This window comes from Toxorhynchites rutilus, chromosome 2, assembly GCF_029784135.1.
Source record: "Toxorhynchites rutilus septentrionalis strain SRP chromosome 2, ASM2978413v1, whole genome shotgun sequence".
Taxonomy (NCBI): domain Eukaryota; kingdom Metazoa; phylum Arthropoda; class Insecta; order Diptera; family Culicidae; genus Toxorhynchites; species Toxorhynchites rutilus.
Window position 1 is genome coordinate 338,878,928 of NC_073745.1, and position 288,358 is coordinate 339,167,285.

The 288,358-nt window shown below is 38.0% G+C and overlaps 2 protein-coding genes and 1 non-coding gene across 3 annotated transcripts; 1 reads left to right on the forward strand and 2 right to left on the reverse strand.

The window, feature by feature from the left end:
- Positions 1 to 27,166: 27,166 nt before the first annotated feature.
- Positions 27,167 to 205,787, reverse strand: LOC129764382 (Fc receptor-like protein 2). Its single transcript, XM_055763391.1, has 6 exons — positions 203,998 to 205,787; positions 87,848 to 87,999; positions 60,720 to 60,930; positions 60,087 to 60,198; positions 59,828 to 60,003; positions 27,167 to 28,871 (listed from the first exon to the last, which is right to left on the reverse strand). Exons 1-6 carry the CDS (start codon positions 204,104 to 204,106, stop codon positions 28,498 to 28,500), a joined length of 1,134 nt encoding a protein of 377 aa, XP_055619366.1. The 5' UTR covers positions 204,107 to 205,787; the 3' UTR covers positions 27,167 to 28,497.
- A 19,582-nt stretch (positions 205,788 to 225,369) lies between these two features.
- Positions 225,370 to 226,901, reverse strand: LOC129764210 (phospholipid scramblase 1-like). Its single transcript, XM_055763073.1, has 3 exons — positions 226,815 to 226,901; positions 225,574 to 226,308; positions 225,370 to 225,504 (listed from the first exon to the last, which is right to left on the reverse strand). The coding sequence occupies exons 1-3, from the start codon at positions 226,851 to 226,853 to the stop codon at positions 225,415 to 225,417; spliced, it is 864 nt and encodes a 287-aa protein (XP_055619048.1). The 5' UTR covers positions 226,854 to 226,901; the 3' UTR covers positions 225,370 to 225,414.
- A 12,571-nt stretch (positions 226,902 to 239,472) lies between these two features.
- Positions 239,473 to 239,620, forward strand: LOC129772282 (U4 spliceosomal RNA). The gene has a single exon (XR_008742592.1). It is a non-coding gene; the product is annotated as a U4 spliceosomal RNA (small nuclear RNA).
- The last annotated feature ends 48,738 nt before the right edge of the window (positions 239,621 to 288,358 follow it).

The window sequence follows — 288,358 nt, forward strand, 5'->3', positions numbered from 1 at the left end:
GCAATTTTTGGACTAATCGAATCTCTTGAAGCTCTTGAACTTTATCACAAAAACGAATACGCACTATCATCTACTATAGAATGAAGGTTTCCTTGACAGTGCTGTTTCGAACTTTCCAGTTATTTTAGGTAAGTAAATATTTTTGATAAAATAGCCGGAATCAAATAAACAATGTTCAGAATCGACAGAAATGATTCTTGGAGATATTGTTGACAAATATGACCGAAGATTTTGGTGTGACCGAACCATTAACTCAACTTTGGAAAAATTAAGCTTTCCACACAGCTATCGAATATTCTATATTTATAGATAACACTCAAAAACCATTTGATTATGAATTTGAGGAATTCTCTGATTACACTGAAGCAAATTACCAATTAGGTGTAAGCTTAACTATATCAACTGGCAGGATTTATTTAGAAGTGTGGAAAACATTGAAGTAGCAGTGACGACTTATTACTCGATGATTACAGGAGATACCAACAAGACGAAAAAGGAGAAATATGAACAAAAAATATCCCATTTGGTTTAATCAAAGCATAAAGAATCTAAAAAATAAAAAACAGAAGGCACATAAATTTTATAAAAAAATACAAATCTGACGCTAATCTTCAAAAATATCTGAACATTTGCGAACAGCTCAACTCAACTGTTAAAAGCGCTTTTGAAGATTACTGCTTAAAAACTTCAATTCTTTAATTACATAAAAACAAAATTAAAAAGCAATGGTTTTCCATCACGTATGCATCTTGACGATACCGTGGGGAATGACCCAGAAAAAATTTGCAACCTCTTTGCAACATTTTTTCAAGAAGTTTATATTGTAACAGCTGAGGAGGCTTCTTGACTCCGTGACTTCTTTGCATTTCTTCCAGAATTTCCATGTGAAGTCAGAAAACTAACTTATATTGAAATTTTTGACGCATTAAATAAGCTCGATGTCTCGAAAGGGCCAGGTCCTTACAGAATTCCACCGGTTTTTATATTTTTCATTGGAATCAGAAAGGTTCCCAGAAATATGGAAAAACTCTTTTCTTGTACCAATACTCAAATCCGGTAATAGATCCGATGTAAGAAATTATCGGGGAGTAGCAATTATTTCTTGCATTCCAAAACTCTTTGAAGCCATAATAAACCAAAAACTTTTTCAACAACTAAAGACACGAATTACGAATAAGCAACACGGTTTTTTCAAAGGACGATCAACAACAACAAATTTGCTGGAATTTGTCACATTCACTTTGAATGCAATGGAAAATGGTAATCAAGTTGAAGCTCTATACACTGACTTTAGTAAGGCTTTCAATCGTGTTGATATACCCTTACTCCTTCTTAAACTTCAAAAAATAGGGATAGAAGTCAAGCTATTGAAATGGCTGGAATCATATTTGACTGACCGCACCCAAATGGTAAGATTTAATGGGGAAATTTCAAGACCAATATTTGTTACATCCGGAGTTCCTCAAGGCTCTCATTTGGGGCCACTTTTGATCATTTTATTTGATAATGACGTTTACGTTTTTCTTAACAGTGTTAAGGCACTTACCTACGCAGATGATATGAAACTGTATATGGAAATAAAGAATGAAGAAGGCTCTCAAACATTCAAAAATGAAGTTGACATAGTTTATAATTGGTGCACTAAGAGTTTATTACAGCTCAATGTTAGGAAATGCAATTTGATTACTTTTACAAGAAGAAGAACACCATTGAACAATGGTGTTATACTGGGTAATCAACCCATCAGTAGATGTCAACGAGTAAGAGATTTAGGTGTGATCTTAGATTCGAAACTAACCTTCGTGGATCATTATAATACAATCATCCATAGAGCAAATAATATGTTGAGCTTCATTAAACGCTTTAGTTACCATTTCCACGATCCGTACACAATAAAAACATTGTATATTACATACGTCAGATTAATTCTCGAATACTGTAGTATTGTATGGTCCCCCTACATAACTTCACATGAAGACAGAATTGAATCTGTACAAAAACAATTTTTGTTATTTGCACTTCGTAAACTAGGCTGGTCTTCATATCATCTACCTCCATATGAAGCACGCTGTATGCTAATCAATATTAAAAGCCTAAAAGAACGTCGGAACTCTGCCATGATTCTATTTATTATTGATTTCATATCACAACGAGTGGACTCAGAAGAAATGTTAGGAAACCTAAATTTTTACGCACCGATTAGGAACCTGAGAAACCCTAACATTTTTTACATAGATTATCGAAGAACGAATTATGCCAAATATAGTCCTATTAATCGTATGATGAGCCTCTGTAACGAACACAGTGAAACAATTGATGTAACCATGTCAAGATCAATGCTCAAAGACTATCTGAATAGAATAAGATATCGTTAAATTTCACTATAATATTTGGGCAGCATATTTAGTCTACGCTGGTTTGACGAAATAAATAAATAAATAAAAAAAAATGATTCTGTAACTTGTTAAAATCGTCTTTTAAATTGAACGGATAAATTATCCAGCAAGCTCTCTTTAGATTTTTTGTTTTAAGTAAGTAGTTTTAAGTAGTATTAAGAATGTATCGGTCTACAATTTAGATGGACGACAATAAAATAAAAAATCGTCATCTTCAAAACTGAAAAAAAAAGATCAAAACATCGCAAAACTCTTTTTACCTCACCTTTTTACCTTTTTGCCACTTTCATGAAATGTATCTTTTTTCATTTGTGTGAGCTGCTGATGTAAGAATGTATCAAACGACTACACTGTTGTCGAAATTTTATGCTCGTTTGCTTCAAAATGGCCAATGCGCACCTTCGCCCTGCATTACTCTACATGGATTGCACCTCTTTAGGTATAGAAATAACCATTAAACGTTATTGCCAACATTTCATGGCAATCTAACATTTTATTCACAGTTCATTCTACTTTTAGCTTCAGTTATTTTCAAAAACGAGTAGATAAAAATTCTATGTTTTACAGAAACAAACCAAACATTGATTTTTGTGGATCAATTTCATCAGCCTTTCTGACAAATCTGACAAATGAATTATCATAGATAGGTAAGGTGAATTTGAACGGGGTTTTGTTGACGCCCAATGCCGGGATTTGATCATAAAAGCATAAAAAAGTCAACAAAACAGTTTTGAATCGTATACCGATGTTGCGTGAAAACATCTCAATTCAAAAGAGGTAAATTACACTTAATTATTTTTTTACGTGAATGACGCGTGCAAACAAAAAAAGTCGCGTAAAAAATCTCGTAATTAAAAAAACGCGTAGTTTCGATTTTTGCGCCGAATAAAGCGATTTATTTTCATTATCAGATTTAATTACAATTGATTTAGAATCATTAATTTTTTCGCCGAAAAGCATAAACCAAAATATACATGTCTGACTGAAAAATAATGTATAGCGCAGTTATTGTGAAATCATTCAGGAAAAATGACGATTTAAATACACTGTCAAAAAATCTTAATCAAAAACTGAATTGAATATTAAAAATGTTCATAGCTCAAAACATGTTCCCTTCAATACTTTTAAAACTATTTTTATCGGAAAACACTTTTAATTAAACAAAGTTCAACGCATGGTGGAGCCGTCCTGGATCCACTTAAGGGAGCAGTACACTATAGAAACTTGGAAAATTTAGAAAAAGTGTTGGCCTAAAATTCTCTGGGATGTCCACTTTACTGTAGTTTTTGTCCCTTTTGTGTGGTTTTGATGCTCCGTTCCAGAGTGACAAGCAAATTAGTGGACCTAAGTCTTTGTGAAGGAGCGCGGATCCAAAAATTTAAAACGCGTTTTTCTCGAAACTAAGTTTTGCAAACTGGTGAGAGTTCTACCTCCAGAACGGTCCATCCGATTTTGATGAAATAGTTTTTCCCAGATTTTCCACAAATTTTCCTGTCATCGTACGTAGGATTTTTCTGATACTTTGAAAAATAAAATTTTGGTTAATTTTTTTGTTTCGATTTTTAAGGCCAAAACGCATTTTTTTTACATAAAATGTCGCCATTTCGTCAAAAATCAACATTTTGAAAAAATCCTACGTACAATGACAGGAAATGCATCCAAGATTACGTGAGATTAGTTGGAATCGGTCCACTAGAAAAACTTGTAGAACTCCCACCAGTTTACAAGGTTTCGGCTGCAAGGGTTCACAAACCGGTAGCGGCTATTCAGGGACAGTCCAATTACACCATTTATTTTTTATTTTTTAAGTAATATATACTTAATAAAAGTGTGACGTTAGATTAATCATAGTAATTTATTGTCTCATTGAAAAAATGGTGAAATCTATATATATAAAAATGGAGTGATGTCTGTCTGTCTGTCTGATTCTTATAGACTCGGAAACTACTGAACCGATCGACATTAAAATTGGTATGTAGGGGTTTTTGGGGCCGGGGAAGGTTTTCGTGATATTTTGAGACCCCTACCCCCTCTCTAAGGGGGGGGCTGCCATACAAATGAAACACAAATTTCTGCATTACTCGAGAATTAATCAAGCAAATGAAACCAAATTTGGCATGTGAAGGTTTTAGGATGCAATAAATGTTTCTATGGTGTTAAGATACTCCTTCCCCCTCTCTTAGAGGGGGCTGCCGTACAAATGAAACACAAATTTTTGCATTACCCGAGAATTAATCAAGCAAATTAAACCAAATTAGGCATATGGAAACTTTAGGGTGCAATGAATGTTTCTATGGTGTTAAGATACTCCTCCCCCCTCTCTTAGGGGTGGCTGCCATACAAATAAAACACAAATTTCTGCATTACTCGAGAATTAATCAAGCAAATGAAACCAAATTTGGCATGTGGAGGTTTTAGGATGCATTAAATGTTTCTATGGTGTTAAGATACTCCTTCCCCCTCTCTTATAGGGGGCTGCCGTACAAATGAAACACAATTTTTTGCATTACCCGAGAATTAATCAAGCAAATTAAACCAAATTAGGCATATGGAAACTTTAGGGTGCAATGAATGTTTCTATGGTGTTAAGATACTCCTCCCCCCTCTCTTAGGGGTGGCTGCCATACAAATAAAACACAAATTTCTGCATTACTCGAGAATTAATCAAGTAAATGGGCGGGACGAAGTTTGCCGGGTTAGCTAGTAACATACTATTTATTATGTTCATAATGTACTACCCCCTTAATTTGGAGAGGGTACCGTCAACTCCGCGACTAACTATTTTGATTAATGCAGCACTATTTTCTGGTTTATCCGACTAATATTCACAACTCGAATCGGATTGCTGTGAAACGTAGTGGATGTGAAGACATTGGTCATTTAAACTACTTTCTATACTTTAAATCTCCAAAAAATAATTATACAACTTTTTGAAAAGGGCCACAGTTTTTTTTCTTAAATTTTTACAAAAAATCTTAACTCAAAACCTATATGATTTTATGATATATAAAATTTTGCTCGTAAGGAATGTAGGAAACTGTTTTAATTTTATCCACAACGTTTTACTTCAATATCAGATGGTGCTGCCAACTCCTAAGACGAGTTTGCATGAAATTCGTTTATTTTACTATGATAGTAGAGGGGCTGCATATGAGGATGGACATTTTTTTCGAATTCAGTTGGCTTCATTTACCAGAATAATCGACTGTATTGATTATGCTGTAAAATGAAGCACAACAAAACATCCACCTACGACATGATATTCTCATTGTTTCTGATTGTTGCAATGATTTTTCTTCCAAGTCTTTTTCTACCCTTAGGAAACAGATGATAGTTACTGAGAGATAAATCTGGTGAATATATTGGTTGGAAGGAGCAACTCGAATTCATATTTGTTCTCTTAAGCCATCGTAAACATCAATGAACATTGTCATACAATTTGTAAAGAAAATGAAAAAGTAGCATTTTTTCCAGGTTTACCCGACAATAACTCTATACACACTAATTTTTGCAACTTTCATATACTTCTTCTGCTTCCATAAATCTAATATTTATTTCATTCATCTCACGCTACATCTCATGAAAAGATTGGGTCTTGTCCACAACATTACGCTAAAAAATCTAATGTTACCCTTCCCAAAATATATTTGATATATCAAATCGTTTAAAAATTTTAATCAAAAAATTTGCACGATGAGCGCAAAACAAAATGGTTTAAGAAAATCAATTAAAATTCATTTTTGTGCACCGTTTTGTTGTGGAATTTGTTGCCATTCTGAAGATAGCTTCATAATGCCTCTATCATTGTGGTCTTGGTTCTTATTGGAGAAAAAATCTGGCAATAGATTTTTAAAATCTTCTCTAGATCCCCATTTTTTTATCACTCTGGAAATTTTGCAATGCGAGAAAAAGTTAGTAATCGCTTGGTGCTTGGTGGATGTATTAAAACTTCCCGACCAAGCTCCCGGAATTTTGTGGCTTTGCGTTGTCCTGACGGAACACAACACCTCTGCTGTTGCCCAATTCTAGAAGAATCTGATCAATCGCTAGCTCCAAACGGTCAATTTTTTTACTGCGGAGATCTGAATTTCGTGTATTGCATAAACAAATTAAAAAGATTAAAAAAAATAATTAAAAGTTTAAAACAAGATTGAAATATAAACACCATTTACAATTTCAGCAGCTTGTATTGTAAAATGTACCGAATTTCCTCTCTGTTGACCTCCTTTGTGAACACTCTGTAACTCACAACTGAATGGAACAAACAAAAAACAGCGAAACCATTTTTTTAAGTGTAAAATGTCAACTTTACAACGAGCCTAAACTTGAAATTGTATGATCGATATTTCGCGAGACATTGATCACTAAAGCCAGCTAAAGAGAAAATAAGGGATAACATTTTCCCCAACCTAATATTTTGATCTTGTATTACAACTATACCCACAACGTGCACTATGTCATTTGTAAGCTACATTTGTACACTCGCATCGTTATTGATTTGAAATTTGCTTCACAGCAAATTCAACAATATCAAATATAGATGGAAAGGTGGCAATCATTTGCTTTTTGTGTTCGCTTTCTTTCCTCGGAATAACCCTCAGTGGCTCCACACAAGCATTGGTAACCTGCACAAAGTATACTCACGAAATCGGATAATCTCCGGGCCGATCCACTTATGCAAATCACAACAGAAACTTATCCAATTCGGTAGCACGAGCATTGCACTGCACAACAATGCTTCTCTCTCACCTCGGGAAGAAATATTGCGTCTTATCCAATTCTCTTCCCTAGAAATCCAAACAAAATCTTCAACCGTAAGCTCCTCTGCTGCTCCTGCTGCAAATTTCTTTTTCGGCAAAACTCACTCGCACGCCCCCCACTTATCCCTCCCGTATGCACAATTCACTGAGCTTGGGGTATACTCGATAATAATCCAGCATATTCCGAACTCGCGTACGGCTGCTGTCCCTCCACATTTTTTTTCCTCCGAGCCGAGCCCAGATTATATACCGGCAAACCAGGGCAGCGAGTAGAGAGTGCAGTCGTCCTCTCGAGCGTGAAACAAGAAGCAAACAGAGAAAATCCACCCCACTGCTCCCACCCCCGCACACACACACACACACACACACACACTGACGGAACATGAATGGCATGATGGCATGCTTGAACCGTTCGCAGAGTACTTTCCGGAATGTGAAATTCTGTATGGTAATATTGCATTTTGATGCTTACTTTGCTTCTTTTGACGTGGGACTACGTCTAACCGGAATATATGGAGGGTAAAATGAAAACCTAAACACAGAACATGCAGGAAAAAATGAAAGATTTCGAATGCTTATAGCTCGAACATTTCGTACTGGATAGGAGAGATGTTTGCATCACTTGATAGGGAATATTTCTACGCATCTATCGCAACTAACAAAATGTTGTTTTTCATTAGATAAACAATTGAATAACTGTAAAATATTAGGCGTTATCTAAACGCCCTAACTGCATCGTTTTGATTGGCCCGATTTACGGTTTCCCTGACACAGCCATCAAAACCAAGCAGCCTTGGGGAAATCGGCATTGCAAATACATGAAAGTAGGGGAACTTTTGTTCTCATCGAAAAATGTTCCCTAACACAGACTTTAAAACCAAGCAGCGAAATCGGCATTGCAAACACACGAAACTAGAGGCGAATGAACTGAAAAGTTTAAACCTTCTTAAAGCCAAAAAGAAGAAGAAGAAGAACACACGAAAGAGCCTAGAGGCGAGTGAACTGAAAAGTTTAAACCCTCTTAAAGCCAAAAAGAAGAAAAAGAACACACGAAAGTAGGGGGAGCTTTTGTTCCCACCGAAATGTGTTCCCTAATAGAGATTTCTAAACCAAGGTGCCTGGAGAAATCGGTATTTCAAATTCATGCAAGTCGGGGGTATTTTTGTTCCGACTGGAATGTGTTTCCCTAACACAGACTTCAAATCAGTGAAGCGTGGGGAAATCGGCATTGCGAATTCATACAAATCGGGGGTATTTTTGTTCCGATTGAAATGTGTTTCCCTAACACAGACTTCAAAACCGAGGTTTCTGGGGAAATCGGCTCTGCAAATAAATGCAAACAGCGAGTACTTTTGTCCTCGCTTGCCTTTGTGCAGAGTGGAATATGTCTGTCCTAACATGATCTTCTAAACTTAGGAACCTGGGAAAATCGTGCAGCCACTAGAAGCGAATGAACTTCCCAGTTTCAAGCAAATTCGAGATTCGAGAAGTATGTACACTTTTGGGATGTAAACTTCAGAGGGAAATGTAAAATAAAATAATCGTTTGATAATTTTTTTTTGTCTTTATTGGAAAGATTTTCAGCCTTAGGCTGGTTCATCAAACGTTTGATAATTCTTCCGTACATATATTTTGTTCTAGTCATCATACCAAACGTAAAAGGTCCGTCATTAAATTTACTTGTAACGAAGAACAATCAATCACAATAAATGAATTGACTTTACACGGCATTTGTTCATTTTTTTCACTCACAGAGCAAATATATTGAACTCAATTGAATTTGGAAACTGTTTCATTCAATCAAGAATTTAATCAATACAAACGAATGATTGCTAAGCTAAGGTAGTTCCACGTGAACCTTGCGGTTATATCATAGATATAACCCACTCATTTTTTTAAGAAGACCGAACCGAGAGAGACGAGAGAGAGAAAGAAAAAAAGATATGCTGTTTCCATGCAACGTTTCATTTGGGGATGTTGGAAGTTTGTCACATGTCAGTGTAACTGAAGCGCCCGGTTTGAGGTCCGTCCCATCAGGGACGGAAAGATTTGTGTTGGGATAAGAAGGTATGGCAAATTTTACCATTCTCGTGGTTGAGAGTGTACTTTGTTAGATGCATTATTAGAGCGAATTTAATGCTCACGAATTTCGGTATGAAGCATTCATCTTTCTTCAAACTTTACGACTTGGTACGAGATTAAAATTTAAAGTATGAATTAAAGTTTCTGGGAAGGGTCGAATCCATTATTCTTTTTTCTCGTCTGCACTTGGCAATTAAGACCGGATATTTACCTTCATTATGTGGAGGCCATTAAAACTGGCTTGGCTTATTTGAATGCTCCCGAAAAATATGATTGCCACAAGAAGGGAAGGAATTGTCTATCGCACGAATTTTTCACGATGGTCGGTAAAACGTTTCTATCATTTGCATTTTTAATCGTCTATGCAAATCTCATCAATGTTGCAGACGATGAGACGAAGGCGAATTTCCAGAGAGCTGTCGGGTTTTTTTCCCACCATCTCCCACATTTTTCCTACAAAGGTTTTTCCGCATAAAAATTCAAACCGCTCATGCTGCACAAATGCCATTTCAAACAACTTCCACTTGTCGTAAGCGCATTCCACAACTGTGGGAAATGACAAAATAGATGAATGTGTTTTATTCATGATTTTTTATCTTTCATAGCAACGAGACGAAAGCGATGGTTCGTCCGATACACATTGATCGCCACCAGCAAAGCTCCACCACCTGCTGCTACCGTGTGTGTGTGTGTGTGTGGGGGTGGGGGTGGAGGTATCTCTCGCAAACCTCTGAGTGTCGATTTTGTTCCGCTTCGCCGAACAAGCACCGGAACCGGACCGAGAGGGATATTTAAAGTCTTGATGGACACCCAGAGGAAGGCATTTGGCCGCGCAGTTCCTCCCGTACTTTTTGTTTGTTTAATCAATACCCGATCGACCGATAGCCAGAGAGAAAGAGCCGGAGAGGGAAGCGAAAAGTTCCTGCACTAAATCAACACGAAAAGTCTTGCTAAACTATCGCTGTCAACTGGGGTCGGGACCAGGACCAGGACCGGGGGACTGGGCAGGATGAAGTATAAAGCTCAGAAATAGAAGAGAAAAGTTCCGCGTCGCGCGGGAGTGTTTGACTTGTGTTGGTGGATTGGATTTTCGGCCTCCGTGCACAAGTTCCACTCACTCGCTGGACGATGTTTGAGTTGTTTGATTGATGTTTGAGGAGATTTCACGATGCAGCAGCGGGAAGCGGTTACGAAACGAGAGGGCGCCGGGTTCACGGGTTTTTCCCTCCGATAAGCTTTTTTTTCTTCCTCGGTCGACCCCTTCACGAAATTGGGAGGAAAACGCAGAGTGAATAAATTATCGGAACCGGAGCGATACTTTCGCGAACTGCTTATTTGCACTGCTTTAAGAGTGTTCAACTTTCGGGAATTTGGCACCGTTGAATATTTTATTCGTTCACAATAGCAGTGTTTGATTCGTTCTTCGAATCGGAAACGTGTCCAATTACGGTACACATCGAAATTTGTGATCGGTTGTTGTTGGGGTATTTTTTCCTTTCCAAGCAAAAATGGTAGGTTCCTAAAATTTGTTTTTCTTCTATTCTACAGTGAAGGATGACTGAATCGAGTTTAATCTGCAGATGTCGCCGATGATTTTTGGAGTGTGTTTTTTTCAATTTTGTAAATTCAATACTGTCTAAAAGATAATAAAAAAGGATCAAATTTCATGATGTTGATGAGAAAATACAAATTTTATCACCGTCTTTTGAGAATCGATTATCACCGCTTGTTATTTCTTTTTGACGTAGGACTACGTCTTACATTAAGGGTGCCAAATCATAAAACAGGTCACGTTTTCATAAAACAAAGTTAACGTTAAAAACTATTTTTACTGTAAACGGATTTTAACGATTTGCATACCAATCGAATCGGAAATTTTCTAAGATTTGTGTGATATGCTATATATTACAATCCCATAGTCTGTATATGGTTTAAATTGCTGGAATTGGAAGCATGGAAGCATTCTAATTTCCCCATACATTAATTCTGTCCATTTGTGTGCTTTCCCGAACAGAGCTGTCAATAACGGGCAACTTATGCAGTCGCTAGAATAGAAACAACGAAGAAGGATAGCGAAAAGAGAATATTTGCGAAGTAAACTCCACCCTTGCATAGTAAGTAAACTGTCGCTAGCGTATAAGTATTGCATCTCCTCTGAGGAAGAATCTTTCTGTGCCCGAAACAACAAAGGTCGTTTATTCTGATCGTTTTGTTTTTTATGTTTCCCCTCGAACTGTGAACGCTAGCGAATATTTCAGCGAAGAAATCACGAATACCAATCTTTTCTTTGAAATCTTTCCGATCTTCTTGATCGTAGAAATTTTTTTTTGTAAATTTGTTTTTCAGTGAACATTGATTTTAAACTCATCAAAAACCACCTGAGAAATTTCATAAACATTGGATCCCTTTGAGGATTATCAAATTACTGGTCGAAAATTTAGGAGAAGCATTTGGTCATTACAAAATAAGTGGTCACAAGTTATATTTACATCATCACATTCACTAGGCGGTCAGTGGAAATTATGATGAAATCGGATGGTGACATCGGGTCAAGCCGAAGCGTTCTTTTCTAGAACTGGAACTACTACCAATATTTCGACTAGTTGCCACGGTTGGATTTTAGGGGATTATTTTCAGCGGAGTTCTGGAAGAATATCAGTTATTGAACTAAACAAAATTATTTTAAATTAATTTATTTTACTAAATTATTCCATGACGGTAAAAGATGAATGCCCTGAATATATATATATTTTTTACGACCTTTCTGCTGATAATCAAAATTACATGCCTTCGATGTTTCAATAGATATATGAAATGCAGTGTTTGGATTTCGATCAAAATCAAATGATACACAATGTGTCATGCAAGTAAACTCTCACGAACATATAACCAAATATGAGAGGATCATTCAGATACTTGTATGAATGTCAGCAATCACTTTTGTAACATTTAGTGATTAAACTAAAGGCTGATTTAGACGGTGCCAGTCAACGCGATAGTAGAAGAATCCAATCACTAGAGTCTAGTTATTAGAGCCATGTAAACACCCGGCTCCAGTTACTTGCGCAAGTATCGCAAGTAAGTAATTGGCCACGCCAGCGAATAGAAATTTTTCTAGATACTGGCGCCAATAGATAAATGACAATTTCTTCCAAACAGTGCGTCATATTAGACATTTGTGTGAAGTCGAAATGCCAGGCAGTTTCAGTGGTGCCATATATTTATTTGTACTGGAAGGGAAAAATCTTTTACGGCTATGGTGAAGACAATTATTAAACGGTGTTATTTGGCTTGCTCTGTAATTTGTATGTTTGTATGTTTGTAACATGTTTGTTTGTAGCGCTTTACCACATTAAAAGAAATTTAACCCCCTTCCTGTTGACCGATTGGTCTGAAATTTGGAACACACCTTTATCTCTGCAGTCATTATAAAACTGGGTATTTCATTATTTTAAAAATCCAAGATGGCGGCTGCTACAAAATGGCGGATTACATATTTTCTCAAAACCCCATCAACATGGGTATCAAATGAATGGACTTGACTAGTAGAACACAATTATCCATGAGAAATGCAAATTCAAAATGGCCGCCACCACAGAATGGCGGATTACATATTTTCTCAAAATCCCATCAACATAGGTATCAAATGAAAGGGCTTAACTAGTAGAACACAGTTATTCATGAGAAATGCAAATTCAAAATGGCCGTCACCACAAAACGGTGGTTCACATATTTTCTCAAAACCCTTCAATATGGGTATCAAATGAAAGGGCTTGACTAGTAGAATACAGTTATTTATGAAAAATGCAAATCTAAAATGGCCGCCACTACAAAATGGTGGATTACATATTTTCAGAAATTTATGGAAAATTATGAAAAATGCAAATCCAAAATGACCGCCATCATAAAATGGCGCCATGTTTTTCTCAAAGCCCATCAATATGGGTATCAAATGAAGATGCTCGACTGTTAGAACACAGTAGATCATGAAAAATCCCAACAAACATCGAAACATACTTTTAATTCTACTGTCATTATAAAACTGCATATTCCATGTTCATGGAAAATTTGATTTGGCCGCCGCTAAAAAATGGCTGAATGGTTTGATTTGGAGAGTACACTACACTATGAACAACATAATTTCGAAAAGGTCACCGCCATAAAATGGTCCACTATGTATTTTTTACAATCCCCTCAATATTAGTATCAAATGAAATCATTTCATTAATAGAATACAGTACACCATCGAAATATTCCGAAGAAAGTAAGGTAAGAAACAAAAATTTAAAAAACACAATTTTTTTTAATGGTTTTAATGTAGAGAAACTATGAAATAAAATAAGTAAATTATCACATCCTTTCTTTCATTGATCTAGGGCAATGATGAGATTAAAATAACATCGTGGGGTATATGATGAAACAACTAACTGTGGATAATGGAAATCCAACGTTTATTTCTTACCTAATTTTCTTCGGAATATTCTCATGATGTATTGTATTCTATTAGTCAAATCATTTTATTTGATACCGATATTGAGGGAATTGCGAAAAATACATAGTCAACCATTTAGTGGCGGCGACCTTTTTGAATTTATGTTGTTTATTATGTTTCGTGTTCTTCATGCCAAGTCATTCAGCCATTTTCAGCGAAGGCCAAAATAAATTTTTCAAGGTCATAGAATACGTAGTTTGATAATGGCAGTAGAATTAAAAGTACGTTCCATATTTCAGATCAATCAGTCAATAAGAACGGGGCAATTTTCTATTAATATGGGACAACCCTACAAACATTCAAACATACATACAAACAGGTCAAGCTGAATGAAACCATTTAAAAAGTAATTAGTTGTTTGGGGACTGCGGTCATTTTGGATTTGCATTTTTCATAAATTACTGTCTTCTACTAGTCAATCCCTATCATTTGTTATACATATTGATGGGGTTCTGATAAAATGTGTATTCCACCATTTTGTAGTGGTCGCCATCTTGGATTTGCATTTCTCATGTATAACTGTGTTCTACTAGTTAAGTTCTTTTATCGGATACCCATATTGATGGGGTTTTGAGACAACGTGTAATCAGTGATTTTGAGATGGCGGCCATTTTTGATTCGCATTTTTCATAAATAACTGTGTTCTACTAGTCAATCCCTTTCATTTGATATCCATATTGATCGGATTTAAAGAAAATATGTAATCCGCCATTTTGTGGTGGCGGCCATTTTGGATTTGCATTTCTCATGAATAACTGTGTTTTACTAGTTAAGCCCTTTCATTTGATACCCATATTGAAGGAGTTTGGGAAAATATGTAATCCGCCATTTTGTAGCGGCAGCCATCTTGGAGTTTTAAAATCATGAAATTCCCAGTTTTATAATGACTGCAGAGATGAAGGTGTGTTCCAAATTTCAGATCAATCGGTCAACAGGAAGGGGCTCAAATTTCTATCGATGTGGTAATGCGCTACAGACACACATGTTACAAACATACAAATTACAGGGCAAGCTAAATAAAACCGTTTAAAAACAGTTCCTATCGGTGCTTTATGAGAAAAATATGTGTTCTTACTGTACAGAACAAAACAAAAAAAACTGAAAAAATATACCTTTCCGGATAAATCTGTACATTTGCCAACACTGGATGGTTCGACGGTACAAGGAATATCAAATTCAATTCCCTCAACGTATACATGGAAGAATCTCCATTCGCGTTGACGGCATTGTGCTTCATGTGTTCGATTTGTGAAGCGAAAATGATAATAGACAATGAAATCATGGAAATATCAGGAAATTTATATAAAAACAGCTGATGAAGGTTCAGTACGACGTGTTTTAATTAGTAAATTAACAAGAAGTAAAATTTTTAATTCAAATTTTGACAATTTAAAACTGCCTTCGGGCCTACAAAACCGATAAAGATTAATTTGCCTCCCAAAATGGTTATCGCCACCAGATGTCGCCACTGTCATTCGTCATCGAGGATAAAGTGACAGCCAAGCTGTTCAGTTGCTGAAAATGTGTATAAACGCACAGCACCAGTCAACTGGTAATCTAAATATGGCGTGCCGTTGACGTTCAAGTAACTGGCGCCAATTACTGGTCAATGTGTAAATCAGCTATCAAAGAGGAACGAAGACTGTTGTTTACATATTCGAGTTGTATCAAACATGGCACACTATTTTCGAAGCCTGCATACAAGTTTGAACCGCATATATCGTCTCATTTTACTATAGCGAAACCCACTGCACAGACAAGTGTAAAGCAATAAATGATACAAGAAAAATTACGTCACCATTTGCGGAGAGCAGCGAATGGGAAAAGAGATAAAACGCGAGAGTTTTTGCTTCTCATTGGAGCGGTGTTGCTAGTAAAACTATGCGGTCTATATGAATATACACATTTCAAGGGATAGCGGCGTTAAAAATGAAAATATAATCTGACTACCCTTCCCTTAGCCTCTATCGAGCTTAATAATCATATAGTTTGCACTCTCTGAGACTTAAAAATCAGGATCTGCTACATTAGCTGAATATGAATCTTTCGCTTTGCGTTGTCCGTATGATCCTGCTGTTTCATGATGCATGGAGAGGTCGGTATGCATATGTTAGAGGCAAAGAAGAAAATAAGCTTTCTGCACCGAAAGCGTATATGATAGCTTTGCTTGCATGCTGGTGTGCAATGAAGTGCGAGCCGATGCAGAGTTGTCTCGTTCTCTTTTGTGTCGTGATTTGCAGCACATAACAACAATAGAATACCGCTGGGGGAAATGTTTCCTGAAAGATCATATTTGAACGAACGAAAGCGATTTTTTCAATGAGTGGATCATTTGGCAAACACTGATGAAATGTTTATTCCATGTTTACATGAAAAGGCAAAACTTATATTGTTATTATTATTATTATATAGAGTTATGGCACTTCTCAGCATTGAGCTGGAATATTCACCTACCCCCGGGCTTCTTAAATGCCAAAGGGGGATTAGGCTCTGTGGTATCTTTTTTTTTTCTTTCTTTTTTTCTCTTTATAATAGTGTCTGCACAATCATCGTGTTCTAATTATGGTGATTCAGGAACCGTCGCACTATGTTACACGTTCCAAGAATCACCGCTTTCTGCATAACCGCAAGCTGCTCTGTTACTTGCAGCTCCTCCAATGACTGCGTGAGAGAGTGTGGAACTAAACCAGTAGCAGAGATCACTACTGGTATAATACGGATGCCTTTCAAATGCCACATTTGTTTTAGTTCTTCTGCCAAGTCGTGATACTTGGTTATCTTGGCAGCAAACGTAGATTGTAGATTGTGGTCTAACGGTACTGCAATGTCTATTATCAGCACTTCTTTCTTATTTTTATCGTAGACCACAATATCAGGGCGATTAGCTGGTATTCGGACATCCGTAATAATCTCGCGATCCCAGTACAACTTGTAGCAGCTATTTTCCAAAACCGGATCCGGAATATACTTGTAGTAGGGTACCAACTGATTTACCAAGTTGCGTTTTGATGCTAGCTGTTGATGAACAATCTTGGCAACCGAGTTGTGACGATTGAGATAAGCTGATTCGGCTAGCGCTCCACAGCCGGCTATGACGTGTTCTATCGTCTCTCCTACTTTATTGCACTTTCTGCAACAGTCAACAACGTTTTCGTGCAAGATGTACTTCCGGTAGTTTTTGGTCGCTATTATCCGGTCCTGGATGGCTACCATAAACCCTTCTGTTTCAGAAAAGAGTTCACCTCGCACCAGCCACGTGTTCGATAATACTTTGTCGATATGCGCTTGCTCTAAACGATGGGGGTGTGTCCCATGAAGTTCCTTTTGCTTCCATGATGTTGTTTTTTCTTCTATGGTCTGCAAATTGCAGCTAAGTTCGTACTGCTCCTGCGCCAGATGCAGGGCACTGAATCCACGGTCCGCTTCACAGACAGCGCGATAGATATCGTGACGGGTCTGACTTTCCACGAAGTAACTCCGCAACTGCTGGATCTGGGAACTGCAAAGCGTTCTAATGTCTAATAAGGTGAATCTTTCTATGGACGACTTTGGATGGTGCATGCGGTGCTTTGTGAACGTCACTCTCATTGCTCTTTCTATTGTTTCTAAATCGGTTTTCGTCCACTTCAGCACCCCGAAACTGTACGTGAGTAAAGGAACGGCAAACGTATTGACGGCTTTGATTTTTTTGCCGCCGCAGAGGTTTATTTTCAAAACCTGGTTAATTCTGATCAAGAATTGTTCCTGGAGTTCCTTCTTGATTTTTGTGTGACAAATCCCTTTCAGTTGCAGAAATCTCAGGTACTTATAGGATTCGCCTTCCACCAAATCTTGAATCACTTCACTCTCGTTAATGCGGAATCCTTCAGTCTCCACCAATCGTCCACGGTGGAGCTGTACTGCCTTACACTTTTCGATTCCGAGTTCCATCCGCACATCGGAACTAAAGTCGCTAACACACTGTAGAAGACTATGTAGCGCTTCTGTTGATTCCGCAAACAGTTTCAAGTCGTCCATATAGAAGGTATGGTTTATTGTCGTTGTTCTGTTGATATGGTAGCCATGGCTGCTTCGGTTGAGTGCTCTGCTCAAGGGGTTCATCGCAAGGCAAAACCACAAAGGACTGAATGTGTCACCTTGGAATATTGCCCTGCGAATATTGAGAGTTCTGGATTTCAACATAGTTGTTCCGTCGGTGATACTAAGCGAGGTGCTCCAGTTTACCATTGCGTGTTCCATCAACCTGATGACGCCATCATTGTACATTTTACTGAGTACTGAGGTACTGAGTCGTATGCTTTTTTATAGTCAATGTACGCCATACTCAGGTTCCTTCTGTTTCGGCTTGCTTGTCCGACGATGACTGCATCGATAACGACTTGATCTTTGCAGCCCCGCGTGTTCTGTTTACAGCCTTTCTGTTCTTCTGTTAATATTTCGTTAACATCGCAATGGTTTTGTATCTTTTTATTAATCACCGACGTAAGTAGCTTGTACAGCCTCGTTAGACATGTTATTGGCCTGTACTTCGCCGCATTCGCTGTGTCTTGATCCTTTGGCATTAGATGAGTAATTCCCCTGGTCACGAACTCCGGTGTTGTTTGGGGATTTTCTAATACCTTATTGAAGCACTCTGCCATTCGCCCATGAGTTGAAGAAAACTTTTTGTACCAGAAATTGTGCACGAAATCTGGTCCTGGCGCAGCCCAATTCCTGGAATATCGAATGGTTTCGTTGATATCATGGGAGGTTACCATAACGGCAGGCATTGCTTCAAGTCCGTTTCCATATTCCTCTTCTTCTGCCAGCCACATCCTGTTACTTCGGTGTTGAAAAGGGTTCTCCCATAAGCCTGACCAAAACTGGGTAACTTCGTCAATCTCAGGAAGACCACCATCGTAATTATTGCGTTTCTTTTTGATGCGGCTGTAGAACTCCCTTTCGTTCATACTGAACATACGATTATCCGCATGCCTTTTCGTACATTCCGTATAACGTCTTAACCTTTTTGATAGAGCACTCAACCGTTGTACATGGGTGTCGAGGATCTCAATGAACCGGTTTTCATTAAGATCAGAGAGCTCTGCCGGCTTCACAATTTCAGCAACTCCACGAATCAGCTTTCGCGACTTCCCCTTTAGTACTGGGTTAGTTGACCGATTTTTACTCGGAGCGTTTGGATACGACCTTCCAGGCGTCTCATCCAAGCAGGTTTCGGGTTTTTGGTGAGTACGCGGTTCTGTCTATCGTCTTGGTGAAAGGTGCGCATCCCTAACGTCCGTACAACAGCTACAGTTCCACAATAAACGATGAATTGCAGCTCCTCTAGGTTCTCTACCACTTCCAGGTACACAGGTAGAACTTCCTGGTCGAGTACTTGGACGGCACTCGTTAGTCGGTAAGAATACTGCAACTTCGGAATCTTGTGTCGGGTTAAGGGGTCCGTTCCGTATGCCAACCGATATAGTGGTTCTCAGATTTTCTTCAAAAGCGGTAGTTTTGTTCTTCATCGAAAATTATTAGACCCGTATTTTTTTATTTTTTTTTTGTTAGGGTGACCATTTCCATTTTAGGGTGGTCCGAAAAATAATTTTTTTCGCATTTTTGCCAAAAATTATTTTTTTCTAAAATTCATAACTTTCGAACCACTGGACCAATCCAAATGTTCGACATATTAAATTAAAGCCAATTAGCTGGTCTTTTTTGGAAAAATACTACAACTGCGGAAAATATGATTTATGGTTTCGTTATTATTGATTTTATTTGTTTTCTATAGTTTTCATGGTCTCAGGATCAAAGGCGCCATATTTTTTTATATTTTTTCTGGAAAGCTGAGGATTTTTCACATAACATATCCCGAAACCAGAGAGGCTCTTTTTTCGTTTTTATGTTACGATTTTTCAAAGTTACCCGATGGTCCAAAAACTCATTTTTCCCTTTTTTCCCAAAAATGATTTTTTTCAAAAATTTATCACTTTTGAACTACTGAACCGCTTCAGATGATCGACATATCAAATCAAAGCTTACTACTACTTTTATATTTTTTCCTGAAAGCTGAGGTTTTTTCACAAAATATATCCGAATACCAGAGAGGTGTTATATTTCGTTTTCAAGTTATGATTTTTCAAAGTTAACATGTTCTCAGTTTTCGTTCAATATTTCTATGCGACTAGACTGGATGTATGTGATTATAATCCAATTAATTGGCAAATGTGTTATTTTTCCAAAAAACGCCAGCTAATTGGCTTTAATTTAATATGTCGAACATCTGAAATGGTCCAGTGGTTCGAAAGTTATGCATTTTATAAAAATGTCATTTTTGGCAAAAATGCGACAAAATGGATTTTCCGGACAACCCTAAAATGGAAATGATCACCCTAACAAAAAAATAAATAAAATAAGGGTATAATAATTTGCGATAATGAACAAAACTACCCCTTTTGACGAAAATCTGAGAACCACTATATCGGTTTGGCATGGAATGGCTGTATACATATACAGAATATATACAGTGAAAGCTCTCTATAGCGACATCGCAATTGGATCGTCGTTATAGAGAATTGTCGCCATAAAGGACTGTCGCTATAGAGATATAGGATGTCGTTATGAAGAGAGAAACGCTCAAGTTCACACGAAACAATATAATTACATCATTAACAACAGAAATTAATTTCTAAGAATCTTGAAACAAAAGAACAATAGAACAATAAATACAAAATTAAACTCGCTTTTGAAATGCTGTCCTTTGGTAAATTTGTTTTAGTTAATAAATCAGCATAAATGGCTTGGAGAGCATCTTATAGCTGGTTTTGAAAGGATGCGCTTATAGTACCACTATAAAATACTTCGTCAGACACTGAATGAGTTTCATTATCACACGATTACTCTCGCATTGTTTTTTTTTATTATGTCATCGTTAGACAAAATTGCTCCTTCGTATAAGTTGTTGTCAAAACTTTCGCGATTAAACCTTATATGATAATTGAAAATAAAACCAAACCTTCAAAACCTTGTTCTTTATCGTTATCAATGCTGTTTTAGTTGATGCATTTCAAATTGTCTGATTTCGCAAAATCAGATTTGACGAAGCAATTGACAATAGTGGATTGTCTGAGATGAGTTTGTGTTGAATTCAGATGTCTGGCATCTGAATAGAGATAGGGGAAACTGACAGCATTCCTTTCGCAACTCTCTCTAGAACTGTTTTAGCGAAATGGATTTTGCTTGAGACAAAATCATTTTTAGTATCTTGATCCACAACAGCTAATCTGTATTGCGTTCCTTTTTACCCACACTGTATCGTTTAGATTGTTTCCTACTGCGCATCAGAGAGCTTCAAAGCGATCTCGTTCCTTTAGAGAATTATTTTTTGGATTACTCTTTCGCTATACGAAATGGTACAACTGATTAAGTGCAGTACAATTTTTAACAGTATTTAAAAATGTACCATCAGAAGAACTGCACCTAAATATGTTTCTAAATAATTTTCTAAAGATCGCACAATCCTACTTGGAATCCCACATATCATCTCATCCTTCCACAGTCGAGTGCAGAGCAATGCGAAATTTTGTACTAGAGTAGATGATGTTTTTTTTTTTGTTTAATTTAGGGTATTTTCGCGCAACAAGTGCAAATCATGGAAATCACATATAATCAAAACGAGTTTGAGTTTGTTGAAAAGCCCCAAGTCTCTTGTTGCTAGTAATACCATAAAGCGTTCAAATTATCGAAATTTTTATAGTAACACTTTATGGTATGCATGAGTGAAATTGTGTCACAAGTGGGATACTGTTGTCTGTGGTTCTATTACCTGGCACGTGAAAATCAATTTGCGACATTGAAACCCGAGTTAAATTGTTTTTTTTACTAGTGATAAGCAGCTAACAGCACAGTATAAATCAAAGTGATTCATTCCTAATCATCAAAATGATGTATTCCGCATCATTTTACTGTTTGATCCATTTCAATTTCGCTATCGCTATCAATTTTCTTGAGTTTGTTTTCGACAACGTTGAAAAGTACGTTGAAATTTTTAAGGCACGATCTCCTTAAAAATTTAAACGTACTTCTTAACGTTGTCGAAAACAAACTGGATACGTAATATGTACGAAATCGACACTCAAAAAAGGAGAGAATCAGCAAACATTACTAATTCTATTTTAGAGGCGAATAAACGTCAAAGTTCAAAGCTTCTCTAAAACAAAAAAAACTAATTAACTTATTCTTTTTAATAAACGCATCTTTCATTGTTTCATTGAAAATTTGTAGTTAGTTGTTGAATTACTTTTCAGTTCTCTCGCCTCGGAAAATTTGTATTTTCGCCCCTTCTCTCATATAGGCGTTGTGCTTCTGATACAAAGTGACAACGAGAAATAAATCATATCCTGTAATCTAACTCTCGAGTTGGATGGAATGGAAAAATGTTGCTTGTTGCATTGTAATGCATCTGCGAGTAAAATCGACCTCTTTTATTCGTTATATTGTTTCCTTATTTTACTATATCCACTATATATGTCTCGGACAAAATATAGGCGGGGATATTTTCTCTTAATTTGTGCATTTGGAATCAAAATCCATCTATTGTTTGAAGATATAATAACGTTCAAATCTTTTCTAACCGAAACATTGGAATAAGCCCCTATATTGAAAGGAGAAAGAAGACATAGTCCACCGTCAATAAAGTAAACGTTCACTTCTAACTATTTTCATCACCAAAGAATTCTGAATATTTGCATACCAATCGAATCGGGAATTCTCTAAGATTTGTTTGGCGTGGTCAAATAGAAAAACCGAAAATCAGTTACATAATGGAAATTGTTTAATTTTGAGTGCTCATTACTCAGTTATTTTTTATGGATTTTGCATCAATCGTTTTAGTCATTCACTAAGCATCTTTTGCTACATAGAAAATTATACATTTTTCAAAAACGCACTTTTTTAATACCTGTACCACTGCCAAGTCGAGGTGAGAAGGGAAAAATTGCACCTTAAACTCTGCTCGCATGCAGCTTATTGTATCGGATAAGGGTATAAAAAAGTCATTTTTCGAATACTATTACTGTATCGCACCAAACAGTGAGTAAAAAAAAGCTTTTTCCAGGCTATGAAAGGGATCTTTATACCCAAGATGTTACTCTTCTGCTTACTGAGCGAGAAATCGTGGATTTAATCTCATGGAGAAGACAAGAGAATTTCTCAGGAGGCGTGCGAGATGCAATTTTGTAACCGATTCCTATTCGTTAATTTCGAAAGATGATGTGTTGAATGAGAGAGTTGAGAGTTGGAAAAAAAAGTTCGCCTCTAGAACTAAATTTCCAAATTAGCTTTTTAAAGAATGTTTTTGATTTGGTTCATGCTTCATGGACATTCATTTCATGGACACGGTAAGCAGTCGGCTGATATTTGTCGTATCCATGAACAACTCACTGCGTAAACAAATCTACTGAAGAGCCTATTCTCACATTTTTTGTATTCTAAAATAATCATTCTCATTCGGGGATCCGATCAAATAAAAATTATCCGAACGGAACGTAATGTCACATTTTGCGATCCTATCAGAATTCAAATTTATTCCATCATTCACGTTGGAAGGCTTTTTCGTGTACCGTTTATGTGATGGAAAGGTGTAATGGGTTTTCAGGTGAAAAAGACACAGTTTTAAAACAAAATTATGAATGAATATCAACATTTCCATATCGAAATTGTATTCTACGTAATAGAGTAACAATGTAGTAGTGCAAACATCGGAAATTGTGACTGATAATGATTTTACATTACAATCAGAGATGCCAACCAAATTTTTGAAAAAACTGGACTGGAAAAAAGTTTGTTGGTTGAACAACCAAAATAAATTCATATCGGTTCATAATGTTCCAATATACGTTTGACAACAATTCCCAATGTAATTCCCTACGTGGCTGACGATTGTAGCATTTTCAAGGGTTTCAACTCTCAGAAATTTTGAATTTCAGCAAGCTTACTACTTCGTAACGGATTATAGCAGAGATAGAAGTAAATACCCTTACACAGGTGCTCGATTCTCTCAGGCATGTGTTTATATGCATGGATTGCACACAGGGCCATTCTAGTGTAAACAAGTCTGGGCACAAAAGAGTATAGACGGATTTCGCGCTAACTCGTCTATGGGATCGGCATGACCCTCTCAGAACTTAATGAAACTTTCTGGGCGTGAAGACCTTACCTAATTAAGCAACCTGGCATACTTAGTTTTCCGAAAATTTATCTAGACTAACATATGGAAAGGACCAAATATTTTTGACCATTTTTTTATAAAACTGTTTACTCGAAAATGAAGGGAAGTCCTACAAAAAAAGTGATCTATGGAAGAGTTTTAGGAAATTAATTGAATTGCAAAAAATATACTGAAAAAATATTTTTTTTAAATCCCACAATGAGAAATATCGATTCTAAAAACTAATAGTCGATTTTCTCAAAATGGTCATTTCAGATTTTGATGAAATGGTAGATAAATATATACCCTACAACTCTTCCATTCATCGCAACTTGTGCTTATTTAAGGCAAACAAGTTTTTCTAACGAAAACTTTTTCAATTTTATTGAAATTTATTTTTTTAATTTTTTTCAGTGCAGCAAGCCAACCCAAAATGAAAAAAATCAATAATAATAATTAAAATGTTGAATGAGTGTTTTAGAAGTCTTTGTTTCAAATTAAATATAATAAAAATTCTGACATATTTTGAAATACGGCACAAATTCATCGATTAGTTATAAAATCGTTCAATGAAATCGGCCATTTGTTGAAAAACGATTTCTTCTTTTCCGCTGTCCTCTAATAGAAGAGTTGTGTCTTCATGAATTGATGATACGGAAACACAACAATCCAAACAACACTAGAGCTTTATCATTGGGCAGTTAAACAAAATGACAAATGTATGCAAAGGCAAGTGAGCTTGAGTGAACTTATTCAATCACGCGGAAACAATATCGGGAACATAAAAATTTCATTGCTTTATTCCTGTAGATGAAAATAAAATCGCAGCCAAAAGTTTTCAAATTCAGAAGATGATCCCAAAATCTTCAAAATATTAGATTAAAGGAAAAAATAGGAAACATATGGTGATTGTATCTTATAGAATATAAGTTAACATGTACATGGTATAAGATTAGATGAATAAAAATGAATTTAATGTCAAAAAATGGGTGGGTTATATCTATGATATAACAGCAAGCTTAGCAATCATTCGTTTGTATTGATTAAATTCTTCATTGAATGAAACAGTTTCCAAATTCAATTGAATTCAATATAATTGCTTTGTGAGTAAAAAGATTTTATAATGCCATGTAAGGTCAATTCATGCATTGTGATAGATTATGTTCTTCGTTACAAGTAAATTTAATGACAGACTTTTTACGTTTGGTATGATGCCTAGGACAAAATATATGTACAGGAGAATTATCAAACGATTATTTTATTTTACATTTCTTTCTGAATTGTACATCTCTCAAGTGTACGTACTTCTCGAACTGCGAATTTTCTTGAAACTAGAAAGTTCATTCGCTTCTAGTGTCTGCACGATTTTCCCAGGTTCCTAAGTTTAGAAGATCGTGATATTCTAGTCTGCACAAAGGCAAACGAGGACAAAAGTACTCGCTGTTTCCATTTATTTGCAGAGCCGATTTCCCCAGAAACCTTGGTTTGGAAGTCTGTGTTAAGAAAACACATTTTAATCGGAACAAAAATATCCCCGACGTGTATGAATTCGCAATGCCGATTTCCCCAAGCTCCATGGATTTGAAGTCTGTGTTAGGGAAACACATTCCAGTCGGAACAAAAACATCCCCGACTTGCATGAATTTGAAATGCCGATTTCCTCCAGGCACCTTGGTTTAGAAATCTCTGTTAGGGAACACATTTCGGTAGGAACAAAAGCTCCCCCTACTTTCGTGTGTTCTTTTTCTTCTTTTTGGCTTCAAGAGGGTTTAAACTTTTCAGTTCATTCGCCTCTAGGCTCTTTCGTGTGTTTGCAATGCCGATTTCACTGCTTGGTTTTAAAGTCTGTGTTAGGGAACATTTTTCGATGAGAACAAAAGCTCCCCCTACTTTCATGTGTTTGCAATGCCGATTTCCCCAAGGTTGCTTGGTTTTGATGGCTGTGTTAGGGAAACCGTAAATCGGGCCAATCAAAACGAGGCAGTTTAGATAACGCCTAATGTTTTACAGTTATTCAATTGTTTATCTTATGAAAAATAACACTTTGTTAGTTGCGATAGATGCGTAGAAATATTCCCTATCAATTGATACAAACATCTTTCCGATCCAGTGAGAAATGATCGAGTTATGAGCATTCGAAATCTTTAATTTTGTCCTGCACGTTCTCTGTATAGGTATTCATTTTACCCTCCATATATTCCGGTTAGACGTAGTCCCACGTCAAAATGTCATAAGTTTTATTACATTTGATTTGAAACAATAAATGTCCTTATCTTTTATTTTAAACACTCATTCAACATTTTTATTATTATTATTTATTTTTTTTTATTTTGGGCTGGCTTTCTGCACTGAAAAAAGAAATAAACTTAATTTCAATAAAATATTGAAAAAGTTTTTGTTAGAAAAACTTTTTTGCCCTAAATATGCACAAGTTGCGATGTATGGAATAGTTGTAGGGCAAATATTTATCTACCATTTATCTACCTTTTCATCACTATCATTTTGTATTTTTTCAATAATTTTTTTTCAGTGTAGGATTTCAAAAAATTTTTTTTCGGTACTTTTTCCTGAAAGTTCTATAATTTTCCTAAAACTCTTCCATAGATCACATTTTTGTAGGACTTATCATTTGTGAGTAAAAAATTTTATTAAAAAAAATGGTCAAAAATATTTGGCCCATTCCATATGTTAGTCTAGATAAATTTTCGGAAAACTAAGTATGCCAAGTTGCTTAATTAGGTAAGGTCTTCACGCCCAAGAAGTTTCATTAAGTTCTGAGAGGATTATGCCAACATCTGGTCGAGTTGGCGCGAAATCCGTCTATAATTCAGTGGAGTAAAACCCTTCAAGTGTCCAAAAAATAAGAAAAAGATGGATAAAACCGTAGGAATTTGAAAAATCTGAAAAAGTATGCTTTAAAAAACTGGCAATATTCAGGAAAAACTGGAAGGTTGGCAACTCTGATTACATTGATGATGTGTTTCAGTGGAAATACTGGGAACTTCAAAGATAAATATCTGAGTTAGGTTAAGAGTATATGTTTGAGGTATCCAATTAACATCAAATAATCATTATACATATTTTAACGATTACTGCGATAAACGTTGAATTGGTAAAATCCGTAACAGCATGGTTGCCACATTTGCACTTCTCAATCCGATTTCAGTCGAACGGATTGGAGAATGCAAAATTGTGGTTTCATCAGATCAACGAAACCTAATCTAATTCCGAACCCAGTTGGATTCTACATTATAGTATTTTCTTTCATCTATAAGATGTTATTCAAGCAAGTAATCACTTTCACAATTTTTTTGTCGGTGTTGCTCAGACGCTTAGCATATTCGGGTAAAGGTTTTCCGGGTAAATGCATTCCGGGTGAACTGTAAATCATGAAAGTGCAAACATGCCGGGCAACGCAAAACATTCGAGGCAATATTTATTATCTTTAACTCTAGAATTACCGGTCCGGTCAAAATGAAAATTGACAGAAAATGTTCACAGGATTTTGTCTTGAAATTTCATTTAATATTTTCTAATAATGACTTTTTTGTAAATATAGTTCATTTCCTAAGATTTTTTTTTTATATTTTGACAACTAAATATTGCACTGGTTAAAATGAACGGTTTGGTAAGACTAGGTATATAAAAAGTTCTAATGTTACAAAAATGCATCACATCGACAATTTCGTGGCCGGAAAAATCGGAACGAAAATAAGAGCAACAGAAATAACCTCACAAACAAGTGTAATGTCACAAGTAAGCTAGAAACATTTTACCGCGGGAAAAACACCATGCCTCACAGAAAAAAGCGTTTTTATCGTAAATTAATTTTTTCATTTTCATTTTCGAAATTTATTCTGAGATCAATTCAATGGAGGCAAAGTTCCCATTTAACGTGAATAAGGAAGCCGCCCAAACCGACGAGATGACGCGATCCGAGTTGGTCGCCGATCCACCGTTGGAAGCGGCGGTCTCTCGCAAACAAATCTGTGTTCCACTGATTGCCCGGTTAGTTTGTTTTCTTCCCGATTATATCCTGGAATCCGACAGTTTATACCGCTAACGCAGAACGTTTATAGAATCACCAAACATTTGACTTTATGTTTAATCGATGTGGAAAAGGAGAAAAGGTACAAAGGCCTGAAATGACTCTAATCAGGGCATGTGTATAATGGAAACCGTTGACACATATTCTGCATTGTTCGACCTTACTCCCACAATTTTCATTTTTTGAAAATTTTTTAATTTTTGTTCTTTTAAATATTCCGCATCGAATAAGTGATTCTTCCAAATACCTTTGTCCAATGTAAAAACCACAACCGAGCCGCTGCAGCGCACTTAGTCCTCCCTGTCTCTCAGTCCGCTGTTAAAATATGTCTTCCATTCCCCAAGCACAGTCCCGGCGTTTCCTCTAAGGTCAGTAAAAGTAACCCTATACACGTTAATACTAAAAAACCTGTACAAAATATTCATATTTATGCTACTTGTCTCTCTAGAAACGAATTTCACTACCCCTCACTAGGTCCATTGGAGCCTCATAAACATCCTTCCCCTCGCACCCGACGCGGCCCGATTTTAGACCGCATCAATCAGTTTGATTCTCTTGCTGAAGGTGGCGGTAGTGCTCATGGTAACCAGCACCAGTAGTAGTAGTAGTATACACAATATCGTCGTCCGACAGCTAGCGAGCCTGACGTCTGACGACTTTCGCCGCAGAACCTCCAGAAGGAAGGCGACGGAGCAGGAGGAGGAGGAGGAAGAGGAGCCATGCGTCCCCCACGGGGATGACCAGTAGTAGGTCCAGATTAGCAGCAGAGTGGTCATCCAGCAACTGGCAGCGCTCGTTAGTCGGGTACTCATCAGCACTGCAGCTCCGCTTCCGTCACTGCTTGCCCCGGATGCTGCCGTTGGACTTTTGTTTGGATGTTGCATTGCGGCCGGTTTTTCACCTGTGGAAAGAGCAGAAAAGAGAGTGTGCATTAGAATACTGGCATCGGACAGGCAGGATTGCAGGTTTTGAAGACTGGATTTTCGCTATGAACCGGTAACTTCTGCTCGTGACGGAACGCTGCAGTGTTCTGCTCGTTTGCGCACGGAAGAGGAGATTTATTGTTATGGAAATATTTTTATTTCATTAGAGTTTGCATTCAGCGGTGAAGTCGTCATCTGACGGTGAGCTCTGTTTGGCTCACCGCGAAATGCGGTCGACCGAACTGTTTTGGACACGGTCCCAGATGAGAGTATTTTTGTTAGCTTTTGTCGTTGTTTTTGTTTTTTGATAACAGTTACTCCATCAACTGTCTATCAGAATCTAGATTGTTCCGAAACTGATTGTTGCGGTTCTATTTTAGTTCATCAAAAACCGTTTGTTATTCCTGAGAAACCATATTGTAGCAGCGGTCGAGCGGACAAAAAAAAACAGAGATCGAGCCAACGGGAAACATAAACACCAACTCACTTTTTCTATTGGACAATATAAAATTCAATCTTTTTGTATCCAACCCGCTACCCTATCCTCTCCCCACCACGCACTGTGGCGCTTCTTGCGAAAGTTGTGAGCAATAAATTTTCATCTGGGTATTATGTAAAATTAGGTTGAAACATAACACTTTGCGTTCTCTGGCTTCGCTTGGCTGAAGAGAAGGTGCCTCCGAGATTCGTGGAACTCCCGCAAAAGGGATGAAGCGGGGGTGGGGCAGGGTTCTGGAAAACGGAAAAACTAGAGGTAACGACTCGAATGCTACAAAGGCCGCGTCTGTCGGCAGCGTGGTGTTGGTTAACGTAAACTTTTCCACTCCAGCAGCGTTCTGTGCTCATGAATATCTCCGTGTCAGGAGAAGCGGTGTTTTACAGTCCCGAGCAGCAGAACGAATAGTATATGAATAGCGAGGAAGAACTGCTCTTTTCTGCTGTTGGGGGGAAAAAAGAGGACTATAGCATGTGAACAAAATGAACAAACTGAGCATATAAGTAAGCAAACATCATCTCGGCACGGTTATGTTGCTTTGTCTCTGGATGGGGGAGGCAACTGCAGGCAAACCATTTGCCAGCCAGCGTGCATACATTGTGACTTAAATTTCGCTTTCTTTTTTCCTGCTGATCATGGTGATACATTTTCTACTTCTCATTGTCACTCTGATGAGTAATGTGTCCTCAGTTGTGAAAGTAGTTGTGCTGTTGGAGTTGGAAATAATTTGTTCGCGTTTATAGTATTCTGTAAGTGCGTTCGTGGCATCTATTGATGTCTGCCTGGCGTGGAGAGATACATCTTTTTCTGACGTTCTGAAGAAATGTGACTTTTTCAGAGGAATGTTTATTCATTGCATCGATACAAAAAGGTCAAAAGTGTCTTTGAGTAACATCTCAGAATAAATTAATGCAATCAGAGTACAGAAACGGTATAAAAAATCTAGTGTTACCGTCTTAATACGGAACAATTTAATGTTACCGTTGTAGAATTTTGTGCTTGTTTTTTTGGTAGAAAATTTGTTTTTTTTGTGACTGGTCTAAATGATGATTGTCGTTAAATGTATTTTTTTTTGCCAATAAAAATTGTACCCACTAACTCAAGCCCACTGTGCCGCAAAAACGGGGTAACGCTTGGGTGAATTATCAATCCCGCCTAGCTGTCACTGTCACTGCCTCTGACAGTAACCGGAAACAGGAAGGATGGAAGGAACAGAGAGAAAGGAGGAGGAGAACGGGGAACGAGGAGGGAAGAGGAAGTTTAAAAGGAAAGCGGAAACGGTGGGATCGGGCATTAAGGTCCAAGATAGAAAGCGAGATAGACGTGAGTTGAGAAATAAAAAGTTTGGAGACAGTGAGCAGCAGTGAAGTCAAAGTACGCAAGGAGTGCAAGAACGGATACCAGAGGGTATCAGGGCCATCACCTGACGACACGAGTTCTGCCTACGATTAACGGGGAAAAGCTGTGGTGGTAACACCATTGGATCGACCCGAGGCAAAGTAAATTCCGCCGTTCGGGAACCCGACGCACCCACGAGGCAGCATCACCCCGCGTTTTGAAGCAGTCTTCGATCGCTGGGACCAAGCAAAAGGGACGGTATTGGCCGTGAGACGCAGCTGGAAGTGGAATCAATCCGACACCCCGGTATTACCGAGAACAACAGAAGGTACGCTATTCCTCCTCCTCCTTCCCAACCCCAACGACCGCCGACAACGGAGTACCTGGGCATTATTAACCCGAAAATAAAACTTATTACAGTAAATCCAGTCTTAAGTTAATTCACAACAAGACCAGTCCTTCTACTTCGGTGGCGTTCAATTGTCTTTCTTGACTACGCGTGTTAGTGTGAGTCCTCCCGAGATCGGAAGCCGACCCTGAGAAACGGTACAGGTGAGCTAGCTTGGCAAAGTTCCGGGCAAAAGGTGACTTTCAATTGGCGATCCGCGATAAAAAGAAATATTCCAATCTTCAATTGGAATATTTTTACCGAACCTCGGGGAGACTCAAACCAAGTAGTCGCTTGTATTGATACGGTTTCTACTAAAAGACTTACCTCGGAAGAGTTAACCTGAAGAGAGTGCTAAAGAGTGAAACTTAGATATTACTATCGAGTGTGATTTATCGATCGAGAGGTGCGAGAAAAAGTCGGAAGGTAATTGCTTGTTACAAAATATTCCTTTGACTTGATTGTGTGGTAGCTAGGTACGCGATAGTTGTGCGATTTCCTTATCCTGTTAGTGCGTTCATTCTTTTAGAAAAAGTGAAATAAAATGGAGAAATTCTCTCAGCAAAATATCGAAAAACGTTGTCTAGAAATTAGGGCAGATTTCCTAGATGGAGATGAACTAGATTACGAGCTAGGAATCAGAAACATAAATCTCACGGGAGATCTATCTATGTCGCGACGACGTCGGGTTTTGCGAGAATCCCTGAAACAGGAAAGAGAAAATTCTACGATTGAAAAAGTGCTAATTAACAATCCGGAATGTGAATTGGAAATATGCGAAGAAAAGTTAGAGCAATTAGATGCGTCAGGTCTCACAGTCAGTCATATAGCACCGAAGTGCCAAACCTACACGTGGCAAATAGGTTGATAATTTTAAGTAGTTCCCTTAAAGACGAAACGATGAAACAAAAAGCGTTAGAATTATTAAAAAAGGTGATTGAGCTTCTCAACCACCGTTTTGGTGAAATAACTATTGGAACACTGGCACCTGGCATAAATGAAGTGGAAACGTCTTCCGAGAATGTAGCTACATTATCAACTTGTGTTAATACTGATGGTGATCAATGCGATAATGCAACTAGGTTAACAAATTCTTCGAAAATCAGTGATGCAGAAGTAGAGATGACTGGTTGTTTCAAACGAATGGGTCTACTGAATGATTCAGTAGAATCCGTGAATGTGAATAATTTCAGAGACGCTCTTCTAACCCTCGAAAAAGAACTCACACAGTTGAGAAAAATACAGACACAGTTAGTGTCTCAATCTGTGGATCTATCATCGAACGATAATCCGCAGATGGCGCCCAAAAACAATATTAATTTTCAAGATCTGTCACAATATAGCTCAGCGACTAATTCTAGTATTCACCTTGGGGCTATACCAAAAGCAACGGTTTCATCGAGCGTTAACACAGTAGGGGTTATGCAATATTCGAGACCAATTTCCATGATTTCAGAAAAACCCAGAACTACAATCTATTCGAACATTTCAAATCCAAATTATCCTTCCGAAAATACTTACGCTTTTCCGATACCTACCAAGCTCTCTACGTTGGCGCTGAAAACAAATCGCAATTTTCAATGAATCATTTCAATCAACGGGAACCATCCGAACCTCTATTGTGTCGAGAAAACAAATACGTCAGTACCAATTCTAATTGGCTAAATTCAGTTCCAAATGTGACATCCAGTTGGGCAACCAACGCAACGCAAATGCAGCCCCAAGATCGCTACCTTCCACGAAATTATGATTCAGGTTATTCATTTCAAATACCAACACACATAACGCACAATAGACCTTCAGAACCGCGAATTCAGTCTGTGTCGCACAGAACGCTAGCAGCTTCGCAATGGAACGTTGAAAAATATTCAGGTACAGATCAGGGCATGCAATTGAATCAATTTCTGTCCATAATAGACCAACTGTCGCTCTCAGAACGAGTATCCGAACAAGAACTGTTCGACTCAGCATTTCATTTATTCGAGGGTCCCGCTGCGAATTGGTATATGTCTATGCGCTCTGGCGGTAGGTTACTGAACTGGCAACATTTAATTTACGAATTGCGGAAAACTTACGTCCATCCAGAACTCGATACGCTGGTTCGCTCTCAAATATACCAGAGACGTCAGCAGAGAAACGAAACGTTCCAAGATTATTACTTCAGCATGGAGAAAATGTTCAGGTCCATGAGTAACCCCATGGATGACAGAGAAAAATTAGATGTTTTAAAACGAAATATGCGAACTGATTATAAAAAAGCTTTATTATGGAAGCCAATGTTCGATCTGTCACAACTAATTGAGGCTGGCCATCTAATTGATGCTTCAAACTTTTCCCTGTATCAAAAGCTATTTGGTAACGAAAAATCAGTAAATGTTATTAAAGAAAATCATCAATCGATTGATAAATCTGTTCAGAACAAGCAACGGTCATGCACAAACAGAATAGAGAATGGCAAACCGCTGAAGCCGCGTTCCGAACTATCAGGTTATTTTCGAACCATGTCCTCATCTAACGAATACGAGAAGAAAACAACAGAGAATAATCGATGTGATGATGATCCTAGAGAAGGTACCTCCAAGTCTCGGCGAACTTTGAACTATTTAGTTGCTGGTTTTCATCCTCCTCCAGCTAATGTCTGTTTGAATTGTCGCCAACCACAATATTGAGCAATGTCATAGTCTTAAGGGATTAATATGTTTAATTTGTGGGTTCAAAGGGTTTTATAGCCAACATTGCCCGTATTGTCAAAAAAAAACGGGCTTCAGACGAACGAAAACCGCCGTTCGTCCGGGAACAACGCGTAAAAATGTATGCTCCAACTCCAGTTATTAATCAATCGCGAACCTCGCAGGTCCTTCAAATTCTCCTGCCCACATTACAGGACAATCGCCCGTTTGCATGGGTTAATATCAATCATCACCGTGTCAAGGGATTACTTGATTCAGGAAGTAATCGAACTCTGATTAGTTATCAACTGTTCAAACGCCTTCGTAGTTTTAAATTAAGAAATCCGTCGGAACCAATAGAACTTCGTTCGGCCGAAGGAAACAAATTAAATATAATGGGTGAAGTATATCTCCCTTTTAATTTCGATAGAAAAATCAAAGTCGTACCAACTCTGGTAGTCGATGGCTTACTAGTTCAGTGTCTATTAGGAATGACATTCTGGGCTGAATTTCATATTTATCCCCAAATTAGAGAATGTGCTTTAGTACAGGAAGCCGACGAAAATGCTCTAATCAGCATACAGAATGCTACTACCCTTTCACCTGATGAATTAAATGCTCTTGCAGAAATTAAACGATCGTTTAAAGCAGCAACACCTGGTTGCTTACCCACCACTCACTTAATTGAACATTCGATTCAAATATGCGACGAATGGAAATCCAAACCTCCAATTCGTCAATATCCATATACCATGTCTCCAAAAGTGAGAGAGAAGGTAGCCGAAGAATTGGACCGAATGCTTCAAGTCGGCATACTTGAAAGATGCCACTCAGAATGGTCCCTGAACGTAGTGTCTGTTATAAAGCCTACGGGAAAGGTTCGACTTTGTTTGGACGCTCGTAAAATTAACGAACGCACCGTACGAGATGCCTATCCCTTACCCCATCCTGGAAGAATTTTGGGACAGCTTCCAAAAGCCCACTATTTAAGTGCCATTGATCTGTTCGAAGCATTTCTGCAAATTCCGCTACAAAAAAGATCCAGAAAATACACGGCTTTTAGTATCCAGGGGAAAGGGATGCTTCAATTCACCCGCCTCCCATTTGGTCTGGCCGATAGCCCAGCGACTTTATCAAGGCTGATGGACCAAGTGCTGGGACACGGTGAATTGGAACCAAACGTATTCGTCTATCTCGATGATATCATCGTAGTTAGCGAATCGTTTGAGGAGCATCTACGGTTGCTTCGGGAAATAGCACGTCGTCTGAATAATGCGAACCTTTCCATCAACTTGGAAAAGTCTCTGTTCGGTGTTAGTGAATTGCACTTCCTAGGATATCTTCTGTCAGTGGACGGCTTGCGAGCCGATCCGGAGAAAATACGACCGATCGTAGATTACGAGAGGCCCTGCACAGTCACCAAGCTGATTTCTGCTGCGAAGATTTCTAGGAATGGCAAATTACTATCGCCGATTTATTGACGACTTCAGTGGCATCACCGCGCCTCTGACCGAATTGTTGAAGACAAAAAGCAAAGTTTTGAGCTGGACCGAAAATGCTGAACAAGCTTTTTGTACAATCAAGGAAAAATTGATAAGTTCGCCTATCTTAACGAGCCCAGACTTCACGAAGGAATTCGCTATTGAAACGGATGCTAGTGATGTGGCCGTTGCCGGAATACTCACGCAAATTCAAGACGAACAGGAGAGGGTAATTGCTTATTTCTCACACAAGCTGACAACTCCACAAAGGAACTATCATGCTTGCGAGAAAGAAGCACTTGCCGCTCTCCTGTCCATCGAGGCATTCCGTGGGTATATTGAAGGGTCTCATTTTTCCCTTATTACCGACTCGTCTGCGTTGATCCATATTCTTCAAGCTAAGTGGAAAACATCATCACGATGTAGTAGGTGGAGCCTAACGCTGCAGCAATATGACATGACAATCATCCATAGAAAAGGGAAGGAAAACATAGTTCCAGATGCATAGTCACGTTGTGTAGCTGTGGTGTCCGCTGTGACTACTTCATCGTGGTATGACGACCTAAAACGAAAAATTATGAATCAACCAGACAAGTACGTAGATTTTCAAATTCAAAAGGGTAATATTTACAAATTTATATCAGCTCGTAGTCAGCCTTATGATTTTCGATATGAATGGAAGATGGTTGTTCCAAGGGAAAAACGAAATTATATTCTGAAAGAATGTCACGATGCGGCGATGCACATGGGATTCGACAAAACACTGGCGAGAATAAAACAAAAATATTACTGGCCCAGAATGGCCACGGAGATTAAGGATTATGTGCAGAGATGTGTGGTATGCAAAGAGACGAAAGCCGTTTCAGTTCCTGTCGTACCTGAAATGGGAGAACAAAGAGTTACTAGCCATTCGTGGCAAATCATTGCAACGGATTTCCTTGGTCCGCTACCCAGGAGCAAGAAAGGAAACCAATATGTTTTGGTTACCTTGGATCTTTTCAGCAAATGGGTTATGCTTTCCCCAATGAGAAAAATTGATAAGACCACCCTTAGCACGATCTTAAAAGATCACTGGTTTTTGCGTTATTCTACACCAGAAGCTATTATCACGGATAACGCCACCGTGTTTACTTCCCGTGAGTTCAAAAGCCTACTTGAACGGTTCGATATCCGGCATTGGTTGAACTCGAAGTACCACTCTCAGGCGAACCCTGTAGAGAGGGTAAACCGGACCATTAATGCTGCTATTCGAACCTATGTTCGAGAGGACCAATGACTTTGGGACACCAAATTATCGGAAATCGAAGTAATTTTAAACACTTCCGTTCATTCCGCCACTGAATTTACGCCGTACTTTGTCACTCACGGTCATGAAGCGTTTCTCAAAGGATCCGAACATAAATGGTTCCACCAAACATCTAACGTACCTAACCAATTCAACGATAACCGCAAAGAGTTGTTTGAACGTGTTTATGAACTGGTTCAGGATCATCTCAAGCGAGCACACGAAGAAGGAAAACACCGGTATAATCTGAGACGCAGGAAATATGCGAAAACATTTCAAGTTGGCCAGGCGGTTTACAGGCGCAACATGAAACAGTCCAATGCTATAGAGCATTACAATGCAAAATACGGGTCAATGTATTTGCCAGCACGGATTAAAAGGATCATTGGCTCGTCTTTCTATGAGTTGGAGGACGACAATGGTAAATCCCTGGGGGTGTGGCCTGCTGCCCACCTCAAACCAGGGTAATGTATTTATGTCTGAACAGTTATCCATTATGTTGTAGATGTTCATACAAAAATGTTGTTGTTTTGGTAAATATCAATCAGCGTTCACAAAACCAGTCGTAGCGGTGGCTCTTCACACGTCTTCCATGATGCCATCGAGCTGAAAAACCATAAGAATACTGAAGAAATTCTTCCCAAGTTTATTATTTCTGTTCAGAACTCACAGCGATTAAGGTGATTATTATTCCCTGGTTCGCCAACAGTTTCGCATTTAACACCAATTTTGAACTGATTGGACACTGCGTAGGTTTTGATGCTCACTATCGTGACAACGCGTCCACTTCAACATGCCTGATGCCATATAGTTGACAGCTACTATTGTTCCCCATTGTTTATTTTTCTGATCTGTCTAATAGATAGGCTCACATCTCTACCTTCTTGTTGACGCAAGTGGTAAGAGATGTACGATTTGATTGGTTCAAATGATCCATTCTCACAATCCCAAAATAAGGGTTATAAAATACTCAACTCTCGAATGCGCGATTCGATTAGTTAGATGTTTATTTTAATTTATACTAGATAAATTACGTGAAGTGCTATCAAGAGCAATTCGCTGGAGACCAGAGTCTGAAGACGTTGATGGTCAGTAACAGGTTATTCCAACTAGGAACCGCCCTGAAGATTACGTGGAGTCTGCTTAGCAGATGATGATGCCTTATGACCCCGAATATGCCCATATAAGCCTTCATGGTTAGTAGCAAAACGGTAATAGGTAGAATGAATGATTTAATCCTATCCGTTAGGTATCGAGACAGGAGTGGATTTGTCTCCAGTTAGTTATAGTAGCAGTTATGTAGTAAGAAAGAAAAGAAGCGAATAAATGAATGAATGAGGATGAATGTTTCGGATTTAGAGGACCGGTCAGTGATAGGAATGAATGAGTGTGGAGGAATGAATGATGATAGCATAGACGTGTAGATTTTCTTCTGTAGTCACAGGAGAGTGAACGAATATAGTTAGCAGTTATGTGGGAGTCACGTGGCTGTCCTACCCGGTAAAGCATAGTTGGGGAGGAGTCGTATGGCGTAATAGTTGAAAGCTGGAAGGCTAATCCGTATCTAGCGAAAGAGACGTCACGTACAATGATTTGGACACTCTGTTCAGATGAACTCGGAAAAGGTTGGTGTTGAGGTAGGGTTGATCAATATGAAAGACGAAAAATTGATCATACAATTTTTCTACTTGGGCTCCGGGAAGATTGTTACCGTCTTAATACGGAACAATTTAATGTTACCGTTGTAGAATTTTTTTGCTTGTTTTTTTGGTAGAAAATTTGTTTTTTTTTGTGAATGGTCTAAATGATGATTGTCGTTAAATGTAATTTTTTTTGCCAATAAAAATTGTACCCACTAACTCAAGCCCACTGTGCCGCAAAAACGGGGTAACGCTTGGGTAAATTATCAATCCCGCCTAGCTGTCACTGTCACTGCCTCTGACAGTAACCGGAAACAGGAAGGATGGAAGGAACAGAGAGAAAGGAGGAGGAGAACGGGGAACGAGGAGGGAAGAGGAAGTTTAAAAGGAAAGCGGAAACGGTGGGATCGGGCATTAAGGTCCAAGATAGAAAGCGAGATAGACGTGAGTTGAGAAATAAAAAGTTTGGAGACAGTGAGCAGCAGTGAAGTCAAAGTACGCAAGGAGTGCAAGAACGGATACCAGAGGGTATCAGGGCCATCACCTGACGACACGAGTTCTGCCTACGATTAACGGGGAAAAGCTGTGAAGGTAACACCATTGGATCGACCTTCCCGAGGCAAAGTAAATTCCGCCGTTCGGGAACCCGACGCACCCACGAGGCAGCATCACCCCGCATTTTGAAGCAGTCTTCGATCGCTGGGACCAAGCAAAAGGGACGGTATTGGCCGTGAGACGCAGCTGGAAGTGGAATCAATCCGACACCCCGGTATTACCGAGAACAACAGAAGGTACGCTATTCCTCCTCCTCCTTCCCAACCCCAACGACCGCCGACAACGGAGCACCTGGGCATTATTAAACCGAAAATAAAACTTATTACAGTAAATCCAGTCTTAAGTTAATTCACAACAACCTTCTACTTCGGTGGCGTTCAATTGTCTTTCTTGACTACGCGTGTTAGTGTGAGTCCTCCCGAGATCGGAAGCCGACCCTGAGAAACGGTACAGGTGAGCTAGCTTGGCAAAGTTCCGAGCAAAAGGTGACTTTCACTAGGATTCTGAACTATGAGTTCATGAACCAGATTTCTGGACATGCCATTTCAAATCAGGCACCCTTCGTATCTATCTAAATAAAAAAGAATGATTTGGTGTCCGTTCCTCACGATTTAACTCAAGTACGGAGCAACGGATTTGAACAGTCAGTATCAGGATTGATGTGTCTCAGTCTGCGTCTGTATATGTTAAAAATGTTAAAAAATATGTTAAAAAAGAAGCCGCAAATATAGATCGCGTACAGAAAAATAATTTTCGGAGAACGTCAGTGCTCGAAATTATTTGAATCAGAGAAGTAATTGTGGGCGGGACGAAGTTTGCCGGGTCAGCTAGTTTGTAGTAAGAAAACAGAATCCTGAAGTATGTAGTCTTGATACATTACTCCAATTCCAATATTATCCCTACATGCATCTACATGCATGCATTCTTTCGTTGAAAAGGTAATGAACTTTTTTTTTAAGGAATGGCGTTTCCTTTCTTAAAAAATCAACTAATTAATTTAACGGGTGAGTCATAAGTAGCGGTACTGAATTCATGTCACGTTTCCCATTAGAAGCACTAGAGAGAGACGAAAAGAGTTCCCCTCTTCGTGGACGTTGTTCGTGCTAAGTGTGTTTTCGTTAGTTTACAATGAAGGTCACGGAATAGATTTTTCTCCAAGAGCGCATCTTCCGGATGCTTGGAAATAATCTGAGATCGGATGTGGCTTCACGAAAAACTGTTTGCTTTTGTAAAAAAAGCACCATAAGTATGAACATATTGTTTTCTGTCCGAACCTAGCTTCGTGGCATTACGCAAAAGCTACTCTGGATTGATCGAACATCCATAATACAATCCCCCAAACGTATTCCAAGCGCGGTCAATTGAGTCGTATTTGGTCCATACTGTCCCAGTCAAGCTCAACAACTCAAATCCCGCATAATCGAATATGCCAAAAAAGTGGATCTCAAGGTGGTCCAGACCATGATGGCGTGGGTTACGGGAATATTGGAAATGATTTGAGATGAAGGGCCACTACCTTTCTAACAATCTAAACGCACATTGTATGTAGGGGAGATGGGGATAAAACGGACATGTTAAGAAGAACTTCAATTATATCTTTGGAACCTCAAGTTTCCCAAAATTTTGGTGCAGTTTCTTGCAGTTCAATATACTGTTTCTCTACATAATTGGCCAAATATTATACAAAAAAGTGTTTTTAACTGAAATTAAAACAGACCGAAAAGAACAACTTTTTTTTTACGATGCAGGTAATATGGACATGTAGTGGGGGTAATATGTACAGGTTTGTAACATATGAAGCGTAGAGGTTTATCGATCACGAGAGGAATAATTTTATTCAACCAAGGTCTGAACTCATCACGAATGTCCGTTGAATGATGAAAAAGTCGAATTAATCCACCTAGAAGTGATATCGTGCTTTTCAGCAGTATAAACGAACAGACCCTCAACTATTATGCCTTTGGTTTCAGCCAGCTTCTAAACAGTCCATATTTTGCCATAGGGTGGCTTCAATATTATAGAATAACGTGTAGAAGGTGTTCTCATTAACATAAATCTGAAATTCAAAATGTAACTATACAAATCAACTACCTGTCCATATTACACCCCCTGTCCCTATTACCCGCAGTTCCCCTACTTGTGAAAAAGTAATAAAGAACCTGTCATAAAATCCGGATAATCCGGATAATCGTGTCATAAAAAAAATAATTTTCTCTCGGTAAACGTATTATAATTATGATTTGCTCTTATTTATTAAACGGTTTTATGTAGATTGACCCGTTTGTATGTTTGTGGCTTTGTAACTTTGTAACTTTGTAACTTTGTATGAAGCGCCGTACCACATTAATAGAAATTTTACCCCCTTCCTGTTGACCGATTGATCTGAAATTTGGAACATAGCTTTAATTCTACTGCCATTATAAAACTGCGTATTCCATGATCTTGAAAAATTCAATTTGACCGCCGCTGAAAAATGGCTGAATGGCTTGACTTAGAGAATACACTACATTATGAACAACATAAATTCGAAATGGTCGACTATGTATTTTTTGCAATCCGCTCAATATTGGTATCAAATGAAATGATTTGACTAATAGAATACAGTATATCATCAAAATATACCGAGAAAAGTCAAGAAAGAAATAAAAAATTAAAAAAATGAATGGTTTTATTGTAGAAAAGTATACTAATGATACAGTTAATTTACTAAAAAACTAGAAAAAAGATAAGTAAAAACAACTTTTTAAGTTAAACGGTTTAATGTACTAAGAGCTAGAAAATAACTAGGCAAGTAACAGTTAGTAGTTATCACATCCGTTTCTTCATTAATCTAGGGCAATGATGAGACTAGAATAAAATCGTCGGGTATATGATGAACATATACATGAAACAACTAATTGAGAATAATGTAATTCTAACGTTTATTATTTTTTTCTTTGGAATATTTTCATTATGTACTGTATTCTATTAGTCAAATCGTTTCATTTAATACCGATATTGAGGGGATTGCAAAAATACACAGTTAACCATTTAGTGGCGGCGACCTTTTAGAATTTATGTTATTTATTATGTTTTGTGTTCTTCAAGTCAAGCCTTTCAGCAATTTTTCCAAATTGAATTTTTTTAAATCATGAAATACGCAGTTTTATAATGGCAGTAGAAATAAAGGTGTCTTCCAAATTTCAGATCAATCAGTCAACAGGAACGGGGTCAATTTTTTATTAATGTGGGACAACCATTCTTGGATGGTACCAGTGGAACTTTTGCCTTCTCAACGTGGACATTACTTGCCTCATATTTATTAGTAGTACCTATTTGAGATTTCTAGGCCGGATAAAACGCCTTGAATGTATTCTGAAGTGGCAATCTCTAGAATACGCGTCATCACAGTGCAAGTCGGAATTTCTTTGACGAAAGAAGCCAGAACGGGAATCGAACCCGAACCCCCGTCATGATAATGTGGGACGCTAACCACTCGGTCACGGGAGCACTAACACAACCCTACAAACATTCAAACATACATACAAACAGGTCAAGCTGAATGAAACTATTTAGAAAGTAATTAAGGTAAATGATTTTGGTTTGTCCAGTCGATAATATGTCATGATTTGTCCACTGTTTTGAATACTCTAGTTCAGCCCCCTCCGACCTTTTCTGGATTATAACTGGATTATAATATTGTAAACACCATTTGTATCAGATTTATATATCTAAATTATGTGATTAATACATCTCGATGACCTCAATTCTGATCATGAGTTGTACGATTCACTAATGTGTTGTCCACATGATTTCTATGGAAACCGCTTGGCGCGCTGCAATTTGTTTATTGTGTCCTTCGCGCATAGCAGAAATAAAGTTTCTCTGTGTTGAGAGTGTTGAGGTAAACACTTTTCAAAAGCCCAAGAGAAGGCAATATTCTGAAGAAAACCTAAATTATGAATGGATCAAATTGATGACAGTAAACTCAAGAAATGAGAAATGTAACATCTACTTTAAAATTCGATTTTTTTCATTCAAACATAATGATTTCTAGAACTGGACAAACCATGTTCAGAGGTAAACAAACCATGACCATAATTTCTCTTTGGGGAAAATCGTTAAAAAACATAAATATTTGAATAATTTCAACGCCTTATGGAATAATTGGAGAGTAGAGACTTAGGGATTTTCAACAAACTCAAACTCGTGTTGATTATGTGAGATTTTCATGAAGAAAAATCGATTTGCGTTTACTAGAATCGTGAAAACACCTCAAATTTTACAAACCAAGATCATTTACACTAGTTATTTGGGGACTACGGCCATCTTGGATTTTGGTTTTTCATGATCTGCTATGTTCTACTTGTCAATCCCTTTCATTTGATATACATATTGATGAGGTTCTGAGAAAATATGCAATCCACCATTTTGTAGTGGACGTCATCTTGGATTTATATTTCCATAAATAACTGTGTCCTACTAGTCAAGCCCTTTTGTTTGATACTCACATTGAAGCGGTTCTGAGAAAATATATAATCCGCCGTTTTATAGCGGTCGTCATCTTGGATTTCCAAGATCATGGAATATGCAGTTTTATAATGATGAACAGAAAAGGAGTTAAATTTCTATTGATGTGGTACAGCGCTACAGCGCTTTTTATGATTTGATTATCCGCAGTGATAAAGTTTTAATCTTTCTCTTCATACATGATTTGCAATTTTTACTGGTGGTATGAACCTTGTGGATTGCCTCATGACAAAACATTGGAAACCAAACAAATATGCAATACAAATTGTCATCCATAAACAAACAACTGATTTGTTCATCTCAAATTTGTCAAATCGTATCCTTCGCTCTGAATGATCGAACAATGAGTCGCGTCTTCGACTTTCCACTAAACTAATTCGAAGCGAAAACCTCCCGAAAGAGATTTACATCCGCAGTTCAATTGCTCCGTGATAAATTATCTTTCGTGGTTCACCTTCTTCTGCTATTTCCCACTCTCAACGGGAACACTTTTCGCGCGCCCCAAAAACCAGTTCAACGAGTTGTGAAACAAGTCTGAGAACTCAATTTTCATGCGAGCAAAAGAAAGCGCAAAAATGTACCTTTATTCGCGAGCTCACGTCCGTCGGACGTGATCAGGCTTTGCAGACGATTTATCTTACTCAGGATCTTCTCCCAAGTATATACTCCACAGAAATTTCCGGCGGCTTTCCCCGCAGAGGTGTTGTTGTTCAGCTTCCTCCTTTAGGGGAAATTAAACAGATCAATAATTAAGCACCGGAAAAGTTCCGATGTGCGTGGCTAACCTTCTTACTGGCTTGTTCTCTCAAAAATGTATCACTATTTTCATTGCGAGAGCTAGGATGCTAATGACAAAAAGTGGGTCAAGCTGCCGGGAGTTGGGTTTCGTGCATTCATTATGCTGGGGAACAGTCATGAATCGTAATGAAGTCGCTCCGTCTTTTCCGTGGATTCTAGCGAAAAGCTGTTTTAATCATTTGCGACGGTAAACAAAAGTGACGAAAGTTTTTCGTTTGCTTATTCCAGCCGAACAGCAGCAAAATTTCTCTTCTTGTGAGTGTCAACTCAAGTTGACGGTTAATCTTGCGACATAAGATAGGTAATAAGGATTCAATTGAAACCATATACACTTGGCACGTACCGAAAGTTTTCCCATCTAATTCCCATCTCTTATATGAACCTCACCGAACATAGTTCTTGGTCAACCAAGCACGGGAAGAACTCAGGACATAAACCAACCGATTGCCCCATTTCCGTCCGCCCCCGCTGAACCCAGCTTCTGACACCGCCCGGGGTCGTATGATTCAATTAGATTTATTACATGTGCAATAACTTCTTCGTCTTTTTGTTGCAACTTTTTGGTCTTCCCATGCGAAAGCGAGACCCCGAAAACTGCTCGCTGAAAAGCATCGTGATGCTCGAGAGCCTCTCCCTCTCGGCCAGTACCGCGCCCCTTCCGGTTTGGAATAAAATTTCGTCGTCCTATTTTTATAAAGTTGTAAGCGAAGCCTGGAAGACACGTTCAGTGATGTTCACCAAAAAAAAGCAGGAGAGCAGGTGATGTTTACGACGAACTTTCCTCCATGCCACAGGGGCATACCTTTCCATTGTTCAAGTGCTTCACGGCTTGGGAAAGTTTATTACGTTTAATGACATTATCGCTGCTGCAACTGCAAAGCTGTCGGGTCAGGAGAGATGAGGAACCATTTGAGTCAAAATGAGTGCCACATTTTGGCATTATTCCGAATTTGCAAGCTGGGTTGATTATACAACAATTCTGCGCCAATCGTGTGTTTCAATCAAACGCCATGTGCAACAAAAGTGCCTTGATCCGGTTAAAGCGATGTAATTCCGATACCGGCGCCGGAGAGGAAAACGACCAGCTTAAAGGTAAAAATCATGTTTTAGTTTACGATATGGCTTCTTGAAGCGCTATACCTTTGGCCCCGAAAAAAATGACTACCCGCCCATCATAAACTGACCTTGTCCCATCCGGGATGGCGCCCCGAAGTAACCCGCATCGGATATAATGCGAAGGAAAATTACAACCTTTAGCCCCGAATCCCCCGAAGAAGGTTCTTCGTGCGGCACAAGCAGAAGTGCGGACTCTCAAGAGTGTACATAATTTTCCGTACCTTCTTGTAATATCCTCCGCCAAAAGGCAGGATAGGTAATGGAAAGGGGGAAGAAAAAGAACTTTTTTTATGACTTGACTTGTTTACGATGTACGCAATGTGTGGCACGCAGTCCTTTCCCCCCCCCCACATTTCGCAGTGAACCAAACCGAGCAACAGAATGCGTTTGTCGGCATTTTCCCAACCCGTGTGGCTTCCCTCCATTTGGAACCGACCGATCGACCGACCGACCTATCGTTTCCAGGTTTTGTTCGGCAAGTTTCAATTCGATTCAATTTCACTTGTCGACACCTTATTTAATCCCTAGCGGAAAGTTCGCCCGAAAAAATTTGTGTATATATCGAAATCAATCTCCATTAATGGATGTTTATCGGTTCGTTTTGACTTTCCTCTCCGCCGCACCCCCTCCCTCATAGACGGCTGACGGTTGACGTGTTGCCGATGACTTTCGTCTTCCGCCAAGAATGATGATGATCTGTTTTTCTTTTGAAGGGAATTTCGACCCTTCCGTTCGCCCAGCCAGGATGGAATTGTGGGGGGGGGGTCATTTCAGTCAAATGATTAATAAAATGTTATTGAAACGACTCATCCGCCAAGGTGTGAAAACGAGACCCGAAACTACGATAATGGATTGTGGCACGCCAATCGGAAAGGGTAGTCAACTTTCACAGGGAATGTGATTTTACAGGGTGGCAACATAGAAGTGATACGCGTATTCGAATGCCCCTCGTTGTATTTTCAGTCACAGCATGACAAACAACATCTGAGCATGTTTTGAAAGCGTGACGTGTTTATTGTTTATTCGGAATAAATACAGTCAGTTTTCAGTTCCGCTCTCAAGCAAATTGCAATGGATTCAAATAGCGAACAAATAAGGGTCTTGCACCTGCAAGGATTGACTAACATCGAGATCAGGAAGAAGCTGTCACATCTGAATTTAAGCAGGTTATTCGTCTACAGGACCATCAAGCGTTTCAAGGACACAGGCACGGTTGTTCCCAAGAAGAAACCTGGTAAAAAACGGAGTGTTCGGACTCCAGCGGTCCTCAAAGCAGTGAAGGAACGTTTCCGTCGAAATCCAGCCCGTTTGACGTGTGAAATGAACATGGGCCACACTTCCATGCAAAATGTTATCAAGAAGGACCTTGGATATTCAGCTTTTAAGAAGCAGAAAATTCACGGATTAACTTGCAAAAATATTGCCGACAGGATTGCTAGATCTCGACGGAGATCTCTGGAAGCAACTTTGAACAAGCAAAATGACCGTGTTTATGGGGCATGTCTTCGTGATATACCAGCCGATAAAAGAGCAGTCGAGCGATATCAACATGCGTCAGCTGTGATGGTTTGGGGAGGTATATCGACCGAAGGGAAATTACCATTGCTATTCATTGACAAGGGCGTGAAGATAAACAAGGAGTGCTACTTGCAACACGTTATCAAAGGCCATTTGCATCTTTGCCCTAGAAATCTTTTTGCTTTTGTTTTTGCTTTCAACAGGATTCAGCACTAGCGCATAAGGCATTGATTGTTCAGAAATGGTGTACCGTTTTGTCTCATATTCCGAACACTTCATTTCTAAATATAAATTTGGTTAACTTTTATGTTATAAATAATTGAACAATGGAAACACAGACATTCTTTGGGGTATAGGCTTAATTTTGACATCATTTACAGGTATTAATACAGCCTACAATATATAATATTAGACATTTGCAAAAAAGTGACAGTCAAAACAAATGATAAAATGTTTGCAAATTCTAAAAACAAATGATAAAATGTTTGCGTTAGCAAATTCCGTTAAAAATAAGCATTGTTAATTTTTCTGTTTTTGTTATTGTTTCAACTATTTTCATTGATGTTTTCATGTTAAGTGCTAGAAAATGTAAGAAACTACAATAACAGGGTGAAAGAAATTATATTTTGTGCAGGAATCTTCATTAAAATTAATATTGAAGTAGTGTTCGGAATATGAATCAAATTTCTACGCTTGATTCAAATTCCGAACATGTAAATTTATTGAATAATTGAATAATCAATACCCTGAAGTTCTTTGGCTTTTAGCCTTCATTTTAACATCATTTACAGGTGTATCGATACAGCCTATAATATAAAATATTGAGCATTTGCAAAAAAGTGACAGTCAAAACCAATGATTAAATTTTGCGTTAGCAAATTCTGTAAAAAACAAGCATCGTAAATTTTTCAGTTTTTGTAGTTTTGTAGTTTGTTAAGTGCTAGAGTTTATACGAATCTACAATAAATGGATGAAAAAAAAGATATTTTCAAATAATATTCATTAAAATTATTGTTCGGAACATGAATCAAGTTTGTACGCATGATTCAAATTGCGAACACATCATTTTTCAATGTGAATTTACTGAACTTCAATGTTATACATCTTATATATATAAAAATCTCGTGTCACGATGTTCGTGGTCGAACTCCTCCGAAACCGCTCGAACGATTTTCAAGAAATTATGCACAAAAAACTTGGTAGGCATAAGAATAGGACGTAAACTATATATGATACCGTTAGGGTACCAATTACCATATGTTTAATACCGATTAGGGTGGCCCTATGCGAAGAAAATTTGAATAATTTTGATTTCTATTTTTTTCTCAAATTTTGTATAACACTATATATTACCTCAAAGGTTCACCCCCCATCTCCTATTTTTCATCGCGATATTAATAAATAATATTCAAAAAATCAACCCGTAGTTTGTTTTTCAAAGAGAGCGAATCTATTTACGTTGTTAAATGACAGATGGCGCTAAGTTCACTTCATTGAACACATTCATCCTCACATGCGTCAATAATCTTGATTCGGCTAAAGCCATGCGCATTGTCAGCGAGCTGGAATATTTTCTGAATAAACATAATGAATTATTGAAATTCTTCATATCATACATGCTCGGTTTGCAATGTGACGACAATGTTATTTTCATCAATTCTAATATAACACCGACTGGAGGATACATGTATACATTCAATGCGTATGTCGTTGAATACATTGCTGAAGTCATGGTAAGCGACTGCACAGCGACGCGAGAAATTGTAATTCGAAGAAGAACAACAATCTGGAGTTCATCGTTGACACCCACCGTTCAAACGACACTCTCCATCTTCTTCTTCAATGGTACTAATGTTTCTAATGTTCCTAACGTTCAGCATCTCAACGTAGAATGAATTGCAAACGATATAGAGGTAGAAGAGCGAACGACTGCGATTCTAAACAATCAGAACCTGTGTGAGGAGAAATACACTCACTTGCCAGGCGCTGTCATGAACAACACCGACGCAGCCTTTGGTATTGCCATGTCTAAACACATGCATTGTCATGATATTACAAAACATGTGTTCAAACAAAAAAAATGAATGAAATGTAGAATGAGATTCATTACAACGTTATATGTATTTGGTTCCACACCTTGCTGAATTTATTCGGCTGGATGGCAAAATTACAAAAAATTAGGATTACGCCCTGAGGAAATCGATAGTGTAATCATGTGATAATGTAATTAAATTACAGTCATTGAGCTTCGTGTTCCATTCTGTGAAGCGTAAATTGTTATGAATTTTCGAGTGAGATAAACACGCTTCTAAAACAAAAAAAAATTAAATGAAATATCTGCAGGTATCTTGAACGAGAATAGTCTCTGATAGTTATTTTATATTCTGAATGATATTTTGGTTGAAATGCAAAAAGATCAATAGATAAACAATTGAGTTAGGGTCAGGACTATGTCTACTAAGTATTGAAACAACATCGAATAAAAATTTTCATTCAAATTTCAACAACTTGAAATTTCTTCCAGGTCAGGTCAGGTGATCAGTGTTTGCCAAATGATCCACTCATTGAAAAAATCGCTTTCGTTCGTTCAAATATGATCTTTCAGGAAACATTTCCCCCAGCGGTATTCTATTGTTGTTATGTGCTGCAAATCACGACACAAAAGAGAACGAGACAACTCTGCATCGGCTCGCACTTCATTGCACACCAGCATGCAAGCAAAGCTATCATATACGCTTTCGGTGCAGAAAGCTTATTTTCTTCTTTGCCTCTAACATATGCATACCGACCTCTCCATGCATCATGAAACAGCAGGATCATACGGACAACGCAAAGCGAAAGATTCATATTCAGCTAATGTAGCAGATCCTGATTTTTAAGTCTCAGAGAGTGCAAACTATATGATTATTAAGCTCGATAGAGGCTAAGGGAAGGGTAGTCAGATTATATTTTCATTTTTAACGCCGCTATCCCTTGAAATGTGTATATTCATATAGACCGCATAGTTTTACTAGCAACACCGCTCCAATGAGAAGCAAAAACTCTCGCGTTTTATCTCTTTTCCCATTCGCTGCTCTCCGCAAATGGTGACGTAATTTTTCTTGTATCATTTATTGCTTTACACTTGTCTGTGCAGTGGGTTTCGCTATAGTAAAATGAGACGATATATGCGGTTCAAACTTGTATGCAGGCTTCGAAAATAGTGTGCCATGTTTGATACAACTCGAATATGCAAACAACAGTCTTCGTTCCTCTCTTAGTTTAATCACTAAATGTTACAAAAGTGATTGCTGACATTCATACAAGTATCTGAATGATCCTCTCATATTTGGTTATATGTTCGTGAGAGTTTACTTGCATGACACATTGTGTATCATTTGATTTTGATCGAAATCCAAACACTGCAGGTCATTGTTCGATATTGTTACCCCAAACATGGTTCATGACCGTGCGGTAATCTAAAACTTTTATAGCCTTGCATGGGAGATGGAAAATGTATAATTCTTGAAAAGTTCACCAACGACACGACCGCAACCTTAGGTGGATGTCCAATATATCAACGACTAAAAACTGATAAAGACTGACAATCATTCATGAAAATTAACAATTTTTTTTAATCGTCATCGACTTGGCGCTCTACTCCTCGGTATGTCAAACACAAGAGTAACGAACGTTTCACGTATGTGTAGATCGTTAAAACGTTTAAACACACTTACAATACATTAGTTATTTTTAATTTAACAGCCAACATATTCACTAGAAATAATTTTCATGGCAAAACAACGTTTGCCGGGTCAGCTAGTTATTTAATAATCAAAACCTTGATATTATTTTGGTTATAGATTTCATATTAACATCATTTATAGGTATTGATACCGATATAGCGCCCTTGGTCCAGAAGCCATGTAAACCATGAAAAACAAATACAATCAATAATTACGAAAGCAAAATCCAATTTTTTTGCGAGTATAACATTTTTCCAAAAAAGACTAGCTAATTGACTTTAATTTGATATACCGATCATATCGGTTCAGTAGTTCAAAAGACATGATTTAAAAAATGCATTTTCACTGTTCGGAATTTGAGACAAAAGTGATTGAACATATTCTTAGTTTTTCACCATGAATGTGTATTTGTAAATCAATTTTATTGCAGTCAAATGAAAAAGAAGACTCTATTGTATCCAAAAATCAATTTAATTTCGCGAAAGAGTACCATTTTGGGTAATGAGACACGGTTTGATGGACATCAAAACCTAAGTGTTCGGAATTGGAAACAAAACGGTAAGCAGAATTGGCCTTGTTTCACCAGTTCATCTGAATGGCCTGCATCGTCACCGGATTTGAACCCGCTAGACTTCAGTATTTGGGGATACATGCTAGGAAAGTTGGACGACGTTAGGCATCTGAGTTTGGACACATTTAAAAAACGTTTGGTACAGATTTGGGACGAAATGTCGAACGAAGTTGTGCGTGCGGCTCACAATGATTTCGAAAAGCATCTACGGGTTATCAAACACAAAGGTGAAATATTTGAACTCAACTAAATACATTGTAATTTAACTACTTATAGATGTTATTTAAATAGATTCCGAAGAGAAATAAAAACTGGTTTGAGTTTTATGGTATGAATAAAGAATAAAGTAAACACTTTCGCGTTGCCACTCTGTATTTCGGTATCGAACTCAAGATTGGGATTTTTCTCCAGCTTTGCCGAATTTAAGCCTCGTGTCGATTTTATCATAATTCATTTAGTGATAGTGAATAATGAGATTGGAAAGACATATAAAGTCTAAAAGTAAAGTATACTTTCACGAAACTCTGTTGCAATATTTCAAGTTTAATCGAATATTAAGAACAAAATCGACATTTCTCGAGCAGAACCGATAGCAACACAACATCATGAGCCCTGTTGCTGTTGATTCCAGCAACGCGCGTTGCTTTTTCCTCCGATTCAATTCGTTGGCAGTGATGAACTTCCATCGCCATCATAACCATCCATCAGCTTTGATCGTCGTCCGTCCGTCGGCCGTCTCGTCCAGGATGAGGAGGGAATGGCTATCACAAAACGATTATTTCATCTTCTTTCCTTGCCAGTGGCATCGTTGCTCATACTGGCTCATAGTTTCCACAGTGGTGCTTGTTTACATATCATGCTTTGTTTGCGATCCGCAGGATGGTGTATTCACTTTCCAATGGTCAACGCTTACCGATATCATGATTGTTCCGTACATAAGGCTTGTTTTTTTGTACTCATTGTGAATGTATTCAACTTTTGTGCGTTAGACATGAATCGTTCCACGGTTCTTCTCAAACAGTAAGTAGAACTAATAGATGAATCGTTGTTTCACTGTATGATTTGGTACCATAACAGCCATGAACTGACATGTTCAGGATTTACATGGTTACGGGTTCAAAGAGAAAATCAGAACGATTACTTGGCCTCGATTTGTTTTTTTAAGTCTGTATCAATCAGACAAATTAAAATATCCTCCGCCACTATATAAGGCAGTAACCGATTTTGCTGAATTTTGATCGCACGATTTGAATCGATTTCTTTTTAAACATACGGCTGCTCCACCAAATCGAACAGATTCTATTAAATGGAGTTCTATGGTTTTTTGGTCGTTATATTTTTGAGAGAACGAAGAGAACGAAAATTGATTCAAAAACATATTTATCTCACGAATATACAACTAAATTTCAATTCAATAATCATTTCATCGCTTAGTTCTTTTTTGTGTGCAATCTGAAGATTGGACTAACACGGTGTTCGAACTTTCTCAGGTTGTACGGACGTTCACACCGCCACTGATGATGTCCAAATTGAGGTACTGATCAAAAATCAAGATTTGGGAGAATTGGATTGCAAAGCTTCGTAAGAATGGCAAAAAGGTTTGGAACTTCACGTACGTACGAATTTTTCAAGATATATTAATTTAACCCTCAGCGAACGAATGCCGCCATACTCGCGACATTGCAAATATTCTAAAAAAACATCGAATGCCGCCATACATGCGGCTCCGTTTCAGGAATTATGCAAGGTTATGCCTTTTTTATGCATGCAACGTGATCTGGAGCATTCCAGGAGTTTGAGTTGAGCGTCGGTGCGAGTTAGAGATGGGCAAATCAGCTCATCATGGTGAGCGGCTCAGAGCCGTTCAGCTCATGCAAGAGAGCTGCTCATTTGAAACAGCTCTTCAGCTCAGTTGAATTTTGCGGTTGTCCACAAAATTGCATAACTACCATGGGACATTTTATAGTGTGCATATTCATAATGGACGGAAAGCAAAAAAATAAACGAATTTAATATATAATTGTACACAAACTAAAACTAATATGAATTCTAATAATATGATATAAAACAAAAATTGAATGCTGAAATCCAACATAGAAGATGCTTAGGATATGCTGAACTTAAACAACAGAAAAACCAGCAGTAGCCAAATAAAATGCCTTCAGAAATATTGGCCGACACTACGTCTTTTGATAAAACTACCGAGATATTTTTTGCATCCAAGTATATAAAAATAAATCCACTAATAGGCGCAACGAGAAATAATTCTTCGCGATGACAAAGGTAACAAAAAGACCATTTTCAATCATTAGCATTTATGCCGGGTTGTTTCTGAATTGTTTTAATTCAGCACGCGGTAATAAATTTATGTGTTTCAACAGTCATGTTTAAATAACAATATAATATAGTAATTTCATTTACAAGCATATAATAATGTTTATTATTTTGTTTGGTAACGAACGATTTAATATCTTCAAAACAAAAACCTTCTTCCTATCTGGCATCTCTGCTAAAGCTAAAAAACGAAGAGGGGCACACGAAAACAAACTGACGTCATATCATAAAACGCCAGAGACGAAAAATGCTTTCGCGTCTCAAAATTCACACTCTCTGCAGCTTTTGTGCTCCACAGTTATGCAGCTCAGCAGCTCAACAGCTCAGCAGCTCATCCGCTCAGCTGCTCATCAGCTCATCAGCTCAACAGCTCATCAGCTCCGTAATGAGCTGATGAGCTGCGTTGTTTTGATTGCGAACCGATCCGAATCCGCTCACTATAATGAAGCGATTCGAATCGAAGCGGATGAGCGGATGGCACATCCCTAGAGCGAGTTAGACGTGCTCGTTTGTGCTCTGTCTTTTCTCGTTGCAAGTGCCGGTTTTTATTTCGAGCTTCGTCTTAATTTCATGTGTAAATGTGCTATCTGCCTTAATATATCGGAATTCAGTGGAATTCGTTTCGATTATCTGGATAATTTTTTTAAATTTCCATCCACTGTGATTTGTTCGATAGAGAAGTTGCAAGTTTTTATTACAGAATGTATGGACGCGTCCGTTGCTCGCTCGTTTCGTGTAACGACATGTTCGTTTTTTGACGTAGGACTAAGTCTAACCGGAAGATATAGGGGGTGAAATGGAAATCTAGGCACTGAACAAGTAGGAAAAATGCAAGATTTGGAACGCTTATAACTCGAGCATTTCTCAATAGATCGCAAAGGTTTTTGCATCAATTGATAGGAAATATATCTACGCATCTATCATAACGAAGAACATTTCATTTTTCTTGAGATAAATAATTGAATAATTGTGAAATATCAAGCATTGTCAAAATGCACTATGTGCCCATTTTTGATTGGTCCATTTTGTGCTCCTCAAATCGTACCGACCAAAACGGGCAACCATAGCAGCAGCGAAATAGAATGAAGCACGATTGGAAAGGAAAAAGAAAAAAAATGAACGAAACATTGGTCGCAGTCTCACACATGCGTAATTCTCGAGCCAGCCAGTCAGCTTAAAAATCCCCGTTCCGCTGCCGTAACGATCATTCTCATTCAAACCGTACACCACATCGATTCGCATCACAACACATCAACAAACCAACCCAAGCAGCCATGTCTGGACATGGTAAAGGAGGAAAAGTGAAGGGAAAGGCAAAATCCCGCTCGAACCGTGTTGATCTGGAGTTCCCCGCAAGGGTAGCTAGGCCGAGCGCGTTAGTACCAGTGAACCAGTCCACCTAACCGGCGTTATATAGTTTCGGCCGCCGAAGTGGCAAAGCTGCTCGCGATGATAAGAAAACCCACATTTAGAACAGACCACATTCGGTTCGGTGATCAAGACAACAACAGGTAGTTGCAGCGAGTGGCGAGTGGCAAACGAAATCGCAAAACGACAGCAGGTAGCGGAAGAAAAAAGTTTGTTCTTTATACAAACTGCTTTGGTGGCAAATCCAGAACAAGGCGACATCGAGGGCGTTCGAAATGGTTTTTTTCAAAACCACGAGTACTAAGTTTTCTAAATTGGAACCATTCAATAAAACACGGCGCTTATCAGGGCCATTAAACCTTTCAAAAAAGAGTTTACGAAATACAGTTCAATGCTTTCTAAAATAATATCCAAAATAATAATAAAACACAAATTGATTTTTTCATCATTTGTTTGCCAGTATCTGATGAGTATGTGAATTTGGCAGTTGTTCTGAGCTTATTGATAGTTGGGGACTTTCCAGATTATTCAATTTTCACCAATTCTTAAATTGTTTCCAGATTGAAAGTACAGTAATTTACAATAAGTTCGACATTTAGCTAATTGGACGGACATGTAATGCGACTTATTTAGTTGGACATTTGTGAACATAGAGATCCAAATTATGACCCCACATTGAAAGTCGACACTGTACCACTGTCATCGCAAATGTTCAATTACAGGTTAAAATCGCCTCCAATGCGACACTGAGTGGCGCTTCAGCACGTCGCATTGAATGTAATTTACTGAACAACATGTCACAAGCTGGATGGGAAGAAATTTTCCAACTGTAAAAGCTGTGGCGAGTGGCAAACGCAATAGCTAAACAGGAAGGTTTAACCGAACAAGATGGGAATATCGAGTGATAACAAAAACACAACACCAAAGGTTCTTTTCAGAACCATCAATATATTCATAAAGAGTAAACAGTAAACTAATCCATTTTTCAGGTAGATAGGTAGGTATTCACGTAGGAGAAGAAAATAAAACAATATATTTAAAATATATATTTAACAAAAGCTGTCCCCTTTGTATAGTCCTACGTCACTCCGGTTATGTCCCCGACATCACCCACCCGTCTTTTTTTTTATGTAGAATTGCGTCTTTCAGAAAGGGTGGCAAATCAGAAAACAGGTCACGTTTGATTAGTTTTCGAGTTATGCAGAAATTTGTGTTTCATTTGTATGGCAGTCCCCTCTTCGAGAGGGGGGAGGATTGTTTACTCACCATAGAAACGTTTCCTACCCCATAAAACCTTCACATTTGGCTTCATTTGCTCGATTAGTTCGCGAGTTATGCAGAAATTTCATTCAGAAATTCGTATTTTCATTCGTATGGCAGCCCTCTCCTTAGAGAAGGGGGAGGAGTATCTAACTATCATAGAATCATTTATTGCATCCCAAAACCTTCACATGTCAAATTTGGTTTCGTTAGCTTGATTAATTCTCGAATAATGCAGAAATTTGTGTTTTTTTTCTATTTTGAACCTGACAAAAACCTTGGCAGTCAACACTGGCGACAACCTGATGACTCTGTTTGGCCGAAAGTTCGTCCTTCCGTCAAAATTTTAGAGATACGATAATTCTCACACTGCATCAAAAAATAATTGTGATGAATACTTTCATCATCTCGCGATTGTGGTTCATAGCCTCTGTTATCAGGGTTCCAAACATTGCAATTGCCTGTATCACATTTCAAATCGACAGCTGGGAAGGCCACTCAACGAGAATACTCATAGAACAACTTGAACTACCAGTTAATATGGAAGGTCTCAATTTGCATCTGCCAAAGTATAAACGCGGGGGTCTCCGTAGCCACATTGGTTGCGCGTTCGCTTAGTAAGCGATCGATCGTGAGTTCAAAACTCAGGGCCCTCATTGACCATCTTTGTGTTGTTACAGAATAGCTACGTCCACGCAACAATCATCAGCGATGGAGATCGATCCACGGTCGAAATAAGATCGATTCATCCATACAACTGCTCTGCTCTGCAAGACACATCGGGCTGCTGTTCTATAAAATAACTCAACAATGATCAATCCAACTGTCTCCGCTGTCCGGTCTAACTGGATAATGGAAGAACAGAACGAAAACTCTTACGCCTATATGGCAACTGTGTAAATGTGTACCATATGCAATGGTATAGAAGGGAATACTCTAACGCCGAAAACATGGCAACTGTGTAATGTGCTAATTATAGATATGATAAACATGTGACATGTACACGATTGAAATTCGGCTCTGTAACAGCCAAGATGCTAATGAGCCTGAAATAAACAAAAGGGATAAAAAAAAAAGTATAAACGCAAAGCACTTCTATTCAGTCGATTCATCAGAGATATAGTAAAGGGTGTGTCACATCAAATTGCATCACGGAAAAAACGCTGTAGAAATTCGCCCAGTGGATCCTTTTGAAAATTTTAGACAGTAAAATAAAAACTATTAAACAACTTTTGGCATTTTCTTTTTATTCATACTTCGAGCCCAAGCCGGTATGCTCGCACCTTCCTCTTTACCCCGTCCATAAGGTTCTGTACAACGTCAGGTTGTACTTTTTTTTGAACAGAAATCCATTTTCTCTTGAAGTCCGCCTCCGATTTGACAACTTTTGGGTTCTTCCGGAGGGCCTGCTTCATAATCGCCCAATATTTCTCTATTGGGCGAAGCTCCGGCGCGTTGGGCGGGTTCATTTCCTTTGGCACGAAGGTGACCCTGTTGGCTTCGTACCACTCCAACACGTCCTTTGAATAGTGGCACGAAGCGAGATCCGGCCAGAAGATGGTCGGACCCTCGTGCTGCTTCAATAGTGGTAGTAAGCGCTTCTGTAGGCACTCCTTAAGGTAAACCTGCCCGTTTACCGTGCTGGTCATCACGAAGGGGGCGCTCCGCTTTCCGCAAGAGCAGATCGCTCTTGCGGAAAGCGGAGATTATTGCCACACCATGTACTTTTTGGCAAACTTGGATAGTTTCTGCTTGCGAATCTCCTCCGGAACGCTGAATTTGTCCTCTGCGGAGAAGAACAACAGGCCCGGCAGCTGACGAAAGTCCGCTTTGACGTAGGTTTCGTCGTCCATTACCAGGCAATGCGGCTTCGTCAGTATTTCGGTGTACAGCTTCCGGGCTCGCGTCTTCCCCACCATGTTTTGCCTTTCGTCGCGGTTAGGAGCCTTCTGAACCTTGTATGTACGCAGGCCCTCCCGCTGCTTGGTCCGCTGGACGAATGAACTTGACAAATTCAGCTTTTTGGCGACATCCCGGACCGAACTTCTCGGATCACGTCAAAACTGCTTAACTACGCGCTTGTGATCTTTTTCACTGACGGAGCATCTATTTTTGCCGTTCTTCACCTTCCGGTCGATGGTTAGGTTCTCGAAGTATCGTTTTAGTACTCTGCTGACCGTGGATTGGACGATTCCCAGCATCTTACCGATGTCTCGATGTGACAACTCCGGATTCTCGAAATGAGTGCACAGGATTAATTCACGACGCTCTTTTTCGTTCGACGACATTTTTCCAAATTTACGAAAAATTGACAGTGAAGCATGGCCAACGTGATCTATACACTCTTATCTGATTTTAAGCGAAACCTGAAGATATAATTCCTAAAAATTAAATTTCTACAGCGTTTTTTCCGTGATGCAATTTGATGTGACACACCCTTTATTAACTGTATTTGTATTCACGTTCTCGAATTGTCTGGCAAGTCCACCAAATGTTTCAGCGGTTACAGTATTACATCCTTGCTTAAAAACATAACAAAGACTACAGCATAATCCCTGATCGTCTCAAGCAAAATCCTTCGGCTGCTTTTCTGCATGATTTTTCCAGAGAAAGCATACAAACGCCATGGAAAAGTATTTGGGAGACCATCAAAAGCAAAAGATTTACATCGGAGGAACGCTCTTTGTATTATCTACTGGTGAACGGGAAAATACCAAATGCTGCGTTACTTTATCGAGAAAATCAAATAGACAGCCCTATGTGTCAGCAGTGCTGACTCAGCACTGTTCAAATGTAGTAGAAAAATTAGAATACAAAATAACGCATATATATCGCTAATATTTAATTTAATCTCAGCTCAATTACCTTTCGCAGTTTTGTCCTTTTTTGCAAATATTTATATTGAACTAACACGTTATTTAAGTTTCTCAGATTGTTCGGAAAGTTTGTGCCGCTACCAATGATGATGTCCAAATAGAGATACTGATCAAAAATCGCGGTCTAGAAGGATGAAATTTTAAAGCTTCGTGGAGAAAAGAGCGAAACATTTTTGGAACTAAACACTGCATATATAATTGAAAGAATTTATGTTTACCTATGACATTTTGAGAAACCAACTTCAATACATATTCCGTTCCAAATAGATCAGATTTTTTATTTTTATTTCAACTCACAAGTGAGATGCTGTGAGCAGAATTCAACATCCACATCTCCACACCGCACATCGCTCAAAGCAACCCTTCTCTCCAACGAAGACACTGCTGTCCCTCGGGTTAATAAATATAGTTTGTCCTCTAGAACCTGAGACCGTCCTTCTTCTTTTGACCAACGAGAACGACCTTTCTTCACATGCGAAGAAATTAATTTTCGTTCCACCGTCTGAAAACGGTTCGGTATATTCCTCACAAACATAACTACTTTTGGAAGCGTATTTTTTCCGGCATGATACAGTAGACGAACCTACGAAGGAAAAAAAAGGCACGTGTTCACACAGCTGGAGAGAAATGTGTACCCGAAGAGAAATGATTTCTCCACTGCCAGAATGATACATATCCTACGTATGGCCGTTTTATTTCTGATGTTTTTTTGCCCTCCGTTATCGTAAGATTTTTTTTTTCAATTTCATCCAACTGAGCGGCTACATGTGCAGCAGCAATATTTGCGCTGGTCGTTTATCAAAAGTGTCCGATAATAATACATTGGTAGCTGTAGCACTACTCGTACGAATTTATTATGTTCCCTGTTTCGCTTGGGGGGCAGTTTTTCTTTCATGTTTCACCTCGCAAAAGGATCTCGTTTGTATAGCGTAGTATCATGCTTCCCTTTTTGGCAATGAATCAATTTCGCATGTCCAACATTTTCTATCCGTTACCGTTGTCCTTACCTTTGAGCACGTGCACATAGACACTCGATTGTCTCGCATTGGCTGGTGCACAGGTGTAGTTTCCTCCGTGCCGGGCCGTGGCATTCCGCACCGTCAGGATGCTCGAAGTCAATTTATTCGTTGATACGGAGATGCCATCCTCCTGATCGTAATTGACCATTCGATCCTCGTGATACCTGATCGGGAAAGAGAGAAAACAGAAAGATAACATTCCGTTAACTAGAGAATGGGACGGGGGCAACACGCATGGAACACTCACCAGAAGACGTAAAGCGGACTTTCGGTGGCACGTTTTAGTTTACATTCCAGCCGCAGAGTCGATCCCTCGTCTATATGTAAATCAGGCGCTTCCAGAATTTCTGCTGCTGCCTCTGTCGGTGACACACGGAAGAAGAAAAAAAAAGGTACCAATTCGATAAGAGATGAGTGTGTAGGATTATTATTGATATTGGAACAGAAAAGAAGTAGAAAAAATATATTTCACCTCCACTGATCAAAGAACACACAGAATGGCGGAAGCACCGAAGTGAACCAGGAAAAAATTGAGTGAACGCATTTTATACCAACGAGATGATTTCACTTCACGATTCATCGGAAATTATCATATAAATTACATTTTCAGCTCCGGTTACCATCCATTGATTACCGGTTGGCCCACTGGTCTTGTGCTAATTCATTTAACGAGCAAAGTGGTTCTTGCTTCGCACGAAAAATTGTTCGATACTTGTTATCTTTGAGCTTTTGAGAAGGATGAGAAAAATCAAAAATCAGCAGGCGTTCACTCCAGTTAAAAATAGTGGAGACGCAATGTGTTTTTTTAAGAGTGAAGTTATTTTCTTTGTTTTATCAACTACCCGACAAACCCGGATATTCTAACGACGGCGTGTCTTACCTACGATCCTAAGCTCGATGAATATCGACTGTGGCGGATGGGTGGAAATTTGGCACTCGTACAGTCCTTCGTCCTCCTTGCGGGCGTTCTTTATCCGTAGCGCCCAGTTGCCGAGGTGGCGTGTGTGCTCCACCAGAAACCGATCGTCGCTGCTGTATGTCGACAGGCCGACCGTCAGCAGCTGGTAGTCTTTCCGCCGGAACCAAGAGACCTGTATATATATAGAGGGAAGAGACACACGGAAGAAGAATGAGAGACATTTGTTTCGTTCCCGAGGAGCTGTAAACAAATGGCACACCAATTACGGTAAATTATGCAATTTTGGGGTGATTTGGGCGATCATTAGAATTAGTGCACATCAAAGTTAATGTAACCCGGGACAGTCAGGTAGCCCATCGTGAACATTGTGCGAAACTGATTTAATGCAGAGAAATTGAAATAAAATGCGATGTGGGATGAACATGAAACGTAAACAAGTCTTAATTATGAGCTTATGACGAGTGACTTATTTTAGACTGCTGTAATACTCTGGAAACGTAATTTCAATGTTGCAGTAAACATAATGGTCGGAATTAGTTATCAGTACATGGAACGAACAAAATATTTGAGTTCGATAAAGTTTCTATTTCAGTAATAACGTGCGGATCGATATTCTGATGTAATTGTCTAGATTTTTGACATATAATTTCTTCTTTGGAGAACATAATGGGGTCAAATTGAAAAAGTAAAGAAAAAAAAGTAAGAAAAAAAAATCTTACTAATGTGTATCGATAAATATCTGAAAAAAAAATTTTCATCAAAAAATCTAATAATAAAAAAAAATTAAATACGCTGTACAAAAAAATATATATTTTTTCTGGCTTTCGAAATTTTTATTTCTAAAAGTGGCGTATTTTTTTCCTGAATTTTTAAGAGCATTGAGAGACACAAAAATAATTTTCTTCGTCGTCTGCATTTTTTTTTCTTGGAATCGATTATTATATTGTAATCGTGGTTTTCAATTGTAAGATTAAAATTAAAAAATAATAATAATTTGGATTTTTTTAAGTGTTCTTCTCATTAATCCGAATGATCTTTCCACAAGGATAAGGAGGATTTTTTCTCACAGAGCTCTATCGTATTGCTGATTCCTATGAATTTGGTAAACCATCTAATTCAATGTGAAGATAATCTCATTTATTTCAAGATATGAGAAAAAAAAACTCTTTGTTCAGTGCAATGCTCTAAATATACCGACAAAACTTAGATTTATAAAAAACAAAATTTAAATAAATATAAATGGGTCTTTTAATTTAAAATAAATTAAAAATGCACAAAGGACAAAAAACATTTTTTTCGCGCAATCCTCTTAAAAATTCAAGAAAAAATTACGTTGCATGTGGAAAAAAACAACACATACGAACGGATTTAAATAAAAATTAGAGTAAAAGTGAGTCTCAAAGTAATATTTCTTTTTCAAAATTTCGAAATGCCTGAAAATATAAATATTTTTTTCTGCCGCGAAAAACACTCAAAATTCTTAAAAAGCTCACATATACCTAAGATAGACGTATGAAGAAATTTTAATACAAACTAGAGTAGTACTGAATCTCAAAATAAGAAAAATAAAATTTAATTATATATATATATATATATATATATATTATATATAATAAATTAATTTCAATTTTTTTCAGTATTTGATTTTTTTATGAAAAAAAAATGTTTGAAAATATTGATGGATACACCTTAGCAAGATAGACTTTCAGTATTTATTTTCATTTTTTGTCTCAAAATGATTGAGAATGGCGTGAAAAAAATACGAATAGGTGCATTTTTCACCATAGATCCTATGTTGTACCATATAAGAACTCGAATATATGGTACTTCTGTCAAAATTTAATATTTAGTACCCAGTACAATATTTTCCATACAGCTGGTGATTTGGTTTGGAGGCACTTCCTACTCCCATACCCAACCAGACCCTTTGGAAATATGAAGAAAACATATTTTTTTGTACCGCGCAACACTAAAAAAAACACAAATATCTAGAAAAGCCGTAGAAACACATTTAAATATGAATTAGAGTAGTACTAAATCTCTAAATAAAAAAAAATAAAAATTTAAATATTTTTTTAAGTACTTAAATTTTTGATGAATTTTTTTTTTTGATAATTTTTCTCGATACACCATAGTGAGATGCATATTCAGTATTTTTTCCAAATTTTCATCTCGAAGCTTTTGAGAATGGCGTGAAATAAATGAAAAAGTACGTTTTTCACTATAGATCCTATGTTAAACCACATAGGGGTTCAAATAAACCGTCAAAAGTTCTTATTTAATATCCTATACAATATTTGCCATACAGCTAGTGATTTGGTTTGGGGGCACTTTTTACTCCCTTACCCGGCCAGGCCCTTTGCGATCAGGAATCTGATATATAAAAACAGAACTGGAATTTGAATATAAAATTTGTACATGAAACTCAAAATCAGGCATACATATTCTTTTGCAAGAATCCGAAACACGGGCCCATATGTGAAATCCAGAACTATAATTCAAAGAAAAAAGAAATACTGAATATAATCATTGCATAAATATTGAAATACATAAATTTGTACTTGGGGCGCAATAATACACAAAGGCTCTCAATCAGACTTTATGAAAATCGACGCGATGTATCATTTCGATGCATCTATACCACGGTTTTGGAGAACACGATAAAAATCACTCGGCGGTGTGCGACATCTTTAAATCACACCTTCCGAAAAGTTTTGGAGCTCTTGGAGTTCAGACAATTATGAAGTTTCAAAGTTAACCTTTAACTAGGGAACTAGAATAGAATTCGTAAATGATATATCTTTGTACCGTTTTGTCTCATATTCCGAACAGTCTCAAATTCCGAACAATTCATTTTTAAATGTAAATTTACTAAACTTTTATGTTATAAATAATTGAATAATGAAAACACAGACATTCTTTGAGGTATAGGCGTTATTTTGATATCATTTACAGGTATCGGTACAGCCTATGATTTATGATATGACATTTGCAAAAAAGTGACAGTCAAAACCAATGATAAAATGTTTGCGTTAGCAAATTCCTTTAAAAACAATCATCGTTCATTTTTCCGTTTTTGTAGTTGTTTCAACTATTTTGTTTGTTCTTTTCATGTAAAGTGCTAGAGAACGTATGAACCTACAATAAATGGGTGAAAAAACAAATATTTTATGGAGAAATCTTCATTAAAATTAATTTTGAAAAAGTGTTCGGAATATGAATCAAGATTCTACGCATGATTCAAATTCCGAACACTTCATCTTCAAATGTAAATTTACTGAGCTTTAATGTTATAAATAATTGAATAATCAAAACCTGAAATGCTTTGGGTTATAGCCTTCATTTTAACATCATTTACAGGTATCGATACAGCCTATAATTTTTAGCATTGAGCATTTGCAAAAAAGTGACAGTCAAAACCAATGATAAAATGTTTGCGTTAGCCAATTCTGTAAAAAATAAGCATCGTTAATTTTTCAAATTTTGGAGTTTTTTCCAACTATTTTGTTTGTTGTTTTCATGTTAAGTGCTAGAAACGGCAAGAATCGACATAAAATGGATGAAATAGAATGATATTTTATGCAGGAATCTTCATTAAAATTAGTGTTCGGAATATGAATCAAGTTTCTATGCATGATTCAAATTGCAAACACTTCATTTTTGAATATGAAGTTACTGAACTTTAATGTTATAAATAATTTAATATTCAAAACCCTGACATTCTGTGGGTTATAGCCTTCATTTTAACATCATGTACAGGTATCGATACCGATATAGCGCCCTTGGTCCCGAAACCATGTAAACCAGGGGTTCTCAAAGAGGTCAATGTCGACCCCTTGGGGTCAATATCGGTTTCCCAGGGGTCGATGAGATTTAATGATCGATCCCTATTAATTAACACAAGTTCATATTTGAAACTTTCAAGATACTGCATATATTGTGTTACGTGAACCAACTTATTATAAGAATGATTAAATAAAATATAGGGGTCGATGCTATCACTTCAACTTGTAAAATGGGTCTCTGGCCAAAATAGTTTGAGAATCCCTGATGTAAACTATGAGAAACAAATACATTCAATAATTACAAAAGCAAAATCCATTTTTTTGCAAGCCTAATATTTTTCCAAAAAAGGCTAACTAATTGACTTTAATTTGATATATCGATCAAATGGATCGGTCGGAACAGCATTTTTTTTTAATCCCATTTATTTATTTATCAGGCTCAATAGCATTTTATCTGTAACAGAGCCGGGTTTTTATCGTGTACATGTACATATGTTTATGTTTCCATTAATTGTAAATTACACAGTAGAAGTAGTAGCCATTTAGGCGTTAGGTTTTACTCTTCCATTACATTATGGTAAATTACACTGTAGTAGCCATTTAGGCGTAAGGGTATTCTATCTGTTCTTCCATTGTTCAGCAGACCGGACAGCGGATACAGTTGATATTGATCATTGTTGTGTTATTTATAGAACAGCAGCTCGATGTTTCTTGCAGAGCAAAGCAGTTGTATGGATAAATCGATCTTTGTTCCACCGTGGATCGATCTTCATCGCTGATGATGGTTGCATGGACGTAGTTATTCTATAACAACACAAAGATGGTCAATTGAGGGACCTGAGTTTGAACTCACGATCGATCGCTTAGTAAGCGAACGCGTAACCAAGTGGCTACAAAGACCCCCAACAGCATTTTTGCTGTTCGGAATTTGATACAAAAGTGTTCGGAATATGAGTCAGAGACAAAAATGGTGTTCGGAATTTGAGACAAATGTGATTAAACATACTTTTAGTTTTGACGTAGGATTACGTCTTTCGGGAACATATTGGGGTACAAATTGAAAATCGGAAATCGAGCACATCGTGAAAATTGTCCAATTTCAAACGCTTATTGCTCAGTCATTCCATGATGGATTGATGAAATTGTTGCGTGAATCGATTTCGGTACTCCATAACAATTTTTAATACTGAAGAAAATAATATATGTCATGAAACTAACTATCGAACGCTTGAAAAATCTCAACCCCTATCGTAACGGAAATACCCACTTCTGATTGGTCGAAATTGACGACACATGCGGCGGGTCCCTAACAGAGACATCAAAACCAAGCAAACTCGGAGGATTCGGCATTTCCAATACAACAAAGTAGGGGGAGCTTTTGCTGCCACTGAAATGTGTTCCTTAACAGAGACATAAAAACCAAGCTGCCTGGGGAAATCGACATTGCAAATACATGAAAGTAGAGGGAACTTTTGTTCCTACCGAAATGTGTTCAGAGACATCAACACCGAGAGACATCAAAACCAAGGGACATCAAAACCAAGCTGCCTCGGGGGAATCGGCATTGCAAATAAATAATATTAGTTAATTCTAGCAAATAAAATTTAAATTTGGAACTTTAATGTTGGTTGCTTCGTGAAATTTCATATCAATGACCGATCGTGTATTGTGAAAAATTTAGCACGAGTGTAAGTGTAAAATTGTATATGGTAGCAGTTGTATTAAAAATGACTTGATATATGAAATGATTCATTTGAATTTCCATAAATAAAAACCAAAGTGTGTTCCCGCTCGAGAACGGGTCGTTTGGTTTAAGCTGTTTGTTTCGTTGTTTTCATTTTCACCCAAAGAAAGTTTCTACGGCGAGAAAAATTGTAAAAGTGAATAAATATTAGACAAAGTGATTTCCCATATGCTCTATATAGTATTAGTTGTTGTTAGTCCAATTAAAATTCTCATTGGGTTGAATGAACACTCATAAAGTAAAATTTATAAATGAAAATTACCATTTCATTTCAAATATGTTTTCTCTATATTAAAGTAACATGTTTTTACTGATGAGAAAAAATGATAATTGTGTTCGCTATTGGTAATTATCTTATATTACATTGGTGAGTTTTTTTTAATTCATCCATACATAACATAGGAGGCATCTCATCTAGTATCACAGAGGGCGGTTTTCATCATATCTCGTTCCACTTCGGTATCTTCTATCTGATACGCACCACCCAACGACTGTTTACCATCCTTCTGTCATCATCACTTGGTAAACACTGGTGGAATGAATAAACAATACCCAACAACCAAACAAAACGGCCCTTTTCAGAGCCACCAAATCGTTATCAAAGAGTTTAACGATGTGATTCTTCAAACATATCCAAAATCAACAGATAGCCTAACGGAATCCTACGTCAACTATGCGGTCGTGTCCTGGGCACAACCCTCCTGTCACTTTTTTCAACATGAATATTTATTTGTAAATCAATTTTATGGTAGTCAAATGGAAAAGAAGGCTCTATTGTATCTAAATATCCAACTAATTTCGCGAAAGAGTACCATTTTGAGTAATGAGACACTGTTTAATGACCATTAAAGCTTAAGTGTTCGGAATATGAGACAAAACGATACCATCGCCCGATACAAGCTTTGGCCATGGCCGAAACTTAAGTTGCAAATGTTTTCCTTCTTTATGGTGCCAATGCATGTACTACACAGATCATGTATTGTGCATATCCTGAACATGAATGCCACATGGTAGCTGAGGAACAACTAACGTTTTGACGCAGAAAGACACATTAGGTGCTAGGTATTGACTCTGGACTCTGGATGGAAAACACGGAAGGACACTGAACAAATGCATGGATGCTTGTTACAGTTTTCGTAAATCAAAATTATTTACGGACTGAGTATTCGTAATACAAAGTATATAACAAATTTCACAAACAATCCGATTCGATTGGCATTTAAGAATCCGTTTGCAGCAAAGAAGAGTTATTATGTTGAAGCCCTCCTGAAGATAGCCGTAGCTATGCGTTAAATATCGTAATCAGTGGTAGACTAAAGCTCGAATTATTTGTTCATTTATTTGTATCCAAAATATGCATTCTCGAATAGGAAAAGGATCTGCCGATTTATGGTGTGTTATTTGACTGTTATTTTGACTTGGAATTGCGCTTAACAAAGCTCTCTGTTCTGAGATCGACCATGAATGCTGTTATTGATCAGTGCATGAAATGTAACGTTTCCCAGAATCTGACAGAAAGCAAGCAAGTGATTATAATATAAAATTCATCATTCAAGCAAGAACATCGGAGAAAAACATCACAAACAGACCTCGAGAGCTCCAGCCCGCATCGGTCGGCTTTATTATTCAGCTCGTAGATATAGCTACAGCACACGAGGAGCAACAGTCCTATCGGAACCGATGTTATCGAATCGGAAACGTCCAAAGCGTGACACGTGTCGTCAGCCTCCATGTCTTACGTATCGCACACTTATCACAATATTTGTATTCTATCGCAAACAATCCTCGAATCGATGGTCCTCACCACCCAGAATACATGTCCATTATGTAGAACAGTTGGATCCTAAACTAAACATTATCCCTATGTAGCGGAATTCCAGCTCCACTTTGCAACTTTGCGAACAATCCGATTTCGGTGATCACTTATCATATTCAGGCGGACCCAAACTCAACTTCGGTGATTATTTGTTTTCCGGCGAATCGCATTGATGAATTCATGCTCGGTGGAGAGTGTGGCCGATGGGCTGGAATGGCAATATCAGCTTCCAGCATTTGGTATTTTCAACGGAACGGTCCTACTTTTCGGTTCAGCACCTTGGTCCGATTCTTCGCTCCCGCCAAGCGTGAATACCGAACAAATTCGGTCAGCTACTCGAACCATTCATTTTCCGAACCAACAGATTTTCCGTTCCTGTCAACGTGGAGTGGAACGGAGAAGTGGGGGAAAGCAGATAGAGAGAGCAAAGAATGGACCAAAAACTTTTGTTTTAGGTGGGTCACAGCGGAAAGAAACTTGTTCTTGTTGAGGGTGGCAATAAATTTTGAATTTTCTTTTCACAACTTTTCACCATCGCTCAACCCGGCCTTCAACCATCTTTTTTCGGCTTCTTCTTGGTGTGTCTCCGTGGTGTTTTTTTCCTCTTGTCCCCAGCAAGAGCAATACCCGAGAAGATAAGAGGACAAAATCAGTCAACTCCTCTTAGCAGAAAACCTGTCGTTTCTGTTCGTTGCGTTTTTTTTTGCGCCCTCTCACTGTGGGACTTCTCCAAATCATAGTCCACGTGCCGACTGCAAAATTTATGAGGCATTAAATTCGCAAGCAGACGGCGTTCGCTTACTGACACTGAGGATGTGCTTCGAGAAGCATTTCCCAGCGTGATGGTCCTCCGTTGTCTAGGTCGCTTTCCCGTCGGTGTCCTTTTTTTCTCCTCTCACCACTTCTGTTTTAATTAGATCGGTGGGTGACCGACTGGATGATGAAGCTGTTCTGTACTTGCAAAGCTGTTAAGCTCATTTCCGAATTGTATGCAAATTTTATGTGTCCGCTATTACACCATGTCGAGCATCGGACGCGAACGGTGTTTGGAATTCAATTAGCATCCTACTTTCGGCCACTGTTTCGTCCTTTGTTCAGCTCCATTGTCAGCGCACGGGATAGTTGTTATCTTACTTACTTCATCTGTTGCTCCTTCCGTCCAATCCTAGGCAACGCCTCGCAAATCATCAATATTCGATCGGCAAACATATCTTTTTCCGAAACAAATCAATCATTGGAGGGCGGATTTTCTTCCCACTGAAGCACTTTGTTTTGTTCTTTCCTCGAGGGTAGGCAGAGTTCTCTTCAACAGTTGTCCGTTCCATCTGTTGGAGCTTCTCGTGTTTGTTTTGCTATCGGGATGCTTCGAGCAGTCATTTTTAATTCGACGTTAAGTATGAGAAGCTCAAATAATTCCTCGCTCTTCTATCCGCTAGAATGCTGAATCTAGATTTGTATGAATCCACGTAGAATTTAATTTAATTCTTTGAAAGTTAAAAAAAAGAAGCCAATCATTTGATTACTTCTTTTCAATGGCTGGGAACACGGCTTACAGAGATAATGCTAGTTCTTTAGCGAGTAAACATTTTTTTGATGACGTCATCCGAATTGTCAGTGTAAACAGTCGCCAGTTGTATTTTGTTTTCCGACTTACGCGTAAATGTTCCTGAAATGAAAAATCGAAAATGGTTCAATGCGCTGTGAGCGGGTGTATAAATTATGAAAATGACATTATCGGGTCAAAAAAGAGATTCTTTTGCTTTCCGAAAAACCGAGAATTATGTTCTTTGTGGATAAATGTTTTATCAAATTATTCATGGTGTTAAATATAATCAACTATATTATCAACGCATAAACTTACAAAGCACGAAAAATAAAAAATAAGAACACATTGTTTACTTCAACGACTCAGATGACATCACTAAAAAATGACTGATCCGGAGTAGCTAGCCTTGTCTCTGTAAGCCGTGGGCTGGGAATACCTGGAATATTCGTTTACTGTTCGTAATGCAATCTCATAGTGAACCCACCAAAATCCACGGTAACTACGAAGGTGTGAATATCAAGATGTTGACATTGAAACATTGAAAGGCCCCCCGGAGGATTCAATTTCGCTAACACAAAAAAAATAACAAAGATATTGCGGATGTTTGTGTTTGTTTTTCTTTCGCTTCGCTGGGCTTCCCTCGGGATAGCTTGAGGAAACCTTGTCGATTGGGGCCGTTCAGACAATTGGTAAGGTAGGCTTTCGAGCGGGATAAAAGCGATGTCGGAGCGCGAACGGAACGGAACGGATGCAGGAATAAAGGGGTGGCGACAATGGAGGCGCAGAAAAGGAAATTTAATTAAAAACATTTTCTTTCGAGCCACTTTTCACCGGCGTCGCAACGGCAGATGGTGGAGAGGGACGAAAATGTGCAAAGTGGGCAAAAATTATCCGAAGGTGGGCCCAGAGGAGAGGGAGGGGTTTTGTTGTCAACAGATAAAATAAATTTTTGATGATAAACGCGACATTCTGTTGCCTTAGGCATTCCAGAAAGGATTGTCATGTGGAAATAATGCGAGAAATTTAAAATAATGAAGTCTTGTTGGGAAGTGAGCTCGTATTTGAATACTGGTGATAAAATTCCCCAACGTTCAGTTATGAAATGTGATAAATAATGTTGACCGGTTAGCTTTAATGCGAACATTATATTGACACGCAAATTAACGTTTAAATATTTTCCGAACCTATAATTAACTGGGAGCTGATCACGCAATGCTGCCTGGGTAAATTAGTTTCCAACACTATGTGGCTACGAATGAAACGACCTTCTTACCCCTCTTCAATGTAGGGCCGCTAATGTTAGGAGGCCAAACACGTGGGGGAACAATGGAAAATGCATCGTCACGGAATGTCAATGAAAAGGCTATTGAGGGAACATAATATAATGTGAAGTAAAATCCGCTGACAGGTACTAATCGCTAACACGGCTCGCATGAGTAGAAGGGTGTCGATTCGTCCTCGAAAATGTCATTTCGATTATCATAATTTTCACATCATGTTCATGTATCAGACTCTTTCGTTTATCGTTTATAAATCCAATATCCAAGAGATCATTTCTTAGAGGGTGCGTATTGTTGGGTTATACTCGCAGAGAAATAATAACACCGAATTATTGATGATAAAAGAATAAAGGAAACGATTTACGTGTATACTTTTCAAGAGTAGAAACGATTATGGCTAGTAAAGAAAAAGAAATTGCACGAGTGCGGCACATTAACAGCACGTAACTAAACTGCACTGCTGTGTTTGGCCGATTGGGCAGCTCGACAATTGTTGCCATCCCAATACTCCTCCTCAACTATCGCTAGCAACAAGTCCCATCGCTGAAGCAAAACTCTGTAGCTTGATCCTGCCCAACGGTTTGGTAAGTATGTCTGCTACCATCTCCTGAGTCGCACAGTAAACCAGCTTGAGAATCTTCGTATCGCAAAGTCCCCTAACGAAGCACTCCCTTGTTTCGATGTGCTTCGATCGACGACTTGTTATTTCGGATTCGACGAATTTAATGCAACTCTGGTTTTTTTTTTTTTTTATTTATATCGTTTATTTTTACAGGCTCAGTTACATAGGTTTAAAGGAGCCGAACTCCTTACTGTATTGTTACTAGTATATATACATTTTTCCTTAATTCTAATGTTAATAATATAGGAAACCGATTACTCGCGGTCAACTCGAGTTTAGAAGGGTGACATATTTTCTTCAGGAAAAGGAGGGGATATGAGGATATGTTGACATTGATCACACTCACACTCTCAATCACACTCATCACACTCAATTCTTAAACCTATCTTATATCTAATATGTATTTACATTTCATCTTATTCTTAAGAAGGGATCCGATCTCTCACAAAGGAAAAGGAAAAGGAAAAACTAAGGGTATAATGACAATCACACACGAAGATCGATAGCTTTAAGGAATACATATATTTGGGACATGTAATCAAGGTCTAACCGAGCCAACACGTCTCTCACCGGCACATTGGGCTGCCTTCCTCGGGCCCGAAGGGTGACTACTAAATTCGATCTGGCGACAAGATACAGCTCGCACGACCAAACAACGTGCTCGATGTCGTGGTAACCTTGGCCACAAACACAAAGATTGTTGTCGGCAAGATTAATACGAAAGAGTAGCGCATCTAACGAACAGTGATTGGACATGAGTCGGGAGAAGGTGCGAATAAAGTCCCGACTCAAGTCCAGACTTTTGAACCATGGTTTGAGGCTAACCTTAGGGATAATCGAGTGAAACCACCGGCCCAATTCATCTTCGTTCCATTTGCGTTGCCAGTTAACTATGGTATTTTTGCGGACTAAAGAATAAAATTCATTGAAGGCGATTTGACGCTGATAAATATCGCCTTCAATTGCACCTACCTTTGCTAATGAGTCAGCCCTCTCATTACCCAGAATTGAGCAATGTGAAGGGACCCAGACAAAGGTAATGACATAACAGCGTCTGGATAAAGCACTCAAATTTTCTCGTATTCTCTCAAGGAAGTACGGCGAGTGCTTTTCCGGCCTCACTGAACGGATAGCTTCGACACAGCTAAGACTATCCGTTACAATGTAATAGTGTTCAACAGGTCGTGAGGCGACGCTGTCCAGCGCCCATTGTATCGCTGCCAATTCAGCAATATACACTGAGCAAGGATTCTGAAGACTGTGGGAGGTGCTAAAAAATTCGTTGAACACTCCAAATCCTGTGGACTCATTCATAGAGGACCCATCAGTAAAGTACATATTATCACAATTGATATCCCCATACTTTGCATCGAAGATCGTTGGAACGATCCTCGATCGAAGATAATCTGATGTTCCATGGATATCCTGCTTCATGGACAGATCAAAATGTACAGAGGAATTGATGTAGTCAGGAAAACAAACACGGTTGGGAATATACGAAGAAGGATCAACCTGCATGGAGACGAATTCATGATATGAGCTCATGAATCCAGAATGAAAATTTAGCTCGATCAGCTGCTCAAAATTTCCGATCACCAATGGGTTCATAACCTTACACCGGATGAGGAACCGAAGAGATAATAAATTGAAGCGATCTTTTAGTGGGAGTAGGCCTGCCAAAACCTCGAGACTCATGGTATGCGTTGAGGGCATACATCCCAACGCGATACGGAGACAAAGATACTGAATTCGCTCGAGTTTAATGAGGTGTGTTTTGGCAGCTGATTGAAAACAGAAACTGCCATACTCCATCACTGAGAGAATAGTTGTTCGATACAACATTATAAGATCTTCGGGATGGGCTCCCCACCAGGTGCCGGTAATTGTACGGAGAAAGTTTATTCTTTGTTGACATTTTTTACTCAGATACCTAATATGGGCCCCCCAGGTACATTTAGAGTCGAACCAGACCCCAAGATACTTGAATGACATAGCATGAGTGATCGGTTTACCCAAAAGTTGAAGCTTTGGTTTTGCTGGTTTATGCTTCCTAGAAAAAACCACCATCTCTGTTTTCTCCGTGGAGAATTCGATCCCTAGCCCAATGGCCCAGGTTGAAAAATTGTTCAAAGTATCTTGTAAGGATTCTTGCAGGTCGGATTCGTTTGATCCTACGACAGACACCACTCCATCATCTGCAAGTTGTCTTAGGCTGCAATTTTGTGTAAGGCAATTGTCAATGTCGCTTACGTAGAAGTTGTACAAAAGGGGGCTTAAACATGAGCCCTGGGGGAGTCCCATGTAAGAGACCCGACTTACTGCCGAATCTCCGTGAGAAAAGTTCAAATGTTTCTCACAAAGCAAGTTATATAACATATTATTCAATAGAGGCGGCAGACCCCGAGATTGTAATTTGTCTGACAAAACCTCTATTGAAACAGAATCAAAGGCCCCCTTTATGTCCAAGAATACTGAAGCCATTTGTTTTTTTTCGGCGTAAGCCAGTTGAATTTCTGAAGAAAGCAACGCAAGACAATCATTCGTCCCCTTGCCCCTGCGGAACCCATATTGTGTATCTGAGAGTAGGCCATTCGTTTCAACCCATCGATCAAGGCGAAACAAGATAATTTTCTCCAACAATTTCCGTATACAAGACAGCATTGCTATTGGGCGGTACGAATTGAAGTCGGACGCGGGTTTTCCGGGTTTTTGAATAGCTATAACTCGTACTTGTCTCCAATCATCTGGAACAATATTATGCTCCAGAAACCGATTGAATAAGTTCAACAAGCGATGTTTCGCCACATCAGGGAGATTTTTCAGCAAGTTGAACTTAATTCTATCCGATCCCGGAGCAGAATTGTTACATGAAAGGAGAGCAAGAGAGAATTCTACCATCGAAAACTCGGAATCAAGATCGCACCTATCTTGTGGTATATCTCGAATAATTCTTTGCACTGGAGCGGAATCGGGACAAACCTTTCGTGCAAAATTAAAAATCCATCGATGTGAATATTCCTCGCTTTCATTGGATGAAGAGCGATTTCTCATGTTTCGAGCCACTTTCCATAATTTTTTCATTGACGTTTCTCGTGACAAACCTCCCACGAAATTTCGCCAATAAGCACGTTTTTTCCCTTTGATCAAGCTTTTAAATTGATTTTCAAGGTCCAAATACTTCTGAAAATTTTCAGGGGTTCCACGTTTCCGAAAAGCTTTAAATGCATTCGATTTATCTCCATAAAGCTTGGAACACTGGCCATCCCACCATGGATTGGGAGGCCTTCGACGAATAGTGGAACCTGGGATGGGTTTCGTTTGAGCGCGAACCGCGCTGTCATATATCAAACGAGAAATGAAGTTATACTCCTCCAATGGAGGCAAACCATCTCTGGAATTGATGGCTAGAGCAATCGCGTCCGCATATTTTTTCCAGTCAATGTGTCTTGTGAGGTCGTATGCCATGTTTATTGATTCAGAAGAATTCAACCCATTGGTGATAGAAATTTTGATTGGCAAGTGGTCACTACCGTTGGGATCCTGGATTACATTCCACTTGCAATCTAACGATAGTGAATTCGAGCAAAGCGAGAGGTCAAGAGCACTTGGTTTAGCAGGAGGTTTAGGTACACGTGTTGTTTCCCCAGTGTTCAAAACGGTCATATTGAAGCTGTTACAAAGGTCATATATCAACGATGAACGATTGTCGTCGTACTGTTCCCCCCAGGCAGTTCCGTGAGAGTTGAAGTCTCCCAAGATTAATCGTGGCTCAGGAAGGAGTGAGCACATGTCAACAAGTTGCTTGCGGCTAACCGCAGCTCTCGGAGGCCAATACAAGCTGACTATACAGAGGTCTTTGCCTCTGATGTTTGCATGACAAGCAACAGCTTCGATCCCTCCAATAGGTGGAAGGTCAATTCTAAAAAATGAGTGACACTTATTGATCCCCAATAGTACCCCTCCGTATCTGTCATCACGGTCCAAGCGTATTATATTAAAATCGTGGAAAGAGAGATCATTTTGAGAAGAGAGCCAGGTTTCGGATAGAGCAAAAACATCACAATTGAGTTTATGAATTAGAAATTTGAATGTATCCAATTTAGGGATAAGACTACGACAATTCCACTGTAAAACAGTGATATCTCCGACCTCTCTATTTAAATTAGACATCAAGAGAGATAATCATTGCAAGGAGGGGCCATGTTTGCATCAATTGCTGCAAAATTGTCTTTAGTACTGGAAGCATTGCGGTGACAATGGTTCTGATGGAGTCGGAAACATTAAAACACGTGAAGATTTGATCCACAAGGTCAGACAACTTTATAAATCCCGATTGGGAAGTTGAACTTGACGGAAAAACAGGGACAGTTGGGGTTTTTGATGTCCCCTCGAGTGCTGGGTCGTTCGAAGGTGAACTATTACCACGGAGGCCAGGAGGGACCTGATTTTGCTTATCCGCTGCACTCGATTTTTTGGGCAAGCTAACAGGGGGTATCACCGGAGGGACTTGTCCTTGAACTTTGGGAGTGGTCACATTTTTGCGCCGGGAATTCCCTTGAGAAATAAACGGCGTGCCCCCGTTAGCTGTATCCGCTTCCATTTCGTCAACTGGCAACGTAGCGAAGACATTGTGTGTATTGATTGGTTGTTGTTCTTGAGCCAGTGGAGAAGCGCCCTTCAAAATTTCTGCGAAAGTGCGTTTAGAGCGTTCCCTCAAAGAGCGCTTCTGTTTCTCCCAGCGAGCCTTGTATGTTTCACAAGCTGAGAGCACGTGTGGGGATCCCCCGCAATATGGACACTTATGCTCAGTCGCACTGCAGGATTTCCCCTCATGTTGTTCTCCGCAAGTGGCACATCGTTCTTTATTGGCACAATAAGCAGCCGTGTGACCAACTGACTTGCACTTTAGACAAGTCATTGGCTTTGGAATAAAAAGTCGCACGGCTAACCTCAATTTATCTACCATCACGTAGTCAGGGAGAGCTGAACCAGCGAAGGTGACTCGAAACGAGTTGGACGGCGTAAATTTCTTTTCTTCTCCTTCATGGTAGACTGTTCCGAGCTGGCGGCAACCCAAGATCTTAACAGTCGTCGAGGGCAGTTTTTTAAAACGGCCGGTACCTTCACTCGTAATGTATTCGCACGTCAAGCCCGTTTCGGTTATCACACCCTCAATTTCGACTATGTGAGAGGGTATGTAGACCCGATACTCAATTGTAAAATGCTGATCGACAACAATCTTGTTTGCGTCTTTTCGATCATTCACGACAACTCGCAATTTGTTTGGTCTAACCTTCGAAATTTCCGAAACGGAGGTATACCTTGCCAGATCTTTCGCGATCTGCATGACTCTCAACGCCTTTCCATTTGGCTTAGGCCTGAAGAAAACAACCCAGGGACCAGTTCCGGGCGCATCTTCTGGATAGACCTTTACACGGGGAGTGGGAATAACAGGGGGGGAAGGCGAGGACAGGGATTGAGAGTGGGAAGGCGAAGGTTGAGAAGGAGCGGGAAGAACAGAGGGAGAAGACGAGGTTGAAGGTAGAGTGGGATCGTTAAGGGCAGATGGGAGATTTGCTAGTTTTTTGGAGGGAGGCTTGGTAGGGTTAGCTGACTCGTCCCCAGAAGAAGTATCTTCCGTATTTGGAACACGTTTGAGTGACTTTTTTTTATCCGTTAGGAGGGAACTAGAGTCAGAGACCTCCATATCCGAAGGTCCCCCACTCTCTGCCATTTTAAATTTTCACTTATATTCTAAGTATTTTTTTAAACAATATTTCACAATAAAATAATTCACAAAAACAAAAAAAAAAAAACTTATAATTATTAAATATTTTCTCTCAGTATATTCAATCTTATTCACCTATGAACGCACTCCAGTGCAGATGAACGGGAGCGTGCTGAAAGCTCGTTGGTGGTGGGAATGTGCCTACGACACCACTACACACAGTCGTCGGTGAAAGCTTACCCGCACTGTCACTGTTGGCACGATGACTCGGCGAAATCTCCAATGTCGGCGAAGCAGCGACAAAACAAAAACCAATGCTTGGCTTTCCGAGGATGAACGCCTTTATCCACTTGCAGGCAGGGCACTTCACTCACTATCCAGATAGTGAAATGAACTCTTCAGCGGCAAAAAAACAACAATCACGCGGTAACCGATAACGGAACTTGGACGCGACTTTCCTTCGTCTGGTTACTTCGGGCAATCGGCGAAGAATCAACTCTGGTTGTCTTCCATTATTTCAATAGGTTCCATCACTGTTTCGCTAAAATCCTCCATCAGTCTACGGAGTCCATATTGCCTCCTGCCCTGTTTCACTTAGAGCGATATACTCGGACTCCATCGATGACAAAGTCACGCAATTCTGCAGACGGCTCACCCAAGATATTGCAGCACCAGCAAACAGGAACACAACGCCAGTAGTGGACTTCCGTGTTCTGGAATCACCGGCCCAGTCTGCGTCGCTGTACTCCATCAAATTTCCGTTCAAATCACCGTAGTGCAAACGATACTGTTTCGTTCCTTTCAAGTAACGAACTACACGCTTGGCCGCCACCCAATCTGCTTCCTGTGGTGCACTAAAACTTCTTTCCAAAATAAAAACACTGACTGCAATGTCCGGCCTTGCACAGACAGCAATATACAATAGTGCTCCAACCAGGCTTCTATATCTGGTTGAATCCTCCAGAAGTGGACTTGCATCATCAGCCTTTGTGAATCCTTCCTCCATTGGAGTCTTTGCAATTTTTGCGTCACGATGTCCAAATCGCTCAACCACCTAATTGATATAGCCTTCAAGTGAGATGCCGTACGTCCCATTACATCTGATAACCTCCAGAACCAGAAAGTAGTTCAGATCACCGAGATCAGTCATTTCCTCTATTTCAGCATCGCTTTCACTGCCAACCAGAATGTCGTCAACGTAAAAAAATAAGTAGATGCGTTTTCCGTTAACGATCTTGGTGTAGAAACATGGATCAGCCGTATCATGACCAAAGTCCAATCCGAGGAGAACAGAGTGAAACCGATGGTTCCAGCATCGAGCAGACTGCTTCAATCCGTAGATGCTCCTCCTTAAGCGACACACTAACGCTTTCTTCCCTTTGACCTCGAATCCAGGTGGCTGTTTCATGTAGAGTTCCTCTTCAAGCTCACCATACAGATAGGCCGTCTTTACGTCAAAATGTTTGAGTGTTAGATTTCGCTTACTTGCAATGGCCAGTAGAGTTAGCTTTGTCACAGGGGCAAATACCTCGTCGAAATCCTGTCCAAACTTCTGACAGAAACCCTGAGCCACTAGCCGCGCCTTATACTTCACTATTTCACCAGCTGCGTTCCGCTTTAGTTTGAATACCCACCGACATCCGACAGGTTTTCGACCTTCAGGCAACTTTACAAGATCCCACGTTCCATTCACAGCATGCGATTCGATTTCATCCTCCATAGCACTACTCCACTCAGTACGCTGCTTGCAAGCGACTGCTTCGTTGAAGTTACTTGGTTCCTTCAGGTTCGACGCACAGTCGGCGACCACAAAGACTTTTTCAATCAACCTTTTCGGTGGAACTCCTTTACCCGATCTCATTGAACGCCTCGCTATCTCATCCAGGGGAAAACCAGAAAATGATGTTTCCCCCACAGACGCCTTCTCGTACAACGTGGTGTTCAAGTTCGAATACTACTCCTTCTTCATCGTCAGTTTCTGGTGCTGACTCAGTTCTAGTGTCCATACCCCCTGAGATCGAGCTTTGATATTGTCTGCCAGTCGACCCTAGAGATACTAACACCATCTTATCTGCCTTGTCTTCTACTGACGTTTCCTTTTCAAGCGATTCCGATTTCTCTCCTGACGGCTTCAAGATCAAGGGTTCCTCTGCTAGTTGTTCTTCATCCGGCGATGAGCCGCCCAAGCCACCACGTTCTAGAAATGTGACGTCCCTGCTGATCACAATCCAGGCCTTCTTCGTATCCAGGAAACGGTAAGCTTTTCGCCCTTCCGCATATCCAACGAAGACCATCTTTGTTGCCTTCTTGTCCAGCTTTCGTTGCTTCTCCTTGGGCACGTGTACATAAGCCTCCGATCCAAATATTCGCAAATGAGCGTAAGATGGCTTCGTTCCATGCCACAGTTCATATGGCATCTTCTCGATAGTTGACGTTGGCAAACGATTCTGCAGATAATTTGCAGTACAAATTGCTTTTCCTCAGTATTTGATATCGAGACCAGACTCTATCAACAAGCACCTTACCATCTCTACCTCATATGGGTTCTTACGTTCTGCCTTTCCATTTTGTTGTGGCGAATAAGGTGCCGTCTGCTGTAGGATGATTCCGTTTTCTGCCAGGTAGTTCCTCAAAACCGATCCAGAATATTCTCCGCCTCCCTCTGTCCGAATGACTTTCGGAGCACACCTGAACTGGTTCTTCACCATTACACAATACTCTCTGGTCTTCTGTTCAGCGTCCGACTTAGCTTTCAACAAGTAAACAACCGTATAACGATTATAATCGTTCATCATCGTCGTGGCTTTTCCATAGGACCCCCTCAATCTGAATGCACCAAGTCACCCACAGCTCTAGACTTGCTGCTTGATGCTTTAGGAAACGGTAACCGACTCATCTTGCCTTCGCAACACACGGCACAAACGGACTGAATTTCGCATTTGTTCATTTTTAGGCCGAAGCCCAATCCATTCTGCACTATTTTCGCTATTGCTTCAGGATCACGATGTCCGAATCGTCGATACCACAGGTGCTCACACAGGTCCGGATGTTTTTCCTGGGTCATAAGCGCTTGCTGTGGTAATTGCTTCAAGCAGTACAAACCACCACTCCTCTCGCCTACCAGAATGGCTTCCTGGCCTTTTAAGATCTTGCACCCTACACGATCGAATAAAACGTTGTACCCTAGGTCGCAAATCTTACTCACCGAGAGCAGATTTCTTGACAACAAAGGAACATGGTACACATGGTTCAAGGTGACATTCATCTAAACTCCAGTGCCTGTTACCGACACTACCTTTGCGGTTCCGGCACCGCTCGACATGTTTTTGTTTCCATCGGTCAGACAGATTTTTGGTTGCTGTGATGAGTTCACGTTTTTCAGCAGCTTCTTGTCGCTGGTCATGTGAGACGTAGCACCGGAGTCCAAGTATCACCGGTTCTCGCTAGAATTCGTCACAGCCATCAGACACATCTCTATTCCATCCGGCACTTCAGTAGCCAAATTCGCCTCCAGCTTGTTCTCTTGCCTTCCCTTGGTCAGCTTCGATCAATCTCGCCGAAAATGTCCTTCTTATTGACAGTAAAAGCACGCTCCTTTCTTCTTCTTTTCGATCGTTTTTGAATTCACTGTTTTCATTACCTTCTTGCTGCCATGCACATTACCGCCGTTGCATTCCAACCGACGAAGTCACTCGTCCCGCAGCTTGCTCTTCACGAAATCCACCGTTAACTCGTTTTCCGGCCTGTTTTCGATCACATTGATCAAGCTGCCGTACGATGGCGGGAGACTAGACAAAATCAGCGCCATAAAAACTCGATCCTTCATACCTTCTCCAATCACCTCCGAACCTGGAAAATCTTCCAGATCCCTCATCTCATTCGGGTGCGCGAGGAGATCACCGTCTTCCGATAACCGGAACACAGCTTTGGTATGGAGCGTCGATGGAAGAGATGGTGCCTCGTGAATCTGCTTTAACGAGTCCCACATCTCCTTTGCTGTCTGCTTCCCGATAATATGCACCAGCTGATTGTCCGCCAATTCAATTATAGCGCGAGCCTTCCCGTCTTTCACGAGCCACTTCGCCGTGACCACTTCCGGCTTTGGATCCAAAATAAGCTTCGGCAATCCCTCCTTCACAAGCAAAAGCTCCATCTGGAACTTCCAGATCGAATAATGGTTGTTCAGCTTCTCCAAAGAATTTTTTTGCATCCGCCATCTTATTTTTATGATCCACTCGCGATGCAAATTTACTGTTCAAAAAACGAAAATCACCCTTCACAGTTCGAGTTTCCAACAAATGTTCACAAATTCCGTGTTACGCTGGGCCCATAACCTGTTGGGTTATACTCGCAAAGAAATAATAACACCGAATTATTGATGATAAAAGAATAAAGGAAACGATTTATTGAACGCGTGTATACTTTTCAAGAGTAGAAACGATTATGGCTAGTAAAGAAAAAGAAATTGCACGAGTGCGGTACATTAACAGCACGTAACTAAACTGCACTGCTGTGTTTGGCCGATTGGGCAGTTCGGCAATTGTTGCCATCCCAATACGTATTAGAACATCTTTCTCTAACATATTAAGTAACATATTAAGGTGAAGGTAGAAGCTAGCCACAATGGCGCTCATTTCTTTCAACTCCCTCCCTCACCCCTTGCCCGAAAATCAATAACTTTGCGAAACAGTGTGAAGAAAATGATCGTTTTCACACACTTCCCATCATGTAATATCAATCAAACTCTAATCGATTACTCACAAGATATTAAATTTTCATCTGCTGTCGCACTATATAGTGAAAAACGTCGGAAAACTCGAGCTAGTGCTCTGAAAGTTAAATTTCCATTTTTCAACCTTCGGAAATGGTTTTGTTTGTATTGATGAAAGCATCGTTATTTTTTCGACACTGATGCCACACAACATCATCGAAACAGCTACAAAAACCACTCAATAGAATGTTATTCCTGAATCATAGCGTTTCATGTGATTAAAATCAATAGAATAAAATTGTGTTGATATCAATACAATTATTATTTTTACGTTTAATGGGTCTATAATGTAAGTTTTAGCAACTTTAACATTGGGTAAGAAAATTGTATTGCAGAGCTCGGAACACTGCCACGGCTGCCAATGCTTACAAAAACAGTAAACGGAAAAGTATTACATTCAATCAAAATGCCTCGGCCAACGAAGAGCGTTAAGGCTCTCCGACGTGAATATGTGAAAACAATACGATTAACGAAGGAAAACATTAAGGAATTATCAACATCGAGTTACTATGCGGAAGAACTTGTTAATACCAAAAGGGCCCCAATTCGCATGTGTTATAAATTTACGCTTTTACGCTCGCGTATAATCAGAATTTTACTTTTATATGCAAATGCACCTTCTATATATATTTATATTGAATTGTAATTTTTTCCAAATTTATTCGAAGACCCGTGGCAATGTAGCGCCACACAGTCTATAAGTGAATTAATCTATTTACGTGTGCTTTGCTCTTCTCTCACAAACACTATTACCCCATTTTTACACGTGGGTTTAACTATACTACTACAATGGCTAGCTTCCACCTTCACCTTAAGATTTTTTCATTTAACACGTTGAGCCCATTAGGAACGACAGTCACAGAATTTTTTTTTCGGATGTTTGACGACGTGTGACTATTTTCTAATCGAATTTCATGCTATTTTTTTTTATACATTCACTAATTTTGGGGGCGGGGGCCGACACAGACATTGGCCCTGATTCTCAAATACACTTCACGGTGGAAAAGAAAAGAACGGCACGCCATTGAACTACGTTTTACGAGTTAGTGAAGTGTCGAAGATAATGATGAGCTTTCAGGCAGAATGAGCACTTTTCAAATAAAAAATCATTAATGAAATTTAACTTCTTCGTATCAAACTGGTATTCAATGTGAGTGGGAAGCTTTGTTTTCTTCATGTGGTATAATAATCTCATACAAAAATTTCATCTGAAGATAATTTGATATTTTAATGATAAGTTTAGTGGGCAACTAATCTCGTATCCAGATGTCGACACCATACCGTTGCCATCGCGAATACGTTTCATACCGTTTCCACCGTGAAGTGTATTCGTAGTGTATTCGAGAATTAGGCCCATTGTGCAAATGATCTTGATGCCGACTGAAAGGAAAGCGAAGCAAGAACAATTTGGAGCTCGACGTATGAAATCTTGTGTGTGCATTCTTTCATGTATCACATTTGGACACTTCTTTTGCGCAGGCAAATCGTAGCTTGAATTTGTAAAATTCTTGAATTGATTTTTTTATTCTTGAATACCATTCAAAAATGTTTGGCAGATTCTTCAGCTAATCGCACAATTCAGAATATAACGCGGATCCAGAAGAATGGATTTCAAATTGTGATTATAATTGATTGAGAAATGACTTTTTAGAATAATTATAGAATAAGATATTGTTGGCGCGACTAGTATTGAAAAACAATAATCTTCGCAGAGCAAAACAGGGACGACTTTCATAACGACATAATTGTTTGTGTCGTGATTCAAATTATTCTATGCATGTCACATAAAGGTTGGGAAAATATTATATTGTATGTCGTTTATATTATATTGGCCTGGTCACGCAGTTTGGAGTTCTTATGGCAAATGCACAAACAACACCGATCAATCATCTCGTCCGCGTAAAAAAACAAAACTTGCATACCGTCATTCCGAAGCTGACGCAATAGTTTATACAGGGTCTTTCAGATTAAACGCTCAGGCAAAAAAATCGAATAGCACCTTAAATATTTTTTTTTCACTCTGTCCATGGCAACACTGCATTCCCCACTTCGGGACGATAATATTTTGCTACTCGTTCAGTCTAATTGGATCGTTTTTAGTGTCAAGATGTACAATTTACAAGAACGTGTATTTTTAGTAAATTCGTATTACTCGAGCAACCGAAGCCTTAATGAAACTTTGTCCTCTTATGGTAAGAATTTCAACATTTTTCGTCGTCAGTTACATCCTCTGGGGGTACGTGAAGGACAGTTGCAATGTTAACAAACCACAAAATTTGGAACATGAAATCTCGACGAGTAATGCAATTTTAAGACATTTGGCGCCAACAATTTTTTTTAAACCCCGATTTTTGGTGATCTTTTGTTTTTCAAAAAAAAAAACTCAAAGGGTGTTTTTTCGAGGTGGTGAACATTTTTTAACTAACTTTTTGAAGTTAGAGATGACCATTTTCATTGGCACCCTAGTACACACAAAAAAAAGTTTCAGGAGTCAGGTTGTCGTTGTCATTTACCTTCTGGCATAATGTATATGTTGTTAAAAGGAGAATATTAGACATCCGAAACGATGTTATAAATCTATTGCTAAAAATCTGCTGTGATCTAAATAGATTGAATCTGGAGAAGTCATTTATGCCATTTTTTCAAAATTTAATCTTTCTTCAGCGATTGCATTCAATTAAATACACGACCGCATTTTGGACGTAGGACTACCAACTACCGTAGGACTATCAGAATTTACTCTCAGGTATGAGTTCTGAAAAGAATTTATGCCTTGCGTGATTTTTTTCTAAGCAACTGGAAATAATAATTTCTTTGCCCTCGCGAGAATAACACACAAGTTGGCCATCTTGGCATTATTTCTCTGAAAACTTAAATAGAAATCTGTAGTATCCCCAACCAAAAAATTTTGAAAAATCTTTCATTTTTACTTAGTTTTGTTTAGTTTTTTGAATTACAGAGGCTTTAAACTGTTCAGTTTATTCGCCTCTAGCCTTGAAATATACTAATTGTGGGAATCCTAAAACTGTATCTCATGGCCTTATAAAAGAGATTTGGAAAGCTTTGAGACTAGCTGTTAACTAGTGGATGATCCGATCGTCATTTGTTTTAGTTGACTTGACGAATGCACTGATGCTTACCACCCTGAGCATCGAGCAGAAATGAATAGAAACTGTTTCCATGAGTTTATGACATGATACGGGTAAATAAAAATGGGTTCCAAATCAGCAATTCCAAATGAAATCCAAAATGACAAAACATGAGTATTTTTGATTCGAATGAAGGTTTGTATCCCGTTTGGGTTGGAGGAAATATGAGTTTTCCACAGTAATTGGGAATTTTTTGACTCAAGTGTAACTTTTGAAAAGGGCGTATCGATTTTAGTAAGAGAAATCTTTGATAATTTATATCTCAAAAACTATGAGTCGTGACGAAATAGTGTCTTAAAAAGAGTTATAGAGTATTGATGTTTAAACGTGAAAAAATAATATACACTGAGAAAAAAATTAGTACCGACTAGGACAAGGTAGGACTCATAGTTTTTGAGATATAAATTATCAAAGATTTATCTTACTAAAATCGATACGCCCTATTCAAAAGTTACACTTGAATCAGAAAATTCCCAATTACTGTGGAAAACTCATATTTCCTCCAACCCAAACGGAATACAAACTTTCAATCGATTCAAAAATACTCATGTTTTGTTATTTGTCGATTTCATTTGGAATTACCCATTAGCATTTGATTGATTGATTTTTTCAAACTACAAAGTTCATTCAACTCTAGTCTGGAATGAGGGCTCTCCAATGAAGGGTCCTGGGATTGAAGCCACCTATATTTGGAAGTCATTTAGATAATACATTATTTATATAATACAATTCAAATGTTGTTTATTATGCTTCGGATTGTGCGAGTTGGGGAAAATATGCCCCGTTTTTTTGTAAAATTTGTTGCCATTGTAAAGGCAGTTTCATAATGCCTTTCTCAAAAAAGCCTTGGTCCTTATTGGAGAAAAACTCTAGCAATAGATTTTTACAATCTTCTATTGATCCCAATTTCTGTCTTTCAGGAAGTTTTACAATGCGAGAAAAAGGTGATAATCGCTTGGTGCCGGGTCCGGACTATATGGTGGATGCATTAAAACATACCAATTGAGCTCTCGGTATTGTGTGGCCTTGCGTTGGAACACAACACCTCCTCTGTTGGGCAATTCTGGGCATTTCTGGTCCATCACAAGCTTCAAACGGTTCATTTAATAATTGTAGAGATCTGAATTCAGTGTATTCCACAAAAAAAATAATAAAAATCATTCAAAATTTAAAAAAATAAATAAATTGAGCGTATTGTACTGTTACAGTATTGGCACCATTAACACCATGCACAATTTCCGCGGCCTGGCTTGCATTTTCGCCTTTATAAAAAAGTGTAAAATATATCTAATTTTCTCTTTGTTGACTTTCATTGTTAACACCCATGTTTAACTCACAACTGAATGGAACAAACAAAAACCAGTAAAAGAATTTTTTTAGCGTGAAATGTCACCTTTATCACGAGCCTAAGCCTAAACAAGAAATTTTATGAACAATTTCAAGCAAGATATTGATCACTAAAGCCAGCTACCGAGAAAGTAATGGATTATTTTCCCCCAACCCAATATCTTACTTGTTACCTTTGTTTGGCGAAGTTTCCCATGCGATATCATTTTTCTTCAATACATTTCTCACTGTGATAAATTCGCAAGATTTTAGTAGGTATATATTTCACATCGAAACGCGAGAAAAATCCACCCAAATTACGCGCGATATTTTTACGCCATCCTTTCGTTTTCTTCTATTAATAAAGTCGATCCGCTTGGACTAATTTTGCATTCAACTTCTTGGCTTTGAGCTTAGCACAATTTCGCCTCAAGTTTGGGCGCGCGTAGATCCACGCGTCGAGGACAGATGGTGCCGCTCTGATTAAGAGAACAGCTAAAGGCGCAAAAGCCTGGGATGACGGAATAGTATACACGTTTCACGGGTAGCATCATAAAATCAAGCACCGGAAGAGCGTGGACAGCACAAAAAGATCCTCCCGCGCTGCAGCTGAATAATTTCGAAGACGATGTATTTTTTTTTCTCGTTGTTGCTCACGAGCGGATATCCTGCTGCGATCCCTTTTTTCGACTTTTCAGTTTTTCAGCCGTTCGGCTTCGGGTGGAGGAGGAATAAATGAAGTTTGCTTTGGCAGTCCGGATAAGCAGATTTGCGAGTGAGCAAGGATGGTAATAAAAGTTTATGCCTTAAAATTTATCTTTATTTTATTTTCGCTCACAATTCCGAGGAGGTGCACCGGGCAGGGAGCGGTTGACGAATCGTTTGGACTAACGAGGTAAATTTGATGTTCCACTCTGGTGCGCTCCACCGGTGGGTGACATAATCCGACATACCGTTGCTGATTTTGACTTTTTTTCTTCTTCGGTGTCCCATCCGGCGGTGGACCCATTTATGGAAGTTTAGCAAACGGGACAGCGTTTGGAACGGATGGCAATTTCACGATGGCTGGCTATCATCATTGTCGTGACTTGCTCGACCAGAGTTAGGCCAACTTGGGCGGGTGAAACTTGTATATTTGGAGCAAAAGATTTTCCGATTACGGTGGGACCATGAGATGGAGTGATGAAATGTGATGATCTCATGTGGGAACAGAAAAAAACAGATAGAAAGCTAAACAATCAACGATTTGCAACACAAGCAGAAAGATGAACCGAAAAACGAAAACCGAATGATGCGCGTTTACTAACAAAATACTTACTTACAGTGGCTGGTGTTGACATGGTGACACTACAGGGAAGCACCGCGAGACCTCCTCGTTGACTAACTACCCTACTATTGTTTTTGGTGATAAATTGACTCTCGTGATGGGGTGAGCTGAGTGCATTGCGGTGTGATGATTTGGCTTCATTAGATTCTGGAAAGAACGAAACAAGAGAGAGATGGAGTAAGGGGGACGGATTAAAACTAGTATTATCGAATCAACGAAAGTAATGAATTTTCAGTGCAGTACATTATGCGAGTTGAACACAATGACGAGCAGCACTCAACGACGATGGCGGCATTAATCTCTCTCAGCTTTGCTGTTGAGAACGAGTTCCATTCCCAACGAGTGGATGGGAAAATTACAAACTTTTATTATGTTGTTTTGTCTTTCACCAAGTCACTGACAGAGTTTTTCGAAACGAAAGCTGGAAGCTTCAGAGCTTTCTGTTTTGCTTGTCACCGAGATTGAGTTATGAAAATTATAATGCAAATTTTGACCGAACACAGGGGAACTGTTTTGTCATCGCCGGCGATAGTCCTGGATTGGATGGGAGGGGGAGGTTGGTTGGGTGGTTGGTAAAATTAAGCTTCATTTATCATTAACGCTGTTATACATGCGTCCCAACTCTAAGCCCAGTACCACGGTGACATCCAGAGCGAAAACAAGCATAATTAGGCAAAGGCAAAGCAAACCAACAAGACTTAACTCCAATTAACTTGCTTCACTTTCCATCGTTCGCTCTCGGATGAATCTTTAATTGTACATCCGCGAGAGGAAGGCAGACAGGAGGTTCGGGGAAACGAGTTTCGAATTGTCTTTCATTATGGAGCAGTTGAAATGTTTCCAGAATTCTTTCCACAATAGGACCGACCAGCAAACCAGCACAGTCATCTTTATAATGGTAATTACCATAATAATTGTGTTAACATTTGTTATTGTCTGTGACAGTTGCAAACTGTTTACATTAGCAGAACTCAGTTCGACCAAAACACGATACAGTTGTGTCTGCAGGGATCTGGGAAGGAAAATATGTATTGAATGGTGGAATCGTGGTAGCTGAAATGGACAAATGAATGCAGATGTGGTTTCTATCATCGTTACGCCATTACGTTACATCGAGTTGTGTTGTCAGATGAGAGATGTCGAATTTAATAATTTTCATGTTGCGATATACTTGAATTAGGAAAATCAATTGCTTATAACAATTGCTGCATTTTTTTCTAAAAACGCTTTTCATTCCCAAATCTATTACCAAACAAAAGTGGTGCCTTGAAGATTTAGAGATTTTCAACTTCAAGTTTACTATACGGAATGGTAACATTCTTATTATAAACAGTAGAAATCAATATGGGTCTCGAAAGCGTAGTCCACACCCAAACTAACGTTGAGCGGATTGCAGCCATAGTGTGTTCTCCAAGTCAAGTTAGTTCGTTTGATACACATATCTCAATCAACCTTTTTTTTGAAATGATATGGAATCAGCTATTTTGTAGCGGGGGCCAAATTGGATTTTTCATGATAAGCAGTTTTAAAATGACAGCAGAGATAAAGGTATTTTATAAATTCGGTCAGTTCTTATTGGTCAAATTTGTATTAATGTGGGACAACACTACAGACATACAAACATACATACGAACAGTTCAAGCTAAATGAAACCGTTTACTAAAGTAATTTCCTATTTTGTGATTGCGACCATCTTGGATTTGGATTTTTCATGATCTACTGTGATCTACTATTCAAGCCCTTTCATTTGATACCCATATTAATCAAGATTTGAGAAAAAATGCAGCCCGCAATTTGATAGAGGCAGCCATCATAGATTTGCATTTTCATAAATAACTGTGTTCTACTAGTCAAGACCTTTCATTTGATACCCATAATAATAGGGTTTTGAGAAAATATGTAGTCCGCCATTTTGTAGTGGCAGCCATCTTGGATTTGCATTTTTCATAAATAACCGTGTTCTTCTAGTCAAGCCCTTTCATTTGTTACCCATATTAATGAAGTTTTGGGAAAATATGTAGTTCACCATTTTGTAGTGGCAGCCATCTTGGATATGCGTTTTTCCTAAATAACCGTATCCTACTAGTCAAGCCCTTTCATTTGATACTCAGATTGAAGAGGTTTTGAGAAAATATGTGATCCGCCATTTTGTAGTGGCCGCCATCTTGGATTTTCAAGATCATGAAATACACAGTTTTATAATGACTACAGAGATAAAACTGTGCTCCAAATTTCAGATCAATCGGTCAACAGGAAGGGGGTCAAATTTCGATTAATGTGGGTCAGCGTTACAGACATACATGTTACAAACATACAAACATACAGAATACAGGGTAAGCTAAACAAAACCGTTTAAAAATACGTTTTTAAGAAAAATGAATTTCAATTTTAAGAAAAAAATGTTTTCCAGTGTTATTGTTTTGAAAACAAATTTTGGTATTTTTTTCTAAAACTTTAAATAATTTCCTACATTTCATCCTGTGACCACGATCTTGTATTATACACCCAAACTAGTATTGATAGAAAATAAGTCATTCTTAGCACAAAACATGCTTATTCCTGCCTTAAGGAGGCAAATACGCAGAAAAAAGCATCCCAGATATGATCTTTTTGAGAGAGTGAAATGCTTGTATGTATGGAGCAGACTTCTCATGTGTATTAGTTGAACTTTCATATTAGTTGTGTGAGTGTCAGGTTTGTTGTTTGTACATGTATGGGTATCAATGTTGTCAATTGCATTTCAGTTGTGTGAGTGTCAGCATTGAATTGTACATGTATGTGTATCAATGTTGTCAATTACATATGTGTGCGTGAGTACAACCTGCACGCGTAGCAGCTGCTTCTGATAATGCTGCGCTGAATATGTGGCAGTAGTAAAGGGTGTGTCACATCAAATTGCATCACGGAAAAAACGCTGTAGAAATTTAATTTTTAGGAATTATATCTTCAGCTTTCGCTTATAATCAGATAAGAGTGTATAGATCACGTTGGCCATGCTGTCAATTTTTCGTAAATTTGGAAAAATGTCGTCGAACGAAAAAGAGCGTCGTGAATTAATCCTGTGCACTCATTTCGAGAATCCGGAGTTGTCACATCGGGACATCGGTAAGATGCTGGGAATCGTCCAATCCACGGTCAGCAGAGTACTAAAACGATACTTCGAGAACCTAACCATCGACCGGAAGGTGAAGAACGGCAAAAATGGATGCTCCGTCAGTGAAAAAGATCACAAGCGCGTAGTTAAGCAGTTTAGACGTGATCCGAGAAGTTCGGTCCGGGATGTCGCCAATATGCTGAATTTGCCAAGTTCATTCGTCCAGCGGACCAAGCAGCGGGAGGGCCTGCGTACATACAAGGTTCAGAAGGCTCCTAACCGCGACGAAAGGCAAAACATGGTGGGGAAGACGCGAGCCCGGAAGCTGTACACCGAAATGCTGACGAAGCCGCATTGCCTGGTAATGGACGACGAAACCTACGTCAAAGCGGACTTTCGTCAGCTGCCGAGCATGTTGTTCTTCTACGCAGAGGACAAATTCAGCGTTCCGGAGGAGATTCGCAAACAGAAACTATCCAAGTTTGCCAAAAAGTACATGGTGTGGCAAGCGATCTGCTCTTGCGGAAAGCGGAGCGCCCCCTTCGTGATGACCGGCACGGTAAACGGGCAGGTTTACTTTAAGGAGTGCCTACAGAAGCGCTTACTACCACTATTGAAGCAGCACGAGGGTCCGACCATCTTCTGGCCGGATCTCGCTTCGTGCCACTATTCAAAGGACGTGTTGGAGTGGTACGAAGCCAACGGGGTCACCTTCGTGCCAAAGGAAATGAACCCGCCCAACGCGCCGGAGCTTCAAAAAACAGGAAGTGGGTTATATCTATGGTATAACCGCAAGGGTGACGTAGGACTATCGTTGATTTAGAGATCATTTGTTTGAAGTTGAATCTAAATCCATTCTGAATGAATGAATAAATGAATATTTGGGGGACTTCGAAAACGAGAGCGTTACGTTGGAGGCACAAGTTTTTATGCATCCATTATAGGATACGAAAAACCTTGTTCTGAAGAATAATCTTCAGAAGCTAACCTGCTAACTGTACTTGATTGACAAATCACAAACCCAAATGTATTATATGGATATTTTATGGACAGAAAACATTAAAATAAACTCTTTCGCTTGAATGTAATTTTCAATTCCAAGGGGAACTGGCAGATTATTTTCCAGCAACGATTAGATATTTCCACATTTTCCTCGATACTGGAAGCCCACCAGTGGTTAATACTAATTCGATTACCATCTGTTAATAGCACTTGATTGAAACATATTTGGTCACAGTGTTACATGGATAGAAAACATTAAAATAAACTCTTTCACATGAATGTATTTTTAAATTCCCAGAGGAACTGGCAGATTATTTTCTAGCAATGATTAGATCTTTCCGGAACTTTCTCGATGCTGAATGGTATCCAAACGGAAAGAATTCCGCGCGTGTATGTGTGTGTAGCGATGTCTTCCCGGGGAACCGTTTGTGGCATCACCTTCCTCCTGATGGATTCCCTTCTGGCCTAGGGTGCACAAACAGGCTCTTGGTGACACCGTTCATCCGCGCTTTCATGATAAACGAAGAGCTTCACCACAACAGCGACAACATGCTCCAATCGCTGTTCAATTAGAACTGAGTGGATTTACGAGCGGCGCTCGCTTATATACCGATTGGTGATTTCAATAGCCTGTTTTGAAAGCAATTTTAAGACTATTGAAACAAGTTTTTGGATCAAAAAGTAACAAGTATAGAACGCGTAGACATTTTATCTTTCGAATGAAGTGTTTATCATACCATTTCGTTCAGTTGTTTAGGAGCTATTAACGCTCAAAATCTCGGTCTCCGGCGTAACGCTTTCGTTTTCGAAACTTTGATTTCACACCCCGGTATAGAAATGAAAGACGTAGTCCTACGTCAAAACTACAACCTGACGTTGTACAGAACCTTATGGACGGGGTAAAGAGGAAGGTGCGAGCATACGGGCTTGGGCTCGAAGTATGAATAAAAAGAAAATGCCAAAAGTTGTTTAATAGTTCTTATTTTACTGTCTAACATTTTCAAAAGGATCGGTCTACTGGGCGAATTTCGACAGCGTTTTTTCCGTGATGCAATTTGATGTGACACACCCTTTAATAACGGAACTATTAATTGAAATTTACAGTCATGTTATCACTGTTGTCACGCGTTCACATTCAAAATCACACCTCATTTGAGACGCGTTCTTAGTTCTTTTAAAATATAACTATGAAAATAGTTGTATAAAAAAATAAAACCCACTTGTTGCTTATGCAACGAAGAGATAGTTGGTCACATCTTCATATTCTTGAGTTCAACATACGTTTTGTAACCTCTTCTTGCTTAGCCCGAAGTAAAATCCGAACAAAATCCTTGGTGAAATCCTGAATTTTAACATTTTTTATATTAGCAAAATTTGAACTATTTTGTCTAAATTTTAAGCTACAATTTACCGTATCATACGAAGAAACGATAAAAGAGCGTAATCAGGAGCTGTGGTCCAAAGCACCTAACCTACAAGTTACAAAGTACCTAACCTGTTGCGAGGATTTATTCATTTAGACAGAATTCCAATTTATAATTCCTATTTTACTCACTTCAACCAACCGGTAAACACATACCAATGCACATGAATATTACCCTACATTAGAAAACTCAACGAATCTTATAGTTATACAGAGACAGTATTTGCTGAGAGCAAAACGGAGAGCGTAAAACAGTATATTAACGTTAACGTCTTTGATGTATGCGTAACTAAAAATGTTTCCTCTAGTTTTGGATGTTCTGTCATACCTGTTATACACAAACTCGCCTCTCGCTTGGGGAAATTTTGTACTAGTGTGTGAACGGCTTCCCCGGATAGCTCTTCTCATGGCATGTTTAAGCTCATTGATTGTCACTTTTTGGGTGTGTTTATTTTTTTTTTGTGTAGTTTTAGAGTTATAATTTTTTTGGAAAAAATGAAAAAAAAATTAGCTCTTTACAAAAAGTATCAGATGTACCGGTAAGTTTCCTCGGTTTTACAACAGATGGCGTAACTTGATTATTTTTCCAGTGAATCAAATTTACAGAAAGCTACTGTCATTGCGCGTCTTTAAGTCTTTAAGTTTAACTCCATAAAACAAGATGTTGAGAAAAATGATGAAATATTATGTTTTATGATTATTTATTATTCAATGGCTGAAAAGATTTTGTCATTTAGTGGTGTTAATACTTATTATTAAAGAAATTTGTTTTGAATATATACAGTTAGGAGCTAATCAAGTGCTTTGATACTAAAATTTAATAATATTGAAAAAATTGAGTTAATCGATTAGGCAAGTGAAGAGTCCATATGTCAAAAAGTTGAAGCGTAAACAACATAGTTTTTTTCCACTTCGAATATGTCGAATTTGGTACCAACGAGAGTGTTTTTGCGGGGAGTGTTACTTCATTACTTCAATAGGAAGAAAAAAGACGCGGAAAGTCATCGCGTTCTGGTGGAAGTTTATGGTGACCATGCTCAAACTGAACGAACGTGCATTGTTTGAAAGTGGTTATTTTGACTTGGAAGACGAAGAACGTTCCGGGCCGCCAAAAAAGTTTTAAGATGAAGAATTGGAGGCTTTATTCGATCATGATCCGTCACAAACGCAACAAGAACTTGCAGCTACAATTGGAGTAGCTCAGCAAATCATATCCGATCGTTTAAAAGCAATGGGAATGATCCGAAAGATAGGGCATTGGGTGCTGTATGAATAGAAGCCACGAGACGTCGAACGCCTGCTTCAATGATATAAAAAAAGGGAAAAGGATAAAAGAAAGGGGGGGGGATCGAATCGTTACTGGCGATGAAAAGTGGGTCCATTACGACAATCCTAAACGTCGGGCAAACGTATGGATACCCCGGCCATGCATCAACATCGACGGCCGCGCGTAGTATTCACGGCCAGAAGGTTCTGCTGTCTATTTGGTGGGACCTGCTGGGTGTGGTGTACTATAAGCTGCTAAAACCGAATAAAACCATTACGGGGGACCTCCACCGACGACAATTGACGCGTTTGAGCCGTGCACTGAAGGAAAAACGGCTACAGTAAAAATGTAGTGACTAGCGATGGGCAGTACTTTGAATATTAAATTTGTGACCATTTTGGCAGAATTAAGCTTTAATTTATGAAAAAAAGCACCAAGAGACTTACCGGTACTCCTATTAGTACATTTCTTTTTCAAATAATACAAGTATGCAAAATTGTTCAAATGAACAATGTCTTTACACCCACAATATTTCACTGCTATCTGAGATGATGCTGCCAACGGCCAGTCGAGTTGGAATGAAGTCCTTCTATTGCTACAACATAAATATTACACAAATGCTATATTTAGGCTGACCAAATGTATCGTTTTTTCGACCATTTTTGACTCCAGTCTTTTTATCAATCTGTACCGTATTTTGAGTATAAGAAATATAGGGGAACCGCAAGTAATAAGGACAGTGGGGGTAATATGGACATGTGGTTGATTTGTATAGTTACATTTTGAATTTCTGATTGCTGTCAATGAGAACACCTCCTACATGTTATTCTATAATATTTAAACCACCCTATGGCAAAGAATACTGATCAAAAGTGGAAAAGGGAAACAAAAACCGAAAATCATACATGATTCCGCGTGAGGATGTAATTTTAGCTGCTTCGATATTAAGCATTCCGAGTTGTTTAATATCCAAATTCAAATTGCTGATGGTTATATCTCGGTTTGTGAGTTAACAGAGAAGCGATATTAGGTATGTACGGGAAAAAAATTCATTTTTGAGTGGAAAATTTAAATTATTGAAATAATTTTACTGGTGGGGTAAACCGGACAGTTGCCAGTGGGAGTGAGATGGACTGTGAAAAGTCTGTTCAATCTGTTCCTAAGGAATGCCCTGCGTCTATAAATGGAAATCAAATCGCCAAATGTGAACTGTTTAGAAGCTGACTGGAATCAAAAGCAAAATAGTTGAGGGTCTGTTCGTTTATACTGCTGAAAAGCACGATATCACTTCTAGGTGGCTTAATTCGATTTTTTCATCATTTAACGGACATTCGTGATGAGTTCAGACCTTGGTTGAATAAAATTATTCCTCTCGCGATCGATAATCCTCTACGATTCATATATTACAAACCTGTTCATATTACCCCCACTACATGTCTATTATACCCGCATCGAAAAAAATGTTGTATTTTTCGGTCTGTTTTAATTTTAGAAAAAAACATTAAAAAACATTTTTTTGTAAAATATTCAGCCAGTTAGGTAGAAAAACAGTATATTGAATTGCAAGAAACTGCATCAAAGTTTTGGGAAACATGAATTTCCAAAGATATAATTGAAGTTCTTAATATGTCCGTTTTACCCCCACTCCCCTATATTTTTTTGAACTGGTGGACTGATTTGAATTTGGATTTTAACTTTGGTCAGAGTGTTCGCAGGGAAAGAGTTTGTCTGCCAATTGTATGATGTAGTACTGTAGAATAATTAAAGTATTTTTGCGTCTTCGTCGGAGAACATTATACAGGATGGCGAAAAAGTCACGCAACGCTTTATTAAGACTTTGTATCGTGAGTATCGTTTTTTATACCTTTTTTTTTGTGCAAATCGGTTGCGTGACTTTTGCGCCATCCGGTAGAAAATTGATTGAGCATGATGACACACAGTGTTGCTACATTTTTATCTGTACCAGAGGGGTTAAAAATCTTAGTCATCTGTACTTTTTCTTCCAAAAATCTGTACCATCGAAAATCTTATTTGTAGAGAAAAATCTATTTTATCAGCATGAAAAAAATACTGATTTATTTACTGCAAATACTACATTTACATTTGCAAGTCGCTCGATGCTTATACATAGTTTTTCCGAAAGCAAGCGATACAGCGGCGTCAAAGTTTTTCATGTACCTTAAGGGGGGATCCCTGTCCGGAAGGTCGAAAAATAATGAATTTTTGTGATTTTCGATTCCGATATTAGGAATAAAGTATCTCTCCGAGGGTAGACTGCCATACAAATGAAACACGAGTTTCTGCATAACTCGAGAACTAATCAAGCAAAAGGGTAAGGGTAAAACTCGAGGAAGGAATGGTTCAATTTCAGATGTTATATTTTATTCAATATTATTATATTTTCGGTATCAAACATGTATTCCATGCGAGGGAGAAACATGGTATTTGCAAGTGATTGAAAAACATTGAACGAGAATTGGGTCTGAAAATAATTTGATATTATAATGACGAGTTCTAGTAGAAGTACAGGTCAGACTCGATTATCCGGAGTATTGATTTTTTTTCACTCCGGATAATCGAGTCAAAACAAATTTTTTTCTTTATTTGTTTTTTTGCATGTATTTGTCGTTTTTTTGAAAATAAAAGAGGAATTTGATTTTTGATTCATCCCCTTAAAGTCAGAAAACACCTATCTCACATAAAAAAAAAAAATATCCAGATTCTCTCAGGAGGTGATAGACGATCATATTTGATGAAAAAAAATCCTCCTACACATATGTTCACATATGTTCGAATTTTAACAATGACAGAGTTACAGAACTTTTTTTTTGTTCCGGACTCTGTTGCATCAAACTGGCTCTACATTAAAAAGTACGCTACAGAAGACGATTCTGATGCTTTCATTTGAAAAATGAGAAATTTTAGTACAGTATATAGTAGTGGAACAACTTTAACCGCTCCACAATTTGTTCTTTGACGCACAACTTCTATCTTTCTTAATTTGGCTGCAATATCAATATAAACAATTCCTGGTGAAAATTCAAGCAAAATCTTCAAAAATCACGATTTTTACCCCACTGTACATGTGATAGACACTTAAACTTCACCTTAACGTTAAAAGGTTATAAAGGGTGTGTCACATCAAATTGCATCACGGAAAAAACGCTGTAGAAATTCGCCCAGTAGACCGATCCTTTTGAAAATTTTAGACGGTAAAATAAAAACTATTAAACAACTTTTGGCATTTTCTTTTTATTCATACTTCGAGCCCAAGCCCGTATGCTCGCACCTTCCTCTTTACCCCGTCTATAAGGTTCTGTACAACGTCAGGTTGTAGTTTTTTTTGAACAGAAATCCATTTTCTCTTGAAGTCCGCCTCCGATTTGACAACTTTTGGGTTCTTCCGGAGGACCTGCTTCATAATCGCCCAATATTTCTCTATTGGGCGAAGCTCCGGCGCATTGGGCGGGTTCATTTCCTTTGGCACGAAGGTGACCCCGTTGGCTTCGTACCACTCCAACACGTCCTTTGAATAGTGGCACGAAGCGAGATCCGGCCAGAAGATGGTCGAGCCCTCGTGCTGCTTCAATAGTGGTAGTAAGCGCTTCTGTAGGCACTCCTTAAGGTAAACCTGCCCGTTTACCGTGCCGGTCATCACGAAGGGGGCGCTCCGCTTTCCGCAAGAGCAGATCGCTTGCCACACCAAATACTTTTTGGCAAACTTGGATAGTTTCTGCTTGCGAATCTCCTCCGGAACGTTGAATTTGTCCTCTGCGGAGAAGAACAACATGCTCGGCAGCTGACGAAAGTCCGCTTTGACGTTTCGTCGTCCATTAGCAGGCAATGCGGCTTCGTCAGCATTTCGGTGTACAGCTTCCGGGCTCGCGTCTTCCCCACCATGTTTTGCCTTTCGTCGCGGTTAGGAGCCTTCTGAACCTTGTATGTACGCAGGCCCTTCCGCTGCTTGGTCCGCTGGACGAATGAACTTGACAAATTCAGCATATTGTCGACATCCCGGACCGAACTTCTCGGATCGCGTCTAAACTGCTTAACTACGCGCTTGTGATCTTTTTCACTGACGGAGCATCCATTTTTGCCGTTCTTCACCTTCCGGTCGATTGTTAGGTTCTCGAAGTATCGTTTTAGTACTCTGCTGACCGTGGATTGGACGATTCCCAGCATCTTACCGATGTCCCGATGTGACAACTCCGGATTCTCGAAATGAGTGCACAGGATTAATTCACGACGCTCTTTTTCGTTCGACGACATTTTTCCAAATTTACGAAAAATTGACAGTGAAGCATGGCCAACGTGATTTATACACTCTTATCTGATTATAAGCGACAGCTGAAGATATAATTCCTAAAAATTAAATTTCTACAGCGTATTTTCCGTGATGCAATTTGATGTGACACACCCTTTATTTCTTCATGAAATAAGCCATATTTGAAATATAAAAAAAAATATTTTTTTCCAAACTGAATATAATCGAGTCCAAAATTGTATATAATCGAATCACATATAATCGAGTCTGTATATAATCGAGTCTGACCTGTACTGTATTCTATTAGTCAGATCATTTCATTTGATACCAATATTGAGGGGATTGCAAAAAATACATAGTCGACCATTTTTTTCGAATTTATGTTGTTCATAGTGTAGTGTATTCTCCAAATGAAGCCATTCAGCCATATTTTTGCGGCGGCCAAATTGAATTTTTCAAGATCATGGAATACGCAGTTTTATAACGATAGTATAATTAAATGTATGTTCCAAATTTCAGATTAATTATTCAACAGGAACGGGGTCAATTTTCTATTAATGTGGGACAACCCAACAAACATTCAAACTTAGATAGAAACAGGTCAAGCTGAATGAAACCATTCAAAAAGTAATTAGTTTTGAATTAGTTTTAATTTGAATTTTTCATAAATAACTGTATTCTACTAGTCAAGGCCTTTCATTAGATACCCATATTGATGGGGTTCTGAGAAAATATGTAATCCGCCATTTTGTAGTGGCCGCCATCTTAGGTTTGCATTTTTCATGAATATACAGTTATACTAGTCAAGCCCTTTCATTTGATACCCATATTGATGTGAAAAAATATATATGGCGCCATCTTGCGGTGGTGGCCATTTTGGATTTTCAATTTTTCATAAATAACTGTGTTCTACTACCCTTTTATTTGATACCCATATTGGTAGGGTTCTGAGAAAGTATGAAATCGACTATTTTTGTAGTGGCCGCCATCTTGGATTTGCATTTTTCATAAATGACTGTGTTCTACTAGTCAAGCCCTTTCATTTGATACCAATATTGATGGAGTTCTGAGAAAATATGCAAAATAAAATATTCCGGATAATCGAGTCCGACTTGTACTAGAATATTTATAATAAAAGGAATTTGTGAATGGTCAAAATTAATTAATGAACAGTTCTGCGATTGAACCCATGGACGTTCACTTAGTAAGAAAACGTGAATATTTGACAAATTTATAACATTTAATTTATTGTTATATTTATATTGCTATATTAATAACAGAGAAGTTATATTTATAACAAAAAAAAACAATTTTGGGCGATACGAAGTTTGTAAGGTCAGCTAGTTTATAAATATAAAAATGGATTTCTGTCGGTCTGTCTGTCTGTCTGATTCTTATGGATTCGGAAACTACTCAACCGATCAACATGAAAATTGGTATGTAGGGGTTTTTGGGGCCGGGGAAGATTTTCGTGATAGTTTGAGACCCCTTCCCCCTCTTTGAGAAGTTTCTACATTACTCGAAAATTAATCAAGCAAATGAAACCAAATTAGGCATATTGGGGTTTTAGGGAGTAATAAATGTTTCTATGGTGGTAAGACTCACCCCCCCCCCCTCTCTAAGGAGGAGCTACCATACAAATGAAAGAAAAATTTCTGCATAATTCGAAAACTAATCAAGTAAATGGAGTCAAATATGTTATGCGAATATTTTAGGGGACACGAAACGTTTCCATGTTGAATAGACACTCCTCCCCTCTCTCTGAGGGGGGAGGGAACAAACTTCTGCATAACTCAAGAACTAATCGAACACAATTTGGGATGTGATAGTTTTTGGGTATGAGAAATGTTTCTCTGATGGTATGACACCCGTCCCTTCTCTGGAATTGTGTCTGAAAATAATCTGATATTACAATGATGAATTTTGCTAGAAATACTAGGAATTTTATAGTAAAAGGTAAATTCAACGGGTCGATTAGAAGATCAATTAACGAACAGTTCTGCGATTGGACCCATGAACTTGCTCATAGTAAGAAAACGTGAATGTTTGAAGGTATTGATAACAAAAAAAAACAAATTTTGGGCGGGACGAAGTTTGCCGGGTCAGCTGGTCATACAATAAAAATTCTCAAAACCAAGTTAAGCACTTTGAAGAAACGAGTTCGGCCTTACAAAATTAATACAAGCGGACCCAGAACTAAGCACCCAACGAACAGCGTCCTCTGTTTATTAAAAAATGTAAATTCAATACAATTTCTCTCCGAATACGACATTTTGGCAGCACCCGGACAGCGCAAATACGAAGCGAAATAAATGAAGCCTGTAATTGATATTCTTCATTCGAGCGATCCATTTTCCATTGTTCCGCTCGCATCGTTGGCGCAAATTAAAATCTACAAACTGGGAACAAAAGGGATTTTGTGTCCACAAAGTCTATGACTATATCCTATTCAAACAATTTACCCTGTTCACCATGCCCCCCTCCGCACATCACCATCCCAAAAACATTCCCATCGTAAAACTCAATTACACGCGCGGAAAACAAATGAAAAACAAACTCGTTATCCTCGGAACACCTGATCCCCCAGTTTTGTGGGAGGGTCCAACCATCTTCCTTCCACTGGCGATGCGTGAATTTGTGAGCATCATTCTTGTTCTTTTTTTTTCCTGCTCCTGTCTGCCATTATTGTTCACCCGACATGCGTAATCAATTTACGGCGTCAATACGTCCAATTTCAAGTCCTCTCGCCATTCGAGCTGGGAAACACATTTGAACAAGTCACCATGCATATGCGGGTCGGGCTAAACATAGAAACATCAGGTTCCTTTTGCACATGTCCCCCCCCCCCCACAACGAACCGACGACGACTACACCGAAGGCTACCTCGGTTCTCCAGCACTCCGCTGCGAGCATTGTGATTTTGTGAATAATTAATTCGGTGTTGGGGGGTTGGAATTCATGTGGTTGTTAGGTTCCGGAGTGTGTGTGCCCGTCCTAAACATACCTGTGAACACAAAGGGGAGGGAACTGAACTCGAGTAAGGCTGCAGAGGTGCGTCAGGAATCCAAAATGGTATTCAATTAATAAGAGCTTGTTTCGGTCGTCGATTCAGCGTTACCCAGGTCAGCCCATTTACGATGGTTGAGTTTCGGGGGGAGTTCCAAGAGAGGGATTCGTGTTAATTTCATTTTAAGACATTCAATTTGGGTGTTGGAAATAATAATTAATTCCTGGACATAAAAATTCGCATGGTATCGGCCGAAATAGGTGTCGACACGTGGGAAGGTCCTGACCGTTGTTTGTTTGAAGTATTACATAATAATTTCGTAGTTGACAGAGTGAGTGACAGTCACTGTTTTTCGATTTTGTGGTGCTCGACAGCGGGACTTTGATATTGTGGCCCAGAATGAATCCAAGTCTGTCAGAAATAATAATAACTTTCAAATTGTGACGCACGTGTTTGTGTCCTGCGATAAAACACTCCGAGCTATGAGAAAAAAGCGCTGCAGAAATAATGGCAGTGTAGAAAAATTGCGGATGAGATCGCCGAATCTCGAAACGAGTGAAGCTTGACAAGAAAAAATCGCCGAAACAAAATCCAACTGCGGGTGTTGAGAGAAGAAAGATGTTTTCAACTATAGATAACATCAAATTGATGCTTTTCAACGGCGGAAAGCAACCGAAAAGCATTCGGATGAAAATGGAGTATAGTGTTTCCATCATAGCGGATTTATGGGAAGCATTTTACGGGTGGAGATTACTCACAGTTTACAAATAGCTCTTTATGTTGGAAGACGATTTATCATTAGCCGGCGAAATATGTTTGTGTCCAGTCATGTATCGATACGCCAAACCATGAGAAGCGAGGTGTGAAGCAAATATATCATTGATCGATTTCACTTTCCCTTCGTGTTCGCAATCGGAAGCTGCTGCAGAATACACCTTCAGTAATAGTCATTGACCCAGTTTCATCTCCCTTCTCTTGTCCGCCCATCAATGGAAAGCCCCGGTTCCGGCCACAGAGGACAAAATTCCGGAGCGCAAACGTTATCACTATTTGAACAACTGATTGCCCGTTTCACATTTCCGTGTTCGTTTGAACTGCACACACACACACATAGATTCCACTCCAATCGACGAGTTGGTCTACTCGCCATCCGTCTTTGGAATTGAACGGCTCACATGTCCGACCAACCCAGAGATTCTTGCGGCTCGATTCTCGATTCCTTTATTTGCCCATCTGCTTCCTTAGCTGCTGCTGTCATTCGATCTAATCGATACTATTGGCTCCATCTGTCGGGCGGGCCACTTATTGCCTTTCGGTGCCGTTTGCCCGGGGGGTTCCGCATTCGTCAGCTGAAGACGAACGAGATGACGCAGGATGACGAGATTTAATTAAACAAACCCGAGCAAGTGAAGAGGGGGAAATTACATCGATAATTACCAACGCTCGGGGCTTCCAGCGGAATTCAATTCCGGATTAAATTACCGAGCAAATGTAAGGGTCAATGCGTTCATTGGGGAAGATGTTTTTGTCTGGCTTAGCTCTAGGTGTAACTGACTGAATTTTATTGGAAGCCTTACAATTCAATTAATGTTGCTGTCACCAAAGAGAAATTCCACACTCATTCGCAGTTGCGATACTCTCCTTTTCTCCTAAACATTATATATATTGGGCTGTCAAAAAAGTCCTCCGGTATTTTTTGTGAATTTTCATTTGTTCATAAAATTAGTTACAATCATCTGTTTTAAGTCAAATATGCGCCGTTTTGTTCGATGACTTGTTCCCAACGAGATGCCAACTTCATAATAGCCCTGTTATAGAAGCTCGTTTCCTTATTGGCAAAAAACTCGGATAGCCAATTTTCACAGGCCTCTTTTGTGGCTAACTTCTGACTACCCAGCTCGTTCGCCATGGACAAAAACAGATGGTAGTCACTTGGTGCAAGGTCCGGACTATACGGCGGATGCAAAAGAACCTCCCATCCGAGCTCCCGGAGCTTCTGGCGCGTCACCAAAGAAGTGTGTGGCCTGGCGTTGTCCTGATGGAAGACAATGCGGCCTCTGTTTATCAAAGATGGCCTCTTCTTCATGAGTGCTACCTTCAAGCGGTCCAGTTGTTGGCAGTACAGGTCCGAATTGAGCGTTTGGCCATAGGGAAGCAGCTCAGAATAGATTATTCCTTGACAATCCCACCAAACACACAGCAGAACCTTCCTGGCCGTTAATGCGGGCTTGGCCACCGTCTGAGCCGCTTCAGCGGGCTTCGACCACGACCGTTTGCGCTTCACGTTGTCGTAAGTGACCCACTTTTCATCGCCAGTCACCATCCGCTTCAGAAACGGGTCGATTTTGTTGCGATTCAGCAGCGATTCACATGCGTCGATACGGTCAAAGATGTTTTTTTGCGTCAACGTGTGTGGCACCCATACATCGAGCTTCTTTGTGAATCCAAGTTTCTTCAAATGGTTAATAACGGTTTGATGACTTATCCCCAGCTCTTGGCCCATGCTACGGCTGCTACATTGCCGGTCTTTATCGGCTAATTCAGCGATTTTGTCGCAATTTTCGACGACAGGCCTTCCGGAGCGTGACGCATCTTCGACGACCTCTACACCAGAACGAAAACGTTGAAACCATCGTTGTGCGGTGGAAATGGAAACTGTATCGGGTCCATAAACTGCACAAATTTTATTGGCAGCTTGAGATGCATTTTTGCCTTTGTCATAGTAGTACTGTAAAATATGTCGGATTTTCTCTTTATTTTGCTACATAATTGCGACACTATAACTCACGAACGACTTAACCAAACAAAACAATGTCAAGGACTATATTATAGCGCGCAAAAATACCTTTCCAACAAGCTATAGTATGACTCGATACAATGAATACAACTAGAACTACGCGCTTACAACGACACCTCGCGGAAATACCGCAGGACTTTTTTGACAGCCTAATATATGGGAGTGGCTATCCGAAATGCCTTCCTTCACTATCATGTGATAAATTTTAACTATTTGTTTGAACCCCTATGAATTCATCATAGTATCTATGGTGAAAAACGCACTTTTCAATTCTTGCAGGATAGCTTCGCGATAAAAATTTGAAAAAAAATGGAAATAACAAATATTGAAAAATATTGTCTTACTATGGTGTATCGAAAAATATTAACAAAAAAAAAATCATAAAAAATTTAAGTACATACTAAAAAAAATCTTCAAATATTGAAAAAAAATTGTGGGAGATTTAAGATTCTGTACTACTCTAACCTTTTCTACACCCCTTCCTGGATATGTTCGATTTGTTTCAGAATTTCAAAAGTGTTGCGCGGTACAAAAAATATATTTCTTAATTTCGATTTTTTTAGAGGTTAAATTTATATTTAAACTAGCGTACCCGGCAAACGTTGTTCTGCCATTTAAATTATGTCTAGATAATATTTTGGGTGTTCAATAAAACATAACTAATGTATTTTAAGCGTATTATTCGAATGTGATCGATAAAAATAACGAATGAAATGATTTTAACGGAAGTTGGTATGATGTTTTATGATGCAATGTATTTCATTAATGTAACTGATATGTTTGATCTCTCAAATGTTAGATGTAAAGAGAAAAAGAGTAATAGATTTTTGTCGTAATGTTGGAAAATGAAATAAAGAAAATCAATATTCTTATCGTTTAAATTCAGTATTCAGAGCGGTATTCTAGTTTAGAATCACAGCCATATTGCCACTTCCTTTATCCACGGACTTGCGAATGTATTAATTGCTCTTTGCTAAGCTGAGGCGAATATGGTACTACTATTAGATATTCACCTACGCTTGCAATCGTGTCGTAGGTGAAATCTCTAGGAAAACGCTTTGTACATATTTCATCTACCATGCGAGGCGATCAAGGTTTCGAATCACCCCATGAACCATACACCATTATTGTGGCAACAGTATCGAACAGTTATTCATATTCCGGAATCTGATTGGTTTGAGACTAGATCGAATTACACGATCACTCGATGTCGTTTCAATAAATAAAGGGTGTGTCACATCAAATTGCATCACGGAAAAAACGCTGTAGAAATTCGCCCAGTAGACCGATCCTTTTGAAAATTTTAGACAGTAAAATAAAAACTATTAAACAACTTTTGGGATTTTCTTTTTATTCATACTTCGAGCCCAAGCCCGTATGCTCGCTTCTTCCTCGTCACGTCAGGTTGTAGTTTTTTTTAACAGAAATCCATTTTCTCTTGAAGTCCGCCTCCGATTTGACAACTTTTGGGTTCTTCCGGAGGGCCTGCTTCATAATCGCCCAATATTTCTCTATTGGGCGAAGCTCCGGCGCGTTGGGCGGGTTCATTTCCTTTGGCACGAAGGTGACCCCGTTGGCTTCGTACCACTCCAACACGTCCTTTGAATAGTGGCACGAAGCGAGACCCGGCCAGAAGATGGTCGGGCCCTCGTGCTGCTTCAATAGTGGTAGTAAGCGCTTCTGTAGGCACTCCTTAAGGTAAACCTGCCCGTTTACCGTGCCGATCATCACGAAGGTGGCGCTCCGCTTTCCGCAAGAGCAGATCGCTTGCCACACCATGTACTTTTTGGCAAACTTGGATAGCTTCTGTTTGCGAATCTCCTCCGGAACGCTGAATTTGTCCTCTGCGTAGAAGAACAACATGCTCGGCAGCTGACAAAAGTCCGCTTTGACGTTTCGTCGTCCATTAGCAGGCAATGCGGCTTCGTCAGCATTTCGGTGTACAGCTTCCGGGCTCGCGTCTTCCCCACCATGTTTTGCCTTTCGTCGCGGTTAGGAGCCTTCTGAACCTTGTATGTACGCAGGCCCTCCCGCTGCTTGGTCCGCTGGGCGAATGAACTTGACAAATTCAGCTTATTGGCGACATCCCGGACCGAACTTCTCGGATCACGTCTAAACTGCTTAACTACGCGCTTGTGATCTTTTTCACTGACGGAGCATCCATTTTTGCCGTTCTTCACCTTCCGGTCGAGGTTCTCGAAGTATCGTCTTAGTACTCTGCTGACCGTGGATTGGACGATTCCCAGCATCTTACCGATGTCCCGATGTGACAACTCCGGATTCTCGAAATGAGTGCGCAGAAATATTGGTACAGCTCACGACATCATATAATGACATCATACGATACACATAAAATCCATCGAGCGCATTCCTTTATTTTATTCGTCTGATATAGCTATTCATAAATATTATTTCAAAATGTGTAATGATATTCATAATAATAGAGTACCTGTGGCAGCATCACGTTGTCTGATGTTTGTGTAATATTCATCTTGTTCTTTCACAACGGTCGGGCATTTTTTATCAAAGATGTTTCTTCTGATTTGCATTGTAGTCACACACACATTCTAGAGCTTGCCACTCAAAATACATTCAGGGCGTGTTGTTTGGTATAGTAATCTCAACTAAGTACTACTACTAAAAATGATGCAAGTAATACTACGATGAGAAGGCGAGCATTGGTACCTTAGAGCTATTGAAGTAGAACATGGAGAGAGTCATATGAACTATGTGCGTTAACAGATGAATTCCAGATTATTGTTTTTTTTTAATCACAATTTCTCACGTCATTGTGCGGATACCTTCTATGATGTTAGTAACGCTTGCGCACTGAATCTAGACACGTATTCTCCAGCAGATATTTTATCAGAACTGATGACAATAACGTGATTGTCATTATGTAAACCGAGAAAATGTGATTTAAAGTATTTCAATAATTCGTTGTGCTTATTCAAAAATACTTCCAACTCCCTGGCGATACGCCTGGCTTTAGACGAAGAGAGATTACTTGCGAATGTGTGGATGAAATTTCGATCTAGCGCCATCTATCATTTAACAACATAAATAAATTCGTTCTGTTTTAAAAACGGTTAAATTATTTGAATATAGTTTGTATAAAACTACCAAAATCGCAATTAAAAATAGGGTATGAGGGTTTAAATTTGTGATTATATGTATTGTTTGAAGCAAAATTTAAGAGAAAAATATCATCTATTTCATAAAAATAAAACAATAAGGAAAAATATTACGTTCAATCCTCGACACATTATGAAAAAAAACATTATTAAAAAACACGTACTAACATATTTTGAAGCAATACTGTGTCTTAAAACTTAATTTAATTTAATTCCAAAATTTCAAATTACTAAAAAATTGTACCACAAAACGTTCTAAAATTCTAAAAAAAAAATTGACATATCAAAAACAGGTACACTCAAAGCTCTCTATAACGACAATCTTTATAGCGACAAATCTCTCTTTAACGACATGTTCAAAGGTCCATTCAAAATCGCATAGATTTTTTTTTCTTCATTGCGTCATTTCTCTCTAACGACCTTTCCTTATAACGACACATTATCTATTTACTAAAACATAACATTTTCTATTGCGACAATTTTCAATTTCACTCTACTCATAATGCGTGTGTCAATGTATGTGCCTACGAACGTAAATAGTCTATATTGTGTGTTATAAGGTTTAACAACTTTGAACATCTGTTCACGCCGAATTGTTTAAATTTTCGGATACTTACAAAAACAGAAATTTAAACCATAAACGATAGGGAAACCTTATTGAAACAAATTAATCGAAGAATTGTTGTACACGAATCCCATCCTAGAATTAAATTGCAATAATTTTCAATAAATTTAAAAATGCGTCTATTGTTTGCGCAATTTTTTTTATAGATAAGGCTTCTGATATCCAATTCAGGCAATAACTTGAAGTATCGTTTGTTTCACTTCGAAAACATTCACTGCTCAAAATGGGTTGAAATACACGAAAATCTTCGACGCTAAAAATAAATTGGACATAGTCCAAAGGTTCGAAAAGTGTACTAAACAGACAACATTGTCTGATGAATTCAATGTGCCGCACAATGCGAATTCATTCATCATCAAAAATATGAACCAGAGTCGTGAAAAGGATAAGAATATTGGATTCAATGATGTTCAATTGGGTCCGGCGATGAGATGATAAATAAAATCACTCATTTATTAAATAAGAGCCTGACGGAGCATTCAACAATGAAACTATAAGCCCATCCAGCAAGCAGATGCTTTCCAGATTATCTATGCTTGTTAACTAACAAAAAAATCAATTAACAATTTACTATTTTTTTCTATCTAGAAAAAAATAGTATCGAACGAATGAGCTGATTTTTATATTCATTGCTCAATGTTTTTTTGTTTCAAGATGGTTTGACATCAATTACTATTGTTTCTAAAATGATTTGAGTGTTTTGCGTGAGCTTGTGCGTTTCTCTCCTTATAGCGACATTTAAGCTTTCTATAGCGACAAACTTTTATAGTGACAATTCTCTATAACGACGGTTCCTTGCGATGTCGCTATAGAGAGCTTTCACTGTACATTTCAATGAAAATTATGTTTTAATGGCTCTAAAAATAAAAAATTAAAAAAATACTTTATTTAAATTTTTTTTTTTCTATCAATATAGTTTGTAATTTGTCGCGGTACACCATAGTAGACGCAATTTGAGTATTTTCTAGAATTTCTGTTTCCAAGCCTATTGAGTATGGCGTGAAAAAAAAAAGAAAACTACGTTTTTCACTATAACTCTTATAGTGAATCATATAGGGATTTAGAAAAATTACCTAATTTTCAAATTCGATACCTAGTACAACATTTCCCATAGTGCTGGTGATAAGGTTTGGGGGCACTTTTCACGAAAATATGAATACACTATAATTATAGAGATTTTAGAAAAATATTAGAAAATAAACAAAATAGAAATATTTTTTTTAATTAAAAAATTAAATAATTAGTTCTAGAAAAATTTTGAAAAAAAACCACAAATATCTTAAAACACATACGAACATAATGAAACTAAACCAGTTAAAAGTCTCAAAATAAAAAAATATTATCTAAATTTTATAATTATTTTTTTTTGTATCACGTAACACTGTTAAAGTTCGGAAAAAAATTACACATATCGAGAAAAAGTTAACTGGATAATTAATATCTAACAATTCGGCTGAAAAGTTTGTAAGATAACACAGTAAAAAAAATTTTTTTTTTGCAAAATTCAATTTTATTATTAAACATAATTTAAGCGATCTTCCAACTTGATACCATTTTCATAGTACTCTTTCGGTGTTTCCTCAAAATAGGCCTCCGTTCCGGTAATCACTTCGTCATCGGTCTTAAATTTCTTGCCAGTGAGCATTTTCTTCAGGCTCCCAGATCGGGAGAATACGGTGGATGCAGAAGCGACCGATTGCTGTCAAATTTTGACACGTATCCATTGAATGATGGTGCTTTGTGATAGTCGTCAACTGGACGTCATCATTCCGCGTCGAGACCTTCGAGTAATCAGACGTATATTGTGTCACTCCGTTATCGTTATCGTTCTCGGTTACCGTTAGCTGGTGTATTTTCTGCCGTGTTGTATCCATACGCTTTGTTTATACAATTCGTTTGAGCCCAACAAAAAACAAAGAGTTATCAGCAGAAAGCTGGAGTGACGATTTATTTCGCCGTGTTTTGCCATTATCCCGCAATCGGATACTGTGCGACCGCCGACAGTGCGTGTGTGTGATACACAATTTCAATTGCGGCGAGCGTCGATCACGTGTTCAACCGATCGAGAAGTTTCCAGTTCTGGTGTGTTATAGAAATTATTATAAAATATTATTATAATTATCATCCGTATAAACTATGGAAGAGTGTGAGAGATCTCCAAATATGGAGATCTCTTACGATGAAAATATTGACTCCCCTTCGGTTGCACAAAAAGGGACCGGGAAGTCGCTCAAGCGCGTTCCCTCACCGGAAGATAATTCTTCCGAAGAAGATTCAAGTCACACTAAAAAGCCCCCCTCTAAGAAATCCGCAAACCTCTCCTCTCAAACCCTTAACCTTCCCGCTTCCACTCAGCCGACGACTTCGCATTCCTCACCTGTTACTTCCGATCCCACTCAACCATCTACCTCGTCCCTCCCCTCTGTTTTATCCTCTTCCACTCAATCCTCGTCTTCGTCTGCCCCCTCAGTTGTCTCCGCTCCCCGTGTCAAGATATACCCAGAAGATGCACCTGGTACAGGCCCGTGGGTTGTTTTCTTTCGGCCCAAGCCACAAGGAAAAGCTTTGAATGTCATTCAAATCATGAAAGATCTGACAAAAAATTATTCCTCCATGGTCGAAATTTCCAAGGTTCGACCGAACAAACTGCGTGTTGTCGTGACTGATCGGAAGCAAGCTAACGAGATTGTTGCTGACAATCGGTTCATTTTAGAATATCGCGTGTACGTACCTTCCCATAACGTAGAAATTTTGGGGGTGATTACAGAAACGGGTCTGACGAGCGAATTCATAAAACAAGGAGATGTCAGATTCAAAAAACTCCCTTTGACGAAAGTTAAAATTTTGGACTGCCATCAATTAGGAAAAGTGTCCCGGGAAGAGGGAAAAACAAAATTCACGCCGTCCGACTCGTTTCGAGTAACTTTTGCTGGTTCCGCCCTCCCTGACTACGTTATGGTGGACAAATTGAGGCTACCACTGCGACTCTTCGTGCCAAAGCCCATGACTTGCAACAAATGCAAGTCAGTTGGTCATACAGCAGATTATTGCGCCACTTGCGGAGAGCAACATGTGGGGAAATCCTGCAATGCGAGTGAGCAAAAGTGTCCATATTGCGGGGGATCCCCACACGTGCTCTCAGCTTGTGAAACTTATAAGAGTCGCTGGGAGAAACAGAAGCGCTCTTTGAAGGAACGCTCAAAACGCACTTTTGCGGAAATTTTAAAGGGCGCTTCTCCACTGGCTCAACAACAACAACCATTACCTACAAACAATGCCTTCGATTCGCTGCCAGTTGACGAAATGGACGCGGATACAGGTAACGGGGGCACACCGTTTATTTTCAAAGGGAATCCCTGGCGCAAAAATGTGACCACTCCCAAAGTTCAAGAACAAGTCCCACCGGTGATACCCCCTGTTAGCTTGCCTAAAAAATTGAGTGCAGCGGACAAGCAAAATCAGGTTCCTCCTGGCTTCCGTGGGAATAGTTCACCTTCGAACGACCCAGCACTCGAGGGGACATCAAAAACTCCAACTGTCCCTATTTTTCCGTCCAGCTCAACTTCCCAATCGGGATTTATAAAGTTGTCTGACCTTTTGGATCAAATCTTCAAGTGTTTTAATGTTTCCGACTCCATCAGAACCATTGTCATCTCAATGCTTCCAGTATTAAAGACAATTTTGCAACAATTGATGCAAACATGGCCCCTCCTTGCAATGATTATCTCTCTTGATGTCTAATTTAAATAGAGAGGTCGGAGATATCACTGTTTTACAGTGGAATTGTCGTAGTCTTATCCCTAAATTGGATACATTCAAATTTTTAATTCATAACTTCAATTGTGATGTTTTTGCTCTGTCCGAAACTTGGCTTTCTTTGCGAGATGATATCTCTTTCCACGATTTTAATATTATACGCTTGGACCGTGATGACAGATACGGAGGGGTGCTTTTGGGGATCAATAAGTGCCACTCATTTTTTAGAATTGACCTTCCACCTATTGGAGGGATCGAAGCTGTTGCTTGTCATGCAAACATCAGAGGCAAAGACCTCTGTATTGTCAGCTTGTATTGGCCTCCGAGAGCTGCGGTTAGCCGCAATCAACTTGTTGACATGTGCTCACTCCGTCCTGAGCCACGATTGATCTCGGGAGACTTCAACTCTCACGGAACTGCCTGGGGGGAACAGTACGACGACAATCGTTCATCGTTGATCTATGACCTTTGTAACAGCTTCAATATGACCGTTTTGAATACTGGGGAAACAACACGTGTTCCTAAACCTCCTGCTAACCCAAGTGCTCTTGACCTCACGCTTTGCTCGAATTCACTATCGTTAGATTGCAAGTGGAATGTAATCCAGGACCCCAACGGTAGTGATCACTTGCCAATCAAAATTTCCATCACCATTGGGTCGAATTCTTCTGAATCTATAAACATGGCATATGACCTCACAAGACACATTGACTGGAAAAAATATGCGGACGCGATTGCTCTAGCCATCAATTCCAGAGATGGTTTGCCTCCATTGGAGGAGTATAACTTCCTTTCTCGTTTGATCTATGACAGCGCGGTTCGCGCTCAAACGAAACCCATCCCAGGTTCCACTATTCGTCGAAGGCCTCCCAATCTATGGTGGGATAGCATATGTTCCAAGCTTTATGTAGAAAAATCGAATGCATTTAAAGCTTTCCGGAAACGTGGAACCCCTGAAAATTTTCAGACGTATTTGGACCTTGAAAATCAATTTAAAAACTTGATCAAAGGGAAAAAACGTGCTTATTGGCGAAATTTCGTGGGAGGTTTGTCACGAGAAACGTCAATGAAAAAATTATGGAAAGTGGCTCGAAACATGAGAAATCGCTCTTCAACGAATGAAAGCGAAGAATATTCACATCGATGGATTTTGAATTTTGCACGGAAGGTTTGTCCTGATTTCGCTCCTGTGCAAAAAATTGTTCGAGATATACCACAAGATAGGTGCGATCTTGATTCCGAGTTTTCGATGGTAGAATTCTCTCTTGCTCTCCTTTCATGTAACAATTCTGCTCCGGGATCGGATAGAATTAAGTTCAACTTGCTGAAAAACCTCCCTGATGTGGCGAAACATCGCTTGTTGAATTTATTCAATCGGTTTATGGAGCATAATATTGTTCCGGATGATTGGAGACAAGTACGAGTTATAGCTATTCAAAAACCCGGAAAACCCGCGTCCGACTTCAATTCGTACCGCCCAATAGCAATGCTGTCTTGTATACGGAAATTGTTGGAGAAAATGATCTTGTTTCGCCTTGATCGATGGGTTGAAACGAATGGCTTACTCTCAGATACACAATATGGGTTCCGCAGGGGCAAGGGGACGAATGATTGTCTTGCGTTGCTTTCTTCAGAAATTCAAATGGCTTACGCCGGAAAAAAACAAATGGCTTCAGTATACTTGGACATAAAGGGGGCCTTTGATTCTGTTTCAATAGAGGTTTTGTCAGACAAATTACACTCTCGGGGTCTGCCGCCTCTATTGAATAATATGTTATTTAACTTGCTTTGTGAGAAACATTTGAACTTTTCTCACGGAGATTCGGCAGTAAGTCGGGTCTCTTACATGGGCCTCCCCCAGGGCTCATGTTTAAGCCCCCTTTTGTACAACTTCTATGTAAGCGACATCGACAATTGCCTTACACCAAATTGCAGCCTAAGACAACTTGCAGATGATGGAGTGGTGTCTGTCGTACGACCAAACGAATCCGACCTGCAAGGACCCTTACAAGATACTTTGAACAATTTTTCAACCTGGGCCATTGGGCTAGGGATCGAATTCTCCACGGAGAAAACAGAGATGGTGGTTTTTTCTAGGAAGCATAGACCAGCAAAACCAAAGCTTCAACTTTTGGGTAAACCGATCACTCATGCTATGTCATTCAAGTATCTTGGGGTCTGGTTCGACTCTAAATGTACTTGGGGGCCCATATTAGGTATCTGAGTAAAAAATGTCAACAAAGAATAAACTTTCTCCGTACAATTACCGGCACCTGGTGGGGAGCCCATCCCGAAGATCTTATAATGTTGTATCGAACAACTATTCTCTCAGTGATGGAGTATGGCAGCTTCTGTTTTCAATCAGCTGCCAAAACACACCTCATTAAACTCGAGCGAATTCAGTATCTTTGTCTCCGTATCGCGTTGGGATGTATGCCCTCAACGCATACCATGAGTCTCGAGGTTTTGGCAGGCGTACTCCCACTAAAAGATCGCTTCAATTTATTATCTCTTCGGTTCCTCATCCGGTGTAAGGTTATGAATCCATTGGTGATCGGAAATTTTGAGCAATTGATCGAGCTAAATTTTCATTCTAGATTCATGAGTTCATATCATGAATTCACCTCTATGCAGGTTGTTCCTTCTTCGTATATTCCCAACCGTGTTTGTTTTCCTGACTACATCAATTCCTCTGTACATTTCGATCTGTTCATGAAGGAGAAAATCCATGAAAATCCAGATTATCTTAGATTGGGGTTCGTTCCTACAATCTTCAATGCAAAGTATGGGCGTGTCAATTGTGATAATATGTATTTTACTGATGGGTCCTCTACGAATGAGTCCACAGGATTTGGAGTGTTCAACGTATTTTTTAGCACCTCACACAGTCTTCAGAATCCTTGCTCGGTATATATTGCTGAATTGGGAGCGATATACTGGGCGCTGGACAGCGTCGCCTCACGACCTGTTGAACACTATTATATTGTAACGGATAGTCTTAGCTCTGTCGAAGCTATCCGTTCAGTGAGGCCGGAAAAGCACTCGCCGTACTTCCTTGAGAGAATACGAGAAATTTTGAGTGCTTTATCCAGACGCTGTTATGTCATTACCTTTGTCTGGGTCCCTTCACATTGCTCAATTCCGGGTAATGAGAGGGCTGACTCATTGGCAAAGGTAGGTGCAATTGAAGGCGATATATATCAGCGTCAAATCGCCTTCAATGAATTTTATTCTTTAGTTCGCAAAAATACCATCGCTAACTGGCAACGCAAATGGAACGATGATGAATTGGGCCGGTGGTTTCACTCGATTATCCCTAAGGTTAGCCTCAAACCGTGGTTCAAAAGTCTGGACTTGAGTCGGGACTTTATTCGCACCTTCTCCCGACTCATGTCCAATCACTGTTCGTTAGATGCACTACTCTTCCGTTTCAATCTTGCCAGCAGCAATCTCTGCGTTTGTGGCCAAGGTTATCACGACATCGAGTACATTGTTTGGTCGTGTGAGGTGTATCTGGTCGCCAGATCGAATTTAGAAAACTCCCTTCGGGCCCGAGGAAGACAGCCCAATGTGCCGGTGAGAGATGTGTTGGCTCGGTTAGACCTTGATTACATGTCCCATATATATGTTTTCCTTAAAGCTATAGATCTTCGTGTGTGATTGTCCCTACATCCTTATACCCTCCTTTCCTTCCTTTGCGGGTAATTCGTCCCCTTGCTATAAATAGTAGAATAAGTTGAAATGTAAATAAACTATAGATATACGAATAGATTTAAGAATTGAGTGCTCATCAACATTGTTACAATTTCCTTATATCCCATCCTTCTCCTAAAAATATGTCACCCTTCTAAACTCGAGTACACCGCGAGTAATCGGTTTTCCACCTTACTAACCATAGATGTAAGAAAAATTGTTTATATATATAGTTTTAAATTATATTTAAGAATTCGGCTCCTTTAAACTTAAGTAACTGAGTCTGTAAAAATAAACGAATTAATAAAAAAAAAAAAAACTAGACGTCAACATCATGAACTTTTCAATTGAACTGTTGAATCTAAAAAAAATATAAATATTTCATGATTTTTTTGGCACTTCTATTTCTGATGAATATATAATATTTCTCGATACACTATAGTAGGATGCACTTTCAGTATATTTTTTCAAATTTATCTCGAAGCTATCGAGAATGGCGAGCAAAAAATTGAAATGGCGAGCAAATAAAATTTTCTTGCTACTTTTTTCCCAATGCTGTCTTTTCTCTCTATGCTGTCAAATGTTTCACTTATGAAAGGGGTAAACGTTTTCGTAACTCGAGCTTTGTTTATTTATTTTTTACCGAACCAGAATTGAAACAATTGTTGTAATAGGTGTGATTCGTGTTTTTTAGAAAGAAAAAAGTTAAAATAATTTAATTCTAGCGTTCAGACCCATTACAACTTAACATTTGGTAAGAAGATTAGAGAAGTAAATAATTCTGTAATTTCAGTATCAGCTAAAATGTCATGGAAATTTAATTTTCTAGAATTTTTTTTCATGGTTTTCCAAAAAAAAAATCGAATCAATTTTTCTCTCCTCGCAATAATCTACGGGTAGAGATGAATACCAAATACGGCTCTAATCGAACGATTCCTTCCTTGGGTTTTACGCACATTTGGCGATCTGTTTTTATTTATATAGATTGAGAACAATTCACTAATATAAATACATTCGTAAATACAATGTTACACGTTACATGATATGTGTTGCCAAAATTCACTTTTGCATTTCTATTTAGACTTCTCCCCAAGAACCTTCGCAATATTTTGTGGTGAATGATTATATTAATAGATGATTAAAACGCTAAACGGAAATTGTTTGCAGATTATAAACCCCTTCACGAATAACGTCGAACCACACTCGTGGCGATTAGCCTCACTCGTGGTGTATCGTTTGTGATTCGCACTCAGAACTGTTAAATTGAAAGTTTGCCTTCATCCGCTACTATTAAATAGAAGAAAGTATCCCTCAGCTGAAGGCATGCTTCCTCCGAGAGTTCAGAATTATTTTGGCCACGTTCTTAAAACTGCTAAATAAAGGGAAGAAAAGTTAGTTTGGCATTGACCTGAGAGAGAGTTCTCACTCTACTATTTTACATGAATATCTCGGAAATTTGGAAAATGTGTTGGTAGGGAAAATATGTCATAGGACAACCTTAGTCGGTATGGTGTAGGTCGAAACATATTACAATGTACAAATGATATCTGCTGGCAGACATTGATTAGTAAAATGATATGATACTAAATTGTAGATTATTTCAAGTGCATTCCAACATTCCGAGCATTGTCACTAAATTACAACAGAGAGATGATGATGATGGCCCACCTCATACCCCTACAAAGGTTTGAGCAGGACGATTTATCTTATAGATAATAATTAAGTTTAAAAATATCAATAGACCAGTATTATAAAAAAAAACCAAGCGAACTGGATCTGTTGCAGGCATAAATATCTATTAATAGAACAGTAAAAATAGGCACAAACTGCGAAAAAACAAACAATGTTCCTATCCATATTGACATTGACATAGTCATAGTCTCAACTTCAGGCCCAATGTTTTTTCTAAGGCATGTCAAGAAAATTTCCAACCCGGGAAGATCCTTGACTGATTGGGAATTGAACCCAATATCTAAAAGTTTCTACTTAGAACATAAAAGAGATCTGCTACAATCAGAAATAATCGATATAATCATCTGATGAAAGATAGTTTACGACAATTCCGAATGAGCTATCCCAATCCCAGTTTCCACTCCAGACCCTATAGAAAAATTTCATTATGTGTCAGTTTTCTGCCAGTGTTCATTATTAACATTCGTCCAGGCCCGCCAAACGCGCGCGAGGCTCAAACTTTCGTAGACAACGCTAATTTTTTTTTTTTATAATAATCTACAATTTTAACAAATTTAACAACACAAATTTAACAACAAAAAAACATCATCATCATCAGTACGAACATGGCAGTTTGAGATACCTGTAAATATTTTTTCTAATTTCAATTGATATTAAACATTAATAAATATAGTCTCTTTCGCTTCGATATTCTCTTTCCATTTTGCTAACACCAGATTCAGAGCGGTTTTACAAGAGTGTCCCTCTCGATATCCCGACTGTTCCGATATTAGCAAATTGTTGTTATCTACAAAATGCATCAGCAGGACTTTCACAACAAGTTCTAGTATTTTTCTAATGTGTGCAACATGTTAATAGGGCGGTACTCTTCGGCTTTTTCCGTCCCATTAACTTTGGGGATCGGAATCACAAGGGATCCCTTCCAAACCGTTGGCACGTGCCCAGTTCGTAAAGATTCATTAACATTTTTTATACGAAGAAATGCATCCGCCAAGAATAATTACGCAATCGATGAAGACTTTGTTGGTGAAATTAGGGACCAACTCGAAGTGTGTTGATTTGTTTGCCAGACAGCTGAAAACCACACTACATCCTCTCAAATGCTGCTCAAATAATTTCCCCCATTCTTCTAGCCATATCTGGTAATACTTCTACACGTGTTATACATTTATTATATTCCACTGAGAAAAAAATATAATAACTTCTATAGACGGATATCATCAGGGTTACCATATCTACAGAATAATCTGTATTTATACAGATTTTTCAGACTTTTTGTAACCAAGAATCTGTAGATACAGATTACAGATTTTTTTGGTTTTCATACAGATTTACAGATTTGCAAAATAACGATCCAATATTAGTTATGAGACTTGATCTCAATAATATTTTCCCCCAACTCACCAATTTTATTCATATATTATTCGAATCAGGCTGAATGAGAGACATTTTGGCATTCATATGTAGCATGTAATATTGCTTTCACATGTTCAATGTAAGACGATGCAAAATAAATAACAACGTTTATCTTTTTTCTACTAAAGCACAGTGAATGCGAGTTTTTACGTGTAAACTTCTGATAAGTATTTACTAAGCAATGTTCTTATGTATATGATAGAAAAATATTTGCTATAATTCTTTTTTGTGTGATATCCTTAGCATGTATCCCAAAAATAATTAGTTTGCTGTCTTTCGCCATTTATCTTTATTTTTGAACATAAAAATACAATGCTCTTCACAACTACACAGTGCCACAATACATGGAGTTTTCCATTAATCCTTTCCTCAAGCACGGATGACAACTTTTGTTTATACTGAGTACCGTTATCTATTATTCGTAGTAGCATCGTTTGGGTTCGTGAATAAGCTCACAACACATTAAAATTTGTTTAGAAAAAGTGTGAATTGATGCATTGTTGCATAAATTATAATATTAGTACAGTGTAATCCGTTTATAATGACATCGAAGGGAATTGACAAACGCGTCATAATAAGCGGATATCATTCAAAGCGTTTTGTATACAAATGTCGGACATTTTAACCGTACAACGTGTCGTGACAACGTTTTGACTCACTAAAATAAGTTTTTTTCTCGTTTTGTATAAGTCACACGATTTCCAAATAGTAAACGATATTAAAGTAAAATTGAGAAAAATTCCTACAAGAATCTTCAGTTGGAGAATATTTTACAGTTCAATTCGTTTGATGCCAGCCCCATACTTTCGTGACGTCTTCGTGACGTGACCTGTCTTTTGCGGTTTCTGACTTTTGAACATTAATGTTGTATTTTCAGTTCCGTTTCAAAACATACAAATAAACTTTGTTCTAATGGCATTAATGATTTCAAGAGGAGATGGAAAAGCGCCGCCGCTAGCATATCTGAGGATACTGTACGGAACCTAATGGCAGATGTTCCCAAGAGAGGTCTTGAATTTTACAGACAACGTAATTAACATCGAAGTAAGCTTTCGTTGTTTTAGATATAAGTCTATTTTACTGAAATAAACAATCGGTTTTGTTGTATTACGTGAATTTTTGTTTTACATCATCTTGGTGTCCGAAATTTAACGTGGACAGTCTTTAAAATAACCGCTATTGCACTTCCCGTTGTGTCGTTCATTTACTTCACGTTATATTGGCTGCATAGATTTATACAAATTCCATTCCAACGGTAAATAGAAGCATGCACACAGGTATATCAAAGCAATAGACGCGATATGACTTACAAATACTGCTCTCATAAAAAGCATCAAACCTCAATAATTTCTGGCGAATCCGGCTTGTCATTGTCAGTTTGTTCACGAAAGTTTATGACGAGCTGGACTCGTCATTTCTGTTCATGGGGTTAATCACGGTGGGATGTGGCACAAAATACCGAGGCTTGTTGTTTCGTTCGTAGAGGTTGATTTCCCGCATGTGTCCTAACCTCTAGTATTCGTGGTTTTTTTCTACATTGGATTTTATGTGTTAATGGAAAATCGATGAATGTTCACTCTTAAAGAAGAGCATGAATAAAGATTTCATAAATTTTACAAGTTGGATTAAATCAATGATCCCAAAGCATGATTCACTTAAAATACGAACGCACTATTAACACAACTGTAATGATCTTAGAGGTCGCTTCGAGCATTTTTTGACAGCATATTGTAAAATCTTCCTTTTTTATCAATTTTTATTATTATGTTTTGTTATGCATGGTGGCTCACAGTAACATATTTTGTCTTCATATCTAAAATATAATCTGTCTTTCGCTACATCTTTGTTTTGAAGTAAATTTGTTTAACTAGTAGGAAAACCGACATGAAGAGATCGATTTCAAACTTCAGTAGTATTTGCGTAATAAGATGATTTAGTTTTGAAATAATGATTCGTAGCTTTCGGTGTGTCTTTCAAAACATTATAGGCACAGTAATATAAATAGAACTTTGTTTGATTTTTTATATATTTATATTGTATTCAATAAAATTTCAATTGCATTTGATGAAAAAACCTCTAGCATACCATCATATGCGCGAGTCCCAGCAACCGAAACGAGGAGATCCACATCCGCGTCTGACTGAATCCAGGCACCCGGCGAGTAGCACATTTCCACGACAAACGAAGCGTTATCATTTTGATGGAAACGGAGCGATTCGTTCGTTCGTTCGCGATTTCGGTTTATTTTCTTTCCTTGCTTTCTATTATTTATGCGCGCCGAGGATATCGATTCATCGGCAAGGCACAGCAAATGTTCGGTCTGGCAGCTCCGAAAGCCAGTTAGGCATTATCGCTCAACTCTTTCAAACGGGATGTGATTGGGGGAAAAAGGAGGTTGGGTGTCGCGATGACGAATCGAAGCTGCATCGGCTCTAACGAGGTACAAACTTTCCCGTGCAGCACACAATGAATCGGTGAGCTTTCCCGGAGAAAAAGGGGAAGTCGAATGAGATACGTTTCATTTAACGAAACAAATTGGTATCGGATTTTCAAGAGCGCGGATTTAGCCGCAATCAAGTTGATGGCGAATTGACAGTAAATTTATTTTTATGGTTTCCGAGGAAATGAAATTAAATTTAGAGGTTTTCGTGATTGAACGATGCGCAAATTGCGCTTCCGAAATAGTTTATGTTCCTTCGAATTGGCTCGTAATTGCGATGATTTTGATGTGGGCTTTACATTTTGGCACATTTGGCATTCCTCTCTCATGGGTGTTTCGAGCTTTCGAGGCAAACGATGTGAGTGAAACCTTCATTTTAAATGCTATCAATCAACTTCACTCGAGGGACCCGCTCAATTAAAAGTAACTTAACCAACAAACCGGAACCATCTCAAAAGCCAGCGTTTCGCCCGCCGAACTTTAGCCAAACACATTAAATTTAGCCTTTTGTTTGACCTCGGTTGTGCCCGAGTGAGCCGAACCCAAAACAAATAGCATTATGGGCATTTTCCCCATTATGGTCGTCGACCTTCATAAACAGAGGAAAACAAAAATAAGGCACAGAAAAATTAGATAAGGGATCAATCTTTGCACATTCCGGTGAGATACCTTGAAATAATGACTTATTGAGGCTTTGGCAGATTTGTCCGCTTTTTATTTCCTTCCAAAATCCCAATCACCGATCCCAACCGGACCAACCCGAAATATCGATTTATCTTTATTTATTCTCTGGTTGCTGTTGTTGGGTCGGATGTGTCCGGAAAACATTGATGCAAACGGGGCTACGGACCGAACGCATCAAAGCGGATGGCCAGCGCTGACTGATGGGCCGGGAGATGATTCGCATGACCCTTTTTCCCATCCTGGCCTGAAGTGATTTTGGTTGAGAGGCATTTTTGCTTGCTGCTGCGAAAAGTTGCCGAAAGCAAGATTCTAAACTTGCTGACTTGGGTTAATTAAAGATTTAACAGTTTTTCGGATATGACCTCCGGCGTTGGTTTCCCGGAGCGGAAATTAGGTATTGTTGTAAGGGCGTAATTAATGCTTCCTGGAAGGTGACCACTTTAAGCACTTTAATTGCTCTGTGAAGTGAGTCGAATCTTAAGTATTGTTATCGTTAATTAATAATACGGGAAGCACTGGTAATTGAGCGGATAATTGTATCGAAAAGTAAGCAGTTGAACTTGGTTGAGTTTTTTGCTGAGACTGTAATTTAAATTTTCTATGGAATAAAGCAAACTGCTCAACACGAAGCTTGATAGAGAAATAAGGGTATTCTGCTCTAGCAAAAAACAACTATTAATTACGTTCCGACCGCGAAGCCACTGTACCATGGAAAGAAGCTCTTTCGTTGAATTTTCTCTATCTCCGACGCTTTTCACGATTGACCTACCCAAAGAGCTATATTTTCCGCATGTTAATGGAGTCTGATAAAAGCTGATGGAATTTTTTTTTTGTTGTCATTTGCATTCTATTCTTCGCCCAGGTAGAAGCATATAATTACAATGTACACTTTTCCGTGTCCTTTCACCCGGCAGGAATCTCTGCTAGCAGCGGTGCAATTAAAATGGTTCAAACCGAGCCCCAGAACGCGGTGAATTGCTATTCGAAATCTGAACGCTACCGTCGATTCCACAACTCATTAAGACTTCCACCAGCCCTTTAGGAGTCCATTAAGCCGCAACGTAATGAAGGCCCGAATATTTCGTTCATTAAAAGCGAAGTTTGGCCGTGGGAACCCGAAATTGCTCCCAATACTATAATTTCAAGTGTTTTACGAGTGTTTCAGAGTTCTGCCCGCAGATCGTTCCGGCGGCAGAACGGTCTGATAGGACAGAAGCGCGTGGAAAGCCATAAAAAGTGTTCCACGACGACAAGACTCCGGTGGTGCAGAATACGGACCGCGCGTCGTTTGCGACGGTTCCGTTGGCATCAGCTTTCGCCGCGTCAGCGTCTCCGCTAGAAATAGTTCAGTTCTGTAGGCTCAGCTTGATTTCAGCGTAATCACATATCGTCGAAATGGTGGCGGAGGTGCGGGGTGCGGGCTTTGGTTGACTGGCTGAATGGGAAATAATAGAGGATAAATTATCAGCGTGTAGCCGTCGTCGAGTCGAGTGGTAGTCAGGGCCTATTCATAGTGCTAAATGGGTCGGGAAAGCGAAGGAAAAAGTTTTTCACAGCGCTGAGTACACACATTTGCGGCCTCGTTGAATAAAGTGGAAAGCAATAACAATGAAATAAGTCGCGGCAAAGTTGACGTCCACGAGTATCAATCATACTCACGGAGGGGGTGGTTCGAGAGAGCGAGAACGAATGAAAGAAAGGTAAAAAGTCTACGGGCTCATAAATGGACTGTCACGATATCAGTCTTGTATACACATCGTGACTTTTCCAGAAGCTCACTTCGCCTCCCGAGGGACCGTAACCGAATCCATGAGTAATGGCTGGCGTGTGTTGTTGGTTTGTGCGAAATGCATTCAGAACTTGCCATTCCCCGTCCCTTTTTATAGTGGCGACTCCACCGGAACATATATTTAATAATTATGATGAAACGAATGCGACGCCTTTTGTGTGGCATTCTACCCACTAGTGATTTAATGATTGCTTTCCAGTGGTATGATTTTACTGCTAAGACAATTATATTTTGTTCTTATGGCTTCGATGTGATGGAAACATATAATTATTTTCATAAATATTAAGAACGATGCAAGATTTTAACCGTTTTGTTATTCTGTTATTCTGTCTTTCGACGGTAAAAATTTACGTTGATCCATTTTGATGTGAATAAGTTGATTTTTGATTGGATATTGGACAGCTCCCAGACCTGGAATTCCATATTGCCACGCGGAAATTGAAGAAGTGCACCAAAGTACCGCGGGATGCTGCAGACATGAAGAGATCTTGGAAAAAATGGCCGCTGAAGTTGACCAACAGAGTGTTCAAACTTCGACGGAGGCTATCCAAAGAAAAGTGCGAAAATTATTCAGAACTGTTTGGGAATAATTCATCATCTCACCAGAATTTCAAAATTATTTTTCTGAAAAGAACAAGATATTAACTGCATTTTTTTCGTGGAGGCGATCTGGAGGTAACATCCATACTTCTCACGCTAAAGATGCACAAAAAAAATGCACAAAAAAATTATTCAGAAAATTTCGCTGAAGAAAAAATATTCAAAAACTAAAATTCATTTTCCTCAAAAAACATATTACAGGTCGGACCCGATTATCCGGAGACTCGATTATCCGGGGTTCGATTATCCGGAGTATTTTATTTTTGATTTTCGAAAATTTTGAATAATTTGTATAATAGTTCTATATTGAATAGCTAATATAGGTATCAAAAGAAAGGGCTGGACTAGTAGAATGCAGTTATTTATGAAAAATACAAATCCAAGATGGCGGCCACTATAAAATGTCGGATTTCATATTTTCTCAGAACCCCATCAATATGGGTAAATGAAAGGGCTTGGCTAATAGAACACAGTTATTTATGAAAAATACAAATTCAAAATGGTCGCCACCGCAAGATGGCGTCGTATATATTTTTTCCCAACCTCATCAATATGGGTATCAAATGAAAGGGCTTGACTAGTGGCATACAGTTATTTATGAAAAATGCAAATCTAAGATGGCGGCCACTACAAAATGGCGGATTACCTATTTTCTCAGAACCTCATCAATATGGGTATCAAATGAAAACTTGACTTGACTAGTAGAACACAGTTATTTATGAAAAATGCCCAAAAATGTATCAAAAGAAAGTTCTCGACTAGTAGAACATAGCAGATAATGAAAAATCCAATTTCAAGATGGCCGCAGTCCCCGAACAACTAATTACTTTTTGAATTGTTTCATTCAGCGTGACCTGTTTCTATGTATGTTTGAATGTTTGTTGGGTTGTCCCACATTAATAGAAAATTGTCCCCGTTCCTGTTGAATGATTGATCTGAAATTTGGAACATACATTTAATTCTACTGTCATTATAAAACTCATCTTTCAAATGAATTCATCAGAATCGTCCTCCGTAGCGTACTTTTTAATGTAGAGCCAGTATGAAGCAACAGAGTCCGAAACGAAAAAAAAGTTCTGTAACTCTGTCATTGTTGAAATTCGAACATATGCATAGGAGGATTTTTTTTTATCAAATATGATCGTCTATCACCTCCTTAGAGAATCTGGATAAATTAATTTTGTTCATGTGAGAAAGGAATCAAAAATCAAATTCCTCTTTTATTTTCAAAAAAAAAGCAAAAATACATGCAAAAAAACAAATAAAGAAAAAACATTGTTTTGACTCGATTATCCGGAGTGAAAAAAAATCAATACTCCGGATAATCGAGTCCGACCTGTATTTTGAAATTCTAAAAATATATATATATATATATGAATAGCCTTTACAATTTACAACAAGTCGTCCATACATTGGAAGAAACTTTTACAGAGAAAAGTTTTTCCAACAACAACTTTTTCATGTTTTCTTGGAAAAAATACTACTAATCCTTATTTTATCTAAAGTCAAGATATCAATATAGTGTATTTAAGTTTTAGATCGTATGAAAAAATGAACTTTTATCGAAGACGCTAACTTTCTAGCCTTTAAAGTTTCTGGAATACAAGACATGTATGTATGAAAACTCCTGAAAAAAATATGTTTTACTCGTAACATTTTTGTGTGTAAATTTTCGCGTTTGACATATTCTTGAAATATCTATAAATAGACATATTTATAAATAAAAAATAAAATGAAGATAAATAAAAATGTTAAAAAAATGTAAATCACGATAATTTATAATAAAAATGTTACGAGTTGAACTTTAATAGTAATTTTTCAAAGAAAACTTAAAATTTTTTAATTTTTTAAAGAGAAGTTGTCGTCAAACAAACTTTTTCTTTTTGAAGGCGCCCATCTTCCGATGTGTAGGTGACTTGTTGGAAATTGTAATGGCTATTTATATCTATTTTTTTCGGAATTTTAGAGACACATGTTTTTCAGAAAAAATAATTTCAATTTTCAAAATATTTTTTAATGATTTTTTATTTTAAATTTGTTTGATTTTTTTTTGATGAAAACCTAAATACTTTCCTACATTTCATATTATATATATTCGGCCGTTTATTATCAAATATAAAATTTAGGGAACAATCAAAATATTATCAAACAAAAATTTTGAACGAATACTAAATTTTGCATTTAGAATAAATATCCTATTTAATAGTGTATCATGTTTTCTATAAGGAATCCGGAACAGTTTTTTCTGATAATGGTTTTATTTTACAATAATGAGATGTTTTTACGTGTATTAATATTGTTAATTCTAATATTAATCGAGTAAGAGTAAGAATAAGAGTTACATGCAATCATCAATCAATTATTTTCATGGAGATTGAAAACAAACTTAGAACTGTCTTCAGGGATGGTAGTCTAAGAAGGGGTACACTCACTTCACTACAAATCGAAATTATGATTAGCGACACATTCACTAATTTGAAGACTCAACAACTGGTGACTTGGTGGTGAAGTGCGTTGGGCTTTTATATTTTCGAAGTAATTCCGCATGTTGCTGTATCAAAAAAGTATTTGGATAATGACTGCAAAATAAAAAAACACCGAACTTACTTCGTATGAGATCATTTTTAAAAGCCTGGAGAAGTCGTTTTAACTACTTAGATGAAGATCAAAATTATCCGATTGCATCCTTTTTAGACCCGAGGTTAGGAGTTCATGAAACGTAAATAGACAGACAAAAATCATCATACAAAAATATCTTGAGACGAATCTTCTGAGAATAACAGCTCATTGCGGTCTTCAGTGATTACACCTTATTTTTAATTACGAGTGAATGATGTTTATATGCTATTGTGTTATAATTTATCTTATGTTAATAACTTTTTTTTAAATAACCGGCATCCGACCGGATAGCAAATATGGACCGGATAGGCTGGATTCATCTCTAGTTCTCTTAAAAAAAAAAATCAAACAAATTTTTGAAAAAGAATTCGTTGGATAAAACATGTTTAGAAAATTAAAATCCATTTTTCTTAAACCACGTTTTTTTAAATTCTGAAAAATAAATATGAAGAGCTCATACAATTTCCAACAAGTCACCCATACATAGGAAGATGGGCACTTTCACAGGGAAAAAGTTTTTCTGACAACAACTTTTTCACGTTTTTCTTTGAAAAATTACTATCAATGTTTAATTCGTAACATTTTTGTATATAAATTATCGCGATTTGCATGCTCTGCTATCTTTTTCTATTTAGATACATGTCTAGAACATGTCAAACGCGAGAATTTACACACAAAAATGTTACGAATAAAACATTATTTTTTCAAGGGGTCTTCATACAAGAATGCTTTACATTCCAATAAAAGATAGAAAGTTAGCGTCTTCGACAAAAGTTCATTTTTTTCATAAGATCTGCTACTTTGTCGAATACACTATATTGATATCTTGACTTTATACAAAATTAATATTAGTTGTATTTGTTTAAAAAAAAATCATGAATAAGTGTTAGAAAATCTTTTTCCTTGTAAAAGTACCCCTCTTTTGAAGAATGGACGACTTTGTTGAAATTAATAGGGCTATTCATATAACTTTTTTCAGAATTATAAAAAATACGTTTTTGAGGAAAATGAATTTTAAATTTTTTTTTTGTATTTTTCTTATCAAAACTTAAATAATTTCCTACATTTCATGCTCTAACCAGAATGTTGTAGGTACCGTCATCCGGGGGCAAATTGATCACCGGGGTGAAATTGATCAATTACTGAAACAATCATAAATTTTCAGAGGTATTATGCAATTTAATTTTAATCTTTTTTAATCTGAAATGCTCAATAATCATCTGAAGGTTCTTTTTGTCAATGGCCCTCAACGAATCACTTAATCAATTGCATGAAAATTAACATTTTTCTGAATAGCATTTTCGTTTCCATTTTTAACTATGGTAAAGAAGCATATTTTCAACGCATCAAAGCAATATTTTTAATTAGACACTAAACATATTAATTGACTTCCAGCCGATACTTGACGAGTTGAGTAAGTAATAAATTTTTGTGCATATGATAGATTGATCAATTTCACCCCGAAGCTATATTTAGGAGTTTTCCGCTAAAAATTTTCCAAATTAACGCTTAAGAATTTTTTTGAACAAAAGTTTCCATAACGTTTTGTGGCCTTAGCACCAGTACTGATTTTAAAAATAATTGTGTATAAATCTAACAAAAAAAATCGGGAATATTCACATTTTTCTGAACTAAGTGATCAATTTTCCCCCGGTTTACGGTATTATAGTTTTTGAGTTATCATTTTCTATAAAAAAATCAAGAAAACTTTCTTGGCTCTTTTCAAAAAGTGTTTATTTTTCATATTTCAAGTATGCAAAGTTGCTCAAAATATCCATGTGTTGACACCCTCAGCGTTCCACTGCTATGTGCGATGGTGTTGCCAACGGCCAGTCGTGTTGGCATGAAATACTTCAACTGAAAAGTTACAATAGTTGAATATAACAGCAATTTCATGGATAAAAGATCTACAAAACAAATAGCTCTTATATGCTCAAACTTCGTATATTTATTCGCTTCGAGAAAGTTTAAGATGCGTTTTTTATTGTTCGTAATTGATTCGTAATAATTCAAAGTTTGGAGAAATCTGAAAAGAGCTACCAAATCCTCCATTTTTGAAAATTTCTAATTTTTGAACCGCTCAATTAACCTGAGATTTTTTGAGTGCAAATGAAAGTCTTTTTCAGTATACTTTATACTAAAATATTCTATTGCCGAATGCCTACGTTCAGGGAAAAGTTTCAAAATGTTCGCTTTTCGTGTTTTTTGAGAAGCTAAAATTGTTAGGATCGAGGGTTTGCTCATTCTTTCGGATTACTAGTGCTCTTGTTGGTAGAGGTCCGTTCTCTTACAGGTAACATTGCCACTCTCATCTCCACCATCTTTAAATTCAAATGCAATTCAATTCAATTTAATTGTTATTCAGGATTTATTTAACTATGGTTTTTTTCCAGAAGACGAAACGACGAACGCTAGTCTCGTTTGTTTACATATCCCAGAAACCGAGCTCGACTATATATATTCAGCCATTCCATGCCGAACCGATATAGTGGTTCTCAGATTTTCGTGAAACGTGGTAGTTTTGTTCCTTATCGCATAACATTAGACCCGTATTTTTCATTAGGGTAACCATTTCCATTTTGGGGTTGTCCGAAAAATCAACTTTTTCCTTTTTTTTTTTTTCCAAAAATTCATAACTTTTGAACTACTAAACCGATTCAGATAATCGACATATCAAGTTAAAGCCAATCCCCTGGTCTTTTTTAAAAAAATACTACACCTGCAGAAAACTCGAATTCTGCTCTCGTTATTATTGACTGTATTCGTTTTTTATTGTTTTCATAACCTCGGGACCACCTCCGCGCTATATTTTTTTATATTTTTTCTGGAAAGCTGAGGATTTTTCACACAACGTAAGTCGAAACCGGAGAGGCGTTTTTGTTCGTTTTTGAGTTATGGTTTTTCAAAGTTAACCGATGGTTCGAAAAATCACTTTTCACTCTCTTCCCAAAATGATTTTTTTTTAAATTTATCACTTTTGAACTACTGGACCGATTCAGATGATCGATATATCTAATTAAAGCCAATTAGCTAGCCTTTTTTTTAAAAAAATGACACTTTTACTAAGTAAGCGCAAAACCCGAGGAAGAAATAGTCCGATTTGAGCCGTATTCACTTTGTTGCATTCGTCTCTTCTCGTAGATTATTACAGCGGAGAGGAAAATTGGAAAATTTTCGAAAAGCTCTGAAGGAAGGTTGGGAAATTAGGAAAACTGCATTCCCAAATGTTCCACAATTACATCATGATAAGCGTTATTAGTTCATTCGATGTTTGCGCTAACGGAATTGAGGGAGTCCCGTTTGTGAATTCGTCGAATCCGGACGTCTTAGAGATCGATAAAGAGCGTGCTTAATAATTAATGGAACATATCGTCGGTATGAATGATTTTAAAGGAGATCTTTCGGTTAACTTCTCAAGTTTCCCAAAAGTAACTCTCCGTCGTCGCGATTGGATTACGATAAAAGGTATGTGCGATAAATAATAGATGAAAATGAAACCAGACCAAAAAACTTTATAGGTTTTCCTTCTCAGGATACCCAAAGATTATCTCGGCTTACAACTTGTTGTAACTTATAAAAAATCTGGAATTTCGTTTTTCGTGTGGTCGATAGTTTGTGTTTACATAATCACATCATTTACCTCAATGAATCCTGATTCTAACCTCTGCCCACTATCTCTCCCATGATAAACGCTAGGGAACCACGCTATAGAGGCGACCCTTCTGGCCTTAGGGCGGCGAATATCATACTAACATTCCTTCCCTTCCCCTGGTGACTGTAAGGACGTGACCGGCGTCGTTATTGACTATTTAAAGCTCGAATCATCGAAACTTGCACAATGAGAATGATTTGCTACTCCCAAGCGTCATTCGGTGTGTTCTTTGTGCAATTTCGCTGGTTAAGGTCAATCACAGAGAGCAACTACGAATTGTTCAGTCTACCCAAACTCAAGCTCGATGTTTGCGCTAACGAATTTGATCTTTGGTCGATAGTGGAAATGGATTTTCAGGCGATAACGCACTTCTATCTATAGGAAGAGTGTGTTATACGCATCCCCTAAGCGAGAATGGATTTATCCTGACCGTGCTCTTAAAAATTAAGGTAACAACTACGTCAGCACGTAGTTTAGTTAACTTTCAGTCATCTGTAATCGTTCTGTAATTAGATACTGAATAACAAAAATGCTACAAATTTTATTTTTTCAGGCGCCAAAATTCTGTATTTTCCAATCATACGGTGTTAAATGGCCCAGCAGAAGTATAATATGCTCGTAAGCTGTTTCTCTCAGCGACTATGAAGCTTAGAGAAACAGCTTGTATGGATGAGAGGAGAGAGAATTATGAAGTTCCCAATCAAAACAAAGAAACAGTGTCGACATCTAAAAATAGTTTTGAGTTTGGCTTCCAGATTATCCCACCTTAAGGCAGTTCTAAATTTTTAAAATGTAAATGAAAATAATTACTTAATGTTCTTAGAATACTTAAAAACACGTCCAAATCCATAATTAATCGTTTGTCTTTGAATTTGTACTAAACTGGTAATTTTCATTTTGAAAATGTATTCATCATTCCCAAGATTCCATCAATCTATTCACTTCATGCCCACCTGCGAAGAGAAGAAACCGTTTCTCCGGTGAGCGTGTTCTCCCAGTATTCGTGCGTTAATTCTCCAGTCCGCGCACTTGTTTTCCTGCATTCTCTGAGCACATAATATAGATGCCAGATGTGGAGACATGTTTTCGTATTGAAGACATTTATTTTTTTGAAAACATACTGAGGTCATTTCAAAGTTTGTGAAAACAATTGTTTTCGTGATTTATCAAACATAATCTAGAAATATCATGATGGTTTGCTCATTTTTGTTCATTATTTGTATAAACTGAGTTGTAGAGTTGACTGTTGCGTCTCTATTCGAGTTGTTATCTAAGTTGACATCCTATGCATCTAGCCATTCATTGGGGGTGGCCTGATCAGCTATGGATGGCAATGTGGCCATTTGTTACCATTAGATGAAATTGACTTCATCCTGAGTTCTAAGATGTTTACTGCCGTTCTACGCATAGTTGTCTCATGTTACTTTTTGACAATTTTCACTTTTCTTCATAAAACGATGTTTTTATGTTTTTATTTTATGTCTACCGGAAAAACACAAAAAAAGTTATAGTTTGTTCCTAGATTTTAAAAAAACAACATCAAGCTAAATTTTCCCATGTTGATATTCTATTCAGAACTGTCTCACCATATATTTTTTGTAGATCCATATCGAATAAATCGGTATTCAATGACAACGATGTGGCTCTGAACGTGCTGAATGAGCGGGTTGACAGGATCTCTTCGGCTGTCGACAATCTTGAGAACCGTAATGAGTTGATAATCAGCGGAATTCCGTTTATGAATGGTGAAGATTTGGGCGCGTACTTCAGGGCGATTTGCAGCCAATTAGGCTTCGGCGATGCCGAAACTCCACTGGTCGACATAAGGCGTATGAAATCTGGAACACTAAAGGATGGCGATGAAAGTTTGGTCGTGGTGCAGTTTGGCTTGAAGAATGTCCGAGATCGGTTCTACAGTGCCTACTTACGTGATCGGAATCTAATATTGAACCACATCGGAATAAATTCAACGCGCAGAGTTTATGTTAACGAAAATTTGACGTCTTCAGCGCGCAAAGTTAAAGCAGCAGCGCTGCGTAAGAAGAAAGAGGGCAAGTTGTCATCGGTATTTACCAAAATAGGAACTGTCTACGTGAAAACAACAACTGGAGGGCCGATCGTTGCAGTCCACACCGAACATCTACTGAATGATCTCACATAGTTCCGTAAATATTAATATTTGTAAAACTCCATTTTTTGAAGATTGTTTGCCCTATGTTTGATTGTGATTGTAATTTTTATAAAAATAGAACAATTTCAATCACGGAAATTATAATATAATGATAAGGATCATTAGTTGTCATCTCTCTCTGTCGAAACAGCTCTCCAAAAATTGCTTTCCTTTTTTTATTTGATGGCTTCCTTGGCCAGTAACACCTCGATGAACATCCCAGGTACAGTTTTGAACGCAGCGCTGATTTCAGGGAAGTTGAATGTTTGTCACGGAAATGCTCAAAGTCTCTGTGCAAGGAGGTTCAGCAAGTTGGATGAAGTAAAGGTGGTCTTGAAAGATTCTAAAGTTAGACTGGCGTGTTTGACTTAATCGTGGTTGACATCTAAAACTAGTAGTCGAGCTATTGCTATTCCCGGGTACACCGCGTTTCGCAATGATCGAGTTTATAGACGTGGAGGAGGAATAGTCACATATATCGAGGAAGGTTTGCACTGCTCAAAGGTGTTTAGTACCGAACTGTCATCAGCGTCCGATGATCTAACTGAGTGCCTGGCAGTTGAACTTCGATTAGGTTGTACGAGAAGCTTACAAATTTCGCTGTTCGATACGAAAGCATATTTCTCATAGGAGACTTCAACACCGACTTATCTCGATCGAGCAGAAAACGATCCCAGTTTCAAACTATGCTTGATGGCTTGTCACTCACGTCTATTGGAGTGGAACCTACATTTTTCTATCGGGATGGTTGCTCTCAGCTGGACTTACTTGTTACTAGCGACCGTGAAAAAGTGTTATGCTTCAACCAAGTCAGTTTCCCTGGACTTTCTCAGCATGATTTGATTTTTGGCACATTGGATTTCGACGTTACATCTGAGGAGATACTTCACACATATCGGGACTACGTTAACTTCAACGCACAAGCTGTTGCTAGTGCAATCAACTCTATTCCTTGGCATCAGTTTTACACTTTTGGTCATCCCAATGAGCTTGCGGAGTTTTTCAATAGTCATATGACAAATATCCACAACGAATATTTCCCACTTCGTACGGTGGAGAGGAGAAGAGCATCGAACGCATGGTTTAATTTCGACGTACGCAGGTCTATAATAGAAAGGGACATGGCCTATCGAGACTGGCGTAGAGCTCCTTCAGAACGCAAGAATCAGACATGGCAACAGTACAAGAGGCTAAGAAATCGAACTAACACGTTGATATCGAGTGCTAAAGAGGAGTATATGAGTCGTTTTCTGGACAGTCGTATTCCTCCCAAAGTCCTATGGAAACGTATCAAAAATTTAGGCGTTGGTAAAGAGAAGACGTCTGCTGGTTGTGGTTTTGATCCAGATGAAGTGAATCGAATGTTTGTGTCAAACTTTGCTCAAATGGATAATGTCTGGAGAACTGGACACACGCAGTTGTATTCATCGATCTGTTTCTCATTCCGACCTTTAGAGTATTGGGAAGTTGTAAATGCCATTTACGATGTAAAATCTAATGCAGTTGGGTTGGATGGTTTGACGATCAAATTCATTCAAACAGTTTTACCATTAGTTGCTGATGAAATCACATATATGTTCAATTTCTTGATAAGGAACAGTGTTTTTCCTCGATGCTGGAAACATGCAAAAATACTGCCAATTCGAAAACAGCCACATCTGAATGCGCTTACCAACCTGAGGCCGATTAGTGTTCTCTGTTCATTAACAAAAGTTTTCGAAAAACTCATCGAGAAGCAAATGTGACACTACATAACAGAAAACAACTTGCTATCGGAGTATCAAGCTGCTTTCCGGAAGGGCCATAGTATTAAAACAGCAGTCATACGTGTATATGACGACCTGGCGGTAGCATTTGATAGAAAAGGTGGATCTATTTCGCTGCTTCTTGATTTGATACAATTCCACACCACAGATTGTGCAGTAAGCTGGAAACGCAGTTCAACTTCTCTTCTGGCGCAGCAAGACTTATTTGCTCGTACCTTGCTGAGAGGAAGCAAACTGTTTTCTGCGGTGACCGACGCTCCAGTAGTGCTGATGTAACTTCAGGTGTACCTCAAGGTTCCGTGCTAGGACCACTGTTATTTTGTTGCTACATCAACGACCTCCCGAACGTTCTCCAACACTGTTCCATACAACTATACGCAGATGATGTTCAGCTTTACATTAGCCGCTTAGGCCCGAGTACCCGTGAGATGATTAGAATGATAAATGAAGACCTTGGAAAAATATCGCAGTGGACCCAGCGTAATGGATTATATGTCAACCATGCTAAATGTAAGGTTCTGTTGATCAGGACAAGATCACGAAGCATATCACAGCTCAGTTTGTTGCCGAATATAATTATGGATGGACAAGTGATTCAGTGGACCGAAAAAGCAAGCAACCTCGGCTTCGTATTCCAGAATGATCTTTAATGGGATGGACTCATACGCCAGCAATGCGGTAAAATTTATAGTAGTTTGCGAACGTTGTAAAGCAGTGCATCATGTGCTCCCTTCACAACGCGCCTGAAACTTTTTAAGAGCCTGATTCTTCCGCATTTTTTGTTTGGTGATGTGTTTCATGTAAATCCGAGTGTAGGATCATTGGATAGGCTGCGCGTTGCACTAAACTGTTGTGTACGATTCGTTTATGGTTGAAACCGTTACTCTAGAGTGAGTCATTTGCAACAAAACCTTGTGGGTTGCCCGTTTGAACGATTGTATGCATATCGCTCTTGCATGTTCATCAGGAAGATTTTGACAAACTGTACGCCAATTACTCTGCATCAGAGACTGATTCCGTTCCGAGGTCGTCGTGTGCAAAACATGGTTATCCCTGCAAACAATACATCTGTTTATGCTAACTCTTTGTTCATCAGAGGGGTTGTAAACTGGAATATGTTACCATCCGAGTTAAAGCGTTCAACATCGGAAGCAATTTTTAGGAGAGACTGTTTACGCTACTGGAATAGTTTATGAATGAATAGTTTAGTTAGATTAAATTTTATTGTATAAGTCTTGTTCATGTTTCATCACAGTATTGCCATCGGAAGTAGTGATTTAAAAAGGTGTTCTTTATACTACTGGACAATAAATAAATAAATAAATAAATAAATAAAAATAAATAAATTAAACAATAGTTCTCTGCTTATAAAAAACCCGGTGTATTCCTAAACCGAAATGCTCAAAGCTTCCGGAAGCCAAATATGCTAGAAAACTTTGAATGTGCTTTTCTCAGTTGCTGATATTGGAACATGGGACAACTATGCGTAGAAAGGCAGTTTAAGAAGCTTAAGGTGAAGGTGGAAGCTAGCCACAATGACGCTCATTTCTTTCATCTCCCTCCCTCACCCCTCGCCCGAAAATCAATAATTTTGCGAAAACAGTGTGAAGAAATGATCGTTTTCGCACACTTCCCATCAAGTAATATTAATCAATCTGTAATCGATTACAAGATATTAAATTTTCATCTGCTGTCGCACTGTATAGTGAAAACCCTCGCGCTCTGAAAGTTAAATTTTCATTTTACAATCTTTGGCAATGGTTTTGTTTGTATTGGTGAAATCATCGTTATTTTTTCGACACTGATGCCAGACAACATCATCGAAACAGCTATACAAAACCACTCAATAAAATGTTATTCCTGAGTCATAGCGTTTCATGTCATGAAAATCAATAGAATAAAATTGTGTTGATATCAATACAATTATTATGTTGACGTTTAATGGGTCTATAATGTAAGTTTTAGCAAGTTTATCATTGGATAAGAAAATTGCCATACAAATTAAACACAAATTTCTACATTACTCGGGAAATAATCAACAAATGAAACCAAGTTAGGCATGTGGAGGTTTTAGGGTGCAATAAATGTTTCTATGATGATTAGACTCTCCACTCCCCTCTCTAAGGGGGGACTGCCACACAAATGAAACACAAATTTCTGCATTACCCGAGAATTAACCAAGCAAATGAGAAATGTTTATATAATTGTATGACACCCCTCCCTCCTCTGGAATGGATAGGGGGTCCCATGAAAATATTACACATATTTCAACCAAAAATATTGCAACCAAACATGACAATTGAAATTTTTTGGAAAACTCTGAAGGAAAAAGGGAAAATTTGGAAAATTAAATTCCAATATGTTCTACAATTACATAGTGACAAGTGCTGTTAGTCCATTTGATGTTTGCGCTATCGAAATTGATCTTTGTTCGAAACTGGAAATGGATTTTAATGTGATGAAACGCACTCCTTGTCGTATAGTGGACATTTGTGATATTGAAAGAAAGACGTATCTGTCTCATCATGAGTGTGACTGTCGTATATTTTACAAATGTCCGCTTAAATACTAGTTTACATTTACTTTCCTTAACTCTACACAAACCAGCTAATGTATATTACTGGGCGGAGCATCACGGCGGTAAAAATGGAAAGAGAAAGAATGAGGATGAGTAGAAGTTATTACGCTTTGCCTTCAGGCTTTCGCCTTGCTTGGGCAAGCGCAACTTAAGTGGGTCATGAATAAAAACGACCGACTCTTGCAACTTGTGACGAAGCGTACACATGTTGGTACAAGTGTGGTGTTTGGTTACAACATGGGCAATGTTTTCCGGATAAGTCATAAAGCGGGTGATTCATACTTTATGACATGCATATGGATATGAATTTGGGATGTTTGTTAACTGCATTTCACTGAGTGAGAAATGAGATAATTTAAATTGTGATAATAGGTTTGAATGTGGGAATGGAATAAGGGATTCACGCTACACTCCTATATCTTCTTCTATCTACACAAAAAAAAGGATCGCCGGATGTATTGATAAGAGCAGAACTCGAGGAAGGAATTGTCCGACTTAAGGCTGTCTTTATTCTATCATATTTTCTGTGTAAAACATTTATTCCATGTAACATGTTATTTGCAAGTGGTTGAAAAATCTTGAACGAGAATTGTGTCTGAAAATAATCTGATATTATAATGATGAGTTTTGTTAGAAATACTATGAATTTTATAGTAAAAGGTAAATTCCACGGGGTCGATTAGAAGATCAATCAATGAACAGTTCTGCGATTGGACCCATGAACTTGCTCATAGTAAGAAAACGTGAATTTTTGAAGGTATTAATAACAAAAAAACAAATTTTGGGCAGGACGAAGTTTGCCGGGTCAGCTAGTGTCTTATATTTCAGACTTTTTTTTCGTAAGTGTATTCGATGCTCTCACTGAATGACACGACATGACTGCTTTGTAAGTAAACTGAACGAATGCTTAAAAATAAGCCCAAACCCACACCAACAATTATTTGACGAACGGTATATAACAATACAAAACAAAAAATAGTATCCACATATTTTGCACCTCGAATAGAAAAATACATAATTTCCGAGCTCAACACTATGGGATCCATTGTGGGAACAATTATTCATTAGAATAATTTTCGAAATCCTGATCGACATCAACATTGCAAAAATGTTACCAATGATCCATTTTCAGCAAAATTAAACTTTACCATTTTGTTGTGATACACGCTACAGAGCATTAGCCAAAACATGTCCACATTTTCGCATATCGCTTGATATCGTATAAGCACTGAAAACAATGCCGATTTCAGGCAGCATTTTAAATGAATTAATTAAGCCTGAACAAGGGGCGAATATGTTTCGAATGTTTTGAAACAAAATTTAACTCATAAACGCCGATGAACACCGCACAACTTTCCCACGTTGAGCCTTGACCGCAATCCCCATGAAGTGGTTTTTCTCCCGCTTGGCAGGATATCGTTTGTCGGGATTTAGATCCTGGGTAAACAAATAAAACCAGGCGGAAGCATGAAATCATTTCGAAGTTTGCTTAACTAAACCGAAGCTTAGCTATGCTTATTGTTTATCGGTGCAGCAGACAAAACATATACACCGGGCAGCCGGGCCGAACGTGAATGGGTCGGACTGATCCAGCTTAGTACTATTTAGCATGCCTCAATGGGCAGCGGTTTGTTGCTTTGCGTAGCCAGAAACCCAGTGGCCAGTGGCAATCGTCTGAGGGATGATGATGATGATTCTTTCCGTAGAGTAGGAACGGTTGGATAAATCCGGTACAACAGTCACAATAGACACAGTCGCTTGTTATGTTAGAACGGAATGGAATAAATTTGTCTACAGTTGCTTTTTTGTACTTTTCTACGGTTGTTATGTTATATTCATGTTTATTTTTCATATTGGTTTCTCCATTTAATCAGCTAGAAAGGATTAAAAAGAGCGACATTTCGATTGGCATACCGAGTCAGTTCCGTGTCAGCATTTTCTTTCTCTCCTCCCACTTACAACCAATCTCGAGCAGATCCCTTTTTTCCAGTACACCAAATCTTGGATAGATTTAAACACACTGATTATGGCAGTTTTCCCAGCTTCCCTCGATGATCGGAATTTATCTGGAACAATCCGCTGACTTAGCGAGTTGGGTCGACTGAAGAATGTTTTCACTCAATCCTGGAAGCAAGAAGACTAAAAGCATCCTCAATGCCTTCCTACGCCGCTATTCAATAAAGAGGAAAATATATTCACCGACATCCCGGTTTTCAACTTCCCTAAGAGCACTGGGAGACCATATTTCGGCGATATTTTAGCAGATTCCCCCGACAAAGCAAAAGTGGTACAGCGGATCCGAAAGCCAACGGATTTTCACCGTAATCTAGTAAATATTTGCCCTTTTTCCGCCCGGAGCCCCATTTTGTCTGCTTTTATCTGGGTGTGTTCGTGTTCCATTCCGAAGCGCTGGGAAATCCTTTCTTTCACGCCGCACTTACAGGAAGGCATTTCGGGGAAAGAAAAAAAAACATAACATGGCAGACAAAATTCGAGCGCAAGACAAAACAAAAAGCAAAAAGACGAGCAGCAACAACAGCAGTGGCAGATAAAAAACAAAACAATTTGACTAAAGGGTGTGAAATGTGGCATGTAGGCTGATACGCATCGCAATACGCAAATTTCTTTCGGCAAAGTTTTTCGCTCTGACCTTTACTGCTTCATTGCTCTCTTCTTTTTGTTTTGCTCTCACTTGTGCGGGGGTGAAGCGGAAAAGGCTTTCTGTAGCCGGCTCTAATCTTGTGTTGTATTTTTACTATTACATTTCTTACACTCGGTTGACGCCAAGTGAAGGATCTTTGCACCCCGTTTTGGATAAGGGTGTGCTTTTGCACGAGGTGTGAGAAAAGGTTTTAAATTGTTAAGTAGTTGAAGACTTGTATCGTGTGAATTGGAACACTATTCGAGCCAGTTTCAATGTAAGCATCGCGTGCAAAATGGAAATATTCGCTCATCCGTCAATCATTCTTGAAAATATTAAATCGTCTGTAACATTGTAAAGTCGATCATTTTTCGCACAAAAGTATATGTATTTCAATCACAGTCGCTAATCTCTCCAAAGCTTCTAGTTCATTTTGTTTCATTGTTACCACAGCGGACAATAAATCACTGTTGATAACAAATGTCCTGAGGGGGATTTATCGAACATCGATTGCAAATGCGTTGCTAGCTGCATCATCACTCGCAACGGTACAATTTATAGCCCACTGTAATCCCTACCCTCTGTCCCCGCAAGTAATAATCCACTAATGTTACCGCTCGGATGACAGTAATTTGAAATCCATTAGCGTAATAATCCCGATCCGATCCGATCCACATACACCCTCACACTCTCACGCTCTCACATGCCGATGGAAATCAAAAGTGACCATGCGGCCAATACGCTGTTAACAATGTGCCTCAGCTCAACCCGACAGGACCCGGCTGTCATTCGATCGGCAGTGGCTTTGTGGCGCTTCCATCGCGGGGATGGGATGGATTCATCATTTGATTATTAAACACAACGGCGAGGACGCGGGGGTGGATGCAGTCGAATTATTCGCCATTCCCGTGAGTGTTTGCTACCACGAATTGGTTCTGGGCACATATTGGCACATTTAATGCGGTGTGTTGATTCCATCTGTGGATCTCCATGAAGGTTGGTATTAGAAAAATAATAATCCTGACACAAGTAGCAATTCAAATTTTGCCTCATCATTCAGTAGAAACAGATAGCTACTTAAGAATTATTCGTTGCGACTATTGTTCGAGAATGTGATGTAAAATGTAACTAAATATAGCTAGATGTATCAAATAGAATGTTTCTACTTCAACTGATTTAATGTGCCTGTCATGATGCTAAGATGAAGTCTGCATCCATCTTTTCTCGAGATTATAGAATGTGATTCATTACTGCACTTGAGATGGGATGACAAAACAGTAACAAAAATATATTTGCTTGATATTCGTCATTGCTGATTTATTGTTCACTTCGTTCTGAACACATACACAATGCTCCTCAAACCAGGGTTGCCAACTATAATTTTCAAAAATTAGGAAGAATGAAAATAATTATCAGGAAGAAATCAGGATAGTTCATATTGGGTTGTCCGGAGAGCTCGTATTGATTTTTGGGAAAACAAAAGTATCATTTTTGAGCACAAACTTACATTTATTCAATTCTATTCTACACTAGCTGACCCGGCAAACTTCGTCCCGCCCAACATTGTTTTTTGTTATCAATACCTTCAAACATTCATGTTTTCTTACTATGAGCAAACTCATGGGTCCAATCGCAGAACTGTTCATTGATTGATCCTCTAATCGAATCGAGATTATTTTCAGACACAATTCTCGTTCAAGATTTTTCAACCACTTGCAAATAACATGTTCCTCTGTTACATGGAATAAATGTTTTATACAGAAAATATGATAGAATAAAGACAGCCCTAAATCGGACAGCTCCTTCCTCGAGTTCTGCTCTTATCAACACATTCGGCGATACTTTTTTATTGGTATAGATAGAAGAAGATAAGAGTGCGTTTCATCACATAAAAATCCATCTCCAGTTTCGAACAAAGATCAACTTCGCTAGAGCAAACATCAAATGGACTAACAGCACTTGTCACTATATAATTGTAGATCATATGGGAATTTAATTTTCCGAATTTTCCCTTTTTCCTTTAGAGTTTTCCGTAAATTTTCAATTGTCATGTTTGGTTGGAATATTTTTGGTTGAAATATGTGTAACATGTTTATGGGACCCCCTCTGTCATACCATCATAGAAACATTTGAAACATTTATTGCACCCTAAAACTTTCACATGCAAATTTGGTTCCATATGATTGATTAATTCTCGAGTAATGCAGAAGTTTGAGTTTAATTTGTATAGCAGCCTCGCCTTAGAGAGGGGGAGGGGTCTCAAACTATCACGAAAACCTTCCCCGGTCTCAAAAACCTCTACATACCAACTTTCATGTTGATCAGTTCAATAGTTTCCGAGTCCATAAGAATCAGACAGATAGACAGACAGAAATCCATTTTTATATATATAGACTCTTATTATTTCGCTCTATAATCGTTCGCCATTTTTCGCGTAGGTTAAACATTCTATCCTTTGCTGATTAACGGTCAGCTGCATCCCAATAGGAAGTATCCCATGTCGGGCACACGTACAGAGCACTGAAGACTGCAACATCCCAATTATGAGAACACTTGTAATACTAACCTCGAGCCAACCGCGAGTAATCGGTTACATATAACTAACATAGTTTTTTTTATCCCATTTATTTATCAGGCTCATTAGCATTTTATCTGTAACAGAGCCGGGTTTTTATCGTGTACATGTACATATGTTTATGTTTCTATAAATTGTAAATTACACAGTAGAAGTAGTAGCCATTTAGGCGTTAGGTTTTCTGTTCCATTACATTATGGTAAATTACACTGTAGTAGCCATTTAGGCGTAAGGGTATTGTTCTTCCATTGTTCAGCAGACTGGACAGCGGAGACAGTTGATATTGATCATTGTTGAGTTATTTATAGAACAGCAGCCCGATGTTTCTTGCAGAGCAGAGCAGTTGTATGGATGTATCGATCTTTGTTCCACTGTGGATCGATTTCCATCGCTGATGATGGTTGCGTGGACGTAGTTATTCTATAACAACACAAAGATGGTCAATTGAGGGTCCTGAGTTTGAACTCACGATCGATCGCTTAGTAAGCGAACGCGTAACCAAGTGACTACGATGACCCCCCTACTAACATAGTTGTAAGCAAACATTGTCAAAATATTGAACTTCCGGCCCCGTTAGGCTGACGTCATATGAGCCTTAATAAAAATATATATTTGGATAAAAAAATAAAAAAAAGGACGGGTGGGTAATGTCGGGGACATAACCGGAGTGACGTAGGACTATACAAAGGGGACAGCTTTTGCTAAATATATATTTTAAATATATTGTTTTATTTTCTTCTCCTACGTGAATACCTACCTATCTACCTGAAAAAATGGATTACTTTACTGTTTACTTTTTATGAACATGTTGGGGGTTCTGAAAAGAACCTTTGGTGATGTGTTTTTGCGTTTTTTTTACGGAATTGATTTTTTTCTGAAGGCTTTGTACTTATTAAATGTTCAACGCCGAGCATCTTTCGGCGTATGAACATATCGTACAATCAAAATGATGGCTGTGATAGGGAATGCATAGGTGGTCATCAGCTCATTCACTATTGAGCACATTACCGTACCTTAAACTGTGGTTTCGGAGACGAATGAATTGTAAGATTTGTAGTCTCCGAAAACAAAGTAAATAAAAATGAAAAAGAACTGAGGTTTTGGAGACGAACTCTACGATCTGTCGAGAAATAAACGAGCTATAAGCGTTCTGAAAAACCAACAGTAAATACAGGGACGGATGACCTTCGGATTAAAGTCCTTTAAAATAAGAAAAGAGCAGCAGGAAATACATAGTTCATCATGTTGCTCCTTAGTTATTTTTCTATACAATGCAGATGTAACGTCAGTCAATTTTCAACATCAGTTATCAACCAAAGAAAGCAGTTCTTGCTACCGAGAAAATTCGTTAATGCCATCCTGCATACAATGTGAAGCCACTTTTAATTCGGAAACCATGCATGGGTTTGTGAAAACTGAATGATCAATTTAAAAGACCCCAACCACCAATAAGTTCAAGAACAAGCATAAACAAAATAAATCAGTTTATATTATATGTCATATTATGTCAATAACTCTTCTTTGAAAGGTTTAATGGCCCTGAAAAGCGCCGTGTTTTACGGTGGCTGGTTTTGCCACCAAAGCAGTCTGTATAAACAAACTTTTTCCTTCTTCTACCTGCTGCCGTTTTGCGATTGCGTTTGCCACTGAAACTAGTTGTTGCCACCGAACCGAATGTGCTCTGTTCTGTAGGCTGGTTTTCTTATTGTCGTGAGCAGCTTCGCAAGCCAACTCGAGCACTCCGGCGGCCGAAATTCTATAACCGCTATTAGGTATACTGGTGCTCCGGCACCAATCCGTTGATGCGATGTGATGTGAAATGATGCCATACAACCACACTGATTTACGGTTTGAAAGAAAATAAGATATTTTTTTTGGGGTCCGCGTGTTTTATACTCTAGCGGTACACACTCACAGGATAGAGACAAATCGGCAGACTCAGCCAGAGGAGCGAGTCCAACGAGACGAACGAATGAGCGTTAAAAGGGAGTGATGACAAAAAAATACATTCATTACGATTTGTTCGCTCGTTGGATTCACATGCAGGCTAAAAAGGGTCCTTTTCAGGATCACAAAATTATCTTCAATCTAAAGAGTTTTTTGTTTTGTTATCACTCGATATCCCCATCTTGTTCGGCTAAACCTTTCTGTTTTGCGATTGCATTTGCCACTCGCCACAGCTTTCACAGTTGGAAAATTTCTTCCCATCCAGCTTGTGACATATTTTACAGTAAATTACATTCAATGGCACGTCGCATTACCACCACTCAGTATCGGATTGGAGGTAATTTTAACCTGTAATTGAACATTTGCGATGACAGTGGTACAGTGTCGACTTTCAATGTGGGGTCATAATTTGGACCCCGAACTCTATGTTTACAAAAATGTCCAACTAAATATGTGGCATTACATGTCCGTTCAATTAGCTAAATGTCGAACTAATTGTAAATTACTGTACTTTCAATCTGGAAACAAGTCCTTCTTGAATTAGAATGGTGTGCACGTAAGCTTCATTGTGCCGACGCGAATTGCTAATATCTCTTGTATTATCCAAAAACAAATCTACAACTGTCGTGGACTGTGAATCCAGTACGTGTCCTCAACGTTTGTAGAGTGATTTTTTGCCAAGTTTGCAACCAGTGCTTGCCAAAAATCGTAAATAATAATTCGCAATTTCTCTGTATCGAAAGTCACACCGAGAAACAAAGAGATCACATTCGAGCAGTTCGCAGTTTGCTCGGTGAGAAATCATCATCATAATGACGGATGAAGCTCTTCGCTGTCTCCGTAGTAACTCAACTACGAAGGGGTCCGTCATGACCATTGATTCCGATATGACCGTTGCGCAGCTAGCGAATATGATGAAATCTCAGTTCGCTACGTACCAGAGAAATACAGTGGATGAAATCAGACGGCTAGAGGACTCTCTTCAAACTCGGATGGAGAAACTGAGATCTGACATCGCGAGTGACGTCGAACAAATTCGGGAGGAAAACAACAAAATCACCACTCAACTCGTCAATTCCATCGGAGATAACAAAGCTGAGTGTCTTGCGGCTGTTGACAGAAGTATGCGTGCTAATGATCTCGTCGTCAGCGGAGTCCCTTTCAGCTCAGGAGAAAATCTGATGAACTACTTCGTCGCTTGGAGTCGTTCTCTGGGATATTCTGATAATAACATACCACTTGTTGATGTCAGAAGACTTGCCAAAGGGACTCCTGTCAATGGCACCGCATATCTGATTTTACTTCAGTTTGCTTTGAATGTGCAGCGAAATGAATTTTATTCTCGCTATTTACGCTCTCGCAAGCTTTCGCTCACGGACATTGGGTTTACAACGAGTAAGCGCATTTTTGTAAACGAAAACCTAGGAGTGGCAGAGAGGGAATTGCGGTCAAAAGCTCTGCAGATGAAAAAGCGAGGCCAACTGATCGGTGTCTACACGAAATTTGGGATTGTTTACGTGAGGAAGAATGCTGATAGTCAAGAGATACCCATTTTTTCGGACAACGATCTACAAAAATTGCTATAACCTTTCCTATTTTCGTTTTTGTTTATTCCTCATATCCATATCCTCTACTCCCATGACTCCCCTCCTAAAAGTAAAACTACGTTTCTGCTGCTGTTGATGCTGTTCCCGTTGTTGCTGTTGTTGCTGATGCTGCTGTTGGAGATCGATGCTGGAAATCACAGCAATATTTGCTGCTCATATCTGATGTGATTTGTTATTTGAATTCGAGTTCGCGTCGCGAAGGTTGTTGTAATGAATGAACTGAATATGAATGAACTGTCGATAGTGATCATGTTGAAATCTCTAATTAACATACTAGTGCTCTTTATTTATTTCTTCTTATTTGCCATTGCTTTATCCAATCCTAATGGCTAGTCGGTCCAATGCCAATGCCTCCACGAACCTGTGTTTGCCGGGGACTGTTATGAAGTGTGCTCTTCATCGTGGAAAATTATCTGTGTGTAGTGTCAATAGTCAGAGTCTTTGTGCTCGCAAGCTTTGTAAGTTAGATGAACTGAGACAAATACTTCACCTTGCTTCAGTCGATATCGTCTGTGTTAATGAGACCTGGCTCAATGAACGCATTGATGATTCTGTTTTTAGGAATTGAGGGTTATAATATGATCAGGCATGACAGGAAAGGACGTCTAGGTGGCGGAATCATGATGTATATGAAAGCTGGACTGAGGTATAAAGTTATAGATGTTTCTATTTATCAACCTGGTATTCCGTGCTCTGAGTATGTAGCAGTCGAGATAACGTTGGGCAACGAGAAAATTTTTCTCTCTGCATTCTATAATCCACCAGAAGTAGATTGTGCTGACACAATTGATAAGTTGTTGTGTAACTATGGAACAAAATTCGAAAACGTACTCTTAGTAGGTGATTTCAACACGAATCTTCTTGACCACAATTCAACCAAGACATCTAGATTCAAATCTATCCTGTCTATCCACAAGATGTTGAGTTTAGGTTGCGAACCAACATTTTTCCATAAAAATGGCGCCTCCTAATTGGATCTTATGTTGGCTAACTGTTATTCCCGTTTGCTTCGCTTCAATCAAATCGACGTGCCTGTTTTCTCAAATCACGACTTAATTTTCGCATCACTTGATTTTGAAATATTACCAACTCCAAGACAAGTTGAATATCGAGACTATTATTCAATGGATGTAGATGGTATTTTTCAAGTCTTTCAATCTTTTGATTGGTTAAGTTTTTATCGATCAAATGATCCTAATGTATTGCTTAAGTTTTTCAACTCAAATATAAAATACTTGCACGATAATTTTGTACCTATTCGAACACTCATACCGGATCAAGCTAAAAACCCTTGGTTTAATGATCGCATCTGTAGATCCATCATTGATCGTGATCTGGCTTACAAAAAATGGAAAAATAGCAAAAATCCTAATGATCATAAAGTATTCAAAACACTTCGGAACAAAGTGACTCTGCTTATTCGTCAGGCGAAGGAAACGTTTTATGGTAGCCGGATTGACACCAATGTTCCTTCTAAACAATTATGGAAGAGATTGAAAATCTTAGGGCTAGGTGAATCTAAGAAATCACCTCCTGTGTCATTTGATTCAAATGAAATAAATGAAGTTTTCGTTAGCAATTTTTCTGAAAGATCAAGTTTTGTTCAAAATGACAACAATCAAGCTTTTATTGCACGAAATTCATTTTATTTCAATTTAATAAGCGAAATTGATGTCGTAATTGAACTATTCCACATGAAATCTAATGCGACATGTCTTGATTCTCTTTCAATCAAATTTCTGAAGGCAATCAATCCACTTGTGATTAAACCCATAACCCACTTATTCAACTGCATCATAACAACAAGCATTTTTCCCGAGGGTTGGAAGAAGTCGAAAATAATTCCGATCAAAAAGAAAGCTAATTTGGACAGTATTCAGAACCTACGTCCAATAAGTATACTTTGTGCGTTATCTAAGGTATTCGAACGGATTGTCAAAAACCAAATCTGTACTTATATAAATCAAAATAATCTGTTAAGTTCAATTCAATCCGGATATCGTCCTAAACACAGTACAAAAACTGCTATGCTGAAGGTATTTGATGACATTGGGATGGTCTTGGATAAGGGACGACCAGTTGTTCTATTACTTCTGGATTTTTCTAAAGCCTTCGATACAATTTCCCACGAAATGCTTTGCAAAAAATTGGCTCAAAACTTCAATTTTTCTAACCATTCAACCACACTTATTCAATCACATATTTAACAGATCGAACCCAGACAGTTTTATGTAATGGAGATTTTTCTAGATTCCTTCCTATATGCTCTGGAGTACCTCAGGGCTCAATTCTAGGACCAATATTGTTCTCCTTATATATTAACGATCTTCCTCAAGTGTTGAAATTTTGCAAAATTCACATCTTTGCGGACGATGTGCAAATTTACTATGATTGTCAGGATAATTCGGCAACAATGGTTTCAAAGAAAATCAACGATGATTTAGCCAGAATATATGCATGGTCGAACATGAATAAGCTTGTGTTGAATTTTAATAAAACCAATGCTTTATTCATAAACAACTCTCAAAACAACATCATACTAAAACCGACGTTGCAGTTTAACAACTCAACAATAGAATTTGTTGAAGATGGTGTCAGCCTTGGCATCACTATTCAATCCAACTTTAGTTTTGATAAATATATATTCAAACAATGTGGGAAAGTGTATGCTGGTCTTCGTACATTGTATGCTACTACATCTTTCCTCAGTGCGGATATGAAACTCAAGCTTTTCAAAAGTCTTGTATTACCTCATTTCATCGCTTGTGATTTCCTGCTTTCCGAATCATCAATGTACGCTCAATCGAGATTACAAATAGCATTGAATGCATGTGTACGATATGTATTCAACTTGAATAGATTTTCCAGGGTTTCTCATTTACAGTATCGTCTGCTTAATTGCCCATTTATAAAGTTTGCGCCTATGAGATGTTGCTTATTCTTATTTGATCTTGCGAGAACAAGCCATCCTGGCTATTTACACGAAAAATTAAATATTTTGAGAACCGCGCGCGCAAGGAAATATGTTATCCCTCGACACTCCACTTCCAAATACGGCAATTCATTCTTCGTGAGAGGTGTTTCACATTGGAACTCATTACCCAATAATCTTACTCTAATGAATTCGAAATTTGCATTTAAGAAGAAATGATCAGAACACTTTAACCGTTAAATTAGTAGAATTAGTCAAATTGAAATCATAAAAGTTATATTAGTGACGCACTGTTCTGTATACAAATCATTGTAGCATTTAAATGAGACCGAAGTCTCAAGTTACATAATACAAATTAAATAAATAAAAAAAAAAAAAACAATTTAAGAATTGGTGAAAATTGAATAATCAGGAAAGTCCCCAACTATCAACTATCAACTATCAACTATAAGTTCAGAACAACTGCCAAATTCACATACTCATCAGATCTTGGCAAACAAATTATGAAAAAATCAATTTGTGTTTCATTATTATTTTGGATATTATTTTAGAATGCATTGAACTGTATTTCGTAAACTCTTTTTTGAAAGGTTTAATGGCCCTGATAAGCGCCGTGTTTTATGGAATGGTTCCAATTTAGAAAACTTTGTACTCGTGGTTTTGAAAAAAAACCATTTCGAACGCCCTCGATGCCGCCTTGTTCTGGATTTGCCACCAAAGCAGTTTGTATAAAGAACAAACTTTTTTCTTCTGCTACCAGCTGCCGTTTTGCGATTGCGTTTGCCACTCGCCACTCGCTGTAACTGCCTGTTGTCTTGATGTGCACCGAACCGAATGTGTTCTGTTCCGAATGCGGGTTTTCTTATCATCGCGAGCAGCTTTGCCAGCTAACTCGATCACTTCGGCGGCCGAAACTATATAACGCCGGTTAGGTGGACTGGTGCACTGGTACTAACGCGCTCGGCCTAGCTACCCTTGCGGGAAACTCCAGATCAACACGGTTCGAGCGGGATTTTGTCTTTCCCTTCACTTTTCCTCCTTTACCATGTCCAGACATGGCTGCTTGGGTTGGTTTGTTGATGTGTTGTGATGCGAACCGATGTGGTGTACGGTTTGAATGAGAATGATCGTTACGGCAGCGGAGCGGGGATTTTTAAGCTGACTGGCTGGCTCGAGAATTACGCATGTGTGAGACTGCGACCAATGTTTCGTTCATATTTTTTCTTTTTCCTTTCCAATCGTGCTTCATTCTATTTCGCTGCTGCTCTGGTTGCCCGTTTTGGTCGGTATGATTTGAGTAGCACAAACTGGACCAATCAAAAATGGGCACATAGTGCATTTCGACAATGCTTGATATTTCACAATTATTCAATTATTTATCTCAAGAAAAATGAAATGGTATTCGTTATGATAGATGCGTAGATATATTTACTATCAATTGATGCAAAAATCTTTGCGATCTATTGAGAAATGCTCGAGTTATAAGCGTTCCAAATCTTGCATTTTTTCCTACTTGTTCAGTGCCTAGATTTTCATTTCACCCTCTATATCTTCCGGTTAGACGTAGTCCTACGTCAAAAAAACAGAAAGTGGGTTATATCTATGGTATAACCGCAAGGGTGACGTAGGACTATCGTTGATTTAGGGATCATTTGTTTGAAATTGAATCTAAATCCATCCTGAATGTGTATTTGGGTGGCTTCAAAAACGAGAGCATTACGTTGGAGGCTCAAGGTTATATGCATTCAATATTGGAAACAAAAAACCTTGTTCTGAAGAATAATCTTCAGAAGCTTTCCTGTTAACTGCACTTGATTGACAAACCACAAAACCAAATGTATGTGGTCGCAGTATTATATGGATAGAAAAAAATTAAAATAAACTCGCTTGAATGTAATTTCCAATTCCAAGGGGAACTGGCAGATTATTTTTCAGCAACGATCATTTCTTTCCAGGTTTCTTCTCAATAACCAGCAAACGAAAAGAGTTGCGCGCGTATATGTGTGTGTGTGTGTGGCGGCTGCTTCAATGTCTTCCCGAGGAACCGTATTTCGATGCTCTCTTGGTCACCTTCTCTTCTCCTTCTGATTGATCGGCTTTTCTGCGCTCCCTCACAGTTAAAACAAACTGATTGCATTTCAGGTCAGGTCAGGCCAAGTAATGAATCTCTCGATCCCACACCGTTCAGCTCGTTCAGTAACGATGTTGTCTTGTCGATGTCCTCAGGCGTCGTGCACAAATTACGTAACGCTAAAAATCCGGATCTTGAACCCCCTCCCCCCCCTTACGTAACGCAATTTCCTATCTCTAATAAACAGAAAGTAACGCAACATCTACCCCCTCCCCCCTTATCGCGTTACGTAATTTGTGTACGACGCCTCACGAAAAATGAATGGGTTTCACCACCAGAATATCATTTAAGTATGATTTTCGTGCGTGATTGAATCGAGAGAAGGTGTGGTTTACGATGGCAATTTGGAAGGCAAACTAGAGGAGAATAAATTCTCTGAGTATGAAAATTTCGGCGACTGAGCAATATCGATTGAAAATTATATAATTTTCGCGATACGGAACAATTTCCGTTGCGCGCGCATACAATATTAGATACGAAAATATCCTACTGATGGGAAAGAATAATCTTCCGAAGCTTTCCAGCTAATTACACTTGATTGAAAAATTACGAAATCAAATGTATTTGGTCGCTGTGTTATATGGTTAGAAAACATTAAAATAAACTCTTTCGCATGAATGTATTTTTCAATTCCCAGGGAACTGGCAGATTGTTTTTCAGTAACGATTAGATCTTTCCGGAATTTTCTCGATGCTGTATGGCATCCAAACGAAAATTCTCGTTTCAGTTTGGCCTGCAAAAAACTTTTCTGAACTCTAATCCATCAAATTTGGAGCCCTGAAAAGGGCCGTTGATTATATGCTAAGCTAATATAGCACGCTCTCCTCGGATACGATGGGCCAGCTGGATGTCCTTGGGCATGATGTGACGCGTTTTGCATGGATAGCACATAAATTGGTATCTTCGAATAGGACTCCTGCAGCGTCAAAGCGGAACTTTGGAAGCGCAAGTCGGTTTTGAAATCCTGAGCAATTCAACGAACCAAATGCAGCAAAGGTAGCTTGCGGATCAGCGACTTCTGATAGCGACGAATTTTACGCAAAGTTCCCGGTCGATAGCGATGTGGCTTCTCCACACTTCCTGCGGCTGGTGCGCTTATCCGAGCTGCTTTCGTGGTGCCTTACCACCGAAAGACTAACGAGCTGTCTGCTTTGTCCCAAACAAACGAGTCCTCACGGTGCGAGAGTAGAGTAAGAAATGAACGAAAGCAAAGGAAGCGTCATTTTATAAACCATAAAAGTATAGAATCTAAACCCCACCCTTATTATATTCGTTGCTTACCCTGAGAGAGAAACGAATAACATCGAAGTAAGTATACAGTAATGTATTTGAATCCGGACACTTTGCGTTACATTTAATACCATACCGCAGCCACAACATTTTCTGCATGTTGAATTAATGCGATTGATTAGTAACTATCAAGAAACTATCAGTAACTATATTAGTAGCTATTATTCGCATAAATTCAACATGAAAAAAATGTTATGGCTGTGGTATGATATTGAATGTAATGCAAAGTGTCCGGATTCAAAAGCATTACTGTAAAAAAGAGTTAACTCGACTGAAAATTTTTCGGTTCGGCCTGCAAAAACGAAATTAAGAGCCCCCGCAGACTGCAGACTGACTTGTCGACCGATAGTTCGGTCGGCTTCTTAATCAGTACGGAGAGGTATGCATGTGCGCACATTACACCGATTCCGTTGGGTCGGTGTTTGCACCAGTAGCCGATCCGACCAAACTGTCGGCTGAAGAAAAGTCTGTAGTGTGCGGGGGCTCTAATTGAAGTGTACAGCATAATGCATAGACGTAAGTATGAGCTTCCCCATCTCACATTCCAATAAGATTTATGAGCTTCCAAGTGGGCGCGCTACATACGGATACGAATGATTTCAATAACCTGTTTTCGAAGCTATCATTAAGCTATTGAAACAATTTTTCGACTCAATAAATAGCAAACATATAACTCTTGGACATTTTATCTTTTGTATGAAATGATTATCATACTGTTCCGTTGATCCGAGGCAGAATGAATCACGCTTAAAGAAGGAATGGATTTTTTCTTGGAATTTAGTCAGCAGAAATAATGCCCTTTCCCAACAATTAAAAACGACAAACGGTAAACAGTTTCATCAAAGTAATTTCAAAGTAAATTATGATATGGGGATATATTCACTACATCATGTCATGTATTTCATATTCTTCATTATGAAATCCATATCCATGGCACCTATCGGTATCGAATTATCATCGACACCACGATTTTCGCTAAATGCTCCTTTCAGTTCGGCCTGTAAAAAACTTTTCTGAACTCCATCAAATTCGTGAGTATACAGTAAGCTTATACAATAAAGAGGGTGGGGTTTAGATTCTATACTTTTATGGTTTATAAAATGACGCTTCCTTTGCTTTCGTTCATTTCTTACTCTACTCTTGCACCGTGAGGACTCGAGCTCGTTAGTCTTTCGCAGACAGCTCGTTAGTCTTTCGGTGGTAAGGTACATGAAAGCACCTCGGATAAGCACACCAGCAGCAGGATAGGTGAAGAAGCCACATCGCTATCGACCGGGAACTTTGCGTGAAATTCGTCGCTATCAGAAGTTGACCGAATTGGTGATCCGCAGCTACCTTTGCAGCATTTGGATCGTGGAATTGCTCAGGACTTCAAAACCGACTTGCGCTTTCAAAGTTCCGCAGTTATGACGCTGCAGGAGGCTTATTCGAAGATACCAATTTGTGTGCTATCCATGCAAAACGCGTTACATCATGCCCAAGGACATCCAGCTGGCCCATCGTATCCGAGGAGAGCGTGTTATATTAGCTTAGCATATAATCAACGGCCCTTTTCAGGGATCCCAATTTGATGGATTAGAGTACAGAAAAGTTTTTTACAGGCCGAACTGAAAGGAGCATTTAGCGAAAATCGTGGTGTCGATGATAATTCGATACCGATAGGTGCCATGGATATGGATTTCATAATGAAGAATATGAAATATATGACATGATGTAGTGTATATATCCGAAGAAATCACTTTGGTGAAACTGCATTATAAAATTATTTGTGTACGAATGCCGCAATCGATAGTCGACTCTAATTTGCGCTGGGTAATTTCCTCGGAGGACTCAATTCCTCCTTTGAGCATTAAGAAACTCTTTCTGGTAAAACGAAGTGGTATGAATCACATTATTTGAATGATAGAATGAAGAAGTTTTCTGCCAATTTCCTTCAACCTCCAAACATATCTTTCTCCCGTTTGTCGTTTTCGCGTTCGCTAATCTTTTCTCACAACACCCATTTCTCGTTTGAGAAATTGTTGAGTAAACATTGTTTGCCAGTGCGCGTAGAGCGGGAATTCCTAAAGATTCATTGCACCTCTAATAAATTGCCGAAAGACATTCGCATTCTTACGTTCATTACATTCTTACATTCTTACGTTGATCGCACTTGATTGAAAAAATCCAAAACGAAATGTATTTGGTCGCAGCATTATATGAGTAGAAAGCAAATAATCGCTCGAAAATGACTTGATTTTAGCGATGATGTTTCACGTTTTTCATGATACGCATCCAATATTGGATACGAAAGTTTTCCACTGATGAGAAAAAAATATTCAGAAGCTTTCCTATTAATTGCGATTGATTGAAAAATCACAAAACCAAATGTATTTGGTTGCAGTGTTATATGGATAGAAAACATTAAAATAAACTCTTTCGCATGAATGTATTTTTCAATTCCCAGGGGAACTGGCAGATTATTTTCCAGCAACGAGAATTCCGCGCGTGTATATGTGTGTGTGGCGACCGATGTTTCAAGCGGAACCGTGGCATCACTCTCCTCCTGATGGATTCCCTTCTGGCCTTAGGTGCACATACAGGCTCTTGGTGACACCGTTCATTAACGCTTTCATGATAAACGAAAATAGCTTCACAACACAGCAACAACATGCTCCAATCGCTGTTCAATCATAACTGAGGGGGTTTACGAGCGGCGCTTGCTTATATACCGATTGGTGATTTCAATAGCCTGTTTTGAAAGCAATTTTAAGACTATTGAAACAAGTTTTTGGATGAAAAAGTAACAAGTATATGACGCGTAGACCTTTTATCTTTCGAATGAAGTGTTTATCATACCATTTCGTTCAGTTGTTTAAGAGCTATTAACGCTCAAAATCTCGGTCTCCGGCGTAACGCTTTCATTTTCGAAACTTTGGTTTTACACCCCGGTATAGAAATGAAAGACGTAGTCCTACGTCAAAAAACTATGATCTGGTTCAGGTGGTATTGGAGAGTTCTACCAAGCAACCAATCGATACAATCCCACAAATACTGCTCGCAACTGGACAAATTAGCTTCCATAATTAGTTAATGTTTAGAAATGTTAGGCTACCTGAAAGATTTCAGAACTTCCTGAATTGATTGCAAAACAACACTGTGCATATTAAATTTAAAAAAATAATACTTTTGTTTTCTCAAAAATGGATACAAACTTTCCGGACAACCCAATATGAGCTAACTGATTTTCCCTGTTTTTTTTCATTCTCCCTGATTTTTCAAAAAAAATAGCTAGCAACCCTGTCTGCGACACCAGTAAATAAAGTCCGAATGAGCTAATATTTTGCATAGGGTATATTATCGTGAAAATCAACATTTCGTAGCAAGTTCCGAATGAAAAATCGAGATAATTTTTTTTGTTGGCACCCAAAACCATACTTTTCGTTTCGTAGTCCGAGAAAAATGCCGTGAATGCACAGAATGCCGATTTTTGACAATTTTTTTTTTCGAGATTACATTAGATCCCGACGTTTTATGCAATTTGAAGACGTTTGGCCTTGGGTGATTTTTCGATTTTCAAAAAACTCAAACTTTGACCGCTTTGCGCCACTCTCCCTTAAGTCCGATTGAGCTGATATTTTGCATAAGGTTTTTTTCGAGGTGGTGAACATTTTTTATAGGGTAACTTTTTGAAATTTTAGGGTCGATTTTTTCCCATACATTCATTGGCACCCTAATATTCACACATCAAATATAAATAGAAAAACACAACACACACACACAGTTTTTATAGGACGAAAGCACACTCTTCTCTTGGTCAACATCTGCTAACATGAATTATATTTTATTTGATATTGTGTTTACTAAATGTCTTCCATACATAAATATTAAAGATGAAAGATTTCGTTGAAGAAAATAGAGCATTGGTTTGGTTTTGGCTTTTTCTTCTACAGATTTCACGTGTGTATGGCTTCACGTGTTGGCAGCAATCAAAACGCCCACCAAAATTGGTTTTCTTCCAATTTGTGGATACGTTATAATCACTCGGTTGCCTCATCTGGGGAGCATTATTTGGAACCCACTCTCGGGTGCTGGTTGGTTTTTCTCCTGCACGGATGAGTGTTTAAGTTCACAGACAAAATTCTAGCTTAGTTCCGATACCACCCACCCATGAGATGAGTAGATGAGTTTTCTATGACGTCAGGATGGTGGCGATGGTGGCAGAGAATAGAAAATCAAAGCATGGTCAGCAGCAAATGATGCTTGTTTCGGGCTCATGTATGTGGATTGGGACTTCGGCTGGGAGTCAAGCATTATTGCTGTCCTCCTACAAACGACCCCGACATTTGGAACCCGTTTCAAGCTTGAAGAATTTTGGGAATGGCAATACTCCTCCAGATGCCCCAATGACGCAAGGGCTTGGGTGTAAGCTTTTATGAACTATGTTCTAATGATGAGATATATGTGTGTTGGCTTCAACGTTGCTTTCAAACGCAGACCTGAATAATTGAAAGGTTAACATGGGGTTGTGACTAAAATCATTAAAACATTCGATAAAATTGATGGCGTTATTTTCGTTGTTTTGATAATCTCACAAACTGTTGATTTTCTTCTCAAATAATCATTGCTTTGCTATAGCAGTACGGAAAATCGATCGATTTGATCAAGATTCTCCAGAAAAAAATCAAAATCAAAAACCAAGCATTAAACATCGCGCCTGCCACCCATAAAAAAGCAGAAACAAAACAAAATGCTTCCGAGATTGCTCCGTTCGTGGGAACCATCCGTCCCTCGGTTCAAGGGAATGCTATCATCTGGACCAAGCTGGTCAAAAAATGAGCTGAGGTGGGGAAGGCACAGGCACCATTTTATTCCTATTTTTTATCGTTCATAGTAGACACAGCTACAAGTCGGAACGAAGCTCAGCTAAGCGTCCGATCAATGAGCAAACGAAGAAAAAAAAGGCGAAATAAATAGTCGGACATTTTTCTTGTCGTTTGTTTTCGGCATAGATCAAGTAGATTATGCTGAGCCGTCCAACTAGCCAGCTTCGAAGTGATTTTGCTCCGATACTGGATGCTGGGAGGGCCATAGCAATACAGCAATTCCAAATGAAATCGTCCTTAAAATGCAGATTTTAAAAACTTGTATTTTTGATTCCAATGAAAGTGTGTATTCCGTTTGGGTTGGAGGAAATATGAGTTTTTCACAGCAATTGGGAATTTTTTGACTCAAGCGTAAATTTTGAAAAGGGCGTATCGATTTTAGTAAGAGAAATTTATATCACAAAAACTATGAGTCGTACCGAAATAGTGTCTTAGAAAGAGTTATAGAGTATTGATGGTTGAATATGAAAAAAATGTACACTGAAAATAAAAATTAGTAATCTTTTTTTTATTTACAAAATAAAAATTCAATTTGCAATATCCAATATACATATTTTTAAATATTTTTTTTAAATTTTTTCATACAAAACAGAAGTCATGCAGAAAATTTAAAGATGGTAAAACTATTTTTGACGAACTTTGTGGAACATCGAATTTTTAGGAATTTTCGAAATTTCAAATTTTTGTATGTTAACAATCATTTTTAGCCACAAATTATGAATCCTGATGTGATTTAAAACAAAAAAGGTTATTATCAATCTCCTTCTAAATGTAGCCATTCTCAAAATATTCAAAAAAATATTTCTAATTTATTGTCTTTTTTATAGTAAATAATCTTTTTTCATATGTTTGTCATGTTATACCGTCATGTTCATGAAATTTTATGAATTTGCTTATAATATCCAACAGCTTTTTCAAATACATCATCATGGTTCATTTTTTGACTCAAGCGTATTTTTTTGAAAAGGGCGTATCGATTTGAGTAAGAGAAATCTTTGATAATATATATCTTAAAAAATATGAGTCGTATTGAAATAGTGTGTTAGAAAGAGTTATAGAGCATTGTTGGCTTAATTTGAAAAAAATATACACTGAGAAGAAAAATTAGTACTCTTTTTTTATTCACGAAATAAAATTTTAGTTTGCGATATCAAAAAATATGTACTTTTTTATATTTTTTTCAATTTTCATATAAAATAGAAGTCATGTAGAAAATTTAAAAAATAGGCCCAAGATGGTAAAACTATTTTTGACAAACTTTGTGGAACATCGAATTTTTAGGAATTTTCGAAACTTCGAGATTTTGTATGTTAGTAGTCATTTTTAATCGCAAATGAATCCTGATGTTATTTAGAACAAAAAAGGTTATCATCAATCTCCTTCTAAATGTAGCCATTCTCGAGATATTTAAAAAAAATATTTCTAATTTATTGTCTTTTCAATAGTAAATAGGCCCTTTAAATATGTTTGTCGTGTTATACCATTATGTTTATGAGATTTTATGAATTCGCTTATAATTTCCAACAACTTTTCCAAATACATCGTTATGGTAAAGACATATGTTTAGGAGTTACGTTACGATACATTCGAAGACATGTGGGTTATAACAAAACGTAGCGAAGCTAAAAAATCTTTTTTATCTTAATACAAACATCAATCAATCAAAAAAATTGTTGGAAATTATAAGAAAATTCATACTTTTCCTGAAGAAAATATGTCACCCTTCTAAACTCGAGTCGACCGCGAGTAATCGGTTTCCTATATTATTAACATTAGAATTAAGGAAAAATGTATATATACTAGTAACAATACAGTAAGGAGTTCGGCTCCTTTAAACCTATGTAACTGAGCCTGTAAAAATAAACGATTTAAATAAAAAAAAAAAGAAAATTCATAAAATTTAATGAACATGACGGTATAACACGACAAACATATTAAAAGAGATTATTTACTATAAAAAAGATTATAAATTAGAAATATTTTTTTAAATATCTCGAGAATGGTTGCATTTAGAAGGAGATTGATAAAAACCTTTTTTGTTTTAAATCAGATCACAATTCATAATTTGTGGCTAAGAATGATTGCTAACATACAAAAATTCAAAGTTTCCAAAATTCCTAAAAATTCGATGTTCCACAAAGTTTGTTCAAAATAGTTTTACCATCTATTTTATCTGAAAAAAATTGAAAAAAACAAAATAAAAAAATAAATATTTTTTGATATTGCAAATTAAAATTTTATTTTGTAAATAAAAAAAAGAGTACTAATTTTTCTTCTTAGTGTATATTTTTTTCAAATTAAGCCAATAATACTCTATAACTCTTTCCAACACACTATTTCGGTACGACTCATATTTTTTGAGATATAAATTATCAAAGATTTCTCTTACTCAAATCGATACGCCCTTTTCAAAAGTTACGCTTGAGTCAAAAAATGAACCATGATGATGTATTTGGAAAAGTTGTTGGATATTATAAGCAAATTCATAAAATTTCATGAACATGACGGTATAACATGACAAACATATTAAAAAAGATTATTTACTAAAAAAAAAGACAATAAATTAGAAATATTTTTTTGAATATTTTGAGAATGGCTACATTTAGAAGGAGATTGATAAAAACCTTTTTTGTTTTAAATCACATCAGGATTCATAATTTGTGGCTAAAAATGATTGTTAACATACAAAAATTTGAAATTTCGAAAATTCCTAAAAATTCGATGTTCCACAAAGTTCGTCAAAAATAGTTTTACCATCTTTAAATTTTCTGCATGACTTCTGTTTTGTATGAAAAAATTAAAAAAAAAATATTTAAAAATATGTATATTGGATATTGCAAATTGAATTTTTATTTTGTAAATAAAAAAAAAGATTACTAATTTTTTCCTCAGTGTACATTTTTTTCATATTCAACCATCAATACTCTATAACTCTTTCTAAGACACTATTAAAGTTACGCTTGAGTAAAAAAATTCCCAATTGCTATGGAAAACTCATTCTTCCTCTAACCCAAACGGAATACACACTTTCATTAGAATCAAAAATACTCATGTTTTGTCATTTGTAGATTTCATTTGGAATTACTCAATGGTGTCCCCACAATATAGAGACATTGGAAAAGTATTTCAGAACCCAGCGAAAGTGTGACGGCTCTCTCACAACCATCGAAAAATTTGTCCTGTGGCCGTTTATGGTTTGGACCGAAGCATCCGTCTGTTCCTCGGTCCAAACTCTGTTTTGTTTCGCTCAGCATTTTAGATTGGATTTTGCGGAGTTAGAAGCACGACCATTAATTCTGGTGTCAGATTATCGCTCCCAACTCGATAAATAGCTTCCTCAATCATGCGTTGGATCTAAATGACAAATTCCACACTTTCATTACAGCGTTTATATGCAACGAATTCTGTCGTTGGTCCCATCTCAAGAGAAGTACTTGAAGTGTATCAGTCTAGCGTGTAATGAGCGTCAAACTGCGCTTTCATTTACTGAAATTCCTCATATCACATTCTATCTCGAGAATTTCCGCCAGTTTCACGAGTAGATACAAATATGTTTCATAAGTCGAAACAGCGATCAAAAACTTTTCTGACACATTTCACGTAGCGTTTTAGACTTTTCCTCTCTACGTTCGACATTCTTTTTGTTTCGGAAAACTTGCGTCGTGTTTCCATTAACTTCTTGTTACGTAAATAATTTCCTTTCCGTCAGACTTCAACAGAGTAGACATACGAGTGAGCCTCGCACAATAACATCCACCCGGCGTGACAGAAGCGTAATTATTTATGCCGCGCGCTTTTTTACGCGTTCACTGCACGCAGTGATTGTCTTTCCTTGCCAATCTTCTCGCCCCTCCCAGCGATGCAAAGCCCTACCAAAGGTCCTCCGCTCATTTGCTGGCTGCTGTTTGCGTGTTCCCAATCATTCCGACAGCATTCCAAGGCGTTCTCTTATCGCCCACATTCCCACTGCTTTTATCCCCCAGCCTCCGACCGCACGGTTTGGTAGTGGTTTGACTTCGCAGCGTCATCGCAAGGTTTTTTTTTTAATAATAATGACCTTTTAGACTATTGCCAGCCTCTTTCGACAGAGGTTCGTCCCATCGATAAACGGATGGGGAAATAAGCGTTTGCCTTCGAATCTTTCGAGCTTGGTGGCAGCGTTTGAATAATGTGCAATTTACCCCCTCCTATTTCCGCTGAGATTTAGCACTGCCACGATGAATTGGTTATTAAAGATCGACGGCATTGTTATTGCGATGAGAAAAGATGCGAAAGGAATATGCGACACGACGACAGACTTAAGCATAACCTGCTTTTATTTAATTTTCATCACGACTATTAGACCCTGGCGTTTCGTTTTACTTGATGGAAAGAGTTTGCATAAGTTCTTTATATTTAGTGCCTCCTTTACATCCTGTAGATTGCGTAGCTGCGAGTTCATTTGCTACCGAGATAAGAATGAACCAACGAAACAAGCATAAACAAATTCTGTTCACTCACGTGGAGTAAAAACGATAATTGGAAACTACAGAATTAAAAAAAAAAGAATAGAAGAGTTAAGTTACACGCCCAAAGTAGGGAAGAAACCGGAAACAACATCTAGAAAACGAACCGAGCCACAGTGGTCCCTGAGAAAATTTGAGCGGCTAAAACTCAGATTTTTTAGCTAAAAACCCAATTTTTGGTAGACTGGGGTTTTCGGATACGTTGAGTTCATTTTTCACCCGTGTACCCGTGGCCGAGTGGTTAGCGTCTCACATTATTATGCCGGGTGTTCGGGTTCGATTCCCGTTCTGGCCGGAGGATTTTCTGTCAAAGAAATTCCCTTCGACTTGCACTGTGGTCACGCGTATTCAAGAGCTTGCCCATCGGAACACATTCAAGGCGTGTTATTTGGCTTAAGAAATCTCAACTAAGTATTAATAAATGACGCTAGTTAATGCATACGTTGAGACGGCAAAAGTTCCACAGGGAACGTTAACACCATTCAAGAAGAGTTCATTTTTCAACTCGGTTTCACCAAAAAACCAAAAGGGTGGGGAGGGGCAAGGGGGCAAAGTTCAAAATTTTCAGTGTTTGGTGTCAAAATGTATGTTTTCGGGTACGCAGAGTTCATTTTTCAACTCTGTTTCACCAAAAAAATAAATAAAAATTGATTTTCCGAACCTTCGGTTAACTTTGAAATATCATAACTCAAAAACGAAAAAAAAGCCTCCCTGGTTTCAACATATATTATGTGAAAAATCTTCCGCTTTTTAGAAAAAAATATGAAAAATATAGCGCCCTTGGCCCGAGACTATGAAAACAATAAATAACGAATACAATCAATAATTACGAGAACATATTTCAAATTTTCTGCATGTGTAGTATTTTAGTATTTTAGTATTTTAAAAAAGACCAGGTGATTGGCTTTAATTTGATATGTCGATCATCTGAATCGGTTTAGCAGTTCAAAAGTTATGATTTTAAAAAAAAAATATTTTTGGAAAAAAGAGGAAAAAGTTGATTTTTCGGGCAATCCTAAAATGGAAATGGTCACACTACTGAAAAAATAAAAAAATACGGGTCTAATATTTTGCGATAAAGAAAAAAATTACATCTTTTCACGAAAATCTGAGAACCACTATATCGGTTCGGCATGGAATGGCTGATTTCGGGTTAATATTGAGAGAAAAAATCCAATAGGGGGGATTCCGGGTGAAAAACTCAAGTGCTGAGTGATAAAAGACACTTTGAGGAACACTTTCATTAAAAAAGTTTTGCGGGGAAATGCGGGGCAAGTTTTATAAGCCCATCCGAAGCAAAATTAAACTTCCAAAATAGTACTTACTTTGTGTGGAGTTAACACATACTACAACCAACCGAACTTTGAAACTGACAACAAATGCAAATTCTTCAAAAAAATTAAAAATGCTTCAAGAAACATAATGAGCTAAAAAAATTAGTTCAAAAACTTCACCAAAACACATGATAGAAAAACACACGCAAGATAGTGGCACCGGCGAGACGAAACTGGTATCTTATCGCGTTGCCAGAGCAATGATGCGCGCGCGAAATGGGGTGAAACACATGATCCTAGATGCCTTGAACATCTTAGAATAAGGAACTGTGGGATTTTTTTTGTTTTTATGCAACTTAATTTTTTGGGTTTTGGCCGCCTAAATTTTCTCTGGGACCAGTGTGCGAGCGGTTGAACCAAATACATCTGTTACACATAACTGACACAAATCCATTCTGACTTCATATCTTCGAGTTATTAAAGACGTTCAAACAAATTTATAAGATTATAAAAGAAAATCACGAGCTGAAACTGAATTACCGTTCTGAATCATATTTCGGACACTTTGTTCTAATATCTTGAAATGCTTAATGCACTGATGATATAACTATAAAATTTATATCACAATTGCTTATTTAGAGTAATCCCTTGGTTTCACTATCATTTCATATGAGAACTACATTTGAATTATAACATAATCGGTAAAAATTTATCAACACTACTCACTATCGTTTGTGTTTGACGTTTGCTTAGCGTGAGCACGTAGAATTTACCCGTTCATAAATATATAAATTTCTACCGTGTTTAATCAGTTCTCATCATCGTTAACAGTTTACTGTGATTGCATGGTAAGTGTTTCGCAGTTGATTATGAAACATAATCAAGTGTAATGTATTTTTCGTTCAAAAAATTATAAAATAAAGTGTCCGAAATTTAAAATCAATCTGTCCGAAATTTGATTTAGTGTCAGAAGTTTGATTTTTTTTGGCACGCATTTTATTCGATGATTTTTTTATGTTTTCAATGAAATAGGTACCAAAGTACAATGCTTAAAAGCATATTGAACTAATTTATTAACAATATCAACCAAATAATGCCTGTGCATAAAAGTTTAGACCTGTTTTCTTCGTCATATGCCTTAAGGTGAAGGTGGAAGCTAGCCATTGTAGTAGTATAGGTAAACCCTCGTGTAAAAATGGGGTAATAGTGTTTGTGAGAGAAGAGCAAAGCACACGTAAATAGATCAATTCACTTATCAGACTGTGTGGCGCTTCATTGACACGAGTCTTTGAATACATTTGAAAAAAAAACAAATAACAATTCAATACTATAGTAAAATGTATGAACGATATGTTCCGATGAACAATTGCAAATATAAATATATATAGAAGGTGCATTTGCATATGATTCTGATTATACGCGAGCGTAACATGAGCAAATTTATAACACATGCGAATTGGGGCTCTTTTGGTATTAACAAGTTCTTCCGCATAGTAACTCGATGTTGATAATTCCTTAATATTTTCCTTCGTTGATCGTATTGTTTTCACATATTCACGTTGGAAAGCCTTAACCCTTCTCTTCGTTGGCCGAGGCGTTTAGATAGAATTTAATACTTTTCCGTTTACTGTTTTTGAAAGCATAGGCAGCCGTGGCAGTGTTCCGAGCTCTGCAATACAATTTTCTTACCCAATGTTAAAGTTGCTAAAACTTACATTATAGACCCATTAAACGTAAAAATAATAATTGTATTGATATCAACACAATTTTATTCTATTGATTTTCATGACATGAAACACTATGACTCCGGAATAACATTTTATTGAGTGGTTTTTATAGCTGTTTCGATGATGTTGTTTGGCATCAGTGTCGAAAAATAACGATGCTTCCACCAATACAAACAAAACCATTGCTGAAGATTGAAAAACGAAAATTTTACTTTCAGAGCACTTGCTCGAGTTTTCCGACGTTCTTCACTATACGGTGCGAAAGCAGATGAAAATTTAATATCTTGTGAGTAATCGATTAAAGTTTGGTTGATATTACTTGATGGGAAGTGTGCAAAAACGATCATTTTCTTCACACTGTTTCGCAAAATTATTGATTTTCTGGCGAGGGGTGAGGGAGGGAGATGAAAGAAATGAGTGCCATTGTAGCAGCCATTTGTGGCTAGCTTCCACCTTCACCTTAAGCGTCCGAAATATGATTCAGAACGGTATAGTGTAGGTACACAAATTCAGATATGGCGGCCCCTTGATTCTGCAAAGCTTCGGAACTGCTTCTTTTGGGCAACTTTCCACAAGAGGCATTTGTAGGGTTCCACTGAGTGCTCAGACGTCGATAGAACTGGGATGACAGAAATCATACCATTCTAGCGACGCGGCAATCAGTATTTTCTTCTTTGTTTTGGAACATGTCTTTTGTGGAAACGTTGAGCTGCATCCTCACCCAAAGGGGAAGTGAAAGAGCTGTTCCAGTTTTAGGTTTGAAACTCTGCAGAAGAGCAGGTGCCCAAATATGGGTTGGACGGAAGGTCCGGCAAGATCAGGCACTTGGGATTAAAGGTGGATGGTCTTAATGATTGAGGCAATTGTTGCCCACGATAATCGACTTTAGAAATGTTATGTACTTGCGCACTTTTGTGGCAATTACATAACTGAGACAAAATTGATCTCGCGCCTGGTTGATCTGAGGATTTAGAAATTCTAATCGGTCACTTTGTCCTGGATCGTGGAAGAGGCTGGACCGGCGGACTTTGCCAAGAGCCTCGGTGTGTTAGCTTAGGTTAGTGAGTCGCGGTTATTCCGAGCAAGCCAGTTTTAGGATTCTTTTTTCTGGAAATTTCAATTAATTTTTTCCTAGATTTAAAAGTAGTGGCTCAAAAGGTAGTGTTGGCGACCTAGCCAACTGTTATGGGAAGCGCCACCACTTTTACAGCAAAAGGCCGGCACTGTATTCGTCGTCACCACGGATGTAGTAGCTAAATCTAGCACTGGGAGGGCCGGAACTGGACACGTCGCCACCACGAGATGTGGTAGCTAACCTGGCACTTGCAATGCCGCTGGGAGGAACGGAACTGGATTCGTCGCCACCACGGAATGTAGTAGCTAACCTGGCACTGGGAGGGCCGGAACTGGAACTCGTCGCCACCACGGAATGTAGTAGCTAACCTGGCACTGGCACTGGGAAGGCCGGAAATGGAACTCGTCGCCACCACGGAATGTAGTAGCTAACCTGGCACTGGAAGGGCCCGAACTGGAACTCGTCGCCACCACGGAATGTAGTAGCTATCTTGGCACTGGGATGGCCGGAACTGGATTTGTCGCCACCACAGGATGTAGTAGCTAAATTGGCGCTAGCACTGGGAGGGCTGGCACTGGACTCGTCTTCACCTCGGGATGGAGTATTATTTATCGAGCTCCAATTGTGACGGCGGAGAGTTACCTTTGGGAAACCTGAGAAGGTAACCAAGGGAACTTCTCTAAAACCAATCGGACCGCCGATATATTCCATTGTTCAACGAGCGTACCCTATCAATTTCCAATAGCGACTTCGGAAAGTTATGTTTAAGAAACCTGAGATGGTAACCGAGAATATTTTTTATCAAACTTTAATCGCGAAAAAAGAAGAAATTAAAGAATTAAATAAATAAAAAACTGTAGAATTATAGGAGTAATCATTTTAAGGATTAAAGTATTAACATTTTCTAACAGCCCACGACGAAACAGTTGAACTTCTGTTTTAGTGAGAACGAGAACGCTTCAACCACAATTATATTACGCGACGCGCAAACTATTACTACTTAAAACAGACCACACTTTTCGAACGAAAATTTATATTCATACGGATATACATTTACACACAACTAAGCTACGAGAAAAAAGAGAGTTCTGGAATAAATTTGAAAAATAATAAAAAAAACTCATCCAATAAACACACAAAAATATACCCTCCGCCCCATCTACTAGAATTAATTTATTTGATAATAAAGAACGATCTCACCAATATATAATCCGAGTGTAGATTTTCCATTCATCAATGCAAAATCTTGCACAGAATAATCCACATCGCCGTGGAACAAGATTGATTGCATACAAGCTTGCATAAATATATGCATCTACAAGTATCAAACTGTGATCATACTGCCAAAAGGTCATACAAAATCACTACCACTGGCACACACACACTTCGCGTTTGACTAGCTGGATTATAGCGAAACACACACAAACACAACGAACGCGTGGAAAAGAAAATGGAATAGATGAACACAGAAGCAGAACAAGCCGTGCTATCACCACTACACTCTCTAAGGCGGCTCGCACACCGCAGCAATAAGCAACTAGCAAACTGCAGTACACAATATGCAACAGGAAACATATTTTGTTGTTCTTCGCATACCAGAGCAATAAAAACCCCTGACATTATGCAAACAATCGCCTTAATGTACGAAACTTGTCAAAATATGAGCGATAAGTTGCTATTCAACCGACACGCCGTGTTGCTAGCGACATGTGTTGCTCTGTAAAGGCGACAGCGATATCGTATTGCGTCGGTGTGCGAGATCAACAAAGATTAAATGGAAAAATCCATTGGTGATAATATTGCTTATTGCATGTTGACAGTTGCTAGTTGCTCATTGCTCCGGTGTGCGAGCCGCCTAACAGCACAAAATGGAGCACCAGGAAGCAATACTTTCTTCAGCCTTGTCGAACTCATGGAATGAAAATTACACACTTCCCATTGAATCCGGAGTTAGACCTGTATTCACTGCGGCAAACGAATATGTTCCTTTAAACTTTCACACTTTTTAGCACCAAAGACCACTTTCTACGACCGAAATTCAGAAAACAGAGAGGAGCGTAAATGCGCACGTCTATCGCGAATCGATGCTCCTGTCACTCTCTTGTCGATTTCATTTGGAATTACTCTATATTATGTAAAAAATTCTCAAATTTCAAGAATATATATAAATAATTATAGCGCCCTCTAGTCCAAAGCCAATACAATCAAAAATTACGAAAACAAAATCCAAATTTTTTGTAAGCATAGTATTTTTCTAAATTTATTTAAAAAAAATAATAAATTTGTATTTTTTTAAGTTAAGTAACAAGCTTTAATTTGATATATCGATCATCTAAATCGGTCCAGTATTTCAAATGCTATGAATTTTTGAAAAAAAGGGGAAAAATGATTTTTCGTACCATCGGTTAACCTTGAATAATAATAACCTAAAAACAAAAAATAACGCCTTCCTGAATTTTGGATCTGTTATGTAAGAAATGCTCAGCTTTCAAGAAAAAATATAAAAAAATATGGCGCCCTTGAGCAATATCAATAAGAATCAATCAATAATGACACAATCAAAACCTAGAATGTTTACATGTGTAACATTTTTCCAAGAAAGACTAGCTGATCAACTTTAATTTGATATGTCGACCATCTAGTCGGTTCAGTAGTTCAAAAGTTATGAATTTTCGAAATTAGTCATTTTTGGGAAAAAATCGAAAAAATTGGTTTTTCGGGCAACCCTAAAATGGAAATGGGCACTCTAATGAAAAATAAAAAAAAATTGGGAACCGAAAATTGATAATGTAGGGCTTTTCGGGGCCATGGTAGGTTCTTATGATAGTTAGGGTTTAGCATACAATTTATCCTAAACATTCATTGACCACGATCCAAATTCATTTCCTCCATAGCACGCAAAATACCCATTTGCACCAAACATTAACTTTTCCGTACATCCCGCTAGAATAGCAATGACATCTGTAAAACATTACAGATAGATTACAGGCTGTCATATAGATGAAACACACATTTCTAAATAACTCGAAACTAATCAAGTAAATGGAGCCACATTTGGCATGTAAAGGTTTTAGGGGCACGGAACGTTTCCATGGTAAATAGACACTCCTTCCCCTCTCTAAAGAGGGAGGGGGCGAACTTGGCATATAGAGGTTTTAGGGGCCGATAAACGTTTCTATTGTGGTTCGACACTCCTGCCTCCTCTCTAAGGAGAGGTTACCATACAAATGAAACACAAATTTCTGCATAACTCAAGAACCAATCAAAAATCTTGAACGAGAATTGTGTCTGAAAATAATCTGATATGATAATGATGAGTTTTGGTAGAAGTACAAGGAATGTTATAGTAAAAGGTAAATTCCACGGGGTCGATTAGAAGATCAATCAATGAACAGTTCTGCGATTGGATTCATGAACGTGCGCTTAGTAAGAAAACCTGAATGTGATAACGATAAATAAATTTTGGGCGGGACGAAATAGAATAGTGATAATGTTCTTTTCCACTAGAAGGACAAAAAACTAAAAAGCAGTTCTAATAAAGATATTTGATTCGAATCTTTTTAGAACAAAACAGGTACAGGTCGGACTGGATTATATACAGTTCCTGATTTCTTTTCACTGTATATAATCGAATAACATTTTTTTTGCATGTATTTTTCTTTTTTGATTTTAAAAGAGAAATTAGATTTTTGATTCATCCCCTTAAAGTCAGAGAATACCTCTCTTGCATGAAAAAAATTAATTTATCCAGATTCTCTAAGGGAGTGGTAGACGATCATATTTGATTAAATAAATCCCTCTACACATATGTTCGAATTACAACAATGACAGAGTTATAGAACTTTTTTTTTGTTTCGGACTCTGTTGCCTCAAACTGGTTCTACATTAAAAAGTACGCTACGGAAGACGATTCTGTGGCTTGATGATGAAAATTTAGTACAGGATATAGTAGTGGAACATCTAAATTAATGGATATTAATAACATTTTGGAAGTGAAAAACTTAAAAATTTGTAATTTTTAATGTGTTATTAATGTAATTCTGAATTTTTCTTTTAAACTAGATTGTTTCTATCAATTTAATTGAAGCTTTTTTAAAGCTCTATAATTTGTTCTTTGACACCCAACTTCTATCTTTCTTCATTTGGCTGCAATATCGATATAAACAATTCCTGGTGAAAATTCAAGAAAAATCACGATTTTTACCCCACTGTACATTACACATTAATGTTGAAATGTTACATTTCTTCTTGAAACAAGTCATATTCGAAATATAAAAAAAAATATATTTTTATTCAAACTGTATATAATCGAGTCCAAAATAGTATATAATCGAATCACATATAATCGAGTCCGACCTGTACTAGTATACAATTTAATGAATCATACTGAACATAGAAATTTTTTTTAATAATGTTCTGAATCAATCCATAAAAAAATAACAACTCACTTAGTTTAATTTATGCATTTAAATCGAAAAAGAAATAATTCATTATATTTGATGAAAAATATTTTTTCAAAATCTTATATGGACAAATTTAAAAGTGGAATTCAGAAAATACTAACATCTGTACAATTCGGTGCAGCTTAGTTTACATTAGAAAGCTGATCATGTAATGAGTATTAATAATCAGCTTAACTATTATTGGCCATTTGCTTGGATAACAGTATTGTCAATTTTCGCCTATTACTCTAGATTGCGCTTTTCCCTTGCCCCTCTCTATTTTTGTCGAAAATACAAACTATATGACATTTAAGAATGAATCTTCAAAAACACATACATGCTATGTAATCATTCTACAAATTCATGACTATCTGAGTTAACGTATTTTAATAAATGAAAATTCTAAAATTAATGAAAATAATTGAAATATCGCGATGTCATTGAATATACCGTATTGGTTGTTTGTAGATAACAGACACATAAAATAAATCGAAGTGCAAATTCATCAGTACACGGCATACCACATCCCACTTTGAGAAGAGGGTATATTTTTGATAAGCGCGCCTAATAACGTACGAAAATCTCCGACGAATTCCCTTTTAGCATTTTCTCCACCTACCAAAACGAAACCACAATGTTTGCGCCCATATTATGAACGCATTCGGCAGCGAAAAGCTTCTTATGGACGAAAAGGGTGACGGAAGTATGGTATCACTCTCTCGCCACCCCACACCGGATCGCATCAGTCTTTTTTTTTTGTTCAAATGTAAGAGGAAAAAAACAACATAATTTGGTTGTCACTCACTTGCGCAGCATTAAAACCACCCGAGAAGGCGCGTGCAGGATTGTGGCAGCAGCCGTTTTGTTTTTTTTTCGTCTCACTCCTGCTTTAATCCAGTTTTTTTCCTGCCATTCGTGGAGTTGTGACAGCCAGCAGCTTGCAAAAAAAGTGTATACATCCTTCAAACGCCAGGGCGCGTTGGTTTGCGAGCAACCCCCGATCGACCAACCGAACGACACAAAGGGGGGATGGAACGAAAGCTCCCACTAATGCCAGTAAATCCGTTCAACAAATTTTTCGGCAAGTGAAAGGAGTTTAATTTATTATATTTTTATTTTCGCTTTCAAATCAGTTCTCCCCCGAAAGGAGCATGCACGGAAAATTGGGGACTGTGCTCACATTAACCACACATTTTTGAATTTGTGCGAATATGGTGCTAAACGGATACTGGGCCAGAGAGCAAAAATCAGCTATTAGCAGAAAAACAATATAGTTAATTTGCCTGCTGAAAGAGATGAATCAATGCCTCAAGATTTCAACAGGATTCCAACATGATCATAGCCCTCCACTTACGGAGCTTTTGTTTAATAAGTGGCTCAATTAAAATCTCAATGCCATTCCCTCGGTCATTCCGAGCGAGAATAGAAGCGCACTATCAGAACAAATTCATTCCGATCGAGCGCATTTGCAAACATGCTGAGTGCAATTGTCCCTAATCAGAGCATGAAAAGAGTAAAATGAATCCTACAAGGACTAACTGAGCAGCTCTCCCTCTCTCTCATGCATCGAGCTTTCCATTCAGATTCACAATTTCATGGTATGCTTAAAGTTATAATTTACTTGATACGCTCCCATTCCTGCAGCCGGTTCACAATGGTTGAACTCACGCAAACTGTAATAAAGGAGCTGTTATCATCGTGGCGAACATGCATGACAATGGTTTAATTAAGAAAATTAGAATGCACCTCCTGCCGCAAAGGTGCAAAAGCTGTCTGGAGAGCAAAGGCACATTTCTTTGAATATTCAACAGGGGTTTCTTTGCCATAGTACCTGATTGAAAAAAAGGTGTTACTATCGATGCTTACCCCTGCAGGACACAATTAAACCCACTAGGTGGATTAATCCACATTGAAAGTCTGCTTTCGTACACATCAGCAGCTGATAACGAATGCCATTCAGTCAGCAGACACTGGGAAGGAAATGAAAATAGTAGGTACAAGCGTGGTTCCCAGCGCGCACTCGAGTCCCTTGTGTAACCCCAACCCACATTAATTCATATGCAAACTAACCGAAATTTGTGTGCAACTCCGGTTGTGGAAACTTTCACCACAGCAGCGCTAAATATCTCCCCATCATATGCGGAATGCATCTGAATGCATCTTGTTGATGGAAAATCGCGAAAGCGGTGAAATTCGCAACAATTGTTTAGTCGCTTTAAAAACCGGCAAACAGTTAGCTCTGAAGGTGTGTTAATTGAGCGATTTGTTTGGCGGATTTTTCCGTACGACTTCCAGTCAGAATTAATTAATTTCATCGCGTGCTTAATTTTTCACATCGTCGGAGGACTAAATTTCTGTTCCAGTGCGTACGGAGCTTTATGGCGGAATTGCCTTCGCATTCGCACCGTCATCGTTCCGACCGATGGATGCGGAGAGTTTGAAGAGTTAGTTCTGAAAAGGCGTTCCGCTAGATTTGGGTTGTATTGAAGGCGGCGAAATGATGCTGACGATGACGATGACGACAATGTGCCAACATTCGGTTCCGCCTGCGTTGACACCAATTTGACTCGAAAGTTGCGAATTTAGCGGGGAGTTTCAGATTTGTTTGCTGTTCCCGCCGCACTGACGGCTACATTAACGCAACGTGGAATAATTATGACCATTGGGCGGATTGTGATTCACGGAAAGTTTTAATTGGAGAATAATGTTAACAGGATATAGTACGCGTCGAGGCGCGCTACAATTGAGTGGCAGTTCCGCAATGATTGATAAATTGGATTTGCTTGATGGCAAGAATGATAGTTATTTCTCGAGGCGAAATAATTTGTTCTGTTTCGGATGATGGACTGTATGTCAAGCGTTTTGAAACTTTGAACAATTCTTTTTGCTTCAGTTCATATTTCATGCACAATTGCGCGATGTGTCAAAGCTCCCGAACAGTTTCTCATTATTTTCTACAAAATTTTAAATTATATGCGAAGTTATATGATAACACTAGAAACTATAACAACTTCCCAAACTTCACTCATGGTTTCGCAACCACTAGCGCATTTTTCTCTCCGTTAATCTGCTCCTACATTTACTTTATTTATTTCACAAATACAACAGGCAACATATGCCCTAATGTTAGATACTCAAGTACTATTACTTTAATCTATTTCTACAGAGCCTACTAAAACTATTACATTAGAAATTTCACATTGGGTCTGATCACGAACATCACTCTCACAAACGCTTTCACGTCACTTACACTTCACTTAATCTGTTTGTGTCTATCATCATTGTCACGGACAGTTGCGTGTAGAAATAAACTCCGTGAAGTGAGAGTGTTCATTCTCGTTTATAAGAGACATGTCGGTTGTATAATTTCGGGCGTTTAAACGTTATGTCGGTTGCATAATACCGGACGTTTGAGCGTTATGTAGGTAAGATTAATATAGTTTATGAGACAATATGCCATTTAATTTATCGATGATCTGGTATTTCAATGCCATCTATTCGTGCTCATCCCATGATTCATTTGTTTAGTGCGTTAGTTTGCTGAATCAAACGCTGGTTCAAAGATGAGGAGGAATACTTGGTTGCTCGTGAATAATGTAGATGTTGAACATATGGGAATGTAATTTTATTTTCCCTTCTGTAAATTACTCTAGAGGTAAAACATGACTATTATGTATATCTCGCATATTCTTTTTCTTTACTCTGTCTTACTCGTTTGAATAGTGAGAAGCATTTAGTACAGGTCAAAGTTAGAATCACATTATAAGAACCATTTCTACAATTTTGTTGAATGATAATACCTTCTTTAACTCATAGAAAGCCCGAATTTATCTACCTCACGATCAGTATAACCTGAGCTACTCCTATATGGGATTCTGGATTTCTTTAATTTGATATACGGGACAAGAAGTTTAATTTAATTATTTAAACTGAAACTGGTCAGCAGCGTCGGTCAGAAGCATAATTTTCATATAAAATATCTGATGGGTTTCAAGGATTTTGCCAAAAGCAGAAAGTGAAAAAATAACTAGAGAAATATTTTAGAAACAGTACCTTGTGAATGCTTTGCAATGATAGACTCATTTTTTACTTGTTTGAAACTTACTATCACTTTTTCAATATTATCTCATCCAAAGAATGTCTTCAAAACAATATCATTGAAAATGTCCATTGAAAAAAAAACAATGACCTTATACGTTATAACTACCGTCCTGATACTGGTCTTGTCCACCAATTGCGAATGTTTGAATTACAAAACCAATTCTACAATGTTGGAAAAACTTGACAGTTATTATTTCATACTCAAAATATCAACAAATCATTATTATACATAGTCATAATAATGAACCGATTGATTGAGTAATGATCACTCTTTCTAAGAAGAGATTATTGAGTGGTATCCATTGCCATTTTATGGTGTTGCAACCCTCTGTTAGGCTAATCCTAAGAATAGAAACAAAAAATTTCTATTCATTCAAGACAATCAGAAGTAGACCTCTCGCCATGCTTCAATGGACATACGGGAGCTACATTTTTAGTCCTTAATTACATGCCATAGCGCATTAACCGAATACAAATAAACAAATTTATGTCCTTTGGATACGTCAGAATTTCGTTCCAGAAATGCCACCAGACGGATAAATTGCTGTTTGTTTATGTTTTCTTTCCTAAAAAGCAAGACAAGATTCAAAATGTTTGTAAAAAAGCTAAATAAATACGAAATTGAACTTACTCCATTCCGCGTGACAAGCTTTCACCACCTAAAACACAAGTGACAAATAATACTAAGGCAGACAATCGGATATCCCCGTCCGGGATATCTTAGGTAGCCGTGATCCTGATCTTCTGCTTCATCTATACCTGTTTCTCAGAAACGCCGATGTCAACGTTTAATGATGTTTCCTCCGTTGTATCCCTGTATCATATCCCTCCCATCCGATCTATAAACTTTTACTTAGTCGCGGCAATACATACACACACTCTTTACAGATACACGGGCCAAAGGTTGTGCAGTCCACTGATCACTCAACAAGAGCCAAAGGTTGTACCGCTCATGACAACTCTACACGAGCTGATGTTTGCGCCGGCTAGTGACCATTCTATACTGGATTCCTCGAGTCGAGAAGACGCACCACGCTAGATATGGGGTGCAGACTAGGGGGGCGTTGCGGATTAATGGTCAGCTGCATCCCAATAGGAAGTATCCCGTGTCGCGCACAGGTACAGAGCATTGGAGACAGCAACATCACAATTACGAAAACACTTGTAATACTAACCTCGAGCCAACCGCGAGTAATCGGTTACATATTACTAACATAGTTATAAGGCAAACATTGTCGAAATATTGAACTCCCGGCCCCGTCAGGTTGACGCCATATGAGCCTTAATAAAAATATATATTTTGGATAAAAAAAAATATACTTGATTTTCTCCGTGACATGATAGTATCGTGGTATTCATAATAACACGGGGGTTCATCAAAGTTGTCACGACGGATGAACTCTTCCAGATTCTACACACGCGGTGGCAGCCGTAATGATGTTGTATACAATTCATTTCGTTTTCACCGTGAAGTGACGTTCGTGATCAGGCACATTATGTGAGAGCAACAACATACAATTTTTTGAGAGTCGAACGAGAGAGATGGCAGTCAAAACAGGAGCTACAACGGTTAAACACATGACACATGCTAGTTGCAGGTTCATGGTATCCGTAATTTTTCCGTGTTGAGGAGAGGTACAGTAAATTACGAGAACGCAAATTACGACGATTAACATTGAAACTGATTAACTGGAGGAGCTCAGGATAGTCGATGTTCGAAGTAATGAGATTCGATGTAAATAGGGCCTTGGCAACGTTTCTTCGTGGAACTAATGAATCGAGTCCTATTAGCTTGCATCGATCCTCGTAGTTAGGGAGATTTATTGGATCATTCCATAGTAAATTTCTTAGTGTGAATCGGACGAATTTCCGCTGGATCGACTCGATTCGCTGAACGCTATTTTGGTAGTAAGGCGACCATACCACTCAAGTATACTCTAGAATCGAGCGAACTAACGAGCAATAAAGAGTTTTGATGCAGTGCACGTCCTTAAATCGCTTTGTGACGCGGAAGATAAATCCAAGTGTTCTGGATGCTTTAGAGATGATGTAGGATACGTGATCACGAAAGGTTAGTTTCGAATCCAGCATATCGCCGAGGTCTTTAATAGTGCTAACACGATCCGTGCCGTTAATGTTTTTTGCGATAAAGAAAACACATAATTTTCAGAGGAACCTCAAAATATATATTTTTTTCAAGGTAATCCACGTTTTATGCTACACAGTTCATCTATCTCTCAGGCAAACTGTAGATTCCTTTCCAATAGAGTTATTTCCGTTTCGACGAAAACCATTCGCTGATCCATTTTTCGACATTTGGCGGAATGATACTCTGCAAGTCTCATGAAGGCAAAAAGTCCAGGTCTGGAGAATACGATGTCGTATCGTAATATCACTTTACCGTGTCTTCGGACCCATTCCGGCTTTTTTCGGTTTCAGTAACAGATATACACCATATCCTCCTAGTCCCACCTCACATAGAACATCGTCTTTCGAACGAAACGGGCTTCATGTCAATCCCGAGAGTTTCGACACTAAACCTTACGAATAAAAAATTATCTTTTCATCCAAAAATGCCATATATTTCAAAAGCTATAAGAGATAGAAAGTTGACGTCTTTGACGTAAGCCCATACTATGTAAAATCTTGCCGAATACACTATAGGGGACGGCCACCCTTAACATAGAGTACAATTAAACATAATGCATACAAAATTGATGCATTTCGTTATGTCAGCATCGATCTTTAGGATGTTTTTTTTTTACTTTATAATTAATCTCCAGTATGGAAATTAATAAAGAGTTTCCAGTGTTAGAGAGTCAGTTCCAGTGTTACCAATTCACTCAGATATTTTCTGCAATTGTTTTATACCCAGATGGTTTCTGAAAAGCATGAAACCATTTTCACATATCTTTTCTTGTACAGTCAACTCTCCCTTACTCGATGTTCTGTAACTCGATATTTTCCCTAACTCGATGAATTTCATGGCACCTTTGATTTTACATGCATTCTTCTCTCCCTAACTCGATACCTCCCTTACTCGATGCCTCTCTTACTCGATGGGCTTTGTTTCATTTTTCCATGGATTTTTACCTCGCTAACTCGATTGATTTTCGCGTACTTGTTTTTGTGCGTTTCTAGCTGTCATTTCAATTGCTCTTGAAAGTGAAGACGAAGTGTTCGTATTATCAAGGATTTTTTTTTCAAGTATGGAAAACCAGGGAAAACCTTTCAAGCGAACGATTAGAACGCTAACCATAGCGCAACGTTTGAGCATCATCGAGCAGGTCGAAAAGTATGGGCGAAAGGCGTCTGAAGTTGCAAAAGATTTCAGTATTGCACAAAGTACGGTGACAACACTATTCAAGCAAAAGGAAAAATGGCATCGGATGGGAAAATTGAATGTGGACAAAAAGCGTATAAGGTTGGTTGGGAACGAGAAGCTGGAACGGTCAATGGAAATTTTTGTCAATCAAGCCAGAGAGAATAATTTACCTCTCTCAGGTTCTATTCTTCGGGAGAAGGCTTGCGAATTTGCCCAGAAACTGGGAATTCCCAATTTTAAAGGAAGTTCTGCATGGCTAAGTAAATTTTTAAAACGGCAAAAGATGACATTTCGGAAGCTATGTGGCGAGAGTGCCAGTGTAGATCTCAGTGTAACGGACAACTGGATTTTGCAAACCCTACCCAGTATAATCGCCGAGTATGATGCACGTGATATCTACAATGCAGACGAAACAGGACTTTTCTACAAATGTTTGCCAGACAAAACATTTGCATTTCGATCAGAAACTTGCCACGGAGGATAATATTCGAAACAACGTCTGACAGTCATGTGTGCAACCAACATGGACGGAAGCGATAAACTACCATTGCTGGTCATTGGAAAGAGTAAAAACCCACGGTGTTTCAAAAAGAAGAAATCATTACCAGTGATATACGAGAGTAACACCATGGCCTGGATGACCTCTATTCTTTTTGAGAAATGGATTATGCAACTTGACGAAAGATTTTCCAAAGAAAATAGAAAGGTATTACAATGGGAATACTACGGTATTTTTTTTCCTTTTTACATTCATGTTATTCAGAACTCATACTGTATTCAAATATACTCTAGAATCCTTCAGATATATCGGTATTGGATGCAATTGAATTACTTTCACGCTCTTGAATAAACAAGGTTAAATCTGAGACTGTTCAAAATTGCTTCAGGAAAGCCGGATTTTCCATAAATGATGATGATGATATTCCGCTGGCAGAATTAATGCGTCGTGAGCTTGATGCTGTCGACAGTGCAGTACCATTCGATTGTTCATCGTCTTTTGATGAATATTGCGAAATGGATCAAAACGTGATTTGCTGTGATCTAATGACTGATACCGATATACTGGAAAGTGTTGAAGAAGCTGAAAAAAACGTTGAAAATAGTAGTCCTATAGAGTTAGAGGAGGTTCAGGAAGTTTCAGCTGATTGTTTTGAAATTACACCTTCGAACGTTAAATCGAACCTAAAGAATATGTCCGAAATATTGCAATCAACTGAAAATGTTCCCGTGAAACTATTTGAACATTTCTTTGCGATTGAACAGTTCCTGCGTGATCGTTACAATTTATTTTGAATTACATACATAATTAATATTTTCTTTGTTAACCTAGTTCCTTTTCCATTTCCAATTCCATTTTGCAATAAAATTGGCCTACTAAACAAACATCCTATGTATTTGAAATTTATATTAAAATTTGAGAAAAGAATGTATAATAGTACATGCGCATTAGTACATATAGGGTAAATGTACTAATGCACAAAAACAAATCAATTATAGTAATATCCTGTATACGCAATGGTACCAATTATAGTAAACCTCATGTACCATAATTGGTTTATTCCTAATTGGGTCATATTTTGAGGCCCTAATATTGGGACACTTACCCTAACATCATATATTTGCAATTTGTGGCATAAAAAAAAATATGAAAAAATGTTCTGTATCTCGATACCTCCCTAACTCGATGGTCCCTTGGATATCGAGTTAGGGAGAGTTGACTGTATTATGTAATAAGAACCAGAACGAACAAAATTATTTCAATGTTTCTGACTACTGAAATCCATCCATTATTAAGAATAATGCAAACCTTACAATCAAAACAAAAACTCATATAGTAATGCTTCGAAATCCGGACGCTTAAGCGCTTACGAATATAACTTCAACTACTTAAAAATATTGACATATCGTAGCATGAAAAATTAGCGTTCCTATGGAATTAGAAGGCCTTCATCTAAGTTATGAATCACAGAATTCCACAAAATCATGTTATATTCGTTCAAAATTTGAAATTTCTTTCATCGTGTCGTGATTTTAAATCCGGACACTCTTTTAATCATGCTTTGAAATCCGGACACTTGTTTTCTTTGCAATTCTTTGAGAGAAATCATTTATTAATTCTTGTAGAACTTATTAACGGGTGCGTCATAAGTAGCGGGACTGAATGGAAACGTTTGGTACAATTTTTTTTATTAATTCAATTATTTATTGTATTTTTACAAGATGATCACTACAAGATGGCACCATATATATATATATATTTTTTTTCAAAATCCTTAATATGGGTACAAATGAAAGGGCTTGATTAGTAGAATACAGTAATTTATGAAAAATGTATTAAAAAGTCTGCTACAAAATGGTGGATTACTTATTCCCTCAGAACCCCATCAATATGGGTATCAAACGAAAGGGCTTGGCTAGTAGAACACAGTTATTGATGGAAATTGTAAATACAAGATGGCGGCCGCTACAAAATAGTGGATTAAATATTTTCTCAAACCCCATCAATGTGGATATCAAACGAAAGGGCTTGGCTAGTAGAACATAGTTATTGATGGAACATGTTAATACAAGACGGCAGCCGCTACAAAATGGTGGATTACATATTTTCTCTAAACCGCATCAATATGGGTATCAAATAAAAAGGATTAACTAGTAGACATTTATTCATGAAAAATGGAAATCCAAAATGGCCGCCACTACAAGATGGCGTCATATTTCTTTCAAAACTCCATCAATATGGGTATCAAATGAAAGGGCTTGACTGGTAGAATATAGTTATTGAAGAAAATATAAATCAAAGATGGCGGCCACTACAAAATGGTGGATTACATATTTTCTCAAAACCCCATCAATATGGGTATCAAACGAAAGAGATCGACTAGTAGAACACGGTTATTTATGAAAAATGCGAATCCAAAATTTTAAAGAGATTGTTAAACGGTTTTATTGTAGAGAAATATGCTAATGATACAGATAATGTACTAAGAACTAAAAAAATTAATAAGTTAAAAACACTTTTCAAGTTCAACGGTTTCATTGTGATTAAACATAATAATGATACAGATGATGCACTAAAAGCTAGAAAATAATAAGGCAAGTTACCACACCCCTTTCTTCGTTAATCTAGGGCATTGATGAGACTTAAATAAAATTGAGGGACATGTAATGAAACATCTAACTGTAGAAAATGGAAATCTGACGTGGCTCATTTTGAAACCCCTTCATTTGATACCCATATTGATGCAGTTTTGAAAAAAAAATATTTTTTTAAAAACATTTTGTGGTGGCGGCCATTTTGGATTTGAACATGAACAACTGTTCGTTTGATACCCATATTGATGGGGTTCTGAGACAATATGTTATCCATCATTTGGTTGCGGCCGCCATCTTGGATCTACATTTTTCATCAATAATTGTATTCTACTAATCAGTCCCTTTCATTTGATACCCATATTGATAAGGTTTGGAAAAAAATGTATATGGCGCCATTTTGTGCTGGCGGCCATTTTGGATTTGAATTTTTCATAAATAACTGTGTTCTACTAGTAAAGCCCTTTCGTTTGATACCCATTTTGATGGGGTTTAGGAAAAATATGAATTTTGTAGCGGCCGCCATTTTGGATTTTCAAGATCATGAAATACGCACTTTTATAATGACTGCAAAGATAAAGATGTGTTCCAAAATTAAGATCAATCGGTCAACAGGAAAGGGGTTAAATTTCTATTAATGTGGGACAGCGCTACATACAAAGTTACAAAGTTACCCACGTACATACAAACGGGTCATATAATCGACCCCGTGCTGTTTACCGAAGAGTTTTGCGGTTTCCCGGGTCGAAAATCTTTGCTCCACACTCCATACTCCATACTAAGTCTTCTAACATACCCTTATGCAACTCCTTCAATGAGAAATTTAACCGTCAACTTTTGACCGTCCGGATATAGAAGCATTTTCTGAATGTGCTTTTTATTCCGAACATGGGTTTGTGAAATTCACATTGATTTTTGATTTTTTACATTTTTTTGTTAACAGCTAGGTACTATGTTTGACACTAAACTAAATTGACACAATAGTAACTATCAGTCACATTAATTCAACATGCAAAAAATGTCATGGTTTAGGCATGATATTGAATGTAATGAAAAAGTGTCCGGATAAAAAAGCGTCCGGATTCAGAAGCATCACTGTAAATACAAAGGCCAAAATCTGGCAGCACATTTTTGAACAGCGGTACGTAGCAATATCGTTATGAACAGCGGCACATATTGATACGCTTGCCAAATTTCAGCTTAATCGGATTTAAGGGAGAATGGCGCAAAGCGCTCAAAGTTTGAGTTTTTTGAAAATCGGACACGAGTAAATGAAGTAAATAAATCACCCTAAACCATATTTTTCGTTTCGCATGCCGAAAAAAATCAAGTCCCAGATTGTCGATTTTTGACAAAAAAAAATTTTTTGGAGATGACACTAGATCTCGACGTTTCATGCAATTTCAAGACATTTGGCACCAAAAAAACTTTTCGAGAACCCCGATTTCCTTTACTCTCCCCTTGGGTGATTTTTCGATTTTCAAAAAACTCAAACTTTGACCGCTTTGCGCCACCTTCCCTTAAGTCCGATTGAGCTGATATTTGGCATAGGGTTTTTTTTTTCGAGGTGGTGAACATTTTTTATGGGGTAATTTTTTGAAACTCGAGATGACCATTTTCATTGGCACCCTAATGTACATATTAACTACTGAAGCACTAAATTTCTAGCGAGCGAAATAAAAAATCGGTGCTCGTCGCCATCTGGAAAGTTTGTTTTTGTTGTTTTATCATAAGGATTACTTATACACACGTCAAAATAGGTATACATAATTGAGGGTAATGCAATACACTAAAATAATGTATTATAACTGTCCAATAGTTGATTGTTTCAACAATCTAGAGAGTGGCCGTCTTCCCCTACATAATAAATCGTCAAAAATCCATGTTTTTTCCTTAATGGTTGAGTTTCTTCGTGTTCCTTCAACAAGATGTTCATCTATCATCTGATTGGAAACCATCCCAACGTAATGGTTTTTTTTTGCCTCAAGAGACAAAAACATACACTAAAACTGTATTTTTCAAAATATAAAAAAATTAATCCTAAGTACGATGACAGGAAATTTAATGGAGAATCTGGGAAAAACTATTTCATCAAAATCGGATGGACCCTTCTGGAGGTAGAACTCCACCCAGATTGCAAAATTTAGTTTCGAAGAAAACGCGTTTTTAATTTTGGATCAGCGCTCCTTAAGCAAAAACCTTGGTCCACTAATTGAATTGTAACTTTGGAACGGTGAATCCGACAAACCTGAGACAAAAACTACAGTAAAGAAGACATTCCAGAGAACATTTTATCCCAGAAATACATTTTTTATGTTTTAAGGTTTCCATAGTGTACTACCCCCTTAATGAATTATTTCGCAATGCACTAAATTTCCATCTTCATCGCATCAAATCGAAGCTCTGATCTGGATCGATGTTTCGACGGAAACACTTACAACGACTTCTTGGAAGCATTAGCTAGGTCTTCAGAAGAATCAATGAGTGCCGAAGCAAAAGCGTGAACTCTGAAAAAAATAGACCTATACGCATTCCATACATTTTATTAACAAGATTACCCTTGTTCTCGGAACCTTTCCGCATGAAGAACGACCAAATATGCTCGTAACATAATTTCGAACTGCCAACCAAGACCACCAATTCCACTGAACTCCTTCAACGAGTGTGGTCAAAGTTTGACTAGAGATTTTATCAGAATCGGCATATATTTAGGAATAATGAAGAGCTGCCGAAGAAACTTGCCGAACCCTGTGTCGATTAATACATGGAGGAGATAATACGAGATAATAAAAATATGCTTTGTGGTATTACGCCACTCCTCACCGTTCCGCCCCGCCACTATGAGCCTGCTCGAGCGCCGAGTGTACAAAGTTTTTGAGATTCCTCCGAAAAGGGGGAAAATTTCCTATGGATTTTGTTTTTCGGGACAAGTTGCTATGCATGACACGAGAAGAATGTGAGAAAGGGTGTACACAAAGATCAGAGGTCGGCGTTCGAAGGGGGTGGAAAGAACACAACATATGATGGAGAGGTTCGAGATAAAGTTTCACCCCCAAAAGCTTACCGTACGTGAAAAACACATAGTAGTACACATCCAGGTGCAGGTTCAAGTATGTTGGGCCTTATGAGCTGTGATGTAACGAAACTAAACTCGACTACAATGTTTTCGGCAGCAACAACTACAAGGGGAATAATAATAAAACGTCTTGTTCGATGGTGAAATCACGATTGTGACCTTTTGCTCCAGCTTTTGATCCAGATCCAACATCAAAAATATACCTGCCAAAGAATAAACTCCGACAAACTGATACGCCTGATTCGGTGACTCAATCCTTGCCTGCAGATAAAGTTTCCTCGTATCCACGGTTAACAAAACCCCCAAACACTTTGCATTCGCAACATTAAATTATTCCTTCAAAAGTATTCACAGAGTAAACGTATAAAAAACCATCCACCCGCGATATCGACGTAACCGCGTCCCAAATGGTCTCCCGGTGTGGAAGGTTATTCAAAAAAAAGGGGGAAAGTATATCACACACATAAAAACACGCTTTCATCCATGGTTTTCCTCTTCCCGCGCTTAGAGCCGGATTTTAGGTTCGGTCCGCCCTTCGAAGGGAGTGTGAAGAGTCAATTCGAGAGTCAATCTCTCTTCCCACACCCCCTCCGCAAACGGGGTTTTCCGCAGAGGAATAAAAGCTGGTCTCGATGTTGTTCTCCCCGACTGAATACCAAAGTTTCATGGCGGAATTGGGATGCCTTTTGGGAGTGTGAATTTGGTGTTAATAAAAGCGTTTTTCTAACTGTTATTTTCTGACCGTAGACAGTGTCTCATTTGCCACTCGCCTTTCGCAGCAAGGATAAAGTTTGTTTTCCGCCTGGGCGAGAGAAGTTTGCTATCTCGGTGTCCGACGAGTGGATTCTCCGGCTTTTCCCAGCGATTATCGCAGGGCGTGAGAACTAATGTCGTTGCTGGGGGTGGAGCGCTTTGGGTGGGGCAAACAAGCGGACACTACTGAAAACCCGATATTATGGGCGGCCGTAAAAGGATTTTCGGATGAAATATGACTTCGCCGAGTTGTGATGAAAAGACAGTTAATGGTCCGCCAAATTTATGACCGACCCTCGGAAATAGAAGCGGCCCGAGCGGAATGACACTACTTTCCGACTATCCCCAGCTGGTGGGCAGACTTTCAATGTGACGAATGTTCCATCCCGGGGAGAAAATATGTTCAAATTTAATAACGGATTACGCTTCATCTCCATACGAATTGTTCGATAATTTATCCCGCTGAGCAATTCCGTCCGGTGATGAAAATGAATAGATGATAAGCGTGTTGGGTTCATCTGGGCCATTATATTCAAGCGGACTGCTGTGAGGACCGCTGTGAGCAGAATAGCTTTCTGCACTATTTAATAATAAAATAAAACCATAAAAGAGTTTTAATGAGTCAGATAAATCCCGTCGAGTTTAGCGGAATACTGTTATAATCACAATCGGATATCTTTAATATCAAACAAAAGTTAATTGAATCTACCCAATAACAAACAATGGGTTTCAGCTGCAACGAAGGCTAAAGTTTCCAATGCCACAGACACCATTTTCACCGAAGGCATCCGGAGAACCTTCCACATGTTCCCTGAAGATCTCAACCGAACAAACACTGCCGCAGGGTTTTGTGTTCACCAGTTCGTTCGTTCGTTTCCGAGAAACATTTAAATATTCATTGCATTTCGAAACTTCTCCATTTAGCTCCATGCCTAATTCAAGCTAAAATTTACCATTCCAGCAAAGAGCCCGGCTACAGTTCGTTCTCCTGCTCCCGGGCCCAAAACTACTCCCGAAGTCATCAAGTTTCTAATTCACTGTAATCCCGCTGGAAGAAACCGTTTGCGCTTTCTCCTCCGAACCATTTAGCAGTCATCTGCTCCACCCGGAATCTGTGTCCTCGGGCAGCAACAACTCGCAGCAGATGTATTACTCCTGGTTTTCGCTTTATGGGTTTATTGCCGCCGGGAGACCGAAGTTTTGGTACCTCCCCCTCGCAGAAGAAAAAGTTTCAAATGGCCTTCGATGGAGATCCAGCACACAGCGTGTAAATAACGCAGGAAATGGCGTTGAATCCTGTGCCTCATGGTTGGGAGAAATGTACGCCACACACTGTCGTTATTAATAACCCCGCCGGGAGTTGATGAACATCAAAACCAACAAACTTCCCTGCGCTCAAGTAAATTTGTTAGCTCCCTCGGAAAACCTTTTGCGCTTTCAATGGAATGGGAACGTGTGGGAGTGGCGGTGGTGGTAAACCGACTCCACACGCTTCATAATTTCAAGGGGAGTATGTTAATTGAATGTGTACATGATACCTTTTTGCCTACCGAACTTATCTTGTTTGATGCTCCATTCTGGGTTGGAAATTTATACACTATACGACGGAAGCACATTGATCTAGAAACTACAAATCGGCTTAAGAAGTATCAATTCAAACACAAATATTTTACGAAATTTTCTTTCAATGCGATAACCCATGTAGACTTTCTTGTTTGATCTTCTGGGTTTGAAACGATTTTTCGTTGATAAACTATGAAGCAGTCGATTTATTTATTTATTGGTGTGTTCGATGCAATGAAGAAGTCATCGTCAGAATCTACGTTTTCCATACATGGCTCATCAAAGAACGTTGGATAGCAGTGTTTCTGAATGACATTCTGTTCCTTCGGTGATTCCATCTGTGATATTTGCTTAAGGCAGTATTCTAGTCTAGAAATTCGAAATTCTTATGAACGACCTACTTTTCGACTCTTGCTAGAATAACATTGCCATGGATCAGCATGGGTTTTATCCGAAAAGGTCAACTACCACGAACCGAGTTCAGTTCGCATCTTTTTGTATAAAAAACATTGATGCTGGTGCCCAAGTCGACACCGTCTACACAGACTTGAAATCTACCTTCGATAGAGTTGATCATGGAATACTGTTGGAACGATTAGGGAGAATCGGTGTCTCCGCGGAAATTATCAGCTGGTTTAAATCATACCGCTTAAATCGTAGGCTCACTGTTAGCATTGGGTCGGTAACTTCGGAACATTTCTCGAATCTATCTGGCGTGCCACAAGGGAACAATCTGGATCCCTTGCTTTTTTCAATATTTATTAATGAGCTATCTGTCATACCCGGCAATCCACTGTCTTACGCGGCTGAATCGTTTCACTGAATGGTGTACACGGAACATGCTAACGCTAAGCATTCATAAATGCAACGTTATCACGTTCCACCGCAAGCTCAATCCGACAGAATACGATTACGCAATTGACGGACAGTCTCTCGATCGTGTATATCAAGTTCATGATCTTGGGATCATCCTAGACTCAGCATTCACCTTCCGATCACACTACAACGACATTATTTCTAGAGCTAACCGCCAGCTGGGATTCATGTTTAAAATATCCCAAGAGTTTAACGACCCACTTTGCCTCCGGTCTCTATACTGCACTCTGATGCGTTCGATTCTGGAATTTAATGTTGTAGTTTGGTGCCCATACCAGTCAACATGGACCGCAAGAGTCGAAGCAATACAGAGGAAATTCGTTAGATATGCCCTCCGACGTCTTCCGTGGCGAGATCCATTGAACCATCCCCGATACGAAGATCGATGCAGATTTCTGGGATTGCAGACACTGGAACAGAGACGGAGACCAAGCTGTGTTTGTTGCAAAAATTTTCAACATAGAAGCTGACGCACCGGAATTATTAGGACAACTTAACATCTACGCTCCTAATCGGCTGCTTCGCCAATGAAACATTCTTGAGCCCCGAAATACTTTGTACGGCCTCCATGACCCTGTGCGATTCATGTCGGCAAGTTTCAATAAAGTCTTTGCTCATTTTGATTTTGGCTCTACTGCGTCCGCGTTCAAACACAGACTCACAGAACTGAATAGGATGAACCACTGATAACGACATTAACAATGGACAAGGGCCCAGTTCCCAATCAGTTTTATGTTATTTTTTTTATGATTTGACCACAGTTGACGCATATTATTATTTCCTTTTTTTTTATAAAAATCAGTTACACAGTTACTAGAAATCAAAAAAAAAAAATTCCTCCATTTTTCTGTAGTTTAGGCATCCAAGAATATACCCTAGAAAGGAAAATCCTATTGTTTACCGAGTTAGAGCCATTTTAGCAATGCGGTATCTAACCTGGTACGGCTATATATATGAACTTCAATCGCGGTTTTCTCGAAACTAGTTTTCTCAAACTGGCGTACACGATATCTCAAGTTCTACTGAACCGATTCATGTCGAATTTATATGGATACAATCTGCAGGCATCTCTCAAAAACCTCTAAGTAATTATATTTTAAAATTTTACTATTTTTAAAAAATCGGGAAACGTAAGAAAAAAAAACGTTTTAAACCGCATTTAGTTTTTCAAACGGCCGCCATTTTTACAAAAAAGATGTTTTTAACTTGTCCGAGGTTCATGCGATAGCGGCATCTTTACTGATCAAGAATCTGTTCGATTTCTTTGTTTCAAACAACCAGAAGTGCTGGAATCGTGTACGCCATGGTACACCTTTTTTTTAACCCTCTTACATCATTAGCTCTTAACTATTCTAGGTATGAATATTTTTTTCTCCGTTCGATTTTTGTTTTATTGTTAAAAGATAGATGAACAAATAATGATATAATGGATAGTGAAAATATTTTTTGTTTTATTCTTACGGAGCTCGAAAAATCGTCCGAAATTCGTGTATCTACACTGAAATACCCCCTTAATCACAAAAATTTCAAGCAAAAGAATAACTGCCGAGTTTTATTACTGTAGTTTTTTGTCAGCTTCTTCTGGGCATTCCACTAGCAGTTTTATTTCGGTAGAAATGAAAAATGTTTTCATTAACAAAATTACGTTGGCCCTCGATTTAATACAAAACACAAGGTTCAAACCATCAGGTTTTTCAAAGGTAAAATTATCCACGTCTTTAGACATTTTTTTCTAACACATGTGCTTTTGAGAGTATACCAATTATAAATAAAAACTGCTACAAACATTTGTTCCATTAGTGACTTCTGGGAAACCGACAAAAATACGAATTGAATAGAGGAAGATCTAAAAAAAACCTCTGTAACATTTGAAGGAACTATTCAAAAACGGCTGAAGAAGAAATATTACGCGCTGGTGGTGTGATTGGATATATCAAAGGCCTTCGATTCGATATGGAGGCGCATAGTGTGTTAGAAAATCTGGGCTCATGGATAGAATTTAGAATTTAGCAGCCATTCCATGCCAAACCAATAAAGTGGCTCTCTGATTTTCGTGAAATAACTTGTGAACTACTGAACCGATTTAGATGATGGACATATCAAATTAAAGTTAATTAGCTAGTCTTTCTTGGAAAAATGTTACACTTGCACAAATTTTTGATTATATCATTATTGATTATATTTGTTTTTTTATAGTTTTCATAGTATCGGAACTAGTGCTCCCTTGGCCGAGTGGTTAGCGTCATAACTAACATGCCGGGTGTTCGGGTTCGATTCCCGTTCTGGTCGGGGGAATTTTTCGTCAAAGAAATTTCCTCCGACTTGCACTGTGATCACGCGTATTCTAGAGCTTGCCACTCAGAATGCATTCAAGGCGTGTTATTTGGCATAGAAATCTCAACTAAGTACTAATAAAAATGACGCAAGTAATACTACGTTGAGACGGCGAAGTTCCTCTAGGAACGTTAGTGCCATTGAAGAAGAAGAAGAAGTATCGGAACTAAGGGCGCTGTATTTTTTTATATTTTGACGTAGAACTACGTCTTTCAGGAAGGGTGCCGAATCAGAAATCATGTCACGTTTTTATGAAATAAAGTTAACATTAATAACTATTTTCACTGTGAACGAATTCTTATGATTTGTATACCAATCGAATCGGAAATTCTCTAAGATTTGTTTGATATGCTATATATTACAATTCGTTAATCTCCATACGGTTTAAATTCATGAAAACTGGAAGAACTTCTTTTTTTCCCATACATTTGTTCTGCCGATTTGTGTGCTAACCCTACCCGTATTTCGAATGCTTATAACTCGAACATTTCTTAACAGATCGGAAAGATGTTTGCATAAATTGATAGGAAATATTTCTACGCGTCTATCACAATTAGGCGTTATCTAAACGCCCTAACTGTCAAGTTTTGATTTGCCCGATTCACGGTTTCCCCAACACGGACTTGGTTTTTGGTGTTGAGTACTTTTGTACTCGCTTGTCGTTGTGCAAATCGGAATATGTTTCCCTAAAACTTACTTTTAAACTGAGAAGTCTGGGAAAATCGTTATTTCAGATACTAGAGGTGAATGAATTTTCGCGGTTCGATAACTACGTAAACATGAGATGTGCAATAATTTTAAGGGGGAAATGTAAAATACAATGATCGTTTGACAATTCTTCCGTTCACATTTTTTTTGTAGTCCTAGGCATCATATCAAACGTAAAAGGACGCTCATCAAATTTATTTGTAACGAAGAACATAATCTACGAGGGTCACTATTTATATTTCGGGAATAGGAACAAAAACAAATAGTTAAGCTGCGAATATATTTTTATTGTTTTTCAAAGTACTCGCCACGATGATCGATACACTTTTGCGCATGCGCTTAAACCAATTTTCAAAGCATTTATTCCAATCGACACGAGCCTTTTTTTGAGCGATTGTCAAATTATGTGGGATCCAACGTGAACATAATTTTCGCACAACTAAGTGTTCATGTAAAATCGCATATATGCTGGTGGAACTAATGCTTAGGGATGCCTCAATCTCACAATAGGTTACATGACGATCTTGCTTAATCATTTCGTGCACAGCATCGATATTTTCTGGCACTACAGTCGATTTTGGACGACCTTCACGAAACTCGTCGGACAGCGAACTACGACCACGATTGAATTTACTATACCAGCGATACACAGTGATTTTTGATGGAGCTTCATCGCCAAAAGTCAAATTAAGTTGATTGACGCACTCTTGTTGTGATAATCCACGTCGAAAGTCGTAAAAAATCATCGCACGAAAATGTTCACGATTCAGTTCCATTTTTTTTGCCGAGACCAAACTTTCAACTAAATATAAAATAAACAAATAGCGTCCGTATGACAAAATGTTCTGAGTACGTATATCGTCAAATATGTCAAACTTTACGATGGAACCGTCAGATGGACTCACATGACATCAGTGTTGCCAATTCCCATAATATAAATAGTGACCCTCGTATTACAAAAATTTCGATGCATTCTAAAATAATATTCGAAGTTGTATATAAGTGGATTGCATAATGTAATTGCGTAGTTCTACGTCGAAAGTATGCGGTAGTGTCCTAGATACAATCCCTTACAATTTTTTTCTTGAAAACTGAGAATTTTTTACATAACATGTCCAAATTTTGGGAAGGCGTTATTTTTTGTTCTTAAGTTATGATTTTTCAAAGTTAACCGATGGTCCAAAAAACCTTTTTTTTTGTAAATGGAACTTTTGTACTGCTGGACCGATTCAAATGATCAATATATCAATTTTAAACCAATGAGTGGGTTTCCTCTGAAAAAATACTACACTTACGTTAAAATTGGATTCTAGTTGCATAGATGTAGTATAGTCACATATTGAAAGAAATCTGAAAACATGTTAACTTTGAAAAATCATAACTCATAAACGAAAAAAGACACCTCTCTGAAGTTTGGATATGTTATGTGAAAAAACTTCAGCTTTCAAGAAAAAATATGAAAAGATGCGGTTCCCCTAGTCTGGAAACCATATAAACTATGAAAAGAAATATTAATATCAATATCAATATCAATAATTACAAAATCCATTTTTATTCAGAGTGTAATATTGTTCTAAACAAGAATAGCTCATTAGTTTTAATTTAAAAGTTACGAATTATTGTGGTGGAAGAAAGAGGTAAAAATTGATTTTTCGGACCATCGGTTAAAAAATAACGCCTCTCTGATTTTTGAATATGTTGTGTAAAAAATTCTCAGCTTTCAAGAAATAAAATATTGGAAATTGCATACTAGCTGACCCAGCAAACTTCGTTCCGCCCAGAATTTATTTTTCGTTATCACATTCACGTTTTTTTTATATAGCGCACGCTCATGGGTCCAATCGCAGAACTGTTCATTGCTTCATCGTCTAATCTACCCTTTACAATTACCTATTATTATAAAATTCCTAGTACTTCTACCAAAACTCGTCATTATAATATAAGATTATTTTCAGACACAATTCTTGTTCAAGATTTTTAACATGTTTCTCCGTTACATGGAATAAATGTTTGATACAAAAAATGTGGTGGAATAAAGAGAGCCCTAAATCAGACAATTCCTTTCTCGAATTTTGTGATCCATTGAGACATTGCAACTAATTTTCGATAAAACAAGCCAACTGGGTCTATGTCAAATCAATCCTATTCCAAATGAACTAAATTGTTTCCTAGACTTGTTGTTTACTAATTGCACAAAAGATTTCCATGTTTCGAAAGCTGAATGTACTCTTTGGAACAATGAAAAATTTCACAACCGCTATAGAATACTCTTTATTTATCGATAGCACAGGTACACGTCGCGCCGATTGTGATTTTGAGATAAATTTTGATTTGAAAAAGGCAGAATACGAGCAAGTTAATTGTAAGCTTAATGATATAAATTGGTCATTTCTACTTAAAGATGAAAGGAACATAGACAAAGCTGTTGAATTTTTTGATGATAATCTGTTACATGCTCTAGCATGTAACGAACTGTTCCGAACATGTTCCAACAAGAAAGAAAAAACTTAATACAAATTCAAAAACACCAGTATGGTTCACTCGTGATATTGAAAATCTCAAAAAAAAACAGAAAGCTCATAATAGATACAAAGCAAGCGAAACTTTGGATATTTGTTAAAACCTTGATGCGGAAATATCACTACAATATGAATGCTATATTACAAGGATAGAAAATAATATTAAAACCGATCCACAGAAATTTTTAAATTTTGCCAGCGATAAGATGAAATCTAATAATTTCCCATCAAGTATGAAATTTGGAGAATGCGTTGGATCAAATGATAGTGATATTAGTAATCAATTCGCCCGTTTTTTCCTAAGGTAACTGTATAACAAATAACGTGGTTCGAGATTACGATTATTTTTCGTTTTTACCCGAGTGTGCAAATTCGGTCTCAATCGATAATATTACCGCTAACGAATTTCTTATCGCGCTGGAGGATCTAGATTCATCTAAAGGTCCCGGGCCGCATGGTATCTCTCCAATGTTGTTGAAAAAGTTGACATCGGCTTTCGTTCATCCTTTGTCCTGGCTGTTCAATTTGTCGCTAAAATTCACAATATTTCCTTCTGTCTGGAAAAAAATCATTCCTACTACCCATATTTAAATCGGGTAACCGTTCTGACATAAGTAACTATCGTGGCATCCCCATGTTATTTTGTGTTCCCAAATTATTTGAATCCATTGTCAATACTAAAATGTTTAATCAGTTAAGACATTATATTTCACCGAATCAACATGGTTTTTATAAAGGAAGATCCACTGCCACAAATCTGTTAGAATTTGTATCCTATTCGCTTGCGGTAATAGAGGCAACGTTGTAGAGACTCTTTATACAGACTTTCGACAGAGTAGATATCCCAATGCTTATTTTCAAGCTCCATCGTATGGGAGTAACTGGAACTTTATTGAAGTGGGTAGAATCTTACCTCACCAATAGAACACAGTTTGTTCGCTTTAGAGGAAAAATCTCTAGTCCAGTGTATGTCACATTCGGATTCCACAAGGTTCTCACTTAGGCCCTGTACTTTTTATCCTATTCGTAAATTATGTGTCACTAGTATTAACTAACCTCAACATTCTAATATATGCTGATGATATGAAATTGTACATGGAAGTAACCAAATGTTGTGACCTTGAGATTTTCCAACAAGAAATAGATGTTTTCTTCGGCCGGGGGCCGGGGAAGGTTTTCATGATAGTTTCAGACTCCTCCCCCTCTCTAAAAGGGGGCTGCCATACAAATGAAACACAAATTTCTACATTAATCGAGAATTAATCAAGCAAATGAAATGAAATTTGACATGTGAAGATTTCAGGGTGCAATAAATGTTTCTATGGTGGTCAGACCAGAGATGTCAACCTTCCTGATTTTTCAGGATTTCCCAGACTTTTTGGCTCGTATCCTGACATCCTGACAAACACTCGATTTCGCGAACATGATCTGGTAGGATATAATTTTAAGGCTGCATGAAACATGACGAAAGATTGTGAAACAAAACTGTGCCCATAAAATTGAATAAATGTATGTCTGTCTATAAAAATGATGTCTTTGTTCTCCTAAAAATCGGCACAAACTTTCCGGACACCCCAAAATGAGCTATCCTGATTTATCCTGATTTTTTTTTCATTTTCCCTGATGCTATACAAATAAAACGCAAATTTTTGCATTACTCGAGAATTAATTAAGCAAACGAAACCAAGTTAAGTATATGGAGGTTTTAGGGCGCAATAAATGTTTTCACGGTGGTTAAACACTCCACCCCCCCCCCTCTCTAAGGGGGGCTATCATACAAATGAAACACAAATTTCTGCATTAATCGAGAATTAATCAAGCAAACGAAACCAAATCTGGCATGTGAAAGTTTTAGGATGCAATAAACAATAAACTAACCACCGTAAACAACTCGCAGTCGTACTTCGGTCGTTTTGGAATTTGTTTCTTACAGGTGTTGTTATCGATTTCAGTGCAATTCAACGAGTGATAACAAATAATAATCAGTCTTTAGAACGAAATGCTGATATTTGGATTGTTGTTTATTAGTTAGTTTCTAATTTTTATAATGCAACGTAATATGTCCAATGTGCAAACGCGGGCAGTCAAAACGTCCAATGTAACATTTTTCGCTCCGAGGCTTCAACTTTAACCTCAAATCACGGAACAATAGTTACGATTGGTTTTACGAAGTTATTCTTGACAGCTAGTGGTGAAAACAGTGATAAAGATTGATAGCTTTTAAGACAATTCGCGAAATAATGTTCGGGTCTTCAACTACGTTTTTCTCGAGTTGTCGGAAATGTTACATTGAACCTTTTCAAAAGTTACGCGAGAAATCACATATAACCGAGTCTGTAAATAATCGAGTCCGACCTGTGTTTCAGAGTGTGATTTAGGCTGTAGCGATGACAATGACTTCAAATTTGACGATTCTATTGTCGAATACTGTCTGACGATGATTGAAAATGGGAAGTTTATGTTCAACATGTTTGCCGTGCAATCATATTCATGCCAGCAGTAGATGGCAGAGACTTTTATGCTGAACGCAAACAAATGTTTATGCAGCTCCAAACTCACAACCCTTCTCGCTCTAATAAATATAAAAACTTTGAGCATTTTGAGGCACCCTTAAATCATATCCAATTGAGCTTCTTTTTGGGCCAATACACAAAATGTACATGGTCGGTTTTTGAAATTTGACCTGATCATTTTCGCGACCAGCCTAATGTGGGTGCTTGTTTTTATTAACACGTTGAGCCCTGATTTTTACTTGCTACGCTTCCCATTCAGCTCGCATCATGATGATTTGTGCAATATCAGTATCGATCTATGCTCCCAAAGATATTTATTTTATAGAAAGAAAATAGGTAGAAATTCGGCTAGAAAGTGACAGATGTCGTAAAACAGCCGAAGACAAACATTTGTTTTTCATATTTCCTTATTTAGAAGTTGTCAGTCCCAGTGATCTGAGTTTTTCAACCGAACACCTCAACGTCACTCCCTAAGGATCGACACGAGGCTCAACATGTTATGCCGCAATTCCATCGAAACAACTTGATGCATTCTATGGGGCGTTCAGGAAATCAACTTTCTGCTCCCTTCAATAATCCATGTTAAAACGAACAAAACAAAGCATAAGACAGGCAATTGGTTGACAAAATAGCTATGCTAACCAAAAAAAATCATAATTGCAGAAATATTTTCGAATTCATGTGTTTGTTTTATCACGGAAAATTGAATCTCATTAGTTCTTTTTAGAGTAAATTAATGTAGCTCCCTGTTACTTCGTTGCTGACTTCAACTGGACGAATTCAAGATACAATTCTAATTTATTCTTAGTAATACAATGATTAAAAAAAATGTAAAGCGTTGTATCTAGGACACAATCGCATATTTTCGACGTAAAACTACGCAATTATACATATTATGCAATCCACTTGTTTACTAACACTAACAACATACATTTTAGGTCGAATCAAAAGATTCCGCACTGTATACAAGAAACGGGATTAACATTAAACTTTCAGGGACTGTTGAAGAACAGGAAGTAGACAACTGACAAAACAAACGTCCATTTCTCAGCAGAACTAATCACAATCAAACTAATATTGAAAACGATTGCTATTATAAATTCCTAATTTGTATGTTCTTATTAGTTGATTCGAAACAATAGAAAATTAATTTTCTTAAAACGCAAACATTAATAAATCCTTAGGGACTCAAAGCCTGGAAACGTAATACATGGGAACAATGAGTGATACGGTATGAGGCATGATGTCGACGCCAACCTCTCTCAGTTTCTATTCTGTTTTCGCATTTTCGCAGGACATTGTCATGATAAATGGTTTGCTTGCATGGGAATGAAATCGCAGATGGGACGGATGAGGAGGCCGCAAACTTCACCCATACGCAAACAAGAACCACACTCCATTCTAATCAATACGCTAAAAATACGTTTGTAGAAGCGGATGGTAACAATTCTGAAAAAAAAATACTGAGAACCATAATGTATGGTTCAATAAAATATTGCATATTCCAACGGAAAACATCCTATATCTTGCCAAGAATGGATCTAGTTGCAAAAATTAGATTTTCACTTGACTGTATGATACTGACTTATGATTATATTTTTAAACATACTTAGCCAATTGTAGAACACAAATTCAATTGCAGTCCAAAATAATAAATTCTTCTATTAACATATCAATTTAGAACCCAGCTTTAGAGTCATATTTTTGAAATTATCTTATAAAATGTCAAAATGAGTCAAATCTCTTTAATGAAATTTAATACTTAGGTACAATCAAGCAATTTGTGTATACCGTGCTTGCAAAATTATTTCTTTTCTTTCGATGAAAAAAAAACACGCAAAAAACACGATGAAAAAAACACGAATATTCGTTTTATTCTTCACATTTTGCTCATCTCTAAGCCAAATTGTGGAATTCTGTTTTTGTTCCGACGAAAACCATTCGACTCCTTTTTCGACAGCTTTATATTCGGCGAAGTGCTGCTCGGCAAGTGCATGTTCTATCGGAGCAAACAGGCAAATCATCTGACGAGGCCAGGTCTGTGGAATGTTAGCGGGTGCGATAACGTTTTCTAGTTAAGGATTTTTTGTTGCGTCCTTCACTGCTTTATCGTTGTGCGGCGTTGCGTTGTCAAGGTGTAGTACAGGTCGGACTCGATTATATACAGACTCGATTATATGTGATTCGATTATTTACAATTTTGGACTCGATTATATACGGTTTGGAAAAAAAAATGTTTTTTTGTGTTTCAAATATGACTTATTTCAAGAATAAATGTAAACTTTCAATGTTAAGATGAAATTTAAGTGGCTATTACATCATGCCTATTACAGGGTAAAAATCGATTTTTGAAGATTTAGCTTGTATTTTCAGCAGGAATTGTTTATATCGATATTGCAGCTAAATTAAGAAAGAAAGAAGTTGGATGTTAAAGAACAAATTGTAGAGCGGTTAGAGAGCTTCAATTTAGTTGATAGAAACATCCATTATAAAGTTTAAGTATACATTTAATAATAACACAATAAAAATTATTAACTTCTAAGTTTTTCACTTCCAAAATGTTATTGAAATCCACTAATTTAGTTGTTCCACTACATTATTCTGTACTAAATTTTCTCATCTTTCTAATGAAAGTATCAGAATCGTCTTCCGTAGCGTACTTTTTAATGCAGAGCTAGTTTGAGGCAACAGAGTCCGAAACAAAAATAAAAGTTCTGTCAACTCTGTTATTGTTGAAATTCGAACACATGCGTAGCAGGATTTTTTCCATCAAATATGATCATCTATCATCTCCAGAGAAAATTTGGATAAATTATTTTTTTTCATGTGAGAAAGGTGTTTTCTGACTTTAAGGGGATGAATCAAAAAACAAATTCCTTTTTTATATTCAAAAAACGAAAAATACATGCAAAAAATACGAATAAAAGAAAAAAAATTTTTACTCGATTATATACAGTGAAAAGAAATGTATATAATCGAGTCCGCTCTGTATCACTTTTCCGTGTCTGCGCGCTGTGTGCTCTCGTGGCCAGGTGGAATTTTTTGTCAAAGAAATTTTCTCCCACTTGCATTGTGGTCACGCGTATTCTAGAGTTTGCCACTCAGAATGCATTCAAGGCGTGTTTTTGGCAAAGAAATCTTAACTAAGTACTAATAAAAATAACGCAAACTATACTACGTTGAGACGGCGAAATTCCTCTAGGATCGTTAGTGCCATTTAAGAAGAAGAAGAAGAAGTGTCTTCGGGCTCCGGGAACAGTATCCAATTCAAAATATCAAGTTTCATGCGATCACTTTTTATTTGGAAGTGTTAAGATTGTGGATTTTGTGCCTACGAACTGCGATCTGCGGATATTGGTGCTATGAATTTAAGAAAAAAAACGCTTAAGATTCGCATAGAATGTTCTTTGAAGCTTACGATGAGTTTCTTCTTCTTTTGCTTCAATGGTACTAACGTTCCTATAGGAGCTACGCTTGACCACAGTGTCAGTCTGGAGAAACATATTGGACGGAGAACCCCTCCTGAACGGGAATCGAACCCGCGACTCTGGCTTGATATGTGAGACGTTAACCGCCCGCTCACGTGAGCATGTTTTTGGGGGACCGCGTAGTAGTAGTAAAGGGTGTGTCACATCAAATTGCATCACGGAAAAAACGCTGTAGAAATTTAATTTTTAGGAATTATATCTTCAGCTTTCGCTTAAAATCAGATAAGAGTGTATAGATCACGTTGGCCATGCTTCACTGTCAATTTTTCGTAAATTTGGAAAAATGTCGTCGAACGAAAAAGAGCGTCGTGAATTAATCCTGTGCATTCATTTCGAGAATCCGGAGTTGTCACATCGAGACATCGGTAAGATGCTGGGAATCGTCCAATCCACGGTCAGCAGAGTACTAAAACGATACTTCGAGAACCTAACCATCGACCGGAAGGTGAAGAACGGCAAAAATGGATGCTCCGTCAGTGAAAAAGATCACAAGCGCGTAGTTAAGCAGTTTAGACGTGATCCGAGAAGTTCGGTCCGGGATGTCGCCAATTAGCTGAATTTGTCAAGTTCATTCGTCCAGCGGACCAAGCAGCGGGAGGGCCTGCGTACATACAAGGTTCAGAAGGCTCCTAACCGCTACGAAAGGCAAAACATGGTGGGGAAGACGCGAGTCCGGAAGCTGTACACCGAAATGCTGACGAAGCCGCATTGCCTGGTAATGGACGACGAAACCTACGTCAAAGCGGACTTTCGTCAGCTGCCGGGCCTGTTGTTCTTCTCCGCAGAGGACAAATTCAGCGTTCCGGAGGAGATTCGCAAGCAGAAACTATCCAAGTTTGCCAAAAAGTACATGGTGTGGCAAGCGATCTGCTCTTGCGGAAAGCGGAGCGCCCCCTTCGTGATGACCGGCACGGTAAACGGGCAGGTTTACCTTAAGGAGTGCCTACAGAAGCGCTTACTACCACTATTGAAGCAGCACGAGGGCCCGACCATCTTCTGGCCGAATCTCGCTTCGTGCCACTATTCAAAGGACGTGTTGGAGTGGTACGAAGCCAACGGGGTCACCTTCGTGCCAAAGAAAATGAACCCGCCCAACGCGCCGGAGCTTCGCCCAATAGAGAAATATTGGGCGATTATGAAGCAGGCCCTCCGGAAGAACCCAAAAGTTGTCAAATCGGAGGCGGACTTCAAGAGAAAATGGATTTCTGTTCAAAAAAACAACAACCTGACGTTGTACAGAACCTTATGGACGGGGTAAAGAGGAAGGTGCGAGCATACGGGCTTGGGCTCGAAGTATGAATAAAAAGAAAATGCCAAAAGTTGTTTAATAGTTTTTATGTCTAAAATTTTCAAAAGGATCGGTCTACTGGGCGAATTTCTACAGCGTTTTTTCCGTGATGCAATTTGATGTGACACACCCTTTAGTTTATCGTGAGTAGTGAACGATAAACATGAAAACGCCGAAAACCGGTGAAAAAGCTAATAGTGAACTTTACTGAAAAAAATTGTTGACACTGAGACGTCAAAATCCAAAACTCAAATATCATTCAAATATCAGAAACGGGCAAACAAAGTTATTTTCATTAATGACAATGCACCGTCACCTCGAGCAAGGCCGGCCAGAGAAATTGTTGAGCTATTCAGTTGCGATCAACTACCGCTCATTCACCAGACATGATTTGTTTTCGGATGTTTTACAAAATATGACTACTTTCTAGTCGAATTTCTGACCACTTTCTATTTATACAATGAGTATCTTTGGGAGTTGGGACCGACACTGATATTGTACAAACGCTCTTGAAGCGGGCAGAATGGAAAGCAAAGCAAGAACACTTTGGGGCTCAACGTGTTAAATTCTTAAGAAAATGATCAAAAATGGTCCAAGACTGATTACGATTAAAAAACCAAGAGTTTTTTGGCGAAGCCGTCATGAATGGCCCGACCGATCAGAAAAGTTTGCAGCTTCCAATGCTCATTACTTTGAATAAAACATTTTGAACCATTAGGGAAGAATAAACGTATATTTCGAATAAAAAATCCGGTTTCATATTCACACACCTGGTGAATCAGCATAACAATCCACATCAATTATCTAAATCCCAACCTTTGACTTCAACAAAATCACATACACCACTTTCATTTCATACATTTTTCGAACGAGGAAATGCTTCCAGTTATGGAAAATTCAATTATTTTCGGACAGAAATGGTATATTAAATTCTTATAAAACAATTGTTGTTTATCCATGAATCAATTAAAAAAAAGTTGATGGGTCTGGGCCTAGGGGCACGGACGAGATTTTGACATAGGACTGTGATTGTGTGCAGTAATTGCCTTTGAATTGAGTTTTTTCGTTGTTCTGTATTTGTATTTTTTTTGTATTATATTAGTATTGTTCTGTATCTGTATTTTTTTACTTTTTTGATATTTCAAATGGAAGCCCGAAAAATATGCGTCAGTATATTTTTTCAAACTATTAAATCAGTAGACAGTTAAATTCATTATTAATTCATTATTAACCAAATATGATGCTCGACATAATGACATCCTGGACCACAATTCCATAAATTGTTAGTAGCAAAACCTACACGAATTGAGTACGATTTGAGTGGACAACAACCTGAACTTCAATCTAGTAAAATCTCTATCAACGTTTAACCTTTTGAGCCAGGCTCTCGTCAAATCGTTGGGGAGTATAGAGTGAAACCATCCAATATCATCTTCAAGATCATTCCTAGACAATCCCTCTATTGATTTTGAACTGATAAATGCCTTTTATCGGCAAATCGAGAATAATTCTCGCGTAACTTTTGAAAAGGTCCTATGTAACATTCACATCAACTCGTGAAAAACAAAGTTGAAGATCGGAACATTGTTCCGCGAATTGTTTCAAAAGGAATCGATCTTTATCACTACTTTTACCACTAGCAGTCAATAATAACTCTGCAAAACCAATCATAACTGTTGTTATGTGATTTTAATTTGAAATTGAAGCCTCCGAGCGAAAAAGGTTACATTGGTCGTTTTGTCTGACCGCTTCGTACATTGGACAAATTACGTTGTACGATGACAATTTGCAAATAACTACTGAACAACGCTTCAAATACTTGCATTTCGTGCTAAAAGCAGGTCATTATTGTTATAACTCGTTGAATTGCACTATAAACGATATCAACACCCGAAAATAACAAAAACTCAAAATGTCCGAAGTGCGACTTCGTGTTGTTTTGATTGCTTTGTTACTTCGGACGTATCGAGCGTCAGAGGAAAGTGGCGTCCGAAGTAATAGTGCTTAAAATTCGAATCTGTACATTGGACATTTTTTTGTATCGGTGATAAAAAGGTGAAAAGGATAGATACTTGAACGATTGTTTTCGCATTGCATTCAATGATTGAGCACTAATAGTATGCATCCATTAACTCGATTTGTTTACATTTGTTACTTAGGACCTTTTCAAAAGTTACGCGAGAATTCATAATTCGCATCTAATCACATTGTGAGCTAACGCCGAATTGTAGGCAAAAAGATTGCTCGTTGCGTTGTGGGGGAAAACGAGTAGCTAGTGAAATCGAAAATCATACCCATTTTAATTGTCAAATTGTTAACATTTTTTACTATATACACTGTTCATGTCTTAAGCAAAAAAAAAACTGGATGAATTTCCTGTCTAATGGTATATAACACAACATATTAGGCTGTCAAAAAAGTCCTGCGGTATTTCAGCGAGGTGTCGTTGTAAGGACGTAGTTCTAGTTGTATTCATTGTATCGAGTCATACTATAGCTTGTTGGAAAGGTATTTTTGCGCGCTATAATATAGTCCTTGACAGTGTTTTGTTTGGTTAAGTCGTTCGTGAGTTATAGTGTCGCAATTATGGAGCAAAATAAAGAGAAAATCCGACATATTTTACAGTACTACTATGACAAAGGCAAAAATGCATCTCAAGCTGCCAATAAAAGCAGTTTATGTGCAGTTTATGGACCCGATACAGTTTCCATTTCCACTGCACAACGATGGTTTCAACGTTTTCGTTCTGGTGTAGAGGTCGTCGAAGATGTGCCACGCTCCGGAAGGCCTGTCGTCGAAAATTGCGACAAAATCGCTGAATTTGCCGAGAAAGAACGGCATAGTAGCAGCCGTAGCATCGGCCAAGAGCTGGGGATATGTCATCAAACCGTTATTAACCATTTGAAGAAGCTCGTTGGATGGGTGCCACACACGTTGACGCAAAAAAACATCTTTGACCGTATCGACGCATGTGAATCGCTGCTGAATCGCAACAAAATCGACCCGTTTCAGAAGCGGATGGTGACTGGCGATGAAAAGTGGGTCACTTATGAAAACGTGAAGCGCAAACGGTCGTGGTCGAGGCCCGCAGAAGCGGTTCAGACGGTGGCCAAGCCCTCATTAACGGCCAGGAAGGTTCTGCTGTGTGTTTGGTGGGATTGTCAAGGAATAATCTATTATGAGCTGCTTCCCTATGGCCAAACGCTCAATTCGGACCTGTACTGCCAACAACTGGACCGCTTGAAGGTAGCACTCATGAAGAAGAGGCCATCTTTGATAAACAGAGGCCGCATTGTCTTCCATCAGGACAACGCCAGGCCACACACTTCTTTGGTGACGCGGCAGAAGCTCCGGGAGCTCGGATGGGAGGTTCTTTTGCATCCGCCGTATAGTCCGGACCTTGCACCAAGTGATTACCACCTGTTTTTGTCCATGGCGAACGAGCTAGGTAGTCAGAAGTTAGCCACAAAAGAGGCCTGTGAAAATTGGCTATCCGAGTTTTTTGCCAATAAGGAAGCGAGCTTCTATAACAGGGGTATTATTAAGTTGGCATCTCGTTGGGAACAAGTCATCGAACAAAACGGCGCATATTTGACTTAAAACAGATGATTGTAACTAATTTTATGAACAAATGAAAATTAAAAAAAAAAATGCCGCAGGACTTTTTTGACAGCCTAATATGTACATTCAACAACATACGATTCTGAGTAATATGCGTTTGAAAACTTTAATGAATCGTTACATTTTCCGTAGAGTGACCCCTTCTAGATAGAAATCAAAGACATAGTCCTATGTCAAAATAATCTGATCTGGTGATGATTTCATTGTATTTATTTTGTTGTTTGTTTATGGTTGAACAGAATTTCCCTGGAATGGATCTAGAATTTTCCACAATGTCGAATAACATTCATTACATCGGTTTGTAGCTTCTACGCCCCTGCTACTACTGTGGTGCCAAACGCGTCCGGATCGCTTACTGTACTCAATCTTATTTCAACCCCCAAAATGGGTAACAGTTCCGTTCGCACTCACCTTTTCTCCTATGGCGGCCGGTGTTCTGCAGGTTATTATCCAGAAAGTATCCATCCAACGAGTTGAACAGCGTCAACAAATACACTAGCACCAGCTTTTCTAGCCACATTTTTCTTCGCTCACAACCTCGCCCCAATTTGTAATTTTTATTTCCTCTCCCCTCGAGCAGCTTTTTATTTCAATTCTTTACTTTAGCGCGCGGTGTAACTCATCGCTCTTTACGCTTTTTGTCGTTGTTTTTGCCACTTTTGTCGTAAAGTATTTTCGACGCCGTTCTCTTCTTTCACTACAAAGTGTTCCGCATTACCCTCACTTCCGTTTCCACGCGGTTTTTCTTTCTTGCGCTCCGAAGGGGATGGTTCCTTTTTATTCCTTACTTCAGTCGTCGCACGTCTTCCGCATCCGTGCACCACCCACCCGTCACACACAAACACACACAAGAAGGAGCTGTGGCTAAAGCTGAAAACAATTCAACCTTTACGATTATTGCATCCCGACACCACCAGCGCGGACGGTTTTTCGCCCAAAACCATGGTTGGCATTTTTGTTTCGCCGGGTTGCGCTTTCCCCCACTGCCGCAAGAAAGAGGTCCGGCGAGAGAGAGAGAGAGATGAAGAAACTTTTCAGACCACACTTTTACACGGATGGTTCACCCAAAGCACACCGTCCACATCGCGCCGTCACCACCGTCACTTCAGAGCATAGTTGTCCCAGGACTCCAAAAAGACGGCAAAATGAAAAATGTTTAGCATATAAATGAACGCGTAATTTATGGTTATAACTCCAGCACAGGTCAGCACACGGGAAGCCAACAACTGCCAAGATTAGCTCAAGTTCCGAGGATAAAAAGAAATGGAAACAGTGTTTAAATTTTATACACTTTTTCACGACTTTCCCTGCCGGCCCACGAAAGGAGAGGTCTGCGGTGTGAGATGTAATCCTGATTATACGTTGTTAGTGCGGGCTTAACCCGATTATTATGCCGCGTTGTGTCGATTTAGATCTTTCCCTTCTTCTTCTTTATGGGAAACAAATTTGTCATGAAGCAGTTGTTCGCAGGTCAGATATGGTTTCTATTTCTGGGTTCCGCTTTCAGTTTGGTAGGACATTTGAATAATTTCGGACTGCTACGAATAGGATTTTTTCTCACTGTCACTGCCCACGTTTCCGGGTTGATGTACGGGAGTATATTGTTTACCACTGCTTACGTTTCAATCTTTTTGCCACGGGAAATGATTTATAGCGATTTCGTGGAAACAAATCATCACAATTTGTGTGCGTTTCGAGAATCACATCTTTTCAGCGCAAACATGTAATTAGTTTTCTCCACTCAGAGTTGATTTTTCACAGCACCAAAACGACTTCATCATTCTGTCATTTATGTTGCTCCAGGAAAATTACTTCCATAACACACCATCAAATAGATGTTTCATCCCGACTGCGAGCACCCATAATCCATCTTCATTGGAACGTCACTCCAGGCACAATAATTGTATTATCGGACACCATATTCTTCGCTCTTGCTAGGAGGAAAAAAAAAAGAACACTAGACTTATCCTGATGGGGTCAACTGTGATTGGGTCCCAAGCGTCTCATCTCAACGAGCCGAAGCACCGAGAGCACCGCTAGTGGTGGCAACCGAGTTGGCAGATTAACTCTCGCTTCCTCCCACGCACGCACTAAACAATCCCCAGCAAGGAGAAGCGCAACCACGATTTATCCTCGGATTTGGGATCACGTTTGCGGGCACTGGCAGACTGGCAGAAGAGAAAAATCCGACCGAACGCAGTGGACTCGCACTACCGACTGAAAGGCTGCAGCAAACGATCCTGATCCTGCTGATTTTGCATCCCTTCGAAAATACACGTGAGTCGAGTTCAGACTGCTCGATGTTCTGTCTGCGCATGTGTCCATTCGCAGTGCTCGAAAAGTGAGCCCATCGCACGGTTCGGCTTTTCCGCTGACGTTCGACTTTGTTGCCGCTTTCGGGGCAGATCCGATCTGACCGTCGACCAGCGTCGATAGCGTTGGGGACGCAATGGCGCTAGAGCATCACCACTTCGGGGGCAAGGACAAGTTGACGTGGAAATGTGTTTACGTAATCACGAAACAACGTCTCCCAGCTGAAACCGAAAATGAAACCAACCCGCAATGGTTGAGGCGAGAAAAAAGTTCTGCCCAAGGGTGAAATACATATGAATTGAATTTCGAATGAAGAGAGCTATTCCTCCCACGCCTACCAAATATTGAGGTTGATGTTTTTTTTCGTCGTTCGTTCGCTCACGTGAATTTTCGCCGTTCCACGCTTGGCAAAGGAAAACCAATCGACGACGCATCAATTTGTCCCACGCCCGGGAAGGATTGCCGCAGGCCGGAATTCATGGACAGGTGGCGATACTTTGATGAGGTTTTCTCATCTGCGTCGGCTTTGAAAAGGGAAAACACGAAGGCGAAAAAAAAAATCATAAATGTGCCCCCGTTGTGGAAAATGTGGATGCTCCAAATTAGCCAATCGCCAGGGGAGGAATATTTTATTCATCGCCGTTTTACAGCCGACGAGAGAGAATTTCTTCAGGGCTGGAGTTTTGTTTTACAATTTGGTAAATTCGGCATGTTAACACGGTAATTCTGTACCTGGAAGAAAGAGGAGGGTGCCCTCGATGGAAAATCTACTAATAGGACATCACATAGGGGGGGGGGGTTTGCAGGGAGCTTGAAACTAACTCTATTAAAAAAGACATCGGTGCCATAATTGGGTACGTGTTAATTAGTTGTCGTTTCGGTTTAGTCGTATCACACAAAGTTTTAAATGACACCGGAATTATCACCTTCCGGCGGGCACACATCCAATTAGCATCTGTTTCCAGCTTTTTGAAAATTATAGCGAATACCTGTCCTGTTCTGACACATGACTGTCGGGCGCAATGGTGCTACCAAACGAATCATTCGAGTTGAAAAAAAAATGGAAATTAATAAACCCTTTTCGCTATATAATTATTATGTGTAAATGTAAATGGCAGCTCCCATAATCTTTGTGACTAATAGAGTTCGTATGAACTTAAATTATGTTTGGAAGGAAAATATGTGTCACGTTGCTCACGACAGCTCATTTATCGCATTCTAAATGTGCTGCTCATATTTGCTTTCTATGAGATTAATATTAGGTTGGGGAAAAAGTTTATATATATTTTTATCAAGGCTCATATGGCGTTAGCCTGACGGGGCCGGAGTTCAATATTTTGACAGTTTTTCTTATCATCTATGTTAGTAATATGTAACTGATTACTCGCGGTCGGCTCGAGGTTAGTATTACAAGTGTTCTCGTAATTGTGATGTTGCTGTCTCCAATGCTCTGTACGTGTGCCCGACACGGGATACTTCCTATTGGGATGCAGCTGACCATTAATCAGCAACGCCCCCCTAGTATGTACCCCATATCTAGCGTGGTGCGTCTTCTCGACTCGAGGAATCCAGGATAGAATGGTCACTAGCCGGCGCAATCATCAACTCGTGTAGAGTTGTCATGAGCGGTACAACCTTTGGCTCTTGTTGAATCATCAGTGGACTGCACAACCTTTGGCCCGTGTATCTGTAAAGAGCGTGTGTATGTATTGCCGCGACTAAGTAAAAGTTTATAGATCGGATAGGAGGGATATGAAACAGGGACACAACGAAGGAAACATCATTAAACGTTGACATCGGCGTTTCTGAGGAACAGGTATAGATGAAGCAGAAGATCAGGATCACGGCTACCTAAGATATCCCGGACGGGGATATCCGATTGTCTGCCTTTTGCTCTCAGTGCTCTAGAGAGCTGAGAGCGAGCAGCATGGAACCGGATACACGACCAGACAACATGCTCGATGTCGTGGTAGCCATCGCCACAATCACAAAGATTGTTTGCTGCGAGCCCAATGCGATAGAGATGCGCGTTTAGGTTGTAGTGATTGGACATAAGCCGAGATATCACACGAATGAAATCACGACCTACATTCAATCCCTTGAACCATGCCCTCGTCGAGACCTTAGGGATAATCGTGTGTAACCAACGACCGAACTCATCTCCACTCCACATGCGCTGCCAACTAACGAGTGTGTCCTGACGAGGAATGTGAAAAAATTCGTTATAAGTAATTTGCCTTTCAAAAAGTGTGCCTTCTGAAGCGCCCACCTTAGCTAGCGAGTCCGCTTTCTCATTCCCCGGAATCGAGCAATGAGAGGGAACCCATGCTAAGGTAATCTTGAATAATTTTTCGACCAAAACACTCAATAGATGTCTTATTCTTGTTAGGAAATAAGATGAGCGTTTATCAACTTTCATTGAGCGGATTGCCTCTATTGAGCTGAGACTGTCTGAAAAAATAAAATAATGGTCGATGGGCAATGTTTCAATGATCCCTAGTTCGTAGTATATCGCACCCATTTCAGCGACATACACGGAACAAGGATCTTTGAGTTTGAAAGAGGCACTGGAATTTTCATTGAAGATGCCGAAGCCAGTGGACCCGTTTATGTATGAACCGTCAGTAAAGAACATTTTATCAGATCCAACTTTCCCATATTTTTCCGAAAATATCGACGGAATATCATTGGAGCGTAGGTGATCTGGTATTCCATGGATTTTTTGTCGCATGGACAGATCAAAAATGACAGAGGAATTGCAAAAGTATGGGAAGCAAACTTGGTTGGAGATGCCTGGTGAAGGGTGCACGTCGTGGGTAAGGTACTCATGGTATAAAGACATAAAACTTGACTGAGGAGTCAGTTGGAGTAGATTTTCGAAGTTATCAATCACCAATGGATTCATGATCTTGCAACGGATGAGAAATCTGTAGGATAATTCTGTGAACCGAAGAGTAAGCGGGGGTACTCCTGCCAAAACTTCGAGACTCATCGTATGTGTCGAATGCAAACACCCCATGGCTATACGCAAGCAACGATATTGTATTCTCTCCAGCTTGATAATATGAATCCTGGCAGCTGATCGGAAGCAAAAACTGCCATATTCTAACACTGATAATATCGTTGTTTTGTACAACTGAATGAGGTCTCCTGGATGGGCACCCCACCATGTTCCGGTAATTGTTTGGAGAAAATTGATTCTTTGCTGGCATTTCTGTTTCAAATAAGCAATGTGTCTCCCCCAGGTACACTTAGAATCAAAATATACACCTAGGTATTTGAAAAACATAGAGTGTTGGATCGTTTTGCCGGATAGGTAAAGCTGGAATTGGGCGGGTTCGTGCTTCCTAGAAAAAACGACCATTTCAGTTTTCGCCGTAGAGAATTCGATACCCAGCTTGAGGGCCCACGTGAACAGATTGTTCATGGTATCTTGCAACGACTTTTGCAGAGCGACGGGATTAGTACCCGTGATGGAAATAACTCCATCGTCTGCAAGTTGTCTCAGCGTGCAGTCTCTAGTTAGACAATCATCCATATCATTGACGTAAAAACTGTACAAGAGGGGGCTTAGGCAGGAGCCTTGCGGTAGGCCCATAAAACTGTAACGAGAAGATTTTGAGTTGCCATGAGAGAAATTCATGTGCTTTTCTGACAGTAAATTGTACAGGAAATTATTCAGAATTGGTGACAGTCCACGATTATGAAGCTTCTCTGAGAAAATTTCCATGGAAACTGAATCAAATGCCCCTTTGATATCGAGAAAAACGGAAGCCATTTGTTCTTTGCGAGCAAATGCGATTTGGATTTCAGAAGATAACAGCGCGAGACAATCATTTGTCCCTTTACCTCGGCGGAAGCCAAACTGCGTATTTGACAGCAAATTGTTCGTTTCGACCCACTTGTCCAAACGAAGTAGAATCATTTTCTCTAACAATTTGCGAATACAGGATAACATTGCAATCGGCCTATACGAGTTGTGATCGCAAGCCGGCTTGTTGGGTTTTCGTATGGCTATCACTCTCACTTGTCTCCAGTCATGCGGGACAATATTCAGCTCAAGAAACTTGTTGAACAAGTTCAGCAAACGCTGTTTTGCCAAGTCGGGAAGATTCTTCAACTGAATTTAATCTTGTCCGACCCCGGAGCTGAATTGTTACATGAGAGGAGGGCAATTGAGAATTCTACCATCGAAAAATTCTCATAATCGCATTGGAGCGGAATATCGCGTACGACGCTTTGTGCAGGAACAGAATCGGGACAAACCTTCCTTGCAAATTTGAAAATCCAACGGTCAGAGTATTCCTCACTTTCATTGGTATGGTTCCAGCCACGCATTCTCCTAGCCGTATTCCAAAGTTGCTTCGACCGCGAAAATGGAACAGACGTGTTCGTTGTTGTTCCGGGAAGTGCTGAGGACCCCTGGTTGGTAGCATGACCACGTAAACCGGGAGGTACTTGCTTCGGCCTATTCTCAGCACGTTCAGTTCGAGGCTTCATTCCAACTTGGGAAGTTTCGGTATTCTTTCTGGGGAGTGATGGAAAAGAAGTAATTTTTCTTTTCCTGATGGCACCCTGCGATGTACCGGAGCATCCGGCATTGGGAGCGTCAGCAACAGGCTCGTCGTTCTGCAGAATGGAGTAGGGATTGTCCTGTGTCGTTGGCACGGAACTCTTAAGCATTTCTGCAAAAGTCCGCTTGGAACGTTCCTTTAAGGAACGCTTGAGTTTTTCCCCTCGTTGTTTGTACACCGGGCATTGAATAAGATCATGAGGAGTCCCGCCGCAATGAAGACACTTGTGCTCTTTCGCGCAAGGATTCTCATCATGGCTCTCTCCACAATCTGCGCAACGTTTTTTATTGCAACAATAGGCGGCCGTGTGACCGAGTTGCATACATTTGTTGCATTTCATTACCCGGGGTACAAACAATCGAACAGGTAAACGAAGTGCCCCTATTGCAACGTAATTTGGAAGGGCGGAACCCTCAAAAGTCACACGAAAAGAGTTTGTCCGATTGAGAATTCTTTTGTCATTTTTATGTGACACAGATTTCAGTCGATCGCATGCAAGAATCTTCACAGTTTTTAGTGTGGAGTTCTTGAAGCGACCGACACCATCGATTATCTCTTTTTGGGTCAAACCCTTTTCGGTTATTACGCCGTCTATTTCGACGTTGCAACAGGGTACGTATACACAATACTCAATCGCAAAGAGGTCGCAGCGCGTTATTTTGTTCGCTTGGGTCCTGCTTGAGACGACAACTCGTAGTTTGTCTGGCCCCATCCGTGTAATTTCGGTAACGTCAGAAAAATGTTGAGTTAGTTCCTTTAGGATGCGAATGACATTGAGAGGTTTGGATTTTCGTCTAAAGTACACAATGAAAGGGCCTTTGGAGCCTTCAGGGTATTCTATAGGACGAAAATCTTGTTTCTCTTCGATTTCCTCATCTTCGGAACTATCAACTTCGTAAACAGAATTTTCTACCTCAATTTCTGATTCATCCTCCTGCTCTTCAGGAGGAGGTTCGGTATCAGAAATATTCAATTGCGTCAACGGGGGGTCCTTTCCGCCCTCAGCCATATTAGAAAAAATCGGCCAACTGTTCGATATGAACCGAATATAATAATTATCAAAATGAATAAGTAAAAAAAAATATTATAAGGTTATGCTGCCAATAAAATTTCAACGGTAATGTAACCAAGAAAAAATAGACACCCCTAATGCCAACGTTTGCCGATCTGGTAAACACACAGATGAACAATGGTGTAAATCGAGCACAGATGGTAGAAGGAATGATAGGACAAAAGAAAAATAAACTTATACTTGCCGCTGCTGTGTGGCGTGTGTGATGAATCTGTCTGAATTGTATCCTCTGCGTCTCGGTCGCGCACCACTTTGAGCTTCGCTCTACTCGCAAGCGCAACCGATGAAAAAAAAACACAGTCTGATTCGATGTGGAAAAAAACACCTTTGTTGGATCGTTTCGAAAACCTGTCCGATCTACTTGCGAGTTGTCGAACGAATGTTATCCATTATTTTATCGATAGCTGGCTTTAGTGGTCAATATCTCGCGTAGTATCGATTATACAATTTCAAGTTTAGGCTTGTTGACATTTCACATTAAAAAAAATGTTTTGTTGTGTTTTGTTTGTTCCATTCAGTTGTGAGTTACGGAGTGTTAACAAAAGAGGTCAACAAAGACAAAACTGGGTACATTTCACACTTTTTCTTTTAGAAAGGCGAAAATGCAATTCAGGCCGCTGAAACTGTGAATGGCGTTTATGGTGTCGATACTGCAACAGTAATTGAGGCAACAGTAATAGTGCAATTTAATAAATTTTTAATTTTTTTTCCTATTTTGCTCAAATTTTTCTTTAGTGTGTGTGTAATTTTTTTTAGTGTGATAGACTAAATTCAGATCTCTACTGTCAACAGATGAACCGTTTGAAGCTAGCGATTGATCAAAAACTCCAACAGAAGAGGCGTTGTGTTCCATCAAGCCAACGCAAAGCCACACCACTCCGAAAGCTTGATTGGGATGTTTTAATGCATTCACCATATAGTCCGGACCTGGTACCAAACGATTACCACCTTTTTCTCAATCAAGAGAAGATTGGAAAAATCTATTGCTAGTATTTTTCGCCAATAAGGACCAAGACCTCTATGATAGAGACATTATGAAACTACCTTTAGAATGGCAAAAAAATTTACAACAAAACGGTGCACATTTGACCCAAATCGAACAATCCGAAGTATAATCAGAATAGTTTTTCAAAAATCTTGATTTGACTCGGAGTTTTGAGCATAGAAGTGAAACAACTCAAATTCGAGTACGCGAGATGCCTGGGTATAAATTTGGCACCCCATTTTTTTATTCTTTCAAATTTAAAGAATCGTCCTGAAATTACTGAAAAATGTAGTTTTTGACATTTTCATACAAAATAGAAGTGAAGTACACTATCTTACTCAAATTAACTCAACTTTGACGAAAAAGCATGCAATTTTACAAAACAAAAAGGAACAAAAAACCGATTTTTTCAAGAAAAAGTGAACAAATTTCATCTCGATTTATTTCTAACTAAAAAAGTAAAGTAGAGTAAAATTTTGCTGCATGGGCATGCAATACTTAACATAGTGTATCATCGACACTATGTTTATATTGGGGTGTCAAATTACCCGCATGCCGAATTTTCACTTTGGAATGAAATCTATGAAATTTGTGATTAAAATCTCGATTCACTTACTCGAATTCGTTGAAGAACATCAATTTCTTTAATTTAATATTTAAAATCGGCACATTATTCGATTTTTAATGATTTTTCATAAGACGCACATGAAAATTTTTCGAGAAACAACAAAGAAAACAACAAAACTTGAATTTTTCTTTAAAAAACACAGATATTATGGGTTTTTGGCATTTGACGTTTGTTGCTACATAACTAGAACACGATCCGGGTGGGTACCAAATTACCCACGGGGTACCGAATTTGTACCAGTTCCTCTAATATTTATACCACTATATCGGTTTGACATGGTATGGTGGTGGAAAAACAGAGTAAAAATTAATAAAGTAAAAACATTATTTTTCGGACCACTGGCTCCTTGTAAAATTCATTAATATTTACACCGCAAACGATTGAATGCCGTGTTTCCATTTAGCCAGTTTAGCCAGTAGATCTTGTTCATGATCCAATTGATTGATGAACCATGAACAAGATCTATTTTCAAACATTTGTGATTGAGCAGACTGAGGTTGTGACTATGTCTTGGTGGAAACACGAAAGGTTGAATTCAAGCTCATCCCGTTTACGTCTGCTTACTTAAGACTTTGACTTTAACACTTTGAAATTAAATAAACCATAGTGTACAATAAATGTACTAAAATAATAATAAAATAATATAATTGTACAGTTTCCTGAAATAACATTCAAAAAGCGACAAAATAAAGTATTGTGTTTGCTTCAGACAGTGTTCAGTATTTTGGTATACCTACCAATCTGCAACATAGATATGATTTCCAGAATAAGAAAGTCATTCAGCCATTCCATGCTGAACTGATACAGCGCGGACTCGATTATATACAGCTTTTGATTTCTTTTCACTGTATATAACCAAATCCTGTATATAATCAATTAAAAAAATATTTGTTTTTTGCGTGTATTTTTGTTTTTTTTTAAAAAAAAGAGGAATTTGATTATCGATACTTAAGGGGTTGTGCCCCGGTCTAGAAAATCGAAAAAATTAATGTTTGTTTTTTTTTGCATTTTTGCGAGCTTATGCCCTCAGAAACGTTGCATTAAAAGGATTTTTCGATATTTGATTTAGTTGGAAAGTTACAGCCAGATGTATGAAGTCACCTCAAGGGATATAGTGTTGCTGTACAAATTTTAAAACGTGTTTTTCTCCAAACCATGTTATTTCAACTGGTGGTATCGATATCTCAGGATCTACTCGACCGATTTGGCTAAATTTTTTTAAAAATGAATTATCTTATTATCTAGATATTTTTCATGAAAAATAACTCATTTTTAACAAAATCGCCGCCGTTTTGACACGTTTTCTAATTTTCAAAAAACTCCTATGTAACGCTTTAGGTGTTATCCTAAAGTTTCAAAATATTTATTGGAATTTGTTCTACGACACCCCGATGCTTCAGAACCGATACCACCATCAAGGTACCGATTTTCAGACAGCATCTACGTATCCAGCTGCCAAAAGCGTCATAATCATTATTCGTGCACTCAAAAAATGGAAAATTCATCTTCAAATATATCTTAAACAATAACCAAAATACACAAACACTTCACTTTATTCGTAACATTCGAAAAAAAACCACGAAAATTCAATATTTTCCGACCTTCCAGACAGAGGTCCCCACTTAATGTCAGAAAACACCTTTCTCACATGAAAAAAAAAATTATCCAGATTCTCTTAGGAGGTAATAGACGATCATATTTGATGAAAAAATCCTCCTACGCATATGTCCCAATTTCAACAATGACAGGGTTATAGAACTTTTTTTTTGTTTCGAACACTGTTGCTTCAAACAGGCTCTACATTCAAAAGTACGCTACATATGACGATTCTAATACTTTCATTTGAAAGATGAGAAAATTTAGTACGGGATATAGTAGTGGAACAACTAAATTAGTGGATTTTAATAACATTTTGGAAGTGGAAAACTTAAAAGTTAATAATTTTCAATGTGTTATGATTAATGTTATCCTAAAAATTTATATCAAACTAGATTGTTTCCATAACTTAAATTGAAGTTCTTTACCCGCACTAGAATTTGTTCTTTGACGCCCAACTTCTACCTTTCTTAATTTGGCTGCAATATCGATATAAACAATTCATGGTGAAAATTCAAGTAAAATCTTCAAAAATCACGATTTTGACCCCACTGTATATATAATAGCCACTTAAACTTCACCTTAACGTTGAAAGGTTACATTTCTTCTTGAAATAAGCCAAATATGAAATATAAAAAAAATTCCAAACTGTATATTAGAGTGCCATTGAAAATGGCCATCTCGAATTTTTAAAGCGAACTTGATTAAAAAAAATGTTGATTCCCACGAAAAACTACCCTATGCAAAATAGGGTAGCTCAATCGGACTTCATTTACTTCATTACGGAAAAATCACCCAAGGGGGGAGTAAAGGAAATCGGGGTTTTCAAAAAAAAATTGTTAATGCCAAATGTCTTAAAATTGCATGAAACGTCGAGATTTACTGTTTTCGTCAAAAATCGACTTTTCAGACAAAAAACGACCAAGCGCCAGAAAGTCAATTTCTGACAAAAAAAAATTTGAGGTAACAATAAATCTCGACGATTCATGCAATTCTAAGACATTTGGCACCAAATATATATTTTTTTTAAAACCCCGATTTCCTTTCCCCCTTGGAGGATTTTTCGATTTTCAGAAAACTTAAATTTTGTCATCTGCAACAATAGTAAATGAAGTCCGAATGAGCTAATATTTTGCAGTCGGTATTTTATCGTGCAAATCAACATCTCGCAGGGAGTACCGTATGAAAATTCGATATGACCATTTTCATTGGCACCCTAAACCATACGTCCCAGAGTGTCAATTTTTGATAAAATTTTTTTTTCGAGATCACAGTAGATCTCGACGTTTCATGCAATTTGAAGACATTTGGCATCACAATTTTTTTTTCGAAAAGCCCGATTTTCTTTACTCGCCACCCCCCCCCCCCCCCTCTTGGGTAATTTTTCCGTTTTCAAAAAACTCAAACTTTGACCGCTGTGCGACACTAGTAAATAAAGTCCGATTGAGCTACCCTATTTTGCATGGGGTAGTTTTTCGTGGGAATCAACATTTTTAATCAAGTTCGCTTTGAAAATTCGAGGATCAGTTTTTCCCATACATCCATTGGCACTCTACTGTATATAATCGAGTGCAAAATTGTATATAATCGAGTTTGTATATAATCGAGTCCGACCTGTATAGGGGTTCTCAGATTCTCGTAAAAATAGGTAATTTTGTTCCTTATCGCAAAATATTAACCCTGTATTTTTTTTATTTTTCATTGAGGTGAACATTTTCCTTTATGGGGTGGTCTGAAAAATCATTTTTTCCAAAAAATACACTTTCTAAAAATTCCTAACTTTCTAACTACTGGACCGATTCAGATGGGTGATATAGAAAATTGAAGCCAATTAGCTATTCTTTTTTTGGAAAAATATTACAATCGAAAAAAAAATGGATTTGTTTTCGTAATTATTGATTGCATTAATTTTTTGAAAGTCTACACGGTTGAAAGACAGAGAGCGCTATATTTTTCATATTTTTTCTTGAAAGTTCAAGTTTTTTTTACAGAACATATCCAAAAATCAAAGAGGTGTTTTTTTCTCTTTTTGATTTATGATTTTTCAATGTTAATATTTTTCTAACATGTTCGTTCAATATTTCATTGCGACTAGACTACCATGCGCCTGCATTGTTTTATAGCGACTGTAACATCGTTACTCTACACTCTGTCCAACTTCTATAAGACCACCCTGATTCTATTTCGTTGCAACACAAACACTTAGCATTTCAACAAGATACATTCATACATTGTTGAATGCTTAGAACAAAGTATATTTAACGTCAATTTCGTTCAAAAGAGTTGTTTGTTTATTTATTGTGCTTAAATATGATCATTTCAGCTGTCCAGTTTCTATAAGACCATTTTCAAATTCATATGTATTATCAATGAAAAAGACGGGTGGGTAATGTCGGGGACATAACCGGAGTGACGTAGGACAAAGGGGACAGCTTTTGCTAAATATATATTTTAAATATATTGTTTTATTTTCTTCTGCTACGTGAATACCTACCTATCTACCTGAAAAATGGATTAGTTTACTGTTTACTCTTCATGAACATGTTGGAGGTTCTAAAAGAACCTTTGGTGTTGTGTTTTTGCGTTTTTTTTTACAAACTTTCTCAATTTTTTCTCGCTGTCTTATAGTTAAATCTTGATTTTTTTCCGAAGGCTTTGTACTTATTAAATGTTAAACGCAGGGCATCTTTCGACGTATGCACATATCGTACAATCAAAATGATGGCTGTGATAGGGGATGCATAGGTGGTCATCAGCTCATTCACTATCATATATTTCACTATTGACCACATTACCGTACCTTAAACTGTTTCCGTGTTTCGGAGACGAATGAATTGTAAGATTTGTAGTTTCCGCAAACAAAGTAAATAAAAATGAATAAGAACTGAGGTTTTGGAGACGAACTCTACGATCTGTCGAGAAATAAACGAGCTATAAGCGTTCTGAAAAACCAACAGTAAATACATGGACGAATGACCTTCGGATTAAAATAAGAACAGAGCAGGAAATACATAGAGGCGAATGAACTGCAAAGTGCAAAGCCTCTTAAAAACAAAGAAATAAGGAAATACATAGCTCATCATGTTGCTCCTTAGTTATTTTTCTATACAATGCAGATGTAACGTCATTCATTTTTCAACATCAGTTATCAACCAAAGAAAGCAGTTCTTGCTACCGAGAAGATTCGTTAATGCCATCCTGCATACAATGTGTTGTAATTTGAAGCCATTTTTAATTCGGAAACCATGCATGGGTTTGTGAAAACTGAATGATCAATTTAAAAGACCCCAACCACCAATAAGTTCAAGAACAAGATAAACAAAATAAATCAGTTTATATTATATGTCATATTATGTCTCTTTAGAATGCATTGGTATTGTGAAAAACTTTCAATAACTCTTCTTTGAAAGGTTTAATGGCCCTGAAAAGCGCCGTGTTTTACGGTGGCTGGTTTTGCCACCAAAGCAGTCTGTATAAACAAACTTTTTCCTTCTTCTACCTGCTTCCGTTTCGCGATTGCGTTTGCCACTCGCTGAAACTAGTTGTTGCCACCGAACCGAATGTGCTATGTTCTGTTCGGTTTTGCGGGTTTTTTTTTATTGTTGTGAGCAGCTTTGCAAGCCAACTCGAGCACTCCGGCGGCCGAAATTCTATAACCGCTATTAGGTATACTAGTGCTCCGGCACCAATCCGTTGATGCGATGTGATGTGATACGATGCCACACAACCACACTGATTTACGGTTTGAAAGAGAATGATATATTTTTCAGCGGATCCGCGCCTTTTGTACTCTAGCGGTACACACTCACAGGACAGAGACAAATCAGCAGACTAAGCCAAAGGGGCGAGTCCAACGAGACGAACGAAAGAGCGTTAAAAGGCAGCGATGGCAAAAAATACATTCATTACGATTTGTTCGCTCGTTGGATTCACATGCAGGCTAAAAAGGGTCCTTTTCAGAATCACAAAATTATCTTTAATCTAAAGAGTTTATTGTTTTGTTATCACTCGATATCCCCATCTTGTTCGGCTAAACCTTCCTGTTTAGCGATTGCGTTTGCCACTCGCCACAGCTTTCACAGTTGGAAAATTTCTTCCCATCCAGCTTGTGACATGTTGTACAGTAAATTACATTTAATGCGACGTGCCGAAACACCACTCAGTGTCGCATTGGAGGCGATTTTAACCTGTAATTGAACATTTGCGATGACAGTGGTACAGTGTCGACTTTCGATGTGGGGTCATAATTTGGACCTCGAACTTTATGTTTACAAAAATGTCCAACTAAATATGTCGCATTACAGGTCCGTCCAATTAGCTGAATGTCGAGCTAAATGTAAATTACTGTACTTTCAATCTAGAAGCAATTTAAAAATTAATGAATATTGAATAATCGGGAAAGTCCCCAACCATAAATAAGCTCAGAACAACTGCCAAATTCACATACTCATCATATACTGGCAAACAAATTATGAAAAAATCAATTTGTGTTTTATTATTATTTTGGATATTATTTTAGAAAGCATTGAACTGTATTTCGTAAACTCTTTTTTGAAAGGTTTAATGGCCCTGATAAGCGCCGTGTTTTATGGAATTTTAGAAAACTTAGTACTCGTGGTTTTGAAAAAAAAAACCATTTCGAACGCCCTCGATGCCGCCATATTCTGGATTTGCCACCAAAGAACAAACTTTTTTCTTCTGCTACCAGCTGCCGTTTTGCGATTGCGTTTGCCACTCGCTGCAACTGCCTGTTGTTGTCTTGATGTTCGCCGAACCGAATGTGTTCTGTTCTGAATGCGGGTTTTCTTATCGTCGCGAGCAGCTTTACCAGCCAACTCGATCACTTCGACTGCCGAAACTATATAACGCCGGCTAGGTGGACTGGTGCACTGGTACTAACGCGCTCGGCCTTGCTACCCTTGCGGGGAACTCCAGATCAACATGGTTCGAGCGGGATTTTGCCTTTCCCTTCACTTTTCCTCCTTTGCCATGTCCAGACATGGCTGCTTGGGTTGGTTTGTTGATGTGTTTTGATGCGAACCGATGTGGTGTACGGTTTGAATGAGAATGATCGTTACGGCAGAGGAGCGGGGATTTTTAAGCTGACTGGCTGGCTCGAGAATTACGCATGTGTGAGACAGCGACCAATGTTTCGTTCATTTTTTTCTTTTTCCTTTCCAATGGTGCTTCATTCTATTTCGCTGCTGCTCTGGTTGCCCGTTTTGGTCGGTACGATTTGAGGAGCACAAAATGGACCAATCAAAAATAGGCACATAGTGCATTTGGACAATGCTTGATATTTCACAATTATTCAATTATTTATCTCAAGAAAAATGAAATGTTATTCATTATGATAGATGCGTAGATATATTTCCTATCAATTGATGCCAAAACCATTGCGATCTATTGAGAAATGCTGGAGTTATAAGCGTTCCAAATCTTGCATTTTTTCCTACTTGTTCAGTGCCTAGATTTCCATTTCACCCCCTACATCTTCCGGTTAGACGTAGTCCTACGTCAAAATTCTAAACGATCGGCTGATTTACATGTCAATAATTGGAAACCTTGCCATTTCGGTTAATAACCTGGAAAATTCGTGTTGGAATACTATTTACAAAATTCTGCTGAACATATTTCTCGATATTTTTCCATGTTTCCGAAATTGCGACCAGAGCTTTTCAATCGTGGTGCGCCGCCTTCCCTTAGTGTAGATCCTGCGTACATGCATCCGCCTAAGATTTTCGGCAAGATTCAAGTCTGGAGAGCGAGCCGGCCAGTCCAAAAAAAAAAGTTTTTGGTCCTTAATCCATTGCTTACTTTCCTTGCTGGTATGAATAGTAGCATTATTTTGCTGGAATGTGAATTTTTTGTGACGATATTCACGCAAAAACGGTAGGAGAGAGAATTCCAGATTGAAAAATAATGTTCCTCCTTCTGTGAGTCACGCCAGTACCCGTTGAAACCATCAGGACCATCCAAATTGAACTATTTTTTGTCAGTGAAGATAATTTATACATTGAAGAACTTTTCGTTATGATATATAGCAAAATGTATTTTTTTGGAAACATTTTTGTCATTACATACCATGTCCCACTGTCAGTTCATGTGAGCTTTGGCAAAACTCAGACATCTTTCAATGTAAAATGGTGTGAGATGAGGTGCTTGAACCTTTTAAGCCCTCTTCATGTGAGGATTTTCTACGAAACCTTGACGAATTGTCACCCGAGTAACATTTAAATTGATATATTGCTTTATTTGCATAAACGATTTTGAGGTATTCGAAGCTGTTCTCGTTATGTTCCGCTTATCCCGGTCAGAGAGCTTCGATTTACGTGGAGCTGTCTCCTTCTTACCGTATCCTTCAGGATTCGCCAAATAATTGAGCACTACTTGATGGAATCGTCAATCGGACAAGCGATTTCCCTGATACCAACATTTTCTTGGTGAAATGCATCGAGATGTCTTTCTTCTCTCTTCGTGAGCACTTTTCTCTTCGGCAAATTCCAGATTTATTGATCAAAGCAACTAAAATAAACGGAAAATGTAACTGGTCTTATAGAAACTTGACACTTGAAAAATACAAAAACATTCGTTTACGCTCAGCACTTGCACACACACACATATGAAAATCATGCCGTGTATGGTAGTCACCAATACCTACACACTAGAATATAAATTGAAGCATTGTTTGTTTACAATGACACAAAGCAACAGGATCATCGCCTGGTCATATAGAAGTTGGACAGAGTGTATCGATACTCATTAAATTTCTATTCCTAGACCTTCATGTAACACGTAGAAGATTGAATCAATTTCAATGATTACTATTGTATCTCATACATTAATTGGATTGAATTCAGGTAATAAATCTTTCCTGAACACAATCTTATTATTTCTATCCATGCACATGTCAGGTTTGGAATAACATTCGTTCATCGTCATATTTTTCATATACTATTTCTTCAGTGTTTCCAACTATATTTTTCAAAAATCAGGAAAAATGAAAATAAAAATCAGAAAGAAATCAGAATAACTCATACAGGGTAACTTCGATATAACGTACATTTCACTTTCAAAATTGTACGTTATATCGAAGCATAATAAAGGACTCACAAACGTAGCCTATAATACATTATTGTGTTACTGTGTCAGTAAAGTTAATGAATAAATTCAATTAGAAGGCGAAGCCAGCCTTTCTCATGATTTTTCCCTTCGTACTGTTGATTAAAGCTAGATTCATTTAGAATCCGGAATCACAAAACCAGCTATATTTCGGGATTGATTGAAGATACAAAACTTGTTTTAGCATCACAACACAGGTAATTGATTGTTCAATCAGTAAAAAAAATATTGAAAAAAGATTTCCTTTACACTTTGGAAATGTGTACGTTATATCGAGTGACGTTATATCGAAGTTTCCCTGTACATTAAACTCTGAAATACATAATGATAATATTTCCGTCCGTCTGTCTGTACGAAAATTTCGCATAGTGCGATGACGCCAAGGAGTTCTGGTTATTGGTTATTGAAGAAAAGCGATGACGTTATCACTTATCAAATACAGGTTGTGGTCTCGATTATATACAGTCTCCCATTTATTTTCACTGTATATAATCGGATCGATATTTCTTTTTTAATTGTTTTTTATTCGTATATTTCTTTTTTTTTGAATAGAAAAAAGAATTTATCCAGCAGTCAGAAAATATCTTTATCACATAAAACATTACAGATCCGGAATCTTTCGGGACATGATACAGGATCATATTTGATGAAAAAATCTTTCTACACCTATAGTCGAATTTCAACAATGAGTTCATAAACCTCTTTCTTGTTTCGGGCACTGGTTGCCTCAAAGTTACTCTACTTCAAAAAGTATGCTATCTACGATTTGTTGTCCACTGATCTGTAATAGCCAATAATCCTTTACCTTAACGTTGGAATTTTTATTTTTTGTTATTGATATACGCTTCAAATGAACTATAAAAAAACATTTTTTGTTTTCAAACTATATATAATTGAGTCTAAAATTGAATATAATCGAATCATACATAATATAATATATATATATTTCATGTATATATTTTTTATATATTTCATGTATATATTTTTTATCTTAGTGTGTATAGATGCAGTCAGCAACAACATCGGGAAAAATGAAAAATCGATTTGCTCTGTTATTTCGAAGATTTCCTGGACTAACGCAATTTTATTGCTAACCAACTCAACAGCAAATACAATTAACCTTATACAGGTCGGACTCGATTATCCGGAGTATTTTATTTTTGATTTGCGGGAATTTTGAATAATTTGTATAATAAATTCATATTGAATAACTAATATGGGTATCAAATGAAAGGACTTGACTAGGAGAGTGCAGTTAATTATGAAAAATTCAGGCCCAAATGGCGGCCACTACAAAATGGCGGATTACATATGTTCTCAGAACCCCATCAATATGGATATCAATTGAAAGGGCTTGACTAGTAGAACACAGTTATTTATGAAAAATGCAAATCCAAGATAGCGGCCACAACAAAATGGTGGGAGGTCTTCGTAGCCTAATTGGTTGCGTGTCCACTACTAAGCGAACGATCATAAGCTCATAACTCAGGGCCCCTCAACTGACCATCTTTGTGTGTTCTACTAGCTACTATGTCCACGCAACAATCATCATGTGAGGGTAATCCCAGTCCCTTACCGCTCACATTTTCGGTCTGCTGTATCGGTAATTGGCACTATTAATAACGCAACAAAGGAAGCCTCATATCAACAGTACCGCCCATTTGTGAACATTCGAACAATAGCAATAAAGGGTATGTCACATCAAATTGCATCACGGAAAAAACGCTGTAGAAATTTAATTTTTAGGAATTAAATCTTCAGCTTTCGCTTATAATCAGATAAGAGTGTATAGATCACGTTGGCCATGCTTCACTGTCAATTTTTCGTAAATTTGGAAAAATGTCGTCGAACGAAAAAGAGCGTCGTGAATTAATCCTGTGCATTCATTTCGAGAATCCGGAGTTGTCACATCGGGACATCGGTAAGATGCTGGGAATCGTCCAATCCACGGTCAGCAGAGTACTAAAACGATACTTCGAGAACCTAACCATCGACCGGAAGGTGAAGAACGGCAAAAATGGATGCTCCGTCAGTGAAAAAGATCACAAGCGCGTAGTTAAGCAGTTTAGACGCGATCCGAGAAGTTCGGTCCAGGATGTCGCCAATAAGCTGAATTTGTCAAGTTCATTCGTCCAGCGGACCAAGCAGCGGGAGGGCCTGCGTACATACAAGGTTCAGAAGGCTCCTAACCGCGACGAAAGGCAAAACATGGTGGGGAAGACGCGAGCCCGGAAGCTGTACACCGAAATGCTGACGAAGCCGCATTACCTGGTAATGGACGACGAAACCTACGTCAAAGCGGACTTTCGTCAGCTGCCGGGCCTGTTGTTCTTCTCCGCAGAGGACAAATTCAGCGTTCCGGAGGAGATTCGCAAGCAGAAACTATCCAAGTTTGCCAAAAAGTACATGGTGTGGCAAGCGATCTACTCTTGCGGAAAGCGGAGCGCCCCCTTCGTGATGACCGGCACGGTAAACGGGCAGGTATACCTTAAGGAGTGTCTACAGAAGCGTTTACTACCACTATTGGAGCAGCCCGAGGGCTCGACCATCTTCTTGCCGGATCTCGCTTCGTGCCACTATTCAAAGGACGTGTTGGAGTGGTACGAAGCCAACGGGGTCACCTTCGTGCCAAAGGAAATGAACCCGCCCAACGCGCCGGAGCTTCGCCCAATAGAGAAATATTGGGCGATTATGAAGCAGGCCCTCCGGAAGAACCCAAAAGTTGTCAAATCGGAGGCGGACTTCAAGAGAAAATGGATTTCTGTTCAAAAAAAAACTACAACCTGACGTTGTACAGAACCTTATGGACGGGGTGAAGAGGAAGGTACGAGCATACGGGCTTGGGCTCGAAGTATGAATAAAAAGAAAATGCCAAAAGTTGTTTAATAGTTTTTATTTTACTGTCTAAAATTTTCAAAAGGATCGGTCTACTGGGCGAATTTTTACGTTTTTTCCGTGATGCAATTTGATGTGACACACCCTTTAAAATCATTTTCTGATTGTGCTTTTAATTCCGGACATGGGTTTGAGTAATTCACATTGATTTTTGATTTTTTACATTTTTTTTGTACCATGTTTGACACTAAACTAAATTGACACAATAGTCACATCAGTCACATCACTATCAGTCACATCAATTCAACATGCAAAAAACGTCATGGTTTTGGCATAATATTGAATGTAATGAAAAAGTGTCCGGATAAAAAAGCGTCCGGATTCAGAAGCATTACTGTATCTATTTCTAGTGTATTTACATTAAACTTAATCTACGGTTAATGGCAATGGGACCATTTACTCGCAAAGGAAGAAAAGATGGGTATACGGATGTGAGAACAATCGAAATCGATAGTTTTTTTGGAAAACGTATATTTGGGAGTTCGGATGTTGCTAAAATAAATTATTCCGAAAACAACGATACTTTCTTACAGAGAAGAAGAACATGGCAAGCAACATAACAGAACAAATGTTGCTTTGAAATACATGCACCCTGAGATATTCAAATCGCCTGAGATTGAAGGAAATGTTACGTCCCTATGACTCACTGTGGTTGTGTTCTATAAACATACAGAGGGGCACAAGTAATGCCCACGATTAACCTTCGTATAGATCCTTGGAAGAAGAGAAAGTTCTGAAAATGACAAATCAAAAATGTTATCATGCTACACGTTAGATGTTTGGAAAGCAAGCATGTACATACAATCAATTTAACCGCTCCAATCAGTGTGGCCTTCACAAAAGTGTCCAAATCACGTGGAAAGTTGAGAGTGAACTCTTCAAAGTCCCCTACTGCTTCACAGACTAATCCGCTCCAATGTTTGACGATACTTCCAATCTCCACGCCATCCAGAGAAACAATTTTGTAATGCAAGTCCCCAAAAAATCCAAAGTTGCATCCCGGGCCTTCAATCTTCATTATTACGCTACCCTCCTTATTTAAAACGCTGAACCGCGATCTCCAAGAAGACCAGTCATGCTGAACAGTTCCATAAACCTCTCCGGTTCCACCGGAAATGGTCAATCGCTCTCTACTGAATGGCAGTGCAAAACAGCAACACGGCATGCAACAGTTCATCACGCATCGCGTCTCTCTGCTGAACCGGAGTGCTAGCAAACCGTTCGTCTTGACCATATCGGACTCGGTTCGAAACCCCTGAGGGATGCAGTTTCTCACGCATATATTCTCCTGCTCCCGGATCAGGTAGATAATCTGATCGTTCTCGTTGATCAATTCGAAATTAATAGGCATATCGATGCCACAAACCAGCTGCACTACTTGTATCTGCTGTTTGAACCTGATCCTTTCCGTTGCGGCCAGGTGATCCAACCCGAATGGATAGACAACCTCCTGTGGCTGCTGCTGCATTGGAGCGGCATATTGACCAGGTTGACTGTTAATCGCATCTTCTACTTTGGAGTACGGTGGGGGTGATGTCTAAAATGATAGGAAAAAACACGAAAATACTAAAATATAAAAAACAGCCATTTCGTGCCATATCATATGAAATAGACTGACTCCAGAACAACGTCTGCAAATTGGGCAGATTTTTTACTTAAATCCGGTATACGGTCTTTTCGATTCGAATGCAATTTTCAAACGTAAAACACACAAAAAAGTGAAACGCAAAAAAACGTAAAATTCCAAAACGTAACGTAAATCATCATTTTCGGTACTTTGTTTTTCACTTTTTTGCTTTCATAAACCACATCGATTAGCAGAAAACACTATACATTTCAATGCTGAAGCATTCAAGCAAAATTATGGCAGCTGCCTCATGACCGCTACAGTTCAGCAAGTCGGGTCAGGACCACCTTCCCCTATTAGGTTGAAACGAGCACAATCCCGCTGCAAATTGGCCAAACGTGTTAACTATTCCACACAGCATCCTTTCCGTATCATTCTCACACCGGCGTTGGAAAACTTTATGTCACAATATTTACCACATCTTGATTTCTGATGAATTCATTGCTTTTATACATTTTGAACTGGCTGCTGCAACTAGCACTCACTTCTTACGCGCTTGACAGTCCGACACTGAATGATTCAAGCACCCTACACGGATCTACGTAACTATTGGGACGGATACGCGAGATTAGGAGATTCAACGGCGGAGGAGTAAATTTCGCAGACAGCCCAGCGGAGTCTCGTTTATTTCGGCAACCAGCTATCCTGGCGCCATCGCACTTTGGGAGATTCTCATACAAGCAGAAGGACGAAAAAAAAATCATCAATTTTTTCAAAGTTTTGTGTATTTATTCTAGTTGATATGTTGAATTTTCAGCTAATTTTACAAGGGCTGTATTTTGAATATTATCGAACTTCGTAACAAGGATATTACAATTTGGTTTTGCATTGGGTGTACAGGGTAAAGCCCAACAAAATAATGAAAATGTTTTTGTCCTTCTGTTTGTACGGAAATCACCCATGGTGCGATGGCGCCAGGAAGGTCTGGTTATTGGTTACTGAGTAGAATCAATGATGTCATCCTTTATCAAATAGTGGTAAATATTGGGATGTGGCCTTGACCATTACCAGGAACGGCGGATCCTTCAACTCAAGGAGGCCTCGATAGTAATTCCTAACTCGTGGCTTGCACTGGAGAATTAAAACACTTGGAATAAGAAGAGATTTATTTTCGCGCGTTAAAAAGTTGGATTCGGAATGTGTGTAATAGTATGGTGACTTTTTTTTTGTTTCTGATGCTGAACGTCTGTGTTGTGTAGGAAGGGATTGGCTTGTATGGGAATAAGAATCGGAAAGTAATATTTTGTATAGAAAAGTATTGGCGGGGAACTTTCTCTTTATCTTGCATTTTTTATTGGACTTTCGGTAGCGTACATGTAGTTATTTTTGAACCTGAATGTCTTGTAATGCCGGTGAAAGCTCGTTTTATAATACTGATGCTGTGTAGAACAGTTAACGAGTTCGGGCAATTTTGAGCGAAATTTTTCTCGTTTCAATTCGATAAGTGTGAATGAAGAATAGACGGAGAACTAAGGGTAACTTTGCATACGAGTTGCTATTAAATCTGGGAAGTAATGCATTCTGTGTCAAATAATATGTAATGGTCACGCAGATGGAAGTGAGATTTGATGCATTAAATTTAACCGTCAGCGCCTAGACCGTTTTTTTTTGTGAAAGCCTTTGGTGTTATTTTGATAGTTGATGTTAAGGAATCCCAAACAATTGTTCAATTTCCAAGCGTCCATGTACCGGGGAATGACTGTTACGTCATTTGTGCTCGACGCCAAATCGAATCATATATAATCGAGTTCGACATGTGTATGCACAAACAAATAAATAAAATTTTCAAATTTTCTTATTAATGGTGACCTTCAATGTGGTGATTGAAACTTAAAAACGAATCTCTCTTAAAAAATTAAATTAAATGTAACAATAAATTTTCTGTTGCAATAACCTTTTTGAAATTTCTCCAAAGTGATGCAGGATTGTTTAACATAGAAAAATAAAAAAAACAGTGCCTTTTGTACCGTTTTGAACGGAATAGTACACTCACTACCATTTTTTATTGTCCCGTTTTTTTTTTTTATCAATTGTAAAAATTTTATCAATACCGCATCTTGAGTATACAGAAAAATACATTTATCATTACTCTCAATAAATTGTTTTTGAATGAACATCTACTCGAGTATTTGGCAATCAATATATCAATATTTAAAATGTCACTGTGTGTATGTTTGATCTATATATATATATATATATATATATATATATATATATATATATATATATATATATATATATATATATATATATATATATATATATATATATATATATATATATATATATATATATATATATATATATATATATATATATATATATATATATATATATATATATATATATATATATATATATATACATATATATATATATATATATATATATATATATATATATATATATATATATAAATGGAGTGATGTCTGTCTGTCTGTCTGATTCTTATAGACTCGGAAACTACTGAACCGATCGACATGAAAATTGGTATGTAGGGGTTTTTGGGGCCGGGGAAGGTTTTCGTGATATTTTGAGACCCCTCCCCCCTCTCTAAGGGGGGGCTGCCATACAAATGAAACACAAATTTCTGCATTACTCGAGAATTAATCAAGCAAATGAAACCAAATTTGGCATGTGGAGGTTTTAGGACGCAATAAATGTTTCTATGGTGATAAGACACTCCTTCTCCCTCTCTTAGAGGGGGCTGCCATACAAATGAAACACAATTTTTTGCATTACTCGGAAATTAATCAATCAAACGAAACCAAAGTTGGCATGTGAAAGTTTTAGGGTGCAATAAATGTTTCTATGATGGTTAGACAGTCCTTCCCCCACTCAAACGGGGGGCTGCCATACAAATGAAACACAAATTTCTGCATTACTCGAGAATTAATCAAGCAAATGAAACCAAATTTGGCATGTGGAGGTTTTAGGATGCAATAAATGTTTCTATGGTGTTAAGATACTCCTTCCCCCTCTCTTAGAGGGGGCTGCCGTACAAATGAAACACAAATTTTTGCATTACCCGAGAATTAATCAAGCAAATTAACCCAAATTAACATATGGAAACTTTAGGGTGCAATGAATGTTTCTATGGTGGTTAGATACCCCTCCCCCCTCTCTTAGGGGTGGCTGCCATACAAATAAAACACAAATTTCTGCATTACTCGAGAATTAATCAAGTAAATGGGCGGGACGAAGTTTGTCGAGTTAGCTAGTATATATATATATATATATATATATATATATATATATATATATATATATATATATATATATATATATGTGTATATACATAGATATATATATAAGTTAACGCAAGCAACATCATTTTCCCCACAGCAACAGAACCGATCACTGTGGAACAGTTTATCGGTAGCATCAATTCGCAAACGCAAGCGAAACAACAATTTAGGACACCAACGTAAAACACCGATTCGGACTCTGTACCTGACGCGACAACGGACTGGATAGAATGTGCAGCGTAAGGGCTTTAGGTAAATGGCTAGGCTTCATGATGTAAAATTGACAATAATAAAATCAGTCTAACTTGTACTCCCGGCGAAACCGGTCTTTCCTTTTTAAAAACTCTTCGATATCCTCATGTAACTTAATTGGCGCAGTCGGTAGGATCGCTCGTTCAAGTGTTCACGCGTAGATCCAATTCGCGAAAGTGATTTCCCGCGCGAACGAATATCGAGTGGCTGACGATTGGAGAACTACAACGGACGCACGAGTGATACCTTTTTATCAAGTAAGTAATTAGATCTTAGTCAAATTAACAATCATTTAATCGGAGTGATACAAAGCTTACCTGAGACAAAAAAAGCTGTATCCACATCCATAAAATATAATAAAAAACTACTAATTCAGAGAGACGAGCCCGGGTAACACCGTAAGCGACTCTCTTTATATCACAAAAGTGAACTACTAATCTAAAACAAAACCAAACGTTAAATCAGACAAAAAAAATCTAGCAAATCTAACAAGAGTGATTTCATTTTTACCTTGGAGTGCTTTGTGAATAATCGCGAAAACAATGAACCCAAACAGTTTTAACATATCCCCTGAATTACCGAGGAGCAATACCTCAGCACAGGAGGAAAATTTAAATGAACACGAAGAAGCCGCCAGAATTGCTCAAACAGCGGTAATGTTCGACAAGGCGGAGAAAATCCTAAAGGCGATGCAAACGCCCCAGGCAATCCGCGAATTGCCGCAATTCGACGGTAACCCCGTCAAATTACACTGCTTCATTAGAGCAGTGGAAAATCTGTTGCCCTTTTTAGAAACTCTTAAAGGGACACCCTTCAGGCAAGTATGGCTTCAATCCATACGCTCGAAAGTAACCGGAGATGCGGACCGAGTTTTAGAAACATACGGGACACCGCTAATCTGGGAAGAAATTAAAGCTAACCTGATAGCTTACTATAACGACAAGCGTGATTCTGTCACGCTTACCCGCGAATTGTTCCAACTGCAACAAGCTGGAACAATAGAAGATTTTTATAGTTCGGTTCATCAATTGCTTTCGCTTTTGATAAACCATACAAATATTTCAACATTCGATCTCAACTTGAGAACGGACAGAATCTCGACACACCAGGAGAATGCTCTTCAAGTGTTTTTAGCAGGACTAAAAGAGCCCATCGGCGGGAACGTAAGAGCCCGCCAACCAAAAAAATTAAAAGAAGCTTTCGATGCTTCTATTGAAGAGAGAAACTATCAAAATAAATGCGGTCTTAATAAGATGGAAACTACAAATCGATTCCAAAAACCGATTGTTGTAGCACCACCTCCCCCACCAAGGCAAAAGAACTGGAATAATTTTAATCATTACCAAAGAGCCCAGTATCAGCCTCAAACGAATCATTTTAATCCACAGCAAAATTTTTCGAGATTACAAATGAATCCTTTTAATCAACGGCAAAATTTTCAAAGACCTCAAATGAATCAATTCCACACACCTTACCAACAACATCAGAACCAAAGCTTTCTAAATCAACCGCAAGTTCCTCCGCGAAACGTATTCGCCCCAAGACCAGTTCAGATGCCGAAGCCTACTCCCATGGATGTAGACCCTTCAATAAGATCTAATAAAATAAACTATATGAATAGACCTCGGAGAGCAATCAATTACCACGAAGGCACAAATATGTCTGATCCTTACGGCCCGTACGAAGGACCAAATTGTGAATACGAAACCTATGATGAAGAAAATTATGAGCAGGATAATTATCACAATGAATCGATGGCTAGTACATCTTTTCAACCTGTGGTAAACAATCAGGAAGAGAGTGTCGAAGAAAATACCACTTCCACTGATGAACTGAATTTTCAGATAATTACGGCCCAAGAAACTCCTCCGTAAACAATTTTATACCGTACATACAAATCAATACCACTAAAGGACCACTGAAGTTTTTGATCGATACGGGAGCGAACAAAAACTACATTAGTCCGAAACATGTCAATTTGGACAAATGCAAGTTCACCAAACCTGTAAAGGTAACGAACGTTAATGGTTCGCAAAATATAGATCAATTCGTAAATTTCAACCCCTTTTCCGCAATACCAGGATCAAAAAAACAAATATTTTACATATTCGACTTCCACAAATTTTTCGATGGTCTCATAGGATACGAGACCTTACGTGAACTAAAAGTCAACATATTAACAGATCAAAATGAGTTGAAATTCCCCACTGGCGTACTGAAAATGTTTCGAAAATATCCAAATTCGGCAATAATCCAGTTAAATTCCAATGAGACAAAAATTGTGAATTTACCAACTATCATCAATAATGGAGAATTTTATTTGGAAGATGACATTTTTCTCTCTAAGGACATTATCATACACTCTGGTATCTACAATTCAAAAGATAGCCATGCTTTTTTCACTGTATCAAACATATCAAAAAGCCCTTCAAAAGTATTAATAAAACGTCCTCTAGATGTTGAACTTAACAATTTTTCCTTAGAGGAACCGAACCAAGATTATGTAACTCAATTTGGCAGGACACCCATTTTCGATCAATTGAGAGTTGATCATCTGAACAAAGAAGAAAAATCTAACCTAATGAAAGTGATTGCAGATTATGAGAGTATATTTTATGTAGAAGGCGAACAACTGACCTTCACCAACGCGATTAGACATAAAATTTCCACAAAAGACGATATACCGATTCACACGAAATCTTATCGCTACCCTTTCTGCCATAGAGAGGAAGTTCAGCGACAGATTTCGAAAATGCTTGATCAAGGCATTATAAGACCTTCAAGTAGCCCTTGGACTTCACCAGTCTGGATAGTCCCAAAAAAGATGGACGCATCCGGCCAGAAGAAATGGCGACTTGTCATTGATTATCGTAAGCTGAATGAGAAAACGATCGATGATCGTTATCCCATTCCTAATATTAACGACATTCTTGATAAGCTTGGCCGTTGCATTTATTTTTCAACACTTGATTTGGCATCTGGATTTCACCAGATCGAAGTGGATAAGAGTGACATCGAAAAAACTGCGTTTAGTGTCGAAAACGGACACTACGAGTTTTTAAGAATGCCATTCGGTTTGAAAAATGCTCCATCAACGTTTCAACGCGTGATGGATAACGTTTTGAGAGAGCACATTGGTGTCCGATGTCTTGTGTACATGGACGATATCATCGTGTTCTCTACCAGCCTAAAGGAACACCTTGACAACCTAAAGAAAATTTTTGATAGTCTTAGAAAATTCAATATGAAGGTGCAACTCGATAAAAGCGAGTTTCTTCACAAAGAAGTAGCCTTTCTAGGCCACATCGTAACTCGTGAAGGAGTAAAGCCAAATCCCGAAAAAATGGAAATCATCAGAAAATGGCCACTTCCGAAGAATGAAAAAGAACTAAGAGGATTCTTAGGAATTTTAGGCTATTACCGCAAGTTTATTCGAGACTTTGCGAAAATAGCCAAACCACTTACAAAAACGTTGAGAAAAGGAGAAGCTATCACTCACACTAAGGATTTCGTAGATGCCTTTGAGCGATGTCGAAATATTCTTACATCGAGTGATATATTACAGTACCCGAATTTCGACAAACCATTTATTTTGACAACAGACGCCTCCAATTTCGCAGTTGGAGCCGTTTTGTCACAGGGGCAAATTGGCAGTGACAAACCAATTGCCTTTGCTTCTCGAACGCTAAATAAGTCAGAAGAAAACTATTCCGCAATCGAGAAAGAACTTTTGGCGATCGTGTGGGCATGTAAATACTTCCGTCCTTATCTTTACGGAAGAAAATTTACTCTATACACCGATCATAAACCTCTCACATATAGCTTAAACCTTAAAAACTCAAATAGCAGACTCATTCATTGGCGCCTCTATTTAGAAGAATTTGATTACGAGATTAAATACAGACCTGGAAAGCAGAACATCGTAGCCGATAGTCTTTCCAGAGTACGAGAGGAAATCAACCTCAATGAAGCGGAAGAAAACTCTTCTTCCACATCTGAAAGCGACACTTCGTCAGACGGAGCCACGGCCCACTCTGCTGATACCGACGATTCTGACTTTATCCCAGGCACAGAAAAACCATTAAACGAGTTCTGTAATCAGATTGTTCTAAAAATCGGACCCAACGAAGAAGAAACCTATGAAGAAATATTTCCACGAGTTTTCCGACGAAAAATTACGAAATTGATATTTGGAGTTCCATACCTAATTAAAATGTTTAAAAATTACATTGATCCCAAAAGATCAAACTGCATCCTTTGCCCGGAAAAGTTGATACAGACGATTCAAATCGTCTATAAAAACTACTTCAGTAGAGGCAAGCCTTTCAAAATTTATTTTTCTCAAAAAATTCTCATAGATCTGAAAACGGCCGAGGAACAAAATATTGTTATAGAACAAACCCACGAAAATGGGCATAGAGGGGTATGGGAAAATAATAGACAAATAGCAAACAGGTACTATTTCCCAGCAATGAAAAGAAAAATACGACAGTTTGTAAGGCTCTGTCGCATTTGTAATAAAAATAAATACGAGAGGCATCCATACAAAATCATGCTCGGACCCACTCCGGACCCAAAAAAGCCTTTAGATTTAATACATCTAGATATATTCTTAAAACAACCTAATATATTCCTTTCCTTTTTAGATAAATTCTCGAGATACGCTACATTGATTCCCATCAAATCTAGGAACATTCAAGATGTACGTAAAGGATTAACTAAATACTTTTCCATTCATGGTACCCCAAATTTGATCGTTACTGACAACGAACCTTCAATGAAATCCATCGAAATTAAAACTCTTCTGGAAAACTTAAAAATAGACATCCATTTCACTCCTCCAAACCATAGTTCAAGTAATGGTACAGTGGAGAGGTTTCACTCAACTTTGGGCGAAATCTATCGTTGTACTAAGCCTAATTATCCCGACATAAACGAAAAAGAAGTTTTTAGAATAGCTTGCACCATATACAACAACACAGTCCACTCTACCACAAAAACCAAACCCCGGGAAATATTCTACGGAATAAGGGATGGAGAGGAAAGGCCTCTTGATATGGAAAAGATTTTAGAAAACAGAAACAAATTCTACAATGAAATTATTGTACAATCAGATAAAACTAAAAATAAAAATTTGGGTTACCATAATAAGAAGAGAGAACACCCACCGGTCCTTCGAGAGGAAGAAACCGTATATAATAGAAGACAAGGAATAAGGAACAAAGGAAAAGAAATGTATTTCCCAGTCAAAGTTGTCCAAGATAAAGGTAGAACGTTTCTGGACCACTCTGGCAGAGAAATACACAAAGAAAATATTCGGCGAAAATGAAACCATACAAATTATTTTTCTAAATTATAGATGTTGCGGAGCCAACTTCTAAAACTAATTACGCTGACGTTCATCACGACCTCATCATCGAGAACGATACAAATACATGACCTGACCAGAAACCCAGGACTAGTGACGTTACAGACCGGAAACGTACTAATTAAGACTGGACGTCACAGGATATATCACACAATAGACTTGGAAGACTATAGACCATTACTAAACAACATCGCTATCACTATCGACGGACTTAAAATATTCACAGACTTCAGCGACGTTTATATCACATTACAGTCCAAATTTAAGAAAGCCCAAAACACGTATATGAAATTGTTACCAAATAGAAGAAACAAGAGAGGAGCATTCAATTTTCTAGGCTCAGCCATAAAGGCGATTACAGGCAATTTAGATGAAGAAGATCGAATTCAAATAGATAACGATATAAATGACTTAAAACGAGGCAACCAAGAACTTATAAGACAAAATAATATTCAAGTAACTATCAACAAACATCTAGGAAAACGTATAAACAAATTAATAGATTCCGTTAATGAACAACAAAGAATAATCAAGCAACAAATTATATCAGCCAGACAATCTCTAATCACCAACAAACTTGTCAATCAAAATTTCACAGCAATCCGACAGGCATTTAAAATTTCTTATCATGTCGACCTAATACAAGAACACCTAGACTCAATTTTCGAAGTTATACAACTTGCAAAAATAAATATCATTTCTAAGAATTTTCTAGAAGCAGAAGAACTAAAGTTTATCTCAGATAAGTTAGAAGAACAAAATATTACCATTCTACATCCAGACCAAGCATACGATTACCTAGACATCAGAGCCCTCTTCAAGGAATCCATCCTCTACTTCATCATCGGCGTCCCGCAGATTTTACCACATCCATTCACCAGTCTTCTCCTAGAACCACTTCCAATCAACGGTCAAATCATCAAACTCCCTTGGCATAAAGCAGCAATCTACGGAAACTCCACCTATTTCATCAAAGGCAGTTGCCAAAGTATCGGCGAAAATTCCATTTGCGAAGAAGATAAATTAGACGATACCTCAGACGACAGATGCTTCTCCAAAATCATACGAGGCTCCCCAGGAAAATGCACCTTTACGAACTATCGGAATACAACCAACATAAAACGATTGACAGACAACCATATCATCATCATAATCACAACAGTCACACTATCAAGCGACTGTCTACATAACAACAGAGTTTTAACAGGAACGATGCTGTTGTTTTTCGAGAACTGTACAATCTCACTGAACAACAAAACTTTTAGCTCCATTACGTTTCCATCGAGAATTATTCCAACAATAGTGCCTCTGGATGGCGTGAAAATTGAACAAAACGAATTCGAGCAGAACCTGGACTTTCACACATTAAAGAAATTACATTTCCAAAACCGAGAACAACTGGAGATAATTAAAACCCGATATTTCATCCAAACATCAACAAGTTTGGGCCTCTCATCTATATGCTTCATTATAGGCTTGATCGTCATAGTTTACCATTGGTACCAGAAGAAAAGGACACCCAATGAAGAAAAACCAAACATCAGTTCAGCAGACAACCATCATCCCAACACAATTGTATCGGGACGATCCAAACTTGATGAGGGAGTAGTTAACGCAAGCAACATCATTTTCCCCACAGCAACAGAACCGATCACTGTGGAACAGTTTATCGGTAGCATCAATTCGCAAACGCAAGCGAAACAACAATTTAGGACACCAACGTAAAACACCGATTCGGACTCTGTACCTGACGCGACAACGGACTGGATAGAATGTGCAGCGTAAGGGCTTTAGGTAAATGGCTAGGCTTCATGATGTAAAATTGACAATAATAAAATCAGTCTAACTTGTGCTCTCTGTGAAACCGGTCTTTCCTTTCTTTTTAAAAACTCTTCGATATCCTCATGTAACTTAATTTATATATATATATATATATATATAACAAAAGAAACCAACCAATTTCGGGGTGCAATAAATCTTTCTATGGTGGTTACACTCTCCAACCCCCCCTCTCTAAGGGGGGCTGCCAAACAAATGAAACACAAATGTCTACATTTCTCGAGAATTAATCAAGCAAATGAAACCAAATTTGGCATGTGAATGTTTTAGGGTGCAATAAATTTCTGCATAATTCGAGAACTAATCAAGCACAACTTGGGATGTGAGAGTTTTTGGGTATGAGAAATGTTTTTATAATTGTATGACACCCTCCCTCCTCTGAAATAGAGTGGGAGTCACATAAAAATATTACACATATTTCAACCATAAATATTCCATCCAAACATGACAATTGAAAATTTTCGGAAAACTCTGAAAGGAAACAGGAGAATTCAGAAAATTAAATTCACATATGTTCTACAATTACATAGTGACAAGTGCTGTTAGTCCATTTGATGTTTGCGCTAGCGAAATTGATCTTTGTTCGAAACTGGAAATAGATTTCAATGTGATGAAACGCACTCCTATATCTTCTTCTATCTATACCAAAAAAAAAAAGGATCGCCGGATGTGTAGATAAGAGCAGAACTCGAGGAAGGAATTGTCCGATTTAGGGCTGTCTTTATTCTATCATATTTTCTGTATCGAACATTTATTCCATGTAACGGAGAAACATGTTATTTGCAAGTGGTTGAAAAATGTTCAACGAGAATTGTGTCTGAAAATAATCTGATATTATAATGATGAGTTTTGTTAGAAATACTAGGAATTTTATAGTAAAAGGTAAATTCAACGGGGTCGAATAGAAGATCAATCAATGAACAGTTCTGCGAACAACTGCGAACTAAATTTAATGAGTTTAGAAAAAAGATAAGTAGTTTGTTATATCGTTGATTGAGTGAATGTTGCCCATATAGGTCCAAAATAATAAAAAAAGTCACAGGAGGGTTATGTCAGAGACACGACCGCATAGTTGACGTAGGATTCCGTTGGGCTATCTGTTGATTTTGTTAATTATATTATATCGTTAATAATTATATCGTTAAACTCCAATATAAAAAAATCACCAATGAGATAATTTCTAATACCGAACATAATTATTATTTTTTTCTCATCAGTAAAAACATGTTACTTCAATATAGAGAAAACATATTTGTAATGGAAAAGGTAAATTTCTTTTATAATTTTTACTTTCTGTGTGTTTATTCAACCCAATGCGAATTTTAATCGGACTAACAAGAACTAATACTAAATGTAGAGCATACAGGAAATCACTTTTTCTAATATTTCTTCGCTTTTCCAATTTTTTTGGCCGCATAAACTTTCCTTGGGTGAAAATGAACACAACAAAACAGACAGGTTAAACCAAACGATCCGTTCTCGAGCGGGAACACACCTTGGTTTTTATTTATGAAAATTGAAATAAATCGTTTCATATTTCAAGTCATTTTTAACACAACTGCTACCATATACAATTTTACACTTACACTTGTGCTAAATTTGTTACGATACACGAATTTACGAAGTTACGAATCGATTATTGATATGAAATTTCTCAAAGCAACCAACATTAATAAAAAAAAAATAATAAAATTTAAATTTTATTTCCTAGAATTAATCGTATCACTCACCTTACTTGCAATATAAAAATGCCCCCGACTTGCATATATTTGCAATGCCGATTTTCCCCCGGCAGCTTGGTTTTGATGTCTCTGTTAGGGAACACATGTCGGTAGGAACAAAAGCCCCCCCCCCTACTTTCATGTATTTGCAATGCCAATTCCCCCCAGGCAGCTTGGTTTTGTAACGCCGCATGTAACGTCAATTTCAACCAATCAGAAGTGGTTATTTCCGTTAGGATAGGGGTTGAGATTTATCAATTGTTCGATAGTTAGTTTCATGAAATATATAATTTTCTTCAATATAAAAAATTGTTATAAAGTATCGAAATCGATTGACGCAAAAAATTCATCAATCCATCATGAAATGACTGAGCAATAAGCGTTTGAAATTGGACAATTTTCACGCTGTGCTCGATTTTCGATTTTCAATTTGTACCCCAATATGTTCCCGAAAGACGTAATCCTACATCAAAACAATGTCACAATCATTCAAATTTTCTAATGCAAATGAGCTAATGTCTTCTAGGGACACTATGTATTCAGACCGCTTGAAGTTCTCCAGATCCATACTTGAAGTAAAGGTCGCTTTCTTGTTGAATCAATTCTATATAGTTGTGGGTTTCCTGCTGTGAATGACCCCGGGGCTAGCTTTGCGCAGTGGCGATATCATAACCAATGAGGTTTACCCGAAGTGCGATTATTGTTAGTTGAACCAAAAAAAAACCGAAATGAATCAAATGACACTGAGACAAAAGCGCCATTTCTTTTGACGATCTATTTGGCCACTAGTTAGAATTTTTTTATAATATCTCTCAAAAATTCACATACGCTAGCATACTGAACTGTCTTCACATATTTCATAATGTCTTCAAAATGTCTTCACAAAATCAAATGTCTTCAAAGTAAGTCAAATGTCTTCAAAATGAAGACATGTCTTCAAACCTGGCATCCCTGGATCGGACAGTCGTCGGGTGCGGTTGCATTTTTATTCGCTCCGCGTTTATATATTTTTGTCGTCTTACGTATTTTGAGGTGGTTAAATTCTATCCGCTGATGTGAATCTGTGAAAAAGTGTTGTCTTAGAAGGGGAAACTTGGAAAGAAAATAGAGTGGTGCAGATATATGCTGCTGCTGAAATGGATAAATAAATCCATTAACTTCAAGCGTCTTATAGATAAGTATACAAAAAAAAAACGAGATGAGATGATGATGACCCACCTCATACCCCTACAAAGGTTTGAAAAGGTCGATTCATCTTATAGATAGTATGTATGTTATATAAAATTTAAGAGACCAGCATTATAAAGCAAAAACAAAAACGGACTGACTCTGTTGCAGGCATGAATTTCTATTAATCGAACATTATAAATTGGCGAAAACTGTAAAAAAAAACAATGTTTCTATCCGTATCGACATTGACATAATCATAGTCTCAACTTCAGATCCAAAGCTTTCACAAGGCCTGTCAAGAAAATTTCCAACCCGGGAAGATCCTTGACTGATTGGGAATTTAACCCAATATCTAAAAGTGTCAACTAAGAACATATTAGAGATCTGCTACTATTCAGAAATACTCGATATAACCATCTTATGATAAGATAGTTTACGACAATTCTGAATGAGCTATCCCCATTCCGGTTTCCACTTCAGACCCCATATAAAATTTCATTGTGTATCAGTATTCTGCCAGTGTTCACTATTAACATAGTCCAGACCCACCAAACGCGCGCGAGGCTCAAACTTTCGTAGACAACGCTCGTTATTATTTTTTACAATATACATTAACAACAAAGAAAAAAAAACATCATCATCATCAGTACGAACATGGTAGTTTTACCTGTAAATAAATTTTGTAAATGTCAGTCAATTATAAACATAAATAAGTTATTAAGCAAAAATTTTATGGAAACCAAAGGGACAGTGCGGACAGATATTTTCATGTTTTGCATGCGGGTTGTCGATGTATGTGTGTGAGTTCAGGAATGGGCTCTTTTCTTATGGTCAAAATAACTGCGTCATAATGCTGTCGGTACATTTGTTTGGTAACAATAATTGCCTTATTTGTGTATGTGAAGAGTGTATAAAATCCAAGAGTGAATGAAGCAATTCAGATCGCATTGAAAATATCAGCATGGTCAAGCAAACAGTGAGAGTGTTCGACTGTTTGACGTGTATGCTGCGGTTTTTATTCGTCATGTGTGGCATAGACCAAACATGCAGCACGATTTCGAGTTCTAGTATTCTTACTCCACGCACTGTTTTCGCAGCGCCCTACACGGCGAGTTGAAAAATTAAAACGCAATCATTTGCGATCAATGTTCTATAAAAAAGGTAATGAAGATGGTAGAGTTTCGAGCGACATAGCATGCGCTGCCATAACTATTTCCCAAACAGTGACGTCAGTCGTTGTGTTTATCTTCGATTACCCTCCACATCCATGTGAAAACGCTATTATCAGGAAGTAATTACGTCGAAAAAGATAAAAGTGATATTTCCATGTGCCATTTTCACTCCCTCATGTCCATAGAAACAAACGGGGTTTCATTATTTTAACGTTATGAAGTTGATGTTTCGAAGACTCTCAGTGTAGGAGTGTATGTTGTGAGAGAATATTCGCCAACTATTCAAAATTTCACCGAAAATGTTATTGCTTTCGAGAAGTAAGCAAACGACTGCTCTCTGGACCTTTTGACCACATAAGTAATCAAAATAAACCACGATACAATTGGCATCTGTTAAAAAACAAACAGTTGAATGATTTCATATGAATTTTTGCTCAAATAATCATGCAACCGCGAGTACTTTCAACATTGTTTTGTTTTTTCTTCCATATATATTCCATATTGAATGCAAATAATTTCGACACGATATTTTGCTTGCCAATACAGATATACTTCGCCTACTGCTCCACCTCTATATGTACCTCATTGATTTACGACTATTCGCTGGCGTCTGATTGGCTGAGAATTCACAATTTACAGCTTAAATTTATCTTTATATTAATTTTAATGTTACGAACTTACGAAATATTTGATAATCGTGTTATGTAATCTTTGAAAAAATATATAAATCTCGAACCTAGTAAATCAGTTTGGTAACTATAAGAAATTCACCCATAAAAATCATTTTTCTACAGAGTTTATCGGAACGTGTAGAGGTGGGTAACAGGATGCATTGAACGAATTCTCCCCATATGCTGTCCAAGGCTCCTAGAAGTATATACTAAGGCCAACTTGCTAAAACCTCTCTTCAGCCATCTTGGAAGTCTACTGTGTTTTGTCTGTAAACAAAACACAATACGCTATTGCCGAAGGTCGCTCGTGATCAGTCTGTCTCTTTCACGCTACAAGCAAATAATTCCCCTTCTACTTTCTTCCGTGCTGTTTTCATATACCGCTCCCCTAACCAACTTAGTGACGAAACGGCCTCACCTAGTACCATAGACCCGTCTTGATGCTGTCGTTGTGTTTTGTCTTGTGCTTGAGAGTTGGTTTTGTCTCTCATTTCATTTGATGTCTCGTGTGCTCGTGTCAAGAAGGGTGAAGGTGGAAAGAGTTTAATTGCGGATTTATTCCCTTCGCTCATTCCCTATAGACATGTTTTCGTCGTATCATATTTTGTTTCTGTCAAGAAAGCGACAATGTGCTGGTGTGGGTTCCGTTTGTCTTCAGCTAACGGTGATATATGTGTGATTGATTTAGGGATGTTCATTTGAAAGGTGATGGATGAGTTATTTTAGATTGTGTTATTAGACTTATTTGGCATTTTAAATATGATAGTTTTTTTTCCAGAAACAGAAATTAACCATCTATTCGTTCTTTAATTTTTTAACTCTGTACTTGCTTAATTATTTTATTCTTTCATTTTTTTACAAATTATTTCTTTAATCCTTCAACACTTCAATTCTCTAATTCTTGAATAAGTAATAGTAGGTATATTATTGATCTGATATGTGTGGAAGGAGCTTTCATGGTTGCCTTTTAAGATAACCCAGGGGTAACCTCCGTGTGTTATAAAGGAAGAGCATTACGTGTGGCTAGGTATAAAGTATATATTCATTTCGCTATGTTGTAGAGGAGACCTTTACCATTACGAAATACATCCAATGTTCTAATTTTCGTTTCCTCGATTAGTTATGTCTGCGTTTACAAATTCACGTCTCTTCTAGCAATTCCGATCTTACTGCAGAGGAGACCTTTTCAGGTCAACCTTTACATTCTTCAGCAGCTACGAAGTATATTTGTTTTGTCGAACAGAGGAGAACTTTCCAGCTCACCCTTCAATAGCCGCTGCGAAATGTATTTGATTTTCAAGTTAGTTCGCGTTCACAAAATCACATCACCTACCTCAGTGAATCCTGATTCTTACCTCTCCCACTAACAACTATCCCTTCCATGATAATCGCTAGGGAACCACGCTATAGAGGCGACGTGGTCGGCGTCGTTATGGATCATTTAAAGCTTGAATCACAGCGAGAATGATTTGCTAGTCCCAAGCCTCATTCTGTGTGTTCTTTGTGCAATTTGGTTGGTTCAGGTCAATCACGGAGAGCAACTACAAATTGTACAGTCTACCCAAGCTAAGCTAAGCTAAGCTAACGTTTATTTGTGTGTTTTTCGGTGAACATTACGCTAAATTGCTTGAGCATTATATCACAAAAATACCATCGCAAACTGGCAGCTAAAATGGAACAAAGATTAAATGTGCCGGCAGTTCCACCAGATTATCCACCCTAAGGCTAGCCCCAAACCGTGGTTTAAAAGACTGGACTTGAGTCGGGATTTTATTCGCACCTTCTCCCGACTCATGTCCAATCACGATTCATTAGACGAGCTGGTTTTTCGTATCTGGTTGGTGCGAAATTGAATCTATGAAAAATCCCTTAGGGCCCGGGAAAGCACTTCCAAACTTTGAACTTAGACGTAAACACAGAAGTGAGAGACATTCTTACTGTTTTCAAATTTATTTAAATTTTCTTGTTTTAAATAATTTTTTGGATTATTCTATATATCGGGGCCAAATTCTTCATATACTGAAGAATTGATTTTCAAAAATGAATAAATGCTTTTAACTTAATATTCAATGCGAGGAGTCATAGGCCATCACTTAGTTTATAATACAACAAACGTCTGAAAACGCTGAAAAAGAGCGATTTTACGTTGAATCGATTTTAGGCAACAAAAAATTAGTAGAAAACTAGAACATCGTAAAAGTACATTTTTAATTGTTATCCAGGACTGCATATGTGGATCAGCAAAATATAACGCTTCCATCAATCGATTGCATAAACAAGACATAGTCTAGATGAAAGCAGGATAACCGTTTTTCCAGCTTCTTTTAGAAACAGGCGTTCAGAAGGAACGGTTATAGTTGAATTGTAAACAAAATACATAGCAAATAAACGTTCGAATATTTTTCCGTTTCTCACTCCACATTCTCGTGTAACAAATTAGATATATATGGGAAATCAAGTAAACCAACCCCCTAAGGATTTCTATATATTTTCAAGACATCCATTGTTTCTGTGACTTTAAACATAATCTGTTGCTCAGTCATTAGGTAGAAGTCGAATGTTTATCATCGAACATTAAAATGAAGTGGGTATCCGTGGCATCGCAAATATTCTCGACAATTGTTTATAAGAACATATTATTTCATACTTTCAATTGTCGAAATTGACAACATTAACACTAGATTTCCCAACAAGTCTTTTTGACTGCTTTTCAATTTTGACACAATTTCACATTATGACACAATTTCTTGGAAAATTGAGAGTTTTTGTACAACTGATCAATAATCGTATTACAAAAAGTCACAACTTTATAATAATTTGTGTCATAATTATTTTTCTAATTGAAATTGAAAAGCAGTCAAAATGACTTGCTCGGGCAATCTAGTGTTAAGAAATCGTTTATCATTTATACAATATCAAGTTTACCTAGAAAATAAATGCGGGTAAAAATTGAAATATTTTTTCTAACTTTAATTATACACACGTTTCGAGTAAACATAGACCCGTGCTAAGTGAACATTCGAATTGCAAATTGAAAGTGAGATGTGCTATACCCAAACTAGTCTCAATTGAACTAAAATATGACTAACCATTTCAAGTGTCATACATGCAAATTTGAAGAAAAATCAACAATGTAAAATACACACATACACACCAATACATATTTCAACACATCCCACCACCTCAGCTTTCAGTTGTACCTAGCTCTCCTTCCTTAGGAGACCATTCCCTCACTCATAAATCCATTCATTCATTTCATCATAAAAAGACAAACAGAACAACAGATATCAAGTTATGGATCCCCATGGCAAACAGCAATCCCATCCCGACAAATTGTTTGAACATGAATGAAGTGTGTAGTAAAGCTTCTCCCCGGCCCTCTGGGCAAGGGCCCGGGTCCGGGACCGAGTCTCTCACATAAAATATTTATACTCCAGCACCTCTTGGAAGGAGAAAGCGTTTATCTTTTTCACAGCCAGTCTGTCACGGGGCAACTGTGGTGAGTTTGTCTTCGGCTCGTGTGCGAATATGTCAAGCCCCTTCATAAGTACTTATAATTCGGTTATGTTCTACTTCGGTAATTGCAGCTTTCCTATGGAAACTCTCCCCCGCCCAGCAACAGTGACTTACAATGAAAGCTTGGATGCGACCGAAATGAATGAATGTGTGAAATGGATTCATAGCAACATTCAGAACAGAGGCTCTTTTCAGGAGTTGACTTAATGGCGCCCACTCTAACGAAGCGCGCTGTGCACACGCAATGCAATATTTTAAAGATTATGCACTAGAATGAAGAATAATCTCCCCAAAGGCGAGGGTCGGTTGGAAATAAACTAACATAATTAATGTAACTACTGATTTAGCAGGACTGTCGCTTTCCATTCACAATTTCTGCACTCAAAGGTCTCCGTCGCAGTGCAAACTAAGTGGATCCTTTCATCATTTCGTGTAAGGGGAAGCAGAAAATCTTGAATTACGACGACCTTTCCCCTGTTTTACTCATCCGTATACAGTTCGTCTCAACGCCCTTGCCTACACCCCCGCACTCACAGGACTGCACACATTTCACACTTGCTCTTTGCCACGAGCAGAACGGGAGGCTCTGCCCCACCACCTCAACCCGAGGGGAAAAACACTGTGTCATACGAGATTTATTCTTCCTGTGAGGATAAGGTGGAAATGCGATGCGAAGAATAATGGAGGGCAGTGGGAAGACAACGAAATCTGTCATCTTTGACTCAACTCAACTCGCTTCTCGCTTGCCAAGAGTGTGTGTGCTTTGCGCGACCAGCGCTAAGCCCTGTTCCATATACTGCCAGGGACGGTTGTTTTGTAATGAAATGACATTATTTCAAAGGGATGCAGTTTGGTTTATAATTGTGGATTCATCGATAATTCCATGATGAGTATTGCTTCTGCGTATAGACGACGTTTCAATTGTAATTGAAATAGCCGGAAGATTTTTTTTTACGAAAAATCCCCCGGCCAGAACGGGAATTGAACCCGAACCCCCAGCGTGATAATGTGGGACGCTAACCAATCGGGGGTGGCAAAAAAAAATTACAGTTTAATCCAGTCTTTTTTATTTTTTCGGCCTTTTTAAGTTTTTTACTGCTTAAATTATATTCTTTTCTTCCTGTTGTGAGAATCTTACTCCGGTTCACTCACATCGAAGACCTTTAAGACGTTTATCGTCTTTCTCTATTTATATATCTGCTGCAAGCACACAGAAGTATGGCATGGTGATTGCCACTACTTTTCCTCCCTTTTATAAATATTCTTTTCGATCAGGAAAATTATGTCAGTTTGGATAATGTTTATGTTGGTTCAACAATTAAAATGATGATCAATGAATACTAGTCAGTATATAAAAATTCACACAACCCCGTAGATGATTTCAAGACCAATTCAAAAAAGTATTACATTACACTCTGTTCAATCAAGTTCTAAAACGTTTTAATCTCAATAATCCTTTAATCATCAACATGGCGATAATTGATCCGGCCATTGCCATAGAAAGGAAGCATGTGTAAATTTTTCTACAAAGTAACAAAGTGTTCCAAATATTTACGATCGAAATGATATCCAGAAAATCGATAATGAATTTATGGAGATTCGAAGACCTGGATTTTACTGACTTCACTGTAAACGAACGCCAGAATGCTTCTTTTGGGGTATTTTTTTCCCAAAAGGGCATGATATTAGATAGGAATTCTGGCTTTTAAAAATCATGTAGGAGGTCTTCGTAGCCACTTGGTTACGCGTTCGCTTACTAAGCGATCGATCGTGAGTTCAAACTCAGGGCCCTCAACTGACCATCTTTGTGTTGTTATAGAATAACTACGTCCACGCAACCATCATCAGCGATGGAGATCGATTCATCCATACAACTGCTCTGCTCTGCAACAAACATCGGGCTGCTGTTCTATAAATAACCCAACAATGATCAATATCAACTGTCTCCGCTGTCCGGTCTGCTGAACAATGGAAGAACAGATAGAATACCCTTACGCCTAAATGGCTTCTACAGTGTAATTTACCATAATGTAATGAAACAGAAAACCTAACGCCTAAATGGCTACTACTCTACTACTGTGTGTAATTTACAATTTATAGAAAAATAAACATATGTACATGTACACGATAAAAACCCGGCTCTGTTACAGATAAAATGCTAATGAGCCTAATAAATAAATAAATGGGATAAACAAAAAATCATGTAGAAATAAAGAATACTGAAGAAAATAAAACAAAGTCAAGATTAGTTGGAATGACACTAAATGTAAATCAAAAGTATAGTGTTAAAATGTATGACCACAAACAGGAAAATCAAAAATACTACTTACTGATACAGTCACTGTATATTGCTGATACAGGGCGGACTCGTTTATATGCATGCCAAGTATGATTTGATCAGAAAAACTGCTTCGAGATTAAAACTGAACTCATACGATAATGTTTGCAATAACTTGACGGACGTGTGAGACTCTGTCGCATGCTTTGGAGAAATCTATCAAAAGATAAAATGTAACACCTTTTCTATCGATAAAGTTGTGTAAATCATCATAAACCTTAAGAAGAGCTGAAGTAGTCATCTGATACCCGGCTGATAAGGACTACGAAGATTATTAAGATTATTTAGTTATTTAGTTTATTAAGATTATTAAGATTATTAAGATTATTAAGATTATTAAGATTATTAAGATTATTAAGATTATTAAGATTATTAAGAGTTTTATCCAGCTTTTTTATTTTTTTTCGGCGTTTTCAAGATTTTTATTTCCTAAAATTATATTGTTTTCTCCCAATTATGAACACTCTACTCCGCTCCACTCACATCGAACCTTTATGACAGTGTTTTTCAACCTTTTTTGCTCCATTCCCCCTATCAGTGTTTTGTAAGAAAGTCTTTAGCATATCATGAATAGAATAAAAGAATACAAACGGGTTTCAAGTTATAATCACAACAAATTTGATTTTAAACTTGATTTTATACCTGCGCCTGAACTATTCCCTCCAAAATCGTAATTCTTGAGAACGTTGTCGAAAAGCACACCTCATGTCATTTTCGATATCCACTCATTCATACTACTGCAAGCTATACCAGTGATCACGAGCTTAACATATGGATAAGCAGAATCCATACACTTCACTATAGGTATGCAATTATTACTTCGTACTTAAATCTAACGCAAAACTCTCATCAGGTACATAATCCGCAATACAGATTCCAATACAGATTTTCTATTTTCTCTACAGATAAAAAAGATTTTTTAGCTCGTAAATACAGATTTCAATGTGGTAATGTTGCTCGTAACGCTTATTTCGCATGTCGGGATAAGAATCGATCATTTGTAGATCGATAAAATTTATCCGAAACATTCATCACTACCAGTCGGAAAGCATTTCAAATCATGTCAAAGTCTTATTCTTTGATATAAGGAATTTTTCAAGTTTTTTTTCAATTTGTTTCAAGTTCAACTTATTGTAAAAAGTCTTAACAAATCCTGTACAATTTCCCTTTTTATGGTCTTTTGTACTGTTTCATCGTCTGTTCCATCATCATTCACTGACGAAAGTCTTTCAAACGTTGCGAAGTTGTTCATTTGAACACTACATTTCCGATTTGGAAATGTTTGCCGAGGATCGCGAATTTGAACGTGTTCAATAAAGTTTTTTGTGACAATTTTTGCTAATCATTGTCATCTTCGATGCAAAGTAATTGTATATTCCCTTGCACAATTCCCCCCTTTTAATGACCAAATTCCCCACCGGTTGGAAATCACTGCTTTATGACGTTCATCGTTTTTCTCTATTTATATCTATTTATCTGCTATAAGCACACATAAGAAAGATATGTGTAGAGCGTGAGGAAAATATTTTCAGAAAGGCCTGGTTCAGAAAGCTTTTCATCAACACGAATGCACAGTCAGAAATGCAGGGAAGTACTTCGGAATCATTTACTTCTGTTTTGCGTGATAATTGAGTAATTTTCCATCAATTCATAAAACCAGGAAAGTCATGGCTTAGTTTAATGAATAGGGGCTTCAGATTCTGGACTGTTCAGCTTGTTTATCAAATCAAAACCAGAGCTTGTTTATCAGATTAACAATTTATGAGGAGTGATTGTACGAATAGTAGATGTAGCTTACAAGCAGTATGAGTCATTTGAAGAGCTTAAACGAGTATCCTCTGCGTTGAACGAGATACACACTTCAACATGACGCAGCTTGGTCGAAACCACCTCGAATGGGTTATTTGAACGGATTGATAACTGAAGATGACCTATAAATTAGAAACTTATTGTAATTCATGTGAAATTGATGTTAATTTTGTAAAGGAATGATAGTTTTTCCATCTGGTTCTATAGTTATGAAACGCTGGAATTATAGTTTTTTTTTAATGTTTCGCGTTTAGACACAACAATAAAGTTCAAATAGCCGGTCTTATAAATGAAGATAATTAATACATCCTACACTGCATAATTCAATTCAACCGACTTCTTAAATATCTCTAGATACTCAGAAAAAATGAGTTATGAAACGCAGTGTGTGGAGACATCCGAAAATTTTAATAAATTCTGAGGGGGTTATTTAACGACGGTTATTCATTCGATGGCATAGTCAAAAGTATTTTTTTATTATTACGATTAACTATCATTTCATTTGGATTAACCTTACGGAACAATACTAATACAACGAAAATTCAATTTTTGCCGTTTGTAAAAAAATGCTGTATTAGAGAAACATTGATGTAAAGAACAAAATGCATGTGTTTTTGGCTTCATTTCCTTTAGGATTATCCAGAGAAGTATTCTGAACTATTTCAAAAAACTATTGAACTTGGGTGGAAAAAAACAAAACACTGAGTTCACTGTAAACGAACGCAAGGATGCCATGAGTAAAATTTTGTCAGTAAAAAGGAATAGAAATAATTTTTTCAGAGTACAATTTGAATAAAACAAAACTAAGAAATAGAACAGGAACAAAAACTGTGCGAGGAATTCTAGCTTCCAAAAATTATGTAGACATGCGAAAAGAATAGTCAGAATAATTTAGAATGACACAAAATGTAAAACAGTATAATGTTAAAATGTGTGATAACAAACTGAATGAGGGAAAGTAAAAGTGCTACGGTACTTACGTATTAACGTATTAACGCTACCGGAGCTCAATTTTCTATGATTTTTTTTCGCAGCAAACCTTATTCTGATGGTAATGTAAAGGGGAGCGAAGTCCCTATCCAAACAAGGATAAGAAACCGAGGTGGCCTCAACATTGGCCTCAGAATAAATTTCATTACGAGAAAAATGAATTATAACGATATTACGCTCCGGTGGCGTTAATACGTGCCAATGAACAATGGTCCTGGAGATGCATTTGAGGGGAAATTAGCATTTAGAGCAAGACAGTTATTCTTTAGATAAAATTTGTCTTCGACAAACTTGTTACATACCGTTCTGAATCATATTTCGGACGCTTAAGACATATGATGCAGAAAACAGATCTAAGCTTTACGCACAGGTATTATTTGGTTGATTTTTTCAATAAATTAGTTCAATATGCTTTTAAGCTTTCTACTTTGGTACCTATTTAATTGAAAACATAAAAAAATCACCGATTTCCAAATGAAGCGAATAAAAATCAAACTTCGGACACTAAATCAAATTTCGGACAAATTGAATTCAAATTTCGGACACTTGTTCTGTAATTTTTTTACGAAAAACGAAAATTACATTACACTTGATTATATTTTATAATAAACTGCGAAACACTTACCAAGCAATCACAGTAAACTGTTAACGATGAAGAGAACTGATGAAATACGGGAGAAATTTAAAGCTTTATGAACGGGTAAATTCTACATGCTCACGCTAAGCAAACGTTAAACACAAATGATAATGAGTAGTGTTGTCAGGTTTTTTCCGATTATGTTATAATCCAAATGTAGTTCTCATATGAAATGATAGTGAAACCAAGGGATTACTCTAAAGAAGCAATTGTGATATTATTTTTATAGTTATATCATCAGTGCATTAAGCATTTCAAGATATTAGATCAAAGTGTCCAAAATATGATGCTGTCCGAAATATGATTCAGAACGGTATGATATAGCGCTCATTTTTATATTATTAAAAATAGGGTGACCAAAATTGACGATGAAATAAAAAATCTAACTTTCTAATCTTTATAGAAAGAGGTAAACATAGTTCGACAATATTGTAGCTCCAATTATTTGAGACATCTTTGTACAACAGGGTTTTTCTCTATCTCTTGAAATAACCTTTAAAGCACCTTTTTTCTAAGTTACGTTAGGGTCACCATGAAAAAAAAACTGTTTTTTTGCTCTAACTTTTATATTTCAAATTCTACATACAAACTGTCCTCCAAAGACTTTTAGAACATATTGATACAAACATTTTGCGATGCAGAACTTGTCAATATCTCAACTTCACTCAAAGTTATTGATATTTCTTCGAAAAAAATACGCTCTCTTCAATTGCTTGCCATCCTTTCTGGGGCAAACATAAAAAATGTTTGTTATTTGAAAGAACAAATTTACTTCTATATAATATGTGATTTTCAAAGATATCTTGTGTTTCAAATTTGAGTTAATTAAAGTTGAAAAACCCATCAATAACTTTGAGCAGGATTGAGATATTGACAAATTCTGCATCGCAAAATGTTGGTATTGATAAGCTCTAAAAGTCGTACGAAGGCAATTTTGATGTAGAATTTTAAAAAACAAAAAAAAATTCTAGATGACACTAGATCTCGACGTTTCATGCAATTTTAGGACATTCGGCACCAACATTTTTTTTTTCGAAAACACCGATTTCCTTTACTGTGGGAGTAATTTTTCGATTTTTAAAAAACTCAAACTTTGACCGCTTTGTGCCACTCTCCCTTAAGTCCGATTGAGCTGATATTTTGAATAGGGTGTTTTTTCGAGGTGGTGAATATTTTTCATGGGGTAACTTTATGAAATTTGAGACGACCATTTTCATTGGCACCCTACTGTACACCCAGTTGCTGACGAAGCCTCATTGTCTCATCATGGATGATGAACTTTACGTCAAGGCGGACTATTCGTACAACTTTCGCGGCTACTGTTTTTCACCGTGATGCAATTTGATGTGGAACACCTTTAGATATTTTTATACTTCAGCAATTAGAAATAAATTCTAAAAGTTTGTTACAGAGATGGTTAGAACGATTTTCCTCAAGGCGAGCTCGTTTTTTTAAGCTTTTAGCTGAAATATTTTTATTTTATTTTTAGTTTGTTCACATATTCATAGTTCACTTACTTTTTGTGTTCCTTTGTATACTTATTCGTCTACTTGTAACAATTTTCTAAGTATATCCGTTGAGTTTCGTTAACTGTGAACTGTTTGTTGTGTTAAATTTTTACAATAATATATCACTAAAAAATAAATAAAAAAAACCTATTCACCAACAAATTTAATTTATGAATTCAGCCATTCCATGCCAAACCGATATACAGGTAAACTTCGATATAAAGTACATTTCACTTTCAAAATTGTACGTTGTATCGAATTGTACATTATATCGAAGCATAATAAAGTACTCACAAACGTAGTCTATAATACATTATTGTGTTGCTGTTTTAGTAAAGTTAATGAATAACTTCAATCAGAAGACGAAGCCAGCCTTTCTCATGATGTTTCCCTTCGTACTGTTGATTAAAACTAGATTCATTTAGAATCCGGAATCACAAAACCAGCTGTATTTCGGGATTGATTGAAGGTACAAAACTTGTTTTAGTATCACAATACAGATAATTCATTGTTCTATCAGGAAAAAAATAATGATTTTTTTTTCCTTTACACTTTGGAAATGTGTACGTTATATCGAGGTAAAATGTACGTTATATCGAAGTTTCCCTGTAGTGGTTTTCAGATTTTCGTCAAAAATGATAGTTTTGTTCTTAATCGCAAATTATGAAACCCGTATTTTTTTATTTTTTTATTAGGGTGACCATTTCCATTTTAGGGTGGTCCAAAAATACCCTAGTCTTTTTTTGCTATAACTGCAAAAAATTTGAATTCTGCTCTCGTTATTATTGATTTTATTCGTTTTTTATTGTTTTCATAGTCTCAGGACCAAAGGCGCTATAGTTTTTTTTATATTTTTTTTTTTGGAAAGCTGCGGATTTTTCACACAACATATCTTGAAACCAGGGAAACGTTTTTTTTCGTTTTTGAGTTATGATTTTTCAAATTTAGCAGATGGTCCAAAAAATCTTTTTTTTTCCTATTTTTTCCACTACAAAAAATCATAACTTTTGATCTACTGGACCGATTCACATGATCGACATATCAAATTAAAGCCAATGAGCTAGTCTTGTTCGAAAAAATATTACGCTTTGAACAAAAATGGATTTGGTTTTCGTAATTATTGATTATATTTGTTTTTTATAGCTTACATCGTTTCGGAACCAAGGGCGCCATATTTTTTCATATTTTTTTTCCTGAAAGCTGAGGTTTTTGCACATAATATATTCGAATACCAGAGAGGTGTTATTTTGCGTTTTTAAGTTATGATTTTTCAAAATAACCATGTTTTAAGTTTTCGTTCAACATTTCTATGCGACTAGACTGGATGTATGTGATTATAATCCATTTAATTGGCAAATGTGTTATTTTTTCAAAAATATCTAGATAGTAGGCTTGTCGATCATCTGAATCGATCCAGTAGTTCAGAAGTAATAAATTATCGCCTCCCTGATTTCGAGATATGTCATGTGAAAAATCCTCAGCTTTCCAGAAAAAAATATAAAAAACTATAGCGCCTTTGGTCCCGAGACTATGAAAACAATAACAAACGAATAAAATCAATAATAACGTGAGCAGAATTCAAATTTTCTGCAAGTATAGTATTCTTCCAAAAAAGGTGATTGGCTTTAATTTGATATATCGATCAATTTTTGAAAAAAGTAAAAAATGTTTTTTTTTGGACCACCCTAAAGTGGAAATGGTCACCCTAACCAAAAAATAAAAAATATGGGTCTCATAATTTGCGATAAAGAACGAAACCACCATTTTTGACGAAAATCTGAGAACCACTATATCGGTTTGGCATGGAATGGTTGAATTTGTACTCCTGCGTAGTTACAGTTGTGAATGAGATATGGTAATCATTATCTGACGTGTTCACATCGGATGTCAGTGAGGCGTTTATTTTGTATGTACATAAATGGAAAAAATTAGAAGCGTTGACGAGAAACGTTGACGAGACATTTTGTACTGCTGGGCACAACTAGAATTGAAAACGACTTCAACCATTTTAACCAATCCAAATAGGCATGTTTTCCTTCTGGAAAATGGAATTAAGAAAGGCTTAGAGAACGAAGCAGTACCAAATGATAATGATATGATCCCCCCCTGAGACTGACTCATCCTGTGTTACCAACTAGAGTACTCTCAGTTCCATTCCCAGTTCAACCCTGCCGAAACTATCCAGACCATAGTAGGAAAGCCGATTCAGAGAAAAGTGGCCTGAGATGAAACAAGACTTATATGCAAACTTGACATTTATCTCGCCAGGATTTATGGTTTTATTTGCAACAGATTTATGCTACCGCTTTTTATCGCCGCTGCACGGAGCAGGTTCATTCAGGAACCTGGAAATGAAAAGAAAGAAGAACTGTATCGCTTACCATTCTGAGCCGACGTAGCGATGGCGGAAAAGTGTAAACTTGCGGCTCCTGCTCCTGAATCTGCGATGCAAAACTTTCCAGCCGCCTTCCAGGACCAGGTATGCGATGTCGCAGTTGCGGAGAAGAGCTACCCTCTCTCGGGGTAGCAAAATTCGAATCTGTTCCACTCGTTAGGAAAACTCCAACCGAAAGTGGTGCGCACTCATGAGACACAACTGCTTTTCTACTGTTGTTGTTGGTGTTTGTTCTTCGCCTGACAAGATCGCCGCATCCTATCTCTCCTTCTTCTTGTAGATGCCGCTGGCATGCAGATTTATGCCAAAGCTGGCAAGTGAAAATAAGAAACTTAGTTGCAGTTTAGATTCTGTAGACAAGTTTCTTGCCGGAGTTTTCCGAGTGGCACATGTTTGGAGTGTGATGTGACCACGTGTGAAAAGGCGACTCACGAGCTCTCAAGTGTTGGTAAGAATGTTTATTGCCAATCTCGGTGACACATGCTGGACATGTTTGAGCTAATTTCTTCCCAAAGTGACTTTTGTTGAGCGACAAGTTTAGCAAACTTTGTTCGGCAACGACAGATTCAAATTTGATGAAACTTTGTAGAAACATATAAGGTTTCTTTCCGCACTCACACTCACTGATCTATTATGTGCCCGAGACAATTTAACGTTATCCAATTACTCCAAATGGTTTGATAAATCTTGATAAGCTACTGTCATCTATTTTCCTCCCGAAGCCGAAACGATTTTCGGCATCGTGATTTCCGGAAACAAAGCCCATTATCCACTCATTCGCCGCCATTTGGAAATTTAACAGGGGAAGCACCGACCGGCAAATGGTGTTCAACATTGACATTCCCGAACGCTCCCCCTTCCCACGCTGCTAGTTGCAGTCCGTCATCAGGGAAAATGCCCTCCAAATGGTACCATTGATTGTTACGAGCCAAATTCGATTCGACTTCTAAAATTCGCTTGAACATTTTCATCACGACCGTAGAGCGCGTTCGGTGGAGTGAAAATGGCCAAGATTCCCAATGAAACGCTCGGCCACAGGAAATATATTAAATTTTACATCAAAGTCATCATTGCTGCCGATTTATCAAAAATTAACAGAATCTAATTATTTCCAGCCAAACGATAACGTCCGCAAATGGTTCAGTCGCTGTTTGGTGGGATTCCACGGTGTGCCGATAAGCGTGATGGAAAACCGCATCGACTCGCGCTCCGTTGGCCTTCGGTTTTGAAGCATCCTCGGAAAACCATCAAAACACGCATTGTGGGCTTTGTTTTACGATGGTGGAAGTTCTCCTAGGCGGGGATGTTAGTGTTAAGGGGAGTTGAGAGGGTTGTGGGAGAGAATGTGGCAGGGGAATAGTTATACACTTTACCGCTGCCTACCGATGGCTTTCGAATTCGGTAGAACCTCAAAAACGGGGTTCAGCACATCGAAAAAGCCGGAAAACCATTCATCGTGACGGGAGTGGCCATTTATGCGTGTGCTGATCGACGAATAATGAAATATTTGCCGATGCTGAATTTATTTTCATTTCAATGTAATGAAGACTGATTGATTTACGCGAGTGGGATTTCGGTGTATGTATTTGAGGCTAGCAATTGTTAAATGCGACATTGTGGTGTGATGTGGTTTAACAACGATGGGAATTAATATTGCCCTCATTCCCACCAATTTCATTCGATTGCATTTTAGTGTCATTGCCAATGAGGATTGGTTATAGAACGTGAACGGTAGTTAATTGGATTTACGATTCCCGAGAATCAGTGATGGTTTTCAACGGTCATGCACTTGAACTTGAAATTTGGTGCTTCAATATTTTCCCGAAATAATAAAGTAGGGAGAACTAGATTTCACTAGAATTCAAGTGGATTCAATTTAGAAATATGCTTGCATATGCTTTATTCGAAAATCAGAAGCAGAATTATTCTCTGAAAACTTTTAGCAAATAAATAAAGCTTTCATTGTTATGCTAGTCTAGCAGCAATTTCATGGGAACAAGATCCGATATAAAAATTGCTCATATTTTGCTTGAATCTTGTTCGACCTTATTTGAAATATTTCAGATTCGATTTTTTTATGTTTCTCATTTAGAGAACACCATTCTGAATTAGAGCGGTTCCAAAAAATCAGCTTTTCCATTACAATATTCATTTCTAGCATTTCTAGAATATTTCTGAAACAATGTAGGGGCTGTGTCCAAGATACGTTGACGTAAGACTACGAAATTATTTCAATCAATTCGCTCGCTTATCATTTCGGATCTTATTTTGGAATGCATTAACATTTTTGAAATAACTCTTTAGTAGAAAATTTATGTGGTTCTGAAAGGAAGATCAGTCCTCGGATTTCATGGATTTGTAAAATTAGTTAAACATGGTTGATTTATGATTCTTTCTATCTCTCAAGAGAATAATACGACGAACATGGGAATAATGGGCATGCATCGCAAATGTTTTTCTTTTTTTTTTTTGTTGTATAGCTATTGCAGCAGTCATGGCGGTCTTTTTCCGGTTGACATACAAACGATCACATGCGATGATATGTTTGTTCCATCGCCATCAACATTATTCCACGTTTCTGAAAAAAATTGAAGCAGTGCTCTCTCAAACGTACCCCTGGACGCTTCAATTCGAAAGTACACAGCGAAAACTCCTCTGGAAACTAGTTCTGAAAAGAACTGATCACTTACTACTTGATAGAACGGTAGGAAAAATACGCCACAACAGGAGCGAAGCACAAGCACATGCGATGTTTTTATCACATCGTTACAGGCAATAAAACTTGTTTGCTACTGCTGTCGTTACCATCCAATCAGATGAAGCAGAAGCAACAGTACGAAGCAGAGATCGAAATCCTCGCTCGGATGCACGATAAATATTCAGTCAATCAATCTAGTTTTCGATGAACCGGTTATTGTTGATTTTTTCGTCTCTTCCTTTTCACCGAAAATTCTTTTTCAGAGAGAAAGAGATGTGGAAAATCTCTATCTCGGAAGTTCAACGAGAATGCTTTTTCGTCTCTCATTTGGTACTGAAAATATGTAGCGAAAATCATAGCTAACTTTACCAACGTTAGTCTGTTAGGACAGCGTTCGAACGATCTGCATTTGGACAGCGTCTGAATCGTACAAATATTAATCCATCTCATGTTCACTTCACGATGAAAACCAATATTGCCGCATATTTTCATGCAACGTTTCAGCTGTACTGAAGAAGTGAAAAACCATTATCGGCATCAAGGAGTCACTGAAAACGAAACCATTTTTCGGCAATCATAACTCGATGAAAAATTCAAATCGGCATTGAATTTCTCGCGAGTATCGAAGTGAGCGTATAACATTCTCTCGCCTCTTATATTCTCAGCTATTTTTCCCTGTGGGTGAAAACGGATGTTTTTCGTCTCAAATCGGCGAGCAGTTCGATCTCTGGTACGAAGAGAAGCAGTAGCAAAATCCGCAATATCGACATCCTCAGGAACATCAAGGTTGTCCAACCATAAACGCAGCCATAACGCAGAACGCAAATTCGAAAAATGTAGATCAGATCTCTTAACACGGTTACACTTCTAGGCAGTCCTTTGGCCTCTTACTCACCAGATCCCGACGACAACTGTTTCCAAGTGCTGTCAGAAATAGAAAAATCTGTTAAAGATTCGGACAAATAAAAAAAAAACTGGATTTTAGAGAAAACTCTCCTCCGATGCCATGTTGTTGGTTTATAGTTCACTCTGGTTGAATGCAATTTGGTTTTTTTCCACAGCCTGCAACACATAATTTTTTGTTTTGGAGCCGTTGTCAACTGTCCGAATGACAAGGTCAATTTATAGTCAATAGATTATTGTTTTTTCCATCCATTGGTGTAAGTAACTCAATTTTGAAAACATTGGCGCTTGGTTCGTTTAGGCAGAAGGCTCACCCACTTCGCTGTGGGGTATTTTTATGTATTTCTGGCTGGCTAGTGAATCACTAATGATGCATCGGTGGGGCTTGCGATGCAGTTCTCGCTTCTCCTCAGAGAATGCACGGTGCGTGGGATGAAAAAAATACACAAGAGCACTCCACCAGACGGCATGAAAACAGTCATCGAATTTCACCTTTTTTTTATCCCATTTATTTATTTATCAGGCTCATTAGTATTTTATCTGTAACAGAGCCGGGTTTTTATCGTGTACATGTACATATGTTTATGTTTCTATAAATTGTAAATTACACAGTAGATGTAGTAGCCATTTAGGCGTTAGGTTTTCTGTTCCATTACATTATGGTAAATTACACTGTAGTAGCCATTTAGGCTTAAGGGTATTCTATCTGTTCTTCCATTGTTCAGCAGACCGAACAGCGGAGACAGTTGATATTGATCATTGTTGGGTTATTTATAGAGCAGCAGTCCGATGTTTCTTGCAGAGCAGAGCAGTTGTATGGATGAATCGATCTTTGTTCCACCGTGGATCGATCTCCATACCTGATGATGGTTGCGTGGACATAGTTATTCTATAACAACACAAAGATGGTCAAATTGAGGGCCCTGAGTTTGAACCCACGATCGATCGCTTAGTAAGCGAACGCGTAACCAAGTGGCTACGAAGACCCCCCGAATTTCACCTTGAATTTGAAGTTTTGAACAAAACGGCAAATGCTGCGATCATTATTTAAAATTTGTTATATCTCGAGAACGGTTAGTCCTAGGATAAAACATTATATACCTACAGTTTTGCTCCCGTGGCCAAGTGGGTAGCGTCATACCTAACATGCCGGGGGTTCGGGTTCGATTCCCGTTCTGGTCGAGGAATTTTTCGTCAAAGAAATTCCTCCGACTTGCATTGTGGGCGTATTCTAGAGCTTGCCACTCAGAATGCATTTTAGGCGTGTTATTTGGCATAGAAATCTCAACTGAGTACTAATAAAAATGACGCAAGTAATACTACGTTGAGACGGCGAAGTTCCTCTAGGTTCCTCTAGTGCCATTCAAGAAGAAGAAGAAGAAGATCTACAGTTCTTAATGTAGAATCGCATGTACATTTCATTTTTTTGTTTCTTTTCTTAACTCGTTGGGATTTTTCAAAATACTGAAACTACAGAAATGTTTAAAATTTTTTTTTATTTATTTTTAAACAGACTTTGCCTAATGTGGCATTCGCCTCTGATTTAAAAATTCATATCTCCAGTTGTGTGTGTTCGTCACGACACCAATATACATTAAACTCTCGTAAATTTAGAAGATACAGATATACTGCCCATGTTTGTATAGTAGACGTAAGCGACAAAATGAACAAAATCGACTTTTTCGCTGTTTCGCATTCTACACAATGTAATACGTTTGCTCAACATCGAACAAACCTTTTTTGTTCGGAAACATTTGAGCACTTTTGAAAAAAACGTTTTCCAAAAATCACTGTTTGTCCGCATAACAGACGTAGTTCCATACAGCTTTCATACATCGTTCGAAAATCAACAATAATCAGTATTATGTGCTATAAACTAAATCTACATTCGAATCACATTCTTTGTAGAGTCGAAACATGTCTGTCACAATAGTGTCTTATTACTTAGTGTTTCCTAATAGTTGAATGAGAAACCATTGAAACGCTGCTCATATAATTACTATTTTCTGTACACGGTGAACAAAGAGAAGCAATTGTGTTTTTTAATGTTATAATTACCTAAATTTCTGCATTTGAATCTTCAAGTAGATAATTAAACAATCAGATCAGTAGTAAAATTAAAATAATATTGGTTCTTAGCATTATAACTCCTCGGATTCAACATTGAATTCTTCCACATACTCAGCATTTACTCATACCGTTGGAGTAAGCCACTCCACCATCTTTATGCGATTGATCGTGATATCGGTAAATCATGTTGCTAAAATAACCAACATTGCAGATTGCCTTTACAAATTCAATTAATTGAAAAAACACGAACCTGCTGTTCTTATCATATCATATTCTTCAGGAAAAAAGTACTATCATAGACTCGCAACAAATCAAGAGCACCTTTTCTAGACATTTCACTAAATTTCTTCCAAATATTTTAAATTTTATCCGATAAAAACTATTATCGGAATTGTAAATACTAACGCTACAAACAGAGCAACCTGCTGGTTACGTCTAGCTATGCGGACAAATGTTCATTGAAACGACTGATTGTCCGCATAAATAGACGCAAGCGTTTTTCCAAATGGAAAAAAATATGTTATAAAGGGTGTGTCACATCAAATTGCATCACGGAAAAAACGCTGTAGAAATTTAATTTTTAGGAATTATATCTTCAGCTTTCGCTTAAAATCAGATAAGAGTGTATAGATCACGTTGGCCATGCTTCACTGTCAATTTTTCGTAAATTTGGAAAAATGTCGTCGAAAGAAAAAGAGCGTCGTGAATTAATCCTGTGCACTCATTTCGAGAATCCGGAGTTGTCACATCGGGACATCGGTAAGATGCTGGGAATCGTCCAATCCACGGTCAGCAGAGTACTAAAACGATACTTCGAGAACCTAACCATCGACCGGAAGGTGAAGAACGGCAAAAATGGATGCTCCGTCAGTGAAAAAGATCACAAGCGCGTAGTTAAGCAGTTTAGACGTGATCCGAGAAGTTCGGTCCGGGATGTCGCCAATAAGCTGAATTTGTCAAGTTCATTCGTCCAGCGGACCAAGCAGCGGGAGGGCCTGCGTACATACAAGGTTCAGAAGGCTCCTAACCGCGACGAAAGGCAAAACATGGTGGGGAAGACGCGAGCCCGGAAGCTGTACACCGGAATGCTGACGAAGCCGCATTGCCTGGTAATGGACGACGAAACCTACGTCAAAGCGGACTTTCGTCAGCTGCCGGGCCTGTTGTTCTTCTCCGTAGAGGACAAATTCTGCGTTTCGGAGGAGATTCGCAAGCAGAAACTATCCAAGTTTGCCAAAAAGTACATGGTGTGGCAAGCGATCTGCTCTTGCGGAAAGCGGAGTGCCCCCTTCGTGATGACCGGCACGGTAAACGGGCAGGTTTACCTTAAGGAGTGCCTACAGAAGCGCTTACTACCACTATTGAAGCAGCACGAGGGCCCGACCATCTTCTGGCCGGATCTCGCTTCGTGCCACTATTCAAAGGACGTGTTGGAGTGGTACGAAGCCAACGGGGTCACCTTCGTGCCAAAGGAAATGAACCCGCCCAACGCGCCGGAGCTTCGTCCAATAGAGAAATATTGGGAGATTATGAAGCAGGCCCTCCGGAAGAACCCAAAAGTTGTCAAATCGGAGGCGGACTTCAAGAGAAAATGGATTTCTGTTCAAAAAAAACTACAACCTGACGTTGTACAGAACCTTATGGACGGGGTAAAGAGGAAGGTGCGAGCATACGGGCTTGGGCTCGAAGTATGAATAAAAAGAAAATGCCAAAAGTTGTTTAATAGTTTTTATTTTACTGTCTAAAATTTTCATAAGGATCGGTCTACTGGGCGAATTTCTACAGCGTTTTTTCCGTGATGCAATTTGATGTGACACACCCTTTAATCTCCGCGAAATCACATAGGTCCTCTTTTTGCCGATAATATCCTTCAACTGGATAGATCATTTCATCGGAAAATTGCATAGTTATGCTTGTAGGGCGAAAAACAACAAAAATGCGTTTTCCCAACACTAATGGTGTTGTCGATTACGTCTCCTATGCAACCATGGGCAGTATAGGAGTTTTCAACATTGTCTGCAAGTACAAATACATAGCTTTGCAACGAATCCAGCCCTGTTCAAATAGGTACATCTCATTATCCAGATTAAGTAATTCAGCAGGAAAACGGGATAACCACAATCATCGCGCAATGATCAACTGTCGTTAATTTGCATTAGAAAGAGATTAAAAAATTCGCGGCTTATCTGAGCGAGAAAACATCGCTATGTCCTGGAGAACTCGTACCAGACGATAGAGTTGAGTTGACTCAGTTAACTCATCGAACAATTTTATTCCTTCTGACTATTCTTTGTTTTAAATTTGTGTTAAATCTTAAACGTAAAATTATGAAATGTTAAATGTGAAAATAGTTAATAGTTAATTAAAAGTAGTGTTGTGAGAGTAATAAATAGTGTATGAGATTGTAATATTCAGTACGAAAGAGTCCTGTTATCAATCCATCTGTTATCTACCATCTACGTGAGAGAGTGAAGCCACCGGAGTATTGAGGTATGGTCCCAAAACCTTCCCCACAAGTATGAAACTCAATTTTTGTGTAAGACTTTTTACAGTATATTTGTTTTTTTCCTATATAATTCATTATTTTTCCAAGAACTTTGTTCTGCATCACATTGTAATGAAACATCTGGGTTTCTAATTACGATTTTTCTAAAACCAAAAAAGTAATGGTTTTGATTACGTCTTTACAAAAAAAATCTTATTCAAATTATTTAGTATTTTAAATCGGTCATATGATGATGAAAATTGTGATTCTGGATACCAACAAAATCGGAGAAAATCGCGTCAAAATCGAACGTTTTTCGGCTGATTCAGTGTGGAATTGCTACATCAAAAATATTAGGTTGGGAAAAAAAGTTATCCATTATTTTCTCATTGGCTGGCTTTAGTGATCAATATCTCACGTACTTATGATCATACAATTTCAAATTTATGCTCGTTGTAAAGGCGACAAAAAAAAATCTTTTGCTGTTTTTTGTTAGTTATATTCAGTTGTGATTTACAGAGTGTTAACAGTGGAGGTCAACAAAGAGAAAATTTAGTACATTTGGATTTGGTACAAGAAAAAGTCTTTTATAAATACGGAAATGCAAGCTTGGCCTCTGAAATTGTGAATGGTGTTTATGGTTCCGATACTGCAACAGTAAAATACGTGCAATTTAATTTATTTTCCAATTTACTTTTTGAAATCATTCCGAGAGCTTTATTGGGATGTTTTAATACATTCACCATATATTCCGGACCTGGCACCAAGCGATTACCACCTTCTTCTCGCATTGAAAAATTTCCAGAGTGATAAGAAATTGCGATGAAGAGAAGATTGTAAAAATATATTGCTATAGATTTCGCCAATAAGGAATAACGGAAGCGATCTGGCGTAGTGGTAACATCCATGCCTCTCACGCTAAAGGTCACGAGTTCAATTCTCACTCCCAACATTCTTCCAAAAATGGAAGTAAAAAGTGACGAACCAGCCAAATGAGTTGAAAATCACTATAATACAGATAAAAAAAAAATAAGGAATAAGACCTCTCTGAATCCTAAGCATATTAAAAATAGTTTCGAATTTCACCCAAAAATAATGGATAACTTTTTCCGCAACCTAAAAAATCAACTAAAATGTTTACCATGCGTCTCCATAAGACAGTTGAACCAATTTTAATCAATGGAGATGTAAATTAGATATCAGAGGCAGTGTTGCCACACGTACAGATTTATCTAGAATGGTACAGATTTTTTCGTTTTTTTTGGTACAGATTCTGTACGGTACAGGGTACAGATTTTCGTCAAAAAGCACAGATTGGTACAGATGTTTTTCCGTGTGTGAAAATTCTTACATTTGAACAATGCAACATTAAGGTACATGACGACTTTTACGCCGAAGTTTCGCTTGGTGCTGCTGATCATAAAAGTATTTACCATGCAATAATTTTTTTTTATCTCATTTATTTATTAGGCTCATTAGCATTTTAGCTGTAACAGAGCCGGGTTTTAATCGTGTACATGTACATATGTTTATGTTTCTATAAATTGTAAATTACACAGTAGTTAGTAGTAGCCATTTGGGCGTTAAGTTTTCTGTTCCATTACATTATGGTAAATTACACAGTAGTAGTAGTTTAGGCGTAAGGGTATTCTTCCTGTTCATCCATTGTTCAGCAGACCGGACAGCGGAGACAGTTGATATTGATCATTGTTGAGTTATTTATAGAACAGCAGCCCGATGTGTCTTGCAGAGCAGAGCAGTTGTATGGATGAATCGATCTTATTTCGACCGTGGATCGATTTCCATCGCTGATGGTGGTTGCGTGGACGTAGTTATTCTATAACAACACAAAGGTGGTCAATTGAGGGTCCTGAGTTTGAACTCACGATCGATCGCTTGGTAAGCGAACGCGTAACCAAGTGGCTACGAAGACCCCCGACATGCAATAATTGATCTGTTTCATAAGCACGGAATTTCTTACAAGGATCGCTTGGAAGGATTCGCGTTGGACGGTGCGATGGGGGTTTCGAGTTCCGCAATGCGCTTGATAAAATCGATTGCCCAAGTCACGTAGTCGTCAAATGTACATGTTAGTTATGCATATTCTGCAACGATCCTATGAACGCTATTTTGAGATCAAAAGATTTGATTAATAGACGTATCGGCAGCTCGAAAATTTTAATAAATGATAGCATGCAATCTAGATTCTGAAAAACTATGTATAAGCACGAATGACTTGCAAAATTTGTATGTGTATACGAATATTTAATGGTACAAATTTTTGGTGCAGATTTTTGGAAGAAAAAGACTGATGAGAAAAATGTTTAACCCCTCTGGTTCAGATTAAAATGTGGCAACACTGATCAGAGGTGTAAACAGTATAAATTTTCGGGGTCGTTCACACATACCCGTATGTGCCATAGCCCGTTCATTGCTGTGAACGCATCCAATAGATTTTGAGTTGGTGAGAACAAAAATGGCATACGTGAAACGAATTAGAGAAGTTAGCTACTCTCTGACAATACTGTGACGTATGATAATTGCAAAAGTATACTAATGATACAAATAATGTACTAAAAACTAAAAAAAAGAAAATAAAAACATTTTAAGTTGACACTAGATTGCCCAAGCAAATATTTTTGACTGCTTTTCAATTTCAATTTGGAAAGTTGTTATGTATATAATAGCACTTTCTCATAATGTTGTGACTTTTTACACAACATATTATGCTGTCAAAAAAGTCCTGCGGTATTTTTTTTATTTAATTTGTTCATAAAATTAGTTACAATCATCTGTTTTAAGTCAAATATGCGCCGTTTTGTTCGATGACTTGTTCCCAACGAGATGCCAACTTCATAATACCCCTGTTATAGAAGCTCGCTTCCTTATTGGCAAAAAACTCGGATAGCCAATTTTCACAGGCCTCTTTTGTGGCTAACTTCTGACTACCTAGCTCGTTCGCCATGGACAAAAACAGGTGGTAGTCACTTGGTGCAAGGTCCGGACTATACGGCGGATGCAAAAGAACCTCCCATCCGAGCTCCCGGAGCTTCTGGCGCGTCACCAAAGAAGTGTGTGGTGTGGCGTTGTCATGATGGAAGACAATGCGGCCTCTGTTTATCAAAGATGGCCTCTTCTTCATGAGTGCTACCTTCAAGCGGTCCAGTTGTTGGCAGTACAGGTCCGAATCCGTTTGGCCATAGGGAAGCAGCTCATAATAGATTATTCCTTGACAATCCCACCAAACACACAGCAGAACCTTCCTGGCCGTTAATGAGGGCTTGACCACCGTCTGAGCCGCTTCAGCGGGCTTCGACCACGACCGTTTGCGCTTCACGTTGTCGTAAGTGACCCACTTTTCATCGCCAGTCACCATCCGCTTCAGAAACGGGTCGATTTTGTTACGATTCAGCAGCGATTCACATGCGTCGATACGGTCAAAGATGTTTTTTTGCGTCAACGTGTGTGGCACCCATACATCGAGCTTCTTTGTGAATCCAAGCCCCAACTCTTGGCCGATGCTTATCCCCAGCTCTTGGCCGATGCTACGGCTGCTACTATGCCGGTCTTTCTCGGCTAATTCAGCGATTTTGTCGCAATTTTCGACGACAGGCCTTCCGGAGCGTGGCGCATCTTCGACGACCTCTACACCAGAACGAAAACGTTGAAACCATCGTTGTAGTTTTTTATTGTATTCATTTTATTGTAGTACTGTAAAATATGTCGGATTTTCTCTTTATTTTGCTCCATATTTGCGACACTATAACTCACGAACGACCTAACCAAACAAAACACTGTCAACGACTATATTATAGCGCGCAAAAATACCTTTCCAACAAGCTATAGTATGACTCGATACAATGAATACAAATAGAACTACGCGCTTACAACGACACCTCGCGGAAATACCGCAGGGCTTTTTTGATAGCCTAATATAACTGTGTTTATTAATAATTGTAGTTAACTCCCCCTCCCCCCTTCATTTCCGGAGATATATTTGTGTTATACCTATATAGCCCAAAAGCAGTCATTTTGACTGCTTGAGGGATTTTAAATAATAAAATGACTTTTATAACTGAATTCAGTAAATTCGGTATATGACAGGACAGGAGGACAGTTTTAATTTTTTTTACGATTACCGTCACATGATAACATACAAGTACATGATTAATTGTCACTTTGGGTGTATACTTGATAAGTTACAGTTTTTCAAAAATCTAAAGTAGTAATTGATATTCGAATTTTAATGCAGTAATACAAGTTGTTTATTTTATTTCTGTTGAGTCCTAAATACAGGAAATAAATGTTGAATAAAGATGAGTTATTGAAAAGTGAACGATCATAAGTGAAGAGTGCTTCGATGCACTGTAGAATCAGATGCAACAAATTCTGAACTATCATGATAAGGCAGATTGTATTCAAAGTGAACCATCTGACACTGAAGATACCGATGAGGAGTCGATCACCAATGATGAAAATAAAAATGTCATCCGGGAAAAGGTGTAGGATGCTAAGCAGTGCAGACTCTGATGAAGGAACAAAAAAAAAAACACTTTCCAGGAGTTCCGAACAGTTGTCGATGGTACTGTGTGGTCAAAATTTGACGAAACTGATGTTCCTGGAAGGTTACCATCTACTTGTATTTTCAAGGGTGTGAAATAGCTAACAGATAACGCAAAAACGAGCATTATGGCAGATGGTCTTATTTCGTTGATAATAGATAACAATATTATCAAGCATATAAATAAACCCACAAATGTAGACTGCTGAATGTTGAGGAATGATTAAACAACAGAATTATCTGAAATTTGTGTATTTATTGGGATATAATATGCTTGTGGAGCTTTCAGAATATTGATAATATTCGAGCTTGTTATCAACCAGGGCAAAATATTACAGTTGACGAGCAATTATTTTCGACAAAAACCAGATGCAGATTTTCACAGTATATGCCTAATAAACTCAATAAACTTGGCATCAGTGCCACAAATTATCAAAATCTGTTCACGAATGAAGATATTAGCTTTTTCCCAGTGTCGGATGAATTTTCTTTTGTTGAAACTCAACGCCATATCTATCATAATGAGTATAACACAAGAGTCGAGACGCGTGAACTTTGTCTGGTATATTGAACGAATAGAGCATGAACGAATTTCGGAAAGCCTGCATTCAGGCACTTCCATTACTGTCAATAATTTCAGGTGATTATCACGAACGTTAAGTTGATCCTCATCGCTTGCAGTGAATTTTTATTGAAAACGTGTTTGATTTCCATATTTAGAAACAAAGGAATCCGGAGAAGGCAACATTAGCTTTCGTTGAGCGTTGACCGTTGTGCGGTGTTGAGCGGTTGAGCGACATCTTGCGTTGAACGGCGTTGAGCGTTCCGTTTCTTTTTCTTTTTTATACTGTATTATAATGACTTTCAACACTTTTTTGGCTGGCTTGTCACTTCCATTTTTGGAAGAATGTCGGGAGTGAGAATTCAACTCGCGATCTTTACCGTGAAGGGTACGGTCCGTTCCCGTTTCCGTTTCCGCTTTATTTGATCTTTTACTATCGCCACTTCGCTCTAACACGATCTTAGTTTCTAACACTTTCTTTATCTAACTCCATTTCACTAACTCCATTTTCGGTCTCCTAGGGCGGTTTTCAATGCACCGGAAGCCACCGGAATACGATATTCGACTTCCGCTGTTTAAGCCCTTCCATCCAATACCCATATCGTAGGGGTTTTATATGATTGCTAGTCATTTATAGCCAGTATCATTAAACCGGAAATCAAAACAAGATTATGTTCGTTTTTCGCTCGTCTGTTATTGTCACCCATTGCCCATATAATTGGGGTGTACGCCATTTCTGGGCAATCGGGAGTAGATTCATAAAGTATAGCTAGAGTTATGCCATACATTTCATTGCCAATGTCGCCAAAAACAAGAATTTTGTATAATAAATGGCTATCCTTTACCATTAATCGATTTTACTCTCAATTAGTTGACGTTGAATTTTATGCTTTGATTTTCACTAACACGCAATGATATTCAATTTCGACGTTACGATTATCATGGCGAAAATGAATATGCAAATGAAAAATGAACTTTATGGCAAGCTGATGTTGATGTTCATTGCACTGGTGTTCATTGATAGTGTTGTTCCATATTTATCGACTCTCGCTTGAGCAGTAGGTTGTTAATACAAGGCAGGCTGAAATTCGCCGTATTTAAATGCCGTGAACGTGAATATTTTCGGCACTGCTTGGCATACTATTGGAATGAATGTTTTGAATGGTTTTTCTTAGTTGAGGAAGTATCATCAATGCTTCTCAGTGAGCACGTTGTTCTAAAACTTGTCAAGCCATTTACAAGATGTTCAAGAAATATCACGACCAATTCTCCCTAGCATATCACTCGCGACAAAATTATCGAAAAAAAAACAATTCTGGTTGGAACCATTAGAAGAAACAAAAGGGAACCGTCCAAATCAGCGGAAGATAACATGCCTCGTTTTTCATCTTTGCTATGTAAATCAGAGAATTGTGTTTTTACAGTATATAAAAGCGGACTAAATAAAAGAGTAGCTGTTCTAGATTATTAGCATGAATATGTGAAAGTTTATAAAAGTAAAAAAAACACATGGAAAAATTTTCACCTTCATTTTCAAAAAATACATAAATAGTCCAAAAATGATTATTTTAAGTAAAATAATTTATTTATTGTTAATTTTCACTAATAACTTGTTATGTAACTGTAAATGATACTGAAATTAATTTTAAATAAATTTCTTTACACATCAGATATTCTTTCACAAAGCAGTAATTTTGCTTCCTTCTGTCAATATAGTTATATACTAAGTCTCGGTCTTTCTAGTGTTAAACGGTTTCTTTGTCATCAAGCAGAATAATAGAACAGATAATGTACTAAAAGCTTAAAAATAACTAGGCAAGTAGCAGTTAGCAGTTCTCAAACCCATTCTTTCATTAATCTAGGGCAATCTAGGGCCGTAGAGCTGTAAGAAGCGTTGCACAACCACCCTCTGGTCGTGTGACGGCTAACGAAGCTCTCCTGAAGCCTACCTATCTGAAGCCCGCTCACAGACTGTTTCCTTGTGAACTCTAGCACAAAAGCGATCCACCTCGAGCTGGCAGGCGATTTGAGTACCAACACGTTCCTGATGGCTATTGATCGATTTATTCATCGCTGGAACAAACCGTACCATATCTGTTCCAATAATGGTACGAATTTCATCGGAGCGAGGAATGATCTCCATTAACTGTTTACCAGGGTTCAGCCTGGAACGGAAAAAGACAAAATCCATGAATATCTAGCTCCAGACGTAATTCAGTGGCATCAGATTCCACCACGAACCCTAATTTTCGGTGGCCTCTGGGAACCCGCGATAAAGGTAGCCAAAAAGCAACTCCTTAGACAACTAGGCGACTCATTGCTTTCGTACGAAGAACCCCTGACCATCTTCGTCCGTATGTAGGGTTGCATGAATTCTCGTCCCCTCACGCCTCTATCCGACGATCCTCATGACTTAACCGTGCTTGCTCTAGCTAAGCAATGAGTCAAAAATTTGATGAGACCACTTCCTGAGCTAGATATCCGCCATTTAACGATAAATCGATTGGACTTCTGTCAGCGAATTCAGGCACATAGCCAACATTTTTGGCACCGATGGAGGTCGGATTACTTGATGGAACCTCGAATGCAATACACAAGAAACCTGAAACGCTGCGAACTTGCCGTTTGGCAACGTAACGATCCTGGAGGACGATAGCCTTCCTTCGACGCGTTGGCCCTGGCGCGTATCCTGGAGGTCCATCCAGGACACCCTGACATCACAAGATTTGCCCATTACCCAAGAATTAAAAATAATTTAAATAGTAACAATCTGAATAGAATTTTTGTTGAAAAATTAATTTTCAATGTGTGAACTCTTATGTTTGGTTCATTATCGCACACCAATAATCCACCCCCCCCCACCATCCAGCAGAAAACTCTTAATCTCACACCTTTTCCACTTTACTGTCACACAATATCAGTTTTCCGCTAAACACTCATGAATTAAAGTCGCAATAAAGATAGCTGCAATTTATTTTCCACTTTTTAGTTCTACTCTTAACGCGATTGAAATAGACACATAATTTACTTAGTGTACTCGCTACGAAGTGTTCCCCGCCAAAATCAACCGCGATGCACGTGGCGGTCGCTATAAGATCTCCACATTTATGCGGAAAATTACTCTGGTTTTCTTCCGAAATATTGAGAACAATAGCAAAAACACGTGGCACCCGATTAATGTTTCGTAGCCGAGATTTAACAGTACTTTCTACAAATATTAACGAAAGTGTACAACAGATTGTGCTGTATTAAGAAGCAATATTAACAGCTTTCAAGATGGATGGACAATTGAATTTATTTGTACTACTCGATGTGTTTGTTCACGAGCACAAACTTTTAAACAGTTTTGGAATCTGTTGAGACTTAGAGAAACTTATTTTCTCTATCTTCCGAGAGCGAACGAGGCGAACTTGTCAATAATCACTGACCGAACTTGTTTCTTCCAATAGGGAGCCGCGGGTAAGACGGACAGTGGGGGTATGATGGACAGGTGGTTGATTTGTATAGTTGCATTATGAATTTCGAATTTCTGTTGATGGGAAACCCTTCTACTTGCTATTTTATAATATTTAAACCATCCTTTGACAATGAATACTGATCAAAAGTGGAATAGAGAAACAAAAACCGAAAATCTAACATGATTCCGCGTGGATGTAACTTTTGCGGCTTCGATATTAAGCATTTTGAGTGGTTTAATTGCAAAAATGAATTCGCTGATGGTTATATTTCGGTTTGTGAGTTGACAGAGAAGCGATATTAGGTGTGTACGGAAAAGTAAATTCATTCGTAAGTGAGAAATTGAAATTATTGAAATAATTGCACTGGAGGGGTGAAATGGACAGTCATATCCACAATCACATCCAATGCATGATGGGAAGTGAAAGGAAGAGGGGATTGAACTCTTTTTTATATTGCTTTCTCTTTTTGTTCTATTTCAGTTACTGGACGCACAAACACTGGGAGAGAGTGAAATTATTCCTCTTGTGAGCGATAAACCTCTACGCTACGCTGCGTCCATTATACCCGCACTGATAAAAATGTTGTACTTTTCAGCTTGTTCTAATTTCAGTAAAAAACATGGAAAAACACATTTTTATAAAACATTTGGCCAGTTATTTCGAAAACCAGTATATTGAACTGTAAGAAACTGCTTTTAAATTTTTCGAAACATGGGTTTCCAAAGATACAATTGAAGTTTTCCTTAACATGTCCGTCTTACCTCCATCTCCCCTAATTGTTGTACACAGATGTAGAGTCGTATGATAAGAGAGCTTTATTTATCTACTTCGGGCTTTTATATACTCAAGCGATACTAATGTGGAGAGGAATTGGATGAATTCAAAATAATCCAGAATATTAAAGCGAGTTTAATTCAAGATCATTGGATCCGATATCATTCCAAGAATTATATCATGCCCTGAATTATATTTTTAAATACACACACAAATTCAATGTGAAACTTCCCTAGTTTCAACCCTTCGACATCCACGTCTTCTTCTTCAGTGAAACGTGCGAACCCTATCCTAGTGTGGTTCGGTCAACACTTGGTCCTCGAATGTTCCTGCCTTCTGTGGGACGTCTATTGGGAGGATGCACACCTCGGTGACGGCGCGTTTGAACATTCCCTTTGCGGTATGAACTAGAACTACTCTGACGTGACCGTCGCTCCCTGGAAACGTTTGTACAATGCGTCCTAAGTTCCACTGTAGAGGTGGGAGTTTCTCTTGTTTGACCAATACCAAAACGCCTTCGATGGGATGGAGCTGCGTTTCGGTTTGTGAGAACACTGACTCTCCTGTTATGAAATGACCAGGTGTGAATGCATTTAAATCTTTTTCATTGTCAGACAACTGCGTCAGTGACCTAGAGCTTAGTATATTCTCAATTTGAGTCTCCGCTGTTATCATTTTGCCAAGCCGAAGTGCGTTATTTCCCACGATTCGACGGAAATGAAATTTAAACGATTTAATACCTGCTTCCCACATACCTCCGAAGTGAGGGGAACGTGCTGGAATAAAATTAAAATTAATTCCTTGTTGTAAACAAAAACTGTTCCAGGACTCAGTTTTAAATTTATGGAGAAATTCTAAGCGAAGTTCTTTGAGGTGGATGACCTTCGAGACTATACAAAAAAAAATCGCAACATAAATTTTGACCGATGCACCTCGACCTCCAAGTGGACGAACGAGGAAAGGTCCACAGTAATCTATACCACGGTTGGGAAATATTCACGCTGGAGTGATCCTCACTTTAGGTAGTGGAGCCATGATTTGATTATTCATCCGAGGATTGCGCCGAAAACACTGGATGCATTCACGAACTATTCTTCGTGCAATTTTTCTTCCATGTAGTGGCCAAAAACGCTGACGAATGGTTGATAATAATAATGTAGGACCAGAATGCAACGTTTGAAGATGGATTGACCGAGCAATCAATAATGTTATTTCGTGGTTTGAAGGTAAAAGGATAGGACATCTTGTATCCAAAGGTGCGGACAATCTTTCGAGGCGCCCTTTGATTCGAAGTAAACCAAAACCATCCAAATACACATTCAAACCCTTCAATAGCGATTTGAAATTCATTTCAAACTGAGTGCAGTCATCAGCTTTCATTTTATCAACCCATAAACGATCAAGCTGTAAAATTTTTTTTTTTTACGAAAGCCATTGGTGTAATTTCGATTATTGATGCTAAAGAAACCCCAATGTTCAAGAATTATGTTTTTCCCATTCTTCATTTTCCGGGAAATGACTGTTCGAAAAATCGAACATTGGCCGAAAGCGCACTTTTATTGCAAGCACAAACATACTGCGAGCTGAAAATCAGTTCAATTAGCAAATATACGGTATTCATAAATGCATTAATTTTATATTCACGGACGTGCTCCCGTGGCCGAGTGGTTAGCGTCATAACTAACATGCCGGGTGTTCGGGTTCGATTCCCGTTCTGGTCGGGGGAATTTTTCGTCAAAGAAATTTCCTCCGACTTGCACTGTGATCACGCGTATTCTAGAGCTTGCCATTCAGAATGCATTCAAGGCGTGTTATTTGGCATAGAAATCTCAACTAAGTACTAATAAAAAATGACGCAAGTAATACTACGCTGAGACGGCGAAGTTCCTCTAGGAACGTTAGTGCCATTGAAGAAGAAGAAGAACGGACGAAAAAGCCTAGAGGGTTAGGGGTCTCTAAGTATAAACATAATTTAATCCAGCTGAGGTGAGTTGTAACATTTCTTATTTCATGTAATTTCAACTAATTACCTCTATTGTTGGCCGTGGTGAAATGTGTATGCTTAAGAATAATGTCCGGATTACAGAAAAACTCCGGCTTGTCTGGTTACTCGTGTCAAATTACCTCTTAATAAAACTGTATTATGATGTAATGAAGGGTCACTGATGACTTTTTGCATTTGTTCCAAGATTTACAATTCATGAAGCGCTTTTATTGGAAGCAGTGAATCATTTCTGTTTGAGTACAAGTTAGCAGTGGGATACAGGAACGGTTTCCGCAGAACAACTTTTAAGCATCGGTTTTGTAGAACTTACAACTCCCGCAGATTTTATTTGCTAGCAGAACCCCAGTTTGCCACGAGATACTGCAGTCAGGAATGAACTAATGCAAAATACATGTTTTTTAGGCATCATTGTGGCATAAACGGTGAAATTTTCCGTAACAAATCGCACAAGAAGCCAACTTTCCTTTTTAAAGAATTGATATGTGCAGTCCATCACATAGTGCAATCTAAGGTTAGTCCAAAGAACTCGTACTGAGAGACTTCTTCCAAATCATGGCCATGAATCGTGATCGGAGTATGATCAGGAATACTTCTCCTAGGACTGTGTATCATCATGTACTTTGTTTTCATTAGATTTAGAGACAATACATTTTCGCTAAAGAACTCCAACAATGTTTCCAGGTCTTCTTTGATATGATTACGGATAGTTCCAGTATCTGTACCGGGATAAAAGACAGCGGTGTCATTGGCAAAGAGTCGCATTTTACCATGAAGCTTTAATTTTGCTAGGTCGTTAATGAAGAGCAAAAATAATATAAGGCCCAAATTGCTTCCTTGCGATACTCCAGTTGAGATGTGTCGTAACGTGCTACAGCAATCTCCAATTGTTACAATTTGACAACGGTTTGAAAAGAAAAGAAAAAATCTCGGAACTCAAATCACTTTACCGGATTCCCGTCGAATTCTAGGATTCTAAACTCCGGGAGACGAATTGCTTACGTGATTTGCGGCTGTACCTGACCTGTCGGTACTAGAGAAGTTGAGGGGAGATTATCACGAGTCAATTTTGTGATAAGAGAAGATTTGAGATCAACATAAATGTTCTCGAATGACACACGTTGTTCTGAAAGGTTCTCAGAATCATCGGATTCCTCGTAAATTTCGATTTCGATCCTGTATTTCACAAAATCGTTTTCATAGATCATCGAGTAGATCTATTCTAACCTGTATTTGATGAACCATGCCTTCATGGTATTCATCATCAAAAGCTTTTATAAACTGCGCGGAGCCGAGAATGTTCGACCTTGTATCTTCCAATAATTGATGTACACAGATGTAGAGTCGTATGATAAAAGAGCTTTATTTATCTACTTCGGGCTTTTAGATACTTCCGCGATACTTATATGGAGAGGAAACAGATGAATTCAAAATAATCCAAAATAGTCAAGCGAGTATAATTCATGTTCATTGGATCCGATATTATTCCAAGATTTATAGCATGCACTGAATTCTATTTTTAACTACACGATCGTTTGAAAATTCAATATCAAACAGAATCTTTCCACACCGCATTGGTATTTCTCCCACCGCAAAACACGAATGCGTCAAAGTGTGACTAATTTTCAACGAGAGCGAATGCGATGCTTCGTTCTATTTTTTCCCAAACTCATTATTTTTATGGGTAATGACATAATTGAAAATAATATACACCCCCGGCCGAATCCATGCGTGTACAGGAAACGAATGCGGTGAATGTTACATGCGCCTAAATTGAATTCACGAGCTGTAAACTATTAATTTTCACCAATTAGTATGACGGACAGCTGCTGTTGTTGCGGCATCGTATTGCATGAGTTTAATTGTTTCACCTCCACGTAATAAATTCGTGAGCCGTTTGTAACGCCTACATCCGAGAGCCACTAAATTATTCAAAACGTTGGAACGCTTCTACACTGGAGAAATAGTTTAGTAAAAGCAGCTACCAAATCTTTAGTAGCAAAAACATTGGTAAAATATACACATTTTTTGTAAATATTACTAAAATTGCGTAAAAAAGATGTCAGACGCAATGAATGTTCCTACCAGGAATTCATATATTTTACTTCATACCATTAGTAAGTTTGTTTTTATTGTCATACCTAACAACTGTGATGTGCGCACTTTGTCTTTTGTCTTTTGGAGACGAAGGGATTCGGAGGTAAGCACTTTGTTTTTATTGAATTCAATTATGTATTCATCTCCCCCGAGAATGTGTTTTCATATTTTCGACGGGGAAAATTGACCTAATACCATTTTTTTCTTTTTTAGTTGACCTTAAAATTATATGCAGTACAATCATTCATCATAAACAAATCGGAGATAAGTATTCGTTTTTTTTTACATCATTACATCAGTCACCTCGGTCGGGAAACTATTTTCATATTCCCGCCAAGGATAAACATCAGTTATATTCTATACATTACAACACTTTTGACCTTTTTCCTTGTCTTTACAGCTGGCATGATCCCAGACTCGTAATACTTATTTACCAAAAACCATCCAAGTTATGGGATTGAAGGTAACGGCGAGTTTGTCGCTAAGATTGGAATCTTTCCTCAACACATCATCGACCGTAAAAAACTTAAGGTGAACATACATAATTTATTGCATATTTAATATCATTAACATATGTATTTCTTTTCTTCATAGGGACACGAGAGAACAAAATACGGATGAAACGTGCTAATTCTATCGTCACTCTGCTAATCAGCTGCTAATCAGCTAATGCAAATCAGAGCGATGCAGCAGGAAGAGGAACGGGATTTTGCTTTGGAAATGCTCATCAAATTGAGGTGGTTGAGGCTGCGATTAAAATTTGCCTCTTGTACGCAGTTTATAGAATGATTCCAACGAGAATTATTGATGTTGTTTATAGAATAAGTTATTAGTATAATGTATTCTATGTATGTAGAATTAAACGCAATCAAATACAATTTTTTAAATTAAAAATAATCATTAAAAAATATTGTCATTATCCCTGATGATTACTTCTCATAAATATGAAGCAAAATTTTCACTGTTATTGCACCAATGTTGGGCCAACAATTTGTAGTTTGTTTGACATATGTGCCTACCATTCTTTTTTTGTAACATGTACCAATGATTAGTAGGGTAGAAAATGACTAGAGAATTGGTAACATGTACCAAAAAATTCGTCATATTTACTAAATTTTCCTCTCAGTGTACAACGCGACACATTCCGCGTGCAGTGTTTTTATTTTCTTCCTCCAACTGGAGCTCAGAATCCCTGACCGGGAGGAGTTAATGCGGACCGAGCTTGCCCTTGAATGTTATACGACCGGCGCCCAAATCCTTCCGAAGTGCATGGCCGAAGACCAAGCGAACCCAGTGAATGTATATCAATGATAATGTGACTTTTTAATGGGTCCACCCTATAAAATGTCATCGAGGGGCGTTCGCCGCGTGGCCAAAGGAAAGAAACGAAGGCATAAAGTTTTTGCGACCGTACGGTTTCAATTTCACCCAGCCATGTGGCGATGGGGGCAGACTAGTCCTTTTTGCCGCCCCTTTGGCGGGCAGTCATCCTAACACACAGCCGATGGCCTGTTTAGCAGCGGTGGCATTTGCATTCGCCGCCCGGACGCAATAATAATTAAATAAATATTTTATTACGGTACATAAATACTTGCACTTGGGGCTTTGTTTTGCGCTTTGTGCAGACCGCCTCAAACGGCAGTCACAGCAGGGATACTGCAAATTCACTCCGCGCCATTAAAATTGCTTTCATTTCGATCTAGTTAATCCGACCATTAAATTATCTGCTTTCGGAATAATCTTCGCATATCAATCAGCAATTACGCTCAGTAATTATGCAGGTAATTGCTAATTTTAGGGTGATCGTAATCCCAACAACTCATTTCATTGATACCTGCTCGCGAAACTTTGACGATTGAAGAACAATGTTTACTTCATGCGCTGAGAAGAAGGGCTTCTTGTTTTCGGAACCCACGAACTCTTTACATGGGTTTTAAGGGTCATTCAGTAAATAAGTTTAATAGAATCGAATCACTCAAACTTTTATGTTCTCCGCTGGGAAAATTACTACTCACCAATACTTTTAACTACCATTTCGCAAGGAAGCTGAACATCCTCTGATCAAAGCGCCGACAAAACCTCATCGGTGAGATGTGTGGCTTCGGCTTGATGAAAATAATTTATTTCAATCCCGGCGGTTGATAGTTTCCGGAGGATATATGTTATGTCTGCTCTCCGGGACGGAGAAGCAAATGGGAGAGAGCATGCTGACAATCTAATTTCTCACCCGTCGCAGACAACGAATTTCTCGGAACCCGGATCGCTCCTTTTACATCGGCGGGCTGATTTTGTGGACATGCATGAATGTGATGCCGGTGTAGTTGAGGAACGGATTTTGGGCCGGAATAGTTTTGCCCTTTCTTGCTGTAGAAATTCCTTCGGGGGAGGTGGCGAAAGTTGGATGAATGGATGGGCATCAAGCGGCAATTTGGCTTCAGTTTAGGGTGGCTTAGATCCACTTTCATGTTAATCCATCTGAATAGCAATTTGTTAAATTCATTACGGCCATCATATAGGCTGGTGAGACGATGATACGCCCCAGCAGCCGAGCGATAGAATTAGAGACGGACAAATGTCTTCTAAAACGTTCCCCTGCCGGTTTACTGGAATGTGTGTTATTGGAAGATGCGGTTAAACTTCGCGCTAGCTCATGTGTCTTTAGGTTTGATGCAATGAGGTACATATAGAGGTGGAGCAGTAGGCGAAGTGTATCTGTATTAGCAAGCAAAATATCGTGTCGTAATTATTTGCATTCAATATGGAATGTATATGAAAGAAACAAAACAATGTTGAAAGTACTCACGGTTGCATGATTATTTGACCCAAAATTCTCATGAATTATTAAACTGGTTGTTTTTTAACAGAAGACATTTATATCGTGGCTTATTTCGATTATTCATGTGGTAAAAAGGTCTAGAGAGCAGTCGTATGCTTAGATCTCGAAAGCAGTAAAATTTTCACTGAAATTTCGATTAATTGGCGATTATTATCTCACAACATACACACCGACACTGAGAGCCTTCGAAACATCATCTTCATAACGGTAAAATAATGGAACTACGTTTGATTCTATGAACGTGGGGGAGTGAAAATTGCACTTGGAAATATCTCCTTTATCTGTCTTTTTCGACGTGATTTCACAAATATTCACTCCACGCTATCACATTAGCCTCATATCCAGCGGGAGCTCTACAAAAATGTACGTCTTTAATTGATAATTTACTTCCTGAAAATAGCATTTTTACATGAATGCGGTGGGCAATCAAATATAAACACAACGACTGACGTCACTATTTGCGAAATAATCATGGCAGCGCATGCTATGTCGCTCGAAACTCGACCATCTTCATTACCTTTTTTCCAGGACATTGGGTTTGATGTAAATCGAAATGGGATAGTGGAGGAAAATTAGTTCCCTATGGCTATCGTTCGATAGTGAATGTTAAATTCAACAAATGCTGTTGGCTGATCGCTATCTAGAGTAAAACTAAAAGAGAAACTTCTTCTTTTCTTTCATTACGGAGATTTTAAAACTTTTGATTATTTCGTATTCGATGAAAAAACAAACCACAGTGCAAAATAATTTATGCCTGACTTGGAATCGACCCTCAAATCAGCAAAACGAAGCATCAAACACATTATCCATAGCACAGTATCTTATTCAATTCAACGAACACATTCCATGGCACAGAATACTTTCACTGAGCGACGCGAATGATAGACAAAGCAGTAATATTTCCAAATTAGCTCTCAACGTTAACAGATGGTGAAGGCTAATCGCTGCCTAGAGTGAAAACATAAGGAGAAATCACAGAGTAAAATAACGAACCTTTATCGCGTACACACTTCACGATGACAACGATGAGGTGTCGACATCTGGATACGAAATTAGTTTTTATCAAGGCATACTACATCAGATTAACCGGCCCGAAGACAGTTTTAAACTGTCTAAATTTGACCGAAATTTTTTACTTGGCGTAATAATTTTTTTTTTTAAATAAGAAAACTATACTTTTCAAACTTTTAAAACTTTAAAATTTTAATGTTATGTAATAAGTATGTAGAAATTTCACCAATCGATTGATCTCTGCTATCATAACAAAGGGCCTGGCCGGGTAATAGAGTAAAAAGTGCCCCAAAAACCAAATCACCAGACGTATGGCAAATGTTGTATAGGATATTAAATAAGAATCTTTAGCGGTTTTTTTGAACATAGGATCTATAGTGAAAAACGTACTTTTTCGATTATTTCATGCCATCCTCAAAAGCTTCGAGATAAAAATTTTAAAATAATACTGAATGTGCATCTCAGGACGATGTATCAAGAAAAATTATCAAAAAAAAAATCATCAAAAATTGAAGCACTAGAAAAATATTGAAATTTTGATTTTTTTTTTTTTTTTTTTTTAGAGGTTCAGTACTACTCTAATTCATATTTAAATGTATTCCTACGGCTTATATTGTAAAGGGTACTAAATATGAAATTTTGACAGTAATACCATATATTTGAGTTCTTATATGGCACAACATAGGATCTATGGTGAGAAATGCACCTTTTGGTTTTTTCCACGCCATTCTCAATAGCTTTGAGCCAAAAATATGAAAAAAATACTGAAAGTACATCTTACTAAGGTGTATCGATCAATATTTTCAAACAATTTTTTCATCCAAAAATCAAATACTAAAAAAATATTTAAATTATTTTTTATTTTTATTTTAAATTAATTTTTTTTTTTTGAGCTCCAGTACTACTCTATTTTGTATTCAAATTTCTTCCTACGTCTATTTTAGGTGTATGTGATTTTTTTTACAGATACACAGTGTACTTTACAGAAGTGTTTTTCGTGGTACAAAAAAAAATTATATATGTTTTCAGGCATTTCGAAATTTTGAAAAACAAAATTACTTTGAGACTCACTTTTGCTCAAATTTTTATTTAGATGCGTTCGTATGTGTTGTTTTTCCACATGTAGCGTATTTTTTTCTTGAATTTTTAAGAGGATTGCGCGAAAAAAAAAATATTTTTTTGTACTTTGGGCATTTTTTATTTATTTTGAATGTAGAGACCCAGTACTGCTCTAATATTTATTTAAATTTTTGTTTTTGATATGTCTAAATTTTGTCGATATATTTAGAGCATTGTGCTGTACAAAGATTTTTTTTCTCGTATCTTAAAATATATGAGATTATCTTTACGTTGGATTTAGATGATTTACCAAATTCATAGGAGTCAGCAGTACGATAGAGCTCTGTGAGAAAAAAAAAGTCCTTGTGGAAAGATCTTTCGGATTAATGGGAAGAACACTTAAAATTATCCAAATTATTATTTTTTTAAATTTTAATCTTACAATTGAAAACTACGAATACAATAAAAAAAATCGATTTCAAGAAAGATTTAAAAAAAGATACAGCAAAAATAAGTGGGTCATAAAGTTATATTTTTTTCAAAATTTCCAAATGTCAAAAAATATATTAAAAATGTTTGTACCGCGTATTTATTTTATTATTAGATTTTTTGATGAAAAAATTGTTTGAAGATATTTTTCGATACACCTTAGCAGCGGCGTAGTGATGGTAGACAGTGTCCCCGGCAAACTATGAAAATGGCGCCCCAAAAAGTACCACTTATTTCGATTTTGGTAATTGATAAAATTTGGTATATTATCATCAATTGATAAAAATTGGAATATTATCATCAATTTTGCAATCTATCTATATATATAAAAATGGAGTGATGTCTGTCTGTCTGTCTGATTCTTATAGACTCGGAAACTACTGAACCGATCGACATGAAAATTGGTATGTAGGGGTTTTTGGGGCCGGGGGAGGTTTTCGTGATATTTTGAGACCCCTCCCCCCTCTCTAAGGGGGGGCTGCCATACAAATGAAACACAATTTTTTGCATTACTCGGAAATTAATCAATCAAACGAAACCAAAGTTGGCGTGTGAAAGTTTTAGGCTGCAATAAATGTTTCTATGATGGTTAGACAGTCCTTCCCCCACTCAAAGGGGGGGCTGCCATACAAATGAAACACAAATTTCTGCATTACTCGAGAATTAATCAAGCAAATGAAACCAAATTTGGCATGTGGAGGTTTTAGGATGCAATAAATGTTTCTATGGTGTTAAGATACTCCTTCCCCCTCTCTTAGAGGGGGCTGCCGTACAAATGAAACACAAATTTTTGCATTACCCGAGAATTAATCAAGCAAATTAAACCAAATTAGGCATATGGAAACTTTAGGGTGCAATGAATGTTTCTATGGTGGTTAGATACCCCTCCCCCCTCTCTTAGGGGTGGCTGCCATACAAATAAAACACAAATTTCTGCATTACTCGAGAATTAATCAAGTAAATGGGCGGGACGAAGTTTGCCGGGTTAGCTAGTGATTCATAAATCCATTATGATTTCCAACCGTGCAAGGAGCTCCATCAGTCGTAATCGATACCAATATTTTTTTTATTGGAAATCATATTTTAGGGATGAAGGACTTGAACGAGTCGTATATATATTTCGTTTGTCCCTTCATTTATAAAAAAAATTGTTAAAAATACTTCTCTATTAGACATATCCTGCAAACACATCCTCATTGATACTCATAATCGTGAACATTCGTCGAGTTGTACTTTTAGCTTCTGTTCTACTTATAATTGTATTTCTTGACAGCAATTTTTTTTTAATCAAAGCAATTATTTCAGATGATTCTCCTGATGCAACAAAACTCCTTTCACCGTATTCAAAAGGCTTCTTATGCTTCAATAAAGTTTCATTAACTTCAAATGGTGTAATTTGTTTCCGATTTCGAATTCGAAATTATGCTTCGAAATTCTGCAAAACATTCATTTGGAGCCAACGATACTTTCTTTTTATTTTAATATTTTTTGGGAACGACTCCTTTTGTACATGACGGATTTTAGTAACGTGTAAATATCACACAGGTAGTTGATTAGGAAAAGCTACGCGGCCGACCAGTCGCCCCCTTGGGCCATTCCGGGCTATAGCTTCTCCTCGCTGTTCCAACTGTTTGCACAGTATGCTTTCTTATAATGCAGCATCAGGGGAGAGCCCGGTCTGGGAGGTCGGAAGAATCGTTTTTGCATTTTTTTTAAGCTTATGCTCTCAGAAATGTTGTCCTGAGAGGATTTTTCGATATTTGATTTCGTTGACAAGTCACAGCCAACAGTATGAGGTCACCTCAAGGGATATAGTATTGCTGTATGGATTTTTAAACTTGAAACCATGTTTTTGCAGCTGGTGGTATCAATATTTCAAGATCTACTCGACCGATTTGGCCGATTTTTTTTCAGCATGTAAAAACGGATAATCCAAATCGTTACAAAGCCGTTTTTTGATACCTCATTTTTTAGATCTACTGCCTTTTTACTCCTTTACTCAGCCAGGCGCTTTAAAAACACCTCAAAAAGTATTTTTTGTACCGCGCAACACTGAAAAAAATCACACATATCTAGAAAAGCTATAGGAACACATTTAAATATGAGTTAGAGCGGTACTGAACCTCTAAATAAAAAAAAATAAAAATTTCAATATTTTTTTAGTACTTTTTCTTGATATTTTTTCTTGAGACACCGTGCATCTTACTACATTCAGCATTTTTTTCAAATTTTTATCTCGAAGTTCTTGAGGATGGCATAAAATAAACGAAAAAGTACGTTTTTCACCATAGACCCTATGTTAAACCAAATAGGGGTTAAAAAAAAACCGACAAAATTTTTTATTTAATATCCTATATAATATTGATTGATTTTGTTTGGGGGCACTATCGAGAAATTGTAGAGTTATTAACGTTTATGTTTCATAGCATGTTCGCTTTTTAGGTTTTCATTTGACATCCTATACCTTCCTGTTAATCGTAGTTTCACGTTGAAAATACAAATTTTTGGGTGAAACGGAATAATATTTGGAATAATTCCAGTTGAAAGTATGAATTTAGAAGCCATAAGCATTTGTTTCATATAATTCAAATTTGAATAGAAAATATATGCGAACATTAGCTTTCAAATATCGATGATATGTATTTAATTACAAAAACCTTCTGGAACGCCATCTCAACATTTTATTTATGTCACTCCTGTTTCAACATCTCGATGAGATGATACTGACAGACTTTGTTTTATTTTTTCATTGGAACGATCCACCCATGTTCTGACCATTGCTAATGATGTTCCGGTGGACAACCATGTTTCTCACTAATGATATCAAGAGTTTCGTTTTTATTATGTAGCTTCACTTCATCAGTACTGACTGGTTTGCCTTGGAACGAAGTAATATTGTTTTCCCCTTTATGATACAATTCTAGAAATTGAAACAGTGAGTAAAAAACATTGCACGTGCCGTAATGCTTCTGAATGCGGACGGTTATTTAATCCGGATTTAAATCGATTAGTTGCATGTTGTTGGAAAAAGTCGCTATTTTCCTGTTTGATAACGTGTATTGTCAGTCGTTAAAAAATCTCTAAAACAACAATAGACTGGTTACATAAATTTACACCATCGATTACAAGATACATTTTCGACATTACACATTGTATACAATCATTACGTTATTATTTCACATACAGAAGGAAAGTATTCTAAATCTTCCATGTTCTATTGCACACTTATAATGGTAAGTATTGATTTCACTGATATGAAATCTCTCTTTCTTTTCAGGTATATTTAGTTAGTTATCTCTTCTTTTTTAGGGTAATTGCAACGAAAATACTCACGTTTAGTCCTCTGCTTCAATTTCCAACCCATGCAGTCTAGTACTATTGATGATTTCAACTATAAATGATACGCATATGCAATATAATATTTAAAGGGAAAATTTCAAGACCTTCGTAATTCGTTTTAAAAGCAATCAGTTTATTCAATGCATTTATCTTTTCTCCGACTCCGACTCACAAAATGTTTTTATTCACTTTTGTTTGTATCTATTCGCGATGACAGTTGTACGGTATCAACGACTGGTGACGACTTCCAATTAGGAGCCATAATTTAGGTTCCAAACTCGTTAGATTTATCTCTATCAGACAAGAAGACACGACGCCGATTTTGAAATGGGAAAATTTGAATGAAAATGTTCACATCATGTTATTTATTTATTTGAAACACGTATTTCTGACTTCTATTCAACGCTGTCTTGATGAACAAGTTTCGTATGAGATTTTTTCACCACCTGTAAAAAAGTGTTTTTTTATTCAAATAGAATGCTTATTTGATACGGAAAAGTTAATTGTCATTCATAATTTAAATTTTGCAAACGTGTTCATTCCGCCTGAAAATCAGTTATTCTTTGACGCTTCCCTAATCTAAGAAACGAAGCTCAATGCCGGCAACGCGGATATACCTTTGCCCATGACAGTTCGCGAAGCCAAGGTGTTAGAGTGAGGTTCGACACAACCCGCAGAGACGTGACACATGTTGAAATAATGATGACTATTGTATCAGTTTAGTATTGACGAATTTACGCAAAGCTCATGCGACACCTACATTAGAGCTCAGAACCACAAAAAAGATGATGTTTGTTTATTCTACGTACTGAAAATCAAGATTCTGTCGTGTTTATTCATTATCTCTATTTAGATTCATTCCAACCATTAAATGTCTTCAGTATACGGTAAGAAAGTTAGGGCTTTGTATATTTACAATGGTTTCAACACGCGTTCGGACCAAAGTCATTGATAATCTTCGAACATTTTAAGCCTGATAATGCATACAGGTTATGCATATTGTGTCATTGATAATGTAAGGACCGACACGAGAAGGATTTGTAGTATTTTTAGTGCAATACAGGCTACTCATCATTTACTTAGTTGAAAAAGATTAAACTCATAACGCTTATACCAAGCCATTCTTCATAATATACATAACACATTGTAAAATGGCGATTTTCTGACCTTCTCAAAAATAGGGTGACCAAAATCGTCGATAAAATAAAAAATCTAACTTTCTTACCTTTATGGATAGAGGTAAACATAGCTCGACAATGTTGTGTCCCAAATTAACTTTTTTCATAACTTGTATTCAATAATCTAAAACATACATCACCGGAAAGTGATGAAATAGAAAAAAGGTATCTAAACCAGTGTTGCCAAACGTACAGATTTATCTGAAATGGTACAGATTTTTCGTTATTTTTGGTACAGATTCTGTACGGTTCAGAGTATAGATTTTCGTCAAAAAGTACAGATTGATACATATTTTTTTCATTTGTGAAATTTCTGACATTTGAACAAAGCTAAATTAAGGTACATGACGACGCCGCAGTGTCGATTGGTGCTGCTGATCTTTAATGCATTTACAATGCAATGATTGATCAACTTCATAAGGACGAAATTCCTCACAATGATCGTCTGAAAGGATTCGTGTCGAACAGTGCGACATATGTTTTGTCCCAGATCAACAGATTGAATCGTTCGTTCCAGGCTGAAAACCCCGAGCTCACGATGCTACATGAAGTGCTGAAAGATTTATATTTGATCATTCTTACTAATATCTGCGAGGAATCTTACGTTGTTTCAATGTCCAATGCTATTAAATATGAAGATCATTTGAAAAGCGACAAGAATATCAGGTTTGAATAGCAGCAGAAGAAATTATCAGAACAATGGACAGCAAAAGGCAGATCATTTCAAAGGATATTTGTTGCAGTTCGTGGAGCTGATCAAACAAATGAGAAAAAGATTCGAGTATGATGATTCGACGCCCAAGTCAACGGCATTGTTAAATCCTAGAAACTTTTCGAATTTGAGTAGCATTAACGTTGTAATAGAAGCGTTTCCAGGATTCTACAATGGGAATGTACAAGACGTGGCGAATTAATTCCGTAGCCTAGAGATAAAATTACTTCGTAAGGAAATCACAATTTCTGAAAACGAGCATGTGCTGGGTTGGTGGACAAAAATTGGATGCCTAAAAAGAATTGACGGTTCGCTCGCATTTTCGGCGATTCGATGCCTTGTTTGTAACGTTTCCACTATGCCTCACTCCTCGACAAATGTCGAGCGATTTTTTATGAATATAATCAGAACAAAAAAAAAACCTTGAAATCGGCTCAGCAACGATACGATTAATGCTATTTTGTGATCAAAGGATTTGGTCAAACATCGTGGTGGCAGCTCGAAAATTTTAAAAAATGATAGTATGAAATCTAGATTCAAAACAAACTATGTATAAGCATCATCAAACACACGAATGACTTGTAAATGTAAATGTAGTATTTGTGAGAAATAAATGAGTATTTTTTTAATGCCAATAAATTATTTTCTTCTCTACTACGAATATTTTAGATGGTACAGATTTTTGGAAAAAAAAGTACATATGAGTAAGATTTTTTACCCCTCTGGTATAGATTTAAACGTGGCTACACTGATCTAAACTTCAACTTAAAGCTCTCTAACCTAGGATAGAACTTTTTAGATAATTATAACTACGACGATGACTACGGACTACTACCAGGACATTCAACTAGCTTCATGTTCGGAAACATAATAAACCATAAATAGGTAGAGTAAACGTAATTTTTGAACCCTTAATTTATTTTTAAATCTAGGAACAAAAACATTGGAAGTGGAAGTGGGTTATATCTATGGTATAACCGCAAGGATGACGTAGGACTATCGTTGATTTAGAGATCATTTGTTTGAAGTTGAATCTAAATCCATTCTGAATGAATGAATAAATGAATATTTGGGGGACTTCGAAAACGAGAG

What these genes read in the sequence shown, in the direction of transcription:
- LOC129764210 (XM_055763073.1), bottom strand. Translation starts at nt 226,853, where the DNA reads ATGTATAAAAGCAATGAATTCATCAGAAATCAAGATGTG. An exon ending in TCATCAGAAATCAAGATGTG is followed by an intron (nt 226,309 to 226,814) that starts GTAAATATTGTG and finishes CTATCATTTTAG; the next exon opens with ACATCACCCCCACCGTACTC. An exon ending in TTGGAGCGGTTAAATTGATT is followed by an intron (nt 225,505 to 225,573) that starts GTATGTACATGC and finishes TGTCATTTTCAG; the next exon opens with AACTTTCTCTTCTTCCAAGG.
- LOC129764382 (XM_055763391.1), bottom strand. Translation starts at nt 204,106, where the DNA reads ATGTGGCTAGAAAAGCTGGTGCTAGTGTATTTGTTGACGCTGTTCAAC. An exon ending in CGGCCGCCATAGGAGAAAAG is followed by an intron (nt 88,000 to 203,997) that starts GTGAGTGCGAAC and finishes CGTTCTTTCCAG; the next exon opens with AATCTAATGAAGCCAAATCA. An exon ending in CCATGTCAACACCAGCCACT is followed by an intron (nt 60,931 to 87,847) that starts GTAAGTAAGTAT and finishes ATATATATACAG; the next exon opens with GTCTCTTGGTTCCGGCGGAA.